This window comes from Equus przewalskii, chromosome 14 (assembly GCF_037783145.1).
Source record: "Equus przewalskii isolate Varuska chromosome 14, EquPr2, whole genome shotgun sequence".
Classification (NCBI taxonomy): domain Eukaryota; kingdom Metazoa; phylum Chordata; class Mammalia; order Perissodactyla; family Equidae; genus Equus; species Equus przewalskii.
The window spans coordinates 87,852,025-88,095,817 of record NC_091844.1 but is presented as its reverse complement, the minus strand read 5'-3'; the positions used below and the strand labels follow the sequence as shown (position 1 = coordinate 88,095,817).

Sequence of the window (243,793 nt, the reverse complement as noted above, 5' to 3'; positions counted from 1 at the left end):
TGGTCTTAGTTCCTGATCATCTTTTGTTTTACCGGATGTGCGTCAGAGAGGGGAGCAACGCCTTATACCCTGATCTTTCCCTTGTCATTGATGACGGCTATCAGCATAGACTCTCTGCCCGGGGGGCATCACATTCGTAAGGAACTCAAAAGAACAAAGTTATCTACCTACAGCAGCTGGGAGGGGCCATAAAATCTGCAGAGCGTGTACATCTGCTGGAGGGCCCGCATCCAGCTGGGCTAGTTAATCAGAGGTCATTCACAGTTACAATGTGGTTTCTTTTCTACGATATGGCTTCCCTTATGTCAACCTTGTGTTGACAGGTATCACACACTTGGCAAGGTGTGCTTTCTCAGGGTCCATGAACTCCTTTCAATCACATGAAAATTTCACGAGTATCTGCATTTTCCTGGGGCTAAGGGCCCTTCCCCTCGGTCAAATCCCCCACAGGCTGTCTTCTTCAGAACCATCGCTGGAAACCATTGCTGAGTGTGCCAGATAAATGCAAGAATAGGAGCCTTCTAGAGACAAGACCGACTCAGAGTCACAGCTGGACGGGGAGGGGGGACTTCAGGCCCAGGCCGGTGCTGGAGGGACCTTGTCCGGCTATGGGCCTTGGCCAGCCGTCCTGCAGAGACTCTCCGGGCTCCTCCGGGGGAGGGCTGCTCCACCTCGGAGCCCCATCTCCCCACAGCCCTTGTGACATCACACAGGCACGGCCAATCTCCAGAAAGCTCTGTCTCGCTAGCTCAGGCCTCTATAAATTCTCTCCTGGCTGAGACCCGAGCACCGTGGGACCTTGGCTGGCTTGTGGGGAGCAAGAAATCCAGTCCCAAACCCTGAACTTCAGACTTCTGGGTGAGGTCGGAGTGCCGTTTATAAATAACTTGCTATTTTTAAGTTGTCATTGCCAAAAGAACAGGGGGACAGCAGAGATGAGTTTAATAGAGCAATGAGCATTTGACACCTTGGGAAGGTGAGGGTGGGGCAGGTCACGGCAGACACTGCCTGGGTGCTGTTGGCTGAGTGGTATGGGGGTGGTCCAGCACCAGGAATCATGTTTCCAGAGTGGGGAATGGCCCCGGAGAGAGGTGAGAGGCTCTGGGCTCTGGTCCCTGTGCTGCTGGGGTTTAAGTCACGTGACTTTGGCCTTTACAGAAACTCTGGAAGAACTAAGCCCATTGGTGAACTGAACCCATGTCCAAAAAAAATAGCCACGCATTCGAGCAAAATTTGAATGTATATGCATCAGTTTAGCACGGGATCTCACGTGCTGATTTCGGGCTCCTCCGTTTCCTGTGTTAGCTCACTCTGGGTGTGTCCCAAACTTGAATAAACTTCTTTTATTTCACTGTAAATCTCAGACTTTTGGCCAAAGGTTTTTTAAGGAAGTATCGACAGTGATGACAAAAGTCCCTGGAGCCCCTCTTTGACTTGCTGGCTTGTCAGAGGAAGAGCTCTCTCCCACATTTCCTGGGTGCATCCTGTTGGGTCTTTTCTTATTTTAAGGCAAATGCCAAAGGAAAAAAAAGAGGAGGGAACAGTGCTCGACTGTGTGAAATTTCAAGATTATTCTTTTCCATCAGAAGAGAATAATTGCCTCACCTCAGTGGAATAACCCGTTGCAATGTTCCTCGTTTCTGATGAATAAATTGCACTTTGCACGCAAAGCTTTAGCATATTCACTGTACATCACAGCCTGGCCTCAGTCACAGCTTGTCTCTCTTAAAGGGCATCCTGTTCCTTTGCGTAGATGTATTTAAAAGCTAATTTAAGCAAGGGTTTCCAATGACAGATTTAGAGGTAGATGCCACAGGTGGTCTGAGCGGTGGGTGGCCTGTTGGGAGAAGGTCAGGTCAGGCCTGGCGGCTCCCTCCCCGTTGCCTCGTAGAGCTTGGCTACTCTGTCAGTAGAAACCGTAGGAAAGAATTGACTGTAGAGGACCATGAGCTGGGAGCTTGTTGAGCCCGTCACCAAAGTCACAGAGCCGTGAACTCCTCCCACCAGGGCAGAGAACCGGCTTCCTTGCAGCGTGAGGTCCCGGTGGAGGAGTCTTCCAGGACCTCCTGAGGGCCTGCGAAGGCCAGGCTGTCCGTGAACACTCTTGGGATCTGTGGCTGAGGAGAGACACAGCAGACACAAATCACAGGGCCTGTCTGCAGCCGACGATGGCACTGTGTGTGGTCAGGCGGTGCTGTGGTCTGGAGACCCACACTGGAGGCGTCGTCTCTTTTCTTTCTTAGGTTTTTATCTTAGAGGTGGAAAGACTTTCACCCAAAAGTCTGTGAGACTGTTTGGAGAGCACAGATAAGCCCTGCAGCTCCCAGGGAGAGAGTGATGCCTTCGCTGCTTTCTCTATAGTTAACAAAGTGGGTAGGTGCCTGTGTGTAAAACCTGTCCCCCTCCCTTTACATTCCTGTGTGACACTGGGCAAGCCCCTCACTTCTCTGGGCTTCTCTGCAATGGACCTGATCACATGTAACTGTTGGGTGGGGTGAGGAAGGCACGAGAGGGGATGTGAAGATACAGAGTTGAGGCTTCAGGATGTCGGCTCCGTGCTGTGTGCTCCTGTCTCATATCGTTACACATGTTTTATTAAAAGTGTGGCAGAACCTGAACTTAACGAGACCCAAGCCCTCGTGGAGAGGGCAGCTTGGGAGACAAGCCTCCAGCTGTGAGGTCGACGAGGGTTGAGGGGGATGGTTGGGGGTTTTAATGAAACCTGACCAGCCAGGGTGCTGTCTGGGCTGGATCAGCTGTGAAACCAGAGGCTCCTGAGAGCTGTTATCAGGGAAGGGCTTCACCTCGGGGCACCTGCTGGAAGGCGGGGGGCTGGCTGTTCCAGACAGACAGGGCACCCTGAGGTTCTCCCATGGGGGTCAGGCCAGGCGTCCTGGGTGCGTCTCTGTGTGCCCAGGATGCAGCACCACGACCTGTAACTCGGGCACAGGTGATGCTGCAACAGTCTCTGGTGGTGGGGGGCGGGGGGCCGCCGAGCGCTGTTTTCTCTCCCAGAAGCCTAAGGTTCTTCACTGTGCTGATGATAACTCGTCTCAGGTGTTGGGAAGTTTGAATGAAAAGTATGGGCATGTGTTAGTTTTCTGTTGCTGTCACACATTCTGAGTGTCTGAAGCAACACAGCTTATTACCTCAGTCTGTAGGTCAGACGTCCAGGTGGGCTCAGCTGAGTTCTCTGCTCTGGGTTTCGCCAGGCTGAAATCACAGTATCGATGGCTGGGCCGTATCAGGAGGCTCTGGTGGGAATCCTCTTCGAGCTCACTGAGGTGGTAGCAGGACACTGTTCCTGTGGTTGTACGACTGAAGTTCCCGGTTTCTTGCTGGCTTCAGTGGGGCCACCCTTAACTTCTAGAGGCCTCTTTCTGGGCCTTGCACGTGGGCCCCAGTCTCAGAGCCAGCAAGGCCTGAGGGGACCTCTCTTTTGCAGTGTGATCCAGTGTCATGCTTTGAGTCTTTCTGACTGCCTTCTGCTGTGTGGTTCCTGTGCTTCCAGCCGGAGAAAGTCCTCTGCTCTTAAGTTCTCATGTGATTGGACTGGACCCTCTGGGACTATCCAGAATTACCTCCGTGTCTTAGAGTCTGTGAACTTAATCACGTCTGCAAATTCCCCCTCGCCATGTAAGGCAACATGGTCATAGGTCTCAGAGATTAAGGAGCAGACTTTGTTGGGGCCCTTCTGCCTGCCAGAGGTGGAAGTGCTGTGCCAACGCCAACGCCCTACATGTGTCATTTGTTATTAGGACCATCAGTGTGTCCCTGGCTTCTCTCTCCTGGACTCAAATCTTGCATTTAGGAAGTATGTGTTTATGTGTCCCATTCATGGAACTCAGACCCAACGGACTGGGGAATATAGATGTGGGGCTAAGTCTGACTGTCTGCAGGGACACAGTCCCCGGTCCGTACACCTGCATCCCCAGAGACAACGTAGCACCATTGTCTGTTTCTGGTGAATCCCAGCCGAGCTCAGATTTGTACCCTCCTGATCGCCTGCATGACAGCCACCACAGGAGGTCCTCTCTGCTCCTGCCCAAGTGCCAACCCCTCTCACCACGCCCCGCCAGTCTTCACCCTACACACGATCTTTGAAGGTGTGTGGGTTCAACAGAATTCTGCATCGTCCTCAGTGCCCAGAGAGGGTCCTGCACAGAGCTGGCTACTGGTGGATACTTTGGGAATTGCTGACCCATGAGTTATAGAGACCGATGACAAGGCATCACTTGAAGAAGACCCTATGGGAGGTGGGCTTGAGGGTTGGTGAGATTCCTGCGGAAGGTGACGCTGTCCTGGTTGTCTCCGGGGGGTCTCATGAGCAGGTGATGCAGCTTCTTCTCTAGTTTTGTGTAGACACGTGACTCAAAAAGTAAAACAAACAAATGCACGATTAAAAGAAAGCATTATTCTTTACAGTTCCAGGGGCACTTCCTCTAGCTTTGGGGCTCAGTGTGACCTCTGGGTCCACCAAGGGAGTGAGTGGGTGTGGAGTGACTGCTGTGAAGGCGCGGGGAGGCCGCCCCCTGGTGGGCAGAAGGCGACGGCTCCTCCTACTCGTGGGCTCCTTGGCAAATGCTTCTCTGACTATAAGGCCTTCTGCCTCCAGAACTTCTGGGGGAAACTTCTGCAGCTTGCCTTCTGCCAGGACGCCTGAGTTCTCAGCTGTGAGATGGTGATGTGGAGATGGGTCTGCCACTTTGGAGAAGTGTGCACCTGGCACTTCGGTCTTCTCATCTGTAAAATGGCAGAGTTGAGCAAAGTTAGAGATTCTCGGCCCTGGTCCCACCCTGTAGATTCTGATTCCTTTGTCTGTGGTGCAACCCTGGACCTGAGGCTTTAACAGCCTGGGAGGGAACTGGCTGGGTGGCATAGTGGTTAAGTTTGTGCACTCGCCTTTGGCAGCCTGGGGTTCCTAGGTTCAGATCTGGGCAGGGACCTAGCACTGCTCCTCAAGTCACGCTGTGGCAGCATCCCACATAAAACAGAGGAAGATTGGCACACATATTAGCTCAGCGACAATCTTCCCCACAAAAGAAAAACAAACAAATAAAGGCCCAGGAGGTGATTGGTCTCCAACCACCAGGTGGAGAACTGCATTGGATGACACCGAGTCCCCGTCCCACCGGCCAGCGTGGGTACCTTACAGTGGGCCACTGGGGGGCTGCGGAAGGAATGCAACAGAGACACGCAGTTGGTCTCTCAAGTGGGTGTGCAAGAAGATCCGCCGAGTGGAGGACGGAAATAACCCAGCCACATATTTTTATTTTTTAAGTAGTAAGAAGGAAACTAATCACACATATAGTTATAAGCAAACATTTGTGTCTCAGGGGTGCAGCCTGTCTTGCTGACAGTGACGGGCAATCAAGGAAGACTGGAGCCCTGGTACACAGCTGTGATGTTACACCTTCCAGAGACGTCTCAGGAGCTGAAGAGGCCAGGCTAAATGTCACGTGGAAACATGGGGTGTCCAGGTCATGGCTGAGGGGCGTCCGGAACCAGCACTTGCACTCCAGGCCCTGCCCGTCTTTGGTTTGCCCCGCATCTTTGGTTTAATTGGCCCTTTCTGCCCTGTAAGTGCCTTTCTTCCCAAACAGCACCTCCCAGGGTGCGGAACACTTTTGGAGTTGCCCACAGCAGAGTGCTGGGCCTCAGCCCGCACCCTTGAGTTTCTCCGGCCTCTTTCCCATGCAGAGAAACATCCGGGGCTGGGATCTCAGAATGTTCCAGAGCCATATCATAGCCTAGGATATTAGAACGGGATTCGGGATCATCGTAACACCTGCGTTTGGAAAGCATCGACAAAGACCTTTGGCAATGTCTTCTCATGCCCTCTGCTGGCTGCGCCTGCTTCCTAGGCCGGGAAAAGGTGGGAGAAGTGAGGTCCCCTTCCCCGGTGAGGAAGTCGGGCTCCTTGGCTGGGGCTGGGTGCTGACCGCCGTCCCAGGAAACAGGGTAGGCAGAGGCGCCTTGTGCTTGTGTGAAGGGGAAAGTGGCTGACTGCAGTTGGGCAGGACCACAGCTGTGAGGTCCAAGAGGCCAGCCTTCCAGAAGTTGGGATGAGCCAAGGGTGCGTGCCTGATGTCCAGGCATTTAGATTGTGGCTGAGGGCTCAGTGAAGGATGGGGGGGGGTCTCAGCATCAGCTCTTAGGAGGGGGCGACGTGCAGTAACTGTGCTGCAGGTGAGACATTCTGGAGGACAACAACCCAGAGCCTTGAGGAGGGAGGCGTTCGTCCAGATGATGGGAGCACCTGTTTACTGGGAAGGCAGAGCCGAGGCCCAGAGGAGAAGCTGTGAGGACGACTGAGCACCATCTCTCTCGGGAGCTGATGGCTTGCTTGTCCACAAGGCACCCGCTTTCTTGGGGGCACTTAGCTGTTGGGATCCTAGATGCTCGGGAGTTGGTTCGTTCTCACCCACTAACCTTACTGCGTCCCTGCAGGGGGCTGGGCACTGTGCTGCAGAGCCGGCCGCAGGCCACCCGAGATGCCTGTTACCCCTCCAGATGGCACTACCTTCCCCGAATATCTTCCATTGAAATGTACATCTTTCTCAGCATCCTCCCAAGAAACCCTGTGGCACAGTTACAGGAGATTAGCCGGCCCCAGGCCTCAGAGCTGGGCCAGTAGGGCAGGACGGAGACCTGGGCTGTCTCTGTAGAGACGGCTCTAAACACTGACCCAAGAAACCCGCCTGTGGGAGCCGATGATCATGCCCTGCTTGAAAGTCCGCCTGCCCTCGGCCTCCCGCTGAGCTCCTTCCCTCCCCCTCCTTTCCACCTCTAAGTGCGCTGCTCCCAGGTGTCGTGCTTGAGCCCTGGGCGCCTCTCTGTCCACCTTCTCCCCAGACCCTCTCATCCTCTCTTCCTGGTTTCAGTCACTGCCGTCGTCAGCCCCATCTCTCTCTCCCTGCTTCCTCTCTAGCTATTTCCCAGTGTTTTTGAATATGCTCCTCTCCCGTGGAGATAACACCCGTGATATCTTGCTCTGATTCCCACAAACCTTCCACAGTATTCTCCTGGTCCTTACTTTGTCTCTGCTTAGCCCACCCTCCACACTGTGGCTCAGAGAGCTGTCTACGGTGAAAATCAGACCATTCCCTCTGCCCCAAATGCATCCCATAAAACAAAGCCTGGACTCTGTAGGCAGATACATAGGACCTTCCTTCCCTGATGCTGTGTGCCTTCCCGGCCATTGCTCACCACTCTCTCCCCGGACATGTTAACGTTGAGCTGCAAGCTCCTTGCACAGTCTTCCCTCCATGCCCAGGCCTGGAACGTCCCTCCATCAGCTTCTGAGTCCTGGTCACCGTTTAGGACTCAGCTCACCTGGTCCAGGATGTCCATGACCCTGGTCCTCCCCCGGCTCCTGTAGCATTCCTGCATCGCTCTGCCGCTGACCCACTGTGTTGTCTTATTTGTTGCACGTCTTTCTGTGGGGGCTCTTAGGTGGTGAAGACTGGGTCTTGTCTACCTTTGGTCCTTGGTGCCACAGTTCTTGGGAAGCAGAAGGTGGGCGACAGATGCATAGTGGGTGGAAGATGGGGAGAGGCCAGCGCTAGCTGACATCTTACTGATGACTTTTCAGGTTTTTCTGTGGTGTAGAGTGGGGTTGCCAAACCACGGCCTGAGGGCCAAATCCAGTCTGTCACCTGTTTTTATAAGGTCCACGAGCTAAGAATGGTTTTTACACTTTGAAGTGGTTGAAAAAAACCAAAAGAAGGAGAATATTTCACGACACATAAAAATGACGTGAAATCCAAATTTCAGCGTCCATACATGTGTTTCACTGGAACCCGGCCACACTGGTTTGTTCACAGATTGTCTCCGGCTGCTTTTGTGCAAGAGGCTGTACGCCCTGTGAAACTGGAAGTATTTACAACCTGGCCCTTAACATAGACGTCTGACACCCCCAGCAGTGGAGCGCTAGCTATGGGGGCAGCGGAGGAAGATCTGAGCTCACCATCCTGTTTCAGACCCAGCGCGGCTGGATGAGCGTGATATAACTACCTTGAGCTGCGGTTTCCGTGGGAACAGGAGGACACCTTGTGCGGAGGTCAGGGACTTAGAACCTATGTCAGGTACCCAGTGCATGCCTGGCACATAGTAGGTCTTCAGTAGTAGGAAACCAAAAAGATGGCTTTACAGTGTTGTTGAAGCCTTCCTGCATTGACGAGAGGTTCTTAAAGACTTCTAAGACCACATCAAATATTGATATCACGTCTAAGGTCATTAGCAAAAAGGGATGTTAAAATAATGGATGTTCTCCTGGAATGAGCATGACAATACTTTGTAAACCGTACACCCGTGCCATTGACTAGAACTTTCTGCAATGATGGAAATGTCTGTTCTGTGCTGTTCATACAGTAGCTACCAGCCGCACCTGGCATCTGAGCACGTGGCTGGTACAACTAAGAAATGGAATTTTCAATTTCATTGGATTTAAACTTAAATACCACACGTGGCAAGTGTTTCCCATCTCAGCGCAACCATAGATCGCTTAGACACCATGGCCAGCGTTAAAGCTTGTGCACGCTCAGTACCTAGTACTGAGTGTCTCTGTTTATAAGTCTGATTTCTTTGTGTAAAGACAAGGAAGCAGAAAAGGGAGTGAGTTCCTGTGGAGAAGATGGCTGGATTTTACCCCCTACCCCCCAACCTCGGCTACTGCTGTTGCTATTAACTGCACTGAGGGTTTAATAGTCCTTTGAGATTTACCTCTATCGTGACTCCTCTGCAGTAGTTTGCAAAGGGCCCTTTGGCTTCCTTTCATCTCAGTGTAACGCATTTTAAACGCACTTGGGTATCAGGTCTTAATTGCAAATGGAGCTTTGCCAAGAAAATGATAACGCATTTAAGTGACTATTTCTTGGAAGTCGCTATAAAGGTCCCTTTATTATTCCCACCTCTAGTGAGGCTCGCGGGCCAGGGGAGAACCAGCGGACATGGACTCGTGGGAAGGCTGAGGAAGAAGCCCACGGAGAAATTTCTGCTCCAAGCTGAGTTCACCTCTGTCAATTAAAGCAGATGTGTCCAAATGCTAGATTTCATGTGGAAAAACAAACATTAGCCTGGAAACGCCTGTTTTGAGGTGATCTTTGTGACGATGCATGTGTCTTACTGAGCTGGAGGAGGGCGTGCTCACCTGGTTTGAGCCCTGGACACGGCTTCTGCTCAGAGGCGATCGGCTGAAAGGTGCAGCCTACTTTGCCGCCTTAGCCAGAGAGGACACTGCTGCACGATGGATGTTTGCTGACGGGGGTTTTATTTGTTTTCCAAATGGAAACATTCATTTCCAGAAGGGACGTTTTTCTTTTAAAAGGAGTGCTGAACCCAAGTGATTTATTATCTAAATTGAGTCAGTTTTTGGGAGTGGGTGAATAAAAATCTGAAGCGTTGAGACTGATACCTTGAAACCAGGGTAAAATGCCCCTCTCTCTCCATCTCTTTCTCCCTCGAATTCTCAGCCTCTGGTTCATGCTTGTAATGTGGCCTGCTTGGTGTAAGTCATCTGAGGCGCATCAAAGCAAAAGATACAAGACAGCAAGGATGAGGAACAGCATGGTCCACCTTCCCCCTGCTCTGGCCAGCAGGGAGGTGGAATGAACAGCTCCCGTGCGGGCTGTGCCCCACGTTAACACAACACCTTGCTTTCTCCATCAAACTGGGCAGCTGAGAACGGAGCCTTCAATTATTGACTTAGGGAAAATGTTTGAATGCTCTGTCCCAGTGCATGTGGAGCTCTCTGCAACTGACTGAAAACAAAATGAATGGTTGGGTAGATCAAATGTTTTCTAATTAAGCCCATTAAATACTCAGGAAGCCTTTGTTGCGTGCTCAGGACTGGCCTGTCACTGTGTGGTTGTGTGTGGGATGTAGGACAGTTCCTGAACTGTTGTGGTGAGGAGGGGAGGCCAGGAGGGACCCACTGGCTCCGCCAGGCCCCGTTGGTGACCGGCCTGAGCATTCGTGGCTGCGTGCTCTGCCCTCCTGAGTCCCTGGGGCGGGCAGGTGGAAAGGCTGGCAGAGCTCGAGCAAATGAGAATGCCTCTGCTTTGATGAGCTGCCCGAGAAGGTCAGGTCGCAGTGAGAACCACAGCAGGAAGCCGTTTGGTTGGTCTGTGTGTGGGGTGTGCGTCTGTCTTGTGGTTCAGTGTTGGTTGCAGTTTTGCACGACGCTGAGGTGGCAGGTGTGGGGCAGGCTCTGTGCCATGATCTCATCAGAGCATTTCCAGCACGGCCCAGTAAAACTCTGTGATGATGGAAAGGTTCTTTGTCTGCCCTGTCCAATATGGAAGCCACACGTGGGCTATCGAGCAGTTGAAATGTGGTTGGCACAAGGGGGAGGTGGATGCTTACTTTTATGTAATTTTAATTAATTTTCAATTTATTAACTAGCCACGTATGGCTAGTGGCTTCCAGGTTGGAGATCGCCGGTCCGGACAAATGTCGTCATCCAGCTCTGTGGCTCTGAGCCTGCCCTGCCCCCTGCTCTGTGCACGCCATCTCTCCTGCAGCTCCTTCTCGATTCCCAGTTCCCAGAGGAGCTCCTGAAGCCTGAAGCTCACAGGGTGTGTGTCCTCAGTGCCGGTTGTGCCGTGAGGACGTCTCCATTACCACCATCACCTGTTGTTGTACCTGTACCCTGCCCTCCACTGTGAGCCCCTCGAGAGCAGGGGTAACCCCACGGCTTGGCCCGCTGCCTGACCATCCCAGGAGCCCTGCACACAGTTGCTGAGTGAATAAATACACAGCAGAACTAAGTGTGCTTATCCAACAAACCTGATGTAGCAGTTCCCTGTGCCAGCACTACGCTGAGCGTTCAAATATCCACCACATTTGGGCACATCTGGGTTGGAGATATCGTTCACTTCCCAGCTTTGTTGGGTTAGACAATTTACTTGACCGCTCAAAGATGCATTTTCATCATTCGTAAGATGTGAATAATACCAAAATCACAGAGTTGTTCTGAGGATTAAAATGAGATAAAGTATTTGAACCATGCATGACGTCATTGCAAACTCGCAATGAATGTTAGTAAATTTCTCCTTCCGCACATCTTCCTCCTTGGAAGGTTTTAGTCCCTTTTAGGGAATCAGTATTTAAAAACACAAAACGAGTTAGGAAACATTATGCACTCATTCGTATATTCAACAAATATTTACTGAGCATCTTGTATGTGCCAGGCAATGCACCAAGCTCCAGGGATACGCTAGTGGACAGAACAAAAATCACTGTCCTCCTGGAGTGTACACCTAATTGGGAAAGATGACAAAATTATAAACAAGGTAATTACATAGTATGTGTACCTGCCATAGAAACAGAGGCAGACGGGGTCGGGGTGTCAGACGTGCTGCGGGAGTGGAGATGCCTCTGTAAATAGCGGGTATTGTAGCTTTGCTGTAACAGCTTTACTGCGAAGGTGGTAGTCAAGCAAAGGCTTGGAGAGAGGTGAGGGGTGAACCGCACAGATATCCCGGAAGAGCATCCCAGCAGAGGGAACAGCCATTGCAAAGTCACGGAGGGCGGACATGACTGTCACGTGCAACAGTGAGGAGCAACAAGGACTGAGTGTGGCTGGAGTAGAGTCAGGCGAAGAGGAAAGAAGAGGTCAGAGAAATGGCTGCCCAATGAGGGAGGGTCTTGTGACCACTGTAAGGAGACCAGTTCTCCCTGAGTGAAAGGAGAACCACTGCAGGGTTTTTGACAATCTGACTCTTGTTTTCCAAAGTGCTGCATTGAGAATGGACTGTAGAGAGGGTGGACATGGGAGAGCAGTTGGGGAACATTAATGATCCAGGAGAGAGACGATGATGGCATCTCCTCACCCCTCATTCTCTCTCTCTTTGTGCGTGTGTATAATGCGTATAATATGTATAACCTTTATTTTATTACATATTGTATTGTAATACGTATAATCTTTATAAAGATTTCGAACATATACAGAAGTAGATAAAAATGTATGGATCCTCCATGTACCCGTCATCTAGCTATGACAATTATCAACTCATGGCCAACCTTGTTCACCTATGCCCTTACTCCCTTCCCTCCTTCTTAGATAATTTTGAAGAAAACTATCCAGATTATTTTAAAGAAACTTCCAGGTATGATATCATTTCAAGGTTCTGAATCTAATTTGAATGTAGATGTGATTTTCCCACAGAGTGGATTGAGATGTAAGGGAAAGAGGAGACGAGTGAAAGACGACTCCAAGGTTTTTCCTTGAGCAGCTGGGAGGATCAGTTGCCACTAGCTGAGATGGAAAGATCAAGGGTAGATAGAGCAGGGCTAGGAAGAGCGGGAGCTGAGTGTGGGACACGCCAGCCCTGGGGCACGATTAGACATCCAAGGGGAGATATTTTGAGTTGGTGGATGGAAGTCCAGGAAGGTGATATGTATTTGGGGATGATCAGCACGTGGATGGTATTAAGAAGCAGGAGACTGCTGAGCTCTCTGGAGGGACGTGTGCAGAGAAAGAGGAGAGTCAGCTGAGCCTAGGACACTAGCCCGCAGAGGTCGCCGGCAGAGGAGAACGGCAAGGAGCAGCCTCTCAGGTTGTAGTTATTACCAAATCACTCTGCAGAGATTGGTCCAAGTGACTCTCCTGAGAGCAGATCATGGGGAAAGTAACCATTTCATAGGGAAGAATGTCATTTTATGATTAATTGTATTCCTGCGATTTCAAGAGAGAGTTGACATCATCTCATGTCCATTGACTGTTTATATTTATTTTGTGAGTAAGAATAATTCTTAATGAGATATTAGTTTTTATGTAGTTTTCTCTATTCACCATGAGGAGGTAGAGAAAAAGATTGGCGACAAATGCTCACCCATTGGCTCAGGAGTGGGGCGATCTCGGCAGTCCTGTCTCCTCTGGCCTCCCTCGGCACCACTCTCCATTTCTCCGTCTCTGCTTTCTCAACTCTAGAGTAAGGATGTGGGGGAGCTGGATTCCATTATGTTAGCTCCATGATGATATGACAGGTGGTCTTGAATCCTCCTGGATGGAGAAATCTCTGTGACTCGGTCTCTGGTTGTTCCAGAGCGTCGCTCACTGCGTGCGTCTGTGGGCATCTGTTTCCCACTGGGTGGGAAGCCCTGTAGGCAGGGTGTGCCTTCTCTGGACCCCATTTCTAGCCAGGGCCTGTCACCCAGTTGCTCAATAAGTGTTTTTTGAATGGATTCAAAGACTGTTAAAAGCAAATTATTCTTTTCTAAATTAAAATATTTCCCCCCTTTAAATAATGAAACTTTGCATTTTGTGGCAGTAGGATGTGTACATTTTATTCTTAAATACTTCAGAAGGAAGCTGTGCTCTAAATTCCTCCCATTTCCATGTGTTTGGGCAAAGTCACCTTTTAATTCAACCTGTGAGGATCCTTGAGTGGGAGGGCACCTGCCACATCCAGTTGACAGTGGTGTTGTCTGAATGTCCCAAGTCTTGGTTTTGGGAGCCTGGATGAGGGCCTCACTCGCTTACACATGCTCTGCTACACTTTGCACCCAGAAGTTGACCGAGTCTGCCTTTCTCATTGCCAGGAAGCATGGTTGACTCTCCCAAGGAGGGGAAATGGGCCAGGGCTCCGGACTTCACTCAGCTGACCGACATGGCGTCTGAGTCCGTGGGTGGACAGGTAAGTGGGTCTCTCCCAACCGGAACAAGCACTTAACGTGCCCGTGCTCAGGATCCAACTCACTACTGCCGAAAGCCTAACCAGAAGGGCGAGAATTGGGCTGAGGGATTGGCTGCCTGAGGAAGCCCATTATTGCAAAAGTTTTCCAAAGAAGTTTTCTTAAATCGATGGTAATTATGAGCAAGGGCAACATTGCCTTAAGTTTAAAACAGAAAGACATTTTGCACCTGTGAAAAGAATTCACTATCCCTCTGTGTGTTTTCTTACGCTGTAGATAGTGCTCCTTAAACTTTAGTATGAGAATCACCTGGAGAACTTGTTAACACAATGTGCAGGTGCTGTGGTACCAGCAATGTGCAGAAAGCACTAAGATACCAGGAATGTGCAAAGGTGCTAAGGTACTGGTCATGTGCAGAGGTGCTATGTATGATACAGAAGGAAAAGACCCACATCTGCCCTTAAGGAGCTCACGCTCTGCCGGGAGACAGTCCACACCGGAGCTGTCATCCAGGCAAGGACAGGTGCTGTGAGAGCACCTCGGCTCCAGCCGTGGGCAGCCGCGGGTAGGGAAGGGTTGGGAAGGATTGTCCAGGTAAGTGATGTTGAAAGGAGTCTGCAAGCGGAAGAGGGAGCTGTCGAGGCAAAGAAGGGGTGAGGGGCGTTTCAGACAGGGGATGCTGCTCCAGTTGGTTTAGTGTTTCTGGAAAGCACCAGATGTGTGTGGGGCAGTCAGGAGCATGAGCCTGGAAAGGCCCCAAGTGCCCTGTGAGAGGTGCTGCCGAGGAGCCATTGAAGGATCTGGATAGGGGAGTGACTCCGACAGGTCCTGATGAATTCTCAGGGGGCAGGCCAACCCAACACAGCAGCGATGCCCCTACCCTCGGCCACCCAAACAGCCAGCAGCTTCAAAACAGTGAGATCCTCTCCGCCTTTTAGGTTCTGAGCAGGAGTCAGAGAGCGGTACGCTCCAGACTGCAGCTGTCACTGGGTCCCTGGTTAGCCAGGGTGACCAGCAGGCTGTTTTCCTAGGGAAAATCCAGTTCCCATTGTTTCCTTGGGGTAATTACTAGCACCCTCCCCACTCGAAAATGTCCTGCAGGGCATCGTTCAGTGAGCCGGCCAAGCCACAGGGATGACCCAGTGCGTGGCGTTTTTCACTGCTCTGTTTGTGAAAGAGGTCCTCGGTTCTTGAGAAGACGTTGGTTTATTTCCTTCCCCAGTGTAAGAAGTTGGCACGTTTGCATCCAGATGGTGAAGAGGATTAAGAAAAAGGGTGGGAAGGAAAGATTAAGTGGGAGGCAGCATTGACATCTAAGCATTTCAAAGCATCGTGGCTTAATTGCATATTGTTTCTTTTCCCCTTGGCAATTTCCCATTTTCTTTTTACTGCATCTCATAATGTTTCACTAGGGAATGAAATAAAATGGTTTTAAATTTATAGTTATTTTATCTTTACTTCTTTCTTTGTCTAGATTTTATTTGCGACAGATGACTTTTTTGCTCCTGCAGAAAACCTCATCAAGGTATTGTGAATTGGCGTTCGTGCTGGTGTAGAAGATGGTGCAGCCATGTTAATTAAAATCTGCCCGCATATTTGGGATGGGAGTCATGTGATGTGTACCAGTGAATAGCATATTAGAACAGGAGAAACATATAGAGATCAGCTTCCACTCATGCTAAGACATAGCAGAGACAGTCGGGGCCTGACACAGGAATTTGGGACCATGCTGCTTGTAGGAAAACTACTGAGATCCTCATATATTATTGCTCTTCTAACGTGGCGTTCATAAGCTGTGTTGGGAAGAAAACTAGTACACATCTTGAATTTTTTGGAAAATGTTTTACCTGCCTAATTATAAAAGTGTAGGACATGCTTATTAAAAAAAACACAGAGAAAACACTAACAAACATATTAGGAGAGGAAAGAATGGAAGCTCTCCTGGCATCCTGCTGCTTTGCACACCTGCGTGTGGTCAGAATTCTTGCGAGTGCGGAGATGGACACAGGTACACACAGAGTTGGAGCCCATGCACAGAGTGTGACTGCACCTAAGGGTCTCCCACCTGATGTCCTCCACCATGGTCAGTGGCCATCTGGACACTGTGGTGCAACGTTGCTCTGTCTGGGCAGGACTTGACCAGGTCCAGAGCACATTGAAGTATGACCCTCTGAGGGCATCTTGCATATATGAACTTATTCCTCAAAGAAAATGCTAATAAAATGAGGAACAGAGGTGTTGGCTAACTTGTTCTAGGTCACACAGCTAATAACGTCAAAGCTCTTACCATTTTACTATATGTTCTATCTTTGAAAGATTTAAATGTGTACGTACCTAGACCTAACTATTCCACAGATTTACATTATTTGCACATGTGGGCAAAGATATGTAGAAAATATTTATTCTAGTTTTGCTTGGAGGGGAAAAAACCAACCTAAATGTCCACCAATAGGAAATTAGCTAAAGAACCTATGGATCTCTCAGATATGGAATATTATGTGGCTACTAAAAAGAATGAGCCAGCTCTCCACACGCTGGCAACGAGGGGTCCGTGCATGTCGTGTGTGCATAAACATGTCTGAAAAGATGCACATCAAACTGGGAAGTGTGGTTGTCTGCCAAGAGCTGGGCTTGGGAAGTGGGTGCGAGAGAGAATGGGCTTTATTTCTTGTATTTTACACTTGAGTATATATATATATTATATATATATATATTATTGAGTATACATACATTCCTACACTTGAGTATGCATTATACATATGTGTATACATAGTCACGCTTACAAATCACTTTTACAAGTCTGGAAAAAAAGAATATTACAGATAATGCTAAAGCCTCTTTGGCCAGCAACTTCGATGCCAATCCACTCCTTCCCTTTATAGAGTTAACATGATTGTAAGATTGGCATATTCTTCTAATACATGGTGTAATTTAAAATAAATATATCCATATGCATATCCACATCTAGAAAATAGTACTACTTTTTATTTTTGAATTTGTGTGCATATTCTCATCCAGTACTCCACGTTCTGCAAAGGTGCTTTCTCACTGGATGCTCATGGGCTCCATCCAGGCTGGTACTTGGAGGTCTAGGTGACCCCTGGGCTGCCGGGTGATAACCAACCACTTCATGACGCATGGTGGCGTGTGGCATCCTTGGATGTGCCACATGCAGCAGCTCCGTGGTCACCCTGCCCAGGCCCCACCACCGTGTCTGTGCCTTGATCTTTTTCTTCTGCAGCTCTGGGGGGCTTTTCCTAAGCAGAAACATTAGATCCTCCTTGCACCCAACTTGATGTGAAAGGAGAAAATGTCCCCAAACTTGGCCACCCACCAAGCACAGAACAGTTTCTAGAGTCTACACTATTCAAGGGGCTTTCACAAGTTTTATTTCAACTTCATAGCAATTTTGCGAGAGACGTATTCACCATCCTGTTCTTAAAAATGAAGCAGTTTGTCTCAGGGCCCGATAAGTGGCTGAGCTGAGCTTCACACTGGCTTCGGTGACTTCAGAGTCCACTTTTCCTCAGGTGGGCATGGAGCAGCTTGGAGCACTGAGCTTGAATGCTCTGCTGGACCCCGAGCATCTGACCTACTCTTCATATGACTTCGACTGAGTTCCTTGTTGCTTGGGAAGTCTCAGTCTCCCTTCTCATTTTGTCCCAAAGGCCTTTCAGTGCGCCCCCAGATTGCAGCTGGGAATTGCACCATTAGCGGGGCCTGTGGAATTAATTGTGATTTTACCTGTTGCTGTCAGGGGTTGATTTCTGTGTTCTGAGGCCTGCAGAGGAGAGTTTCTTTCTCTGAAGACGATACAATGATAAGGCGGCATCCCCTGATTTGGAACTGGTTATCTGTCGGGTGAAGATTGGGGCAGGGACTCCCCACGATGGGCTCCCCAAGAGGCCTTGTTGGCACGGCCCTTCTGTATCTTTGGGGCAAAAGTTAATATGCTGGAAGCCCAGGCTCTCGAATGAATATTAATTATCGACTTGCTATACTTGTTTGCTTTAGAGTGACAGCCCAAGCTTTAAAGAACATGAATATACCGAGTTTGGGAAATGGATGGATGGATGGGAGACCAGAAGGAAAAGGATTCCAGGTAATAAGATGATGATTCTGTTCACTTGATACTGCAAAGTTTAGAAACAGGGGCTGTTGGAAAGCCAGTGTACATTTTGGGCCAATTTTAACACGGGCCCTTGGAATGCTCCATCGTCTCGGATGTCCCATCTGAACATCAGGCTCTGAGAATTCAGGAAGGGGTAGCTGGAGACCTGGTCATCTGTGCACCGCCAGGCAAAGGGCAAACACTTTGTTAGGGAAATGAAAATATTATGAGGGCTGTGAATGAAGGGGAAGAACAGATAGTCACTGAGCAATGTGGTGGACATTACTTGGTAAATCCACTTATATTTGGTCTTCACCACAACTCTCTGAAGGAGGTGTTCTTGTCCCCATTTAAGTGCTATGGAAATAGGCTCACTAACTTAGCCAAGGTCACATAAATGGCAAGATAAGCTGGTAATTGAAGCAAGATCTGTCCCACGCCATTGCACACGCTATCTTTTATGTTACCTTAAGATGTTACTTTTATTCATTGCTTCTCATCATTTTCAATCAAAATAGACCTTTTAAAGTTGAAGAAATGCCTGTAAAAGCAAACTAATCCAGCATTAGGCTAATAATTGGATTTTTTTGCTATTGTCTCAAGTATTACATAGATATTTCTAATTTTCTATATTTCTATGGTACTTCAAACAACATTAGATTCTAAAAATCTGGACATTTTAAGGTGGGTCTATATCTGACTGGAAGTAACCAAGAACTACAAGTGACATACTGACTTTAAGAGTTCTTGGACTCTGGCAGATGCCGTGGAAAGTGTTCTGGGTGGGGGCACCGTAGGAAATCCCTGAGGCCCGAGATGACAGTGAGCTGGGTGTTTCCAGGAGACCCAGCTCTACACTGAACACCTGCTGAGCTGGGCTATGCGTTCTCTACACCACACAGTCACACTCAAGCTTTTTGGAAGCTAATCTCGTCTCTGATTCGCAGTTGAAGAAATGAGGCTCAGAGAGGCCAAACCATTTGCTAAAGACACACGTAGGAAAGGATCAGTTTGGAATTACAATTGCCTGTCTCTCCATCCAAGGCCTGTACATGTTCTGGTCTGACTAGAATTGAGGATTTGTGTGGGGAATGGTGGGCACATGTGGCCACATTGTGAGCGATCTTCAAGTCACAGCTGGGAATTAACGCAGACATGCTTCTCCGTGTTGGGAGGAGGGTGTTCCCGTTGTGTATTTCCGTTTGGGCTCTCTTCAATCACACGCTTCCTCTGCTGAGTTAAAGCTACTGAGGATGCTCTTGTTTACATCTCATAGGTCACGACTGGTGCATCATCAGGCTGGGAGTGCAAGGAATTATCCGGGGCTTCGACGTGGACATTTCTTACTTCACGGGAGATTACGCTCCTCAAATGTCAATTCAAGCAGCGTGCTTCGAAGAAGGTGCCTCGGGAACCACGGGCCCCCAGATCGAGCACTGTGGGGTTGTGAGGTTCATCGGGCCCAGTCCCTGACTGTGCGCTTTCCACCCAGATGGGCTCAGCAGCTCGTCAAGGCCACGCTACTGCCGTGGAGCTTAGCACTCTGTTCCCAGTAGAGTGCTCTGTGATTTTTGATTTTTAACTTAACAGTGTTCTTTGGCCCAGTTTAGACTTCATTATTCCCACACTCCTCAGGCCTCACCCAGAGGCACACCCTCCTGTCCTCGTGAGAGTTGGTGAACAGGTTGCCTGGGAGGGTGGCAGGGGGAGGGCTGCCTGGCTGCTCCAGACCATGTAGGGCCAGATGTGAGTCAGCTGTGGGGCCAGCGGCAACAGCTCTGCGTCCAGCTCTCCCAGTGTGCATTTGATGCAGCAACTACAGGGTTTCAGAAGGGCTTCCCTTCTTCATTTTGGAATGCTGGCCCATGTGAATCATACAGGCTCTGTAAGTTAGGCCTGTGTTTTTATTCCTTTAATTGGCATCATCTGACGTTGGTCCCAGAATTAATTTTTTAGAAATATGTATCGTTATGTGTGTGTATGCATGCACTTAGGGAAGATAAATCATGCCGGTTGGTGAATTTATACTGATAGTGCTATGTGCACAGTACTGCATGAGGCTCTGTGGATATGAATGGAGCCTGCTCCTGGGAGACAGCTGGGTACCTGAAAAGTTAAATGGCAATGGGGGAGATGTTACTTTACAAGCAGGAAATAACTAACGACAAGCTGGTGAGACTCCTTCAGCAAGCCCGTCAGTCGCCCCAGTTTCAGTTCTAAGGTTGCCATTGGGGAAAGTAGTTTCTTTGGAATTGACATTGCAATGTCCCGAACCTTTACTGATCTGACTTTTGAAACTCTAGTCATGTGTTGAATTTGTTGAAGTTTGATCTAACTTGAAAAAGGTATTTACTATTTTGACAAGCAAATGTACTATCAAATGTATTGCACTACTTTTTGAAATTACCATATTTTAAAGATTGAGGAACTTCAATGAGCGTGTCTATTACTTTGATCATCTGCTACTTTGATGTAAGAAATGATATCTTTAGTGTTATTTGGCAAAATGAAAATTACCATACAACCCACTAAGGGAGCGTATTGTCTTTGATTTTTGAACCCAAACTGTAACCCTAAATGGTCACTCTAACTTCAGATAAACAACCAGAAATCCCAGCAAGAGGAATCAGGATGGGAGCTGCAGCCAGCCCTGAGGAGTTTGAAGCTATTGCTGAGGTAGGCCTCCAAAAACAACTTTGTCTTGTCTGGATTGTTACGACAGCAAGGAAACTTCTTTGCACGCCTGGTCATGCAAGGGGGTTCTTCGGGACACCCAGCCCTGGCACACCTCTCCTCATTTCCTTGCCCAGTATGACCTTGCAGACGTTCCGTGAGTGGTTCATGCAACCCCTGTACAAGGGAACTCCGTGGCCTTGCGAGATCTAGGGTAGGGCTTCTCACAGGGCTGTGTGCTTACTGGGACCCACCTGCAAATTGCTGCAGGCCTCTGATGAAATAAATACAGAAATTAATGGTAAGAGTTTAAATACTTTTCTTTTCCGTTAAGGAAGACTCACCCTGTGCCATCTTTCTCTATTTTGTATGTGGGTCTCCACCACAGCATGGCTGCTGGCTAGTGGTGTAGGTCCACACCCGGGGAACTGAACCCAGGCCACCAAAGCAGAATGTGCTGAACTTAACCACTAGGCCATGGGGCTGGCTCAGAGTTTGAATACTTACAGCAATTTAACACAGTAATTTTATGCCAGATGAATTTAACAAAAGAAATAATTTGGGCTTGTGTTTTGGTACATTCTTGTTTTATTAAGTTTGTGTAGTAATTAATTTATATTGTGTTTTACAAATGTGTTGATCTATAACAGACTGGGAAATAAATAACAATTGCAAACAGGTCCTTCAGTTTGAGAAGCACTGATCTAGAGAAAATTGTTGCAAGGTTCAGGCCAACAAATTTACCTGAGATCTCACGGTCCACGGGGCTATCCCTAGTTTTTATTTGAATGTGCACATCACCACTCAATTTTGTTCTTTCTAAGAATCCTCAAGGTGAAGGCATTTGGAGGTATCTCAGAGCCTCTCCTTCATTCCCAGCCCTCCCCACCCACACACTGCCACCATCACCCAGTGGCTATTTTGATCAGGGTGAAAAAGTACAGAGCTTTAATCTGTTTATTATGAAACCTGGGACTTGATCTTTGTTAGTATTTTTATTAAAGTGGTCCATTAGGCATTCATCATTAATTTTTATTCTGAAGTATCTCTACCCTGTGAACCCCACACAGGCACTAGGATGAGAGAATTTATTGTTCCCTAGAGCCGTTGCTAACATTTTTGTATTTATTGCCAGTTAAAGTCCGACGATTGGGATTACTTGGTTCCCATGACAGAGCTTAAACCAGGAAGGCCTGCTTCCAGCCACAATTATTTTCCTGTCAATTCCCAGCAAAGATGGACTCACATAAGACTCAACATTTTCCCAGGTAAATATGACGTGGACCCATCTCCACTTCTATCGTTTCTGTTCTTAAGGTTGGCATGTTTAAAAATGCCAAATGAAGTCACTCTTTCCTTCTTGGTCACCGACCTCTCTAGCATTTTAGCATTATAATTTGCCCTTTTTGTGCTCTAGGAAATTCTTGTTTTAACTCACCCATCCATAGGTAGTTATCAGAAAACTGTCAAGTAAATTAGGATGTGATGGAACTAAGCTGTATCAGGTTAGATAGCTCCTAACAGTTTCTATTTCACAGATATATTAGCAGTTGAAGTGGTATGTAAAAATGACGATTTTATTTAACAGCTTTATTGTAAAGCAATTCACATAATATGCAATTTACCCATTTGAAGTGTACGATTCAATGTTTTATAGTATATGTAAGCATATGGTTTAAATTTTATGTAAGTATATAGTATACATGAAACTGTCACCACAGTCAATTTTAGAACATTTTTGTCACCTCAAAAAGAAATCCTATGCCCTTTAGCTATCAACCCTCATCTTCCCCAGCCATAAGCAACCACTAGTCTACTTTCTGTCTCTATAGATTTGACTGTTCTGGACATTTTATACAAATGGTCTATTGTGACTGGCTTTTTCACTAAGCATAATTTTTTCAAGGCTCATCCGTGTTGTAGCATGTGTCAGTACTTTATTCCTTTTTATGGCTGAATAATATTCCATTGTATGGATAGACTACACTGTTATCCATTCGTGAATTCATAGACATTTGGGTTGTTTCCACCTGTTGCCTACTTATGAATAATGCTACTTGTATACATTCCTATACAAGTTTTTGTGTGGACATATGTTTTCATTTGGGTATATATCTAGGATTGGAATTGCTGGGTCATATGATAACTGTGTTTTCAATTGTTTGAGGAACTATCAGACTGTTTTCCAAAATGGCTCATCATTTTACATTCCCATAGCAGTGTATGAGGCTTTGGCTTTCTTCACAGCCTCTCCAACAATTGTTATTATCTGACTGTTTGATTATAGCTATCCTAGAGGATGTGAAGTGGCATCTCCGTGTGGTTTTGATTTGCATTTCCCTGATGACTAATGATGATGGGCATTTTTTCAGTTGCTTACTTGGCCATTTGTATATTTTCTTTGAAAAACTGTCTATTCAGATCTTTCACTCACTCTTAAATGGGCTTTTGTCTTTTATTATTGAGTTGTAAGAATTCTTTATATATTCTGAATAAAAATCCTTTATCAGATGTATGATTTACGAATATTTTCTATCATTCTGTGGGATGTCCTTTCACTTCTTTTGAAGCACGATGGTTCTTAATTTTGATGAAGTTCAACTATGTGTTTTTTTCTTTGGTTGCTTGTATTTTGTAGTCATATCTAGGAAATCATTGCCAATCTGAGGTCATGAAGAATTATTACCCCTATCTTTTATTCCAAGAATTTTATCATTTTAGCTCTTAGGTTTAGCTCTTTTGATCAATTTTTGTAAATTTTGTAAATTTTGTAAATTTTGTAAATTTGGTGTGAGGTAGGACTCAATTTCATCCTTTTGCGTGTAGATATCAGTTGTCCAAGAATCATTTGTTGAAAAGACTCTTCTTTCCCGATTGAATTTTGGCTTTGAAACACTTGGCAAAAATTAGTTGACCCACAGACACATGGGTTTATTTCTGGCATCTCAGGTCTATGTATCTATCCTTTTGACACCCCCATACTGTCTTGATTAGTGTTACTTTGTAGTAAGTTTTGAAATCAGAAAGTGCGAGCCTTTCAAATTTGTTCTTTTTCAAGATTGCTGTGGTTATTTGGAGTCTTTTACAACTCCATATGTAGTTTTATATTTTAGAATCAGCTTGTAAATTACAGAAAAGCCAGCTGGGATTCTGATACAGATTGCATTAAATCTTTAGATAAATTTGGGGAGTATTGCCATCTTAACATATTGTCTTCCAATCCATGAACATGGGATGTTTTCCCACTTATTTAAACCTCCTTTAGTTTCTTTCCACAATATTTTATAGTTTTCAGAGTATACATTTTGCGCTTCTTTTGTTAAATTAATTCCTATATCTTTTATTCTTTTTGATACTATTGTAAATGGAATTTTCTTAATTTCATTTTTGGGCTGCTCATTATAAGGGCATAGAAATACAATAATTTTTTTTTTAAAGATTGGCACCTGAGCTAACAACTGTTGCCAATCTTCTTTTTTTTTTTTATTCTTCTCCCCAAAGCCCCACAGTACATAGCTGTGGATTCTAGTTGTGAGTGCCTCTGGTTGTGCTATGTGGGACACTGCCTCAGCATGGCCTGATGAGTGGTACCATGTCCACACCCAGGATCCAAACCGGCAAAACCCTGGGCTGCTGAAGTGGAACACACCAACTTAACCACTCAGCCATGGGGCCAGCCCCCTATAATCGATTTTTGAATATTAATCTTGCATCCTACAGCTTTGCTGAACTTGTTTATTAGTACTAATGGATTTTTAGTGGAATTCTTAGGATTTCCAAATACAAGATCATATTATCTGTGAATAGAGATAGTACAGTTTTTCTTCTTCCCTTCCAATCTGGATGCCGTCTATCTATCTGCCTACCTATCTGTCTGTCTATCTATCTGTCTATCTATCTATCTACCTACCTATCTATCTATCTATCTATCTACATATCTATCCTAATTGCCCTGGCTAGAATATCCAGTGCATTGTTGCATAGAAGTAGCAAGAGCAGAATCCTTGTCGTGTTCCTGATTTTAAAGGGAAAGCATTCAGTCCTTCACCATTAAGTATGACTTTAGCTGTGGATTTCATAGATGCCCTTTATCAGGTTATGAAATTTCCCTTCTATTCCTAATTTGTTGAGTGTGTTTATCATGAAAGGGTATTGGATTTTGTTAAATACTTTTGCTTTCTCTGAGGTGATTATGTGTTTTAATAAAATGTCTTTCATTCTATTGGTACAGTGTATTACAGTAATTGATCTTCAGATGTTAAACTTGCATTCCTGGGATAAATCCCACTTAGTCATGGTGTATAATTTTTTAAAATATGTTACTGGATTTGGTTTGCTAGTGTTTTGTTGAGGATTTTTGTGTCCATATTCATAAGAGATATTTGCCTATAGTTTTCTTTTCTTGTGATATCCTTGTCTAGTTTTTGTATCAGGGTAATACTGGCCTCATGGAACGTGTTGGGAAGTGTTCCCTCCTGTTCTATTTTTGGAAGAGTTTGTGAAGAATTGATATTTAAATTTTTTTGTTTACTAACTCAATCTATTTACTTGATATAGGTCTATTCAGATTGTCTATTTCTTCTGGGGTCAGTTTCAGTAGTTTGTGTCTTCCTGGAATTTGTCCATTTCATCTATCTAATTTATTGGAATATAATTGTTCTTTTGTAATCCTTTTTATTTCTGTAAGATCAGCAGGAATACCCTCTCTTACATTTATGATTTTAATAATTTGAATCTTCTCTCTTTTTTTCTTGGTCAATCTACCTAAAGGTTTGTTAATTTTGTTAATCTCCTCAAAGAACCAGCTTTCAGTTGCATTGATATTCTCTCTTTCGTTAATTCCACTCTAATCTTTATTATTTCCTTGCCTCTACTTGCTTTAGGGTTAGTTTGCTCTTTTTTTCTAGTGTCCTAAGGTAGAGGTTCTTATTTTTTAATGTGGCATTTACAGCTATAAATTTCCCTTTAAGCACTGCTTACTGCACACCAGAATTTTTGGTATGTTGTGTGTGTATTTTCATTCATCTCAAAGTTTTTTCTATTTTACTTTTTGATTTCTTCTTTGACCCAATGGTTATTTAGAATGTGTTGTTTAATTTTCATGTATTCATGAGTTTCCTCAAATTTCTTTCTCATTGATTTCTAATTTCATTCCATTGTGATTAGAGAACATGCTTTATATTCTTTCAATCCATTTGTTTTATTACCTCGTCTAAGGCCAATCCTGTAGAATGTTCCATGTGCACTTGAGAAGAATGTATATTCTGCTGTCGTTGGGTGGAGTGTTCTACAAGCCAACTAGGTATAGTCAGCGTACAGTGTTGTTCAAGGCTTCTCTTTCCTCATTGATCTTTTGTCTAGTTGTTCTATCCATTACCGGAAGTGGAGTATTGAAGTCTCCAATTATTATTGTTGAGTTGTCTATTTCTCCTTTCATTTCTGTCAGTTTTTCCTTTATGTATTTTGGTTCTATGTTATTAGGTTCATATTTGTTTACAATTATTATATCTTCCTGATGGATTGATCCTTTTATCATTATAAAGTGTCCCTCTTCATCTCTAGTAAACTTTTTGTTTTAAAGTCTATTTGTCTGTTATTAGTAAAGCCACTCCAGCTTGTTTGTGGTTGCTGTTTGCATGATAGAATTTTTTCCATACTATTTTTCGTCTAGTTGGACTATTTCTGGCTTTTGACTGTTTAATGCATTCATAATTGTTATTTACTCAGTTGGATTTACATATACCATTTTACTTTTTGTTTTCTATATGTCTTGTCTTTTTGTTCCTCTTTTCCCCCTTACTTCTCTTTTGAGTAATTGAATATTTTGTAAGTAGCACTTTAATTTCTTTAATGATTTTTTCATTATTTTATTGTTATTTCCTTTCAGAAGCATTACTCTTACATAGCTCTATTTCCCTTTCCCCCTTTTAGTGGCATTATTGTTATACAAAGTACATCTATGAATGTTACAAACTCAATAATACATTTTTATAATTATTTATATAATTTTATGTCTTTTAAATAAGCTGAGAGAAGAAAGAGTGAGTATATACTTATATTTATTTAAGGTTTGTTATATTAAACTTTCCACTTATCATTTCTGATTTTCTTCATTTATTCCTGAGAATTTGAGTTACCATACGTAGTTATTTCCTTAGCCCAGCGCAGCTCCCAATAACTTCCTCTGTGCTGTTTCTGGCAAATATGTTACACCTAAATTACTTTTCTTTATATTATAAGCCCCAAAATGCACTACATACATAAGATTTTATACTATTGCTTTTTAAGTCACTTCAGAGAAGAAGGGAGACAAAATATGCCTTTATACTGTCTCATAATAATTACATAATTGTCTTTGCAGGTGCTCTGTTTTTCATGTCCAGCTCCTGGCTGCGTTGTTTTAGTGAAGGCAATTTCACTCTCACAGTGTGAGGCTTCTCAGGTTGCTGCTTAGGGAGGCGCAGGCTTGGGTGTGCCCACGGCGATCCTGAGGTGACAATCTTGGCAGAGCTCTCGTTGACTATCTCTTTCTCTAACCACATCCACAAGTAGCTCCACTAATTGCCATCTGATGGCTCTATTTTTCTAACAGTGTCCTGGGCATAAATTGCTCCACATACCAATCCAATTAAATTTGAGTTCCTCTGAGGTGATAGTTTTTGAGGTCAGCAATTGAGATTTGTTCTGATTCCAGAAGGGCTCCTCGGAGCTCTTCCCCTGTTCTTTCCAGCAAACTACCTGGCTTATGGTTTATACCACAGTCTTACAGTTTATTTCTCTCTCTAGTGAATCTGCCAGTCTCCCCTTCACAGCTTTTGAGCACAACCCACCTTGTGTTTGAGAGCACCCTTAGGCTTGAACTTCTCCATAGTCTGTTGCACGTGGAGTCAGCTCATTGGGAAGAGGCTTGGAGCTCTCTGTTCTATGACTTGCTTCTTCCCCTGGGCAAAATCTCTTGAGTCCTGGCTTTGGAGCTCAGGGTGGGGACAATGGTGCACTTCTCTCTGAGTGACACCCCTGCTTTAGGAGCTATGTGCTCAGTGGAGGGGAGGCGGTAGCCTCAGGTCTCCTTGGCTTGCCTCTCTCAGCGTGGAGCCTCTGACTTATGAACTGAGACATGGTGATCATGGCCCCAGCATCTCAGCGGGGCTGTGCCCAAGGTAGAGCCCCTGTCCTTTGAGTGGGGCCTGGGTTGAAGAAAGGAGGCCCCTCTTCTCCACCACACTTACCTGGGACTTAGCCTCAACAACAGGCAGGTGGGGCAGAGTGAGAAACGGCCATGTCCTGCTCTTCCCAGGAGGAAAGCCCCCAACTGGGAGCTGGGGGAGGGCAGCCCTGCGTTCTTGGCTGTCCCTGTCTGGAGTGGAGTCCCCACCTCACTAAGTGGGAGGAGGGAGTGAAGGTGCTGACCTGGCTCAGACACCACAGATTCTCACGGTTCTTACCCAGTTTCAGTAGATTCTCTTGAATTAATGTTGCTTCACTTGCCCTCATGACTATTTCCAGAGATCTGGAAGTGGTTGAGTTTTTCCTGTTTTTCACCAGTTTCACTGTGGACTCAGTCAGCAGAGCTCCTCATGCTCTTATGACAGAAGCGGAGCTCTTGACTTTCATTTTAGATGCAATGTATTTCTAGTTATCATGCTTTAAATTAAGACAGCAACATGTAAAGATCTGAAGATGTTATTGATTGCTCGTTGAAACCATGTGTTCTAAAACCAGTGGCAGCAACTGAAAGGGCAAAGCCAACAAGAGAGATTTAGGCCTTTTTCCATTTGTTAATTCAGCATACACTTACAGTGTAGCTACCTTGAGCTGGGGACCGAGCACTGGCCATCTAGTCATCCCCTGATGATGAGAGGGGCAGAGCTAACAGAATGTGAGCCCCATGAAGGCAGGGCTCATGTGTCTGGGTTGTTGTTTGTGTCCCCTGGTACCTAGCACAACTTGGGGACCAGAGTAGATGCTCAGCAACCATTCGTTGTTAGATTGAATTGACAGAGTCCCTGCCCTTATGAAGTGAGCAACCCCGGTGGGAAGAAGGACACGTGAAAATAACTGCAAAATAGTGATGTGTTGTAACAGAAGAGTTTAGGTAAAGCCCTGAGAAATTTCCATTTGGCAATTTTTGATTTACCAAAATAGCAACTTCACACGTTCCACCCAGTTTGTACAGAGGTTGGGAGTTGAGGGGGGGGGGTCTGAAAAATGCCACGAGGGAAGCCCTGCTCTGTGGGATCGGGTCTTGAGGTTCGCTGCTCACATTAAAGTTCTTTTTAAATTGGCTTATCCGCTGATGGAAGGCGAGGGGGCACTGTCTGTATGCAGGTCTCTCCTCCCGTCTCAGTGGCATCCTTCTCTGCTCCTGAGGATTCCACCTGGGATCCAAGTGTGAAAGGGAAGGAAGCAGTACGCAAACTGGATGGGACTTAAGAGGTGGGAAGGGGGTTGCTTTAAACGAGAGGCCCTCAGAGCATCGAGAGGCACTTCTGATGTTCCTTGATAGTTTTGATTAAAAGTGAAGCTGGATATTAACTCTCTAAAGAAGAATCTTATCTTTTAAAATATAAAATCAGCTTTACATTCAACAGACAATATCTTTTATCCCATTAATGGAGATCATACTGGTCAATGGACCAGAGTCGTGGTTCGCAGATTCCAGCACCTGCTGAATTACTCCCTCTAGAATATTTTCTAGGGTTGTGAGCCAACGCAGTCTGGTTTTATTTATTGTGATATCAAGACTTCCACTCTTCTACTGAAATTTTTCAGATCACTCAGTTTCACCAAATTTTTCGGGTGAAAATATGTAGGGCTTGGTTTCAGTATAACAGTCTGATGAATGATTTTGAGCTTCTATATAAAAAAACCTTCTAGGAAGTAATATTCAAACTCATAAAAAAATTTGCTTTATTAAAATCAGATAATGTGGAATGATCTTGGAGGCCGTTTTCTGCTCTTCAGACGTGATCTCAGGCTGCTGTGGTTCACAGGAGCTGTTTGATTTTGTGAATATTACCATTCGTATTCTCAATTGCATTGCTAAGCAGCGTGTCGTTGTAGAAATAAAAACACAAGGCTCTGGTAGGAGTCCGTGTGGGATTTAGGATTGCTGATTTCTGGCTCCAAATATTATCTATCAGGTGGATTTCCCAGTTGCTTTGACCTTCCTGAAGTTGTTAATTCGATAAAAGAATGAGGGCACCTACTGAGTGCCAGGGCCTCTTCTAAGGAGAGATGTCATAGAAGCAAATAAAATAGGTGACTATTCTGGCCTTCAAGACTTTATATTTTCTTTTTGTGGGACTTATATCAGCGGGGACTCCAATAAAAACGATACTTTCAGCTTGATTAGAACTATGGGGTAGAGACTCATGAGGTGGTAAAACTTAAGCTGGGGAATGTGGCAGGCCAGGCGGGCAGGAAGGAGGTAACATTACAGAGTGAGAGGAAGACCTTTCTGAGGCCACGACGCTTCAGTTGAGATCTAAGCACAACAAGCAGTCTTTTGGAGAGCTGGAAAAGTTGTTCCGGGATAAGGGAATGTCAAGCGCAAAGGCCCTGGGGCGGTGGGCTTGGTGTATTTGAGAAACAAAGCTGGCAGATGTGGAGGGCTTTGTAGTTTATGATCTGCACACAGTCACTCTCCAAGTAAGAAATGACTCAGGCATCTTTCCTTTTCAGATGGTGGAATTGCACGTTTTAGGGTATATGGTACTGGACAAAAAGACTGGACTGCGAGTGACTCCAAAGAACCATCAGACCTAGTGACCATTGCTTATGGAGGTGTCTGTGTAGGATTTAGCAACACACATTTTGGGCATCCAAACAATATGATAGGTGAGACAATGTTCTAGGAGCTGGCTTCTATTTGCAATGTCTGGGCACCAGCATTAAATACCCAATACGGTATGAGTGATTTAAGAGGAAGGGGCCATCCTCAGCATGGGAGTGGCTGAGATTAATTATCCATATATTGGATTTGGTGCCTTTATGACATGAAGTAAATCGATATCAATTTTCCTTCCTAATTTTGGCTTAAGCAGTTGCCACAAAAGGAGAAGTAAAATTTACTAACCCTATGGTTGTATGTGAATTTACTGAGACATTAACTTTAGTGAAAATAGTTTATGTAGCAATGTTCAGGTGTGTGGGATCTGTGATTTAATTACACTAATGCATTTATTCTCACATTTACAATAACATCCTGTGATACCCTGTGAAATGATGTTCTTTCTGGAAGGCGTTGGCCCGGCAAAGTCTATGGCAGATGGATGGGAAACAGCAAGAAGGCTGGACAGGCCACCGATATTGGAGGTAAGATTTTAAAAACAACCATAGTTTAAAGTTCTTTAAGAAATGTTTTTTTATTTTTTTCATTTTACATCAAGGAAACTCTTATTTTAGAAGCCTCTTAAGCATTGTTCTAAAAGCTCATTACTTTTCCACGTTTTCCAAATTTCCTACTACCCCACTCTGCTATCAGGGCAGAGACCCAGCAGCCCAAGCACGCTGGTTATTGCCAGCTCCTCGAATGCACTGCTGGGGCTCCCCTCTGCTTCCTTCATAAAGAAACAGACCTATAATGTCAAGATATAAAACACACAAATAAATTTGTTGGTCAATCTGGAGAAAAAACACCAGTTTAATCATTTCTTATACCTGTGTATCCCTGGATGAGACTGCTTACATGCACCTGTGACAGATCCGGGACTCCAGAGACGGCTCGGCTGCTTCATGTGGCCAGTCACTAACTTGAGATAAGGAAGTCAAAATGAAAGCAAAACAAAACAGAACACCTTTGAATTTGTAAATCCCATTGAAAACTTAGTCGTAAACACCCCTTTTGGGATAGTTTTCACGTCACCCATCACTTCCAGATATAAATGAATAAATGCTCCTTGCGCAGACTAAGGTTTGGAGGCAGATCATATGTTGATATTGATTTGACCAAGAACACATCTAATTTGAAAGGCCAAAACAAACTGCTTACAGAACCTATGGGCTGGGCTGGGTAAAGATCCTGTTGTGTATAGCATTCTATGTGAATTTGTAATTGACATAGAAAATCATACCAGAAATTTATAAAAATTTGCCAAGTACCCAATCAACTCAGGAGTCAGCATGAGGCATTTAAGAAGTGGTACCAAAGAGGCAATTTACACAAAAAGTAATTTACAAATCAGGTCAGAGGAAACCTCTTATAGTAAGAAATAAGAGAAATAGCTTAAGTACGTGTCAACATTTTTCACCTGCTGGTTTTCAGGATTGGTTTCTTGAGTGACACCAAGTTGGCTTACATTTTTTCTCTCTTTTGTGAATTCCAGAATGATGAGAATGGCATTCTCCTTGTTCCAGGTTGTGAATGGGCAGTTTTCCGACTGGCGCATCCTGGAGTAATAACTCAAATTGAAATCGATACCAAATATTTTAAAGGTAGACGTAAAGCCATGAGGAAATGCATGATGGTCGGTGTGCTGGTTATAAAGATAGTGCGGTCCTGAGGCGGGTTGGGGACTCAGGACAGTGGGCTGTGGACCTGGCTTTCCACTCGCCAGCTATGTGATTTGAGCAAGTTACTTTAACTCTGTTAAAGAGTCTCCCCCTTTATAAAACGTCAGAGCTGAACTGGATGACCACAAATTCATGTGAGATTCTACGATGCCTAAGGCTCTTTACTACAGAGGCTCTGAATCCCATCTGGAAAAAGCCTATGAAATGCTCCCTGGTTAGGTCCTGAGAAGAACTGGATGGGGGGCATCTTCTGATAGGGAGGGGTCCTGAGCATATTGATCGGGGGACCGTATCTTCTCTGGACTGGACTTGGAAGGCAGTGATCTACATATTTTTTAAATCATGAAATTCCAAAGTAAAAAAATAAATGGATAAGCACCCGTGATATTCTATATCTACTTTCTTATGAAGTATATATGTGTCATTATATTAAGAAAGTTCAAGAGAAGATATGAAACTTTTATAATGGTTAGGTGAAATTTTGACAAGTATTGGATTGGGTGTCTGATGACTGTTCAGCTGTCTCTCAATAAACGTGGCCGTTTATGTCATATTTTGGATGCCTGATATATAAATATCTTGTGAATCATTATGACTTCACTCAATTATTAACTGTTACACAAGGTACAATGTATGTTTAAGGAGAGCTTCATCATCAGTGGTAGTGGATATAAATTAACTATTTCAAGAGGTCTTGATAATTTTAACTTATATTTGGAAGACTGGGTTTTAGATCCGACTAGCTGGTCATTGCTTGCACTTTTCAACGTGGCTGACGAAGAGCTCATCCTGAGGGTCAGGAGAAATGGCAGCGCAGCTCCTTTCTTATTGTTCATGATGCTTGCATTTCTAGTAGCATCTTTAATCCAGGGTTCTCTGCACGGATAGTTTAAAATCACTTGTTTATTTTTGTGAGGGTAGTTTCGTTAAAACCAGGTAACAACCAGTAAATATATGTGACCAGGGACCCCAAACTGAAATGTGCCACGAATAGATTGCTGTTAGCCCCTTAGGATATCTCCATTACAACATGATGACAGTCATGGGAATGAGGGAGCATGCCAGTATCCACTTATAATACCAAAATGCAAAGCTCAATACATATATTCATACATGTGTGTGTACATATAAAGAAATAGAAACAGTCCCCCTAACATTCTCCTTCTGCATCCTCTGGGTTCTCATGCACACCCCAGGAGTGTACTTGTCTACTTGGAGACCATTGTTTTAAGAGACAAGCCACAGTGGGTCTGAGAGCAATCAGAATCCTCTCTGTTAGGGTTTGTGGTCAGCCATGCCTCCTCTGTTGATCTTAAAGTCTTGGGGAACCACGGTAGAAGTTCTCCTCACAAAAAGCGTGGGGTCGTTCCACAAAGGTGCTCTGCTCCACAGGGCACATGATTCCGATGAAATTCCAAAGAGTCCAGAGAAACTCAAGACCGTATATTTTCAGCTGCAGAACACTCAGAAATCTTTGATCACAGTGCATCTGATCGGTGCTAAGCACTGGTTAACTTACTCAGTATTTCTTCTTTTTATTGTCATGCTACAAAATATGATGCCATAAGGAAAATATTTCCCAGCTTCATAATAATTTCAGATGAGCCACACAGCAGCATGGGAGTAACCAAATCTGCAATCTAGGAAGTTTATCGAATACATTCAACTTTCCAAGTGAAATGATACCCATTCAAACTCCAATGCGCCAGCCCATTAACATACATCAGGCCCTTTCTGATTCCTCTGGAAAATAAACACTCATCTATTTCATGAGCAGAGCCAGCTCCATCACAAACCTGCACGTCCCTCCTCTCACATATGTCATACTTGTGCTTTTGCTTAGAAAGAACAATGATTTGTTCTTTGCTGGGTGTTTGATCCAATTTAAAAAGTCTGATATCCTGGGGTCTCGATTCTATTCCATTGATCTGTGTGTCTGTTTTTGTGCCAGTACCATGCTGTTTCGGTTACTATAGTTTTGTAGTATATTTTGAAGTCAGGGAGTGTGATACCTCCAACTTTGTTCTTTTTCCTCAGGATTCCTTTGGCTATTCAGGGTCTTTTGTTGTTCTATATAAATTTTAGGATTCTTTGTTCTATTTCTGTGAAAAACGTTGTTGGAACTTTGATAGGGATTGCATTGAATCTGTAGATTGCTTTAGGAAGTTTGGACATTTTAACGATGTTAATTCTTCCAATCCAAGAGCATGGAATATCTTTTCATTTCTTTGTGTCTTCTTTGATTTCTTTCAACAATGTTTTATAGTTTTTGGTGTACAGATCTTTCACCTCTTTGGTTAAGGTTATTCCTAGGTATTTTATTCTTTTTGTTGCAATTATAAATAGGATTGTATTCTTAATTTCTCTTTCTGCTACTTTGTTGTTAGTGTATAGAAATGCAACTGATTTCTCTATGTTGATTTTGTATCCTGCAACTTGACTGTATTCATTTATTGTTTCTAAAAGTTTTTTTAGTGGATTCTTTAGGGTTTTCTATATATAAAATCATGTTGTCTGCAAAAAGTGACAGTTTCACTTCTTCTTTTCCAATTTGGATCCCTTTTATTTCTTTTTCTTCCCTGATTGCTCTGGATAGGATTTCCAATATTATGTTAAATAAGAGTGGTGACAGTGGGCATCCTTGTCTGGTTCCTGTTCTTAGAGGGATAGCTTTCAGTTTTTCTCCATTGAGAATGATATTAGCTGTGGGTTTGTCACATATGGGCTTTATTATGTTGAAGTATTTTCCTTCTATACTCATTTTATTTAGAGTTTTTATCATAAATGGATGCTGTATCTTGTCAAATTCTTTCTCTGCATCTATTGAGATGATCATGTGATTTTTATTCTTCATTTTGTTAATGTGGTGTATCACGTTGATTGATTTGCAGATGTTGAACCATCCCTGCATCCCTGGAATGAGACCCACTTGATTATGATGTATGATCTTTTTAATATATTGTTGTATTCAGTTCGGCAGTATTTTGTTGAAGATTTTTGCATTGATGTTCACCAGTGATATCGGCCTGTAATTTTCTTTTTTTGTGTCCTTTTCTTTTTCTTGCCTGGTTTTGGTATCAGGAAAATGTTGGCTTTGTAGAATGAGTTAGGAAGCCTCTCCTCCTGGTCAATTTTTTGGAAGAGTCTGAGAAGGATGGGTATTAAGTCTTCTTTGAATGTTTGGTAGAATTCACCAGGGAAGCCATCTGGTCCTGGACTTTTATTTTTTGGGAGGTTTTTGATTGCTATTTCTATCTCCTTACTGGTGATTGGTTTATTCAAATTCTCTACTACTTCTTGGTCCAGTTTTGGAAGGTTATGTTTCTAAGAATTTATCCATTTTATCCATCAAACTAAAAAGCTTCTGCACAGCAAAGGAAACCAACAAAACGAAAAGACAACTTAACAATTAGGAGAAGATATTTGCAAACCATGTATCAGATAAGGGATTAATATCCAAAACATACAAAGAACTCATAACATCTCAACAACAAAAAAACCAATGAGCCAATTAAAAAATGGGCAAAATATCTGAACAGAGATTTCTCCAAAGAAGATATATGGATGGTCAACAGGCACATGAAAAGATGCTCCACATCATTAGCTATCAGGGAAATGCAAATCAAAACTACAATGAGCTATTACCTCACTCCGGTCAGAATGGGTATAATTAACAAGACAGAAAACAACAAGTGTTGGAGAGGATGTGGAGAGAAGGGAACCCTCGTACACTGCTGGTGGGAATGCAAACTGGTGCAGCCTCTATGGAAAACAATATGAAGCATCCTCAGAAAATTAAAAACCGATCTACCATGTGATCCAGCTATTCCACTGCTGGGTATTTATCCAAAGAACTTGAAAACACAAATGCATAAAGATACATGTACCCCTATGTTCACTGCAGCCTTATTCACAATAGCCAAAACTTGGAAGCAACCTAGGTGTCCATCAAGGGACGAATGGATAAAGAAGATGTGGTATATATAACACAATGGAATACTACTCAGCCATAAGAAATGATGAAATCTGGCCATTTGTGACAACATGGGTGGACGTTGAGGGTATTATGCTAAGTGAAATAGGTCAGAGGGAGAAAGTCAAACACCGTGTGATCTCACTCATAAGTAGAAGAGAAAAACAACGACAAACAAACACATAGCAACAGAGACTGGATTGGTGGTTACCGTTGGGGAAGGGAGGAGGGGAGAGGGCGAAAGGGGTGATTAGGTTCACATGTGTGGTGATGGACTATAATTAGTTTTTGGGTGGTGAACATGATGTAATCTACATAGAATTCGAAATATATTACTATGTACATCTGAAAACTATACAATGTTATAATCCAATGTTACTGCAATTAAAAAAAAAAGTCTGACATCCTATAAACCAAACTGTGCTGAGTGCAAAGGGAGGGAGAGAGTCACTCTTTATTTTGTTCTAATAGGCAATTATCCTGACAGCTGTAAGCTGGATGGGTGTATCCTGACGACTCTGGAGGAAGAAGACATGATCAGGCAAAAGTGGGATCTTCCAGGCCACAAGTGGAAGCCACTGCTTCCAGTCACGAAGGTGAGCGTGGTGGAGCATCCGCCAGGCCGGCCCCCGACCTGGGCCACTTCACTCAGCTTCGCTTCCCAAGGGTTGTGATACACCTCCAGACCTTCTGCTCAGTAACTAGTTTAAGTTAAACTGCTCAGTTTAACTTAAAAATCATGTCTGTGCATTTATATAATAAAAAGATAGGCTCTATTTTTTCATACTTTTGCATTTCTAACAATCAAATTTTATTTTAAACCATCATGTGCAAAAGGCAGAAACAGTCCTGCATTGCTTAACAACAAGGAAGCGCTCTGAGAAATGCATCGTTTGGTGATTTCATAGTTGTGCCAACTTCATAGAGTGCACTTACACTAACCTAAACGGTCCAGCCTACTACATATCTAGTCCGTATGGTACTAATCTTATGGGATCACTATCATATATGTGGTCTCTCTAGCACATTTAAAGCTATAATGGTGTGTCTACTCAGATGGACACTGAGATAATCCAGAAGCGCTTTCTTTTATCAAGTAGGAGGAAAGTCATTTGCAGGTCAGAGGGTGGGGTGGGACTGCTCCCACGCAATGATGGGTGACGGCCATCATGGTGACGTACAGCACTGTACGTGGCCCAGATGGGCTGACTCACCCAGTGCAACCCCACTAGAGATCTGCTGGTAGAGAAAGGATGCCCAGATAATGCTGACGTGAACGCTCAGATCCCCGTGATGTTTGTTGTTTTTCATAGTTAACTTAGAGGACAAACTGATATGAAAAAGAAAGAATCAGGCATGTTGGTGCATCATTACAGGGACCTCTACGTCTGCCTCTCTTTCAGCTATCTCCAAACAAAAGTCACTTGTTTGACAGCCTGACCCTGGAGCTCCAGGACGTCATCACTCACGTGCGGTTCACCATCTCTCCGGACGGGGGCGTGAGCCGCCTCCGCCTCAAGGGCTTCCCCAGCTCCATCTGCCTCCTGCGGCCCAGGGAGAAGCCCATGATGAGGTTCTCGGTTAAGGCGGGGTTCAGGGCAAACCTTTAATCCCAACAAAACCGTGTGCTGGTTCCATAATTACTCATACTTTTATTTTGAAGTAGTCTGAACACCTGAACCTTAAGAAGTTTCTAGCAATTAATCTTTTTAAGATTAATATAATTCCTGGTGATTTAATAAAGTGGTCACTCACACATTGCTATCTGTATCTAATGTTGCTATGAAGCGTTTGGTAGTTTAAAAATTGGCTGTGACTGTGAATGGGAGGTGGTTTCCTAAAGAATTCCATTTTTTTTTAACAGTACAAGATCTTAGTATTTATAGTATAATCTATACCGTCCGTCTGTAGATTCAGCAGGTAACACATAGCCTGTTGTCTTTAAAAATTTAAGCCTATCAAAACCATTGGAAAAATGTATTTCTAGAACCATTCATTGTCCAGCTCAAGAGGATTGGCCTATCTTTACCCAGAATAGAGAATGGCTTTCTCAAGGACACATCCCCCCTTGAATGGTTCTTCCCCTAAATAAAGGTGCATTCTGAATGTTAAACCTTTGAGATACCACGTGCTAGCTGTTCCTAGTAACCCAGTTTCTCACAAGCTCTGAATGGTTCCAGACAGTTCCTCCTCCATGCAGTTTTGATTCTCAAGATGGTCCTGATGCCCCCTCCCCCAGTCCACACCCCAACCTCTTCTGCACAGGCAGGTGCCAAGCGTAGCCGCAGGGTTTGCAGTGGCGCCTGGTGGATCCTCCACCTCCTCCCACCCCTGCCACGTTGGCAGCAGCCACTGCCTCCCTTCCGTTCCACGAGCTCTGCTGCCTTCACCTGTCTAGGCTCTCTGATGCCCCCTCAGCTGTCCTGGCTCTCTGATGCCCCCTCAGCTGTCCTGGCTGTCTGATGCCCCCTCACCTGTCCTGGCTCTCTGATGCCCTCTCACTTGTCCCAGCCCTGCTCTCCCCTCACCTGTCCGGCCCGCTGCCCCTCTCCCGGGCGGGTCGGCGACAGGCAGCGGTCACAATCGCCGGGTGGCGTCAACACAGGCGGGGAGCGCCAGGGACCCGTGCGCCCGGGCAGCTGCAGTCCTGCACCCCTCGCGCAGCGCGCCCTGGCCGGTGCCCGCGGGCGGTGGAGCGTCTGCTGTCCTCGCGGCCATGGGCACGCGCGGGGTCCCCGCGCTGGTGGACACCACGCCCGCCAAGACCATCCTGGTGTACCGCAACGGGGACCCGTTCTACGTGGGCCGCCGCGTGGTGCTGCCGCGCCGCCGCGCCGCCACCTTCGAGGCGCTGCTGGAGCAGCTGACGGAGCAGGTGCCGGTGCCGTTCGGGGTGCGGCGCCTCTTCACGCCGACGCGCGGGCGCCCGGTGCTCGAGCTGGCCGCGCTGCAGGCCGGCGGCAAGTACGTGGCGGCCGGCCGCGAGCGCTTCCAGAAGCTCGAGTGAGTGCGGCCCCTGCGCCCGGGCTCGCGGGGCGGACGGGGGGCGCGGGACCCTTCTCTGTCCCGAGCGCGGTGACCTGTCCTGTTCGCACAGGGCGGGGATGTGCCCTCGGGCCGAGCGCCGCCCGCCCTTGACGCGCGGGCACTGCCCCCGGGGGCTCCTCGTGCGGGCGGTGCACCCGGGCGCCCGGCGGTGGGGAGGGCGGCCGTCTGCCATCACCACGACCTGCGCACGTCAGGGAACGTTCGAAGGGGATGGAAAAGGGGGTGGCGGGCCGTGGCGATGACCAGAGGTTGCTCGGGGTAGGCCTCTTTGAAAAGGCGTCCCCTGCACGAAGATCTGAAGGAAGAAGGGAGCGAGCCATGCGGACGGAGGAAAACTGGGGGAAGCAAGCTGAAGAGTGGGGATCAACTCCGGCCACCCCTCCACGGCGTGTGCAGAGACGGCTGTTCCGGGGTCGCTGGCCGTGCAGTCTATGAACGCACTTAATGAAGGGTGTAAATCCAGCCTTTTCACCGCTGGCTCTTCTGCTAGACTGTCACCCTACAGAGGACAGGCGTGATCTGTAATCCTGGCACGTGAAGCAGCGCTGGCGTACAGTACAGTCTCTGAACGCTGGCCAGGAGCAAAGAAATGCCCTCCCCAGGGTCTGCTGCGATCAAGACGGCAGCCCCGGAGCCACGTGCTCTGCCCGGGGGACATAGCCTATGTATAAAGGCCAGGGCCACTGCAGAAAGCCATAAGCGAAGTTGGCTGGTCATATTCAGGCTGCGAGTTGTGCTGGAGGGTACCCACTCGATATGCCCATTTAATCCTCCCTGGTTAGCCTGGGACTGGTATTGCAATCCCTTTGAGATCTTTTTGCCTCTGGGCTTATACAACACTGTTCTGCTTGTACTCTTACTTTTCTTCCTGGGAGTACCTCAGTCTCCTAATTTCTCTAAACTTTCTTGGTAACTGTCATTATAAAATTTCTTTGCAACCTGGACCACAATCTTGAAGTTCTTCACAAATAGCTGCTGTGCGCTTCTTCAAGTCGGGCAGCCTCGGGTGCTGCAGAGGCAGCGAGGGCTTCATAGTGTATGTTTTGGGGAGATAAAAGACAAACAAAAAAGAAATTGGTAATACTATGACAGAAGCACAGGTTTAATTCTGTCTAGGTGCAGGACCTCAGAAAAGGCTCCCTTTACTAAACGGAAGTGGGTCAACTGTTCCTTAATCCTCCATGAATTCCTGACCTGCCTTAGCATCACCTACTTCCTGTGTCTGCTTTTAAAAGAAATTATTCCTGTTCTTTACATTGTTGCTAACTCCATTTCTTTTATTGTGAAATATATCATATATACAGAAGAGCGGATACAATCTCTGTATAGTTTCAAGAATAGTAATAAAGCAAAGCTCTGAGTAAACCACAGCCCCGATTAAGAAAAAGCGTTACCAGTATTTTAAAAACCTCCTACCTCCACCCCTATCCTTTGCCCATAGGTAACCACTATTTTGGCTTCTGTAACAATCATTTTTTTGTAATAATCTATCCCTGAAGGATAGATTTTTTTCAACACTTTATGTTTGTATACTTTATATAAATGCAATTATATTGCATTTTTTTGTTACTTACTTTTTCACACATTAATATGCTTGTGAGACTCATCCATGTTAAAGCATGTAGCTGTAGGTCATTCATTTTTACTGTTATTATTTCATTGACTAATATACCAGTTTATTTATCCAATCTGTTGATGGGTAATTTGGGTTGTTTTTAATTTTATGCTAAAATAAGCATTCTGCTGTAAACATTCTTTTGCATGTCTTTTGCATATGGGTAAGATTTTCTCTAGGAGGGTGTGTTAGCTATTTATTGCGTAACAAATTACCCCAAGCTTATTGGCTTAAAACAATGTTTATTGTCTCATAGTTTCTATGATCAGGAATTCCCGAGCAGCTTAGCTGAGTGTTTCTGGCTCAGAGACTCTCCTGAGGTTGCAATCAAGACGCTGGCTGCAGTCATCTGAAGGCCTCACTGGGGTGGGTACTTCCAGGCTCACTCATGTGGCCATGGCAGGAAGCTTCATCCTTGCTGTGTGAGCCTCTCCACAGGTGGCTTAGCAGCTGGCTCTCTGCAGTGGGAGTGATCCAGGCTGAAGCCACGATGTCTGTTGTTGCTGCTGGTTCTCTGTTATGCTGTCTTCTCTCTCCATCTGCCTAGTTATCTTTGACTGTGTGCTGGATATTACCTTTAAAACTTATTTGCAGAAATAATTTGAGGCCTAGGATGATAGTATCTTTTGCCAAAGTGGATTTTTGTATGCTTCAGCCAGGTACCTGTATCATCACGAGTTCATGATCATCTTAACACAGTTTCAGAGTGTGCGATAGTTTGGACCACCCAGATGGCTTGAAGCCAGGATGCTCCCTACCCTGGGTGCAGCCCTGTGGGGTCCCAGTTCACAAAGACGGGTAGCTCACAAGGACCCCTGTTGTTGGTGGGCCCTGAACAGGGGCTTTTGCCTCAGTCTGTCAAAAACATGGTTCAGCCTCTTAGCTCTCTCTTCCTAACTGACGATAACCCCTGGGCCAAAGAGGCCCCAAATAGCAGGCTCATGTCTCTGGATTTCCCTTCTTTCCTGGAGCTTGGCCTGATAATCCCTCACTATCTTGTTAGATGTCTTATGTTTCAAAAAATTGTTTTTTGTTGATGCTGGCCCGGTGGTGTAACGGATAAGTTTGCACGCTTTGCTTCAGCAGCCTGTAGTTCCCCGGTTTGTATGCCGGGTGCAGACCTGTGCATTGCCTATCAAGCCGTGCTGTGGCAGCATCCCACATATAAAATAGAGGAAGATGGGCACAGATGTTAGCTCAGGGCCAATCTTCCTCAAGAAAAAAAAACCTTTTTTTTGTTTTGTCCAACTTTATTAGTTTTTAGTGAAGGGTTGATCAGTGTTGCTTAGTCCATGGTTCCCAGAAGCACGAGTCCTCTCTCCCTTGTTCTTCATGTACATTTCTGTTGCACGTGTGATTCTGTGGATGACCATCCTTCAGTCCATGAAAGGTGTTTTCCCATTGTCTTCTAACTTAGAGGTTGCTGATGAGAAACCAGCTGTCATTCACTTCTTTGAAAGTACTATTTTATCTTTTTTGGCTGTTTATTTTTGGCTATTTAAAATATCTTCTCTTTGACTTCAGTGTACTGGAGTTTAAGTGATATGTCGAAGTGCTGATTTATTCAATTCCCTTGAGTCTCTGGTGTGGTAGCTTTCATTCGTTTCGGGAAGTTCTCAGCCATTGTCTCTGCAGATGATGCCTCTGCCTTCTGCGTTCTCTGTTTGCGTTCTGGATCTGAGTCCATCTGGGTGGGCCTGTCCCATTGGCTCCGACCTCCAGGGGGCCTCCTCTTTTTCATGTATTTCTCTTTGATCTTTGTGCTCACCTCTAGGCACTTTATTCATGTAGATCCTCTGGCTAGCTTTTCTGCTGTGTATATATAACACGCTATCAAAGCAATTCATTGTTTTAAATTTAATTATTTTGTTTTTCATTTCTAAAATTTATATCTGGTTCTTTTTCAAATGTTCCATGTTACTGTTTCCAGTTTCTTGGTCCTGCGTGCATTTTCAAGCTTGCCTCTTGGGGAAGTAGTGTCCTTTTCTGGTCCATGTCTACACTCCCACTGTTTGAAACCTGTTTCTGCTCTCTGTTATTTCAGCTGGATTTCTCTCATGGTCCTGTCTATCCTTGTTAGTTTACTTATTTTTTGACTGTGAATGACTCCTTTTCTATGGAATTTTATTTGGGGAAATTCTTTGTGGGCTGAGATAAAGGTGAGACTCTCCAGAAAGGATTTCCACTTTCTTCTTCCAAACAGTGGGCATGCTCCCTAGCCAAAGATATTCTGAATTAAATGAGTAGCTTGAGTTTTTTTGGACCACCCAGATAGTGTGATTTGGGGAGCTAGCTGGCTTGGGATCCAGATTCTTAATGACATTTGCAAAGATGCAAACTTACCATCCTATTGTTTTTGAAGAAAAATTGTAAGTCGCAGACATCATAGTTGCTAAGAGGTAAAGTTTGGGTTAATATGAGATTTTAGATTTAAATTTATTACTATGGTAATCCTGTTATGTATGAGAATTCACTGACAAGAATATCTTTCTTTGTAGATGTTTGATTTTGTGATTATTTTTTCAGGGTTGTTTACTGCATGCTAGAGACCGAATGTCTGTGTCCTCCCGAAATTCGTAGGTTGAAACCAAACCCTCCATGAGATGGAACTGGGAGGTGGGGCCTTTGGGTGGTGATTAGGTCATGAGGTTGGTGTCCTCATGAATGGACTTGGTGTTCTTACAAAAGACACCGCAGAGAACACCCTCACCTGTTCCACCATGTGAGGAAGCAGCGAGAAGACAGCTGTTTGTGAACCAGGAAGCAGGTCCTCACCAGGTGCTGTGATCTTGGACTTCCAGGCTCCGGCACCGGGAGGCACGTTTGTTGTTTAAGCTGCCCAGGCTGTGGTGTGGCTGTTGCTGCAGCCTGAACACACTCAGACGCTGCTTATGCTGGATTCTGATTCTGTAGCAGTGTCCGGTGTTGTTTTGCAACAACAGAAGAATACGTTTCGACAAAAATTGACTTCAAAATCCTTTTCCATATGTGAATGATGAAAACTATTTAGTTTTCCCCCCAAAACATTTCCTTGTAAGCGTGGCACATCTTTTATATGTGAGCAGATGAGGAAGGAACCTGTGAGGCGCTGGCTCTCATTCCTGGAAAGCGGCGGCTGCTCTTCCCTCTTTCCTGAGGTCAAGAGAGTGTCTGATAGACCCTGGGAGCCCTCGAATTTTGTAGAGAAATTTTCAGAGTTTAGTTAAAATGTTTTGGACTTGTGGCAAAAATATTGAAAAAAACTTTGGGGTGTTTCTCTTTGCAGATTTCTTAACATTTAGTATTATTTTCTGTAAGGAAGGACACGTGATCCAGTTCCCTGAGCAGGGAGGGGAGACGGGATTCTGACTTGGTCAATGGGCTTGATTATTCTGCATTTCCATGTACCTTCATTGCTACAAAATAGATGGGTGATATTTGCATGTGAAGTTCAACAGGGAGAGACATTGGGTTTCATTTTCTTTGCTGCTTTTTAGATCAATGAAGTATGAAATCGGAATCCCGGCTTTGGTGAATAAAGCTCTGAAAAGTGTTTTGGCTTGGTTTCCGCTGGTATCAGTGAGCTAGCACTTGTCATAATGTATATTCTGTAATTACCGAGCCATCGAGCAGTTAAAATTAATTTTCACCAGCAAATAATCTTCTAATTGTGCCGCCGGCAAATGAGGTTTGAAGTGAAACCTGGTGATACATTAACCATCCTGGAGCTGTGCTCAAAATAATGGCTGTGAAACGGTACAGTGACAAGACCAACACCGTAAAAATCTATCAAATCCAGTCATTATTCAAACATTTCCTGCATTTTCTGGAATAAATTAATTTGAGATGAAGAACGTAATTTTTTCTCTATAAAACAAAATGTTACAGGCTAATGATTACTTTTCAAAAGAAAAAAAAGTCCCATAAAGGCTAGAATTAATTCTTTTGTGGAGAAAGCCATATTCAAAACAAAATCTAAAGCAGGGCAGTGTGTGTGTGTGTGTGTGTGTGTGTGTGTGTGTGTGTTGTATGTGTGTGTTTGGGGGAGACCCCAAAGAATCTGGACTCTGGTAGGAATGCTGTCCTACTTACCTTATGAGTTTGTCGTTGAGACAAAGGAAAAGTGTTGTTTAGATCAAACTCTCCGAGTCCCTCTGCACCCCAATCCTTCCTCCTAACCTCCTGAGCACCCGTGTGTGCCCTGGGGACTCGTGGACAGCAGGACCAGGAGGAGCGGGCGTGGAGAGGCAGCTGTGCCAGGGGAAGAGGAATGTGGTCTCAGAGCCAGAAGACCTGGGTTTATCCGAATCCTGGCCTTTCCTATCTGAGTAACATTTAGCAAATTAAATAACGTCTCTGAGACTCAGTTTCCTCATCAATAAAATGGGGTTAGTAATATCTACTCCAGTGTGGTGGGATGGGAATTAAATGGATGCAGTACTAACATGCCTGACACTGATGCTAGTGGCTGGCCTCTTCCTTTCCTCGATTCTCTGGAAGCAGCAAGGAGGGACGTTACGTTGCACATTAACGTCCAGTCTCCGCTTCAAATACCTGCTCCCCGCGCCACCCCCAAGGAAACCTCTGGCCAACCAGGAAACTCCAAGCGCCTGGTTTAAAGACTCCAGTCCATTGCATGTCTGAGGAATTGCTTGTTCCTCTTTCTGTTCTATTTACATGTTCTTCGGGATGCAACGTTGAAACAATAAATAACACTTTGTGTTTTTGTGGGATCTTTCCATGCCTTAATTTTTCCATATTTATTTTAACTTTTTGTTTCCACTGATAATAAATTGTCTTATTTGGAGGATTAATGTTCATAATAAAATATGGAATTTGGGGACTGAAAACTCGTTCAGCATACTATTTGAAGACTAGAAGAGTTCAAAGAAGGGCCTGTGAGCTGAAGTGACAAATGGGAGACCTGCAGGCTGCACTCAGCCAGCTGGCACGTTTTGTTTAGTTCACACAGTTTTCAAAGATTTGAATTGGTTGCAACATTTTATAACGGGGGAGTTCATGCAATAATGAGAAATTTTGGTTTCTATTGGAAAAAAGTAGAGGATTTGATTGTTCAAAAGGACTTGGTTTTAGTTGCCTCTACCAGCACACGAAAACAGTGCCCTGGGGCTACGAAGCTCCTGCATCTTAGTTGGGAAGCACTCTCCCACTAGCTACAGTCCCCACCATTCCCTAATATTGCCCTTGGCAAGAGTCATCATTTATTTGCCTGGCCTTTGTAGGCTTCTGAGCTTATGACCCCTGACCCTGTATTGAATAATTCTTAAATTTCTTTTTCCTTCCATCTACTGACTCTCAGTCAATCCCTCTCTGAATATTGCTAAAATCATCAAAAACAACAATATCAAATATATAGATATATATATATATATATTTAAATCAAGATGAATCCTTAACACATATAAATCTTCAGGTATTATTTATTATCATTAAACTATTTTTTCTATTTTTGAGGCATATAGAAGGCTTTCCAAAAGTCCCCTAGGGTCAAAAATTGCATTAATGGGGCTCATACACATTTTGTTCTGATGACTCTGTGTTTCAGTGTTCTTTTAGGCGGAATGGGTACAATGATGAAATTCTATGAGACAGGAGGGAATGGTGGAGGTGACAAGGAGCTGGCCGACAAACTCTACGCTGACTTTGGCCAGTTGTGGGACCCTGGATGCACTCACAATTCTGGGCCTTTAGTGACCTGATAAAAAAGGGAGTTGAATTAGATGATCTCTCAGGTCCCTCTTTGATCAATACGTTGAATGAGGGACAACAATGCCATTTAAGAGACTGTCTCCCCCGGGTGACAACAGTGGTAGCCAGTGTGCAAATTGTCCTACAACGACATTGCTATTACATATTGATTATTGATGTGATCCTAGCATATCCTGTGCTCTTGATGTTAGTTTTCAGTTGCTGCGGAGTTGTGAGTTGTAATGCTGGAAAGGAGTAGTCTCTGAAGAGGCTCAAGTTTTCTGTCTAAATATTTACCTTCTAATTAAGATTTCCTTTCTTCTTTTGCAGTTATATTCATATAGTTCCCAGAAAACCTGCAAAGATGAGAAAGTTGAAGGAAGTAAGTGTTCACTGCTAACTACTGAAGATGGGATAAATTGGATGACTTGGTAAAAATTTAAATATCAATATTGAATAATTGAAGTTTTACAAAAACAGCATTTTATAGGCAACTGCCTGAAAAGGCATGTTTGCTCCTGAAGCCAGAATTCCCTGTGCGAGCTTGACGTACCTGTCAAAGCATCAACGGAAGTAAGATGATGGAAGTCATTAAGAATATTCTGAGACATGGTTAGGGAGATAGTCATCTCTGAGATGCACTGCGCAATTATTTATTAAAACTTTTCACTTTCTTTTGCTTTTTGGGTTTAGAAAGATGGGTGTCAGGAAAAGTTACTTTAGGTTATACAAGGTTGCAGCTAATTATGATGCTGAATTTGAAGATTGCCCCATGTGCACCTATCAGTTTTGCACTTAGTAGACATTTGAAAGGTCTGCAGGGTGGGGACCTTGCGTGGCTCTGTTCACATCACTTGATTCTTAGCGCCCCCTCCCCAAATTTAATGTATAAGTTAAAAGAGATCCACTTTTTAAAATAAGCAATAAAAATCGCCAGGTTTTAAGTGAGAAAGCCTATTGATATTTAGGATGTAACATGAGTTTTACTTTAAAAAAAAACCAGACTTGTCATTTGGTGGAGTGTTTCAAAGGTGAGATGCTTTTAGAGCATCTACTTCTCTAAGTGGTGGTTTTGCTATTCTTGAGTTTTCTTCTCTGTAAAATGGAGGTGAGAATCTTCGCCTTCAAGGATTGTTGTGAGAGTCGAATGATGAGCTATAGATAGTGTACCAGCACCAGATAAATGTTGGTTCTCTTCCCCCACATGTTAAAGAAGTGGGACTTCTCTGTGTCCTTGAATCACCACCCAGTGTTCCAGCAAAGGACATTCTAGTCGCTTGAGATGACCACAAGCACTGGGCTGCAGAGGCATCAGTTGCCTCCTTCGCATGTGCACTTCGAGGCAGTGTGGTGAATCAAGTCAAATTTCTTACTTACTCACCTTACGTTGTAACTTGCCAGGGGCAGGAGGGCAAGAATCCAACGAGAAAGCAATTCTGGCCATCACTGAATTTCAGGGTTCCCTTACTAAAGAAAGTAGGAATGGTAGATGATTATTCTTAACGTCTACGTGCCTTCCTTCCCCTCACCAGGTGGGACGGGGAGTGGGTTGAAGCCACAAATCTGAAAAGTACCCCTCCACAGCATCTGTTGGAGTTTGAGTCCATGTTTATTCTTTGTACGTTTCGGTGATTTAAAAAATAAGACACGGTTAGAAGGTAGCATTTAGCATTTTAGGACAGGAAGGAAACTTCCAGATTTTGACCAACGTCTTTGCTTTCTAGTTGAGGACGCTTTGATCAGAGAGGTCTAGGTGACATACCCAATGGCAAACAAGCATGCCAGAATTTAAACACCCATGGGAGCCTTATCCTCTTCACATTGGCCCAAGATTGCTGTGTGCTCCCAAAAATGAGACTCTAGGCGCCCAAAGGGTTTTGTAGTTTTTCTTTTGGAATTTACGCCTTTTTCATTTCAAAAATATGACTATCAAAGTAGTTCTTGTTGAGTAAAATGTCAATAAAGCTGGACAGAAAAGCTCAGTGAAGAAAATGGAAATCCCCACAATCCAACCTCCCAAACTCACCACTTCAGTGCTCCCTGCATTTTGTCATGTCCACTCCCAGTTGTTTTTCTATGCACAGAAGCAAATATATACACAGAGACACACATGCGTATGTGTACATATATGTACATATTTGCAGAAACGGAATCCAACAATACATACTATTTTTCTGTCTGCTTTTTATTAACTGTGTATCACGACAGTTTCTCATATAATAAATGATCTTCTGCAACATGATTTTTAATGGCTGTAGAATATTCCATCATGTGAACCTATCATCCTGATTTAACCTGTTCCCCATCAGCAGACTTGACGTCATTCTGCCTCTTCATTCTGGTAAACGGTGATCTAACGGGTTCCTCATAGAGACATCTTTGCTCACAGTCATGACTGTTTATAGAGAAGTGGAATTCCATGCACATTTTAGCCTCTTTAATATTCACTTCTGGAAAGTTTCTAATAACACATACTGCTTAGAATGGAGTGTGACAACACCCATGACTCCCCGTGGGTGGGGTAGGGCTGAGCAGGATGACGTGCGTTGTGCTTGGCCTGCGAGGTGCTAGGTGCCCTCTCCTTTTGTGGGAGAAGTCACTCCATAAAAATGGGTTGTGGTTATTGTGGTTTGACTTGTGAATTTTTGTCTTGGAGGGAGTATAGTGTTTTCATGGACATGCGTCTGGGGTGCAGCCAACACTGAAGGAGTTGGGGCCGCCACCAAGAGCTTTGATGGGAAGTCAAGATTTGGTCCAAGAAATCTGCTGTTCCAGTGAGGGGACCATAAGATAGCCTGAAATTAGCATCTGTGTCCTGCTGTCCCGTACGAGGACATAGAGTGACCAGTCACAGGCGGAGGTTTGTCAGTCACTCGAGTGGGTTCTTCTCTCTCTTGTCACTTGTAACTACCTACACTCATTCTCTTTTGTCACCTCTTCTTACTCACCGCTGCTTACGAGAAACCACATTTTGCCTGCTCCGTGGTTTGAGGGAAAATACCCGTGATTCCGAGGTTATATATTTAATGGGCTAAAAGACTTGCCTCTTATTGATTTGTTTCAATCGTTTACCTTGTTCTAGGAAAAGAAATGCTCTGATGAGATGTCATATGCTCAGTGCTAGCACTTTATGGGAGCAAGCGCTCTATGCTATTGAATGTGTGTGTGCCTGTTCTCTTAGCCGGGCTCCGTATGTCCCCATGTCCCTTTGTGCGTTGGAAAGCTACTCTGGTCCTCGCTGTGCTTCATCGTTATGTTTGGTCTTTCTCATCTTGCTTCTTATTGTAACATGGAATGCCTATAGTTTGTGTTCTCAGGTTTCCACATCCATAGTCTCATCTGGGAAATGGAAAGATAGGCACCAGGTGAGGTAGAACAGGTCAGAATACCTGCCATTTAAAGGAAGAATAAAGAGTTCAAGAAAGGTAGCTAGTTCGTAATGGGACTTGGACTGAAACCACGTATTCCAGAGATGATTGCAGGGTTTCCCCCACTCTCTCCCCAGGGAAAGACCATCACTGCATTGTACAACCTATCAGTATGAAATGAGTTTCTTCTTTTTAGTTCGTAGAGTTAAGTAGGTCTATGAATTATTTCTGAGGGGCATTTAAGCACTTGCCTTACAGGGAGAGAAGCACTGTGTGCAGTGGGGGCGAGGGCCAACCCCACAAGGTCACGCAGTAAAGGCACGAAGCAGGCTCTGCAGGGAGACCGAGAAGCAGAGGTCAGCACGATGGGGCCTGTGAGTCTCCAAGGTTTGTGCAGAGGGCCGAGGGCAGCGGCCGCCTGTAGCATGAGCTGCAGAGGGGCCCGGCCCCAGTGCTGCCCCACCTCTCTCTAGGGTGAGTGGAGAACAGCTCTGTGAGCAGGGCAAAGCTGTGTGAGACCCGGTGCCCAGGGCCAAGGGAGCTTCCAGCCTGGGACCAAAAGCTCCTGGAGGCCTTGTCGGGTGTCGAGGCCACGCACAGCCCTTCCTGCACCTGCTCCAGCACTCACTCGGGACAGCCCTGAGTCTGTTCGCACATGGGGCTTAAGGATGTTTATAGCAGCATTTTAAATTTTTTTATAATTACGAAAATGTGGGAACAACTTGACTGCCCATCCATAGAGGAATGGTTGAATGATTCATGACGCGTCATACTGTGACGAGATTGATAGGTATTGATCTGAAATAGCATCTCTCCGAATGTTGTTGGGATTAACTGAGATGATCTACGTCAAACATTCAGCACGTGCCTGGCATGTAGCAAGAGCTCCACACATAGTTGACATTGTTATTACTCATAACGTCTTTAAGTTGGAGTGGCTCAGCCTGTCCAAATTTGAGATCCATGAAGGCCTACCGATTTGGATACCAGTGCAAACTGTTAGAAAAATTAAATAAAGTACATTGTAAGCTTTGGCTAGGTCCAAAAATTCAACGTTTAAATGTTTTACTAAGTTATTTTGCCTTATTTTATGATATGGTAACACAGAATGGAACTACCTAGCTTTCTGTAGGTTATTCTTTCACAGAATTTCTGTTTTGGTCAAAATATATTAGTGGGAAAATTGACAAAACTTCTCAAGAGGCCTTGATTTAGTATAGAAATTTACTGACAATTAATTGAATACCATAAGGTACACTGAATGTAACCATGGAAATGATTTGTAAAATACCTCAATATAATGAATTTGAAATTATGTTTCATTAAATGGAGGAAAATTATACTCAAAATAGAAGCTCTTGGGATCTTGGCTTTCAAAGACCGAGTCTTAACGGCTTTAACAGGAAAAATGCCCTCGGTCTCCCTTTAATTCAAGGACTTCTATTGTAGCTCTTAGAGCTCTGGTTTGTAATGTCAGATTGTATTGATTTAGGCAGAATTTAGAAGACCTCTCCAGTCCTTTTCTCTGCATTTCTGGGAAGCAATGAGCCCCAGTCTAATATTCTCCCATGAGAGCTCCGTTCTGGGTGTGCCCTTTCGGGGCTGCCGACGTGGGAGCAGCCGCGCCGTTAACGAAGACCTTCCTTGCCTCAAGTTTTCGTGGAAGAGAAGGAGCTCATTCACCGAGGGGAATTTTCCAGAGAACTGCAGCTCCCAATGAGTCTGACATAAAGAATGTTTTAAAATTAACTTTTCATTTAAATTTTAGTAAAGTGTTTTATGTGAGTCCCCACCTTATTGCAAAGCATGGGGAATGAAATTTAACTTCATCTCGATCTCTCAGGGTTAGGCCGAGGTCCTTCCGACCGACAGCCAGCACTAAATGCCACCAACTTTCTCTTAGTGGTCTTGCCACTGGGGCTCCGTGTTTGTTGTTGAACTGTCCTGAACACGTTTTTGGAAGCTTCTGTTTCTGTTGAAAAAATACTATATAATTCATGTTCATTGTACAGAAATTAGAAAATGTATGTAATTTAAAAGGAAACACATCCATAATCCTATTACCCAGAGATTAACCTCCATGTTTTTCTATGTGCTTCTAAATATATAGACATATATATACTTCTAGCTTTATAAATATATTTATTTGAGCAAAAATGAGAGCATAGTCTACATTATTTTTTATAAATCCCCCTTTCTTAACAATGTATCATGAAATCTTTACGTGTTAACAAATATGCTCCCATAATAATTTTTAATTTTTAGTGGATTCAGAGTATTCCATTATACCGTATTTTTCAGCTTTATTGAGGTATAATTGCCAAATAAAAGTCTAAAAATATTTAAAGTGTACAATGCGATGATTTGATATATGTTGTAAAAGGATCCCCCATCAAGTTAATTAACACATCCATCACCTCACACATTGATCTTTCTTATTTTTTTTATGAGAACATGTAAGTTCTACTCTCTTAGAAGATTTCAATTATGCAATACAGTGTCATCACCTCTAGTCTCCATGTTTCACCTTAGGTCCTCAGACCTTGTCCATCTTAGAGCGGAAAGTTTGTGCCCTTCTACCAAACTCTCCCTGTTCCCCCACCTCCCGGCCCCTGGCAACCACCTTTCTACTCTCTTTTTCTTTGAGTTTGACTTTTTAAAAAAAGATTCTACATATAAGTGACAGTATGCAGTACTTGTCTTTCTCTGTCTGGCTTATTTCACTTAATATGATAATCTCCAGTTTCATCCATGTTGTCACAAATGGCAAAATTGCCTTCTTTTTTTATAGCTGAATAATATTCCAGTGTATTATATAACACATTTTCTTTATCTATTCACCCATCAGCACACAGTTTGTTACCATACCTTGGTTATTGTGAATAATGCTGCAATGAACATGGGAATATGTACAGCTCTTTAAAATAATCATTTCATTTCCTTTGGATATATACGCAGAAGTGGGATTGCTAGATCATATGGTAGTTCTATTTTAAATTTTTTGAGGAACCCCCATACCGATTACTATAGTGGCTGTACCAGTTTACGTTCCCACCAACAGTGAACAAGGCTTCCCTTTCCTCCACATCTTTGCCAGCATTTGTTATCTCTTGCCTTTTTTGCCAACAGGTGTGAGGTGATAGCTCGTTGTGGTTTTGATTTGCATTTCCCTGATGATTACTGATGCTGAGCACCTTTTCATGTACCTTTGGGCCATTTGATGTCTTCTTTGGAAATATGTCTATTCAAGTCCTTTGCCCATTTTTAAATTGGGGTCTTTGCTTTTGCTTTTTTGCTATTGAGTTGTATGAGTGCCTTGATATTTGGGAATTAATCCCTTATCAGATATACGGTTTGCAAATACTTCCTTCTAATAAGTAGGTTATTTTTTCATTTTGTTGTTGGTTTCCTTTGCTGAGCAAAAGCTTTTAAGTTTGATGTGGTCCCACTTGTTTATTTTTGCTTTTGTTTCATTTGCTTTTCCTGTCAAATCCAAAAAAATTATTGCCAAGGCCAATGCCAAGGAGCTTATTCCCTATGTTTTCTTCTAGGAGTTTTATGGTTTCAGGTCTTATGTCCAAGTCTTTAATCCATTTCAAGTTTATTTTTGTGTATGGTGTAAGACAAGGGTCCAGTGTCATTCTTTTGCGTGTGGCTGTCCAGTTTTCCCAGCACCATTTATTGAAGAGACTATCCTTTCCTCATTGTATATTCTTGGCTCCTTTGTTGAAAATGGTTGACTATATATACATGGGTTTATTTCTGGGCCCTCTATTCTATTCCATTGATCTATGTGCCTGTTTTTATGCTGATACCATACAGTTTTGATTACTATAGGTTTGTAATATAGTTTGAAATCAGGAAGTGTGATGCCTCCAGCTTGGTTCTTCTTTCTCAAGATTGCTTTTGCTATTCAGGATCTCTTGTGGGTAAACTGATGACGTGGGAGAGAATAGGGAGAGTTGCTGGAGAACTGTCCTTGAGCGGATGAGGAAAGATAATAAGAGTAATAATAACTGTCTCTGTGGATTTGCCTATTCTGGACACGTCATATAAATCGGATTAGACAATATGTGGCCTTTGCATGTGACTTCTTACACTTAGCATATGTGTTCAAGGTTTATCCATGTTGTAGCATGTGTTGGTTCTTCATTCCTCTCTATGGCTGAATAATATTCCATTACATGGATATACCACATTTTATTTATCCATTCAACGGTTGATGAACATTTGGGCCTTTTAATTAGAGCCATGCTGGTGAATGTGAAGTCCTCTTTCTCATTCTTGAAATTATTTCTTTCCTTGTCTTCTGAAACTCTTCTTCTTGTTTCCTCTGATTGTTTCTTCTAAATTTTACTTGTGGCACTATTTTCACTGTCTGTCCTTTGAATGTCCATGTCTCTCAGAGTGCTGTCCTACTTCCTTTTCTCTTCTCATCCAGGCAGCACACTCGCCTCTTCCCTTCCATGACTTCCATTATCCTCTGTTTTCCCAAGACTCCCTGGTCTCTCTCTAACTCAGGATCCACATCTCTGTCAATAGGGCATTGTCACTTGGATGTCTCAAAGACAACTCTAACTCCATGTGTCCAAGTTTGAACCTATTGGTTTCTGTCCCCAAACCCAATTTTTGTTTGCGTTCTCCATTTCAGAGAATGGAACTGTCCACCCTATTCCAAAAACCAGAAACCCAGATATTGTTCTCAACTCTTACCTCTTCCAGCAACTCCCCAGCGCCTCCGACCCCATCCATTCTACTTCCGCTCAGATCCATTCAGTTATTGCCATCTCTGCTACTCCTATTCTTGTTGAGTGCACCAAGATCTGTCCCTAGAAAGAGAATTGTGCCTTCCCACTGGTCTCCCTACTTCCAACCTTGTCCCTTTCCAATTTGATCCATCACTTCCCTTGTTCAAACACTTCAAGGCACACCTCTTTGCTCCAAGGGGATGGAGTTGACACTGTTCTCCATGAATGTTAAGGCCCTTCTTGATCTGGCCTTTGCTTGCTTCTTCAGCCTCACCTCTCACACTCCTTCCTCTGTGTTTGAGATCCAGTCCATGGTGAATTTTGTTTCCCCAGAGCTTGTGCCCACGTACCGACTCCTCTAAGGGGGTTTTGGGGATGCTGCTCTTTCCGCCTCGTTTAACGTTTCTTCCCATCCTCAACTGACTGGCTCCTCCTTGTAATTCAGGTCTTGACCTAGATGCCCTTTCCTCCAGGAAGCCTCCTTTCTCCCCCTGTGAGGATTAGGTGCTCCCCTTTTCTGCTCCCGTAGCGCCCCATGCTTGCCTTGACAGCGCCCTTGTCACACTGCTGTGTGCGCTTGTTCACTTGTTTATAGATCACTTGTTTAGTGCGCGTGTCCGCACTAGGCTCCCGCTCGCTGAGGCCAGGCATGGTGATGCTCTTGTTCACCTTTGCATCCCTAACACTTAGCACGGTTCCTACTATGGGGTGGATCCTCCATACGTAGGACTTAAATATGTGGATGAAGCTGACCGAGCACCTTCAGGAGGTCCTGCAGCCTGGCAGAATTTGAGGGGCAGATATTCTCTCCTGGGGTCTTTTCCTGTGCATTGGTTTCAGTCGGGGCCCTGCTTCTGAGTGGGGAGTTACCAGGACAGCCAGCAGGCTCCATAAATCACCTGGCTGTCTGCCTCTGTGGCATGGTTTCTCTAGTTCGCAGTATCAGCGATTTTGGAGGCATTCAGCATGTCAGGTCCAACCTATAAATCCATTTTTCAGCCTGGAGTGCCTCTGTGGGAGCATGACACAAATCAGCTATGTGGCCACTGGCACCAACGATGGTAATCTTGTGGCCAACCCCAGGTCAGCCCTGGAGAGTGCTCCTCGTCTGGGTTGTGCTCTGGGATGCCTTGGTTCTTAGCCTCCAAGAAAGCCCGGGGTTTCGCTGACAGGCCCTGACTGCAGTGTGGAGCTGTCCTTTGTCCTGAGTGAGGCAGAGCTGGGCGAGGGGAAATGTAGAGGAGAGGAGAGTCAGCCTTGATCCTCAGTATGAGTGCTAATATTGAATAGACCCTCACTGCACACTCACTCTGCAGTGGGCAGAGGCTTTTCCTGTAGCGTCTCAAAACCTGACAACCTCCTGCAAGTTCGGTGTAATGATTTTCACTTGATAGGTGCTCATGCTCATTCCTACTGCCCCACAGCATCTCTTCCTGCCACTGTGGGGGATTTAGTGCAGCTTCCTCATTCTGAGTTGGTGCTTCCATCTTCTCTTTCCTGCCTATCCTAGTGTGCTGTGGGGTCATAGTTACACTCAGGACTAGATGCAGGGTTGAAGGCAGTGATGATGGTGGTGGTGGCAGTGGTGTTGGGGCAACTAGTCCCCCCTGCTTTTTTTATGGGGTATAATTATAAGATGTTGAATAGGACTTTGCCTAATATCTTGGGATTTTGGCTGCCACTTTCCACATTCTAAAGTGTCAGACATAAAAATGTAGGATACACGTAAGATACCAAGCTGGTCCACCCAACATCACCTTTGCAACCTTCCATAAGAAGGGCTATACATTAGTAAGTTTATTGGATGACGGGAATTTTTAAGAGTAGAGAAAGCTTTGGTGTTTCTCTTCTCCTCCCTATGGGAGTTTCACATCCCTTCAAATCAAATATGAGGTTCCAGAAAACCGGGGTGCCTCCCGACAGGAAGGGGGCTGGGTGCTGAACCAGAGAGGCTCTATGTGAGAGGAGCATGGGAGGCACTTGGGAGGACCCAGCCTGTGAGCTTGGGGTTTGGGTTTGCAGGTTGGACCTGCAGGAGGTCAGAGGTTGGACCTACTTCTCTCTCCCCCAAAGCATCAGAAGGATAGAGGCCTCTGAGCTCCCTGTGAGGACAGGGTGGGGAGAAAGCAGTTATGCAAGCTGCATGTCCACCATGTGGTGGGATGGTGTGACAAAGGTGCATGACTTTCCCTGGGAGATGAATATTTCAGAAGGTCGCCAGACCTGAGCTGTTCAAGAACGATGGCCAGTCATGGTAAAGGTCTGTGGGGAATGTCGCAAGCGGGTGGGGGGTTTGGAGCAAGGAGTCAGCAGGAGAGTGCATCTCCTGTGTTAGAAACAGGGCAGCATGGAGTCCCTGGGGAGGTTCTCAGAAGAACCCACAAAGCCCCCCTCCCTGTGAAAGCCATATTTGGACACTTGCCAAGGAGGTCAGATGCAGCAGCTCCCATGATGTTAGATGTTGCCCTTCCTATGCCCTCCAGCCGAGCCCTGGAAAGCCAGAAGGAGTAGGAGGAGGAAGAGAAGGAGGAGGAGGAGGAGGTCGAAGGCAGAGTGAAAAAAGACTGTGTGCTCTGCTTACTGCAGCCGGGCCAGGCTGGAGCTGAAGGGAGAAGCCCTCCGTGGGATGTAGGATTAAGATCTAAATTGGACTAGGTGGGGCTTTTTCTGTGTCTGTTGAGATGATCCATGTGGTTTTCGTTTTTTGTTTGTTAATATTATAAATTACATTGAAGATTTTTCAAATGTTAAGCCAACCTTGCCTTCCTGGGACAAACTCCACTTGGTCATAAAGTATTATCCCTTTTATATATTGTTGGATTTTATTTGCTAAAATTTTGTTTGGCAATTTTGCGTCTATGTTCATGGAGAAATATTGGTCTGTAGTTTTTTTATTCTTGTAATGTCTATGTCTGGTTTTGGTATCATTTCTTCCTTAAATGTTTGGTAGAATGTCCTAGAGATGCCACCTTGGCCTGGAGTATCTTTGTGGGAAGGTTTTTAACTGCAAATCCAACTTCTTTAGCAGATATAGGGCTCTTCAGGGTGTCTGTTTCCTCTTGAGTGAACTTGGAGCAGTTTGTCTATTAATTTGTCTATTTCATTTACATTGTTGAATTTATTGTAAAGAAGTTATTTATAATATTCTTTTATTTTATGACTATCTGTGGAATCTGAAGTGATGTGACCTCTCTCAATCCTGATATTGGTCATTTGTGTCTTCTCTCCATTTTTCCTTATCAGTCTGGCTATAGGTTTATCAATTTTATTGATCTTCTCAAAGAACCAACTTTTGGTTTTGTTGGTTTTCTCTATTTTTTTTTTCTGTTTCATTGATTTTGTTCTGAGCTTTATTTTTTCCTGTTGTGTTGGGAGTTATGCTTCTCTTTGAAAGTATCTCTTTTCCCCACCTTCACTTTCTTCCTTTTCTCTTTAGGACATCCTGTTCCTCCATGCTCCCCCAGATGCCCTTCCTCCCTGGGCTCAGTCCTTGATGATTTCTGCTGCTGTGTTAACAAGAGAGAGCTAACTTACTTTCTCTGCCGTGTGTGATGTATTAGCATTTTTGTCAGAGACATTTTGGAGACAATGTCTTGGCCCAAAGAGTGAGCGAAGGTAGAGATTTTAGTTCCAGGGTCAGGTGGATGGGGAAGACACTTTTGGGCTGGCCGGCTTCCGCATACTCCAGATCCTACCATTCCTTGGGGCCTGCTCACCTCCTTCCTTCTCACCTCTGCTAACTGCGCTCGGTAGCCCTCGCTTCCTTTCCTAGGCTTGTCACAGAAGCTGACTTCAGTAACTCTTCCCTCTCCATAGGTTGACATTTATCAGCTGCTTCACTATTCTCTTTTAACTCTACAATTTAGCCATCCAGACAGAAAGGATCCATGAATTTTGATGAAATTTATACTGATCAAGTGTGATTTGTGCTCCTCCTGCGCTTGCACCACCTCTTCTATCCTTGTTTTTCTTTAATTCTCCACCCCCCTTGTCTTAATTTTCTTTCTTCCTAACTTTTTGGTTATTTTATTCATGTTGGTTATCGTTAGAGACCTTGCACAAAATGGAGGTGATCAACACAAAGCCAGTAGGAGTGGTGAGTCTCATTTGTTACTATTTTAATAGTAATTGAGGGCGTCTCTGGATGCTGAGTCACCCCAGGGCCACTTTTCGTTGATTCATTGCTGTGCATATGTGTCCCCCACTTTTGGAGAAAGAGGCTCAAGGTTGCTGAGGTGGTGATGATGGTGATGAGGAGAGGGAGGGAGAGAGACTTGCATTCAAGGAGCCATTGGTAATTCAAAATAGTTTGGAGAAGATGAAGTATCTTTCAATAAAAAGAAATAAATCACTGAACAAATAGGATTTGAAATAGAAAACTGTGAAATGCATCGCTGTTCAGGAGGAGTAGTTGGGAGGAAGCACCCTCGTCCAGGAGTCAAGAGCTCTTGGCTTCGGCTGCTTTGGCACCACCTTGCAGACTTCGGGCGTCACCGCTCTCCGAGCCTCAGTCTTCTCATCAGAAACATGGGAATGTTGGCTGGGACAGTCCAAAGCCCTCTGCTCCTCCAGCTCCAGCAGCCTCCGCTCAAGGCCCATCACAATTCAGATCGGCTGCTGTCTCAGAGGGCACAGAGGTAACCCAAACGTGGACCTCTCCTGCCAAGGTCATCTCAGTTGAGGAGCCCTCAGTGAGGGCTGGGCAAGTGTGTGCCCTTGCTTCCTTCTCAACTTTCCAGAGGGGGCAAAATCCTAACTTTTAGAATCGTGATAGCTGGAAATCAGCTAAGTCAATTATAAAATCCTAGTCATGGTTCTTTGTTTTATGTAAAAACATTGAAAAATTTTTCAGATGGTAAATACCCCCCACCCCATCCCCCCAAAGCCAACCATACTTTAGACACACCTGCCTGTTCTCCCCCTCAGGAGCCCATAATGCAGCAGCATAAAACCAAGGACAGCACTGCAAAAGGCATTGTGGGGCACCCAGCTCTGACATGTTTCTACAGGCGATGGTGCCGGGTGCAGCGAGGGTGGTTGCTGATCTGCTGCCTCTCCCCGTTCCTCATGTCACTGCTCCGGAATGGCTAACCTATGAAGCCTCTTGGACATTTTGGGAAAGAGTGAAGCTGATGTTTCTTTGACTCACAGCATCACAGAATGAGAATCTGAAGTGACTTTGGAGGTGATCCAGTGCAACCTTTTTTCCTTAATGAATCAAATGAGAAATGCAAAGAGCACTGCACTTCCCCCGGGGTTTCTGAGATCTGTGGCCATCGTGTGTCTCTTTAGAAGTTGATCCGTTTAGACTTTTGGCGGAGCGTCTGCCATTAGGTCCTTTAGCGCGGTATCTCTGTAAACTCGCCTTTGCGGTGCTGCATGCATGACGCTCTCCTGAGCACTATTCGCTTGTTATGAGATTCTCCCCTCAGTGTGGTCACATGGTGAGGTCTATTCTTGATGCTAGATTCTCTTGAGTCCTTCTTGTTTGGTGTTTGCCTGGAGAAGGCCGTGAGGATGTCCACTGGGGGTAGTTGGAGGAGCATGATGAGCTGCAAAGAGCAGGGTCTCAGGGGCCTAAGGACAGCAACAAAAATGACAACAGCTGCTCTCAGTTAAGCTCAGCGCTTTGCGGGCATTTTGTAAGCACTAGACACTGTGTGATCTCTCTCTCTGTTACTCGTCTCGGAAGCACACCTTTATCTGCACTGAGTGCACAATGAAACAGAGGGTTGGGGAGGTAACACCACTTGATCAAGGTCGCACAGCTAGGGAGTGACACAGCCAGTACTGGAATGGAGGGGCACTCCAAACACAGGCTTCTCAGTGCTATATTAGCATAGGCTCAAATCCCCATTTTGTTAAAACCTACTACAATAAAATATTTTTTGATGGTTTATCATGGCCAAGAAACTTAATGAGTGTGTTCTTGGCAAGTTATAGAACCTCTCTGATTCTTTGTTACCTGGACATTTGCCTGCTTATTTTGAGGGTTAGTATGAATGCATCTAAAGGCATGAAAGCAGTGCCTGATACACAGCAGGCATTCAACAAACCATGGCTGCCGCCTGGGGAGGTGCATCTCTGGTAATCTCGAGTGTCCCCCGTCACTGATGTTGATTTGGCCTAATTGCCTTGGACTGTTGTTAAAGAGCTCTTTGCCTCTCAGGGCGGGTGAGTGACACGAGTCTTTGAAACTGTCATTGCCATCAGACAGTAACAGAAAACAACATTTTGTTGACAATTCTTAGGAGATTATTATATGGGGTACAGGGGGGAAGCATCCAGGGGCCAGCCCCATGGCGTAGTGGTTAAGTTAGTGTGCTCCACTTTGGCTGCCTGGGTTCATGGTTTTGGATCCCAGATGCAGACCTATACCACTTGTCAGCCATGCTGTGGTGGTGAGCCACATATAAAGCAGAGGAAGATGGGCACAGATGCTAGCTCAGGGCCAATCTTCCTCAAGCTAAAAAAGAGGAAGATTGGCAATGGAGGTTAGCTCAGGGCCAATCTTCCTCAGCAAAAAGAAAAAAAAAAGAAAAAAAATCCAGAATTGTGAATTTAACTGCTGGAGTCATTTAATTAGGCAGATGGCATCAAGGTTAATGAATTATTAACACATTAAAAAAGCAATTAGCTCATTGCTTTCATAATTTTTTTTTTTTAAAAGATTTTATTTTTTTCCTTTTTCTCCCCAAAGCCCCCCGGTACATAGTTGTATATTCTTCGTTGTGGGTCCTTCCAGTTGTGGCATGTGGGACGCTGCCTCAGCGTGGTTTGATGAGCAGTGCCATGTCCGCGCCCAGGATTCGAACCAACGAAACACTGGGCCGCCTGCAGTGGAGCGCGCGAACTTAACCACTAGGCCACGGGGCCAGCCCCCATTGCTTTCATAATTTTATGCAATCAACCAGAAAGCTGTTTCTTAGTGTAGCTGTACCTTAATAGAATTTTGCAGAGGACAGTTTCTGATTTGTTTTCAAACCATCTGTAAATTCATGCTGGTTGTTGATTTTCATGGCATTGAGTTTTTCTCTGTTAGTACGCAGGTGTGTATAATTTTACATGTAGTATGACAATAGATAACAATGGATGTAGGTGGGTGTCACCACAATCTTCAATGGCCTATTTTCCCTGGGATCCTTTCTGGAGTATCAGAGCTGTTTTTCACGTGTTGTCATAGCCTTCATTCATCATTCATTCATTCGTGTTTGTGAAATAGTTGTTGAACTCCTGCAATGGTCCACTCCTCGTTCAGGCACTGGGAACACTTGGTGAACATGACAGTCAGGGTCCCTGCTCTCAGGAGGCTGACATTCTACAAGGAGGAGTCAATAATAAGCAAATAAGAATGAAAATATTAGGCCATAGTAAGTGCTAGATGAAAATAAATCAAGGTGCGTGGTTAGTCGGTCAGGGAAGGCCTCTCTGAGGAGCTGACATCTTTAAGCTGAGTTCTTAAGGCAGAGAGAGCAAGCTATGCAAAGATCTGGGGGAACATTCCAGGCTCAAGATCTCGTGAGGCATCAGCTTGATGTTTAAAGGACTGGAAGAGTGAAAGAAGGGCCGTAGTGTGGGGAGGAAGGGGAGGAGAGATGGGGTGAGGGCAGAGAGGCAGCACGTGCCAGCTCACGTGGGCCACGTGGGCAGTGGGATTGACTGTAAGCGTGGGTCTTTCCACCCCCCAGGGTTTAAGTCAGAGAGTAAGCCGTTCTGATTTATGTTCACAACAGCTGCTCTGCTGGCTGTGAAGAAAGGACTGTCGGGGAAGGGAGACGAGTTAGAGGAAAGATGGGGGCTTGGCCAGCATGGTAGCTGTGGAGACGGTAAGAACTGAGTGGGTGCAGGGTACAGTTTTGAGGCAGAAATGAGAGATGTGCTGATGGTTTAGTTGTGGGGTGTACCGGGAGAGAAGACTCAAGAACGTCTCCCCGATTTTGTAGTTGAAAAAATGGGTCTATGGTGGTGCGATTTTCTGAGACGGGGATGTCTGGGGATAATCACTCGGCTGTGGGTGAAATTCTGCCATGCCGTTTGGACCCTAATAAGATCAAGATGCCAAATGGTCTTTCTACTTCTCACCCTTCACCACCTCACGACCCATGTGAACACTGCCTCCTCGTCTCCTTCTGAAGACCCAAGTGACACATTTCCCCTCTCCTCTTTTAGAAAATGGCTCTGGGGAAATCCTGAGGTGTCAATAATTGGTCACCTCTGTGAGTGGTGTGTGCAGCTCGTTTATCTCTCACTGGGATAAACTGGGAGTGTACGTGTATCATACTTGGCAAAGGAGCTTTTGTAGGTTACTGTACTCAACTTGGGGTAATTCAGTAGAGCTGCGGTGACATTGAGGGTTAGGTGGCCTGCTGTGTATGAGCTGGGCAGCCTGGCAGGGGCCTGGGGATGGCAGGAGAGCAGACAGCTGGGCAGGCGAGGGCGGGAGGCCCAACTCTGGGTAGAAACCCCCTGTCCCTTGGCCCTCCCTGCTACGCCGGGTGCAGGAGGATGTCTAGCAAACCTTGCACACGGGGTCTAAAGCAGGAGACGAGCCTCCACCAGCTGGTGGGGCTGGCGCTGGAGTCGGAGCAGGAGCAGGAGCAGGCAGAGGCTCCAGGCCGAGATGAGGTCCAGGAGCCCGGAGTGAGGGAGGGACACATTTGCCAGACCTGGACTCCGGGCCGGCAGTGAAGGCTTCTGATGCTGAGTGACTCAGATCCCTTCCCTGAGCTTCCTGTCAGGCCTGGGTCAGCAAAGGGAAGGGGTCCCAGCCCGGGAGGACCCGCAGCGGTAGGCGTGTGGAAGAAGCATCAGCCCCTGGAGACGGGGTCCATGAGGCCCTCCGGCGGCCTTGCGCGAGGTGGGCTGGGCTCCGAGTGCATCTCTGCCGGAGCTCCCGGCGCAGCGGCAGCCTTCCTGCAGGAATGGCGGCGTGTGCCGTGCGGACACCGAGTGAGTTCTAATGAGGGCCTGCTGAAGAGGGTGGTGGGTTCTGTCGGTTTAGGGATGGCCTTGAAGCAGGTGGGGAGCCTGGAGGGTTGGGGAAGGCGCTGAGCTAGGAGGGGCCTGAGCCGAGGCACCGTGCAGCAGAGGCCCAGGCCTGCGTGTGGACTGGCTGGTGGACCAGGCGGCCGACTGGGACGCAGTGCAGTGGGCGGAGGGGCAGAGGGCAGAATGAGGCTGCGGGGAAAAATGCGGACGGGGAGGGAATGTGGAGGCCTCGTGTGCCAGGTTGGGTGGCTGGATCTGGTGGGCTGGGGGGATAGAGAAGGAACATGGTCGGGGAGCGACCTGTCAGAGGAGGTCGTGATTGCCGGACTGGAGAGCGGCCTCGAGGGAGGGCCCAGATTGCGTGTGGGGCCGGGTCCGCACCACGTGGCACAGGTTAACGTCAGTGCACAGTTGAAATCCCCTCCACTTGCTTTTCCATGCGCCCTTACACAATAGGACTGGGAGGAGGAGAGCCTTTGCCCAGCCCCGCCCCTGGCAGGTCTCGGAGACTCTCTTCTGCCTGAGTATCTTGGCCTCTGTGGACTGAGGTTGAAGCTGAATGAGGCCCCAGAGGTGGCTCAGCCCTCGGGCTGGATTCACAGAAGAGAGAAGAGACGGGTCAGGCAGAAGTGGTAGGCGTTCTCACCTGTGCCAGGCCAGTCTGCCTCCAGCCTCATGGCCGGAATTAGCAGCTACTCATCCATTCTTGGGGCCCAAGGTTTGGCCAAGCCACGTCCCTGGGGAGTGGGTCATCCACGCTTGTTGGACAAGCCACGGGGCACGTCCGCAGCAGAACCGTCCAGCCCGTCTCTCCGAGCCCTCACTCACCGCTCTAACCCCCTTACACCTTCACATGTGCACCTTGCCCTCCACTTGGAATACACAGCCCTCCAACCCCCGTCCCCTGGCAGTGCCCTGGCCGGAATCCTGTCCACCACCCTGCATGGAATCCAGCTTTCTCTGAACCCCTCCTGGGTCTCCCTGTGTGTCCTCTTAGCAAGCCTCCCCACCTTTACTTAGGTTCTGGGGGTGATGCTGTGCATACCATGGGTATTTAACAAATGTTTCTAAGTTTGGACTGAATTCTGAGGCTTATTTTTTCTTTTTCAGATCAAACCAGTGGTACATTGTGATATAAAGGTGCCTTCCAGGTGGCAAACATATCATCGTACATCCCGACATATACAGTGAGTACGGTGTTGTGTGTGAGAAGTCGCAACTTGCTAGAGCTCCTTAAAGATAGTGCTCCACCCGACACATTCTCCTCCTCCTCTCCTTTCCTCCTTTGCCTCCCCTCCTTCTCTTCCCCTCCCCCTCCCCATCTCCCTCTTCCCCTCTCTCTGTGATGCTAATTCTTCTTGTGGGACACTTTCTGTAGGGCCCAGCCTTTCAGGTGCTGCATACTTTTTCTGTCTTGAACCCGGATTACATGTTACATGGCAGTGGGAACACACAATTCAGTCTTAGGCTTTTAATTTTTTTTTTTAGTCTAGCAATTGCAGCTGCTGGATGTTGAAAGGAAATTTAGAAGTTATATTTCCCACCGTGAGCTCTCTCTGCCACAGGCTGTAGGTTGCAGCATGTCCTAGAAAAGCGTTGCCTGAGGACCAGGATGTTGGAGCCGATTCCGGGCTGCCCTGGAGCGCTGGCGGTGCCAGGCACGGAGGAGCCCATAGAATATGTCCAGGGATTGAGACTGCCTTGTGGCCAATCTTCCTTATATGTTGGGGGGTAGAAAGAGAACATGTGACTCAAATAAAACATTGGTCCGAATCCTGCTTTTCCTCTTACCAGCTTTGTGGACTGCACACAATTCATCTCTTTGAATTGGCTTCCTCGTTTGTAAAACAGGACTGATAATACGCACCTGCAGGGCGTGGTGAGGGTTAACCGCCCCCTGCTTGTCCTGGGGTAGGAAGTCTCCAAATGGCAGCTCTTCCCCAGAATCCTTGTTATGTTGTGGTGTTTTAATGTTTTAGGGATTAAAATCCCTGATGTGAAGTTTGGGACAGCACCGCACCCGCTTTACCGTGTCCTGCTCCCGGTGCAGAGAATCTCCGTGGGTTTCCCGAGAGTCGAGGGCTCAGTGTCAGGAGGACACTAGCGGCAGTGTCCAGTCCCAGCCTTTGCTGACTACAGTCACTTTGGCCACACTCCTGATGAGTTGCCCTTCACTCTCATGCTGCCCAGCAAAGGGATGGAAGCCCATGAGGCTGGACAGTCCCTGCCAGACCCAGCTGAGCCCTAGACGGGGAAGCAGAAGCACGAAGGAAACCTGTTCATCAGCTAAACTCTGCTCCTTTGACTTGTCCTCAAAACATCGGCGATCATTTCTTTAAAACACCTTTCCTTAAGCTTCTGCAGGGGAGCTGTTTAAACATACTAGGTCTCTCCATTGTGCCTTTTATAAATATGAAAGCTGTTTTAAAATAATGAAAGACGGTATTTCTACATTTCATGGAGGACACTTCTTTCTGAAGAATGCATGGAAATCTCAGGGAACAATATTGGCTTATGGGTCCTTCCTGGGAAAGACAAATATCCCTAGGCCGACATTTTTTTGGCATGACCCAAGACATGAATGATTCTCACTTGTTTTGACAGACCTTTTTTTTTCTGTTACAAACCATTTACTCTTGCAGCATAGGCTCCATTCCACTAGATGGACCCAAATATCCATCCAAACACAGGGTCTTGTCTACAAAGAAAAGCCCTGATCATGTTTGCTTGGAGACCTTGTAACTATAAAAACAAGCAAACAGAAAATAGTTATGACAGCTTGCAGAGTCTTTGATGTTTGAGGGAGAAAGGGGTTGTGACCCTTCCTCATCAACCGGGGAGCCGAGGCGGAGGGAGGGGGGGCTTGCTGAGCCTGAGTTCTGCAGCAGCCAGACTTGGAGAGAAGCTGACGCCCCGACCGTTGGGTCTCCTCTGAATTCAGCTGGTCCTGACCAGGGGCGTTGGAAGTGGCCAGCTTGGAGTTTGAGGCTCAGATGCAGGTCCTGGTTCTGTCACTAACTAAGCTGTGGGATATGGTAAATGTTGAGTAAATGGCAGACATCATCATCATCATCATCATCATCATGTCACCCAACTAAAATCCACTCCTGGATCCGTGTGCTGTTTCCTATTTAAAAATATTTAAAATATTTCCTATGTAAAGAATTGAAAATACATCCTACTTATAATGTTTCCCATTAAAAATTAATTGGCACATTAGTTGCACTGACAAAATAGTTTTACACCTTTAACTTCTCTTACTTCAAAGTTATTTTTTTAACTATTTTTTTATGGCCAGAGTAATTTATGCTCATGGTAAATATATAGTTTTAAAATGTGTAAATTAAAAGTAAGTCTTCCTCCCACTTTCCATCCTCAATTCTCTAGTAATTTCCCAGGAGGAACCACTGTTAAGAGTTTTTGGAGTATTCTTGTAAGGCAGCTTCTGCGTAGTCAAGCTCTTACAGCGTATGCTTACACTGTTGTGTGTCTTCCTTTTCTTCACGACACAGTTCATCCTGGAGGCGGTTCTTTATCAGCACATATAGATAAGCTGTGCTTTAAAAAATGGCTACATAGTATTCCAAAATTCGGACGTACCATAATCTAACAATGGTGGCCTTTGCTGTGTGGCCGGGGGCTCCTGCCATCCACTACCTGTCCATCACAGACTTCCCAGGGAAACTGTTCTTGGGTGTTTTAGATGGGATTGGTTATCCATCCACCTGGAATGTCAGGTGCAAGATGGACTCTCGGATGCTGCACAGCACAGACCTAAAGTCTGGCACAGCAAGAGGGGTCTAATTCATTCTTCAGCTCAACCAGCAAACTTTTGGAGATGTGTTAAGTCCGTCACTGCCTCTGAACTTGCAATTTCCTAATCTATAAAGTGGAGATAAGATTTCTTTCCTTTATCTTTAAACATTAAAAAAAAATTTCTTATAGGTAGTTTTCCCCATATTTACATGCTTATTATAAAAAATGTGGAAATCTAGAAAAGTGGAAGAATAAAATAAAAGTCACTCATTACCCCACTCCTCAGTCACAGCCACTATTAAGCTGGAGGTACAGCTACTTTTAGTGTTCTCTCTGTACCTGTAGTTGTATGCTTTTACAGGATTAGTTAGATTTGACCATTTTTCCCCTGTAAATACAAATTCTGCGTAAATAATTTTAAGTGGCTTCATAATTTATTCTTGTATGGCCGTGCTGTAATTTATTTAACTGTTCCTCCATACTTGGACATTTAGGTTGTTTTCATATATTTTTAAAATAAATAATCCCATGAGAAATATCTTTACATGTAAATCTCTGTCCCATTTCCGTGGGTTGGATTTCATGGAATGGAAACCCTGGGTCAATGGTTATTGGTCCTGTACCTCCCATTGATCTCTGTTACCAAATTGCCCTTCGGGAGGATTGTGCTCAGTTTTAGCGATACCAAAGTGTGTGTGTGTGTGAATTAGTCTGCTAGGGCTGCCAAAACTTTAGGGGGACACAATTCAGTCCATAACAGTGTGACTATTTCCCCACACTCAGAATAAGAATATATATTAAATGTCTTTAAACATTTAGACAAAAATACATGACCTTGTTTAAACATTTATTTATTTTATTATTAGTAGTAATCTAGGTTTGGAAAGACTTTTGGCATAAACCGTTTAGGAAAAGCAACAGGTGGAAACCTTGTGCAAATCTTGATTGTAGTAGTAATGTCACATGGATGAACTGGGATGTCACTTGCACAGAACATTCTTCCTAGGGCTTGTGTGGGGTAGTGTTCTAAATATGAAGAAATCAGATTCTGGGTTAATTGGAAGCCTCTTGCCACAGAGCCGTGCTAGAGAAAAAGCGGATTCTCTTTATTGTGCACAAATACGTTAAATTAAAATTTATATTTACCCTGAAAAAAAAAGAGATGTATTTCTCCAATTTTAAATTATTTGCATTTCAGGAAAAACAACAATAATAAAACAACAGTCACCATAAATACTAATGTAAAAAACTGAAAACCAGAATTGTAAAGTTGAGCTCCTATATTGTTAAATATTGTCCATCACTTTTAGGCTTAAAGGAATAAGGCTTGTATTTTACATTATTTTAATACGAGTCACAAGAGTTTGGAACTGTTGGCACGTGGCTTTGACTAAACCGCAGGACCTCATTAGCACCAGAGAACTAATAACTTTGCACTGGTCTTTGTGGGAGACCCCTCACCCCCGTCCCCCGCTGTACTTAGAAATAACAAAACAAACCCACTGGGATCCCAGTGAAGCTGCCTCAGAACTGCAGGAGTGAAACCAATTGTTTCTATTATCTTTTCAGAGGACTGCACATTATTTCCTTCGGGACACTATCTTGGCTCCATGGGAAGCGAAATAACTGCCTTTTTAAAGGCAAAAATTCCCCCTTTGTTTTCCAAATGGACACAATTTTCGTCCATTTTACCCACGATAGTGGAGGCATATTTTTTAAGAAGTAGGGTTTTGTCTTGTTCATCTGGGCATTTTATATTCTGTGAAAAGATGTGTCCCCAATGTGACTGTGATGTCAGCAGGCTTCAGGCATCCCGTGCAGCTGAGAACGGTCCCCGGGGGCGGGGTGTGCCCCGCGGGGCTGTGCAGTGCCTTGCGCGGATTACAGTTCTATCATTACACATCTTTCTTTGAATTTTCAGTGTTTGCTCCTCAAATTTCAGATACTAGCTTTCTTATCTTATCTTACTTTCTTTTTTATTCTTACAGTGTTTTCACAAATGGAAGATTATTTATTCCACCTACAAAAATTATTATACCCAAATTTAGTCTGACGGAATGGAATAGCGTGCTGGCCACGATTGGAGAAAAAGTCTTTCCTCTGGGAGGTGTTCGAAAGTAAGTCATTCTCTCTCCTGCGGGAGACCTGGTCACAGCAGCTCGTTTTGTGACCTTCTGTGGAAATGCCCTGCCTGGACCAGCAAGGGCTAAAACGAGTCATCATGAATCTGATTTCAATTGTTTGAAGCTGACAATATTTCCCCAGTGTTTGTGTCATACATGTTCAACCATTTTCTTTCATGTCCTCATTCAACAAAGTTCATTGAGCATCTGCCACGTGCTAGGTGTGGTGAACACAGCCTAACAAGACAGGGTGGTGCCCCCTGAGCCCCTACTGGGTGGGCCAATGATGAGTGTGTCCTTAGCCGCTGCTGTTGGTTTATGGAGGCCTCTCGGCTGGTCTGGAGAAGTCAGGGGAAGCCACGTGGCAGGGGCCCATGTCTAAGCTGAGACTTGACTGATTAGCATGGAGATGAAGTCCAGGTACGAAGGAGGCAGGGTGGTGCAGTGGTCACTAGCGTGACCTGGAGCCAAACCTGGTCTCTACCACCTGTGTCCTAGTCACCTCAGGGACATGCTTAAATTCTTCTTCTTCTTTTTTCTTTTTGGTGAGGAAAGTTGTTCCCTGAGCTAACATCTGTTGCCAGTCTTCCTCTGTTTTGTATGTGGGATGCCACCACAGCGTGGCTTGATAAGTGGTGTGTAGGTCTGTGCCTGAGATCTGACCCTGTGAACCACAGGCCGCTGAAGCAGAGTGTGTGAAATTAATCACCACGCCCCCAGTGCTTAACTTCTTGAGACCTGTTTCCTCATCTGTAAAATTGGAAATAATAGTAGGACCTACTTCTAAGAGTCGTCATATGTGTGAAGTACTTAAATAGTGCTTGGTGTGTAGTGAGGGCTAATGATTATGATTGTGAACAAGCATGGAGTTTTGGGGGGAATACTATGCTATTAGTTATACTCAGCATTATTGTGAGGGAAGTAGCTAGACTTGAGGCTGGAACAACTGTCAGGGATCCAGACCAGGAAGGTCAGACAGGCCAGGCAAGGCGCTTGCAGTCTTGTAGGCACTGGGTCCTGTTTGTGTGGACAAAGCTCACTGTGCCAGTCATGACGATGGATTGAGGGTAGGGGTGGAGAGAGGCGAGGTGACCTTGGGGGTGGAGAGAGCTGAGGTGGTCATAGAGTTGGGGAGAGGTGAAGTCACCCGGGAGGTGGAGAGAGGTGAGGTGACCATAGGGGTGGAGAGACACTAGGTGGTGATGGGGTGGAGAGAGGTGAGGTGACATTGGGGGTGGAGAGAGGTGCTTAAGAGGTTGTCATGTTAAGTCTTGGTAACTACTTGGTTAGGAGGAGAGGTGAGGGAGAGGAACCCACAGGATTCCTGATTTGAGAAACTGAACCAACGAGGTTCTTTTCTGAGGTGGTGAACACGATGCTGGTTTGGGTGTTGATGATGGATTGAAGGGGTCAGTATGACATGCCTGTGGGACGTCCAGGTCTGGGCTGCGAGTTTTAGATTTGGGATTTGTTAAGTCAGTGGCTAGAGAGTGGAGCTGTGTGTGGTGAGACCCCCCTGGAAGCCAGCCCAGAGCAGGGGCACAGCTCAGATGCTGCGGGGACCTCAGTGGGCTCCTTGTCACCTCATGGGAATGTGGGTCCCTTGGAGGCAGATGAGATTTTTCACAAGAAGGCAGAAATATCAAATAGTTTAAGACAAAGACAATAGTCGTCTAATAGTCGTCTTCTAATCAGTTCTTTTATTGCCTGGCCCCTTTTCTAGCCACAGGTGCAGTTTTAGGCGTCCTCGAAGAGGACCCATTTTCCTCTGAATGGGTGCCCTAGAGCATCTCTCCAGGCTGCCGTTGGTGCCTCCTTTGTGGCCCTGAGGCCTTGCCTTCTCTCTTTCTCTCTGGACCCTGGGTGTCTCCCTGGACTAGTTGGTGCTTGATCCGCCTTTGCCCCCGGATTTTGAGTTCCCGTTGGCCCCGTGCTCTGTGGCAATGGAGTAGCTGGCCCTTCGCCTGTTCCCAGTCCTAGGCCCTAGAACCAGCTTGGGCAGAACTCTTGGGAGTAGAGTTTGCAGCAGGAGAGAAGGGAGCCCACAGAGGAGGGTGTACACGCATGGCAGTGGGGAGGCGGGCAGACCAGAAGGTGTCAGCCGTGGGAGCAGGGCAGAAATGCCTCCACAGGCAAGGACGCCAACAAAAGCCACAGATGAGTGAGACGAGAACTGGAATGTGCTCTCAGGACTGCCCTTAGCAGGTGGCCCAGAGCACTTTGAGGTAGAAGCCAGGTTGTGTGGGCAGGGCTTGAGTGAGGGGTGGGGAAGCGGAGGTGGGAGCGTGGGGTGGGTGTGGCTGTAAAAGGAGGAGAGAGGACAAATAAGAAGAGATCCAATCATTGCTTGTGAGGGCTCCAGGCAAACTCTTTCTTATCAAGGAGTGTAGGAGACACATTTCTCTCCCGAGGGTAAAGCCCCAGGGCACGGGGAGGGTGAAGATGAAGGAGAGTATGGAACAGTTGGAACAGAGTCCTGAGCAGATGGAAGGCCTGTGACCTGGGTGTGCGTGGAAGAAAGGTCGTCTCTGGTGAATGGAGAGGAGAACGGGGTGAGCGAGAGGGGTGGGGCATAGGGGCATAGGTGTGCTGAGCAGGGTGGAGGGCCCAGCCAGACCAACCTGCAGGACTGCGTGTTCTGACCCTGGCAGCCTGGGGTGAGAGAGGGCAGATGGACTCCTCCACAGGCTGAGTGTGGGGAAGGACAAGCAGGGGAGAGGCGCAGCGTGTCAGCCAGGGTTTAAGGCGAAGCAGGTGGAGACAGAGCTGGCTGTGGAGCGGATAGGGACGGTCGGGTCTCAGACAACGGGCCTGGCTGTTAGAATGGATCAGAGGGAGGGAGCAGTGGAGAGCCGGAAGGCTGAGAGGTTGCAGGCAGTGGGGTTAGGACCTTGGCGCTGGGAACATCGCTGGGGTGCTGAGAAGGCCCCATAACCTGGAGTGGGAGTGAGTTGAGAAAGTGTGGGAAGACCCGAGTCTTTACAGCTGAAAAGTAAGGAAATGTGGTGTGACGCTGAACGTTAGAGGGACCGTCTTTATGGACAGTAATGGTCCCCAGATGGTAGGCAGTGGGGTAGAAGAGCAAAAACATTTACTGCGATTTCACTTTCTTGTCAGTTAACTCTCTCGGGGGTAAATGGAAATATCAAAGATTGATTTACAGTCCACAGTCGTGATACCAACAATGAAAACTGATGTATTGACCTGTGAGTAGGATGTACTGTGTTGGGACGTTTCGAGCGATGGGATGGTCATTAACCCAGCAAGGACGGTGCATACCAATGGGGCCCTCAATGCCCCGGGGAAGGTAGATGTAAGAACATTAGTTCTGTAAATGCCCAAATAATTCCAGAATGCGGTGATAAATATTAGCGTTTCATTCTTAAAGCAATAGAGACGATGGTGTGGAGGAGATAGACTTGTGTATCCTTTGGTAAGAAGCCACCAACAGTAGTGGAATTAGTCACAGCTTTCACATATGCAGTGCTGGTGGAGAAGCTGAGAGGGAACATCCTTCTCCAAGAGAAGAAAGCGCGGAAGTAGGAGATTTACGGGGAAAATAGGACATTAGATCAGTAGGCTTCTTTCTTTCTTCTTACTGGACTTAAATTAGTTCTTTATGCTTGAATTTAGAAAAAGTGCAGAGCTTGGAAATAAAAGAAATGCTTAGAAAGTACAAATAGTAAGCTTGAGAGAGCGACATACTATGCACAGAACAGCCTTTTTTACTATTCATGTATGTGACGCCTGTGAACAGAACCTACAGCTAATGTTCAACAGACATTTGGAAAGTCCTTTGTGCTTATCTGTGTTAATCATTCCTTGGATAATGTTAATATGGTTCAGCGGAGGTTTCCGCTACACTTCTTTCTTGTGTCTGTTGGGAACAGCCAAATTCTCAGGGGTATTAAAATTAGTTGATTTATTGGATAGTTTTGAACTTTTGGTATGATATATATAGTCCAGAGAAATCTGTAAGTAAAATTGTGCGTGGGCCTCTGCGTGAGGAGTTAGTGCTGATCTTGGTGTTAGAAAAATGTGCTTCTGGTAGACATTGGTTGGGTGCGGATTACACAGTGAGCACCAGGCTGAGCTCAGAGACCCAGCCCGTTCTGCTCACCCCACTGAGCTGGTTGCCCAGCAGAGAAGACAGACTCCAATCAGTAATTACAGTGGGGCAGGGTGTTTATGAGAGGGGAGCACAACCCGGGTGGAGCCAGTCCAGGCCTAACCCCAGAAGAAGAGACTTTTGCTCCAAGTATGAGACATGAGTAGAAATCAGGGCAGGGCCGGGCCAGGGAGAAGATGAGCAAGGCACTGGCACGCCCCTGTGGGTGGGCACCTCCCCAGATTTGCACCCTGGTGCCTCTCTTGCCTCAGCCTGGTCTCCGGCCTGTGTGGGAAAATGCAGTGTCAGTGGAAATGCCTGGACGTGGGAGCCAGACACGTTCCAAGAAAGGAAAGGCAGTTAGCGTGGCTGGAGGAAGGTGAGGATGGAAGAGAGTAAACTGTCCACGGTTCCACTGTCCTGGGTTCTTTCCATGTTAACTGCTGGACGGAACAGGTGATGAGCCGACCCTGAGAGACTCTTCGAGTCTTTGAAATACAAGGATTTCCACTCTCAATTTTCAATTCAATCCCTGTTTCTTGAGCACGTACTGTGACCTCACTGTTCTGTCCACGCTTTTTTGCCATCCATGGACCCTTTCAAATTGAGCTCTTCCTTCTTTCTTTAATTCTGTGAAATTAGTCTCCATTATTTCTACACGTATTTCTTCATTTCCGCTTTTATTTTAACATTTTGGGGATTCTTATTGTCTGAGTGTTGGCACTTCTATTCATCCTTATTTCTTAACTTTTCTTTTATTTCTGTTTCTTATCATTCTCTGCCTCCTTCTGTGGGAGTTCCTCAATTTTATCTTCCAAACAGTAATTTATGCTTATTTCTTTATTTCCTATTTCTTTTAGAACATTTTTCATGTTTACGTTAAGTTCTTGGTCCATTTGTTCCAACACTTCTGCTTCTGGTGAGATCATTCAAACACCCCACCCGTGAGAGCCCTACCATCCAGCCCGGAGCCTGGCTCGGGTGGAGGTGCTCTCCTCAAGGCCACAGCCAGTCAGTCCCATCGTCTCCCTTAGCCCCTCGCCTGCTGAGTGCATCTGCTCTTCCCCGACTTACTCCTGGGGCCACTTGCACCTGCTGTCTGAGCCCTCCACTATCCGAGCACTGATGGCCCACGGTGACGGCAGGAGAAGAACAGAATTCCAAGCATTGTTTTTCGCGTTGGAGCCTGTGCTTGGTGTCCCAGGGCCGGCTCTCCGGTGGTGTCTCACGTTACCTCCTGTCTTGACGTTTTCTTTCCATCGCTCCTCCATGGTTGATCTAAGGCAGCAGTTCTCGCATGGGGCCCCAGGAGCAGCAGCATGGTGTTAGCTGGCACTTGTTAGGAGGGAGTGCTCTGCCTCCTCCCAGACTCATGAATCGGAAGCCCCATGGAAGGGTGGGCCTGGTCCCCTGTGCTTAGCAGCCTCCCAGGTGATCCAGTGCATCAGGGTTTGGGAGCGATTGTGGGAGGATGAGTTGTGTGGGCTCCACCTTCTCGCTGCCCCCTGCTTCCCTTCTGCTCCCCGGTCCTGTGCTGGCTGCTGCAGATTGTGGCCGCAGGTACACCCTCGCAGTGGCTCTGTGTCCTCACACAGGTGAGGCCTTTCCTCCTCACAGCCCGTCCACGATGGTCAGCTTACTGTTGCTAAAACACAGCTCCTCTCCCACTCTGCTAGGAAGTCTCTGAGCACTCTGACTAAATCGGTGATAAATTCCTCTCCCTAGAATTCCAGGCTCTAGAAGTCAACATTCCAGCTCTGTGTCTGCGTTTCATCCTTCAGGGCTGTCAGCCCCCTGTGTTCCGGCTTTTTGCGCAGACCCCTCCTGCTACCCCATGTAGCTTCATCCCGTCTTCACATGAGGGATCCTAGCCACCCTTCACACCCCACTACAAATTCTCCCACCTTTGGGAAGCCTACGGTTGAGTTTATTCTCTCTCCTTTTGGAACCCCAGCCCTTCCCTGGTCCTATTTGTTTTTATAGGTTTTTGTCCACTTCTGGACTTGGGGAAGCAGTGACTTGCTCATATTTTTAACCCAAGGCAATACCTATCTCATTGCCTTATGCATAATAGATGCTCAGCATTGAATGAATTGAATCATTTCTTAAATGAATAAATTAGTGAATGAATGCTTGCTAAAAAAGAGTACAGAATAAAGAGTAGACAAATATTAGTCTTTTGATGCTTATAAAAAGGCATATTATTCGCTAATAAGTGCTGGTTTGTTTTCCAAGTATTGTTAGAACATTATAAGCCAATTTGTATTAATTTTAGCTGTTATTAGTTAAAATTAATTGAATACCAACCAAGAGCTTAAAATGTCCTCAAGGGCCTCTGAGCACTTGTATGTAATTAAAAATATATTTTAATTAAAAGATCTGAAAAAGGAAAGGAAGCCTAATGCTGAAAGAGCAGCTCCCACGGGGTTTCATTAGCGCATTTGGACTGCGCTTGCTGACGAGCGCACCGGTTCTCCGACAGTCCCCACGCTAGTCACATCGCGTCCAAAAATACCGCCAGCCTCGACATCGCTGGTCTTAAATCTCTAGCCCATTTCCTCTTTCTTTCTTTGCAGATTGTTTACAATGAATGGGCATCTTTTGGACAACTCAAAGGATCTGCAAGACCAACATTTTTACGTGGCGGCAGGACTGGAGTCCTTCAAGTATTTCCCTTACTGGAAGTCCCCAAATGTTCCCAGTGAGGTCCAACAGTGAGCACATTTCATACCTTTCCTTCCGGCCTTGGAAAAATTTGCCTCCCCCCCTCCGCAGTATCTCTCCCAAATATGGCCAGTTCAGTTATCGGCTATTTTTCTGCAGTGAAACTTGATATTCTTATTTTATATGTGATACAGTTTTGGATTTTCAAAATTAGGCAAGGAGGAGCTACTGTTGTGTGGTTTATTCACAAGGACAGTAAGATCTTGTGTTGAGCCCCTTGTCTTTTCCCGGGAGTCTTAGAGATCCAGAGTCTAAATGTGCAAAATAGTTGCAGAACTGGCCCCAGGACACAGTTATGATGGCCCACGCTCCATCCAGCACGGCGTTTTGTTGTCTTAGTTTGACTTGCTTTTCCTTGTCTAAAATACAGAGTTTGTGTGGGCAGCAGTCTCTCCTGGTGAAAAAAGCAGTGATTTTTATGGTACTCCTGGACCTGGCTACCAGGGTGCACACGGTGTGTGTATTTATGGACACAGAAGCACGACTATAAGGAAGATGAAGACGTTGGTGGGAACTCTGTCCTGTCCCCTGAGATTTGTCTGACAGTTGTCTCTTGTCAGGACGGTTTGCTGACTCCACTCATGCCATCTGCAGTAGGCCCATGAGCACCTGTGATTAATGCATCACGTTCTCTTGTAGACTTACGCCTGAGGGACCCCAGTGGCTTTATCCTGAGGCAGAAAAGCCCAGAATTTGAGTTCTGATCTGCTCAGCAGTGTCCTGCATGGATACTCTCTTAGCCTTGGGCAGCCTTCCCTATCTGTCTGCAGAGAGCCCGGCCCACAGTTCTCTGTGGGTGAAGTCCCCTGGCGAGGTGGCCTGATTTCCATTCTCAGGGCATAGTTTCATTTGACGCTTCCTTAATGAAATTTCAGAGTCCCTCTCACCTTTGCTTCTTAGGTTGTATTTGTGTGTAAATCTGCAATATTTCCTACTCCAAATACCTGTAGAACTGTATAATCCAAAACAGTTTCCTAACCTTTCTGTTACTGTATTGGCCAGAATACAGTAGATCCAGAAGCCTCTTTATTGGTCTGGGGCCCTCAGCAGCCACAGCTCCGGGTGAGCTCGTGTGTCTGATACTGTCAGGCCTGGACCTGGCTCAGCGGTGGGTCATGAGGGAAGCTGACCTGCAAAATCAAAGTTCAGAGGAATATACTGGTCCAAATCTTCAATTTTCTTGTCCCAAATGAAAGCCCTGGGATTAAGGCTGAGGCTGGGATCACTACCCTTGGGTCAGCTAAGAAGACAGGCACCGGGCTTGGGGTGACAGGCAGGCATCCCTCAGGGATCTCTTTCTAGGGACCTAGGGTTCTAGTACCAATTCCAGTGGGTGGAGGTTTTCCCACAACACCAAGCAATGCTTGGACACCAGCTGGGAGTCCTACAACTCAACTCACTTCTAACACTGTCTACCTGGACATAGCATCAAATCCTGCAGGCTAAGTGCTCAGTCCTACAAGACTGCCTCCCTGCCCCCACTTGTCACCTGTGCTTCTGACAGACCAGCTATAGATTGGAGGTTCTAACGCCCCAATCCATCCCCGCACTGGGTTCAGTTAATTTGCTAGAGCAGCTCACAGAACTCAGAGAAGCATTTTACTGACTAGATCACCTGTTTGTTACAGAAGGTATAACTCAGGAACAGCCCGATGGAAGCGCTGCACAGGGCCAGGTGTGGGGAGGGGCATGGAGCTGCCGTGCTTTCTGAGTGCACCAGTCTCCCTGAATCCTCACGAGTTTACCAACCCAGAAACTCTGAACCCTGTCCTTTGGGTTTTATGGAGGCTTCATTACATAGGCATGGTTGATTAGATCCTTAGCCTTTGGCCTTCAGATTCAACCTCTGGCCCGTCTCCCCTTCTTGGTGGTCAACCCATCAATCACGTGGTCCATTCTCCTGGCAAATGGACTCCATCCTTAGGTGCTTTCCAAAAGTCACCTTATTAACATGATAAAAGACACCTTTATTGCTTTCATCAGTTAGGAAATTCCAAAGGTTTTAGGGGCTTTGTGCCAGAAATGGGGACAAAGACCAATGTCGATGAAAATAATCCATAACCAATCTATAAATGAAAATTTGGGAGAGTTTATTCTGAGCTGAAATCTGAGGACCATGGCCTGGGGCCTTTCTTCCCGAAGGAAGAAAGGGCACCAAAGAAGTGAGGTATACAGAGTGGTTATATACCCCCAAACAGGACGTTTCACATATGATTGAAATGTCCCTCCCACAATAGTCACAAGATTGCCCTGTCGGCACAGCGCTTGATGGACACAGCAGGTAGTGGGTCTGCTATCTTCGTGGGCATAGCAGGAGGCGAGCCTATTGTCTCGAGCTGGGCGGTCACAGGTGAGCCCAGCAATCAATTCCTAGCCTAAGGAAAGATGCTTAATCCTTAAGGGAATGCCAACGTTGGGAGGGGAAGGGAAGTTGCACCTTTATCTCAGGGCCTTTATCTCAATATGCCATAGGGAATATCTAAAGCAGATATACGATACATGCTCAATGGCCTCAGTCAGGCCCTTTTGGAAAGACAAGGTCAGGCCGAATTAGGTTTACACAAAATGCCTTCCTCATATACTCTAATATATCCTATTACTTGCCATTTTTATTTGTCACCAAATATGTATTTCTTATTATAAATCACAACGTCGCAGGGCCCCTTGGCCGTGTGGGCAAGACTTTTAGTTGCATGGGGAATGGGTCCTTCCAACCACCCTTTCTTGCTTACCCTGGAAGGCGGGGATCTCTGCTGGGGTGCCAGGCCCCCCGAGCTGCTGCCCCGCCTCCCTTCAGTGTGTACACGCAGCCCGAGTGTTCCTTTCACAAGACTCCGTCACATGTAATTTTTAACGTGGGCGCCAAGCGCCAGTTCCCACACTGAGGGGAGTTCCTGCTTTCCAGGTCTTGCTGAGACACGAGTTCCTTTAGCTCCTCTGTGGGATTTGGCACCCTCGAATGCTTAGCCCCAGGGGTTATTCCAACTAGCTGTAGAGTCGGGCCTATTTGAGGGCCTGCCAGGGACCTTGCCCGTAGCTGTTTCTCTGTCAAGTTTTTAATGGTCATTATCTTGAGCAATGAAAAAGCCAGGTCAGTTTTCACGTCAGTGGGGAATAGGCAGCTGGTTTCAGGTAGTGCAGGAGGTGGGCCTGCACCCCTGGCCCATGCACAGGTGGGTGTGCGTTTGGGAAAGTGGAGACACCACCTGGAACAGCGTCTGCGGTGACCTCATGCCCATGCGGGCTCGTGGCCTCTTAGGGTGTCTACTCTAAGGCAGAGAACGGCTCCCTTTGTCCTGTCTGTGGACGGATGGCCCCACAGCAGTGTGCTGTCCAGGCGGATGGTTAGGGGAGGGTCCTGCCTCGTGCCTGGCGAGCGTGGATATTATGGACTGCCTTCTTCATTGCTGACATCCTAACAGCAGGTGGGTAGAAATACCCTAGGGGCTGAAGAACGGAGTGGAATGGGTCTCTCCACTCTGTGTCCCCTGCTCCTCACACACATTCTTTGCCTTTTGATGTTTTTTCCTGTCATCCATTCGTGTGTTGAACCCTGAACTGAGTCTGTCCGTTGCTTGAATATCTTTTTCCCTCGTCAGAGCCTCGGGTTTGAGAGTTCACAGAGTTGCTAAGAGACTGAAGTCCTTTAACAGATGCAGGAGGTGCTCTTCTGCTGGAGAACCATTTAGTGGAAGCATTTCCAAATTTGTGTGGCAACGACTGGCGTCAGCTTGGATAAAGAAGGGTCAGAAATGGACGTGTGCGTTTGTACTGTTGCCGGGCAGTTGCACAGGAGCTGTGTGACACGGTGGAAGAGATGGACTGAGTTTTCCTTGGGCTGAAGGCTCAGTTCTTCCCTGCTCAGCTGTGGGGCCTTGAGTAAGGCTCTCGTGTCCTGGAGCCTGGGTTCCTCACCAGCCTGAAGAGAACCATAAGGGTTGCGCCCCCCAGGTCACTGTGAGAGCTCCGTGAAGAAAGGTGCTTGTGACAGCCGAAGTCAACCGTAAAAACTTTGAAGATGTTAGGATTTCCCCCCACTATCCTGTAAAAGCTTCAGAGCAAAAGGTGCCTGTAAGCCTTGGGCCAGGCCGCCACTCTGATGAATGAGAATCCACTGGATTTTCAAAGATCTCAGGCAAGGAAGTTGAACAGACTCCCTTTCTCTCTGGGGCTGGAAAACCATTGGTGTGAGCCTGCACCCTCTGAGGGCAGTAAGCTCCTTCCTCTTGGTCATGCCTCCTGAAAGCCAGGGCTGCGGTCTACCTTTTTACACAGTTGTTTTTGGGGGATCTTTAAACATTTCAGGCTGTCTTTTGTCTTGCAGAAAATACGCGGACATTGAGAAACACTCACGAAGAAAGGAAAAAGTAAGTACTTTTTAAAAAAGGAAAGATGAGAACTGTGATTGATTCTGGCATCTTCTGCACTGACAAGGACACGTCCCAGGCTGAGGGCCCCAGCCTTGCAGAACAGAGCTTCTCGGCACACTGTTAGGTGCCAGGTTTGCTCCTGTGAATGAGATGGATGAGAAGTTAGGTGTATACCTGGAGCTCAGGGTCTGAAACTAGCAGGCACAGCGAGTTGTTCTTAATACAACACAGGAGGTGCGAAGATAAAAATATATACAGATCTTGTAGGACGGGGAGTGTTACCAGGGAAGGGCCTGCTGCCCAATGCGCACAGAAGCCAATGCTATGGCTCTGGCTTTTGAGAAAAGACAAGGCTTTATTGCGAGGTCGATCAGCAAGGAAACACGAGGGAAGACTTTTAAATCTATCTCTCTGATCCAAGGTTCAGGGCGAAATTTAAGGATTTAGGGGCTGCTAAGCTATAGCTAGGCCAGTATTAGCTGATTGGCTAGTCTCGGATCAGTCCATATATGGTAATCAAGCGGCTGGAAGCCAGGTTTTCCTTGTTGAAGAACTTCTCGCTTCGTAAAGGGCTCAGGTGGCAACATTTCTAAAGATTCTTGGTTCTGGAGTCATCCTGGGGCTATGAGTTCCCGCCTGGCAGGTGTGCAGTGCTGTCTCTGTTATTGAGCAAGGTTTGATTAATCAAAAACCTGTTTCAAGGCAGCAAGACTTGGGGCCGGCCCCATGGCCGAGTGGTTAAGTTCACGCTCAGCTGTGACGGCCCAGGGTTTCACTGGTTCGGATCCTGGGCACAGACATTGCACCGCTCGTCAGGCCACATTGAAGTGGCGTCCCACATGCCACAACTAGAAGGACCCACAACTAAAAATATACAACTGTCTACTGGGGGGATTTGGGGAGAAAAAGCAAAAAAAAAAAAAAAAAATATTGGCAAGTTGTTAGCTCAGGTGCCAATCTTAAAAAAAAAGAAAAGAAAGCAAGACTAGTTTAAGCTGGTCAGTGTTTGATGTGCTGTTTCAGTAGGAGCAAAAGTGAGCCAAGCTTGGCACAGCTGGGAATGGCTGGGGTGGGGCATGGGCTGGGAGGATGACATTTCAGGCAGATATGGCAGCTGGAGGAAGGCACAGAGGTGAGAAACAGCTCACTCTGAGTGTGTGTCTGTGCATGTGTTTATCTACACACAATTTGATAGTGCAGTATAAAGCGGGGAAAGGATGGTAGGAAGTGTCAGAATTCGAGACTAGAAAGGCAGGTAGAAGCCAGATCTTGGAGGCTGCACAGGTCCCTATCACCTGTTTATGTGATGGTCACAAATCCCTAACCATCTTATAAAAACTGCATTTTAGTGGCTCTACTGACATTAGCATTTATTCAACAAAGCTCTTGAATGCCTACTATTTGCCAGTTCCTAACTTTCGGGCCCTTTTGCTCAAGTCCCCTCCCTCCTGTAATGCATTGGCCTCGAGGGCCCCCATGTGTTGATCTATTCTTTTCAAATATGTAACAGCCAGCCCTTGGATTTGCTTTTCTCCTGTCACAGCTTGGATTTCATAACCACCAGTTTAATCATTCTCTTGCAAGTAGCTTTGGCTTCCTTTCCCCCATGAACCACTTTGTATTCAGGTGACAAAAGTCCAGTCTTGGATGAGCCCAACCTTAGCTTTGTCTGCACTCTAGCTGAAGGAGCTCAGTGTTGCTGGAGGTGATAATGTGGGGACCTGGATTTGGCCACCCCAAGATATGTCTCTTTGGCATGATGATTATTTGAGGCTAGTTACTTTGCAGACAGGAAAGCAATTGAAAAGTAGAATTTACTTACCCTTTGTAAGAGACATTTACATTGTAAAGGAACTCTCCATCTGTAAAGATATCTCCCTCTGTACCAGGAAGAAGGGGAGATGACTTTATCTCTAGAAATCCTTAATCAATGGGGAAGGCAAGGACGTAAATCTGCATTTGTTTATTGTGCTTGTCTGGTAACCTCCTGTAACTGACTTCCCTCCCTCTCCCAACCTTGGCATTTCTTTAAGGATTAAGCATCTTTCCTTAGGCTAGGAACTGATTGCTGTGCTCACCTGTGACCACCCAGCTCACCTGTGACCACCCAGCTTGAGACAATAGACTTGCCTCCTGCTAGGCCCTCCGAGATAGCAGACCCACTACCTGCTGTGTCCATCAAGCGCTGTGCCAACAGGGCAATTTTGTGACTATTGTGGGAGGGACATTTCAATCATATGTGAAATATCCTGTTTGGGGGTATATAACCACTCTGTGCACCCCACTTCTTTGGTGCCCTTTCTTCCTTCAGGAAGAAAGGCCCCGGGCCATGGTCCTCATAAAGCTTTGTTTAATTTTCTCTTGCTATTCTGTCATGTGAATTTAATTTGTTCTTCGGCCAGACGAACCCGCATTAGGTGGAGGAAAAGTCTTCCTCCCCTACAATAACACAACTGACCTCTTTTCACGTTGATTTCATGACCTCAATCCTTATCCAACCTGCCTTCACTGAAAAAGCCTTACCACTAAAAAAATACCTTTCTGGATATGTTTTGCTAAATTTTGTTAGAGATTTTTGCATGTCTGTTCGTAAGTGAGATTAGCCTATAATACTTCCTTCTCCTGTTGTCCTTGTTTAGCTTTGGGTTTCGAGAACTGACTCTATTGCTATTTTGGCAGCTTGTTGAGCTGAACGATCATCTTGTTGATGCAAATAATCCATAACCAACCTATGAATCAAAATTGGGGTGAGTTTATTATGAACCAAATGTGAGGACCATATAGCCTGGGAGAGTCCTTGCACAAAGGGAGGGAGCACTGCAAAGAAGTGGGGTGTACACAGTGGTTATGTAGCATCAAAGAGCATGTGTTACACATGCTTGAAATGTCCCTTTTACAAGAGTCACAAGATTGCCCTGTCAGCACAGCGATTGATGGACACAGCAGGCAGTACATCTGGTGTCTTGTGGACATAGCAGGAAGCAGGTCTGTTGTCTGGAGCTGGGTGGTCACAGGTGAGCACAGCAATCAGTTCCTAGCCTAGGGAGAGATGCTTATCCTTCAGGAAATGCCAGTGTGGGGAAAGTTGCACCTTTATCTTAAGGCCATTTGTTCTTGCCTTTGGGACATAGCAAATGCTTAAAGCAGATATACAATGCATGCTCAATGGCCATGTTGGGCCCTTTTGGGAAAAAAATAAGGTTAGGCCAAAGCAGCTTTGGCTTCCTCACCCAAATGGCTTCCTCATATACCCCAATATATCCTATTACTTGCCATTTTTCTCAATCTTATTTGTTTTTGATTTTCTTTCTCTAAGGATTGCATTTTAGTATTAAGTGTTTGTTGAATGAATGAATGAGGATCATTGAGAACACAAGAATGATAGGCATGATTCTGCCTGAAGGATGTGCTACCTCTAGTTGGGATAGACAAACACATGGGCTTATTTCATGATAAAAAGTTTGTATAAATAAGTCACATGTGTAGAATGACAGTTTGTAGGAGAGGATGTCGTCGACCCAGGTGGAGGTCAGCAGACAAAGTGCAGGTCATGAAGTGTGATTCAGAGAAGGCGCACATGTTCCAGGTGGGGAATAGCCTGCACGCGTGCACACGCGATTCCACTGCTCAGTTTTCTCTGCTGCCTAAACAGCGTCCTCACGTGCGGGCACTGGAGTTTGAACGATGACATTTAGCATGAATGGAGCAACTTGAAATTCCACACTTTAGTTTGGAAACTGCTGAGCACACTGTTGACGATGTCTGCTGGACCACGGCTTGGTTCATCGTTACCGCTTTGCTTATGTCTTCATTCCTTTGTGTTGTTGTCTGGACTCTGGTCCCTGAGAGCAGGGGTATAACTTTCTTTTCCTTCTATTAAATGTTGTTCTAGTCAGTCTAAACTTTGAGGCCTGTTTGTTCTGATATCGTCTACATTTCTTCTTCTCTTTTCTGGGTCATTTAGGAAGCTTTAGACAGAGTGATCACAAACATGGTGTAAAGTGCAATGCAACAAAATGTGTTATTTGGAAATTTCCTATGAAGTCTGTGTGACAGAAGTATATAGCAGCATAGCAAGCACATTTTGTTCTGGAAAACGGAAAGTCCTACAAGAAAGCGAAAGGCACTGATTTTAACAAATGTTAATGTAAAAATGACTGTCAAGGGGTTCACATTATTTGTGCCTCTTGTATAGAGGCCTACATGGTATGTTGATCTCAGAACTCAGTACTGGAAAAAATCCCCACCCCGTCTGAGGAGTGGGCACGTTGCTGAGAATGGAAACTACTCTGCAGGTGGGCTCCTATGGCTGCGGGAGGCCCGAATTTATAATTAGTCTGAGCAACTATAATATATATAACGATAAATATATTTGTTTCTTTATTTGCTTGTTCCAGATTTTCCATTTCTAGCTTATGAAACTTCTTGTATCTATTTTCTGTGCGAACCACCTCAACATCCTTTTGGAAAGAGGGGAAGATATTAAAAAGTCAACACTAGAAACCCAGGATGGCCCTTTAGTGGGGATATCACCTGCAGCATATGAGGGGCTGTTGTGACCCTTGGTGGTCTTCGACGTCCAAGGTCGTCTGGTGGGCAAAGAGCAGCTGTCTATAAGAATGGTGCTGAATTTTCTTTTAAATCTGCAAGTGTGTTTGTTGTGTGTGTGTGTTTTTTTTAAATGGACATGGAATACATGGCAAAGAATCTTTCTTGACTCTTCCATGGACATATCACATGTGCAGCCCAGAGCTGTTGACCCCCAGGCTCTCCCAGCTGAAAGGGGCATTTGCTGATTCATCCCGTGGCCTGGGGAACCCTTGTATCTGGAGATACAGAGATGAGCAGAGGGTAAGTTTCTGCTGGATGAGAAGGCAGACGTGTCAAGGAAAAGGACAGAGCGATCCCAACAGTCCTCACCCAATGAACTGAATGCCTTCCACTGTTTAAGCCCAAGCCTAGAAGTCACTCCCAATTACACAGCATCAACCCCCCCACCTGACAGTTCCAGTAGGTCAAGAATCCCTGTTCTATTAAACTTTCAGACGCACCTGTCTCTCCATCAACATTGCGCGGTAGAGTCAGGGAAACACAATACCTGTGGCAGGAAAGCGGGATTCAGGGGGCAGGTTGGAAAGGCAGGCAGGGCCAGGTAATAAGGGTCTGGCAGGCCAGGTGACAACGTTTGTGTTCATAGGGATCCACATTTCAGCAACGAAGGGCGTGAAATGAACAGATGTACACTTGAGAATGTCTACTAGTGGTGGAATAAAATGTATGGATTGAAAATGGAGCAAGAATAGAGGAGGAGAGGTCAGTTCTGAGGCCACCACAACGCACCCAGGAGGTGACAGATGGAGCAGAGCAGTCGGATTTGAGAGATGCTGTGTATCATTGATTCTGCAAGGAACTTTTTTCTCCATCTTTACATCTCTGAAATAGGGCGTATCTTATGCTGATGGCATCTGACAACTCTTGTTAGCAGTCGTGTGGCAGTGTCATTTGTTGTCACAGTGAACTTTGCTACAGCTGCTCATTTTACTGTCTCTTCAAGTGAGGTTTGGCATGGTTGGCACTGTACATGCGCATTTAATTGCTGTGTAAATGTCCTTAAAATGATTATGTTATGATGCAAAATTGAAATGAAAATTTATTATATACACAGAAAAGCATGAAGATAGAAAAGCAAGATGTGAATTTGATATTAGTGGGGTATGTTCTTCTTCAATTCTACATAGTTTTGCAAAGCAACAAGCAACTCTTTTATGGACCAAAGAAAGGGAGATACCCACATGTAGTTGAAGCTGTCAGCTTCAGTATCTATTATTGTCTAACAAGCCGTCTGCAGACCTAGGGGCTTAAAATAACAGCGATTTTTGATTTCTCTAAATTCTGTGGTTGGCTGAGTGGGTTTGGGCCAGTTTCACTGAGGTTCCTTGTGGGGCCGTGTTCAGCTGGAGAGTTCACTGGCTGGAATGTCTAAGCCAGCCTTACTGACACGTCTCGCAATTGGTGCTGGTTGTCAGGCATTTCTGTCCTCATCCACGTGGTTGCAAGGTTCCAGGAGGTGGAGAAATAGACTCCGTCTCAGCAGAGGAATGTAGCAAAGTGATAATCCCTCTGCACACCAGGAAGCAGTCCACCGCACTGGTTTGCATTTGTTACCGAGATAGGTGCAGGGGATTGCCTCCCAAACTCCAGGCAAGAAAGCGCCAGCATCAAAATGTGCGGAGGAGCTTGGAAGGAAATTCCAGGAATAATGGTGGAGCACTGTGTCCACACTGCATGGAAAGGCACAGACATCTTGGACTCTGAGGCAGAAATGGTTTAGAAGAGCCAGACTCTGGATGTAAGGTCTTGGGAGGGTTCAACTGATTTCTGGTACATTCTCCTCTTTCTTTATGTACAAGAGGGATGTGATAAAAATTTACATCTATATAGTTTTAAAAAGGCTTTTTAAGTAAGTAGAAAATAGAACTTCTAGGTAATAAAGAATCTCTGTGGCGTGGTTTAAATGGCAACTTGATTTCTTTCTTGGCAGCACATAAAAAAAATAACCATGTGTCTTATGAGTCATGGCGTCTTGAGTCAATGAAATGGGAAGGAACACAATGGAAAAGGGACACAGGCAGGTCTTGATGGCTGTGGAGTATGAGGAAGTGGGAGAGGTCAGGGATGACTCCAGGTTGCCTCGGGGGACAGCTGGGGGATGGTGGTGTCAGGAGCCGAGATCTGGGCTCCAGGATGAGGAGGTGGATTTTGGTGTGTGTGTATGTGTGAGAAATTGCTTTGCTCTAGATTAGCACATTTATCAAATCATGGCAAAGCGGTCACATGAGAGATGATATTCTTGCAGAAAAGTATTTTTAATGTCAAAAAGAATTTTGTATAACATAAAATAGAGGACAAATCTCCTTTATTTTTCTTGGATTATCATTGTGGATTCTTTAATGAGTAACCCAGTGAACCTTCTTTGGGCCTAAGTGGATGCCTCCGAAGTGGACGAAATCTTTTCTACATATTATGGTAACAGATTTTTTTTCTTAGTAAACTAATTACTACCACCAAGGGAAAGCCACGGTACTTTGAGAGCAAGGCTTTTGGACTCCACTTCTTGGTTGGAATCCTGGCTGTCCTTGGCTGTGTGGCTAGATGTTACTGACCCCTTAGGGTCTCAGTTAGTGAAGCTGATTCTCCTCTTCTTTTACTTCCTATTTTTTTCCTGGGATCTCTGTCATCACACTTATTTCCAAGGGCATGAAGTTCTAATTTAAGCTCTTGTAGATAACCCATCCAGAATATTAAAAAAGTTGAAGAGCAAAGCTGTTTGCTTCTTATATCTAGATTCCCATTTCAAATGGAATGAAAATTTTATCTTAATTGAGCTGAACCTTAAATTGCACTGTTAAAAATGCTCATTGCCCAAGAAAATGGCAAAGAAATCATATCAGTGCATTTTTACCGATTAGCACATTTGAAATATAGTTCAAAAACGGTCTGTGTTGATTGGCTCAGTTCTCTTATTGCTTGATGCAAATATTTGCAGATTGGAAAATTCATCATTAGGAGACTGTCAAAGCCTTATATGGCACAATTAACTTGAAACATGACTTTTTCAGTCCAACGAAAATAATTGAATGAAGCTACTCTTATTTAGTTATATCAAATTCAGTTTTGTAGCAACTGCATTTACTGTGAGTTTATATCTATTACCTTCCAAAGAAGTAAGACTAATTTACTAGATATTTAAAATTGCATTCATATGTTAAAATGAATATTTTAGGGTGCAAGCCTCTATAAAATATCAGTAAATAGTTAATAAGCATTGTATTTATATCACATTCCCAATCAGAATGTTAAATGTTACCTAGTTGTCTTTTGGGCACAGAGCACAAGTGTTGGTAATGAACAGTAAGGAAAATGAGATAAAGCGTTGGTGAGTTAAACTGGGGGGGGTGTGTGTGTGCGTGCATGAGTGTGTGTGTGTGTGTGTTTGGGGTTGACAACCGCCCTTGGCCTGGCCTGTAGAGGTCAGTGTGAAATAAGTGCTCTGGAACTGACATTTGTGGGCTGATAATGTCAAGGCCATGGCAGCATCACACAGCAATCGAGGCAGTGTTTGATGTCATCTGCTCGCAGCCTGAAGACGCAGCAGTCGGGTTCAAATGTTAGCACATCTTCCGCTTTAGTAATGCTCAGAGCAGGGACCCGTTCACGGATGGAGGACCTGGACACACTTGGAACCAGGACCTTCACTTGGAGCCAAAGAAATGCCTTTTGTGGCGACATTCGTCGTCTTCTGCCTGAGGACAGATTGACCCTGAAATGGGTTGTTACTGTTCTTGCATTAGACAAACTGTCTCATTCATCCTGAGTTACCTTGGGTGGCTGCCTTTCATGTGCATGAGCAAGAGAATCTGTTACAATAGCATTAAAATATAGCTAGATGGATTGAAATAGGCTCTGGAGGAAAATAATGGTTCTTAACGCACTACAGAGAAATAAACCTAACATGCCTCAGGTGTATTTTCTGAAAATGTTTTTAATAGGAAGAAGGAATAATGAAATCGAAAAGAAGTACCTCTTGCCTTTGTAAATAGAGCTCACGTTAATATCTGAGCGGCTGGAGACTCGGGGGCACACACGAGTGGGGATCGGAGGCATGAGGCTCATGAAAGTTTCCTTGTGTTTGAAAGCAATAGATTCTGTTTTCCTGCTTAATCTGTTGTTTGCCAAGAACTGCTGTAAATCCGTGTTGCTCTGACAATGAAAAGACATCCAGAATGCCCACTTTATGCCAAGCACTGGGCAAGTAAAGATGCAGGTGGCCCTCGTCCTGTCCTTGGGGAGCTTCCTGGCCAGAGGGAGAGAAGTAGAAAACCACAGGCATGTGACTGACGGTGGAGCTGTGTGTACAGTGGAGGGGAGCCCGGAGGAGGGATTGCTCTGTGTTGGGACAAGATGACAATAGCGTTGGGTCTTGAAGGATCTGTAGACAAGTTGGCTAGGTACACCAGGGGAAGTGGCTACTCTGGAGAACATGAGAATGTGGAAGCGCCAGCATGTTGGGGAACAGCAAGACGCATGGTGAGGCTGCCCCTGATGGGAATGTGAGGGCAGGCTGGGCCCGGGGGTGGCCCGTGTGCGTGGCTGTGCTGCTGGGAGTTCGGGCTTCATCCTGGAGGGAGAAAGACCTGGAGAGCCCGAAAACGAGACGCGGCGTTCAGTCACCTCATGGACCCTCCGCTCCTTCACCTGGGGGAGCCTCTCCAGGCCTCTCGCCTGGACAGCCGCATTTCCCGATGGCTCTCTGTAGCTCAGGATTCCAACTGTGTCCACTCATCAAGTCACTGACATCTGCTTCTAACATTTTTAGAGTACTTCTGTGCACCCAGCAGGCTTCTAAAATCCTTACTGGAAGGAAGTTTTGCAAACCTCACTCGGATCCTCAGAGAGGCCCTCTTATCAGTCCCAGGTCATGTAGAGGCCCTGAGACAGCTGTGGTGAAGGGCCTGACCCCCAGTGGCTGAGCTGGGAGAGGATGACTCTGCAGTTGAGCCCCGACTAAATACCAGGCTCCAGACGGTCAGGGGGGTGTCTACAGCCAGTCTGGTGCACAGCTCCTCCTCCACGAGAAAGGCCAGAACCTCAGTTTCACACCGAGGCCTTTTGTGTCTGTTTCCAGTTCTTGTCACACACCGTGTACTGGACACGTGTGCTAGGTGTGGTCTGCTCACACTTCAAATGGTGTGGGTCTGGTCACATTCAGTAGATGTGCAGGTCTAGTCATATACTTTGTAAGCTCTCAGTGTATTTTTCAGGGGTTTATTACTTTTTTTTGTTTTAAGTGGACTTATGTCAATATTTTGTTGCTTTCTTTCTATAGCTCTCCCAACTGTTACAGTTTGCTCTGTTTAGATAAGATCATCCACTTCAATGAGAGTCATTTACAGCTGGTTTTAAAGGTAATTAGGTCAAGACTCACACAGGAATCAAAGTCGAGTGCAGGGCAGTTTGGTGGAGCTGGAGATTTGCATGTCCTGCCGATGGCACTGGCTTGGACGGACAGCGAGGACTGCCCTTGGGGAAGCTGTAAACCCCGTGACTGGGTGAGCCACGTCACCAACAAAGGAGACAGTCACCCTGGGCCTCCAGCTGTGATACCTGAGAAGGGACATGGCACGTAGGGTCCAGCCAGGGATGCATAACCTTCATCTAATTATGCAGAAACACCACACAATGCCAACTTCAGATTTTTCCTATAAAACAAAACAGGCCTGTATTCTTCAAAAGTGCCAGTGTCACGAAAGACAAAGGAAGGCTGAGGAACAATTCCAGGTTACAGGAGGCTAAGAAGACACGACACCTAAATGTGATAGGTGATCCTGGACTGGGCCTTTCCTGGAGGGGCAATCCTATAAAGACATTACTGCACAGAATGGGGCTATGGATGGTGGATTAGGTAAGCGTGTTGCATCAAGGTTAACTTCTTGAATTTGGTGACTGTCCCGTGATTCTGTAAGGGTCATCTCCGTCGTTAGGAAACATGTCTTCAGTATTAAGTAGGTCACGTGTCTTCAGTATTACGTACTGAGGTGCTTGGAGGTAAAGGTGCATGATGTGTGCAACCTACTCCTGAATTGTTTAGAAAACGTATGTATTTAACATCCACAGAAGGAGATTCTTGGCCTGCAGAAGCTGTGCGTAGCAACCCCTCACCTTTCCTTGTCTGAAGAATGCCAGATTTTGAGCTCTTCTTTTCCTGCTTTGCCACATCTCCCTCCTCAGGTCATTAAATCAGCAGAGATGTACTGAGCAGCTGTTATGATGGCTCAGCTGAGCACAGGTACATGCTGTGAGCCCACTGTGTGTGGAGCACCAGGAGTGCACAGAGGGCAAGGTCTGCATCCTGGTGACAATATGTCAGGCGTTACAGGGACACAGCAGAGGGCCCTCTGAGGGCAGGCTCCGACTGCGGTTTGAAGGATGAGAAGTCGTAGGTTAGGAAGCAGGGGAGGGAGGGAGTCCCGGTGGAGTGTCTTGGGTAGAAAGGCCTGGGTTGTGCAAAGCCTGAGCAGTGAGGGGTGTGGGCATGGGAGGGCAGGTGGGCTTAGGGCGTGAAGGTTACCTTGCTAAGCTAGGGTGTTTGAGCACCTTCCTAAAGCTGCGACAACTCCCTTCAGTGTTTGAACCAGGGGAGTGATCAGGTTCATAGTCATTCAATGGTCACTTAGTCGTTCAGCTGATAGCTATTGAGGGCTTCCTATGTGCCAGGCACTGTTCTAGGCTTTGGGAATGTGTTATTAGAAAAACAAACAAACCAACAAAGCTGCCCTCATGGAGCTTCCAACGTCTAGCGTTGGAAGATAATAAACATCATAGATAAATTATTAGGTTTACGCTAAAGTGCTGTGGGGGAATGTGGGGAAGGATAAGGAAGGAGCCGGAGGGATAGGACGAGAGTGGGCAAGGTGGTCCTCACTGGGGAGCTGATGTTGGAGCCTCGACTTGACAAGAGGCCAAACCAGTGTGGCTCTAAGTTTCACTAGATTTCATAGAAATAAGATGTTTGTAAAAACTTCATATACCTAGGTAAGAGATGAGATTAAACAGTAAAATTGGTTTAATGACATTATGTCCACTTTTCCCTGCCATGTTACTCCCTGGAAGTTCCTTTTGTTTTGTGTGACTTTCCAGGTCTGTGTGGAGCCACCTCGTTTTCATCTCGTCGCTGGGCTTGGGGTGATGGGGAGCCGGGGGCCCGACGGCAGAGGGTCTTGTTGGCTCTGTGCTCTTTGCTTTGTGTCACGGCTGCTTTTGTCTCCTATGAGGAGGGTGGGCGTGTCTCTTTGTCGCTGTCCTTTGAGTATTATTTCAGAGATAATAAAATAAATACAAGGTGTCTTTATCTTAGAGGCTAAAGATATGGAAAATCATCCCAGCAAACAGATGTCAGTGATGCTAAGAAGAATCAAGTATGTGTTCAGAATCCCAGCCCCCAGCTCCCTGCAAAATGCAGGCACTGCAGACCAGTGTCCGTTTCTAAAACCGATTCTGTCTGCAAAGACCTTGTTTCCTACGCTAAAGGACACAATTTCAACTTGCAGGAAAGCCCCTTAAAATAGGTAGCAAGATTTTGCTTGGTTGTTGTATATGGGTGAAGGGCTATTTTCACACTTTAATTTCCTCAAGGACAAAAAATCTGGTAGTTCTTGTCATCTACAATATATTAATGGTACAAGGTAAATGTTTTTAGTTTGACATTTTCTTAAGTGATCTAGAGAGCTCAAGAGAAATATTTATTTGTATAGTTTTGCCTGTATTCACTTCTAGATACTTTAGCAAAGACAGAAAAGAGGAAAACTGAAAAAGAGAGTCTGTATTGTGAAGCTAGTTTATGCAATAGAGTTGGGATGGTGCTAAGAATTGGTCCGTCTTGCGCTGTGGTCTAGTTGTGTCTTGTGCTCATTGTCTACAGATGGTTTTTAGAAATCTGAGTTCCCCTTTACCATATCCCAAAACAAACCTGCCGTACGTTTCTTTATCAGACATGCTCCATCTTGCTTGGAGGTTCCAGCAGGAGTGGTTTTGTAGTTGAAGCGGCAATTTTATTAGGCTTTTGGGAGTGTCCCTGAAGCCACACGGACCTCCTCAGACTAGACCCGCTCGTCTCCTTCTAATGCAGCTCCTCATTGTCACACAGCCACCTTCCATTAGGAAGAGGATCGGCCTTCCCCTCCTGGGGAGGCACTGCCTGCCGTGTCCCTGGGACAGAGGGAGAGAAGCATTTTTTGTCACTTTGCAGAAATGTAAGGATTGGAGAGTCCAGATGGTGCTAGAAGGGGGCCTCTTGAAGGTGCCTGAATCCCATCCCACTGCTTTCCCCAAGGAGCCGTGGGCTTTCTCTGATCATCCTCAAAATCACTGAACACTCAGTGTTTGTGTTGTTCCTGACATACTTTTTATTCTTAATTTGTACCTTAGGAGGATTCCAAAGGAAAAGAACCTCCTAAACATGACAACATTCCACCTAGAGCTCAGGATTCTGTTTTTTACGCCAAAGAAGGACAGAAGAAAACACTGGTAGAGCCTTTAATCCAAGGTGGTGCAGGTAATGTGGAATTTCATGTCACTGTAGGCTGTAAAAAATGCTACCGTGTGAAGAAGGCGTGTTTTCAGATCAATTTCGTACTGCATGGATACGACTTGTAATTATCTGATTTAAAAACCTGACTTGCAGCTATCTGATTTATTAATAAAATGTTCAGCTTGTAGGGCAGTGGTTGGGAGGGTAGAAAAACAAAATTCCAGTGCTGAAGGCCGTTGACTTGTCCAAGGCGGAAGTCCTCCAGGCTAAGGCTAGTATTAGGGTAGTCCTGTGGCTCTGTGTCCGTCAGGGCGGGCGTGTCTTCCCCGAAGGACCAATGACACAGAAGACAACCAACACACAAGTCAGCCTTTGGGGGAAACGTGAAAATAGGAGCTGACTTGTCTGGGTTTACTTTTTGAGTATGAGACACATTTAAAAGATTAAACTTCAGAAGTGATTTTAAAATGAAATAACTTAAATCTACTCCTACTCCTGTTCTTGCTCCTACTGGTAGTACTGTTACTGGTGCTGCTCCTCCCACCACCTTTTACTGAGCTCTGACTCACGTGAGCCCCGTGGCCATCTCACCAGTGTGTGTGATGGATGCTTAATGAGAGACTCAAGTCCTACGGCTGCCTGCGGAGAGGGGAGGAAAAGGGCAGGAGGAGGGGTCCCTTCACTTCTCTGCAGTGTCTGACAAGTTTGGGAAGTCATTTTTCTTAAAACCGTCTTCTCACTTGGCTTTCACTACCATCTCACGCAGCTCAGTTTTCTCTTCTTTGCTCTCTGATTGTTTCTTAGCTCCTCTCTTGCTCCTCCGTTTGCTTCCAGGCTACAGAGCTGGACATTTCCCTGATGCTTTCTCTCACTCCTCTCCCACTTCTGGTGCTCCCGGCCCATGATGAATGCATCATCGTGCTGTGCACCAGGCACTCGCTAGACAGGGGCGTGTTTGGATATGTTCCACCCTCCATGGAGCTCACTGCCTGGCAGACGTGTGCACGCACAGGTGGTGCTGTTCTAACACATTGTGGTCAGGTTAGGTCTAAGACCAAAGCCTGTTCAATCTGTACTATCCGAAATGCTGCACTATATTAACAGTAATAGAAAATTTAATCACTGTGTGTAAAACTTCTTTCTTGGCAAAACATTTCGTACATGAGTAGCTTGGACTGCCCGACACACATCGGGCCTTCCCCTGGGAAACAGTATGGTGTGGTGGGCTCGAATTCCAGCTATGGTCATCACCAACCTGTGACCATGGGTAGACTCCTTATCTGCAAATGGGCATAGTAGGTTCATTCAAGGATTGCCATGAGTATTAAATATTGAATGCATAGAGGAGTGCCTGGAACCCAGCGGGTTCCTGATGAATGCTGCCTTCCTGCTCCTTCCTTTCCCTTTCCATCCCTTCGCCCTCGAGAGCAGGGACTCCTCCAGCCCAAGACTCAGGGCATGGTTCTCGTGGGGCTGAGGGCCGGGAAGGGCAAGAATGGACCCAGGGAAGAGTGGGAGGTCCAGGACTCTTGACCGAGCAATGGAAGGGGTCTGTGATTGGAGTTGCCCAGTTTGCTTCAATGAGCTCATCACTGGCCGCCTTTATGTCCTTTTGGATGTTGAAAGAACTGGCTGGCCCACTTTTTTATCTTCGGCTGTCACTTCTGGTCGGAGTGAGGATAAAGTTTTCAAGAACTTCAGGATTTTATAAACACTTAATATAAAACACATCCAGCTGCATTGCTAATTACAGTGATTTTTATCTATTGACTAACTTGAGTATCTTACAATGCACAACTTTAACAACTAGTTTGTTCAAACCCAGTTTGTTCAAACCCAGTTCTTGAATATATTTATATTATATATTTATATTATATTTATATATAATATATATAAAATATATTTATATTATAATAAACTGCAAGTCCTTAAAAATCTATGATTTTGCGGGGCTGGCCCCGTGGCCGAGTGGTTAAGATCGCGCGCTCTGCTGCAGGCGGCCCAGTGTTTCGTTGGTTCGAATCCTGGGCGCGGACATGGCACTGCTCGTCAGACCATGCTGAGGCAGCGTCCCACATGCCACAACTAGAAGGACCCGCAATGAAAAATATACAACTATGTACCGGGGGGCTTTGGGGAGAAAAAGGGAAAAAATAAAATCTTTAAAAAAAAAAAAATCTATGATTTTGCTATCTGATGGGTTGCTTGATTTTGATCTCTGGTGGGTTGCTTTGTGTTTATTTCTAACTGAATTAACTGGACATGTGCTTGTGAAATGTCCACTGTATTTTGTCTCTGGGACTAAGTCCCATGGAGGGTGAAACATAGCGATGACCATGACATCCAAGCTCTAGGACCTTAGTGGAGACAGGGACGTACACAGACAATGCAGACATTGAGTCCCTCACAGTCTACAGCCTTGACAGAAGCCAACACAAGGGCAATGGGGACGGAGGTGAGGTGTTTGGGGTCTGGGGTCCATGGGCCAGGCTGCCTGACGATGACACAGGAAGCTCAGAGGATGCTGAGCTGTAACTTTTGTTTGGGTCAGAAAATGTACAATGGACATTGGTTTGAAACCCTGTCCGTGTTATTTTTCCCCAGAAGGTGACGTGTATAAAGCCCAGACTCCTAACACGGAGACCCAAGGAGTGCCAGAAGTGACAGAGGACCAGTATGTGCAGGTGGAAGTGCCTCTGGACCAGGTGGGTAGCAGGCATCGCATGGCCGTGCCCACCGCCTTCTTAGTCTGCTCCAGCAGCCCTGCCTGCCTGCAGTCTCATCCCCAACCCCTCCCCCAAGCAATCCCTGGCTTCTAGAATGTTCTAAGACTACTCCAGTTAGCTACTGCTCATCCTTTGGATCCTATATCACCTGTTTTCCTGCCTTTCCCTCTCTCCTGACAGGCTCTTCTTCTATTGGGACCCTTCTTAACACTGTCACAGTTTGTGGCAGCATAGTTAGCTGTGTCATCATTTGATCATTGTCTCTTCTCCCCTCTAAGCTATAAACTCCCTAAGGAAGGGGGTGGTCTGCTTTGCTCCCTATTGTTGCCCTTGTTTCTAGCAGGGTTCCCGGCGGGTAGGAGGCCCTTACTAATCAATTGTGGAATAACAGAATGACAGAATGAATGGTGTGGTGTGGGGCTCATGGGTCTGCCACTTCCCAGCTTTCTGAGCTGGGGCCTCAATCTCCTTATCTGTGCCGTGGGGGTGATATCACTGTGCAGCTTTGTGTAGGGCTACATGAAGCAATGAACGTGTGAGGCCCAGTCAGAGCCCGGAGTTTAGCGACCCTCACTCACTGTTGCCCTCCTCCCGGCTTCCCAGAGGAGTGGGAAGTGGAGTCCTGCAGAGGATCCAAATGGATCAAGGCCCGCCCCCTAGTGCCTGGACAGAGGGCCCCAGGCCTGGGTTGCAGCCCAGCTCTGTGCGCTCCCCTCCTGCACTGGGACAGGTCTCCACGGTCCTCTGGCCCTGGTTCCTGCACCTGCAAAGGGGAGACGGTCAGAGAAGCTCTCAAACGCACCACTTTGTCTCCAGTGTCTACCTGAAGGCGCTAACAGTCCAATTCCAATTGTCAGTTTTTGAGAAAACAATTTGTATTCCGTGAAAGGTCAGTATTAGCATTCAAGTCCCATTTGGTCCTCTTAAATGGACTAGGTCCCAGCCTTGAGCTTATAATTCCAGAGCACCAAATCCATAGCCAGCGAGCTTTTCTGCTCCTGTTTCAGAAATCACTCACTCTTAACGCTGTCATTTATTTTTAACTTCTGCTATTTTTCTTTCCTGCGATACAGTTTTAACGTATCACAGACTATGTCTTAATGTACTAGCCTTCCACTTCCTTTTGGTATTTTGAGCACTTTTCCAGTGTGTCTTGTTGTATTTTCTAAATTACTCGTAATATTATTTATTCTTTTCCTTGACATGAAAAAAATGACCAAAAGATTTGATTTTCTCTTAAAACTCAAACTAACAGTTTAAATATTTTTGTTGCACATTTAAGAATTATATAGTGATAAGTAAATGAAGACATTTTAGCCAGCTCCTTTTACACTAAATTTATCACCCACTCCCCGCTCCAACCCTGATTATTGTTATTGGTGTATTATCACTGCTTTGAGCGTGTCTTCCTGACGGTCCACGATGACTGCTCACTTGCATTTTGACCTGGGCTCAGATTCCTAAAATGCTCCCATTTTTCTGGTTCTGTCTTCTAATTGTTTTATTTTTAATTTACTCATGGAGTGATGCGTACTTTATATATTTCCAATCGCAGACGCCCCTTTCTCTATCCTCCAACTTCAGTCACTTGGTTTTCTACCGGCTGAGACGCTGGCCGTTGATCTCTGCAGAGCCCTCTCTCCCTGCGTGTGTTGGAAGGTGCCTTCTCACATTCCTGGGCTCCTGGTGGTAAAAGCTCGTTCTTGAGAACAAACTTGACGTGGAGACCCTCACAGGCTTCCACTGATGCCCGTCGTTGGCTCATGAGAGAACAGGGTGGAGGCGCCGGTTAGAGAAGCACATTTTAGTTACCTGAGTGGCCTCAGTTCCCCGCATCGTGAGTGGGGGAGCTTCGAAGTCGCTGGACCCTATTTGTCCTGAACCACGTGGTTCCTGCACAGGGCAGAAGGCTTAGTTTGGGGGAAATACAATGAAGTGAAAGGGAGAGAATGCCAGGGGCTGAAACTTGGGGTGTACGAAGGGTTTTACTGATGGTCATCTATCGCCGTGGATATGGTCCACCCGCAGCCACCTTTTTTGTTTTCTTCCTACGGGGCATTGTCTCCTTTTAAGTTTTTATTTTTAAGAAATTACAATTTATTTTCAATTTTCTGTTTCTCTTTGGTTTTCATAGCCGATAACGTGTCCGCCTGCCACCCAGCCCTCCTGCTCCAACATTCTATGAGCGGAGCTGGAATGCAGGCCTACCTGGCGGTCGTGTTAACAGTCCGCTTTATAAACTTTTCTTCTCTGAGTGATGAATTTTTGCACTGGCTTTTAAAGTCCTGAGTATTATACTCCAATGTTAAGAAAACAATTTTTAGCACTTAGAATCCACACAAAAATGGCACCCAGATATTAAAACATTGAAGTTGAAATTGTCTCATTTAAAGGAACACATTTTTCACAAGAGTAATGTCTTATGCCAGATTTAAGATTAATTTTTATAAATACTTTAAGAAGACAGAAAAATGCCTAGAATTGCGGGCTCTGTTTGGCCCAGGACTCTGACGTTTGCTTCCTTATTTGGGGAGATGGGGTAGCAGTTCTCTGCATGTGCCCTTCTGTTGTGGGTTAGCCCCAGGACGGCTTCCCCAGCAGGCGACCAACATGTGTGCAAATCCCTGTCTCGGGGTCATGCATGAGAAGGGGCAATGGCTGAAATCACAAAGGACTGGGTCCAGTTCCGACCTCTACTGAAATTCAGTTATATTCAGCGGGTCCCCAAGAGTCAGTGCAAGGAGAGGGTGTCTTCACTTAGATTCTCCAGTAGCAACCGGAGCGATGCCCCTGCCCACCACTTCCTTTACTTCATTGCACTCCAGAGACAGGGCCAAGAATAAGACACTAACTAAAGTAAAACCCAAATAATGTGGACTAATTAGGAGAAGGTCAGTCTAAATTTGTGTAATCTCTGTGTTGTTTAATTAGGAAAAACATAATGGAGCTTTAAAGCGTTGGTACTTTCAGATGTGTAGAGAAACTCAGACTAAGCTGACAAAGGCCCTTGGGGTATCCACTTTAATGAATAAATTAAAAAGTATAATTAGTACTATATCTGTTAGGATGCTTTTAGCTGTGAAGAACAGAAAACCTAAGGAGAAGTGGCTAAACAATAAGGAACACTTATCACGCCATGTAATAGAAGGCTAGAGGCCTTCCGTGTGATGGAAGCTTCCAGAGTTGTCCAGCTCAGAGGTGCAGTTGAGGCCCAGTTCCTCCCATTGCTACATCCTGCCTTCCTCAGTATGCTGACTGTTGGCTTCAGGCTCATTTCCTCACAGTCTCAAGATGTTTGCCTCAGCTCTGGGAGGCACCTTGAGACTCATGAATGTTGAGAAGATCAGAGAGACTGTCTCCTTCCTGTGTCTTTTTCAAATAGTGAGAGAAGTCTTCTGAGGGGCGCTCCAGAAATCTACCGCATGCCTCTGCCTAATCCTTATTGCTAGTGGAGAGAGGCGATCGATTTTTGGTGGTGTCGACTAATCAGGGTTTACTTCTGGTGTCTGGAAAGGGGCCCAGGCTCTGCTGAATTAATGACTAATATGTGAAGAAAATTGGGATTTTTTTTTAACACAGAACATGATAAGGAATGGCTATGAGATAGGTAGCTATCAGTGTCTACACATGAGTGTTTAGGCTGCACCATCTTCCCGTTCTTCATGATTGAAATGTCCATCCTCCTACCTTCTCCCAGGCTTTGGATCCTGTCCCCTCAGAGCTTCTCAAGAATCTTGTGCTATCAATTATTTTTTTTCTTTTTTGGTATATTCAACTTCTCCCTTCACTTGACCTCCTGGCTGGATTTTAAACATGTTGAAAGCACTCCTGTTATAAACAAAAACAAACCCTCCCTTTCCTCAGTCGTCTTTGGGCAACACCCGTCTCTCGCCTCACTTGTGGAACCAGTCTTTGGAGAGAGTGGTCCCTCCTCACTTTCTCCATCTTCTCCTCTCTCCTTCGCCTTTTCTGACTTCTGCCCGTAATGATCCAAAACAGCTCTTGACCTGATGCCACCAAATCCAGCACATTTCTCAGTTCTCATCACGCTTGACCTTTCACTTTCAATTGATACTTTTGGCTGCTCTCTTTTCCTTTGGACTCTCTTCATTTGGCAAGACCCACCTATCTCCTAATTTTCCTTCTTTCTCTGGCCACTCTTCTTTCTAAGCTTCTGGTCTTCTATCTGGCCATCAAATGTTGGGCTTCAACATGGGTCAGGGCTGGGGCATCTTTTCTTCTCACTCTAGACCTTTTCCCTGGGCAGAATTCTATATCACCATGGCTTCAGTCTCTGTGCAGCTCTCTCTTCTGAGCTCCAGCACATACATACATCTGCTGAGTTTATATCACCTGTTAGATGTTCTAAGATACTGAAGCTCAGCAAAGTGAGAATAAATCCATGGTCTCCTTCCCCAGCATCCTCGAGCCTTGTTCTCGTCCTGTCTCAGTGAATGTATGATAGCCCATCCAGCCGCTAAGACAAAAAAGAAACTTAGGAGATACTCCTGAGACTGACCTTTTTCAACTCTTGCACATCCAGATCATCTTAAGTTCTATCAATTTTCCCTCCTAAATATGTCTGGAATTGATCCAGCCCTCCCTCTCTACATCACCATCACTTTAGTCCTAACTACTGTCGTCTCCTGGCCAGGTGTCTATGATCACTCTTCTCCGCACACTCGCCATCCCTGACATCTCTGAAGCTCAGTGCTTTCTCCTGCAACATGGCTGTCACATCCCTTTGCCTGGGATGGTCTTTCTTTTCCTTTTATGTATTAATGTTTTTTCATCCTTCGCATTTTAAATTAATAGTCACACTAGAGGAAATGTTTTCTAGTCTCCCGTATGTGTTAAATCTATTATATTCTATTTAGCTCCATGTATCTCTCATGTAGCCCCTATCACAGTTGTGGTTTTATGCTTAATTGTGTGACTATTTGATTAATATTTGCCTTCCCTGTAGGACTCTAAGCTACTTGAAGGCCATGTTTGTTTATACTCACTGTCACTATTGTGTCTCAGCTTGGGGGGGATGCAGTATGGTAGGCGTTCTGTTTATATCTGCTGAATAAGTGGATGAATCAACGATTGGCATTGCATCAATTATTCCTTGAAAGAATGTGCTTTTGAAAAGTTTATTTTTTTGTTTGATTTGAGCAGTCCCCACAGAGTTGTATTCTTTTCTATGTAAACTGTAGGAAGAGACTGCTCATACAGTCATAGTCTGAATTTTCAGGAAGCCTGGATGACTGAGGCCTGAGCTAATGGGTTTGCCGTATTGCATACTCACCCCCATGTCTACGTAGCCACAGATCTCTGCTCTTGCACATTCAACAGTCAGCTGGCAGGAGCTGTTGGATCCTTAGGGCTCTTCACTAACATCAGTTCTGGTCACATGGTAAGAATGTACTTCTCCAGCCACTTTAACTCAGGTGTGGCTATTCGACCTGCCTTACCAATGATGGGTGAGGGGAAGAAATGAGTGACTCTTCTGGGCAGACATTTGCCACACTGCCCTTCTGTGCCTTTGAGAGCATGGAGACGTGAGGAAACATGAGTCTCCATCAGCCTGGTGTCCTGGGTGGCTGTGATGAGCAGGAAGCGCCCTCTGAAGCCCACCGTGGACATATAGCAGGTGGACTTGGTTTGCTTGTTATTGCAGTCTCATCTGCATATGCTTACTGATACAGAAATGTAAATGAACTAGCCCCTATGGGAGGGATTTTTTTTTTTGCCACAGAACTACATGATTTTCCCCAAGGGTGGAGCGAGGTTCCAGGGCATCAATTAAGGACAGTGCATTGCCTTTTGCCAACTAGTTTTGAAAGCTGGGAAATAATCAACAAGGAGACTGAACACACACTGCTATGCGATGACCGAGATCAGCCAGGCTATAGCAGGCATCTCCTGAACACTGAAAGAGGGTGCTGGTTGGGGTTCCCAAGGGTGCACCGAGAATTACAGTGGCATTTATTACCTGCTGACCAGAGGCATCTGGAGTGACCAATCCACTCCTTTTTTTACACAAATGGATTTATAGTGTTTCTCCTTAAAGATTTATCCAACAATTTTGTTAAACAGGTTGGCATTTCATTGGTGGAGCCAAAGGTAAAAATACAGAGCAGACACAATCCTGTATTTGAATAAGCACTGTGGAAAAACTATGGTGACTTTTCAGCTTTGTCCTCGAACTGATGTAGAAAGTCACACTATTTCGTGTGCTTTTTGCTTCTTTAAAGGAGTCTGACATAGGTTGACTATAAGTACATCTAAAACACGGCATATTTTCTCCCTAGAGACCAGCTGAGATAGTTAAAGAAGTTGAAGAGATACACGATGATGCTCCTGATTTTGAAAGCAACAAGGTAAATCAATTCTACTTTTATCTTGTATTTAATGGCTTTGGTCTAAGGCCCCTCTTTATCCTTTTCACATGCTGAATGGAGTTCACATGTGATAGAGAAAGGATTGGAGAGCCTCAGCTGGTTCCAGGGTACAGATCAGCGTAGAATGAGAAGCGTAGCTTGTGTTCTCCAGGCGGGCTGCACCTGAGATGAGGTCTCTTATGTGCCAGAAATTACAGGAATAGTTTTAATGGCTTCTATCCTGTCCTAATTACCTTTTACTGCACTTCGACTCGAAGACTGAAAAACTTGTTTTCTACCAACTTTGAAGATATATTTCTAGAGAGGAGAGTTGGGGGAGGTGAACCATGGCGGACAGGTGTAGGCGGCTCCATTTTCATGGGCACCATGGATGTGCTGTTTGGCCGGTCGTTGGTGTTGGTAAATAGCACGTCTTGTTGGGGGACGGCAGGATGTGTGCCGTGTGCGCTCTGTAGATGGCAGCATGAGCTCGCACGGGAGGACTCGGCTGTGTGGTTGGTTTGTTCCTCCGATCCAGATGCTTTAGATGTACAGCAGTGTGGGAAGCGTGAGTCCGTGGTGTGCTGTGAGATTATATGACTAATCTATCTAACATATGTGAATTGGGAAAAAAAATACTTTTATTTGTTTTTTGAGGGATATTTGGCAATTAAAATGGTATACATTTAAGGTATACAATTTGATGATTTGGTATAGACATATATTGTGAAATAATCACAATCAAGCTAATTAACACATCCATCACCACAATAGTTACCATTTTCTTGTCTTTTTTTGTGGTGAGAATATTTAAGAGAAAATCTACTTTAGGGGCCAGCCCCTCAGCCAAGTGGTTAAGTTTGTGCGCTCTGCTTAGGCAGCCCAGGGTTTAGCTTGTTCGAATCCTGGGCGCAGACATGGCACCACTCATCAGGCTATGCTGAGGCGGCGTCCCACATGCCACAACTGGAAGGACCCACAACTAAAATTACACAGCTATGTGCTAGGGGGCTTTGGTGAGAAAAAGGAAAAGTAAAATCTTAAAAAAAAAAGAACATCTGCTTTAAATCTACAATTCATGTACCTAACAAACAGATTGTTGGGAGTTTGTTTGAAAAAATCTGGTTTTTCAAGGTGGTTTCTTGTTGTTGTTTTTTTTTTTTAAAGTTTCAGGACATGGTTATGTATCCTGGTTGTTGGTTTTTAGTTCTCGATGTGAGCTGCCACCACAGTATGACAATTGACAGATGGGTGGTGTTATTCCACAACTGGGAAATGAACCCGGGCTGTGGTGGTGAGCGCGCTGAATCTTAGCCACTAGACCACCGGGGCTGGCTGGGTTTCTTGCTTTTTAAATTTTGGCCCCAGGCAGGAGGTTGTGTAATAAATCTGGGCTATCAAATTTGAGTCTATTCTGATGCTGAATCCTCTTGAGCTACAAATAAACTTGAAGGTGCAACAGCCTCACAACCAACACGTTCCTACTCTTGAACTTGCCCTGCAGCTACGGGCACCATGTTGAAGACGGGAGAGAAATGACTCTAGAGGGCCCGTGGGTGCACGCTGGAGCCACTGGGAGTTGTCTCCTGGGTCTGCTCATCTTGAAAGGGGGCATTTGTGGGAAAAGAAACGGGTCCTCAGGAAGTTTGTTCAAGTTTTTCAACATCAAAGGAGTTTATGACCTAAACAGACAGTCAAAGGGAATGATCTTTCAAACCATTCGCTCTTCCTTCTTTATATTCTGAAGTGTTTTTGATTTGGAGTCAGTTTTCAGGGAAAGCTGTCCTGTCTGTGTCCGGATGATTTGGGAAGACTGTCAAATGAGGAGGGAGAATATTTAATTGCTTTGGTGACTGAGCGTAAGACCATGGTCTCAAGGGCTGACGACAGTGGGGAAGACGTTTGCCGCAGGGCATGGGAAGAGGGGCAAAAAAGACCACTTGCTTGCATTCAGGGAGCAGAACACGGGACTGCTGTTATGTCTAAGTTAGGGAGGAGCTGGATGCTGTGTTTTAGTAGAAATATGACACGGGCATTTTGATGACACTGAGTTTACACGATCACCTGTATACCTTGTACAGATCGAAATTTGTCATCTAGCCTTGTTGACTTGTTATGTAAATCTACTCAGGCCTCTGGGGGCGTTAGTAACTTGACATCAGTCAGGAGATTGAATTTCTTACAGTGAGTCGAAGTGTCTTTCTTAATGCAAGCAATATTATCTGAATAATGGCAAGTCCAGACACCTCGCTTTTAGATATCTGGGGTAAGAATCTAAGCTTTTAGGGAAAAGAAGTGATAAGGAGCAATCAGACCTTCCCTCTCTTGCCCAAACCTGAATATTGGGAAGTCGGACAGGAAGGGCTGGAGAGAGCAGACCGGTATTTACTGAGCACTTGCCCTGTGTCAGAGACCACACTGGCCCCTCTCACACGTGTCCCATCTCAGCCTCACATTCACCTTCAAGGTAGGTGTCAGTAGCCCACTTTGTAGATTCAGAAACAGTGGGAAGGAGAGACCACATGTAACTTGATGACGTCACAGAGTCAGCAAGTAGGGGAGCTTGGCTGTGAACCCAGTTTTGAATGATTCCAGAGCCTGTGCTTTCCTCTCCTCAGTGCACTACGCTAGTTGCATGTAATTTCTCAGAAGAGATATTTCCTGTCTTGGGCTTCGTGGTCTGTTCCTCCTGGAACAATTGCTTCGTGATCTTGTGTCTTGTGCTGATCGTCTGCAGGATGTCCAGAAACGTTTTAGTTCTGTCAGGTCCACACAACTCGTCTTTGCTCCCAGCATGAGCCAGACAAAACTTTGTTGGTGTGTCTGTTCCTTACGGGTGTGGAACGCCCCAAGAAATTGAAGGTTTTTGGCCCTAAAATCTAGCCTATGTTTTTGAAGGATCAGAAAGAGAGCAAGCATTTTATATGCACAATAGTAGCTCATATTAATAATAAAAAGGCAAAAATTCTCAATTATCACTTTCTGATCAATAGGCCACAGTGATCTGTGTCTGCTCTCAGTGGACTGCAGTTTCACTTGGCGTTTCATTTGTCTGTTCATTTGAAAAATTAATCCTGTGATATTTACTTGATGTTGGCTAGGTTAGGTTTCTTACACGTGTTGCTTCTGGCTTGACCGCCCACCTCTAAACAGATTGTGAAGTCCATAGGGGGCTGAGAATGTGCCTTGTCATCTTACATGTCCTCACAGTGTCTAGGAAAGTGCTTCAGAGGCAGTAGGCTTTTAGTAATATTTGTGGCTTCGAGTTACCTATGACGAGTTGCTTAAACTTAAGTATACAATCTTGGAATAAAAGGGTAATGACCTTGGAAAGTTGTAAGAGAGCATATTATCATGAACATCATTTTAAAAATACATGTTTCTGATGTTTGATCACAAGGATTTCTGTTATCATTTAAAATAGTTTTGTGGTAAAATATATGTAACATAAAATTTGCCATTTTAACCATTTTCACATGTACAGTTTGATGGTGTTAAGTGCATTTGCAATGTTGTGCAAGCAACATCACTATCTGTGTCTAGAACTTTTCCATCATCCCCGACAGAAGCTCTGTAAGGAGTAAGCAGTGCTCCCCACGGCCTCCTCTCCCAGCCCCAACTCTGTTGGCGTTTATGCATTTAAAGCAATCCCAGACTGAGGGAGTTATTTATATGTAGGTCTTACCATCAGATCCTGCTCAACCCCCCCGCCCTGGGAATTATGGACAAGTGTGTTTATTTTGTCATCGTGTGTGTCACTGGCACAGAAGTAGATGAAGACAAAATCAAATGCAAAGAATAGATCTGTGCTTTCATATGACACCTCTTCCTCCAGAGGATGCTTCAAATGTGTTAATTATACAGTCATGCCATCTTTGCCAATATCTGACACTTGAATAATATTTTTCATCTTAAAAACAGAATATTATCAACATTAATTAGCTAATTTGAAAAACTTCTGTGAACTTATAAAGATGAAATGTTTCCTTTTTCCTTTTATGCATTTCAAATTGTGTTCATGGCACACGATTTTAATTAAACCGGGTGCTTGAGAACTGTCTGAATCAAGATAGGCTGGAATTCCTCTAGTTCTTTCAGTGCCTGATCTGTTTCGATCCATTGATTGTCAAACCTTTTATGTGCAAGCAAGGCTTTTTTGTTTATGCTACCTGCTAAATTTGTAAACCATGTGTAAAAGTTTTGAAAAGTTTCCGAAGGAACGTGGGAGAGGTGAACGGCAGTGCTGAAAAGTGTATGGCCAGACCGCGTATTCGGGCTCTCCAAGGAGGGCGTGAACCCCCCACCCCTGGGGTAGTTCACGGTGGGCTGGAGGCCAGTTCTGCAGGCAGGTTTCAGAGAGACTTACGCATGGGAATGGGCGGTCCTGTGCGAGGACCTAAGGCTTTTTCTGACTCTGAGATCTGGGTTATCAGACTCCTAATAGTTTTTCAGTTTTTCCTGCCTTGGCAAAGGCTATATAAAAATTCATGGGTAATTTGGTTTATTTGATGAAGTGAGGAGAGAGAGAGATGAGGGAGAGAGGGAGAGAGAAAGAGATGTTGATTTTAATATTTTGGGTGGTAAGTTTTTCTTTCTTTCAGAGTATGCTTGGCACTTTGTCTCTTTTTTGCGCTGTGCGTGCTGCCTGGCATGCCCTCAGTCTAATTTCTGCCTTTTTGTCTGCCTAGTTTCTCCCACCCTCCAAGGCTCCTTGTAGATGCCAACCTCCTCATTAAGCTTTCTGGCTCCTTCACCAAGTGGTAGTGTCTCTTCCTCCATGGTCCCCAACAGTATTTTGTCTCTCCTTCTCACACCATCTGAGTCCCACTTTGGCGTTTCTTAGAGTTATTCGCGTGCCTCTGTCTCCTCTGATAGATAAGTTTTGTGAAGGAAGGGTCTGTGCTCAGTGCATTTCACTGTCATCCTTAGCACTTTTCATATCACCAGGCACACAGGAGTAACCGGTCTTGAACTTGCTCAAGCACCTTGAGGATTGTCGGTCACTATCGCACGGCTTTGTGGCAGTTTGAAGAACTCTGGTTCAGAAGGCAGGGGTGTGGCAAAGCCAGGGCGGGGAAGTGATTCCTGATTACATGGGACTGAAAATGAAGCTGAATATTCAGTGAGTCTCAAAAGGCTATGTGTTAAGAAGTAACCATCCCCAAAGACATGACATTTCTCTATGCAAAAATGAAACTCTTCTCTTTGGAAAATACCATAAAGCCAAAAGTCCAAAACATGGAGGAAACTATTTGCGACACAAGTAACATTTTCTTAATTTACAAATGGCTCCCAAATCATTAATACAACCCAATCAAAGAAAGGCAAATGAAACAAATCGGAAATCCACAGAGAAGACAAATCTCCAAAAGACGTAAGAAAATATATTCTTATTGTTCCCAATTAAAGAAATGCAGATCATAAACAACGAGTTTTAAAAAAAATCATATTGACACTGTCCAGTGCTGGGAAGATGTAGGAAAGCAACAATGCTTCTTAACAGGGTCAAAGTATAAATTGGTGCAGTCTTTAGGGAAGGGGTTTCTGCTGTTTCTATTAAAATTAAATGTGCATTTTTTTAAACCATGATTTCCATAGCTAGGGGTATTTCACAAATATACTTATTAATAACAAAAAAGAGAAACATGAGATAGTCATTCTTAGGAGGTGATTGATTTTTGTTTCACCCATGCAATGGACAACACTACAGCTGTAAAAACAATGAGGTAGACCCACATATCCTGAAGGGTGAGAACTCCAAGAGACTGTGTTAAGTGGAAAAAACAAACGAAGGTGCAACAGAGTATATAGTATTCTGTATATGTATAAAAGTATTTAACAAGATGTACAGAAAAACGAAGAACTACAATGGGAAAGGGTAGCGCGCGACAAAGCGGAAGGGGAGTAGGAAGAAGTGGGACACAGAGATGGAGCTGGGGAGGGCGCGAAGGCTCGAAGGGGAACTCCTGAGTGCTATGTGTAACAAGAAAGATTGACCCAGCCCAGGAAGTGAGAGGAGCTGCGGAAGATGAAGGATTTATGTGACAGTGTCCTTCTTGCAGATAGTTGATTACTATATTTATTTTTTTAATAATAGGAAAAAGAAGATGAAAGGCTTTATGAAGACAATGAAGGAAAGGTTTGTATCAACAAATTCTGTAGTTTTGTGTTTCCTATTCCGAAGACAGACCTAACAAGATAATCAGTGGATTTCAAAATCTTGTCAGGTGCTTTTTAGAAATACAGTTTCTATGCCTCCATCATATCCTGTAGCTCTGTTCCTGGAGATAGAAAACAAACTCAGAGGAAAAGAGACTTCATTAAGGCATTCCAAATAGGTGGATGGATCCACTGTGAAGGCACATGAAAAACAGGAGAATGAAGACCCCTTTAGGATCATGAATTGGTGATGCCCTCCAGGAGTTATCTGCACACGGGCACCTGGAGGCACTCACTTGGGTTTTCTGGGCAGTCATCAAACCTACACCTTCAGACCCTGGCCATTAGGCTAAGGATGAATGTGTCAACCTGGTGAAGTCCTGGAAGGAGGATGGACTCCTCCATAGCCACAAGGCCTACAGCCCTGGGAAGGCGAGGCTCTGGCTGGGCAGCTGGCCTCATGTGGCAGGCAAGGATATGTCCATCTCCTTGAAAGCAGTAGCTTTGTCCTAAGTGGAATTACAGTCTCACTGTTATTTGTTCAATGATTAAGTGACCATTCTGATTTTTGTCTGAGTACGTAAGATTTTATTTGTTTATTCCTTAGTTCACTTGTACACCTCATCGCTCCATAAGAAACTTGGGCCATAAATACTAATATTTGGGAAGGTGGCCTAATCCAAGCCAGCTTGTGGAAACCACTTGGGATTTGACGTGAGATCAACCTAGAGTTGAATGCTCCATCCATCACTCACGTGTGTGACCTTGGGAAGACCCCTTAAAATCTCAGAGCCTTAGTGCCCCACGCCATTTGAAGTTTGTTCGATGGTTTATTCATAACAAAATCGACCTCCAGGATTAGCGCTAATATATATAAAATATGCTCAATGTTACGATTTTTGTTTATGTTTTTAGAAATAACTGAATTGTAAAAGAATGCCGATAGTATTGGGGAGAGGGCATGCACGTGAGCTACCATTGTGTTTGTGCACATATTTCTAACGTGCAGCTATGTAGAAGACCTCTGAATTCCAGTTCTGGTTCTTCCTTTAACTTGCTAGGTGTCCTTTGTTAAGTAACCTTACCTCTCTGTGCTTCATTAATTCAAGCGACAGTTATTTTACATGTTTATAGGTTTATCTACTTTGCAAGTATCAATCGAGACAATGGATTTGAAAGTTCTTGAAAAGTATAGCACATCTATGTTTAAATTGTGTTTGCATTATTTGACTGAAAGTGTGTGTTCCTCAGTTGGAAATTATATGCTTGGTTGTTCCCACTCTTAACTCTCTTGTTAAAATCAGTGTAATCAATTTTGTGATCTGGCACTCCACCCTCTGGAACTCTCGAGAACCAACCTATCTGCACTTTGCTGGAAAAACAAGAATGAGTGTTCGTGGGGATGTCCCTGCAAGCTTAAATAACATCCACTCGGGTTCTAGTGTCCAGAATTCTTTGGAAAATTTATTGTTTGCTTGGCGTATGTGCCACTTGCCCTTTTAATCACAATGTTTTACCAAACGTGGTGGAATGAAGAGTGAAAACTTTGGACGTATGGAAACTGTGTCTGTGAAAGCATTGTCACTTCTCTGAGCCAGTTTCCTTATGTGTAAAACTGGGATAATTTCCAACTTGTGGGGTCAGTATAAAGATTAGCAATATGCATAAGGCACCTTATATAGTGGGCTGCGAGTAAATCATAGCTACTGTTATTACTGTTATTCTCCAGTCTAATCATGATTCCTACCAGAGGTTTAAAGTCCTTGGAAGTAGGAATTTGATTTTGTTTATATTTTCACTTTTCTCAGTATCAGGCACACACAATCTCTTACTCACAGTTGGCATTAATTGCATTTTTAAGTTGAATTTTCTTCTATGACATCTCACATTTTAAAATTAAGAATACTTTATCAAATTATAAATGATTCATATTTATTGTAGAATTACTAGCAAATACAGATAAGAAAACAAAGTAAAAACACTGAATTCCTTTGTTTAGAATCTATTTTCACTTTTGTGTATATTCTTAAAAGCTGTTTTCCATTTTCCATTTGCTTTTTCCTGTAGCATATTAAAGAGGTTCTCACTTTACAGATAATTAAAAAAATCTGTTTTAACAAATACTATGAATCAATTTTTAGGATTTTTCAATATTCTAAGTTTTTTCTCAATATACTTCAGAATGCTGATTTTGTTTATTTGAAATAGATTTAAAACTTTTTGAGCAGAGCTGCCATTCACATTTGGAGGAAAACAACCAACAAAAAAAATATGCATCATGTGCTTATGTGGAATTCTTCCAGAGCAACTGGAAGTTTTGCTTCTTGCATGACATCTGTTCTGACCATTTCATCTTGTGCCAGGATTAAAAAAGACAGTTTTGTTTCTCTTTTACTGAAATAAATATTCAATTTGATTTCTCATTGGGTAAATTTTTTGTGATTGTGGTGAAAAATTGAGAGACTTAAAAAAAGGAAACAGATGGAATAATTTATCCAGGAATACATTTAAAAATGTAAACTAAAATTTAAATCATGAAGCTAGATGTTGAATTAGTCTTCCTCCATCCCATATCAGACTGATGATAACTCTCTGAGACAGGGCACTAACAAAGAACGTTCGGAATACCTGGGCTGTGCACTTTGGTGGTTTTGTTTTATTTTGCATTATGTAATATGAACACATGCATCACTTCTGATTTATAGGTATCAAGGCAGGTTGCCACAGTGACAAGTTTCAGGTACCAAGTGTATAAGAAGAAGAAATGATGATTGTGACATTTTTCCCCAAAGGCTTAAAAAATTAAGTATAATTTGATTACTAATAAGTGTGCCATGAGTAAAAAAAAGTATTTTAAATAAGATTTTTAGCATTTATATTCTTCAACTCATGAAATGGTTTATCACATTTTAGAGGTACGTTTTGTATGTTTTATGACAATGTCATGTATGATTAGATGAAGGCAAAGTCCCTTCAAATGCATGTTGAGGTCAACATGGGACCACACCTCAAACCCTGTGGAGCATCATGCATTAGATGCCGTCAGTGTGACAGAAAAATAGGAGATTTTGTCTGCCTTTGAAGCATTTATATTTTAGCCCATTGGAAAGCCAGGAGAGAAAAATTACCAAGCAACACATGAAGAACTCATGTCTGTTATTAAATTTATTCCTTGAGATACATGTAAACTTAAAAAAATTGTATTTGGGTGTCACTTGTTCCGGTAAAATCTTGATGTCTGTAAAGCAGAACATGCAGAGCATCAGCATAAATTGCAAATCGGCTCTCTGCTCTCTGATTGGCAGCGAAGAATTGAGAATCATTTTGTCTCAGGTTATTTGCCCTAGGCTAGAATTAATGGAAGACATCCTTTTAGTGGCAAGGCTTGTATCTTCTGTACAACAAAGTGGAGTTCACAGTTTCATCTTCTTGCCCAAGAAAGTTCTGTAAATAGCACTGGGCTCTTGGACCAGAAGCAACAGTGCCTAGGTGAGAAAAATTGGCAGGTGTATTGTCAGACGATGCCTGGCCAGCTGTGCAGATGTGTGCAACTCCATGTGGTATGGAGTGGTTGTTTTCCTCCCTGATTTCCACGCTTCCTAGGACCTGGAGGGCTGGTCCCATGCCCCTCTTGAAGAAATGCCTTCCAGCATGGCGCCAGTTCTCACTCTTACTTGACTTCAAAGTTTACATTTCTGGCCCCATTGATCTTTCCGTCTTTTTCTAATGCCATATCTCCAATTGGTTCACGAATCACCTCTTCCAGGAAACTTTTCAATTACCCATTCTGGTCAAGATGCTCTCTTCCAGCAATTATGCATGGTATTTTAATCACATCGTTTTTTCTAATTATCCCACCCATTATTTTGTATGAGCTTTCAAGTCTTCAGCAACTCTCTACTGAATGCCTTCTGTTCATTTTTTCCTGTTAAAATGGTCAGCTCCATCTGTAAGGGCCGTTTCTGCTCATGGTCTCCTCCTCTTCCTTCCCTGCCAAGGAGCATGACCTGTTCAAAAAATTCTTACGTGAACAAACCTGAATGTTCTAGGACTAGACTTTGGCATAAGAAAGAGAGATCTGGTCCTCTCAGAGCTTTAGTCTCCAGTGTTTCCTGTTGTTGAAAAACTAGAAATTTCAAAACACAATGTGACTTTAGGGGAGTCATAATAAAGAATTGAAAAACAAAGTAGAGCACTGTGGGTAATTTTGGTACAATAGTTACAGAACAGGAGTTACCTATCATTGATAAATGTCGTGTTCTTATTTTCTCTAAAAAAGAGAGCCATGTTCTACTTTGTTTTTTAGTTTTCTTGTCTTTATGACTCCACCCTAAATCATATTGTGCTTAGAAATTCATTGAGGATCGAAATCTTACAGGATGAGAGGTTTTGAAAGAAATGGGCACGTCCCATAACGTGCACTTCAGCTTCAAGTGGTCTGCCAGAGGAGATTTGGTAAGAAAAATGAGTAGTTGATATGTTATCAGGTGTAAGGTGAGTGATAAAACAGTGAAACCTTTTTTAAAGTAATCAAAGTAGTGGTTTATATCAATTGACATAAACCATATTTAATTGATTTACCATGCTAATAAATACGAGGCTCAGAACACAAGGCATTGTCCATCGCTGGCAGCTACTGATGAAAACACCATCTAAATGTCTTGCTGAAATGAAATGCACACGCAAATCCACAGCAGTGATTTACTCTTGTTGTGTGCTTTATCAGTCAATCAGCAGAGGGTTTTCATTTAATTAACACTGCCAGAAAGGCCAATAAAACCAGGGAGTTTTTGATCTAGCATTGTCTCTAACTCAGGATTTTTATGACAAAATGAAAATGCCGTCGATTCTTTAATTGATTTTTGAAATTCGTCGCTGGCCCAGGATCTTTACCATTCTTTTCTCTTTACTATCTTGATACCATTCTGTCACTACAGCTAAGTATTTAATTGCTTCCCTAAGAGACAAGGTTCATATTGATCAACACTGGAGTCTCAAAAGCTAAGTGTCAATCATCAATAATGCTAAGTGGGATATTAAATATTAAGTATTATGAAATTTTTGGCGAATTATACAGTTCTAGAAAAAGAAAGCTTGGATTCCTCTATATGTAGGAGATTCATCTGGAGTCAAAAGAGGAATTTTCACTTTAAAATAAAAAGGATGCTTTATCTTCAATACAATTGCAGATACATATTCTGTGTAATGCTCTTTTGATATTTTATAATAGAACAGACGTGGAATGAACCAACCCGTCTTTTCATATGATGGGCTCCATTGAAACAGTTTTGTTGTATTCATGACAATTTTAGAAATCGTGATTAGGGACCTGAAGGAAGAGGCTCCAGTCTAGTTTGGAGAAGTAGCAAGTGAAAAAGATCAATGAACTCTAAGATGAGTGAGAGCTGGGGATCTAATGCACGGTTAATAACACTGTGTTGTATACCGGACATTTGCTAAGAGAGTCCATCTGAAGTGTTCCCACCACACGCACAAAACAAGTGACTGTGAGGTGATGATGTGTTAATTAACTTGGTTGTGGTAATCATTTCACAATGCATACGTATGTTAAATCATCATGTTGTACGCCTCAAAAAACGTGATGTTGTACCACCTAAATGTGTACAATTTTTATTTTTCAATCATATCTCAATAATGCTAGAAAACAAGATCAGCAAGTGCGGGCCAGTTTCCACCATCACACCTTCCATCTCGGAAGCTTCTGCATCTTTGCTCCTGGTTTCTAGGCTGGGGACTCAAAATGCCCTCCCTGCTCCTGTTCTCCCGTGGCCCCTGATTCTCCTCCCATCCTCGCCCGTCTCCCAGCCCTGTGTTTGCAGCGCTCTGGGCTCCATTCCAAGTCCATGCTGCAGGCTCTGCCTCTCTTCCTGCAGACCAGCCTCCTCTCTGAGCTGCTGCCACTGGGCAGAGGGCCTATCAAGGCAGCGTGTCTTACATGCTGCCACTGGGCTCTCTCTGTCTCTCTGATGGGCTCCATGTTTATTTGTTGACCTTGACTTTGTGAAAGGGAAAGGAGGTAGATTTAAGCCAGATGCTCAGGAAGACGCTCTGCTCCTCATCAGCTTGCATTTGGCCATTCATTTATTAGTTTTTTTTTTTCTTTCGCTAGTTGTCCACAATATTATCTGCTACAGAAATTTATTTTAAACAGATGAACAAAACTCTAACTTTGGACTGTCTGCCAGGACAGAGGCAAAGTATAGCAATGAGATTTTGCTGTGAGCAACTCTTAGCTAAAAGTGTTATCAGAGATACCTTCCAAGGGGTGAGAGTAAAGAATTTTGTAGAACTTTATGCCCAGCTTGTAATGCCTAAGTAGCAGGAATGGGACACTGGGAAACAAGAAACGGTCCTTTTCAGTTTGTCAAAGTGGTGCACTCAGCTGTGAGTCTAGCCCTGGAATATGGTGCATCATAATCTATTTCTGTTCTCCATGAGTGGTCATCTTATCACACCTCTGTTGGCCGCGGGTGGACAGATTTTTCTTAAAATATGACCACATAAGGCACAGACCATTGCAGTCACAAAAGGGAAACATTTTATTCATATTTATATGTATTTATTCCTATTTACTTGGTTTTCCATGTGAGTTATAGAGATGCTATCTGTAACTTTTCAAACATGGGTTATTTTTGATTGTAAGAACATGTGGTCAGTGTGCAGTGTTTTTGTAAGGCACCAAACCAGCTGGACTGTAGGTGTGTGTAACATGGACAGGGCCAGAAATAGAATTTTGGGGCAAAAACAGTAACATTTTAAAATGTTCATTTCTGGGAAGGCTTAATAAGAAACTGGTATACACTGCACTCTGGGTACTTTCAGGTGAATTTATGGCTTAGTTACCCTAAATTGACAGCCATATTTTGGGGAAACAAGTATCTTCTCCCATGAGTGGTTTAGAGGAAAGAAAATCAGAAACGTGAAGAGGAGGGGGCTGGAAGGTCTGTGGGCTCTTTGAATCCACAGATGAGATTGTTCAGGAGCCTTTTTTCTTGATTCTACGTATCTTCTGCGAAGCTGGCAGCATTCCCCAAGAGAAAGCCAAGTGAGAAATAGCGGGGTTGTTGTACCTCAGAGCTGAGGTTGCTGTGCAGACTGCTGGAGATGCCGTCCATGGGGCCATAATCAGTTCAAGTCAGGCGTTTGTTTCTTCTTTATTCGTCTTCAGGGTTTCTCTATAACGATATTGGAAGGAGGGAAATCCATGACAGTGCAAAAAAGAGTTCTATAAATAAAATTTACGTTTTTTTCTGCTTATAAATAGAATGAGTAGGGGAAGACAGGCTCTTTTTGAAGTTGTAATATATCAAAAAGCAAATTTACCACCTTACATTGAAATACATCTGAGAATACATTTTACAAATTGGCAAATATCGTAGGCACAGAATGTGAATGAATTTTAGTAAACATATTTATAGTTGGAGTGGAGTAAAATGCTCCTAAATGTTCTTCAGTTCCATTCTCTGCATTGGAAGTCTGTGCGACATTCTCTCAACATTCCTTTTCACTACTGCCCAAACGTGTCACAAAGCGTACGCACCTGCAACAGAGAAATAAGTCTGCTTTAGCCCAGAGCTGGTTCCCTGCCTGGGCAGTCCATCCATGGACTATACTGGGTCTATGGGATCTCAAAACTCTGAGCCAGAAGCACCCCTGGAAATAATTCTTCTCCAATCCTTTCAAATTACTGAGGAGGAAATGGAAACATCTCTTTACTTCTCTCAATACTGTAATTTAAAATTCTTTACATATTTCCCTATTACAATAGAAATGTCGTCAACCGATTCCGAATCCCCAGCGAGTGTGTGCTCTTCGTTCAGTGCCGTTCAGGTATACAGGTCTCTGCGCAAGGTTCAGACACAGTGAGACGCGGTGAGATGCGGACTTTGCTGTCTGATTCACCACCTCCGGCTCTCCTGAGTCCTGCAGAAAAGCCGTGGGCGTGGGGAGGGTGAGGCTGGGTTAAGGGGAGGGGGGGTTAAGACCACATTTTTAATGCAAAGCTCTATTCTTCTAAGTATGAAAATATGCAATTAAAAATAAAAAAATCAGGTTTTAAAAATTAAAGTAATAAAAAGCTACCTAAATAGGTGAAGTGAGTGACTTCTCTTTTCTAATGAAAAGAAGAAAATCCTAGTTCAGAAATTCTCCCTGCAAGTGGTGAGCTTGGAGGCTGGGGCTGCATTTGTTTTAGGCCTTGGGGGTTTGAAGTACAAACGAGAGTGGTAAGAGGCTCGTGGTACCACCAGTAGAACTGGGTCATAGGCATCTAGTGTTGATGATATGCGATGTGAATTCCGTGGTGCTCCATCAAATTTTGGTAAATACTTTAGAGCAGTGGTCCTCAAAATTATTATTCTCAGACCCCTTTAGACTCGGAAATAATGTTGAGGACCCCAAAGAGCTTTTGTTTAGGTGGGTTCAATCTATCAGTAGTTACTGTAGTAGGAACTATGACTGAGAAATTTAAAACCACTTATTTATCGATTCATTTAAAAATAACTAACAAATAAAATATATGTCATTATAACTGACATATTTTTCATGAAAAGTAACTATATTTTCCAAAACAAAAAGGAAATCGGTGTAGACTGGCACTGCTTTACATTTTAGTGGATCTCTTTGGTCATCTGGCTGAATGGAAGACAGCTGGATTTCATATCTGCTTTTTGCCTCAGTTTGTTGCTATAGGATATTGTGATTGAAGTAGGTAAAGAAAATCCAGCCTCACATAGATATGTACTTCCAAAAGAGAGGAATGTTTTAATAGGACTTTCAGATAATTGTGAATATTCTTTGATACTACACCAAAACTTGACAAGTGATAGTTTCTTAAAGGGTAGTTGCAATTTGGAATCAGAAACCATATTGGTGAACTTTAATCTTTTATTACGTTAGAATCCATTGTTATATCTTGCACTTTGGATGGAGTTTTACCCATCCATGATTTTGCCACATGATGCAGTGGTCATTTGGAAAATATTGGTTCAGTGAGTTATGCAAATGTTGACACATTTAATTATTGGTTCAGTGAGTTATGCAAATGTTGACACATTTAATTATACATTGTTTAAAAAAAAATCATGTGCATTAATATTTCCAGGAATATCTTTAGAAAAGACTTTTAGTGTTGGGAAGTTATCCAACACATGTACATGTTTTGTAGACTCTAGTTTTTTTGAAGCTCAAATTTTGTTCTTCGACCCAAACTTTGTCACTTGTTGTCACTGAAGTGCCTCATTTTGTCCAAGAAAGTACCTTCCCAATACCAATCACCGAATAACTACACTCTGTCTGTTATTCATCCTTCAAGTAAAATGGCATTCCATGAAGCAAGTGGCTAGTTTAGCATGCACCTCAAACAATCATGAGTGCCATTTCTTGAGATGATGGTGGTACTGTGATGTGCAGTGAAAAGTTTTAGGTGTACTTCTCATTTCCTTACACAGAATATTAAAAAGACCTACTCTAGGTCAATATTTAATAAAATTAATAATTTCTATTCCTTCATCAAGTACATTTTTTTTTTCTTTGCTGAGGAAGATTGGCTCTGACCTAACATCTGTTGCCAATCTTCCTCTTTTTCCTTGAGGAAGATTCACCCTGTGCTAACATCTGTGCCAATCTTCCTCTATTTTATATGTCGGTTGCCAACACAGCCTGGCTGACAAGTGGTGTGGGTCTGTGCCTGGGGTCTGAACCTGTGAACCTGGGCCACCGAAGTAGAGTGTGCCAAACCCAACCACTAGACCATAGGACCGGCCCCTGATCAAGGACATTTTAAGTGACATGGTCATTTTTTGCAAAACTGCAAGTGCATCATAGTGAGGAATAGAATGGTGACAAGTGTGCTTTGGTGTCACAGCCTTAATCCTCACTTGGGCAGTGGCAGTTTTACCCACTGTTGTTTTTACACCATTTGTGCAAATGTCACATAGTGAGAGAAGTGAGCAAATCTTGGTTTTATGGTGAACACAGTTTTGACCTCACCAACCTCTTGGAAGGTTCTATAGACCCCCAGGGATCCACAGACCACCTTCTGGGAACCAATGCATTAGACAGGGGGTGGTGATGGTGTATGTGTTCAAAGTACATAACAGTTCCTTGTCTGCAGGTGATGCCCGTGTGGTACTGGACTCGTGTAAGTAGGCGTTCCTCGGGTACTTGTTTATGTTCTGGAGAACCAGCTTGTGAACGGAGAGATTGTAGAGTAGAGGTCAAAGCAGGCTATGCCCCTCTCTAGCTGTGTGATCTTGACCAAGTCACGTAACCTGTCCCAGGCCGTGGCTGTCCCATTTCTACCATGTGGGTGATGGGACCCTGTAGGGTTACTGGGAGGGGTAAATAAGTTGATCACGAACTGTGCTGGCACATTGTAAGAGCTCAGTAATCATTCACTATTGTTATTCTTTGACAGAGAAATAAAAAGTATTAGAAGATAGAACACATTTCTTAATGGTCATGAACCAGAAATCAAGAAGAGAAGCGTCTAGGATGCACTGTTGCTCAGCATTCCAGGTGGTGTTACCTTTAGTCAGACTGCTTCAAGCCCCAGAGGAAGAGAACTTCCCCTTTCTCCCTAAGATGTCTTGGTTCCTCAGCTCCCAAAGGTCCATGGGCTTCTATCCGCTTCCTGCCTCGTCACTATCTTTGATGTTCCCTCTTTCTTGGGACGTTTGTTCTGTTCTCCGGGAGGCAGAAGTGTCAACTTTGAGCAGTTGTTCCTGGCCCTTCCAGCACATGTGGCTGCCACCTTCTTACCTCGCCTGTAGTCCCTTGTTAACCTAGAATGTTTACTGCCACTTGCTTTGGGATTAGTTCCAGGTGAGAGTTGCTGCAGTTGCTTTTCATGTCAGGTTTTCCACGCCCAGCACCGATATGCAGCAATCCCACTTTCTCCCTCTCTGTTGTCTCCTTAAACCCCTTGAGATATGGCCAACCCCTGATTCTAGTGTTGCTTCTCTCTCGTAACCATTCACATGTAATGGTTAAACTCAGTGATCATTTCTTCAGCTGCCCTATCCTCGAAATCTTTGGGATATTTTTCGGACACTGCCTGTCAACCTCATGGTCATAAAACTCCTCTATTCCGTGGACGCTCTCTGGTTCTTATGAGCCTCCTGATGTCTCTCTCTTGGCCCCACCTTGACGCAGAGACCTCACAGTTTGTCTTGCCTCCTGGTTCTCCCTCCTATTGCTTGTCTTCATAGGGAAGTTTACCCTGATGACTCTGAAGGTTGCCTCTATTGTGTTGACCTCCCACTCTTGTCCCACTTGTTTCCAGATGCCATTTCAGTCCTTGTCTTTAGTGGGATCTCTAATGACTTCTGTTCTTCCAGACCTTCCAGAGCACGTAGAGTCTACACCTCATGATTTTTATGAGCGCTTCATTTCCATTTAGACAGGCTACTTCCTCTCAAGTAAGCCATGTCCTAAACACAAGTTCGTTCTAATCTCTGCAGTGGCACCTTTGTTCTTCTTGTCTTCCAGGCCTGAAGAGATAGTGTCCTATCTGTCACTCTCCCCTTTGCCTCACACCCTATTTCCATTCGGTGAGCCGGTGAGGGGTCAGCCAGTGCTTCTTTCCCGTGTTCTGAGTCCTCCCTCTACCTCTCCCTCTCCGCACTGGGCGACCTTGGTCAACTCCTGGGCTCGCACTGCTCTCCTGACTCTCTTCCCACCCCCCAACATTTGCCTCTTTAATTGTGTCACTGTTCCTTTCAAAATCATTATTGACCCTATCTGAGTCCGACAGCTGCTGAAACCACCCTTGACCACTCCAGACTTTGGTGGTTTCTGAAATCTGGCAAAACTTACTCTGCACTAACACAATTGTCTACTTAGCTGTCTGCTGTCTCCTTGGGCATGCATTGTGCATTTGGCGATCAATGCCTCAGTGTAACTGTGAATTCCTTGAGCATGAAGACCACACCTTGCATTTCCCTGGCAGCTGGTACCTGTGGCCGGCAGAGCCCTGGGCACATAGGAGCTGCTCAAAAGGCAATTGGTTATTGGCTAATAATTGATATTTCCGGGAAATAGATATTTAAAACAGGGATCAAAATTTGTTTTCAGTCTCTGCAATTGAAAATTTCCTCCCTTTTTAGAATTTCCTCCTTTGTGCCTAATATACTGAAGAACTATTTTGTATTCTACTTCATGTGTTGTCCTTGTTTTATTTACTGCTTTTGTTTTCTTGGTTTCTGATTTTTAAAAACTCTGCTTTAAGGATGATGGTAAATCCATGAAGGAAGGACTGAGTAGGAGCAGATATATTTTTTAGAAGCATTTTCTTATTGCGCTTGTGCTTGATTTTCCCAAGAGGTCATAATTATTACATTATCATCAATATTTACTGAAATTCTGTCATTTTTCCAGTAGTTAATATTGATATCAAAATTCAGGATTTAGATTTTAAAATCAAATTAGTTGTTACAATGGACATTTTAAGAAACGGTCTTAACATAATTCCAAAGTACTTCTGCCTGGGCTGCACCCATAAGTGAAGAAGTCCTTACAGTGAGAATTTTAATGCTATCATGTTTTACCCCCATTCTGGTCTCATAGAGAATTGCAATGTAGATTGAGGAAAAGTCTACCTTCTGTTGAATTGTTAGTGACATTTCATTTCTAGGTCAATTTTGACAAGTCTAAGCTGTTATTTAAAACTTGGAAATATAAACTAAAGTAGGGGTGAATGCAATCACTGATGTGTAGGGTTAACTTATATCTATTTTTTTCCCTTATCGATAACATGGGTAACTGAAAATCAAGGAGATCCCAAAATACCCTCCTCTACGTGAAACGTCCCTACTCCAACCCCCAGAAACCATGCACAGAGCTGCTAACAGGGCATACACCTTTTGTTCTCTCTGCTCACTCTTGGAATGCATTTCAGTGAGGGAGAGTGGAAGTTATGGGCAGGTTAATGCAGGAAGGGTGTAAATAGGATGAGAGAATCCACGATGAGCCTTGGTGAGGTGCCACTGATGTTCTGGGAGCAGGGTCTACCTGAGTTTTTCTCATATTGGCTAGGATGAGTCAGCTCCCTCACGGTGGAGAAAGTATCAGACGTGAGTAGGAATGGATATGAAGAAAAACCCAGTATCTCCATTCTGTCATCTCCATGTAGTGACTGAGGTGGGCGTTTTTGGAGAACCTGTTTCTTCAGTGGTAAATGGAAGTAAAGTCAAAAGGGCTGCTTTATTAGTGTCGCCTTGTATCAGCTGCTAGGGGGCCCTGAAACGTGGCAAAAACGAATGTCGTTTCATGTCTGTGTTTCCAGTCCACTGCTTCTGTGAAATGTCGTAAAAAGTATTTTATGCCATTTTAAAGGAAGTGACTAGGTTTTTGCAAATAAATTTTTAGTGTTTAATCTTAGAGATGGTGGTAGGACTCGCAGATTGCTCACACACAAGTTCAATGATGCTGCACGCCAGATTGAACGGTTTTAGTGAGAATGGCTTGATAAAATGCCAATACAGCAATACTTCATTTATCCCTCATTTTTGAGCTGTGATGAGTTTTGCAAAAAGTGAATTTCCATATATCTGATGCCTCTGAGGATAAGCCACAATTTCTTCACTTTTTTAAACCTGTCTCCTGATGCATCGGTCATCATTTTGCACACAGCAAATCTCTTTGCTGTGTTTTCTGATGTTTTCGAAGATGCCTGAGGTCTGCAGGCTTTTGTCCCTTTGCAGAGGGGCTCCACTCCCTGCGCTTTGGGAATTCTCCCGCTTGCTTTGTGGGGTTATTGCTGTCTTCTCTCACTGCGGGACTCAGGAGCCCAGCAGCTTCCCTCCTCCTCTAATGCATGGTGGCAGGAGGAGACAGAGAACTGAGACTGTGCACACAGGCTTGAGCGAGATATTGCAGACTTTCCTGTCGACAAAGTGTGTAAACTCAACATGCATATTTGTGACATATTTTTTGGTTTCTTTTTTGCTTTTAGCTATTTTCTGGGCAGGTGATGTTGAGGCATGTAGATTTCAGATAAATGAGGTGTTGCTGCAGAGCCCCCGTGAGTTCTCGTGTCCCGCTGCTCTTTCTCTCATTGTGAGGATGATTGTCCTGGGCAGCTTCTCACAGGCGTGGCTTACCAAGGCCGGACACTGTCCACTAGGCTGCCTCCAGAGGGACTGTGCTGGCATGTTTTTTCTTCAAAAGAAATTTTTTTTTCAGTGTTGACCACAGTTTCCTCCGTTCATAGTTGGTCTCTTTTTTTGTTTGTTTGTGTTTTTTGCTTTTTGTTTTTTTTTTCCCCTTCCCAAAGCTCCAGCACATAGTTGTATATTCTAGTTGTAAGTCCTAGTTTTTCTATGTGAGTTACCACCACAGCATCACTTTTGACAGACAAGTGGTGTGGTTCTGCGACCAGGAACTGAACCGGGGCTGCTGAAGCGGTGAGAGCACCCAGCTGTAACCACTAGGCCGTCAGGGCTGGCTCAGCTGATTTGTTTATAACAGCATTATTGAGGTATAATTTACACGCATTGGAATTTGAGGCGTTTTGGCAAATGTACACAAATGCACAGTGAGGGGTGCAGGAGAGAGCTGGGCAGGCTTTCCAATCAGACATTGGATCTCAGCCCTTCTCCAACTTTCTCACTTCCCAAATTTCCGCCTCAAATTTCCAGGTGCTCAGCTGCTCTGAGTGGTCACCTGCCAACCTGGGCAGGAAGGCTGTGATTTTCCACAGCCAGAGCAGCGGGCGGTGAGGAGCACCCTCAGGCCAGAGGGGGCAGAGTGGGAGACCACAGCAGTCAGTAAGCAATAAACCCTCTTCCGTTTCTGCCTTCCTCTGGTGTCTGCAGTGCCTCCAGAGCTCATTTTAATAATCGTGATATATTTTTTTCAGTTTTATAATTCTAATCGGCAGGAAGAATCACCTGATCTACCACTTCATGCCTTTGTTCCCTCCTCAGGTCATTTTATCTCCTTTTTAAAAATGGAGGTATAATTTACGAACAATAAAACGCACCCTCTTCAGTGTAGAGTTCGGAGAGTTTTGGGGACACACACAATTATGGAACTACTAGCTTAACCAAGTGTGGCGCATCCATTGTCCCCAAATTCCCTCACGTCCCTCCATAGTCAACCACCTCCCCCTGCTCCCCTCTCCCCTATGACCTGGCAACCACTCCTCTGTTTGCTGTCCTAAGATTTTGCCTTTTCCAGAATATCATATAGCTGGAATTGGATAGTGTATGCTCTTTTGAATCTGCTTTCTTTCACTTGCCGTGATACATAGGGAATTCATCCATCTTGTATGTACCACCTAGTCATCCTTTTTAATTGCTGAGTAGTATTCCATTTTATGGAATATCACAGCTTGTTTATCCATTCATCAAGTGAAGGACATTTGGGTGTTCCCAGTTTTTGGCAATTTTGATAAAACTGGTATGAACATTCGTGTACAGACTGGGTAAATAGGAGTGGGATTGCTGAATCATGTGATCAAAGCATATTTAACTTTGAGAGAAACTGGCAAACTTTCCCTAAGCAGCTGTACAATTTTGCAATCCCACCAGCCATGAATGAGAGTTTCGGTTGATCTGCAGCCTCACCAGCCGTTCTGTACTTTGACCTCATTTGTGACTTTATTTTGCATTTCCCTGATGACTAATGGTGTTGAGCATCTTTTCATGTGCTATTTGCCATCTACTATACATCTTCTTTGGAGACACGTCTATTCAAATCATTTGCCTCCATTTTTATTTTTGGTTTGTTTGCTTTCTTTTTATTGAGTGTTCTTTATGTTTTCTAGATACAAATGATTTATCAGATACGTGTTTTGCAAATATCTTTTCTCAGTATGTGGTTTCTCTTTTCATTTTCTTAACATTGTATTTTGAAGAGTGGATGTCTTTAATTTTGATGAAGTCCAATTTCTCGATTTTTCTTTTATAAATCGTGCTTTTCATGTCATATCTAAGAATTGTATGCCAAATCAAAGTCTCACAGATTTTCCTCTATGCTTTGTTCTAGAAACTTGATGGCTTTATGTTTTGCATTTATGTCCAGGACCCATTTTGAGTTAAATTTTGTATGTGGTTCAATGTAGGAATGTGGTTCGTCTTTTGGTTTTTGCATGTGGATGTCTAATTGTTCCTGCCCCATTTGTTGAAAAGACGATCCTTTCTGCATTACATTTCTTTGCACATTTTTCATAACCACCTGACCACATCTGTTTTGGGTTGTTTCTGGACTCAGTATTCTCTTCTATCGATCTGTGTTTCTTTCCTTCCACCAATATCGAACTTTCTTGATTACTGCAGTTTTGAACTCTCATTGTGAGACCTCCAATTTTATTCTTCCTTTTCAACATTATTTCTGGCTATTCTAGTTCTTTTGCCTTTCTAAATAAATATTAGACTCAACTTGTCAATTTCTGCAGAAATCCTAGTGAGATTGATTAGGACTACATTAATCTCCAGATCAATTTGGGGAGAATCTACGTGTTAATATTGAGTATGAGATACCATGAATATAGTCTATCTTTCCACTTATTTAGGTCTATGATTTTTTAATCAATTTTTTTTAGCATTAAGGATACTGATCTTGCACATATTTTGTTAGATTTATGCATAAGTATTTTGTTTAGGAGCTATTATACATGACACAAAATTTTAATTTCCAATTGTTTGTTACTAATACATAGAAAAACAATTGATTTTTGTGTGTTGATCTGTATCTTGAAATCCTGATAAACTCATTAGTTCTAGTGGCTTTTTGTAGATTCTTTGGCATTTTCTACTTAGACAGTCATTGTCTATGAATCAAGACAACAGTATTTCTTCCTTCCCTATCAGGATGCCTTTATTTCACATTCTTACCTTTTTGCGCTGGCTAGGCCCTGCAGTATGATGTTGAATAGGTGTGGTGAGGGCAGACATGCTTCCCTCCTCCTGATCTTAAGGGGAGACATTCAGACTTTCACTATGAAGTGAGGGGTTGGCTGTGTGTGTATATGTATATATGTTTATATTTATATACATATTTTTTTGCAGATGTCATTTATCAGATTGAGAAAATTACCTTGTATTCCTAGTTTACTGAGAGTATTACCGTGAATAGATGCTGAATTTTGTCAAACAGCTTTTCTGCATCTACTGAGAAAATGTGTGGTTTTCTTGTTTAGTCTGTTGAAATGCTGAATTGAGTTGGTCGATTTTCAAATGCTGAACTCAATTTGCCTTCCTGGGATGAACCCCACTTGTTCATGACGTATTGTCTTCCTTTATATATAGTTGGGTTCAATGTGTTAATACTTTGTGAAGGATCCTTGTGTCTGTTTCTGAGAGGGCTATTACTCTGCAGTTTTCATTACTGGTAATGTCTTTGTTTGTTTTTGATATCATGAAATGCAGGCCTCATAAAATGTCCCCCAGTGATGTTTTTCTCATGATCAGACTGGAGTTATGGGGTTTTGGGAAGACTGCCACGGAGGTGAAGTGCTCTTCTTGTAACATTGTATCAGGGGATATCCGCATGACATCCCTAATAATATTAACCTTCATTACTCGGCTAATATATCGTTTCTGAGGATTCTCCACTGTAGACTTATCACTGATCCCTTTCCCTACAAATCGTGAAGGCTGGCCTCCAAAAGGAGGCAGGGTGGAACCAGGCCACCACCTCCAGGAGGGGCAGCGTAATCTATGTACATCTGTTCTTTGGAATTCTCCTATAAGGAATGTTTATTTTTTATCTCCAATTTATTATTTATTCAACCATTTATTCGTATCATTATGGACTCATGTGTAGTCGTTTTCTACTTTGGGTTATAACCCAATATTACATGATTTATTTTCTTTCTAACTGTTCCCATTTTGGCCATTAGAATTCTTGCAGCTTGGCTCCTGTATTCCTTTGACACGTCCGTTGACATGTTTTGTTATTTTAAGAACTTCCTTTGTTTCTGTTCCTTCAAGTTGCTCCAGGCTCATCTTGTATTTCCCTGCCCTTGCCATAGATTCAGCCATTTCTCGAGGCAGCCTTGGTTGTCCGCTCTCACGCCCACCTACACTCACTGAAACCTTTGGCTGAAATCGTCTCATCCCCTTGTTTGGCTGTCTCTTCCTCCCATGCTCCGTCCCAGGAAGCCAGTGCTCAGGTCTTGTGTCTCTTTGGAGGAGTCTGTCTGTCCTTAGATTCCAAGCTAGTTGGTTGCCCTGTGATCTCAACTCGCTGATGAGTTCAAGGAGATTATAATTTTGTGGATTATATGGCTTTTTCTTGTTGTTAGGAAGGAAGTGATTCTCTTTCCAGTTTTTTACATTCCAAGGTGACGCTGGGTCATTTTTGATATGGGAAGTGTTTGGGAGGACAAGATAGTGGTGGAAAACTTGGAATGACCCATGGGAATCAGTATGAACTGGGTCCATGGGTCCCAGTCTCCAGCTTGGCCCCTGACCTGCCATGAGTTAAGAGTCCAGCAGATGGCACTGGACCCTGAAGCCAGACCAATAGAGTATATCTGGTCCACAGTGATCCATGGGCTTCTTTTATCTTGATCTGGACTCCCAGGCCAGGCCAGAGTAAGGCTGTCCCTTGCTGGAGCATGGAGAAGTGGATGGCCTTCCAGCATGGGCTGTTGTGTTTTGGCAAATCATTGTTGAATGCATTAATATCTCCAGTGGACTAACCTTTGTTGCAGACCTCAGTTTTCAGAGTCCAGTTGTAGCTGAGCGTTCCAATCCTGAGGACTCTTGTGTATATTCAGAGAAAAGAGTATCAGCTACTAACACTGATGTTCTATTTCAGGAAGACAATTCACGAATGTCTTTTAAGAAAAGGTTTCCCTTAAGACACAACACAAAGAAAAAAGGTATGTCAAGTAGATGTTGAAGAAATAGAAATGTATATATTCTGTAATAATTCAGCCATGGGTGAGGATATTTGTCAGATCCTGTTATAAACAGCTAGTCAAATTTGTCTCCTGAGATATAGTTAAAATGCCCACAGAACACTCAATAGGGAAAGGTCTTACTTCTTTCCCACAATCCCCTTTCTTCCCCCCATAAAAACCCTGTAATAATAACATCACCAAATTATAAATTCCTTTCCTAAATTTTTTCATAACTGTTTATTTATCATCATAATTCTTTAGATTTGTAGTTTTAAAAGCAGTTTACAAAAGGTTTTCATATATATGCTTTTCTGGTGTAACATCTTAGCCATGAAGAGTAGGAAAATGATATATTACAGTATTGACATCCAGTAAATGACGTAATGTGCTGCACATTGTAAAAATCCTATGGCTGTGTTAACTGTCTTTTCATTACATGAGTTGGATGTTTTACAAATGAGGAAACTGAGACATAGAGAGGGTGGGTATCTTTCCAAGGTCACAGGGTTATTTCCTACGTTCCAGAACATTTGTGCTGCAGCCAGAACTCATGTGCAGGCTGTGTCTTCTGAGTCTGGAGGTCTCGTATCCGTGGGTAGGGATGGAAAACCCTACAGTTCATCCCATAGCCTGGAACTGTGGCTCAGATCTCTATCAATAACTTGTATGCTCTTTAGGTGTAATTTAGTTCCCCAAACAAAGCACTTTTTCTTTAAAGTGTGGGAATTACAATCCTGTGAGATAATAGTGTCCTGTGAGATAAACCAGAAGTAGGGATGACCTCAGACTGTTTGAGTGGCCTCCTCTCTCCTCCATCTCTGCCTTCCTTCCATGGACCCTGTGTGCAAGGACCTGAGCATCGCTCCGCTTGAAGAAAGATTGAGGAGGAGTGTTTACCACAGGAGAGGCTAAGGGAGCTCTGCCGGTTTGTAAGGAGGTGGATGAGCCTGGGCTCCCTAGTCCTGTGGGCAGGCTACTGCCTGTCACATCTTGCTAGCTGACTTCTCCTGGCATTTATCTTTGGTTTATTTATTTATTTATTTTTGTGAGGAAGATTGTCACTGAGCTAACATCTATGCCAGTCTTCCTCTGTTTTGTATGTGGGACACTGCCACAGCATGGCTTGATGAGTGGTGCATAGGTCTGCGCCTGGGATCCGAAACAGTGAACCCTGGGCTGCTGAAGCGGAGCTCGAACTTAACCACTACGCCATAAAATTCAATTCAGCTAACCCCAAGGGGAGCCTGGAAGGGAAAAGAGATCTTAAAGGGTGGCTCGAAGGTTATATGTGGAAGTGGAGAGCAGTGGGGTCTTCTTGGGCACCAGAGGCAGAGCCACCACAGAGCCAGAGGAGGGACGGCATCAGGGGACCAGTGAGGCTGGGCCCGAGGAGGGTCGTGATGGTGGCGAGAGCTCTTCGTGCGAGAGTTCTTTCCTACTGTTTCTCATCTCGGATGGGGAGAAAACACAGATTGGGAACACAGGCTGACTTGGACCCCCTACAGTATGATGTTTCGGCTTTCAATTTTAAAATTTCATTGCAATTGTTGTCCCCACTATCAAAATCTTTCAACAACAACTTCCGTTGAATGTTGGGGAATGTCTACCTTTTGATTTTCAACTCTTGGTAACTTAAGAGAAAAATCATCATTCAGTGTGATAAATGCCAACAAGATGAACACAGAAGCTTTTGTTGTTTTCAAGAAAAGAGGTTTGTAAAGTGGATCCCAGATATTAAAATGCAAAGGTGGTGATTGCACCACACTGGAGCAGACGTACACTTGGGCCCCAGATCGCCACCCAGTGACCAGCAAGGACCCCACGAGGCTTCACAAGTAAGTCTCTGATACAAGTGTCCATTCCATTGTGGAATGTACTTCTCTTTTCTTTCCTTATTTGGTTTTTAACTGAAGGATGCTCTTCAGGTGACAATTCACCCCAGAGAGAAATCTCGAAGGAGAGAATGTAACCCAACTCCCCCTCCTGCTCCTGCTCTGCCCTTTCCCTGTAGTCAAGGTCTTGAGTACTTGGAAAAAAAATCCCATTAGATGCTACAGGCTTTTATTGAGCCTTAAGTATGTAAAATGAATATTGAACCATCTGCTGTAACAATAATTTAAAAATATGCACAGATTCCACAATACCTTCATAAACATTTCCTTCCGATTTTTATTTTCATTCTAACAACCTTGCCAGGTGATGATCCTCATTTAACAGAGGAGAAAACAGAATGATTACCTGTCTTGTCCTTGGTGACAAAGGTGACAGAAGAAACTGCAGAAATTCAAGCAAATCCACTTCTCTTCCGTTTCTACCCCACGGCCAGGAGTGTGCGGGGTTGACTTAGCCGTGGGACTGGCCCTGAAATTGTGGGCCTGCGGTGGGTTTATCCATAATATCAGCACTATGTTGCCCGATGAGGTGGCTTTGAATGATTTTATGGCCCCTGTGGTTTGTTTCCAAGAGGCCAGCCTACCTTTGGGCTCCACCCCATAGCTATGTGGTTGCATTACAGCCTTCAAGGTCCCCAAGCAGTTTTTCACACCAGTACATTGCACAGAGCCACCAGAAATTGTGGCCCAACACAAAGATTTATTTGGGAGAAGGGAATGAGCCCGTTTCACACCTCACTTAAAAAATGTTACCTTTCCTACCAAATGCTTGTGGCTGTCAGTGGCCATCCATCCTATCAACTTCTACAGACGCAGGTGCTTCAAAAGCCTGGAACCCTTCCTAGTTCAATACTTGTTTCCAAAACATTGCATTGCCTTGTATTTTGTGAGAGCTTGCAAGTTTCATTTTTCTGGAAGAATAAGGCAATTTTAAGTCCCTGAAGTTTAATTCAAGGCAGTAATAAGTGGAATTTTTTTCCCTCACTGGGAATAATTTTTGGCTGTGTTCTATTGCCGCTATTTTTCTTTGTTTCTGAGAATTGGGAAGTGGAGGGAGAAAGAAAGAATTCTAAGAGAAGGAACGAAAGAATCAGAAAAAAAGAAGGCTCATTTGTTTTTGCTGTGATTCTCAGCCTGCTCCGGCTTGCTTCAGAGCTGTGGCAGCGCCGGGGCGCTGGGGCGCCGCGGGCCTAGCTCAGACTTCTCCGGGCTGCGTTGGCGCTGACTTGCCTCCTCAGCTCTCTGTCCTTCCTTGCCCTGAGCATGAGACTCTTGAGGCACAGCGTCATCAGGCCAGAGTCTCCTGGTTGAAGGCTTCATTAGGTGTCTTTTTTTGTGTGTGCTATGATTTTAGTCAATCTGGCAACTTAGGAATTGTTAAAGAATGAATTTTTAACATCTTTCTTTATGATCATAAATTAGCTTGGCTCTGTGATGACCTGTTATTGATTGTCATTCAGAGAGCTACTGACGGTTGGCGCCGATTTGGGTCCAGCAGGCATGACAGGGCCCTCATGAAGAGCAGAGAAGGCATATCCAGGGACTGACTTGCCTTTTTGATCAGCACGTTTCAGTTCAAAAGCACATCGTGGCTTTGCTGTGTTCTGCTCAGCGCTGTCTGTTTTGACAGTGATAACAGCCTGCTCCAACAAAATTAGTCATTATGCCTTATTTTGCCATTCTCGTTTTCTAGCTTTGAGTGAAGCTGGGAGACTTACTGGCCTGAGTCAGGCTTCTGCTCATTTTCCTGCTGTTTTTATGATCTTCCTCAGAGTGACCCTCAGCAGAAGGGTGGCTCTGGGTCACAACACCCTTCCATCTCTCCTCACCCCTAGGAAACCCTTCCCCTTCTTTTTTCTCCTCCTGTCGGGTGGCCAGTAGATGAAGCCTCTGCTCTTGGGCGCTCTTACCAGTTATTTACACAATAGTGTGAGGTTGAGTTGGTGTCTCAGCTCCTTGCAGATGGAAGTCACCTTTTCTTTGAAGAAGCTGACTCTCAGGAAGTAGGTGTGGGAGAGAAGTAAGTGAGCTCTCACCGACGGTGATACCATGCAGGCTGGTGAGGGCGACCTGGTCCGTGGGTCAGGAGGTTAACCGTGCAGAACATTATGCCACTGGGTAGGTATCTTATTTTGCCCAAGGATAAGGAAAACTTGAAGGAAAACCTAAGGGTTCCTGTCGGCTGGGTGGTTCGGGCCCTGATCTTGTGCTGCGAATGCCTGTATATCCATCAGCACTTCTAGATGCTTCCATGCTGTTTCCCACATACTTGCTAGGCAATAACTTATCCAGTTGGTGTTTCTTTCTGTTCTGTAAATGATGATGCTGTTATTTGAGAGGTTTATTTTTTGGAAATCTGTTGAGTGATATGCTGTGATCTTTTACTTAGGTATAAAATGATGCTTAGGACTGCCCCATGGTACCCAGGACAGCAAGCACTAAGCCTGTATCCCAGAGTCCTGGCAGTGGCCCTGGACCTGCTGTCGTGGGGCTGTGTCAACTCAGACCAGTCGCAGGGGCCTGGGTGCTCCTTGGTAAGAGGAGGCGGTGGACTCAGACGCTCCCTTTCGGTTCCGAGTCAGGCGGACTTTGTGAAGCCTGCATGTGGCGCCGCTCTTCCCGTTGTCTTTTCTAGGCTGGTGAGGGTGTGCGGAGAGCTGCCCACCCCTCCATGCTGTTGCCCACGCCGAGGCTGGGCGCACAGTCTGGGAGGGGGACGCTGGGACAGCAGCCATGGGGACAGCAGCCATGAGGGATGAGAGCTCAGTGGTCACTTTGGCTGTGTGGTGGGTTCGGCTTTAATTCACTGGGGGTTGTTTGAGTTTTGAATCCAGAGTTTTTGCCTTTAGACAGAACAAGATCCAAATAATTCTAGAGAAGAGTGTTCACTGTACTTTTTCTCCTTGGACCTTGCCTTACTACTAAACATAAATTGTTCTGAGAATCTAAGATCTCTCTCTCTCTCTCTCTCTCTCTCGTGCTGGCAGAAGTAACTCATTTCCTGTATAGTATTTGATTGGCATGAAGCCCCTTTCCAGTCTCCTAGGGTAGATAATCTTAGCCTGATTAAATGATTTTTCGAGTTTTATAAAAATGTTTCCTAGCGATTATAAAACAAGTTGGGTCTATATGGCAGCTTTCCTTTTTAGCGATCAAAGACTATATGCTTTATACATACGGGTGCATGAGGAGGGTCCATTTCCTTTGCCTTCCTGGTGGCCAGAAAAACAAGGTGTAGGCTTTCTCCTGTTTGTAGACAGTCCTCCCCCAAAATGGTCCTGGAGAAGCTGTGATTGGATAAATTAAAATTGCTAGGAGGATTTTAATATGTAATTATTTAAAATTCTTTTTAAAAATATCTGAGAAGGAGAAGCAAAATGTTAATCAGAGGAACTGAGCATTAAAATAAACCCTAATAGTTTAATTCAACCACGTGTGCAGTGGAAAGTATGGGAGACACAGAGTTCTGGGGTCCAGTGCCAGCCCCTTGATATCTGTGGAGTCCAAGGCAAGTCAGCCTCTGTGAACATTATTTCCCTCATCTGCAGAATTGATAGCACATGTCACTGTTGTGATGTTAAACGAGAAGAGTAATTTAAAGGTATATTGATGACTCTGAAACCATACACAAATGTAAGGTCATTCTTCATTCTTCACCGTTCTTTTGAAACTTCCCTGAGTTCTGCATGTCTGTTTTAACGTGTTGTGCAGAGGAACCTGTGTCTGTTGGCTTGGCTGAGGGCCCCTGTCTCCTTGTGGTCACCTTCATCAATGCCCTACTTTAATTTCCAGCCATCTCTGCTCACTTGACTTTGACTGGTCCTCTGGTTGACATTTTACTGTTACTGTGTGCCAAACAAATATTGAGGTTAAACATCTGCCAACGTTGAATCGTCGAAGAGTGCATTCTTATTTGTTTTCACCATGTACTTTTGTTGAATTTCTTGGCACATTTCACAGGAATAATACCTATAGCATAATAAGTTATCATTCCTTTCAAATGAGATTCTGATATGTTTTTATCAGTATGAGTAAAAGAAGAATAAATAACTTATAACATGCTCAAAATTTAGACTAGGAAAGGACCTTCAAGATCCAATAGCCAAACTTGCCATCTCCTCTGCAAGTTCTCTTCTGATGGGGTTCTAGTCCCACTAATATTAATACACAGTGTGACTGTGCACATCAACTGATTTGAACCCTTATCTGGGTCTTATTTTTTTCATGTGTAAAATAAAAGGTGAGGACAAGATCATTGGTTTTCAATCTTTGAAAGAAAACTTTATAGTGGAGAAATCTGACTGGCACCACCTACGTGAGTGATCAAGGTTAATATCACCAGTGATAATGTAATGTTGATATAATATACCTCTTGGTATGATGCAGTGAGAAGGACATTTCATCCCTCTGGTATTGCTCCCCAAAATCCATAACTCCAGTCCATTCATGAGAAAATATCAGCTATACCCCAGTTGAGAGACATTCTACAAAATACCCAACGAGTACTCTTCAAAATTGTCAAGGTCATGAAAAATAAGGAAAGACTGAGAAAATGGCACAGTTTTGAGGAGACTAGGAGACATGATGACTAAATGCAAGATGCTATCTTGAATCAGAAAATGGACATTAGTGGAAAAATTGGCGAAATCCAAATAAAGTCTGTAGTTAAATAGTATTGTCGGAATGTTGATTTTAGTTTTTGCAAGTGTGCTATGGTTATATGAGATGTTAACACCAGGGGAAGCCGGGTGAAGAGTATACAGAACTGTCTGTACTCTCTCTGCAACTTTCCTAGAAATCTAAAATTATTTCAAATAAAAAGTCAAAAGAAGCACAAGAACTCTTTTTCCCCAAGTGGAATATTATGAGGAACCCCAATGTGTAGAGCAGAGAAAAAAGGAACTGTTTGTTTGAAGAGGATGTGGGTGGGTTGAAATCCACAAATTCAGCTTTCCTGTGGCTTCTCATTGATGTTCTCCCACTGGTCCCCAGAGACGTCTCTGAGGACTAGTAGGGTTCCATGGAACACAGTGGGACACAACTGTATTGGCCAATCTCTTAAGGGCCTTTTAGCTTTAAAAAGTATGGCTCTAAGTCTGCCAAGGAGCAATATTTGAGCAATAATGCAACTGAATCGAGTTAATTTTTTCTGATCAGTCAAGCAAAGTGAGAGCTGAGAATTGACTCTTGGATTTGACAATATAGAAGTCATTTGTACTCTTAACAGTAGATTCTTCCTATAGAAAGATGAGTATGAAGATGGATAGGAGTTGATCCAAAGGGGTGGGAGTGGAGACATCCAGCACAGGCAACACTTCCTAGGCATTTAGCTCTAAATTGCCCAAATGAGGCAGCAGCTAGTGGTGGATACATGGTCAAGGTTGGATTCTTTTTTTAAAGAAAGTGATATTCCGTTAAATTTGTTGTTATCTAAAGGGGAACAAACTGATGATACAGGAGTTAGAGAGGAGATATGGCTGGGTGCGTGTGCTTGAGTAGGTGAGAGATGTGGAATTAGTGCACAAGGGAAGTGTTGGCCATATTTAGGAATAGGATGGTCCCTCAAGAGTGATATGAAAGATGGCAGAGCATGTGGATGCAGATCCTGGTAGGTTGAGGAGTGCAAGGGCCAGAGCCTGTGGAAGCTTTTTCCAATTGATCTTATTTCACACGTAGAAGACAGGCTATCAGCTGTGGGTGCAGAGGGAGGAGGTGGAGTTCTGAAGAAAGAGAAAGCATGAAACAGTTTCTTAGAAGAATGAGCTACTGAATGAGCCAGGCAGGGGTATGCGGCTTAGGTTGTAGTGCTAAGGGATCCCTGGAGGTCAGTGATCATGAATCAAAGGAATGAGTCCAAGGATGGACTGTAATATCTGAATTGGACAACGAAGGATGAGGGACGGTGGGATGGCAGCAGGGTCAGTGGGTCAAGGTGCTGATGGGGTAGAAGAATCAGAGTTGGGGCATTAAAAAGAGACAACTATAAAGACTGGAGATTGAAATTGAGATGGGTCAGAATTCTACGGGTTGGTCTATGGGTTGGTCATGGGAGTAGGACAGAGAACATGATCGTTGGACAGGATGAATCAAGGAACTGAGAAGCCTTGATTGGAAGGTTTGTCTCCAGTGGCTGCTGAGATCCCAAAGGATTATGACAGGGGGCTATGTTAGCGAGAGAGGAAGCCAGGGCTCAGACGGTCTAGGAGACAGGGTGACTACACCGAGGAAGGGAGGTGGGTGCTGGAGTCTGATAACATGAACTGCAAAGAGGCTGAGGGGTTTGTGGGAGGAGGAAGGGATAAAGGTCTGGAAATGGCAGTGAGGAGCATGCAGGACCCCAGCCCACTGTCAAGTGTGTGGAAGAGCAAGCAGCCCTCACTTGAGAAGGCTACTGGGGACACTGTATCCGCAAGAGTGGGTGACTTGGGTAATCTTTTATCGGGCGCTTTGAAGCGTGTATACCTCTGAACCAGCCATCTGCATCTAGAAGTTTATCCTGAGGCTATAAAATCAGAGATAAGTTCTATTCCCTGTCACCGGACTTCATTTATGTGACAACTTATAACACCAAGTGGCGAGTCAATGACTTTAATTTATTTCCATTTTGGGGGCTTTTCTCTGTGTTCCAAATTTTCTGTGATGAGCACGTTTGAATACAGAAAATTAAAAATATTTTAAGAATTAAATCTGTACTGGTTGCAGGAGAGCTCATTAGGTTAACTGTTATTCCAGGTCCCCAGATGGACAGGAAAGCTACTATCAGAGATTTTGTGAGTTCAGACTACTTTTCAATTTAATTTGTAATCCCCTGTAAGGACTTGGTAAATGTCTTTGCTGATTTATTTAAAAACGTTCTAGCCCACAGAGAAATCAGATGCCTGGGTCATAGTTACCAAATACAAAAATTAAATACAGTCTGACTTTGGGTCTTTAACTTTTCGCAAATGAAATTATACCTTAAACCCAAACATTGGATTTATTTTCACAAATTGAGCCTGACATCTTAATTCATAACTAGCAGCTGCCGTGTATTCTGGCAGTCACGCAAATAAGTGAAAATGAAAACTAGGTTTCAAAGCAAGTGTCAAAGGCAGTACTTACAATATGTTCAAATCACGATATTATTTAAAATGGACAATTGATAGACTTCTTTGCGGACAGAGGCAGTGGTTTTGCTGACCTCCTCCAGCTGTTGTGGTAAGTCCAATTCTTGGTGGCCTCTGACCTCCCACGGTTGTCGTCAAAACCAGCCTTCTCTTGAAACTCTTAGTTTTTGTTCCTTTTTTTCTCCACCCCAATTTTCAGATCTCCAGCTGCTGCTGTTGGCAATTTAATCTCTCCAATCAACTCTTCTAACAGCTTCTCGAATTTCTTCCTCCAGTCGCTCGCTGTCAGCTCCTCCAGCTGCTCTCCGGCATCTTTTTCATCTCACTTGCCAAAATGTCAGGTCTTCAGAACAGCTTCAGTCTCGTTATTTGGCTCCTGAGTTCAATTTAACTGAAGTGCTTATTAGCAAAAATATTTCTGTGTTAATTATGCCAGTGAAAAATTTAACACACAGATACACTGAGGAGCATATATCTATAAGAGAACAAATGTTTTCGTGCTATGTTGGTGAATTGGCAGAGACTCCTATAAACTTCAAAATACCTGAACTCAAAGCAGATTTGTCAGATGAGATGTTAAAGGGGAAAGATGTGCAGAAGTTTTAGTGCATTTATTTATGGCATACTTGTGTGTATTAGTGTGTTTTATGTTGCAAGTATTGATGTAAATGAAACCTTTCTAGTTTCAGTATTTTTTCATTATAGACTGAATGTTCTATTTTTATTGCTATTTACTACTGAGGTTTTTGGAAAGCAGCTGCCATGTAAGCTGAGCTGGTTTACATTTTCACGTTGTTCGTAGAGTTTGCCCAACACCTGCGTTTTACGGTTTACTGGTCTAACTGGAGGAACTTTGTTACCCACTAAATCTTGTATGGAGCAAAGGAAATGCCACCATATGCCCTGCCTTCCTGCTGTGAAACTGCACGAGGAAGGAATTAAAAAGAACCAAAAAACCCACCTTAACTAAAATATGCTTTTTTCTTAGTGGAAGAAAAGAAGACCAAAATTCTGCCAATTGCTCTATAATCTCAGAAACTACAGTTTTCATAGTGTTGGCGTGACTTTCTGTATAATAAAGTACACTTATACTTTTACCAAAATTGGCTCTAAATTCTCTTTAAACTAGTCAACAGGATTGTATTCCAGTAGTTCTTTTAGCCATAGATCTTACATCAAAATCCATAGTATGTAAACCCTTCGGTCAGTTTATTAATACCTGAATTTTTTTTCTTTCTTTTTTTTTTAGCGTCTCTCAAGAACCTCAGCAAGAATAAAAAAGTGGTTACATTTCCTGGTAAGAAAGTGAGTTATCAATGATCACTTATAGGGCCTGTAGGGTAAATGCAGGTGACTGCTCTGTGCCCAGGGCCCATTTGTGGTTACCCCACGACTATGTCTGCAGCAGGGTCCCTGGATTCATTGCCCGCCCTGGGTGTCCACTACCTGCCCATTTGCAAGCAGCCTTCCACTTGGATTATTTGACTTTGAACAAAATTCTTACTCTTTCATAACTATGCATCGACCCCCCAAACCGTATTTTATATGGCACAATTTTTAGAGAAGTTGACAAATGAAGGTTTTGACTCACCATATGGTGGCACTGTCTGTCAACCAACAGTTCAGTTCAGGCAGACTTTTCATTGCTCAATTGTGCCATTATTTTAATATTTCACTGCATATACCCTTATAATATTTTGTAAAAAAAAAAAAATAAGTAGAGAAGAGCAAAAAATAAAGCTCCTGAAACTTGTGTAAGAAGTGCAGGTTTCAGACAGGAGACTTCAGACAAATAGGTGCATTGAAGTGACAGAGTTTTAGCCACATTTGGAGGGCTGCTGGATTGTGGGTTCAATTCTCAAAGAAAACAATACAGAATAAGTACACAATGCCCCAAATGTCTCTTTGGTGATTGCATTTAAAGGGCAACGAGAAGTCAGGGATTTTTGAAATGCATTTTATTTTGTGTGAATACAGAACGCATTTTATTTTTTATTAATGTTTAAGGTAATTTTATATTACATTTTATGGTAATATATTATTCCTATAAACGTAACTTAATATCTTAATGCTATCTTTGATTTTGTGTATTCTAATTTTATGTTTTTAGGAATGCTTTACTTGTGGGACTAGGGGACTGCTGGTTCATTTGTGTTTATCACCTTATTCTTTCATTTATCAAACATTTTCTGAGTCCCTTCCATGTGCCAGGCTTGAGTGGGTGCTTGAGAAGTGAGGATGAGTGAGACACAATCCCCGCCCATGAGTTGCTGGGGTCCGCTGGGGAACAGACCTTGAGAATCAGCCCAGCAGCTGTGGGGAGCCTGCAGGGGGTACTGCGCTGGTGAGGGAGCAGGAGCCGCAGGCACATCTTCCTGGGGGATTGCAAGGGGCGACATCGGCCCTTTACGGCTCTGCCTGCCTCTGCCTTACATTGGCATATAATCATATAGTCCCTCGTGACAGTTGTTAGTTTTCTTCTATAATCTCCCCCCCCATTTTTGCTCTTTAAACTTTTATGTGAAAATAATGAATATCATATCATGTATATATCAGCTTTTACAGTTCACCATGTGCTTTCATTCACTGAGCACCATAATCCTACACTTCTAAAGATCCATACTTTTACCACTATTTTTCAAGAAAGAAATATCTGAAATCCAGAAAGAGAAGGTGACTTGTCCAAGATTATTCTGAAAGCAGGTGGAGGAGCGAGGACTTACCTGTCGTTTAATCATTCTTCAAAACAGAACAAAACAGTCTGGAGTTGCCAAGTCTGTGCTAGGTACTGTACTGAATGTTGGGAGAATCCGTATGAGTGAAGCTCAGTTTCGCTATTCTCAAGATGCTCATTTACATTGGTTGGGGCACAGATGTATAACCAGATAGAGGTTTGTATTGGATACCCTGAAAATTCCTGAAGAGATGATGGTTGACGGTCTGGGCCCCGGGGAAAGCTTGCGGGGATTGATAGATTGTGTTATGGGAGAGGCTTGTTCAAATGAATTGTGAAGGATCAGTATGAATTTGCCAAGTAGGCGGTGTTGAGAAGGGGATGCTGGGCAGTGGGGTCAGCCTGTGCAAATTCACGAATGACTGATGGTTCCTTGGGGAGGTGCAACTGGTTTGGTGTAATTGGAACAAAGAGCGAATGGGAACAGCATGAAAGGAAGAAGGAAATACAGATAAGGTCTGACTCTCAGGGTCCTTTGTATCAGTGAGAGTAGGCTAGGCTGAGTTGTAGTAACAATGTCATGCCCCAGGTCTCAGTTGCTCTACACAATTAATGTTTCTTCCTTGATTGGGTAAAACCTACCGTGGGTTGGAGGCTGTCCTGGGTGTTTCTCCTCCCAGCAGTGACTCAGGGATCCTTGATTTTGTGATCCTGCCATCTTCCACACCTGGCCTTCGAGTTTGCTACAGGAGGAGAGGAGACAGGAGGTTATATCAGATTTTAACCACCTCAGCCCAGAAGGGCAGTGACATCACGTCTCTTGGCCCTTTGGTTAGAACTAGACATTTGGCTCCGCCTGGACGCAAGTTGGCTGGGAACATCTCTGGCAGCTCTGTGCTAGGGAAGGGGAGCACAGTCTTGGTGGTCTGCTGGCCATCACTGCTATGCCCGTGTGTGTCTAAGGGATTTAGCCTTTGTCCTATAGATGATGTTAAAGTGGGGAAGTGATATGATCAAATTTATGTTTTAAAATAACCACTCTGACAGCACGCAGAGAAGGGAAAGGTAAGAGAGCATTTACGTGCACTCACAACATTCTATTAGATGGTGGAAGCCTGGACCAAGGCACTGGGGCCGGATAGAATTGACCAGACTTGGCCACCAAATAGCTATGAGGGATGAGGATGAAACTGGAGTTGAGGTTTCTGTATTGGGCACTGGGTGTTGCTTCTGCAAAAAGGAGACAGGCAATAAGTAAACATGTCAGTTGATACCTGGCTTCTCTCAGATTCTGTGAGGCGTCTCACTGAAGATGTTTTTCCGCGTGTTATTTGAATTGGTGTTGTTTTCAGTTTCTAGGAACAACCTTGGATTTCCTGTCCAAATGGCATTTATCGCTGTGGGAGCAGATAGTGTTGGCAGTGGCAAGTGAGGTGTGGCTGTGAAAGGTTAGGAAGTCCATGATAATCTTTGCACTCTACACGTTGCTTTCATGCGTTGGTCCCTCTTCTGGAGAAGACAGGCTCTGGAGTCTCCTGTGCTGATTGCTTTTTCTTCATTTTACTAAAAGTCCCTTCCCTACCTCAGTGACTCATAGAAGAAGAGAGTCTTTCCTAAGTTTTTTTTCAGTTTTCAAACAACTGATGGATTTTATGTGTTATTGGAAGCATACCCTTTGTTCTTGCTTCTCTTAGGCTTCTCTGACACTATCCCATCCTATTTTATGCTTGTTTGAAATTGTATTTCCAAATGAGAGTAAAAGTGATAATATACGGAAAAGCACATTGTAAGTGTAATACCCTATGTAAAAATTATTTTTATTAATATTTGCACTGTCACTATGAAATCAATGATATAATAGCAATGTTTGTCATTTTGTGATTTATTTCACCTGTTTTAGATGGCTACTTTGTTTATTGGTGATTTTGTTTTATTTTGTTTACTGAAAACAAGAAAAAGAACAATATGACATGGTAGAGGAAAAAAATAGACCTGTACTACTAGAAACCCCGGTAAAGATAGAAGACCAAAGAGAACCACCAATGAGACAACAGTCTCAAGAAGAATCATCACTAAGACAACCAGAAGAAAAACCCGAGGCACAAGAATTGCTCCAGCCGTCGTCCTCGAGACAACCGTCTGACGAACAGATACCCGAGAAACAAGAATCATTGGAACAGTCATCCTTGGGGCAACCATCCCAAGAACAGATGCCTGACAAACAAGAACCCCCTAAACGGTCATCCTTGGGGCAACCATCCCAAGAACAGATACCCGAGAGACAAGAATCATTGGAACAGTCATCCTTGGGGCAACCATCCCAAGAACAGATACCCGAGAGACAAGAATCATTGGAACAGTCATCCTTGGGGCAACCGTCCCAAGAACAGATACCCGAGAGACAAGAATCATTGGAACAGTCATCCTTGGGGCAACCGTCCCAAGAACAGATACCCGAGAGACAAGAGTCATTGGAACAGACATCCTTGGGACAACCATCCCAAGAACAGATACCCGAGAGACAAGAATCATTGGAACAGTCATCCTTGGGGCAACCGTCCCAAGAACAGATGACTAAGGGAGAACAAAGAGAAGGACAAATACCATGAAAACTGAATATCCGCCATGTTGTGAAGAACAACGTTCAGAAGCCAGAAAGGATCATAAGGCAAATGAAAATAAAATTAGACTTTTATTTTCACATTATGCTGAAGAGGTATGCTAGCAGGATATTAAAATTGTGAATTTCATATTTTGATGGCCAGACATAAAATTGAAAAAAATGGTTAAGACTAAATTCATCGAGGATTCCTTCCTCTGTTTCTGAATGCACAGCTGGCGGGGGAGGGAAGTGGTCAGTGAGACTGACTGCATCAGACCTTTGCTGCTGCTCAGAACATCAACCCATGTCCCCCCAGAGTGAGTCAGCCCTTCTGAAATTGACACACCTTTACATAGTTACCTGTAATTTATTCTTCTGATTTAAAATTGAATGAAGGCATCTTAAAATAATTATACATATTATGTATACACACAAATGCATATACATTATATATGCATATATATGTACATATGTGTATATTTATGCCTTCTATGTCAGAAATAGACAGCAGAACTCCCTAGAATGGTACATTTTTGGTGATTAAGAAGATGGGCTCTCAAGTCAGACTACACAAGTTTGGCTTCTCCACTCACTAAGTGTGTGAACTACATCTGTGCCTCAGTTTCCTCATCTTTAAATTGGGGCTAATAATAATGATACCTACCTCATAGGTTGTTGGAATAGTTTTAAAAGATGATGCTTATCAGAAAGCACTTAGTACAGTGCTGGACACATGGAAGGCACTAAAAAGATGTTAGTTATACTATTTCATTTTGGTTGTTATCTTTTTTGTTATTAAATGAGAGAACACGAGTAGATTATTCTACCCAGAGCCTCTGCTGAGATTATTACTTTATTTGACGCTTATGGTTACCTGAGCTTCTTGACTGCCAGAACAAAAATGCAAGTAAGGATTTTAGGATCGTCAAGTTCTAGTTAAAGATCAAACCAGTTCTTCCCCGTCTGTTAATTAGCTCTCCAGTGTTGGTGTGTGGAAGGGGAAAGGAAAGCAGACTATTTCACCATATTTGTGGTTTCTCGATTTATTGTTAGACTTGACCATAGCATTTGTTACACTTTAAGAAGGAAATTGTAATCAAATAGAAAGCATCTCCTTTTCATCTTTAGCTTTTTTTTCATTAAAAATAAGTTTCTGATGGAGAGCCCATCTATTTTGATCTAGGTCCATTCTGAGTACATATTTTGGTGCTTGAAAAGGAACTTTAGAACTGTGTTTCCCACTCTGTTTGCCTGAGACTCCTGTTCTGGTCTCCTGCACGTTATTGTGGGAAGAGGATGGATTAGGGGTAAGAACCACGGTTCTGGTCCAGACACCACCGTTTGTTGCCCATGTGGTCTTGAGCATCTATTTGTCCTTATTGAACATTAGTTGTCCTCTGTAAAATGAGAATGAAAATTTGGGAGCTGGGAGCAAATCTAAAGATGATGGAGTTTACAGCAGACAGCGTACCATGAGGTCACCATAGGGGTCAGGTGGCTGGCCTGAAGTAAGACATGACCTGTAGCTTATAGGGAACAGGAAAAGAACTTGAACTCATGCTTTTTTCTTTTGTTTCTTCCCTTTTTTTTTTCCAAAAAAAATTGTTCCCAATACTGTAGTGCTCAACCTGCCTTAGTATAGAATTATCATATGAATCAAATGAAATTAAACTCTCTGAAGTTCATGGTACTATACTGGTGTAGGATAGATTCATTTTATTATAATGGTCCATAAATACTGCTTCATTTTAAAATACTGCCTCTAGATGATGTCCACGTTTGTGGCCTAGTTTTAGAGTGGTCTGGGTGCTGGGGGGATGGATTACATAACTTCTTAAGAGAGTTATTCAGCATTATTATCAAACAAGAAAATTCTGATTGAAACAATGCCATAGCATGTTAGCACATGTAAAGATAGGGGCGGGGGTTGGGGGGCTTGATGGAAGAAGGGGCAGAAGGGACCTTGGTAGATCAACTGAAGTGAGATGACCACTAACACTAAACAAAAGCGAATTTCAAAATCAATTTTCAAGGTGGTTTTCTGCATCGGTACCTGCCTGGCAGCAGCTGACTGTCTGGAAGTGCTGTCATGGCCTTCGTGCAATACCGTGGGTCCTAGATTCTCAGCATGCCCCGGGCTGCAGCCCAGGAAAGCAGCCAGAGGCCAGACTTTATGGGAATACCAGCTCTTGTGACATCTGGCAGTGAAATACGGCCAGATCATAGCTTTGGGAAGTTTGCTTTTAACCTGCTTTTCTGTCTTTCAGATGACCTGGGAGTGGAAACCGGTAGAATAAAGCAATCACCTCTATATCTACTCGAAGTCAATTTGGTGCTTCCCTCTCATACACGGACATTTTAACAGCAAGAAAATTGCGTCTGGGGTGAAACTGAAGCCCCAAGCAGTAGTGTCTTCTCAAAAACTAAGGAGGAGGGTTTTCCAGTGGATTCCATATTGTTCTGATTTCTTTTCTTGGTGATACTTCTTTTTAGTAAACATTTAAAAGAATGAAATGTGGTTCTTTATAATTAAGGCTCACAAAGATTGTTCAGAAAACCAGAGGGATTTGGGATAACCTGTGCCCATGTCCCCCTCATTATTTCCTTTTTCTTGAAATGTGTATTGGAAGGTATTGTTTCATTTTTATACAGCTTGGAAGTTCTCACAAAGAGGTGTTTAGAACCTCTGCTACGTGAAGTTCAAAGGATCAAAATATTTTACCTTCTGAATGATTAATTCAAAATGAAAAGAAAAAAATCACAGGTGAGCTGGGAAAAGGATTTTACTAATTTGTTTACTTATTTTTGTGAAGACAAAAGTAATACCCATGGCTAAGTGCAAAGATTTCACAGTTTTCTTTGGCAAAGATTTTCTTTTTAAAGATTTTCTTTTTTTCCTTTTTCTCCCCAAAGCCCCCTGGTATATAGTTGTATATTCTTCGTTGTGGGTCCTTCTAGTTGTGGCATGTGGGACGCTGCCTCAGCGTGGTTTGATGAGCAGTGCCATGTCTGCGCCCAGGATCCGAACCAACGAAACACTGGGCCGCCTGCAGTGGAGCGAGCGAACTTAACCACTCGGACACAGGGCCAGCCCTCTTTGGCAAAGATTTTAATTTCAGCAAACAATGTATGCCTTCAGATCACTCTCTTTCTCTATGGACACTTGAAGAATTTGGGGGTTTTTTTGCTAGTACACATATAGCTTTTTTCTCTATTTTGTTTGCATTCTGGTCATATTTAAAGCACCTGTAGGCTACTTAACTTTACATTTTGGTAAAAAAAAATCATGTGCTATCAATAAGGTTAAATTTTTGTAATAGAGACTTAAATGTCGTCATCTCTAAGGTACTAGACATTGTTGTGTTAAGAACTCAAATGTATTTACTGTTAGAATTATTGCTAAAATAGTTAGAACCATTGGCAACAGGCTCAATAGTTTCAACTTCTATTTTTCTTGAAACTTAAAAATGCTTTAGAGTTTGGTCTGCTTTAAAATGTATTTTTATTTAACTCCAAATATCAACTTTCTAGATTGTTCTGAAACTCTGCCTTTTGAAAATAGCCAGATTTTATGTGTTGTATGGGCCCATTTCCAAAATCTTCAAAAAATTATAATGGTTTATAATCCCATGTTCATACTTTGTAAGTAAAACTAATTTTCTGTAAAAGATTGAGTGTGAACTTTCTTTGCCCCAGTAAAGTTATTTTCCTGGTTGGAATTGCTCAAGGTGCTGTGTTAATTGTCAAAACCTCCATCAGTAAGGCCCTAGCTCTTTCTTCCTTAAGCTCACCCAGGTGGCTTATGGGCTCCAGCCCTTGAAAACATACGAAGGCTTTCGGAGATGTTTTACACCTTTAAAATGTGTTGAAACCTTTTTGTATCTCTATTAGTCGGATAATATTGTGTGTTTCTGTGTGTATGGGTAAGAGATTGTTAAAAGAGGAAAGTTTTTATTCGTTTATTTTTGTTTGGTTTTTCTTAAAGCCAGAAAGTGGAGCAGATTTGAACTCTGTTGTGTGTATTCTTTTTCTAGTCCGCCTAAGATATACCAACTAACAAAAACTTGCAGAGGATTAACTTTCTTTTGCATTGCAGAAGTGCTCTCAGAAACATTAACATGGGTGTTTCCCCGCCCCACCAATGCTTCTTGGTTGCTGTTTTCTTCCGTTTAACGAACGTCTCACCCTACCGCGTGAATCTCAGTGGACTGGACGGACTGCTGGGCTCACTGAGCTCACTGTGACTCCGCACTGGACCTTGGCGTTGGCCAGCGATGCTTCAGCGTGCATTAGGAGTATTTTGCACACTTTTTTCTTTGAGCCATTTTCTCTTTCACTGGTCTTTTCTTTTTAGTGGAAGGGCAGTTTAAAATATGGAGAATCTTATCACGGCACTGAGACCCCACCCTGTGAACATCGGAAAGATTTCCTCCAGACAATGAGGTTGCAAATCGCCTATTTCCCAGTGTGGTTAGGACTGCAATCTGTGGCCTCTTCTTTAAGTTGCTTGGTGAATTTGCTAAGTACATTCGATTGGGCTTATCTAAGTGAATAGAAATAGAATCAAGTGTAAAGCTACGTTGGTAAAAATTAAACCTTTTCTCATAATGATTTGATGAATTATTCCTATATTTTAGACCCCAGTAGGAGGCTATATACATGAAATGTAATTGCATTTTCAAGAATTCATTTGATGACTAAATGATTAGACAAGGGTGGTGAAAGTCATATATGGACTTCTTGATCTCATAATTTTATGTGCAGAATATTGACCAGTTCGCTTTTACTGTATTTCACTTTTGAAAATGTAATGAGCATCAAAGTTCTAATTGGTGTGATCCTCTGTGGTGCCCCATACAGTATTTTCGTATATTTTTTAAAGAGAAAAATGATGAGCAAGACCGACAAGGGCCCTGTGCTCACAGGATTTACGTGCTAGTAGGAGAGAGAAGGCGGATGAGTTTTAGGAGCCCTGCAGTCCAGTCTCAATTTAGTTCGGTCTCTGAATGGATTAAATATGAGCCCCACTCTAGTCTAGCAGGAAAGGGAGAGTCCTCCGTGAGGAATAACGTTGCCTTAAATACACAATGCCCCGAATTCAATAAAAGATGGGCAGGTGTGATATGACACAGGATCGCATCACTGAAAATCGGGAGAATAAACGGACAAGAAAAACACCGTGATACAGTGGGCTCACAGGTGTGCAGCTGTTTGCAGAAAGTAACTTTATAAAATAACCATAATCAATATGTTCAGAAGGATAGCAGGAAAAGATACTTTCCCTGAAGTGATGGAATCTACAAAAAAGGATCAAAAGGGGGGCTGGCCCCGTGGCGGAGTGGTTAAGTCTGCGCGCTCCGCTGCAGGCGGCCCAGTGTTTCGTTGGTTCGAATCCTGGGCGCGGACATGGCGCTGCTCATCGGACCACGCTGAAGCAGCATCCCACATGCCACAACTAGAAGGACCCACAACGAAGAATACGCAACTATGTACCGGGGGCGCTTTGGGGAGAAAAAGGAAAAAATAAAATCTTAAAAAAAAAAAAAAAGGATCAAAAGGAAATTTTAGAACAGACATGATATCTGAAAATAACTATAAATGGAGGTAACAACATATCAAAAATGGCAGAAAACAGGATCAGTAACCTGGTAAACTGATAACAGAAAATATCCAAAGTGAAGCACAGAGAAAAAAAGCATCGGAAGTATATAACCGATGCTGAGAGATAGGTGTGACGCAGTGAAAAGGTTTAAGATACATGAAATTGGAGTCCCAGAGCAAGGAGAGACAGTATGTAGCAGAAGAATAAATAAGAATAAATCACACTTTTGGGAGTAGTTATCCTGTTAAGAGTAGTAGGAAAATGGGGTAGGGGCTGGAGGGAGATGTGGGGCCAAGGGAGAGCTTCTTTTTCCTTCCCTCCCTTCTTCATCTTCCCTCCCTCCCTCCTTTCCTTCTTTCCCTTTCCTTCCTTCCTTCCTTCCTTCCTTCCTTCCTTCCTTCCTTCCTTCCTCCCTCCCTCCCTCCCTCCCTCCCTCCCTCCTCTCTCTCTCTCTGTTTCTTGCTTTTTCACCTCCAATGGACTCTTCTCTATATACTACAATATTTTTATTTGAGAGAATACTCTCTCTAGAGGTGCTGAGGGACCTGGTAAGCTCAGAGTAAATTTTTCTAAGTGTAGAAAATTCTCAATATTACTTTTAAAATATTGAAATTGCAAACATTTTTGTAGTTATTGTCTTCGTTGCTTTCATTCAAGGTATCTTTCATTGACAAATATTTTTATGTAACAAAACTCATCAGAGAAGTTGTTTCTATTGATGATTCTTTTAATGTTTTGTTAAATTTATATGCTGCAAAATCATGGAGCTTCTGAATTTTATCCCATTGTGGTGCAAAATATAAGTTTATCTAATTAAAAATAGGTGCTTCATCAAAAAATTTTTTGTACAAGTTGAGATATTTTCGGACAAAATTATAGAATTTCAAAATGAAATCCTGTTCTCCACTGGAACTCTCCTTATTCAATATGTTGACTGTCTGCCTTGTTTTTGTAAGGATGAATTTTGATAAACTCCTGTTGTTAAGCTTTTTTCCCAATGATTGCAAGTTGCAAAGCTTAAAAAGCTGAAGGTATTATTTGCCTCCATTTGTTGAATAATTTGATCAAAACTTACAGCAGATTTTGAACAAAGTAACCCCAAAACTTAGAAAATTTTAAGAAATATTTAATCCATTGTAGAACCTTAGTTTGATTTACACAGTAGTTCTTCAGAGCTCGGGCATTTCTAGAGTGGGACTGACGATAGGAAGCAAAGAGAGAAAAGAGCCTGTTGTCACGTGGGAGTTGGCTTTGCTTAACAACATGAACATTATCACAAAAATATTAGTGTTCACATGCTCTTCATACAGAAAATTATCACCCTTGACAATGACAGTGTCTGTTCTTGTTGGTAGAATATTGCATGTGCCTCACAACCGATTCCAAGTACACTTCTGCTCCATAAGTCTCTTAATTTGGTAAGAATATTACTAAACCAGAACACAGTGCTCCACTTAAATGTGGATTCGTGTGACCCCCGCAAAAACATCGTTTTTCTTGCTGTCACCTTTTTAACGGAATTTGCAATGGCGTTCATAGTAATGTCAGGTGCTTTCATTCTCTACAAAATGGAATTCCAAAAACATTTATTTTATTCCATGAATTGAATGAAAAATTGAACCATTATTGGAATTAGTTAAATTGACTTTCTATTTGAAGTATATTCTGACACTGATATAAAACTGGCATGACTTAACTCTTTGTAATATTCTTCTGGAGCCAGCACGTTAACTGCTATTGTTTCACATTTTGTACACACACAGGAAAGCTTAGAATGAGCAAGGTTAATTTAGAAGAACCATCCTTTGATCTAAATGCAAAGGGAGAAGATCTGATAACTTGGCCAGTTTCCCTTTGGTGTTGGGTACCCTGCTGGGCTGAACTTGAGAGTCAGGCCACCTCAGAGGCCACTGGACAGTCTTTGGGTTAATCTTGCATCCTTCGTTCAGCGGACTGGGTCTAGAGTGGTGGAGTACTAAGCATAGCGTCCGCTGAAGATCCCAGAACAGCAGGCGAACACTTGGCTTGGCCTTCCAGATTGTGGGGAAGTAAGGATTAGGAGGGGTCTACCTGACATCCAGTATGTTACACGGTCTTCCCACTGGTCTGGTAGAAACACAAACTATTTCCAGCCCCAGTGGGCTTTGGTAATCATCTGCTGGTTTCTTCACGGTGGGGCTTTCCTTGCTTGGTTATTTCTCCTGGATGGGCAGGAGGATTGGAGTTGCTCTCTCGGCAGCTGTCTCCTCCCTGCTCCTCAGCTCAGCCGGCACCTCCCCGCTCTCTAATTTCTGTTCCCTCCATTCTCAAGATCACCTGCCAGGTCTGGTTGGGTTCTCCACTCTGCCTCCAGGCAGAGGCTGGTAATTGCCCAGCGCTCTTGTTTGTTTTCCTTCTTTAGGGAGCACAGTCCTGTGATGCCTGCTGTCCAGTGTCTGAAAATCGTATCTTTTGTCTGGTTTTCTGGTTATTTAAGCAAAGAGAGTAAATCCAGTCCCTGTTCCTCATCTTGGCCTGAAACAGATGTCCTGGGTTTTGGCTTTAATTTTGAAGGGCTTGGTTTTGGAAGAATTTCTCTGTATCAGAGATAGAATATTCTCTTGCCTTTTTGCCCTTTTGGTAAGTGGATTTGGGGGAGAATAAATAAGTTGGGTAGAGAAATAGTTGAGAAGTGGGGTGAGGGATTTTTCTGCGCAATGACAGATGGTTGTAGACCATAGGATTATTTTTTTTCCTGGGGCGTCTTCAATAGTTTCTTTTCTGAAAGCGCCTGAGGGAATGGAAGAGCTCAGTAAATCCCTCCGCTGAGCCCCAGGGGTGCGCTGTGGGGAGCAGACACCCTCCAACCCAGAACAGGATTTTAGTAACTCTGGCAGCAGGTGCCTTGAGGGGACTTGGCTCAAGGCTTGGCTGTTCCCAGAACTCTGGTCACACAGGGGTACACACACCTGCACACACACTTGCGTGCACACCTCAGAAGTGTAAATCTTTATAAAAGGGCATCCTGCATACTCACTAAACATAATCGTCTTGATGACTCAGGGTGAGCATTCTGAAAAGAGTTTGCTGTCTCATGGTGTGTGGAGTGAAGGCCCATTGTTAGGTATTTGGTCTCCTGCTATCTTTTTAGTTTTAGTCTCCTTTCCCCGGCTCTACCCCGTCAGTGGGCCCTTCTTACCATCTCACTGGGCTCATCTAAACACTCCCACTTCCTGACTGTGGTATGCTACCTTCAGTTCACTATAGATAACAAAATCTGTCATGTGGACCTGCAAATCCAGAGTGCTGGAGACCATGGGTGAATGCTCGGGGCTCTCATTTGTGGAAAGTGCATGAGTTTGAGGCACAGACATTGTGCAGGCTGGTCCCAGCTGTGAGTTTCCTGGATCTCGGATGAGTCCAGCTAGGGTAGAGAAGTTGTGCGTCGTCTTTGATTCTGAAATGGGCAGCACCCTTTGGTTGGTTCCCTGGTCATTTCCTGCTGCCCTTCTGGGACTGTCCAAAGATGCACCTTGTCTTTTCTTGAAATATTAGTGATGTGGGAATCGATTCAGAGACAGGTAGGCACAAGTTGTATCTGGAAATGGCATCTTGGCTGTAAGAATGCCATTTATCACTAGCGCTATGGGTTGCTTTTAAGCAATATCTCTGTTTATTATTCATCAGGTACGTCTAGAATAATCCACTGCTAGTGATTCAGCTGCACAATTGAAAAGAAAATTCAGAGAAAGCTCAGCTTTCACTGCACATCATGGACTCATTGGATGCTGTGTATGTCCCTCAAATTTCCCATTTTAAATGCTGGAATAAAACACTTAAAATGAACATGAGACTTGAATGTGAATTTTGAGGCTTACGATGGTCTACCTAGAGAATTCTAAAAGAAATTTTAGATGTGGTTTGTCTTTGGCATTGTTCACCAATAACGCCAACACACGTTAGTCGAATAAAGTTTCCATCTCATATTTTTTGGTTGGAAAACAAGTTTACGCACCAATTAAGCTGATTCCCTTCCTAAAGAATACAAAAAGTACACATAGGATATTCAAAATTTTAAAAATTTAAGAATTGGTGAGTTTACATTTTTTTTCTTATTCCCGATAATCTCACATTTTGACCTACTTCTGGCATTCTGCATAATGGTCAAATTCCGGACCACAGTGGGACAAAGGTTAGGGGGTACCTACGTCCGAGAGGCACGCATGGCAGTGAGCTAGCTGGCGAACTGGAGTTTCTAGATGCAATGAGTTCTTCTTTTATCTTAATTTAAACAAAAAAAACTCTGACGATGAAAACTTAGAATTTTTATGAACACTGATATTAGCATATTTTAATTTTTTTCAAATATTTTAAAACAAAAAGTAGTTTATGCTTTCTTATGCTAATATTCAAGTTTTAATAGAGACTGGTCGAAGGCACAAGTAAAAAAAAAGTACGAGAGACTAGCTTTGTAATTATCAATATCAGCAGCCTCATTTGTTAACCAAAAATTACTGACTCTCTCGTTATCCCTTTAAAAACTTTCCCATGAAAAGTCCTTTTACACTTTTTTTTAATGAGTTCTGAAGTTACATTTTCAAAATAATTATATTATTTCTTCTCTCCTTCCCATATGCCCACCAAGATTATTCTGGCCAAAAAAAAAAATCTTGGCTAATGGGCAGTAGTGTGCTGGTAAATGTTTAACAACTGGCTTTCAAGAGTAGGGTGGGAAAGCTCTTGCTATAACATTTGTCAGCTTATGTGGTGTGACTATTCCCACCATGGCTGATTTCCAGCTGCCAGTATGATGTCATTGACCACAGTGTATATACCCATGGAAAGAGCTGTGTGTAACCAGCTTTCGTGACCCCATGTCAGCAGACTCCAGCCCACCACTGCATAGATGAATGGGTTTAGTGAAAATACAGCTTCCAGTATTAATCTCCCCAAAGTTTCATTTATTCTTAGAGGTATTTTCTCAAAACCTTGAATGTGGGGCAAACTAAACATTTGGGTTATATATCTAAAAACAATTATTGATCTCAAACTATCTTTTTACTGTAAGAGTATGGTTGTGGTGTTTCTGTGGTAAAGAGAGATCTTAGACAAAATAATGAAGAGTCATAAAAATCGTGGACAGTCAAGAATTTTGAGTTCTCATGCTTATTTCACCACAGCTGGCCAAGCAGTCAATGAGAAATGGTAACCAGATGTCTAGGTTGTTTCGTTGTTGTATCTTAAATATTTATACACATTGATGTTTGAAAAAATACCATACCCTCTATGTGTTGTTAGTTAACCTTTTAGTATGCTTTCTAGGATTCTAATGAATTTAGATTTAATGAATTTCTAACTAATAGGAGAAGTGTTAATTTGATTTGGGGGAAATAATTTTTCTTGATCATCTTTCCAATAATGTACAGTCATGCACTGCATAAGGATGTTTTGGTCAATGGTGGATGGCGTATATGATGGTGGTCCCATAAGATTAGGACCTTGCAGCCTAGGTGTGGAGTAGGCTATACCATCGAAGTTTGTGTAAGTACACTCTGTGATGTTTGCACAATGACGATATCACCTAATGACGCATTTCTCAGAATTCATCCCTTTGTTAGGTGACTCATGACTATACATTTAAAAAAGATCTTTCTAATACTTGTCATATTTGCAATACAGAAAAAGTAACTATTTCATACGCATGGTATATAAGCAAGTAAGGCTAAGCTAGGATTTTACTTTTATGAATGAAATATGTGCATATAAGCTGCAGTTTCTGCATAATTACCTAGAAGCTTAGAAGTAATTTCTTTTCCTTTTTTTTTTTTTTGACACCTACAGCTACAATACTGCATTTTCACTGAGTGGCTCCTCTTTGAGCATTTGATGAGGTACTACGGAGGACGTTGGTTTGTATAAGACACGAACCTGATGAGCCGGAATTTGGGAAACAGAGTGGGGAGAATTTTGGGTCTTGTAGTGTTGTGGTGAGGAATAGTTGTCAATTCAATTCAGTTAATTTTCCTTTCACAGTGAACATGAAATAGCCAACAGGACTTAGCATGCAGTAGTACCTCAACAAATGTCGCTGTTCCTAGAATCATAAACATTGGGAGTAAGGCGTCATTCGTTGGTAACTTAACTACAGAGCAACCTGGGATACGGAGAATATGTGCTATTGAGAGAAGAGAAACTCATGTATGAGGTCAGGGAAAGCTTCATCAAGGAGGCGGACTTGAACTGAGTGTTGAAATAGGAGTGGGCGGGTGTAGCTGTTCCAGGTGGGCACGACTGTGCAGCTGGGGAGCTGCCAGTCCATTGGAGTGGGAAACTGGGGTAGGAGAGTGGTGGAAGGAAGGAAGGAAAAGGGGATTCTGGAGAAATCTTGGGGGCCCTTGCATGTCAGTCTGAGGAATTTGGGCTGGAGACAATGGGGATGTATAGAAACCTTCTGAGTTTGGGATTTCCATGACCACAGCCAGTGTTTGAGGAAGAACGATCTGATGAGGCTGTGCAGGTTTCTTGGGTTTTTACCCAGACAACAGCCTCTCCTGCAATTTTCTCCAGGCCCTCCGCAACATTTGAAGTGCCTGGGATAAATGGAGACCCATGCACTATGTTTTTTTTAACATTTAAGAGTTATAAACCAAGCTATAAATGGTTATAACAAAAATCTTAATATTTGTTCATAGAGACAAAATCAAAATATACTTAAAGTTGTATTTTTTATGACTAAAGTTGGCAAAATATTAAACTGTTAAAGTTGTGGATTTGATTAGAATAATTTCTTGCTCATATTTACTCTTTTGATCAATAATTAAATTTTCACAAAATCAGCTTAGAATACCCTATTCACAAATTTTGTGTGGGCCACGCTTGAAGAAATTCTCTTCAGTTTTTAAAAATTTAAACAGGCTGCCTCTTTGAATGTTTTCTGTTACTGTTTTCTTTTCTGCTTTCTCTTTATGCTCCCTCCACTTTTCTGTTCTCTATTTGTGGTAAAGCATCAACTTTCACTCATTCTTAATGATGAGAAGCAGGCCCTGTATGGAAAAAATTTGCTCATCTCTGAGCTAAAGGGTTAGAAAGGAAAATGTAGTTGCATTCAAAATATAAAATTTGAATATATTACCAATAAAATATAAATTTAGGTAAATTAACGTCAAAAATTAGATTTATTTTTCATGAAGTTTGTGAGTACTATTTTTCTTGTAAAATAGCCAACATTACTAAAATTAAAAGGCAAAATACAAACAATAATTAATGAACATCAGAAAACTAAATCAAAATTATTTCAATGAGGGTGATATTTAAAATTTACTTTTTGCAAAATTTAATTAAGTATTTTTAGAAAAATGAATGTATTCCATCATTCCAATGTTCAATGTCTACCTAGTTTTGGTTGTAAGGAATGGTGATCATACTTCACGAATGCTCCATCTCGAATCTGTATTATGCTTCGCTCGTGATAAATCTAGACGGACATATATACAAATTGAAGTTCCCTAGGAATTGTTTATATTACAAAATAGTCCTTAGCCCCTGCAGAGTTGTTGCTAATGCTGTGCTAATTCATAAGCACGCTTTAGGACACTAAAAACAGCAGGAAAACCAGTCTCTGGCACCTTTCCTGGTGCAGGAGCCATTGCTCTGAGCTCTCCAAGAGGAAGGATGTGGCAAATGAGTGACCTGAAGGCTTGTGCTGCTCAGGCCCCTGCTATGGAGAGGCAGCCCTGCCTGACCTCACAGGTGCACAGCACACACCTGCAGGGCACTCAGGTGTGCCCCTTTGTTTGAGGACTCAGGGTGGAATGCGAGGGGCCTTCCCTGGGCAGAGAGGGTCAGGCAGGAGTGGCTGCAGCGCTGTGCTGAACCCTGTGGGACTGGACCTCCGCGTGGTCTGATGTGCTGATTTTCCATGTATTTGTTCTTGGCTCGGGCCCTGAGTGGGTCCCCCTCCCCCACCTCTTTGCAGCAACGTGAATTAATTCTAATTTTAAATGGCTTTTTCTCCATCTGGGTTAGCACTCCCGTATTGCTAATTCTGATTTTAGTCCACCATTTGACACCAGTGGTGTGGACTGTCAATACAAACAATAAATTGACAGGCAGGAGGAGGAGCTGGCCCCTGGTTGGCTGGCTAACATCTCTGGAGAAATTTCTCAGAAGCCGCTTGCTGTATAGATCTGCACCGAGATGGAACACGAGGAGATATCAGGGCCCCTCTGTTCCAGTTTCACCTTCGCTTCCTAGTGCAGTCATTGAAGATGGCTCTAGAGAGGCAAGGATGTTCAGTTTCCAGAGGAAATAACTCACCGGAACAGTTCTCAGTGATTTCCCAAATGGAATTTGAAATTATGACTCTCCCTGGCTTATTAAAGTATTGGTAGCTCTGTGCTGAGCTGCTGTAGCAAGCTTCCTGTGGTATTTCCATGCACGCTCTAGGACATTGCAGCAAGCAAGAAGCCAAAAAGATTTCCTTGGTAGTGGCCAACCAGCCTTTGGTTGTTGCTCATATTCCAAAGTATCATCACAAAATAAAAATAGTTGATCATTCTAGACCTTTAGAAATGTCAGATCAGGAAGAGGAAGATAGAAGTCTAAATATAAGTCTACACATGAGCTGCTCCATATACATGTCCAGTTTTACTAACAAAAGATTTTGGAACAATTTGCACTCTGACAAAATACCAGTAGTGGTATGAAGTGTGTCATTTATGTCTATTTGCCCCTTTCCGCCCTCCCTTCCTTCTTTAATTTTACTGTTTACTGAGTTTCTAATGTTCAGTGAGGGACTATATTAAGCTGCACATGTTTTAATGCTAAAAGGGGTAACCTTAGCTCAGCCGGAAACAAAATCTCGTGTGCTAAAATAAATGCAGAGTGCTAAGATTTTGCTTGTGTTTTTGATTTCCACGATGTCAGAGTCCCACGGGTGGAGGCTGCCTTCAACTAAATCGAGCAGACCATCCAGGAATACCAGTTCTTGCAGTAGTCAGCCGCTAGCCCCTTGTCACCTGACTCAAGTAGGGGAGGAAGTCTTTGAGTTGGTCTTTCTAAAGTCCTTCAGGGTCATTGCTCATCACTGCACCTGCAGGGGAAGACAAGCTGGGGCTTTGGGGAAGGAAGGCCGTAGACAATCCACTCCTGGGGTGGCTGGAGTGTAGTGGGGCGCGGTGCACCTTGGAGTCAGAAGAAGTGGATTCAGATCCCTGTTCTGTACCAGCTGCGTGACCTTCATCAGCTAGCAGGTGTCGTGAGCCTCCACTTACTCATCTGAAAAACGAGGTCGTCTTTACTCTATGATTCTTCTGCAGACTAGTAACCCTATGTTAACAAAGGAGTCATACTAAACAATCCTTGATTTATGTGCTAGACAAAGGCAATATCTAGGGAGGCTCAACATTTTCTTAAGATAATACATTACACAGAATAAATACGTGCTTAGCCCAGGAGCAGTGCCCCACGCAGAGGTGCCTGGGCTTCTTTCAGAGTCGCAGAGGGCTCAGGCGCCATCCTTCTCTGTCTGTTCTCTTGAGTGTGGCCTCTTAGGGCAGAAGGAGGGCTGCGTACACAAGGATTCATCCTGGCGTGGGATTAATCTGGATGCCATTGAGGTCTTGGGTGCCAGTAAGCTGGAAATGCCAAAAAGCTGGCTCGTTCCTGTTTTTGCCGCAGCGTTGCTGTAAGCAGCGGGAGGTTATCACCTGCTGGGCTGTGCAAGGCAGCCATGCAGGGTCAGTAACATGATTCCAGAAACTCCATGACGTCTGAAGAAATCAGTAGGGATTCCAACATTGTGATTTTTAAGAATGCTTTTGAATTCTAGATAGAGAAAAATTGTGGTCAGACGTGGAAAATGAAAGTAATGGCTCTACACACACAAGACCCCAAATTCTCCTTTATTAATACTCTGTTAATGGCCCCTGGTTGGCTGGCTAACATCTCTGGAGAAATTTCTCAGAAGCTGCTTGCTGTATAGATCTGCACCGAGATGGAACACGAGGAGATTAATTAATTAATTAACACTCTGTGCGTGTTGACGCTGGCCTGTGGGGGTATTACTGCCTGGCCCTGTTCGGTGTCAGGGGCTGTGGTTTCACCCTGTCCCCTCATGTCTATGGATTGTACAGATCTCTCTCTGTGTTCAGGAGGATTACTGGGGTCACCCACAGTCACTGAAAATGGATCACACTTATGTACAGGCTAAGACCTTTCAACTCTGGGCGGAAAGGAACTTCTTTCAAATCTGAAGACCCAGCTCCTCCTCCACCTGGCCCGCCTTCTCTGGCCCTGCGCTAACAGTCTGGGTGGCTGGGTGAGTCTCTGCAGGGCCCCTCCCCACTGAGGTCTTTGATCTGAGTCACTGGTTTCTTGGAGTCTGTGGCTTCTGCTTTGGTGCTGCGGAGGCTGCTCTTGGGCACCGGTGAGAGAACAGAGGGAAGGCGTCCTGTGCCCAGACATCTCCATCCTTTGAGCTCTCCCCCTGCCGTGTTTGCTGTAAGCAATGTAATCAAAGGAAACGTGATTGAAGGAGAAGCTGGAAGATAAACGTTCTTTTTTTCTATACACCATTTCACAAAAGAAGTCCATTAATATTTGAAAAATGGCTCAATTGACAGAATTTTTATCTGTAAGACACCTGGTATTTAAAGTAGGATACACTTATTTAGAAGTGCAAATACTTTCTAAATGTTTTACGTATTAAGATAACAAGACCAAAATGTAAACTTTTAAAATCTGAATTTTATAAAATCAGTAACTTTGTTTCACAATTATAGACTTCGAAGTTCTGTTTCGTATTATGGCCACTGAGTAGCGTAAGTGAATATTAATGTTTATAGTAGGAATGATCAACCTGTTTATTTTCCACTTCTGAATTAAAGAATGTCAGAATATAAAATGATAACCATATAATGGGGAATTGGACTTGAATAACTAGGTGCTGTTCTAAGTTTCAGGGTGGTTATAAAAAAGGAAAAGTTACCTCAGTACTTGGTGGGGAACATGGGTGTGGAGGGTCTTTGTGGGGCTGTGCTGGAGAACCACGATGCTGTCATCTGAATTTGTATATACGATTGAAGTCATTTGCATTTAGTTTGGCTTTCAAGAGATGAATCGGGCACCTGCTTTACCTTTTGGCATCATTTTAACCTGGGCTGTCAGCCCTACAAGTCCCTTGTAAGTTGTTGGGGTCACGGCCTTGGCATGCATGTGGCCCCACATGAAATCCTTCCTTTGTCATGCCGTCTGCCTGAGTGGTTTCCCTGATGCGGCCCGCTGCGCCCTCTTGTCTGTTTCAGTCTCCTTGGACTCCGACCTCCTCATTGCCCCATCACGCATCTGTGCCCCCATCAAATCTTCGTCCAGAGACCCATCCCATCAACCCTGGGCTCTGATCGTTGGAAACCCTTTTCCAGTTTTACATTTTTGGCTCCACTCTTCGACCTCAATTTGCACTTTTCAACAGGATATGCTGCTATCTTGCTACTCTGGGTAAAGTATGTCCCCCTTTCTTGCTTAGAAGGCAGGAGTAGTGAGGAAAAGAGTACAGGTTCTGACATAAGACAGACGTACATTTTTCTTCTAGTTCAACCACTCCTGGCCATTTTGGCATCAACCTACCCTCTCTAAGTGTGAGTATAATAAACCTTCTTAATAGCATTACTTATTGATAAATTATAAGGTGTCTAGCAGGGTTTGTAGTTGCTGCTCAGTAAATAGTAACTATTTAATTGACTTTAAGCTTTTCAAGACTGGTGTTTTGTCCTAGTGCCAGGCACTCAGAAGCATTCAATACGTATTTCTTGAATTTAACACGTCTTTGCCATGGTCTGAAACCAGGTCCTAATAGCTTGATCCATGTCCTCAGAGGCAGCATCCTTCCTGAAGTGTCAGCTCCAGAGGGCAGGGGTGTTGGTCTCTGTTGTTCACCGCTGTGTCTCCAGGGCCCAGACTCATGACTGGCGCTTAATAGCACTCGGTAAGTATTTGTTGAATGAGTCTCTGCTGGCAACTTCTCAGTTCTGTGCCAAAATTTGGCTATATTCTGTTTTATAATCTGTTTGTAGACTGAGTACACGTCAATGCAGAGTAAAGAAGAGATACAAGAATCTTTGCTGTATTGCTGCCAGAGATCGCGATCAGCAGGAAATTGGGAATCAGTCTTTTTTTGTTGATAATCCACAAAAATGGGTGATTTATATGTGGAACGATCCAGGTGTCCATAATTAATACCCAACACTGTGGGGCATTTTGAAGTCGTTGAAACTATACTCATTTTTAATTTAAAACAGTAAAACTACCTTCACTCGTAATTATACTGTTGTGTCCTGTTTTCTACAGGACAAGACGCAGGCTGATTGGTCTAGTGGTGGCAGTTCCTTGACAGACAGGTCTCTCTTCCTAAATGACCTGGAGTCTTGAGGAGGCGAGAAGCTGTGGCTCACTTTGTTCTTACTCCCCTCCAGGAATGGTCTCCTTGGGCTGGTGTGCTCTGGCTTTTCTGGGAGGTTGGTTTTCCCAGGTAGAGTCGGGCCACATATTTCTTCCCAGTTATGTTTCATTCCAACCAGTTCTGACAAGATTATCGTTCACCTTCATGTTGCCCCAGCGTAGTCAGCTAAGAACGGAAAGAAAACGCTACGTTTGATGGTACTTAACTGTGATAAAGACTGAGCTTAGCTTTCCCTCTGCCAAACGCCGAGACATTTCTGTCGCCATTTCAGTTGTAATCTTGTTTGTTTTTTATTTCAAAAGACATTAGAGACATCCTAAAATGACCCAGCGTCTGAGAGTCAGGACGGCCTCTGTGCACGGTGCAGTCCCTGAGAGTTCTTTCTAACCAGGCCATCACCAGGGAAGGGTAATTGCACTGCTGAACTTGAGCCATTTTTCTTGCCTTGAAGGGTAAAGATAAAACCATCAGATCAGTTCTGTTCGGTCCAAGAATTTCTTCTTGTTTAGATGCTGAAGAACGAGCTGTGAGAGTTCAGTCCTTAGAATTTTTTAAGACGATGGGTGGGCAGCTGTAGCTATCCTCAGGAGTCTGCAATAAATGTCAGCAGAGATACAATTCTGGGCAAAGGCTCTTACTTTTGAGTAAAACTCTGTGTGGTTCGTGGAGTAAAGGGGGTAACCCATCTGTTAATAACTGTTTGTTAGACCAGAGCTGGGTTAAGTTGGTCCTAGGACTTAGGTAAAAAAACTTAGGAGGACCTGGCCACTTATGCCCCATGGTCCGTAGGCTGGGCTGGGTTGAGAATTTCACTAGTATAGTGGTCCCCCCTTACCTGAGGTTTCACTTTCCACCTTTTCAGTTACACACAATCAATCGCAATCCAAAAATATTAAATGAAGAATTCCAGAAATCAACAATTCATACATTTTAAATCGTGAACCATTCTGAGTAGTGTGATGACATCTTGTGCTGTCCCGCTGCGTCCCGCTCAGGACGTGAACCATCCCTTTGTCCAGTGTGTCCACGCTGTATATACGACCCGCCCGTTAGTCACTTAGCAGCCATCTGGGTCGTCAGATCGACTGTCATGGATCGCACTGCCAGTGTTCGAGGGCCCCTTATCTGACTTAGTAAAGGCTTCAAAGCATGAGAATAGTGAAAAGATGAAAGTTCTTGATTTAGGAAAGAAAAAGGATTGTATGCTGAGTTTGCTAAGATTTAAGGTAACTTTTATTACAGTATATGTTATAATTGTTCTATCTTATTATTAAGTTATTGCTGCTAATCCCTTACCACGACCAATTTATAAATTAAACTTTATCGTAGGGATGTATGTATAGGAGAAAACAGTATATTCACGGGTCAGTACTGTCTCCAGTTTCAGGCATCCATGGGGTCTTGGAACACATCCCCTGTGGAAAAGGGGGCGACTGTACTGGTTTCATGGTTATTGAAAAATGAATACATTTAAAAATCCAGTATGATATCACTAACAAATAATTCTACTCGAAAGAATTCAACCTTGTCTGAATTCTCTTGAAAGTCTGACTGCAGTATTATAGTGCTGACACGTACATTTTATTTAGCACAGGGCTTGGGTAACATTGGAGTAGGGGAAATTTCGTAAATGTTGGAGTGCATCATCTATAATTCTGACAACTTATGGGGTAAAGAATCACTCTGTCAATTACCAAGTAATAATTGAGTCCCTCTTTCTCCCACTCTCTAATTCGTTAAGTAGGTGCAGGATGAAGTTGTGTGGTAGGAAGGAAAAGCAAGGAGGTCACGTAAACAATGTCGTCAAACGTCATGATGGTTGTCAGGTGCACCCTTTTCATCCCGATGTCTTCTATTTTTCAAAGCATACCCTTAAAGTCTCTGTTGCTTGAATTCCTGGGTTATGGTAATGTGCGGGGAGATTGTATCAATGCTGGGTTAGCTCCCAGGTTCTCGTGGAACCCCCATGAAAACTCTTTGATCTTTGACAGCTTTTTTTTGGCTGAAAGATGTCAGACGCCATTGTGAGCACTGGAAACGACAGAGGCTTGCCCGCCCCCTGATAACTCTTGTATGTACAGCAGTCCCCCTTTATCCTCAGGGATACGTTCCAAGACCCCCAGTGGATGCTTGAAAGTGGGGATAGTACCAAACCCCATCTGTACTTTGTTTTTTCCTATGTATACATATTTGAGGTATGACAGCAAAACTAGTGGGAGTTTCTTTTTGCTTCTTTGCAATTTCACGAATAGAAGATTTGTTCTTCCTGTAGCTCTTAGCAACCTCAGCATACAATTTTTTCCCTTTCCTTATTAAGTTGACAACTTTCACCTTTTCACTTAAAGGAAGCACTTTATGGCTTCTCTTTGGCATATCCAAATTGCCAGCATCACCACTCCTGTGCTCTGGGGCCATTTTAAAGTAAAATAAGGGTGACTTGAACACAAGTGCTGTGATACCATGACAGATGATCCAATAACTGAGAGGGCTACTAAGTGACTAACAGGCGGGTAGTGTATACAGCGTGGTACACTGGACAAAGGGATGAGCCACGTCCTCGGCGAGATGGAGTGGGATGGTGTGAGATTCCATCATGCTACTCAGAATGGCATGCAATTTAAAACTTATGAATTGTTTATTTCTGGAATTTTCCGTTTAATATTTTCAGACCGTGGTTGAGCGCGGGTAACTGAAACCACAGAAAACGAAACCACGGATAAGGGGGGGATTATGGTGTGTGGTCACTTTTTAGCTGAAAGGATGCAGACATCTTTCAGGGGTTTTATGTTAGTGGTAGATGATGCCACAGTCTTAAGGCTAGAAGAAGATTGATGGGTGTGTCTTACATTAAAATCTCCCTTGGGTCACTGAAATTTCATCAAGATCCGATGATATTTAAAATATTTTTTGTTTAATCTATTGATATGCCAAGAACATTTTGATTAGCCTGATTTCTAGCAGTTTTTTAGGTGAAGTGTTTGTGGTTCATTACTTTTCATAGTGTAGCTTAAACAGACATGACCCATCTCGACAGGATTTTAAAGATCGTGTGATAATTTGCTTGCATTGCTTATTTCCGCCTGTTGTTTCAAATGGATGAAAATAAATCGTGGGAAAATGCTCAGAAAGCATAAAAGAAACGTTGAGCGACTTACCTGAATCATACAGTGCATTGTGTGAAATATTTAAAAAGTGAAAAGAGTCGTAACTATAAATATGCTCAAAATGTTAGCATAAAATCTCTGACCTAAATGCAATCTTTAAAGGTGTCTTCTTTGCTAGTATTAACTTTTCAATTTATTTCACTATGTCTGCAGCATAAAAATCTTTCCTTAAATTAAAAATCTCAAAAACTATGCCACGGGCATTACCACTCAAGGTTTAGTGATGCTTGCTGCTCAGCACAGAAGCCCACTCAGGGAGCTGAGCAAGTGCAAGCAGCGCAACTTAGCGGTGACTTTGCTCAGGCCAAATCATGGTTAAGATTATTCTATTAACTTAAAATTTATAGGATAATGGGGCCTGCCCGGTGGCACAGCAGTTAAGTTTGCATGTTCTGTTTCGGAAACCTGGGGTTCACCAGTTTGGATCCCTGGTGTGGACCTACACATCACTTGGCAAGCCATGCTGTGGCAGACATCCCACTTATAAAGTAGAGGAAGATGGGCATGGATGTTAGCTCAGGGCCAGTCTTCCTCAGTAAAAAGAGGAGGATTGGCAGCAGATGTTAGCTAAGGGCTAATCTTCCCCCCCCAAAAAATTTATGGAATAATATGTAAGCTTATCATAATGCCATGTTTAGTATTTTTGAATCAACTTGATTGATATACACTGAGCCACATCCATTTGAACTGTGCAATTTGAAGAATTTTGAAAAATGTGTAGCCGCTAATTCAAAGTACAGAACATTTCCATCACCTTCAGAAGTTTCTTTGTGCCCTTGGTGGTCCGTTTCTTCCCCCATGCCTGCCCCCAGGCAACCACTGATCAGCTTTCTGTCACTAAATTGTATTTTTATAAATGGAACTGTACATAATGTACTCTCTATGCTTTGTTTTAGATGTTAAGTTATGTGATTGCTAATAAAATAATGTATTTTTTCAAAAAGACCATTATTTGGTTATGATCTAGAAAATAAACTCTTTTCATTATATGGGAGGGCATTTTAGCGCTGCATCGAGGTCTCTCCGTTGGGGATGTGTGATTTCCTAGGGCTGCCCTCACAAAATATCACAAACTGGGTGGTTTAAAATTAACAACAGAAATTGATTCTCTCACAGGTCTGGAGGCCAGGACTCCAAAATCAGAGGCCATGCTCCCTCTGAAACTCTGGGTAGGATCCTTCCTTGCCTCTTCTGGCTTCTGATGGTGCTGTCGATCTTTGGTGTCCCCTGGTTGTGTCACTCCAATCTCTGCCTCTGTTGTCTCCTGGCGTCCTCCCTGTGTGTCTCTGTCTTCACTTGGCGTTTCCTCTTCTCATAAAGACACCAGTCATTAGATTTAGGGCCACCCTAATCCAGTGTGACCTCATCCCAGCTAATCACGTCTACAAAGACCCTGGTTCCAAACAGGTTCATATGCACAGGTCTCGGAGGTTAGGACTTGAACATACATTTTTGTGGGACATAACTCAACCCACAACACCCAGTTGTGTCATTGGTCCTAGGATTATGTATCTTTGGGATGCCTGTTTGAAATGATACCAGGTGGAAGGCCTGAAAATTGAGAGCAAAGGTTTCAAGGACAAAAGACAAGAATGGGTATAGACTGAGTTCTTGCTCCTGTGTGGAGATTCCAGTAACAGTGAGACTGAAGCCAAGGGCTTGGCTGTCTCAGACAAGCCACCTCTTCTCAGCTGGCCTGCTGGCTCACAGTGGGCGCTGCTGACCTAGAGGAAATCCCACACGACCAAGAGATTGGGCCAGGCAGGTGTGTTCGAACAGCGCTGTCCAAAAGAAAGAGAATGTGCGCCACAGATGGGAGCCGCATATGCAGTTTCAAATTTTCTAGCAGCCACATTCAAAGAAGTAAAATGAAACAGGTACAGTTAATTTTAGTAATATATTTTATTTAACGTCATGTACCAAAATATTATCATTTCCACATGTAGTCAATATAAAAAATATGAATGAGATAGTTGACTTTTTTGGGGTACAAAACCTTCAAATCCATGTGTATTTTATGTTTACAGCACATCTCAATTTGGAGTAGCCACGTTTCAAGTGCTCAGTTGTGACCTGTGGCCACCATACTGGTCAGCTCAGTGTTAGAATGGCCATCAGAAGTTGCGTCCTTTTGAGGTGACTGGTTCATGTCATCTTTGGACATCAGTGGCAGGATGCCCAGGGATGTGGAGCCAGGGGCTGAACCAGCCTTTATGGAGCGATGCGCAGTTTACAGATACATATATATACCGTCTCCGTCTTTGCAGTTCCCTATCAGAAAGGGGGTACTATGATGATGATGAGGAGGAGGATGGTAGGGTGAAGATTTTGCAAATAAGAAAATAGGCTGGGAACATCTACATTACTCACCCAAAGTCACGTATTTAGGAGATGAGGGAGTCAGGCCCAAGGCTCATGTTTCACTGCAATGGATGGTCTTCTCCATCATGCTGCCCTCATCCCACTGGCCTCGACTCTGCACCTGGGAAGTGAGGGGTAGGCCCAGATGCCCCTGAGGTTCCTTCCAGCACCAGCACTGTTCGATGCTATGCGTTTACTCCATCTTTGGCCCAATGGTGCACATGCAAGCATGCTAATGGCTGTCAGTCTTCCAGGCTCGTAACAGCTGGGAGTTTGGGATCTCTGCATTCCCGTAGCTTCAGTGTTTGGCGAGAGGAATGATTACTGATAAAAGCGGAAAACAAATGGTCTGAAATCCAGATACCCCAGCCAAGTCTCATATGGCTAAGCCCCAGTAGTGATAAATAATAAAATAATGACATCACTCTTCTCTGTGATCCAATATGGTGTGAAAGGAAAATAAATTGCTTATCATTTGTGAGTTCCAGCTATTTTATAACATTTTATATTGTTTTACTTCTTTTCAATGTGTTTTTCTCAGTTGCTTCAACACGATGAGCTGTATTCCTGTCAGTTTTATCCCAGCATTCAGTGTATAAAACATTCCTCAACTCACTTATAGATACATTTAATTTGCTTTTCCTATTGCTGCAAAAGCTCAGGACACAGTTGGAAATTAATCACCCTGACCTCCAAATTCTGGTGACGTAAGAGTGTGGATACCTTTGAAGACTGAGGTGCCATGGCCCTGAGCCCTAAAAGTGGAAACCTTTGAAAAGCAGACGTGGAGATGGCACAGCCTAAGGAGGGGAATGCAGTCTGGTGAACTACATTTTACCATTTGCTTTAGTCTGGTTTAAACGACTGATCAGACACAGAAGCTGTTTATTTTAAGAAGAGTCAAAGGAAGTGTGCATGCTCCTTGTGGGTCAAAATGCATTTCCGGACACATTTAACAGTTGACTCTTGTAATTATCCCGTGAGGTGTCAGGCCCCCCACTTTCCAATCAAGAGAAATGTGGCTCAGCCACATCAAATGTCACTGTTGATCCTGCCGCCTCCCCCGTGAGCTTCCCCACCCACTTCCTCGACTGCCTAGTCCACACTCACTTCATGGGGAATGTGGAGGCTGTCTCTCCAGTCTGCCCTAACACCTTCAGACTGATCCAGATCCTACCTTCCCACCTCTCCTCTCAGCCAGTTCCAGAGGTTGAGATGTGATGGAGAAACCGAATGTTTGATTTCATTTAATTGTAACTAAATTTAAATAGCCAGGTGTGGCTGGTGGCTACCAGACAAGAGAGCACAGCTTGGGATCTTCCTCCAGTCCTAATTTTCAGAAGTCGGAGCGTATTCACGTCTATCTTTTCTCACCTCCAGCTCTGGATCAGCCGACAGCTTCAGCTTCATCTCTTCCATTGAAAGATTACAGATGCATGGAGGCTGCAATTCTCGGTCACAATTCCAGATGTCCAGGAAAGTGCAATAATCTGAGATTGGGTCAAATCCACCTCTCCACGTTATTTTATATATTTTTCACTTGATATGTCTGTCTCTTCCTCGAGCTTGGGATCATCTCAAGGGAAGGAGCAGTGTTGTATGTTTGCTGCTTTGAGAATTCAATGTAGCTTTTTGGCAGGAAAAGCACATTCATGAATGGATTCAGTTAAGAAAATATTTATTGGATTCAAGGTCCTATGCTAGGGGGCAGGGACTCAACAAAGAAAAATAAGGACTTGGACCCTGCTCTCAGAGAACTTGCCATCTAGTTCCATCAGACTGAAAGGCACCGGCTGTTACAATTTGGTAAAATCAGGGACTCACAGAGTGTCATCAGCACACAGGCAGGGCCCAACACTGTGGAGGACACTGGGAGGCCCAGAGGAGGCTGGCTTGGGTGGCAGCGTGTCCAGCAGTGTGGTGGAAGATGTCGAGTTCTCCAGACAGCAGAAACAAGATTTGCAAAGGCATAGAGAGGAGATCTGGGATGTTTGGGAACAGAGCCAGTTTAACGTGGCTTCACTGATGATGAGAAGGTGGCGCGATGAGAGATGGGACTACAGGGGTAGGCAGGGGCAAAATCACGGAGGGCTTTGTGGCTTGTTTAGAGTTTGAGCCTCATCTTAGAAGCGTTGTTGGCTGGGAGTGACCATCAGGTTTGTGTTCTGTGAAGGTTATTTTACTGTAAAGTGGAATGTAGATTGGAGGGTGGGCAGGATTGGAGGCCCCGATGCTGTTTTGGGGGCTAGGGAGTGATTCAGGTGAGATAAGGCCCTGGGTCTGGTTAGAGGCGGTGGTAATGGAGGAAATGGGGACTGAGGAGGTGCTTAGGAGGTGATGGCGGAGGGGAGGCAACGAGGGGTCTCGCCAGAGCTCATGGCTTAGACAACACATGGCTCGCGGTGCCTTTTGCTGAAGCTGGTGATGAGGGAGCAGGAGCCGGCTCGCGCTGATAGGGAGGAGCCTGTTTTCAGATATGCTTAGTGGGAAGGGCCTGTGGGGATGACAAGGGGAGACTGGGTGCAGAGGTGCTGTGCTGTTTCCTGGACTGCCGTAACAAAGGACTACACACTGGGCGGCTTAGAGGACAGAAATTTATTGTCTCAGAGTCCTGGAGGCCAGAAGTCGAAGATACAGGTCTTAGCAGAGTTGGTTCCTTCTGAGGGCTGTTCCTTTTCTCTCTCTTAGCTTCTGGTGGCTTGCCAAAAACCCTGGGGTTCCTTCGCTTGTAGATCTCTGCTTCACGTTCACATGGCGTTCTGTGTGTGTGTGTCCAAATTTCCCCTTTTCATGATGACACTGGTCATATTGGATTAGGGCCCACCCTACAACAGTGTGACCTCATTTTAGCTAATTACATCTGCAACGACCCTATTTCTAAACAAGGTTGCATTCTGTGGTCCTAGTGGTTAGGACTTCAACGTGTGAATCACGAGGACATGATTCAACCCATAACAAGGCCTCATAGCTTTGGAAAGAGAAGCAAGCTGGGGTTGTAGATCTGGGACTTCTTGCAATCCTAGGAGTGAATAAGGTCACCCAGGAAGTGAAAGTAGCATCGGAAGAGAAACGAGGATTCTGAGGAGCATCCTTCTCTGAGGGACCGGCTGGGGAACGGGACACTGAAAAGTGGTTGAGAAGGAACTTTTAGGGCAGAGGCGTGTGGACGATCAGAAGACAGGGAGTGTTTAGAAGGGGCTGTGTCACTAGTGTCAGATGCTCTCGTAGTCCCAGGGAGCTGGAACAGCTCAGGGCCCATTGGGTTTCTGGCAGGGTAGCTGTGGACGGGGTCCGGAATTCAGAGAGGATTCAGCCTCAGGAAGAGTCGCACAGCTGCCTCGGTGAGGAAGGAGGAACAACAGCCAAGATCTGGACGTGAGATGTGACCTGGTGTGTCTGGGTGGCGGGATCAGGGTTGGGTTGGGGAGGTGTTTGTGGTTGGGGGGGGCATGTTGGGAATTGAGGCTGAAAACCTGATTGAGGCCCCATCACGATGGTTGCTGCTCATGCCAAACTGCGAGCTTTGAACTTCCGCTCTGATGGAAGCTGGCTTTTAACGGTTCCCTTCTGTCTACAGGACAAAGATCTCACAGGATTTAGCTTATGCTTTGCATTTAGCTTGGTTTCAATGAATATTGTCGACGTGCTTGACTGAATTTGGTTAGGCTGCCTCTGCCTATACGACCTTGCCCTAGGAATGTATGGGAAAATTTGTCCTGTATCCATATAAATGTGGACTGTTTCACAGGCAATAAATCCTCTAAAAAATCTTTGCGTTTAGGATTTGCTGAGGACACTGCAGTATAGCAGTTATGGAAGACCTCACAAATCACACAGCCTAATCATAAACCTCGTGAAGGGAAGGAAAATGCTAAAGGGGTTAATTTCTTTCAAAAAATGAAATTTTCCATGTCTTCCAAAATAAAAATTATGCTCATTGTGTAAAATATTGCAAAAGCATAAAATTTAAAATATAAAATAGTCCCTCTAATCTTACCACCGAGAGAGAATGGCTGTCATTGTTGTGATCTAACTGCTGCAGGTTAGGAGAGGTCTCCTGGAGCCTGTCTGTGAGCTCTGCTTTGTGAAGATAATCGTAAAAGGCGAGGATTTGCTGAGGCTCATGGTCTATGTGGTCCCCCGCAGGGAGCCTGTCGGTTCATGTGTGCAGGGGGTGTTTGTCCTGTGAGTTCTGGAAGGGATAATGCCTGATAGAAGGTTCTCTCATCTGAGGCCTTGGCTGGCAGACAGTGGCTCCTGTGACGAGTGAAGGCCCCAGCCGGCCAGGCCTTAGCTTTGATCCCAGCTTTGTTCCCTGGCTTTGGGCAGGAAGTGGGGATAAGAACTGTACCACCGTCAGAGGCTGTCATGCCTGAGCCGCCGACACGCAAGCAGGGTTAGAGCAGAGCCTGGCTCCTCTGAAGCATTCTGTAGATGTTGGTTCTGAGCATCAGCGTGTGGGCTGGTCCTTCCTTGCTCTCATCTCTTCTCTCCCTAAGATGCTGTCAGGGCATGTGGAGGGGGAGTGTGCGGAGTCTCTGAGCCACCAGTCCCACCTGAGACCCAGGGAGTGGCCTGGTCCCCTCCTTATGACTGTGATGGGCTCCAGCTCCAGGGCCCCCGTGGCAGGTGCATTTTACAACTGCACATTGCTGCAAGGGTGGGGGATTTAAAAACCCCTTTTAGTGTTGCTAGGTGATGCCCTCTTTTGAATGCACCAAGAGGACATGTCAGGGTTACAAGGAGGAGGTGACTTTCTGGGCTGTAAAAATAACTTTAGGTTATTTTTCTTCATCCCTGCCCTTCCTCCTGTTAATATCGGGCAAGGTGTGCACCTTCTAGGACTTTCTGTGGATTGCACAAGGTCACACAGACACAGCACAGGCCCATGCCTCCCGGAACGTGCTCAGCAAACGTGCCCACACCGTTGTTGCACGTGGTGCCCACCAGAGCTTCGTCCGTGGTTGGAGAATTGGATACACTCCGTGGGCTTGGGCAGAACCCTGAGAAATTCCTAAACCTGAGGCACTACCCTGACCTTTCGTTAGTGGGATCCTTTAGTTTGATAGAAGCTGTGTAAGACCAGAGGAGACTTCTTTTTTGATAGCGGAAAAGAATGATTATTCCTTAGTTTATGAATTATTTTGAAATGAAGCTCTAACTGGCGTTTGTAATGCTCACTTTACCTCCTCTCCTAGCTGGATGGTCTGTTTTTTTTCTTTCTGCTTTTTCTCCCCAAATCCCCCCAGTACATAGTTGCATCTTTTAGTTGTGGGTCCTTCTAGTTGTGGCATGTGGGACGCCACCTTAGCATGGCCTAATGAGTAGTGCCATGTCCATGCCCAGGATCTGAACTGGTGAAATCCTGGGCCACCAAAGCGGAGTGCACAAACTTAACCACATGGCCACGGGGCTGCCCTCCCTCTTTTTTTTTTTTGAGCAAGATTTGCCCTGAGCTAACATTCACTGCCAGTCCTCCTCTTTTTACTGAGGAAGACTGGCCCTGAGCTAACATCCTTGCCCATCTTCCTCTATTTTATACATGGGACGCCTACCACAGCGTGGCTTGATAAGCAGTGTGTAGGTCTGCACCCAGGATCCAAACCACCCAGCGTCCGAACTAGTGAACCCTGGACAACCACTGAAGCCGAGTGCGGGAACTTAACCGCTGTACCACCAGGTTGGCCCCTGGATGGTGCATTTTATCAGATGCCTCAGCCTAGAGTGTTTTAATGCAAGATTGTGTTTAGGACTTTCTTGCAGGATTTTAGATATTCTCTTAAAGTCAAATCTGGCACTTCCCTCCCTCCTGCTAATTCTGCTAGTTGATTAACTAAAGAAAGCTGTTTCTGCATAGGATGCATTGTCCCGTGCTTTCTAAGCCGCTCTGGGTACACCGTTTCAATGCTTTATTATTTTTGAAGGACTTATGCATAAACAGAAACACAAGAACTCTGTAGATAATATGGAAATTACTAACATATTCTTTAAAATCTTCAGAGTTAAGCCTCCTTTGCAGCATCACACAATGCTCTGATGTCAAACCACGTAGCGATTTTCAGAAGTAGACCTAACTGTGAATAATCTGCACCTTTTCTCCCCTCGTCCTCCAGAGCACTGTGCATTCATATGATCTCGGTAACTCAGAAATCTCTTCCTCTATTGGAATCCTACATCTTGGACACTCATGTTCTCACCCCTGTACCTTACATCTGGCCTTTGACTCACAAAGACTTGTTAAGTCCGTATTTTAACTTGACTTTTCTTACTTGATCTTTTTTATAGTAATTATCATAGATGACGAATCTTCGACTGAACTGGATAATAGCAATTGTAGATAATAAAGAGTCCTTTCAGTTTTCCTGAGTGCAGATCCCAGGCCATGGCAACAATTCTTCTTCTTTTTCGAGTTATTGTGTTGAGTAGATGATGACTTGATCGATTTAGAGTCGGGAGAAACTGCAGCTAACGATGTTGAAAGTGACGATTAAATGTTGGGAGAAGGTATAGCAGTGTTGGTCTAACAACCAGACCAACTAGAGTGAGAAATGTGCTTTCTTAACTGTGCTCGTTCTGTCACTTTCACCTAATGAGATGAGAGTAAGGAAGCTTGACACTGAGCTTCTTAGAATTAACGGGATCAAGAATGGAGCAACACGGGCCTCATCTCAGTGTGAGAATATGTGATGTGACTCGCTTCTCAAAGATTTGGGATTAATTGCTGACATCTTGCTGTTCCCTGAATATGCCACATATTTTCATATCTCTTCGCCTTTGCTCACGCTGTTCTTTCTATTTCAAAGATCCTTTCCCCTTTTCTTTGACTGATCAAAACCCGTGTGCCTTTTAAGGCTGACATATCTCACCTCCCCTGTGCGGGCACCCGTGTTTCTGGAGAACGTGTTTGTATGCCAGTAGGGTTTTCACAGAGCCTGTCTGACGTGGTGTCTGTCTCCTGCTCCTGAACTCTTTACTTATTATTTCTTACTTCTACCCTGCCTCGTTAGAGATAGGATTAGAGCTGGTGTGAAGGCGTGAGTCCTTGGCAGGCGTGACTTCTTCCTCCTTGAGTGACCCCACAAGGTGCCTTGCGCAAAGGAAGTGCCCCTAAGGTGTGTCCACTCCCATGTCCATCCCCGCTTTTCACCATTCTCGTTATCTATGCAACTCATTAGGGCAGGAGGGGTCATCCATCCATTTAAAGCCTATGACCGGACGATTGGTAGCTGATTCTATTTTTGGAAGCCCATCACATTTCCTTTGTTTCCAGACTAAATGAAGCATGATTATGGAACAAATAAAAGAATGGCAAAAAATCAAGGGAAATTCCTTCTTTATAGTCCAGCCAACCAGATAGTCTTAGATTAATTGTTCCCATTTGGTGAGATGTCAACTCTACACCACTGAGTCACATTCACGTGGGGTAAAACTCACTGGGCTACACTTTATCCTTAGAGACAGGCGTGCACTCTTGTTTGCTGTAGTGAAGGTTCCAATCATATATAACTCAAGCAGGACTTTGCTCTTGGGATCTTATTATTTTTGAAGCATGTTGAATTTTTTTAACCCAATTGTAGATAACATCCTGGAGGAGAGAGTATTTCTTCATTAAATGGTCCTAAATGAGTAATGATCACATGGAAGGAAGGCTATTACTTAGAAAAGGTTCTAAAGTTATTTGGTTATTTTGGAAAAATATAAAAAATAAAGATGTTGAAACATAAAAGGTATAATAAAGTGATATTAATGAAAATGCTTTATATCTTGGATTTTTATCTTGTTTTAAAGTCTCATAATTTGTTTTCTTAGGATGCAAAACATATAATAACAAATAAATAAGACTCAAGAAGATTTCTGAGGTATGAGTAGATATCATATTTGGAAAACTGAAGAATTAGAGATGATGATATGCCGTTTTCTAATAATTTCCGTAGGCTTTGGGATTGAAATTACATATGCATGAAGTAGCTTATAGAAAATTTTTCTCCTTTTCCTCGTTAAAGTAAGAAAGTGGGCTTTGGCTCTGTTTTGGAGCCCAGGAGAACCGTAGCATTGACTAAAGATGGGGACACGGAATGTCTCCTGGAAAGTGGACTATTATCTAAAATCCCAGAGAAGTTGCTGGGGATTGAGGACGGAATCAGAGAGGAGATGGTGATGTTGTGCGTGAAGGAACACATTCCTGTCACTGGTTGGACCACTTAGGGAACAACGTTAAAACTGGGGAAGAGAAAACCTGCTTCAGAAAACAGTTTTGTGTCAGCACAGACACCCTGAGACGAGCCCAGCAAACCACAGGCGCTGGGCCCGGGTGGGGGCCACGCACTGTGGTTCTGAGGTACGGCAAGATGCTGGATGTAGACCTTCCAGATGACTCCACTCCAGAGACTCTGCTGGCCGGAGAAGAGTATTGCTCCCTTCATTCTGCAGCTGCAGGAGATGCTTAGAAGGTGAACACCGGCCACGAATTCACACGGCCCTGGGAAAGGCCTTTTGGTACTGCCGTGTCTGCACGTCTTCCTGGGCTTCACTTGTGCAGACATCATGCTGGCCTGAGTGCCCTCAGGGCCTAGTTTGAGATGAAAGTGGTGGGGATCTGTCTTAGCAGTTGTAAGGTTCCAAGAAAAGGCCGACTTTTGCAGTTAAAGGGAGAGAGGGGAGAAGGAAGGCAGAGTAGCATTTGTGATGTGCTTTTACTTTCTGAGAAGTCCTCCTCGAAAGGTCAAGGAGCATGGTAAGTTTTCTGGAGCATGAGTCCATCATACCTGTCATGTCCTGTTAAACCCAGCAGAGGAAGGACCTGGAGCGCCTGTGTCCAGGGCTCAGTGCAGTCCTCCTGAAGACCTTGGTGTCGGTACTGAGCTGTGCGTTTGCCTGGGGTCAGAGAGCGCAGTGGTGACAGCCACTTAGACCCCTTTCAAATCAGCCCGCATTAGGTGGAGGTCAGAGCCATCCTGGCATGACGAGCCCCCAGCCCTCCACGTGGGGCTGATAGCTAGCACTGCAGGAGGAGCTTTGGCTCCAGTTTTCACCTGGACTCAGCTGAGAGCCCGCTGCAGTCACGCTGTCCTCACCACCTCCGATGCTGCAGCCTGCAGGACACTCTTCCTGGATGTGATTTCTGGAGTGGCCTCCTGCCCTGGGCTGAGACAGCATGAGTCACCCTGCCTCTGAATCCCAACCCCCAGCCTTTCCTCTCCCCCTGGCCTTGCCTAAAGAACATTCAGGAGTTAAAAGACTATATGTTTAAGAAATCTAGTTATGCAAGTGAGCTCAAGTCAAGATAATATGGGGCCCCAAACTGCAGCATAAATGCTTGAGGGTGCCTGTTTTTCCCATTCGTTTAAGTTAATGCCCCTGCTCAGAAATCTGGAGAGTATTATATCGCTCTAAGGCCTTCAATTGCAAACAAGCTATGCATAATATATTAGGAGGATGTTTTATTTAAAAAAAGGCAAATCACTAAACATTAGAGGTATAGGTGGGTTAAATTGCCCAGGTTCTGTAATGCCCCATGATTTCTCATTTCCCACAAAGAGCATCTCTTGGATGAAGAGCATTTTCATCCTGGAGTGCCTCCTCTGTGGTCCTCCTGGGAGTCCTGCCCTCTGCCCACGTGTGGCTTCTGCTGGGTCTCCATGTGTTTCTGGGCCTGGCTTATCCTCCACCTGGGGAGTTTGGGAAGGCTGTCCCTACTTTCTTCCAAGTACAGCTGGAAGAATTCTGGGACAGCCCCATGTGGCAGACCCCTCTGTGCAGTGTCCAGGCAGTCCCCAGGTGAGTAGCCAGGTAAGGACGACTCCTGGGCAGGAGAGAGGGCAGGTCTATGGCGTGAAGACCCAGAACACGGCCTTGTATTTCATTTACTTCTTGTCACATGTGTTTTCGGATGGAGTTTGTTAAGTGACTACTATATGGTGCTCTGCTAAGCAACCGTTTAACAAATATTTGGCTTGGGTTTTAGGGCTGAGGTCGTATTTAAATGCTCACCAGGAGATGTGAATGACCATGGTCTGTTATTAAGTGGATATTCATGCACACACACACACATGCAGGGTGGCACCTTCACTTGCAGAAAAGATGTTTGGACCAATCAGGTGTTTTAAACTGAGACAAAGATCATGGTTGCAGAGTGTGCAGGCTTCTACAGGCAATCTTTTATCCCTGAAAAGCCAACTTTGGCCCAACCTAGCCCTAAAAATCAATCAAGCAAATAACAACAACAAACCCCTTTAGTTTATGACTTAAAAGGACCCCAAAGACTAATGGTAAGACATGGCTTCCCCATGCCCACCCTGTGCCTTGCCCCATTTGCTACATATAATAATACTATGAGGATACCACGCTAAGTAAGAACACGAGTGAATTAAAGTAAAAAACTCATTCCTATGGCAATCTAGCTGCTTGTAAAGCTTGTCCAGTGTCCAGATGTGGGCACATTCCAGCAGATTTGTCACAGATGGTGTACCTGGTCCCTTGGTTGTGGTGCTCATAAAGATTCGTTGAATGAATGTTACATGCAAAGAGGCAGCGCATCACTGAACTATCGATGGGATTCTTACGAGAAATGCTCACAAAGTATTCTACAAGAGCTGCCATTTAAAACCACAGGGGTTATATTATTACAGTGAATAAGCAAAATGTAAACATAGTGTGGATCATGCAATCGTCTATGATCTTAATAGACCTTGACCTCTGGATTCTCAAGGCTGACTTTCCTGCCAAGAGAAGCTGACTGTGGTGAAGGGGTGAGACGGTTTTAGACACCCTGTCAGACTCAGTTCCCACCACCAATGAGAGCAGTCTGTTGTGTAAATGGCATAGTGCTGCCTACTCTTGACCGAGGAGAGGAGCAAAATTGTTGTCTTATTACATAGATGAGTTGGGAATACCAGAAATTATTGAGTTCTTCCAGGTATCATGTTTCTTAAATATAAGACTGTCCTTAAATGTAACTCAAAGCAACTACTTCTATAGTATCATTTGCAGAGTATCCTTCCTCCCGTCTAGGTTAGAATCATTTAATTAAAAAAGAAAGTGCCGAGTCTCTTCCATGGGTGAGGCTTAGAGCCTGACGAGAAGATGGCCACGGTGTGCTTGGCTGACCAGAGGAATAACTCCGGAGCCGTTGCTGTAATTTATCTTTGCTGTCTCTTTCAAAGTGAAGTATGCAAAGACCCTGCTGTTGGTGTTGAAGTTAAGACTTCTTTTCAGATTCCTCCTGCTGGGCGGCCCTGAGACACGCTCTGTCCGTCAGAACTTGTCCCCAGGCCGCCTCCACGGAGCTCTGAGCCACAAAAGTTGAAGTTCGGTTAATCTTAATAGAGTTTTAAGTCCTTTGATCATATCCATCATGGTTGAAATTCAGGATATAGTGTCATTATTTCAGTTAAGTTTTTAGCACAATAGCTTCAAACTGCATTAGGCAGAGATAAAGCTGTGTGGAACTTCCTGGCTTTCTTAGGGGACAAGGAAGATAAATGAAATTCCAGAGGACCAGAATGCATGCTGATTCTGTCCTGCCCACAGGCCAGCCCGCAAGGAGACAAAAGCCACTTCAACAGCCTCCAGATACTTCCTCACTGGCCATGAGAGAGACGGCAGACACTAATTAAATTAGTGAAGAGGAAAAATAAATCAAACAGGGCCTGTTACCTCTGATAGGAAGCAGAGAGGAGCTTAAAGGGGAGCAGAGGTGCATTCTTTCCACACGGGCATCTCCCCGCAGCCCGTCAGAGGTTCATAGTGAGAATGAGCCCACAAATGTGGAACCTGCTCAGAGGTTCGCCCCGCGCTGTGCACGTCACTCCAGCTCAAGGCAGAGATAGGCCATGTGTCACCTGAGAGCCCTGTCCAGTGTGATTAGGGAGACAGGCCTCATTTCACTTTTCTAATAAGGTCTATAATCCAGTCCAAGGAAAACCAACATTACAGATTGAGGACAAGGGGCTCTGTTCAAGAAAAAGAACCTGGCCCCGTTTAGAAACAGTGCATGGATACTATTGAAAATGTCATAGTTCCACAGGAGGACGCATCCGCGTTAGGGCAGTGACTAACCGTCACCTGGGTTCAGACCTGTGTGGTCCTCCGAGTGCGTGAAATATGCTAGTCCTAACCGAGGTGCCGCGAGTGTAAAACCCCATCGATTTCCGAGACTTAGTAGGGGAAAGAGAATGTAAAATAGCTCATTAATAATTTTTATATTGATTTCATGTTTAAGTGATAATATTTCTATATATATTGGGTTAGATAAACTACATCGTTGAAATTAATTTCACTTCTTGCTTTTTACTTCCCAGAATGTGGCTACTAGAACATTTAGAATTACGTGTGTGGCTCACATGACCTTTCTATGGACAGTGATGGCTTAGGGACGCCTGCTTATTTGCATCTAACTCAGAGGCTTGTGGGTGAGGCTGTCAGGGAGGCCTCCCTCCCTCTGCCCTTCCTTTTCTCGCTCTCCTTCCTTCTCGCCTTCCCTGACCTGGTTTCCTAGGATCACTTTGGTTCCTACCCACCCTGCGTTTGCTCTAGCATTCACAGCGGAATTGCAGCATATCTAAGATTAACCCGGTGATTAATAACACTTAGCAATTTGTCTGAAGCTTAGCAGAGAGCGTCGGCTCTGGGAACTTAGAGGATAAAATCACACCCAGTTTGGTCGTGAATGGAGTTCCCCACTCTCCCCTGTCTCCTCGCTAACAGGTCAGTTTTCCGGCACGATCCCGTCTGTCATAAAGCCACAAAAGAGTTGTGGATGTTGGTTATTCTTTCCTCTAAGCTCCGAGCAGAACTTATAATGATAGGATTATCTGTTGTCAAGGACTAACTACTTGACACCACCCCGTGCCCGGCCCTAGGAGGGAGATGATGAAGGTGACAGGCGGGCTCTACCTTTAAGGAACTCGCGGTCTGGAAGGGGCACTGCTTGCTCCTGCACCTGCTGTCAGGTGGGCGTGTTGGAACGGCTCTGGGGACACACAGCAGCAGGGGCTCTGCCTGGGAGACTGCATAGTGCCTCTCAGGGGAGGAGACACATGCAGGTGCCATAGACGGTTACGACTCCTCCTCTTGTTTTCCCACTACTTTTTGAGTATTAGTCTCATTACAACAACAGTGTAAACTCCTTGGGAGCATCTCCTGTGTTCTTCATGGTGTTGGCACAGGGCAGGGCCCATTGTGTGCCCTCAGTGAGTCCTAGCTGGCTGAAATGGTGGGGACAGGGTCTCCCTGCCTCAGCCCCTCCATCTTCCTCCCACGGTCCACTCCTGGCACAGGTGCAGCCCCTGAGTGGACAATGAAGCAGTGACTCACACAGGTGAGGGCTGTCACCGTCTCCCTGCCCAGTTTATGAATAATTAGATACAGCGGAAAGTGCTCAGCACAGAGTGCCCATCAGCTCAGTGACTTCCATGCATGTGTATTTCTAGCAAGGCGTGAAGGGCCCGTCACGGGGAGCAGAGGGCTGCGTTCCCAGAGGACGTCTTCCTTCCACAATCAAAACAAAGATAGGAAATCTAGAAGAATCTTTTAAAGAAGGGATGTCAGAGCTGACTTTTTAGAACTCTTTCCCTCCCATTTGATTCCTTTGTGAAGGTGAAATTAAGCTCTACAGAACGAAGGCACTAATGTGACACTTCCTGGTATGATGGCTCAGGCTATCACTCAATAAAGGAGAGAAAGTACACGAAGAATCTTGAACTTCATCTTTTCTTTTTTCATTTAAATAGGGAAGCTGAGTTTAATCTAGAACCTTTATATTTATGTGCAGTATCAGAAAAGTCAATATCGTATCATAGGAACAGTCAATCTGAGTAGTGTTGACAGTTAAGGAATTCTGTAGTTTCTGATGTAGAAAAGGAGATGAGAGGTGAAATTCTTCTTTCTTTCTTTCTTTCTTTCTGACAGTCTCTTGGTAGCATTCCTTTACGGCCACCGGGGGATGGTGGTGTGATGGAGGGGACTTGGCCGTGGTTACCTGCTGACTGCGTCATTTGGGAAGATTAACTTTCTGAGCCTTGATCATTTCATGACTTCATCTGCAAAAAACAGATAGAAATAAAATTTACCTCCAAGATTATTCTTGAGATTAAGAACCTAACATTTTGAAAGCACCCAAGCTCCCAGTACAGCATTGGGCGTCTGACAAATGGCCCCTCACTTCCTCTCTCCTCTCGCCATCATACTCCTCCCCTCCCCTCTCCACTGTCTTTCTTTCATCCTTTTCCCTCTCCCGCTCCTCCCCTTCCTGCTTTCCTTTTCTCTGACCTACAGGATCTTGTGTCGCTTCTGTGCCCTCACTGGATCCCACGGTGCCTTTCTCAGGAGCTTGTTCTCAATGCCTCCAGTTGGCGTGGGTTTATTAACTCCACTCTCCTTCCTAACCACACGATGCGGCTCTTAGAAGCTTGAAACTAAAGTAGACTGGAATTTAAAGTTAACTCATTAATCTTTTTTCTTTTTCTTTTTTCTTTTCTTTTTTTTTTAAAGATTTTATTTCTTTTCCTTTTTCTCCCCAAAGCCCCCCAGTGCATAGTTGTCTATTCTTCGTTGTGGGTCCTTCTAGTTGTGGCATGTGGGACGCTGCCTCAGCGTGGTTCGATGAGCAGTGCCATGTCCGCACCCAGGATTCGAACCAACGAAACACTGAGCCGCCTGCAGCGGAGCGCGCGAACTTAACCACTCGGCCACGGGGCCAGCCCCTCATTAATCTTTTTTCTTAATTATCGGCATCATCTCTAAAGTAACACGCTTTTATAGATATAGGATTTTTAATTAAAAACATAATTGTGAAAAGTGAAATCAATTACTCAATAAAAATCTGGAGAACCTCACATTGTTTACAACTGCACAGTGGTTCTCCCATGAAACAAGCACAGAAGATACTTGGAGCTCAGGAAATACTGAGAGATGTGCTATGAGAATCCACACTTTCTCGGGAACATTTGCAAACGAAAGCCTTCGCCTCTCCCAGGAGTTTGGTCTGTTTTCACATTGGTTATGTCAAAATGTAATTTTGTGAGCCCAAATACACATTTCCTACATAACTCACACCTGGAGAAGTTATTTGTGCCTTTAGAAGTGTGGATAGTTGTTGAGCCCCAGTGGGGTGTGAAGTGGAGGGCCACTGGTCCAGGAATGCAGGTGTATGAAGTGGGGGCGCTGTGGAGGTGACTGCCCCCAGCCCAGGCTGCACATGGGGGCAGATGAAGTTATGCTGGGTGTGATAAACTGGGAAAGTAGGGGGCAGTTGTGCAGCTAGCATTTGCAACCCAGCAGAAGAGTTTAATGGAAGACAGACAGAGAAAGGGGCAGAAGGACAAAGCATGACGGCCAGAGAGAGGAGGCCGTTTGGACGTGGGGACTGGGGAGTGGAGTGGTTTCATCCCATGCTAACATCTATGTCTGCCCTGGTCTCACCCAAGATGTGTTGGGACAAATGTCAGAAGTGGCAAGAAACCTGTGGAGTCTGAGTGTTAAAAAGATCCAAAGTTTAAATTCGTTGAAAGCTGAGATTGCTTCTTTTTTCTTTTTTTTACTAGCATCTCTCTTTCCTCAGTGTTACATTTCTGCTTGACGTCTTTGTCCTAGTCAAGCATAAATTGTGATTGTGAAGTGATTGAGAACAGAGAGGCTGAAGTGGACAGGGAAGTGCAGGAAAGTGGGTCTGGGAGGGACGTGGGGGGTAGGGTGGGAGAGCCGAGAGAGAAGAGGCAGGTGTGGAGAAACATCTGGAGGGGGCTGTGGGCCAAGGGCAGTGAAGCGGGAGTCCCTGGACAAGGTTTGAGGGGTCTGATTTTGTCAGTTAATATGAAGAGGTAGGAAAAGTTAGGAAGAAAAGGTGAGGCAAGTTTATACACACATGTACATGGGGGCTGATCTGTGTCAGAACGGGAGTGCCAATGGTGGAGGTGTGTAGTCCATATCTACACGTAGATGTGGACGTATGGATAGGTGAACAGGCACGAGTTGGGTCTGGAGGGTAAAGAACAGACTGGGAAAGAGGGTGACAGTAAACCAGTGGTGTGTGGGAAGGGTCATTGATCACCAGAATGGAGGCAGCAGGGTTGGAAAGGGTGGACTGGAGAGCCAGAGTGAAGCAAATGGGCGGCTGGGGAAGAGTCAGGCTAGGTGGACAGAATTTAATCAGTTGTCGTTTATAAATCTCAACATTTCCCGGCAGGGGTGTTGCTGGGAGGCCATTCTCCGGGACTTAGCCTGGCCTGGGGAAAGAGTCACCAATGGCACGGCGGTGGCGGTGGCGGTGGCGGTGAGGGGGCCGGGAGCGGGGGACTGCCGGGAGCGCCTCCTTCCTCACTGACCGCCTGCTCCCTGCTTCACAGCTTGGCTGCTCCGCTCCCGTATTACTAGAACCCACGTCAGAATTCCCTGCTCAGACACATCACAGAGGCTTTAGGAGTTTCAAAGTCAGAAGAAGAGGGTTAGCTACGCGCCTGAGTTTCCTGGACCAGCTGTTAACATTTAGGCTCAGAATTCAAGGTCAAAGAAGACAGAACACTAGTGGAAAGAATTGAAACTGAATGGGGAGATGGGCCTTCCTCGGTCTGTCAATGGACCTTCATTGTCTTGTGTATCAAACCTTCTGAAGTTTATCCAGTCTTTCACTTGGGGTTTTGGTACTCTGGAACCCCGAAACCTGCGTTAGAATGGGACTGTGGTTCAAGGATTTTCGACTGGTACGGAAAATAATAAACTCCCTACAGGCAAAGAGAATGTATTTTGCCTATTGATATGTGCGGCTCTTAGCAAAGTTCCTGGTGTATGTTAGGTGCTAAGTAAATGTCGGCTGAAATGAAATTGTAGTTAAAGTCTGATCATTACAGAAGCATGCAGGTCTCACAGTCTAAACTTTTCAAGCGTCGGGGGCCATATCTTGTGGCTGTGAGATGCTGTTTAAAATGGCCACGCAGAATGGAAATCAGATTTTGATGTGCTATTTAATGGAATGGCTTTGGTGGCTGTTCTCACAGGTTTTATCTGAACATATTGCCCCTAGCAGAGGGGCGACCGTAAACAAGCTCCTGTCTCATCCTATTGCGAACCACAGCATGAAATCCTAAGTAGACATCAGTAAGCAAGATTGATGGGGAGAAATGAACCATGAGATGAAAAGGGAAAACCAGAACCTTCTCTCACACCATACATTTGCTGCTTGATGTAAAAACCTAAATCATAAAGCAAGAGGCCGGCCTTAGTAACAGACTCAACCTCAAGCACACCTGCTTTGAAAAAGCAACACCTCCCACGGTGGTGTAATGTGCCCATCCCACAGTTCTCTGAGTGTGAGCCCCAAGGGCCGGGCACCAGGAATGTCACTCCCTGTGCGGTGACCTGGCACGGAGCGTCACTGACCTACCTCTCCGTGCCTTCTGTAGCCCTCTCCTCAGAGGACATAGGCCCAATTACATTTTCCAAAATATAAATGAGCTTCCTTTCTTTTCTCTCAATACCATGGCTATTTACAAACGGAACTAATGCTTCCAAGGGTCACGACCTCCCTGGCAGACCCTGTGACCCTTGGCTTTCTGCTGTCATTCCAATGTTAAGAACACTGTGGGAATTCAGTACCCGCTAAAGCACAGTGATTTTGTAATCCTTAAAGAAAGCTTGGTTCCTTCTTTTTTTCTTTTCTTTTTCCCTTTCCTTTGAGGCAGGATCCCAGGGTAGTAAGGTATGCTGTGCTTTCTAAATACGTTCTCCCCCCACCCCCTCCCGCCCTGACTTGAGCTGATTTTTTTTTTAACTCTTTAGATTCATGTTCCATCTGTCAAAAACATTTCTTAAAAGCATTGAGGTGCATCTCTGTAGTGTTAATTTTTAAAATGCTTTGCCTTTTAGAATGCCCTTTTCTGCTCCATCCATAGGTCAACCTCAGCTAGAAGCATTGGAATATTTATTTCTTTGGGGTCTTTGTAGAGAATACATCACGTTACACAGCACTTTGAAATTCAGTGTCATAATTTACCTTCATGACATACAGTCTGTTCTGAGTTTAAAGATTCATTGGGACAGTGGATGCTAGTTCATGATTTTATTAGCATTTCTAAATTGTAGCTGAAAAAAACCTTACTCCTGAAAAGTATTTTAAGTTCCTTTTTACCAATTACATTGGAATTTGGTAGGGCTTGGATGTTACTTGTATGATCAGCGTCGAATTACTTTTTTCCTTTGTGGGATTTTCCTGATCCATATTATATTGTTAATTCCTTGTTTGTGAACTAGGGGGAATTTCTTTTCTTTTTTTCCTCCACTCTTTCTTAGAGAGCAGTTTTCCAGCCTGGTCAAGTGAATTAATGAGGGTCTGACCTCCATCAAGACTAAATTTATGTGCACTCAGATGTAAAGACACTTGAAAAAGACACAACAGCAAATCCACATGCCAAGCCAGGCCAAAAAAATCAAGGAGCTCAATTTATTACTTCTAAAAAGGATCAGTTGGGACTCTGAAAGTTAATCATGTACAAATGTAGCAGGACGTTATGCAACGCTCGGCTCTTCCTGCAAATCGACACACTCAGGAACTCCTCAAGCTAAATGCGTCACAAACAGCTTTTAAGTTGATTTTATCTAAATCTCTGCTTCTGTCAAATTAAAACCAGGCACCTTCAGTGCTGATGTTTCAGACTCTTTTGGGACCAAATCATGCTTTGTCATTAGAGTCTTAGCGGGAAGCCAAAGGGCAGGAGCTTCTATAAAGCATGATGTCGATGAAGGGGAAGTAATTTAACACTCGAAAATATTTCATAATCCGATCATTCCGGTTATTGGAAAGGTGGAAAAAAATGTGCCCATGAAATGAGCTACTTCTTGATAGTCAAGCATTTATGATTTTTTAAAACAGAAGTTTGAAAAATCAGTTTAAAAACTTATATACTTTAATTTCTTGTTTGTAACAGTGTGAAAAATAAATAGGTCTGCGGGCAAAGAATGGAAGACAATGTGCAAGAATGCACACGTGGACACGGGAGTCCATCCTTTCCCTGAAATCTCTCAAACTGCCTTAATATTTTGTTTATGGAATTAAAAATTTGTTAAAGTTAAAACAATGTTACTCTACATTAGGGTCTTATAGTCTTAGAAGAATAATTACCAAGGTAATTAGTGAAATTTTAGAGAAATGGAAATATTCTGTAGTAATTCTATTCAATCATTTGCTTATGTAGATATGATGTGTGTATATAGTCTTATATTTATACATTTCTGAACAGCTTTCCCTCTTGCCTTTATACCCAATGGCACAATTCTGAGAAGAAAATATGCCTTTCTTTCCTTTATGTAATTATCATGATCCTAGGCATCTTTTAAAGAAAGGACCGTGAACATCTGAAGGTAGGTAATATCTGCCATTACAAACATCACTTCATACAACGAATTCTGGTAATGCTTGTCCGTTTGTCATCCAGTGGTTTCTTCTTCATTCCTGGTATTTTTTAAGGAAACGAAGTCAGATGGTCCCATAGGGCTTCCATAATAATTAGTGTGGATAAGGAGGAGTCAGGCAGCTTCCCAGAATTCTCAGCAAAGGCGTGTTTGCAGTTATCTGCTGTGTCTTTATCCTCCACGCCCACACACCTGGGAGCATGGGCCCCACCCCAGGCAGAGCATGGGCGCTGCACGTGTGAGGATGGTGAGGCTGGGTCTGAGTTCTCAGCGCTGTAGGACAGGGGTGTTAGTTTGGCAGATCGAGGTGGGAATCTCTTGGAGAAATAGACAAACGAGGGAAAGCTTTTTCACGCTCTTAATTTTTGCTGATGCAGCTGTGGTGTGAGTACTTCTCTATGAGCCCCATTTTGTGCCTCCAGTATTCTTAAGGAGCAGTTATATTCCAGGTCAATTCTGTGCACAGTACAGTTATGTGCCGAGCACTGGAACTAACTTTGTGAAGTGTCAGTGAGGACACAGTGTGGCAACGGGTTTAGCTCGGGGTCTCAGAGTCGGCCTGCCTGGGTTCAGATCTCAGCTGTGCACATTGGCAAGTGATTCAACCCTCCTGCCCCGTTTCCACCGGAAAATGGAAGTGAGGACAGTTCTTGCCTCACACGGCTGTTGTTAAATGGGTGTAGGTCATTGGTAAGATCGCATCAAAATGGCGTCTGGCCTATGTAAGGGCTTCAAGCACGTCGTATGCAGTTGGAGAGTGCCTGGAAGATTGTAACAACTAGCAGTGTCAGGTAGGCCCCCCAGCACCTTCTTCCACACTGTGGGTACTGGGAGGGCACTGCTAGCTTTTATTTCTCCAGCATCTCAGCCTGGTGCCAGGCACATAGTAGGAACTCAAAGCTGTTGAAGGAAGACATAGTTGTGCTCTTGATGAGATTGTGTCTGGTGGAGACATTCCAGCGCAGTTTCTACAATGACCTGTGAAAACGACTATCAGTCACATCTTTTAGATGAGAACGTGGTAGGTCTACTCCTACTAGAATGTAAACTGCACAACTGAAAGGATCTTATCTGCTTTTTTCTTTTTTAAACTCATGAGTCCCAAGTACTTGGGAGAGTGCCTGACACATAATAGACGCTCAATGGAGGGAGTGGGTGCCCAGTTCTGCGGGAAGGCATGGCGGGAACTCTTGCCAAGATCTCTTGACTCTCAATCTGCTTCTTCTCCCACCCACTGTAAGCTCCTGATCCAACAGCAGCGACTCATGGGGTCAGCGGTTGGTGAAATATAAGCACCGCGTTGTGACATGTGGTCTGGGTCATTTGCAATCTCCTCCTCCAATTTAGCCTTTTCCTGGGAAGAGTCTGGCGTCCTGTCATGTTCCTCAATTTCCTGTTCCCCCTTCCCACACATTCCCTCCTTAAATCAGAAGTACAAGATGTGATTGTCAGGTTCACACATAAATCTTCCCCCACCCAGCCTGTTCTCTCTGCCCTCTTTTCTCTCTCTCCCTTCCTCCCTCTCTCTCCCCCCGCTTTCTCGCCTTCCTTCCTCATTCCTCCCTCTCTCCTTCCCCTAAAAATACTTAAGCAGCTCTTACTGTGTCAATCACTGTGCTAAGCCAAAGCAAACAGTACTCTGCCCTTGTGGAGTTTACACTCTAGACAGACATTCATCAAATAAGTAAACAAATAAATGTAGAAATGTAAATATAACAAGAGCTTCATGGGGCCGTACGAATTCCTAATAGGGGTTTTATGTGGAGGTAGAGGTCAGGGAAGTGTGGGATGGCTTTGGAATTTGAAGGCTAAGTGGAAGATCAATCCAGAGGGAAGGGAGGACATAGAGCCTGGGCTGTGATGGAGTCTGGAAGGACGAGAGGTTGAAAGGAGGCCAGCGTGGCAGGGTTGGAGGAGAGGCTGAGAGGGGACCCTGCTGTGACTATGGAGCTTGGTCTTCACCCCGGGGCAAGGGAGAAGCACTGAAGGGATGCCAAGTTCACACTTGTATTTTGAAAAGATCCTTTGACTCTAGTGCGAAGAGGAGAATTAGGAGAGATGGGGAAAGACCACTTAGGGGAGCATTGAAATAGCGCAGGTGAGATTCGCTACTGGAGGTGAAGAAAAGTGGATATGTTTGAGAGCTGTTTAAGAAGTGAAATGCAGAGCCCAGGGATGGGTGTGAGATAAGAAGCAGGGAGGGGAGTTTGCAGGACTGCTAGGCCCAGACGGCTGGCTGCCCCTAGATTTGTGTTCTCCCTACTCCAGCGAGGAGGGGGTCTCTGGGAGCAGCTGGCCTTCCAGGGACTGACTGCATTTCTCAGCACACATCATAATTGGCTATGACTGATTCTCACCAGCGGGAATTTGAACACAGGGATGGATCTAAGCTTTTGAGAAGCAGGTGGACCTGCCCCAGTTTGCTTTGCCAACTTACATCTAGGGTCGGATCCCCTAGACAAAAGGAGACTAGATCCCCATGACATGGAAGAAAAATCACCAAGGACCCCCACACTGGACCCCTAGTGAAGGAGAGTGGGATGAAAGACTCAGGAGTGGGCATCCTGGAATGGACGTCATGGGTGAGGCCGGGCAGCCCACCAAAGAAAGATTATGTTCCACTCGAGGGTGCCAAGGACACACCAGTCACCGAAGCCATCTGGTGGCAGGTGCTGGGGAGAGGGCACCGGGATCCTAGGTATTCAGTGCTGCCTCTTTTGCAGCCAAGGCTGACAGGAGGAGGGGCTGTCATGGAGCTGGGTCGCGGGGGTCTCCTCCAAGTAATGTAACCACTGGCAGTCTGGGTTAGAGGGCAGCCTCTCTGGATCCTCCTGAACTCCCCGCGTCATCAGTGGTGTCTCCCCCTGTGGGTAGTGGGAACCCCTCTCCTGGCCCTGTGTGACCTCCGGAGAGGTTTTGGCCTGCAGCTCCCTCATAATTGGTTTTTCCTGGGCGGATCTTTCCCAGGGCTCCGGGAGTCTCCCCTGTGCAGGCATGCCGCTCGGTAGATCCTCCAGGGGCCTCTATGCAGATTTCTGGAGCTCACCCTCTGCCTAGTGCCATCCTCTCTGGATGCAGCACTGCAAGTTCCAGCTCCTTCTCCTCTTCCACTCCTGTCTGGCTGCTGGGCTTCTGGGGTTCCCTCTCCCTAGGTTGTTTCCCCCTCTCGGGGAGCACATTCCTGTGCTTGTCCAGGGTCAGAAACACTTGTTTCACACCGTTTGCCCAGTTTTCTAGTTGTTTATCATGGGGTGCAAGGCTGGACCCTGTTACTTTCTCAGGGCTGGAAGCAGATGTCCTAGCATTGTCTTTAATGGCAAAATCTTGGTCCAGGTAAAACACGGGCACACAGTTAAATGTGAATTTCAGATAAATGATGAGTAATTTTTGTCATAAGCATGTCCCATGTTGGGCATCCTGGATTTTTATTGGCTCCACCTGGTAACACTGAGGCCAGAGCAGGTGCCGGGCACTGGGGTGGGCACTGCTGCTCTCTGCACGTTTTCTGTATTGAAGATTTTTTAGAGCAAATCAGAACCCCAGGAGAAGTTGTTTCTCACTTTCTGGGATTCCTTGCCTCGGCATTGAGAAAACCTGGAAAGGCTTGCAAACCTTGCAGACGGAGTAGGAAGAGAATTGCTGAATGCTGGAGCCAGAAGGGTGACCCTGTTTGACCCCATGTTTCATAGGCAGGCTGAGGGCCAGAGAGAAACTTTCAAAATTTAGCTTGCTAGCAGTACCCATATTGGGTACCCATATTCAATATCTTGTACTGTCTAAAAGGAGAGAATATTTAGGAAATGTCATCAAATAAATGAAATTTAAGTGTTGGTTATAAAGTAATGCAAATTTTAGCTTTGAATTGTTACCGTGATTGCTTCTGCAATTAGGAAAATTGCTAATGGCTTTTACTTAATGTGAACATTGTTGTAATTCATAACACCTTGACAAATTAAAAATGTCTTTTAATTGGAAAAATAGTTATGAAATGGGAATATGATACTTATTAATGATAGATCCTTGTTAAGTGAAAATGCTAATTATCACCAAAGTATATAAGATGGAACACATTCCAAATGTGAAGATAATAACTGGCCACTGTATTTTTGGCAATACCAATGAAAATTCCAGGAGCCTCGTAGAAATGCTAAATGTGAACTGAAGGAGCACCTGTTTTTGAGCAGATGTCGGCAAAAGGGGAAACTATCCCTCTAGGAAGGGTCCCAGACAGTAAACTGTTATTGCAATAAAGCTAGGATGGACACATGTTTGTTAATATTTAAGATTCCTTGCTTTAAGGGAAAATTTATTTTTAAAATGTCCTATGATATTGGGATGAAAGTGGCTGAAATCAGGTTGACTTTGATGGTTAAACCTTACAACTAAAACAAAATGGGTCAGATCAGAGACCAGCAAAGAGACAGAAGAGCAAACCACATAAGCTTGCTGCCCCCATTCTGCTCAAGGTGCTGGTGGCAGGACACCACTGACCTTCAGGGCTGCCCACGTCCACCCCCTAGCGCCTTAGAGAACCTTTGTGGGCTGGTCCCCCAGCGCCCCCTCCTTCAGCGTTTCCTCTACCCTCCTGCCAACCTTTGGATCTGGTTTTCACACTTCATCTGGTACCTTGAGCTTGGTCCTCAGTTGGCCTCAGGCTTCTTGCACTGGCTGTAGCTGGTACATGGTTGTAGACCCCCATTCCCTAGAGAGTGACCCTTTTCAGCCCCCAGGCCAGAGCGTTTAGACTGTGCTCATGTTGAAATAGACTGATAAGAAGGTGGTTTGTCACCATGGAAACAGGAAAATGGAGAACCCCAGGGCGTCTTCTGCTGCAAGGTGTTTCCCGCTCCATCTTCCAACTCTTTCATTGAATTTTTAATTTTCTGTTCTCATATCATCAATTTCTAAGAGCTAATTTTTGTTCTCCAAATATTTTTTTTCTCCAAATCTTTTGTTCTCTGCATATTCCTTTATAAAAAAATGTCTTTAATAGTCTGTTTTATGGATGCACTATCCTGTTCTCTGATACTATTAATAAAATCTAAGGAAATGTTTTCAATGTTTGCAAGACAAAGTTTGCATTATTTTGGACTGTGTCTTTCACATTAAAATATCTCTCAAATGTCAGATGCCTGCTCATATTTCAGAGCGTAGCACGAAAACGATGATCGAAAGCTGTGTGCTCCTGGGTGGTCTTCACTGCAGGGTCGTCTTGATGGCCAGTTCAGAGGGATCCCTACCAACAGTGGAGTGAAGTCTTCCCTCTCAGATTGTCAGATTCTTTAGAGCATATGAGTCTGCTGCCAGGGTTCAGGGGCTACATGGGGGAGAAATGGAGATGGGCATCCAGTAAGCATTCACTGGATCCCCATTTTCCTCATGATATTTTCACCCTCAAGGCTGCCTGTTGCTCCCAGAGAACAAAACTTCTGATTTCTGCTGGGGAGGGGTAGGTTGCAGGGGATCTGTGGTGATCTAATCACATTTCCCCCTATGAGATCATCTGGGATCTTCAAACACACAGCAGATGTCACTTCTCTTCCTTTGCCAATGGTAGCCTTTGCTAACTCATTAGCATCCTCTTTCTGAATGAACTCTGACATGATCTTACAGTCTTTCTTCTTTTTCTTCTCTTTTTATGCCCCAGTCTTTTATTCTGAAAAACTGTAGATTTCCCTTCCCCCAAGAAGTTGCTGGTATAATGAACACTTAATATTTTCACTGAGATTGACCAGTTGTTCTCATATTATCATATTTGTGTCTGATGCCTCTCTTTTTTTTCTGCTGGGCCATTTGTGAGATGGTTGCAGAGAGCATGACATTTTAGTCCTAAATACTTCCATGCATATTTCCCAAGAACAAGAACATTCTCCTACATAATCTCGACAAAATTACGACACTTGCTGTTATAATAAATAGCCACATACTTGGTGACTTAAAACAATACAAACTTATCTTGCAGTTCTGGGTGTCAGAAGTCTGAAATGAGTCACACTGGGCTCAAATCGTGGTGTCAGCTGGGCTGTGCTCCTTCTGGAGGCTCCAGGAGGAATCTGTTCCCTCACCTTTCCAGATTCTGCAGGCTGCCCGCGTTCCTTGGCTCCGGGGCCTTTCCATCTTCAAAACCAGCAATGGCTGATGGAGTCCTTCCCACAGCACGTCGTCCCGACACCAACTCTCCTGTGATTACTTTGGGTCCACCTGGAAAATCCAGACACCAGCCCTAGCTTATGGTCAGTCCCCCTGGCCATGCAACCTTCATTCCCCTGGCCATGCAACTCAACATATTCACGGGTTCTGAGGATTGGGATTTGGGCGTCTTTTGTGGGGAGAGCATTATTCTGTATCACACTCAGCCATTTAGCATTATTATAATACAATTATTTAATTTTTTCCCCAATTGATCCAATAATGTCCTTAAGGCTGACTTAAAAAATCTAATCAAGGACCATTCACTGCACTTAGCTATCATGTCTCTTTGGTCTCTCTCTCTCTCTCTTTTTTTTTTTTGGTGAGGAAGAATAGCCCTGAGCTAACACCTGTGCCAGTCCCCCTTTACTTTGTCTGTGGGATGCCTCCACAGAGTGGCTGGTGAGTGGAGTAGGTCCACGCCCAGGATCCGAACCCGGGAACCCATGCCACCGTATCGGAGCCTGTGGAACTTTAACCACTGGGCCATGGGGCCAGCCTCCTCTCTGGTCTCTTTTAATCTAGAACCGTTCATCAGCTTCTTTGTCTTTCATGATAGACATTTTGAAGAGTGCAGGCCAGCTGATTTGCAGAGTTCCCAACTTGTTATTTTGAAAATTTTATTTTTATGTTTTTGTTAACTGGGCCTATGATCCAGACTTAAGTCATGAATCTGCTAGTGTTTCTTTAAGTTTCAAGAAAAAAAATGTGTTGTACTAGAGGAGCACAAGCCGGCAGCACCCCCACTGCGCTCCACGCATCCTGGCTAATAGACACCAGCACAAGAGCTGAGGGCAGCCAGTGAAAGAGGGTGACTGAAGACTGAGTCACGGTAATGACGTTTTTTCCAATGTGGCTGAAATGTCCCCTTTGCCCCCTGAAATATTATGTTGTCAAACAGTACACAAACAACATTTTTCAGGTTTGCTCCCCTGCTGTTATGCATTTTCAACAACATACTAGTAATTTCTGCAAACTCACATGAAAGGCCAAGGAACCCATAATTTGACAGTTTCCACAATAATATCATATTTTCTTTGTCTCCCCATTTCCCCATCTCATTTTGTTGACAGCTTTTCCTGCTTTAGAGACTATTGGAGAGAAGAACTCTCCCGCTTGCAATTTCATTTCTGAATATGGTTAAAAATATCGCCCACGAATTCTTTCATCTGGTTCCTTTAACTGGCTAATATAGATATAAAATTATGTATATAACATTATATATATTTTTTTCTTGTGGGAAAATTGTCCTCTTATGGTTGCTTTTAATTTGCATTTTTTGGTAAGGAAAGTGGAACGAATTTTTCCGTATTTTCTTTTCAAGACTATTTAGCTTAATAGACAATTAACGATGAAGTGATATTTGGAATGTATTATTTAGGGCGAAAACTCACTGGCAAGTTTAAATAACAGTGAGTCTTCATTTCATCTCTCTTCTGAGCCAAGCACTGGGCCAGAAATTTTGCACATTATCCCAGCCCTCAGACTCTACGAGGGACACTGTGAGAGGCCCCGTGCTTCCCACAAATGACTCTTAGCAAATAAGAGAACTACTTCTCCTCAGCGGGCTGATTTACAGAGTTGAGAACAGCCAGCCGCTTCCCTGTGCACGGAGGACCTTGGATCAGCAAGCCCAAGGCACGCACATGTTTTCTTTTCTCTTTCAATTAGGTTAAAATTGTTTCTTGACAAAATGACCATTTTCTTCAAATAGTACATAGGGTTTATCACACTCAAAAGCGTCCCATTGAATGAATTCTCACTTTTAAGTGTGCACCGTTTTTCGGTGTGTGGTTTAGGGTTACTTACATGATCTGTATGCTGAAAGCTGGGTGATTGTTAAACAGAACCCCGTCAGTCAGAATCTGTCACTGCCTTTGATTTTTAATGAGAAAAAGGCAAATTACGAGAAAAGAGCTTATTTTAGGAGGTGAAAGCAACAGGAAGCCCAGGTCCTGGCCTCAAGACAATTTCAACCCATCCTTCTCAACTCTCCTGTAGCTGCTGGAGTCCTGGGCAGTCATATTTGTTGTCTAGGGTGACTGTCCTAAGACACTGGCGCAGGAGTTCTTCACCAGGGATCCAGGAATGTGCTGGCTAGAAGTGCGTATCATGTTTTATGGGCACGTACATTCATATGTGCATTTGCTAGGGAGAGGATACAGAGCTTTCAAAAATTGGTGAAAGGGACTGGGATCCTGAAAGGGTTAATGATGAATTCATTTGATGAGACTGTATTCTTTTTCTTTTCTTTTCTTTTTTTTTTGAGGAAGATTAGCCCTGAGCTAACATCCACGCTCATGTTGCTCTACTTTATATGTGGGATGCCTGCCACAGTATCACTTAACAAGCAGTGCCATGTCCGCACCCGGGATCCCAACCGGCGAACCCCGGGTTGCTGAAGTGGAATGTGCAAACTTAACTGCTGCACCACCGGGCTGGTCCCTGAAGAGACTGTATTCTGAAACTGAGACTCAGTTGAGTTCACTATATGCTGTGTATTTCGGCAGAACGGTGGAGTCACACATTTTATGGGTGAAATAGCATTTTTTGTGGTAACTCTTTTTTCAGAATGTTACTCATCCCCATCATCCATCAATAAACATTTATTTATTTAAAAATTTTGTTGAACAAATATTTATTTAAAGATTATATTGAGTTTTTCTTGGGCACGATGCACTGTGCTGAGCAGTGAGTACTTAAGGGCTCTGCTCTAATGGACTCACGGTCAAGCAGGATAGGAAGACACTAATCAAATAACGACCTCAATAGAGGCCTAATTATAGCCTGTAATTGAGGCAATGGAGGGAGACAAAGGTGGTATAATCTATATGTGGTCAAGAAAGAGAGTCACGGAGGAGGCGACCTTCAAGTTGAGATCTGATGGGTGAAGAAGAAGCTGAGTTAAAGTGGAAGGGTGAGCAGAGAGAATTCCTGACGGAAGGAAGGGAGAGCAGTGCATTGCAGGAACTGAAAATTCAAAGGAATCTGGTCTTTTGAATTGTCCAGGTGAAAGATGATGGCAGGTTGGACTACGGGAGGTGGAAATAAAGAGAAGTTGATGGATTTGAGAGTTATCTTAGGAGGTAAGCCTGCAAACTGGTGGTGAATTGATTATGGCCTGTCAGGGAGGTGTCTGGGACGATGTCCAGATTTCTAGCGTGTGTGGCTAGAAGGTGCTGCCATTGAGCGAGGCCGGGAAGACTAGGAAGGAACAAGGTCATGAAGAAGAACATGAGTCTGGTGTGGGAGATGCTGTTCTCTAGGTGACTTGAGATGCGGGAGTGGCCATACCAAACAGTCTACTGCAAGTCTGGAGAGCAAGCTCTTGGGTAGAGACCGAAGTTCGCACTGTGGGTGTTCAGGGCGTGCAGATGGTGAGCGAAGCTGCAGGTCCGCACGGGATGGCCAGGGAGAAAGCACACAGGGAGAAGAAATGCAGGCCCAGAGTTAAGACACGGAGTGGAGGAGAATGAGCCCACGGGGGAGACCGGAAGAGAGGGGATCATAGAGCCAAAGGAGGGAGGGCTTCAGGGAGGAGGCAGTGCTGCAGGTCACACACGGTGAGAGGTGAAAGCCATACCTGGAACGCAGTGGCTGGAGACCACTGGAGATGAACGGAGTCGGGAGGAGTGAGTGTGACGTGAGGAAATGGGGACAACTGAAGGGCAGAAAGGGGTTCGCCTGTGGGGACAAGAAGAGACTGCTTCTGGAAGGGCTGCGAGTCTCAGCACAGTGTTCTTGTCGTCTTCCTTTTGTCAATGGGAGACACCTGCGCGTGCTGGAAATCTGGTGGGAGGGGTCCGTTTGAAAACATGAACTGAGTATGAGGGAGAGAGAAGGGATCATTGACGGTATAAAATTTTATTCCCCGTGATTTCCATAGCTTCCTGGCAGGGTTTTCGAATATTGTTGTTTGGTGACATTATTCCAATGATTAAATTACAGTGTTCACTTAGGGATTTTGCTAATATAATGTTTTATTTATAAGATTAAAAATGTCACGGGTTTGTCTCCTGCTTGTATGTGTTCCTTTTGGTTGTGTTCACTTCAATACCTGGTACTCTGTGGGGCTTAATGAAGGCCTGATAAAAACAACGGAGCACTCGCAGCCTCTGAAACAGCGGGTGATCCTGGGCCAGCATCCATTGTTCGGGGACAAAACGCTGCTCAATTCTAAAGAGCGTCTTTTATTTAATGGGTAATAACGGAAGGTATGTTTAACACCACCGAAGCCTTGCTGAGTGTATTTTCATCAAAAGACAAGCCAAACAAAACAAACAAAAATACTCGGAGGCACTAAAATGATATCGATGTTCCTCCCTCAGTCCTGAGTGAGCCTTATGTGTCTATCAGAGCTGCATTCTCATCAGGACAAAATAGTTCCTTAAAGTATAGCTTCATTTAATTTTCCTCAAGAGACGTAGGTTCCATGCTGGGTAAAATGCAGTCAAAAGTGGGAGCCAAGCTTGGATGTGTTTACTTGCTGGCCTCGTGCAGATAACTCAATTCCTAAAGAATTTCATGCTTTAATCATCTTTCCCTTTAAGCTAATCAGAATTAAGTACTTTAAAAATGCTTAGGAGAGGTCAGCCCAGTGGTGTAGCGGTTAAGTTCACGAGTTCTGCTTTCGTGGCCTGGGGTTTGCGGATTCGGATCCTGGGCGCAGACCTATGCACCGCTCATCGAGCCATGCTGTGGTGGTGTCCCACAGACAAAATAGAGCAAGGTTGGTGCAGTTGTTAGCTCAGGACCAGTCTTCCTCACACACACACACACAAAATCTTTGGAGGTTTTTAAACTTTCAGGTGATTTACTGAATAGAGTGGGTCATCATCTAATTTCATGTTGCATCCGTGGTAGCTTGTCTCCAAAGGCATCTCCCAGGCACCCTGGCTTTCATGTCTTTCTGCAGTGTCCTTCAATGTTAAATCAGAGATTTTCTTTAACAAATAGAATGTGCTAGAAGTGTCACTGTGCAGGTCCCAGACCCAGGCCTTAAGGAGTCTGAGTAGCTTCTGCTTGTGAGCTCTTGGAAGCCCTGAGTCACCATTTGAGAGATGTAGCTACCCAATGAGACCACAGGGAAAGGCCACGTGGAGAGGGAGGGGCCCTGGGATTCCTGGGAAGAGAGAGAGGCCAGCTCTCCCAGTGTTCCAGCAGAGCCCCGTCTTCAGCCATCCCCGCCAAGGCTCCAGGTGGATGACTGGTCATTTCAGATGGTCCAGCCCAGAGGAGCCCCCAGGTGTCTGCAAGCACAGCTAACACCACGGGAAACAAGAGAGCCTCCTGGCTGAGCCCAGCCAACCCCTAAGCATGGTGGATGATAAGAAAGCGGTTATTGTTGGAGGCCACAGCGTTTTAAGGGAATTCCTTACACAGCAGTAGATAACCTAAACAATACATTATAGACATATATTCACACACGTATGTGTGTGGTAGGACCTATATTTGCAGATATGTTAGCATACTGATTTTTTCACAGGTGGTCACATTTGAAGTCACTATACGATCATATAATTTTATACTTTCTTGGACTTCATCAAGGAAATCTCATAGCAAAACAGTGATTGGATAATTGAATTTTTTTAATAAGTGAATTTTTAATGCCTTCCCACTTTTCTTTCTCCTTTTTAGATTACCTTAAAGAATCCCTTGAAAGCCCCTGGTCTTTTTGTTGAATGGGGAGTGGTCATGCTCTTTAGCGTAGATTGAACAGTGGTGTGTTCACTTTTGGATATTGGTGGCCTGACTGTTCACTTTCTGGGTGGTTTGAGGTTGGACTTTAATGCAAGAGTTAGTCTCTGTCATGTGGGTGAGCTCCTTTCTTGCCTTATTTCTGGAATTAAACAAGCCAGTCTGTGCTCAAGGGAGGGTAGCTTTGGGGATAATTTATTCACATTCCCCTCGTGTTCGTCCTTCTTGTGTATTGTCCATGTCTCTCTTTCAAGGAGGCAGCCAAGCTCCTCTGTGACCACTTGCCCCTGCTCAGGTTCAGGCCACGTGGCCCAGTGTGGTTCTGTCCACAAACACTTTACCTCTTGTCTTTTGTAAAAGCCTCGTCTGTTGACAAGAGCATACTTGGGTTCTGGAGGGAGAGGGGCTCTTTGTCTAGGGCAGACAGCGGATGGAGGTGGATTTGGAGAGAGAGCAGACCCGAGGCCCTTCAATTGCGGTCACCTGGGATGGTGGCGGTCACCTGGAACAGTGGCAGCCTCAATGGACATGGTTGCTTGGCGTAACTAAAAAGGGAAGACCCTAGGAATTGAGTTCTCTGACTTGCCAAAGTCCCTGTACCTCAAGTGTGGTGTAGAATCACAGAGACCAGACCTGGAGTACCACTCTGTCTGGGACACCGAGCATCTCCATGGTAACTGGGGCTGGCTGAGGATGCCTTGGCACACTGTAGCACCCCAGGGACTTTGCAAAGCCCAAGGGAGAATACATTTAATGAGAACAGGTTAAATACTGACTTCCTTCGTGGGGCAGGGGTAGAAGTCAGAATTTAGGTGACTTAATAAAAATCAAGAGAGAGATTTCTGACACACTTGAGATGCAAGGCAAGGATTCATATTCTCTATGCAAGTTATTTCAGTGAAGGTCTTTGCAGCCAATACTTCCTAGGGACTGACAAGGAAATAAAAGCCCAGCTCAGTCAATAAGGTGCCCAAGGCCATGTGGCACTGTGGCAACACTCAGACCATCCTAGCTTCTACTGCAAGCCCTCCCCTCCTGCTTAACAGAGTTTCCCATTCCACGGGTTCGGGTGGCTTTAGGGCAAGACCTGGCAACTCCACAGTCAGTGAATTGTGGGCTAGCGCTGGGTCAGCACATCCTACTTCCCAAGGCCTCTGGGAGAACGGAAATATAGGGCAGGGAGCTCCCCACAGAATTACAGGAATTAGATTGAACACAAGACGCATGAATTAAGTTGTTGGTTGTATGAAGATCCCCCATGTCACTGAATTTTTGATTCCCGAAGTTTTGCTAGCTAATTCATGTTGGCTGAAGATTTGGCTAATTTTCTTCATTACACTTGCTGCAGTTCTGGAAGTTGTCTTTTTTCCTCCCTCCTGGATGGGTCCCATCACAAACGGCGCTGCTTTCACCCTGTGGGCACATTGTACCCACTTCTGCTGAGAAACCCAATGGCGGTCCTGGACCTCTCCGCCTTCTCTTGTCCTCCCAGTGTCTCAGCACCGGGCCTTTCCTGCAGCCGGGGTCTCTGCCCTCCTGCCCTCACTGGCCCTCTGCAGCTCCTCTCCCCAGGGGCACCTCACAAGGCTGGGGCAGGAATTTTCTGCTCGCTATGATTTTACACTAGCAATTTTACTTTATAAAGTCGTACGCTACTATAACATGGTGTCCATTGCATGTGCAATTTTTAACAGATTATTTTGCAGTTTTCTTTGAGGAACTGGAAGGGAAATATCTTTATTTCTATCATGTCCCTGCAACCCAAAGTATGTTTGGAATCCTGGTTTTATTTCAGGTTTAGCAGGATGTTCCTGATATTATCCCTGTGTCTATTAAAGAGATTCAAAGAAAACATATCCTCCCTTCTTTCCATCCTCCCTCCCTCCCTTCCTCCTTTTTTTGTCTCCTTCCTTTTCTCCCTCCCATCTCCTTCCTTCCTTTACCGGGTGCATATAACTCGTTTTGTATTCATAAACTATTTCCAGACAATGGTAGAAATGTAAATGCAAAGTGTCCCTGTAGGACTCTCGTGGGAGGTGCAGGAAGTAGTCTGTACTCACTTCACTATGGCGAGGCCTTGTCCTATCTGGGTCCCTGACGTCACCTTGTAATTGTCCCCAATGTTTGGCAATAGTTGTTGCAAAATAAATACTGGTTGGTTGGTTGACTGAATGAGTGAATGACTTAATGACCAAAGAGTTAAAACAATTGGGCCTTTAGAACCTAAGAAATGCAGTACTTGTTTCTATTTTGGCAGAGTCTTGTCACACTACACACTGAATTCATTCAAGTTTCTTTTTTTTTAAATGACTACAAGTTAACGAAATTAGATTTTTTTCTCCAGGGCAAACATTCTACATTCCACTTCTCCCTGGAACGAAAGACTCAGAACAAACACATTTCAGGCCCACCCTATGGCCTCGTGGTTAAGATTGGCGTGTTCTGGCTCAGTGGCCTGGGTTTGGTTCCTGAGCATGGACCTACACCACTCACCAGCAGCCATGCTGTGTTGGTGACCCATGTAAGAAATAGAGGAAGACCGGCACGGATGTTAGGTCAGGGCAAATCTTCCTCAGCAAAATAAACAAACAAACAAACAAACAAAAAACAAACACACTTCTTCTTGATATTTGCTTCTGTTAAACCAGAGAGTAGAAGGCAGGCACTGGGATGGTCAGGTACAGAGGAGCGTGCTTCACCATATTTGATGGAGGGCACACTCTGTGGCTTTGGTTCCTCAACAACGGCTGAGTTAATGAGCTAACATGCCATCAAGGCACATGCTGTCTTGTATTTCTTACCTAATGCAGCATTGTGAAACAATCTCTTTTGTTAAGTATGGTAGTCAATTTACATAAGGAATTATGTACTGTCTTTGATTATTCTGTTTCCTTTGCATAAATCTTCCCAAACTATTTGTTGGTTTAAAATGTGTTCTGGAATGTTCTAAAATCGCATTCACACCCTCCTCCTTCCAGTGCTGACTTTCCATTTATATTAAACAATTATTTAATTTGTCACAGGAATGACAACACTGGTGACCACCATTTACGGGTGTGTGCTGTCTGCCAGGTGCTGTGTGAAGGGCTGTATGTCTAACTCTCCCAAGGGGCAGATATTCCAACTGTACAGAATGTGAAACTGAGGCTTCGGGGGCATATCTGGCACTGGTCAGTGGTGGAGCTTCCACCGGAAATGAGATCTGTCTGCCTCTAAAGTCTGGGGTTTTAGTCATCATGCTGTTATTTATTAAAATGCATAGCACTTAATGTTTCTTAATGAAGGTTTAAAGAATACAATTAATTTAAAGAAAGTATCTACATCTCTCCAGAAGACTAACAGCAGAGCTCTAGAAAGAGGTCATTCGACTCCTGCTCCTTTGCAGACTCAGCCCAGACCAACAGTCACCCGCCTGGTCATGATGAACTTCCAACAATGACAGCCTTCTGTTGATTGCACCAGGCTTATCAGCTGATGCTTTCCTTTTTCATTCATAGGTATTAGTGCGTGTTGTCATGTGCATTATACTGGCATCCATCACAAATGAGGCTCAGGAATCCTGTTCCAGATTTGGTTAACTGCCCCTCCAAAGTAACCCTGAATTAATTCTTCAGGTGAGAGGACTGATAGAAAAGATGAGATTCTTTTGCTTCTTACCATTGGTCAAGTTAGAACTGGCTGGAGGCGAATGACTGAGACAGCCGGTCCATATTTCATTCTCATCTCTGTTCTGACGGGGCCTGTAGCTGCGACTTCCATGGGCTCAGAGGCCGCCTGTTGAACCCATAGGAGATCCGACTGTAAGAGCTGAGTCACCGAGCACCCTCGCTGTGCACTCCTGCATGTGTTTCCGTGTTTCATCCTCTCTACTCTGAGGTAGGTGACATTTTCGGACCTGATTTTCCGATAATCAAACTGAGACTCGGAGTCATTAGGTAACTTCCCCAAAGGCACACAGCAGGTAAATGGTGCTAGAGTTTGAGTCTAAGTTGTTTTGAAACCAATACCTATATATTTTTTTTATTGAAGTCACATTGGTTTATGACATTATATAAATCTCAGGTGTACATCTTTATATTTCGAATTCTGTGTAGAGTACATTGTGTTTACCACCAAAAGTCTAGTTGCCATCCATCACCATAGGAACGTCCTCTTTTACCTTCCCCACCCTCCTTCCCCTCCTGTAACCACCCATCTGTTCTTCATATCTATATATTTGTTTGTTTGTTTATCTTCCACATATGAGTGAAATCATGTGGTACTTGGCTTTCTCATCTTACCTGTGTCACTTAGCATAATACTCTCAAGGTCCACCCATGTTGTTGCAAATGGCAGGATTTCATCTTTTTTATGGTCAAGTAGTATTCCATTGTGTGTATATATCACATCTTCTTTATCCATTCATCCCTTGATGGGCACTTGTGTTGTTTCCAAGTCTTGGCTGTTGTGAATACTGCCGCGATGAACATAGGGGTACAAACATCTTTTCACATGAGACCAACACATATGTTCTTAACCGCTGTATTACTTTGCCACTTGGCATGGTACCAAATCTCTACAATGTGAACCAAGAGTCACACGGTAGCCAGCTTATCCTGAACATCACACGAAGCAGGAAAGACTATGAAACACTGAAGATCTAGTGGGAGAACCCAAAACAAAAACGCTCCTTTTAACAAAATACTGAAAGGCTGGTGCTGCAGAGGCGCTCCAGGCCTGACAGCCAGACCGTCAGACTGCCCAGATTTGGTCAAATACAGTTCCACTTTGTGCTCTGTGCTTCAGGACTTCAGAAAGGCAGTTTTGGAATTTGATTTCAAAAAACGAAAACCACAAAAAAGAAAAAATCGTTCTTCTTTACATTGGCCCCAGAAATAGGAATGTAGAAATACACACACAAGGTTTTACCTTTAGAAAATTTACGTCAGCATAAAACACCTGCAGGTCTTCACCCTAGCCTCAGGAAACCGCAGCCCCAGTGAACGAATCGAAACAACCAGCAAGAGCTTCTGACTTCTGTGTGTGATGGGGTGAGGGGTGATTACTTATTCCCTCCATCTCTGCCCTCTCCAAAGCCCCCCCCCCCCCCACACACACTAACTCTCAGTGAGGGGCCCTTCAAAGATCATATTCCAAAGACAAGGTCACCTCTCTGCCCTTTTCTTTCCCTTCACGTCCCGTCTGAGTTCTTCAGTGCTTCCAGGCAAACAGTGCCCGGAGCCACTGGGCTCAAACTCCTCCAGTTAAGTAAGGTGTCCTCTTAGTGGGTGCTCTGAAGAGGAAGATGGAACTGGCCAGTTAGGCAAATGTCACAGTACCTTCACACAGACAGCGAAGTGGTATGAACCATCAACAAGCATCACGTCCAGGCCTGATCTGTTTTGTTGGTCACACGTTCACGCTACACTTGTCGCCGTGCCTTGTAAAGGAGCTAAGGCTACATGATGGTCTATAGGGACTCACAGAGCAGACCAACAGGGCTCAGAGAAGCTGCTTTGCTCCACTGGAAACATAACATACATCTTCCTTTTTACAAAGACCCAAATCTCCATGTACACACTACGGACAACAGTAATTTCAAGAGCATGATTACAGTCAGTTGATCAGGTAGCTTACACGCATTTGAAAAGTTTTCTAAATATGTACTCTGATGATAGATGGTACCTGACGCGTAAATAATTTCTGTTACGAGAGCCCTTAAATACACTACATAAATTCAATGTTTACTTTTTAGCATTCTGGATCCAGCCGTGGGCTCATCACGATGACTTTGCATTGGAAAAATTGCCCTGCTAACACCTTGTCAGAGCTAAGTGCATGTAACTGCGTGTGCTGTGCGCTGGTTTATAACATGGCCTCTCAGAACCAACACGCCTGTCCTCCGCTGCCCTCCCAGGCTGATTGGATCTTTCTAGAAACAAGGAACATAAATCCAAATACTGTCCCTGTCAGAATCAAATTGTTCAATATGGAAATGTGTGCGTGGCAACAGTACATCCAGAGGGCTGGCCAATAAATAAGGAAAGGTTTTGACAACTCTGGAAAGAAAATTAAATTAAATTGTCCAATGTTGAAACGGCAATGGGAATAGTAATCAGGATGGTGAAAGCCATATTTTATTGTAAATACATTTTCCCCTTTTGTTCCAAATACATATCACGTTGTCTTTGTCACCAGGCTTTTACCATAGCTCACATGGGGTGCCCTCGGTATATAGAAACAGCTTGCTGGGACATTGTCCAGAGGGCAAAAATAAGGTAAAATTTGAATGTAATTTCCTGCAGCCCCTCATCACACGGATTCTGGCCTTCTCTATTCATGACAGTGTGATTGCAATAATGCTCCATCCCTGGCATGTTACAGCTAATTTCATCTTTCCAATACTACATTTATCACATCATACCTTTGCTCAGAAACTTTGATGCAGATTTCGCACAAAAGGTAAAGTCCGTGTTCCTTCACTTGGACTTCAAAGTGTTTCAGAAGTTAAATTCAACAGGATTTGTCAAGCTCGCCTCCTATTTCCATTTGCCAGAGGGGACCTCTCCCGGTTTCTCCTGCCTGAGCACTGGGAGAGAGTTCATGGTTCCAGCATCCAGGCTGGTCTCAGAGCTGAATGTCCTGTCTCTTTCTTCAGCTTTTCAACATCCTGCAAGGTTTGCTCAGATTCCTCTCTGACCAATATTCATTTGGGAAACAGTTTTGAATACTGGGAACATCTATTACATGCCCAGCCATGTTGGATATACGTAGATGCACACACACGTACACACACACACATCGCACACATAGACACACACCCCTCCATAGGCTCAAAGGGGAGGCAAACACAATCATTGCAGATCAAATATGAAATCTGTCCGTGGCCTGGTGCTGACACAGGGCAGGAAGTATGCTAGTCTGTTTTCAAAGGTAGGGAAGATTTCAGAGAGGGTTCTAAGGGATGAATAGAAGTTCATGCAGAGGACCAGGGTGAGGAAGAAGGGTGCTCTAGGACATTCTGGAAGAATATGCAGAAGAGGATATGCAGAAACACAGGTGTTCAAAGGGAGTGAAGTGGAGTGATGGGATTCCTTGGAAAAGCAGGAGCAGGGCCCCATCTGGAGGGCTTCACAGGTGAGGCCGAGTAGCTTGTCTCTGCAGACAACAGGAAATTAGGCAAGTATTTGAGGCAGAAAAACGACATATTTACAGCAATTTTAGAAAGCTGATTCATATCAATAGGAGGGAGGAACTGAAAGGGGATGGGGTTGGAAGCAGCAAGTGGCTCACATATTCCCAGTGACAGAAATCTCCCCTGATCAGCTACCCACATCGGGGTTTTCCTCTCCTAAGTCCTAGAGATCTGGGCAGTCGTCGTCTTGCTCACCCAGGTAGAGGAGTTATTAGTGGCGACAAAGACAGAGTGTAATCTCCTTGGGGTCAGGACTTGGCTTCCTTTTTCTCTGTGTGGCATCCTGCACTCTACTATGGGAATAGTAGGTTCTAAAAAATACCTGTGGTTGAAAGGAAAGTCAGGCTACTTTGGAAAACTCCCCACCGGAATGAAATACCATGGGATTTTACTCCAGAGCAAAGATTCTTTAAACACGTCTGCTATTTGGAAATTTACCAGTTCATGATAAGACACAGCTAAAAAAAATGTAAAATAGACATGTAAAAGTCAAAAGGAGAAATTGTTAGGATTCCTATGAAAGGCAATGATGCTGGGAGATGTGTCTTTATGTCCTTGCATTTTGACATTCAAAAACGACTTCAAGGCCTCTACATATCTCTAATTTTACATATCAGCATGGATTTAAAAAAAAATCAGCAACGGGAATTCTAATACTGTAACTTTGTGATCTGCTGCGTGAGCCAAGAAGCCTGCGGCGGAGGCTCTGCTGGGTTGTGCTGGCCTCTCTCCGTTCTCTTGCTCGCTCTTACAAGTCCTGTGGGGGGAATGTGTCATGGACTCAAGGCGTTAAGGCAGCTTGGCAAGAAACAGGAGTATACGATTTGGTCCTGTGTGCTGCGTGGTAGAGAAATGTGGAAATGATGTCCATTTGGAAGAGGATGTTTTGAGGCTGGAGCCCTAAGATCTGGTTCCAGGAGGTGTGTGCATTTCCAGTGTTGAGTGGAGGCTAATGGAGTTTTCTGGCCTCAATTCCCTTGATATCCACGTGACATGTTGGTGGGTCTTGCTGTCGTTTTCTTAAGACAGTGCCTCTGGTCACTCATCCTGTTTGGTCTTGAGTCCTTCTTAGATGCTCCCACACAAAGCTTTTCCAGTTGACTGACGTGCCAAATCCTTAATTTTAGGTGAGCGTTTTCTTCCTCTCTCCAGAGGCTTTGCTTTACTTTGTTCCTGGATATGTTCGGTTTTTTAAAAGAATTTAGCTGAGGAGCACCGCATACCCTCGTGTTCACAGCAGGGTCAGGAAGCCAGGAAACCATAGCCTGTTCCCAGGTAGGGGCTTGTGGAAATCCGACCCATCTCCTTTATGGTGTTTCCCCCTGCCCTGGCCCGGACGGCCTGATGGGAGCATCCCATTGCCTCGGACCTGTCTGTAGAGTCCTTTATTTAGTTGACAAGATGCTGTCTGTTCAGTCTTCTTCCCCTTAAACTTGTTTGCAAAGCCCACGTTCTCTGTGTACTTTTTGTTATGTTTTATTTCTTCTTCCAGCTGAGATAAATATTTCTCTGCTCATTTTTTCACCTTTCTGACAGAGAAAGAGCAAAATGTGTAGCCTGCTATTCACGAGGAAATACGTCTTTTACCAAAAATGAACTTTAGCAACAGAGTGGACCATAGAAATAGACACATTTAGTCTTTGGATTTTCAAGGGAGAAATAATTAAAAAATGCTCTCCAGCACCACTCTGTGCCTGTACAACCTTGAGCATGCCAGTCCTGAGCCTCTATAAAATGGTGATGTAATTCCTGCTCCATACGGTTGCCATGAGAATTAAATAAGGTAATCTAAAAATGCTTATCGTGATTCCTGGCACACAGTGGGGGCTCAATAAATAGTTGGTATTATACCGAACTTTTTCAAGGCGGAAACAAAAAGTAAGACCAAAATTCACGTTCCCTTCAAGAGCTTTTGCATGATTCCAAGGCAAAAGCTTTCAAATATACACTTTGGGACAATTTCCACTAATGTCTAAGAAACCCAGGTGTCAGTACAACAGTGGGTGGCGTGAGGTCCGCACTAGCACCCTCGGGTGGTGTGCAAGTGGAAAGGGCGTGATCCTTGGTCCTCACCAAGATCTGCTGAATCAGGGCTGCTGATTAACTAACATTAAATTAACGTAAATGCTAACATCTGAAAACCAGGGCAATTCAAGACTTGATTAAAGAAACTCATATTAGGGGAAAAAAGCAGTTCCATCTCGTTAACTAGCATTCAGTGGAGATTCTTGCAGGGAGCTACTGAATCTCTTGCTAGATCCCTCAGATGACATGGAGACCCCCAAGGGGGGAAGCACGATGTGTTACGCCATCCGCGAGCCAGAGGATCCTCGAGAGCTTTAGGACTCCGACTGACCGAGGAGCGATGATTTTTGATGCAAATGACTGAGGAACGTATTTGCTGACTATATTAGGCACATTCCTGCTTTTTGCCATGTTGACTTTGGTGGTGAGCAAGAAGTCACAGCTTCCGGTTTTTGAGCTTTAGCTTAGATTTCAGTGATCAGGAGGCATAGAGGCAAGGGGTAAAATTCACTTTCTCTTTTTAAGAGAACAGCTACTGGCATACAAGTGGAGTGAAAGATAGAAGGTGGAAATAAAGAAGACAGTGTGCCCATGTAGTGTTGTTTCTCTTGTTTTGAAATTAATACATGGCCAAGATAGCAAGTTTGGAAATTGCATAAAAATATGGAGAATAAAATTTCACCAGCCATCGGATTATCAGTGTTAAATTTTTCTTATCTTGTGTCCTGGGTCCCTATGTGAATGAATATGTATGTGTGCATGATTTTACAAATTTGGGATCATATTGTTCATACTCTTTGGTAATTTTTTTGAACCTAGTAACATATGCACTTTGATGGCATTAAAAATTCTCTGAAAACATGATTTTTATTGGCTGGCTGGCAGTCTTTATGGCAATGACTTATTACTTATTTATTTTTATGTGGTGTCAACTTTCGATAGAGTTTTTTCCTTCAGAACCTGAATGATATTTCCACTTGTTTGTGGAGATGGTAAAGTGCAATTCTTTTGCAGTCCACCTCCTGAAATGTTCCGAACTCCCAGTTTTTAGTTCACGTGGCAGCTCAAATAGGGCTTTTTAAGACCTGCCGCTTAAGTTTTGGCACCAGCCGTGTGGGAGAGGTGGGACCTCAGTCTCTGGCTGGCTGGTCGACCTCTTTGATGCTGGGTCCAGATGCAGGTGCACCCCAGCTCTCCTGGCTCCCCACTGCTGCTGAGGCTTCTCCCCTTCTCTCTGCTCACTCTCAAATTCTTCCTTCAGAACAGTCGCACTCATCATTCGTCCCACCTTGTTGAGCTTGTCTTGAACTTTCTCACTTCTGCAGTGACCACCATGTCGAGAGCATGGGGCTGTGGGGTTCTTGGGAGACACTGTGTTCTCTGTTTAGCATCTTCAGCTTTGTACTTCTCAGCCTTGTGGGTCATCTGCCCAGTGTCTTCATTGCTCAAAACACATTTGTCGTTGGTGACCAAAATCTTACTCCTTTTTCTTCTACTCTTGACACTGTAGCTGTTGAGTATAACATTGTATTAAAATCGAGGAGTGCGTAGTTGGCTGAATAATGTTCCCTGATAGCAGGGAAACATTATTATCCCTAAAGATAGTGGACCTTAATCCCCGGAACCTGTAAATGTTATGTTATTTGGAAAAAGCATCTTTACAGATGTGATGAAGTCAGGGATTTTGAGATGAGGGGATTGCTTGCCTGGATTATTTAGTGTGCCTTAAATGCAATTGCGAGCGTCCTTATAAGAGATAGGCAAGGGGTGGTTAGACACAGACACACAGACAGAGGAGAAGGCAATGTGAAGATGGAGCAGGCTGAGATTTGAAAAGCTGAAGGTTGGAGCAATGTGGCCACAAGACAAGGAATGCTGGCAGCCACCAGAAGCTGGAAGAGGCAAGGAATACATTCTCTCCAGCAGCCTCTGGAGGCAGTGTGGCCCTGTTGACAGCCTGATTTTGGTCCAGTGATACTGATTTTGGACTTCCGGCCTCCAGACCTGTGAGAGAATACGTTTCTGTTGTTTCAAATCACCTGGTTTGTGGTAATTTGTTACAGCAGCCACAGGAAACTGATACAGTGCACTTCCAACCAAGGAAGGCCACTGGTGCAGGAGGGTCACGTGTGAGGTCTAACTTGCCAGCCGGCTTACCTCCAAAAGTCTGAATAAGCACATTAGGATGCAGGCGCTGCAAGGCTCTGTTTGTGTGGTGGGAGCAATGGTATTTTGATTGACAGGTGGTCGTGATTCCCTCAGGGCTTCAGTTCCAAGGGAAAATGAGTGACATTGCACAGCAGCAAATCTGGAGCATCTCTGGTTACAGGGTGGCTGGAAGAGCTGCCCTGTAAGGGAGGGCCTCATTGTGCTTGGTGCTCTCACTCAGATCCTTGTCCCTGAAAAGTCCTGCAGGACATCAGTAAGGACAAGGGCTCTTGGGCCTTATCTTTGCATATGAACTTGGCAATGCAATAGCTGAGCATTCCGTTAAGGAGGCCGAGATATTAAGTACCTTGTGCTTTTTAAAAATTACTTCCTCAGATTAGCCAATCACTTAGCAGGGCCCTGAAAAAATGGGTCATGTCATGGTCAAGTTGTAATTAAGTAATGGTGTATATTAAATAGAATTATTAACTGTAATATGATAAAGATCAGCCTTCAAATGCAGATATGCAAACATATACCTTTTCACCTACGACCCCCTTCCTTTCTCAGAACCACATTCCGCTGGCTTAGCAGAGAAGACTACGCTTGGCCTGTCCAGGGCTTTCCTTTCTCTCTGCAGAGTTCTTATTTTTATTTTTCAGAGCTCTGGGGTGCTACCCCAGGTCAACCTTGGGGCTTAGATGGTCCTTGGTCATTGGTCCATCCATGCAGGTCACCTGCAAACACTCATGTTTTCATGAAATCATGTTGCAGCTGAGGTCCAGCTATGTTTCATTCCTGCTCCAGCCCTCTCGGAGCACAGTACTCTTTGTCAGACCAACTAGGTTCCTTCTCCCTGGATCCAGCATCCTTAACACTCAGGACTACAGATCAGGCCCCGGAGATGGAAGGCAGGTTCGTAGTGACACACAAGGGCTGTGATGAGCTCCTTCCACAGGGCTGGATGCTACTTAGCTCCTGCTGATGAGGGAACATGGGCTCCGTGCTGCTAGATCTCACTGTTGTCCAAAAGAAGGCAGACATCCAGATGTTTATAAACATCTCAGGTTTTATATATTAGCAACTGTTTAAATTTGGAAATGAAATCACTTGGAGCAAACAAAGCACATCTATGGTCTCGATTTGGTCTTTGGTCCCCGGCTGGCGATGCCCTCTAACCCGCTCTCGGGGCTGCTGTTCCCACCACAGCCGTGGGTGGGCGACAGGTCCTTTCTGAGCCCGGAGCCCCTCACACTCCCCGGGGGCCACGGAGACCTTGTCAGAGTTGGGGAAACTGTGCTTCCTTCAGACCCTCCTATGCCTATAGCTGTTTGGGAAACAAAGCAGAGAGATTTTGAGGCTCTTCCTTGTCCTACCCCGTCACCTGCCTGCTCTGATGACAATGTGCTTGATGGGAGAGGGCGGAAGAAAAGAAGCAGCTGACAGACGCCTCCAAGGGTTGGACTGCCAAGGGCCGGTGTTAATGAGGGTGTCGACATGGGTGATGGGGAGGTTCTCTACCGTCTGGGCTCCCACTGCCACCTACCTCGCTGGGCTTTTGCATATACTGTGTCTAGTGTTTATCATAACTCTGAGAGGAGGGTACCATCTCACTGTACACAAGAAAACGGAGCTTCAAATCTGCTTCAACAACTCTTCCTGAGGCTACACCGTTCTCAGTGACCGAACTAGGATTTAGTACCTGATATCTCTACTTCCAATGGTCGTGACTTCTCTACTGTGCCTTGGTGCTCCCTGTTTCTTAGATAAATGTATCTCAAAAGTAATGTGCAAACTATAAATTGGCAATTATTTTAATTATTTGTAGAGGGAAGGATCTGGGACAATCCTGACCAGAGGGTCATCAGCAGGGTGGTACTGTCCAATGAGTGTGCAAACTGGAGTAGCAGAGGGGGTGGTGGCAGGGTGGCTCAGGCTGGTGGGGACGTGGCAGAGAGGAGAAGCACCTGAAGGAAAACACAAGGGTCCTGAAGACAAATTAAGATATTTGGAGACCTCAGTGATACTTAAGAGCTAGGGTTTATTTAACAAGCTTTACTGAGCAATTATTATGCACCAGACACTGTTCTAGGCACTCGGAACAGAATAGATAAAGCCTCCTGCCCTTTGGAACTCCCCTTCTAGTCTCTCCCTTGCCTCCTACAACTCAAGGTGCATGTCAACAATTGCAGCCATACTGATTCTCTTGATTGCCTAGGAAATCCGGATGGTCCTCGTGGCCTTATGCCCACACCTGGACAAGAAAGGGCGTTCTAGTGCTGGGCGGTCATCCCTGCTCCAAATGGCCCACTCTGATGCAAGAAACAGAGCAACTATGTGAGGTTTGCTTTGCCAACGTGTGAAACTATCCACTTCGGGGATGAGATGGTCAGTAATTGGCGACAGTCTCTAAACTGCATGTTTGCATTTTCGAGTCCTAAGCATTCAGCCAAGATTTCCATTCTCTGTGGGCAATGCTTTTTCCAGGGTGTGATCTGTGTTGCTGGAGTTTGAGCACGAATTCCTTGGCAATACTGCAGTGGTAGGAGCCAGAGGGAGAAAGTGCCTGCTCCGCGATGGTTGGTAGTCAATCGATTAGTGATGGTTACAACCTAGCACCAAGATGGAGGCTGACACTCAACAAACTATGGGGTCCGAGCACAGGCATTTATCGAAATCAGATTTACGCTGTTCTTTATTTCCAACTCTTTCCTCTCTGTCATTCATAGTCCACCCATAAAAGGGTGAAACGGCGATCCACACATGTCAAGCTCCTGCAGATGAGTTGTGGGGTAGGTCTGATTGAAATGTCTGGAAATAGGATTTCTATGGGGTAAAACAAGCTGCTGCCTGACTGTGTGAGTTTCCTCCAAGGAGGAGGCAGAGTTTCTGGGTATCGTCTCTGGAGGGTTTCGTTTTCCCCGGATAGAGGGGAGGGAGCGCAGCTCCAGGATGACACTGTGCTGCCCCACATGGCCCAGAGGCGGCAGAGCAGGGGCTTAGCGATCAGAAAGGCCTGGCTCCTTCTGATGGAGCCACCTGTGAGATGGGTCATGAGATGCCTTCGGGGAGCGAGGATTAGGGCTTTCTAGTGGGACCCCCAGGCTGACATAGGTAATTGCTCAAGAAGTGATGGCCATTATTCTTATATCATAAGTGTTATATCTCTCAAGCTAAACAAACAAGATTATAATGTTATTTCAGTTCAGGGACATTATAATGTTAGTCCATACTGTAGTAAGGCCCTGGGGCTGACAGGAGGATGAGCGAGACCCCGGCTTTCACAGAGTCACACTTCTGGGGAAGCGGTTGATGTCCACGGATGGTGTGTAGCTGACACTGCTGGATGTCCCCCTCCTACAGTTGGAATAATCCTGAGTTTCATCTGGGAAACCATGTGCCAGCTAAAGACTACCTTTCCAGCTTCCCTTGGAACCAGGTGTGCCCATGGCCTGAGTTCTGGCCAGTGGGTTGCGAGAGGAAGGGTCCTACCCAATATGGGGCTGGGCCCTCAAGGGACTGAGCACGTCCTCTTTCCTGTGGACTGGAAAACGCTGGTGAGCTTTGATTAGGCCATTCGGAAACTGACTTTACTGTGAGAAATGCATGAACGTATTTTTCCTGCCCGTGTCCACAGCAGTGCAGTATCCTTGCTCAGGATGACTCCCCATAAACCGGTGTGCCCCGTGACTAGGTCTTGGAGGTCAAGGGGCTCTGCTTTCCTGTGATGGCTCAGGTGGCTTTCCTGGCAGCCGTGAGGGGAGACACTGATTCATCTACACTCCAGCCTTGGCCCTTTCTTACCTCTTCAAGGACTTTGGAAATGGCTTCTTGGGCATGGTGGGCACTCTCTAGCGAGGAAAAGTGATCGTTTTTCCTTCCTCTGGATGAGGTGGATTAGCTTGCGTGGGCTCTGACCCTGCAATCTTGAGTTCATTAACCCCTGGCTGCAGCCACGCCACTGTCTTGCTCTAGGAGCACCTGCTGGAGGTAGGAGATGTTGCTGGGACCACAGACTAGACCGGCTTTGCAGTGCTTCATTTAGAGAGGAGGATGGAGCTGCTCGGAAGCCTCCCTGTGCTTCTCCACATGGGAATTGGCGATCAGAGAGATTTGTAACAGAAGTTCCCATTTGGCGCTGGTCCAGTTTGCCACTTGATAATCAGATGGAGATTAATGTGATGGATGTGACGATGCAGGCAAATGGGAATGTGCATCTGTGCGGATCAGCATCAGCCCCAGCCTGGGAAGCATTCATTCTCCGCAGAAGCATTGCGTGTTTGGAGCTGGAAGGGAACTCCCAGGTCTTCTGGTCCAGTTTTACAGAACAGGCACCTGAGGCCTAGGTCAGGAAGTGACTGGGCCATCCTAGTGGGAGAGCTGGTGGCAACTTCCAGTCGGTTTCCTTCCTAGTCCAACGTATTTCCCCACTGCAAGCCACTCTGAGGTTTTCATGAACTATTTGCTCTTGTGGGTGGGCCTATCTTTAAAATCCCTTTCAACTGGCATCTTTTATGATCCTTTATATATTATTTCCTCTCATTGACTTTGTGCATGAGTCTAAAAATGGAATATGTGATAATTATAAATGTAATGTGCCTATATTAAAAAGCTAGCCCTCCCTCTAACCTGTCTCATGAGCATGGGGTCAGGCCCTATGTGAAACTCACTGAAGTATTGCTTGCTTGTTACTACAGCAAAAGGGTTCTTTTAGCTGTGAAAGTATAAAATATTTGTCCAATTTTCCTTCTTTCTCAACCCCACTTCACCCCTTATTCACCTTCATACACAATGTAAACTTCCTCATCTGGGAATTTATTAACCTCCCCAAGTGAGCTAGTTGGGCTGAAAGCACAGATATATTTAAATATTTGTACGTCAGTATTGCTGCCTTTTTAAAGTTTAAAGTGTTTTTTTAAGGTGTTAGTTCATCACGTGGCATCATCCATGGCAAACAAGCTCACGAAAGAAAATTGGCTGTTCCTATATCAAAAAATTTGATTTGGTTGTAAGTATTTTGTCATTTGGAACAGTAGTTTCTTTCTCATCAACATATAGGTGCTAGGGCTGTCTACAGGAGGTCTATGAGAAGAGGTCTACGTAATTCTAATATATTCTATGTATTAGGAAACACAAACTCATCCGCTAGGACTTATGCTCTAAGCAGATGGCTGCTACATTTACAGAAAACATCTGTCTTCCCCAGGAAAATATGGAGCCACCTTGTCACTGGATAGTCAGAGAACCTTCACAGGGCTTCCCTCTTTAATGTCCTAATTCTGTTTGAGAGTTAGGCAGGAAAGATTTCTTAACTCCCTGTGTTTATTATGAGAATATAGAAAATTCATTTACTTCTTAATTCACAGGACAGTAATTCATGATAATTTCAAAAATTTCAGTGTGAACCATTTTGAAATGTCATGTCAAAGAGCTGTGCGCGTCCACTGAACCTTGTGTCTCTGACATTAGCAGGCCAGCCTTTGTAGTGGGGTCAAGGGGGCTGACCCAAGTGGGCGCCCATCTCTGTGAGAGGTCATTTGTGGAGCCCTTTGCCAAAGTACCGGAAATGACTCACTGATATAGTCAATTCAGAAACATATACTATCCAGGAAATCAGTGTAAATCTGGAGAATTAAATAGGCCCCATTCATAATTAAACAGCTGACTTCCTATAGTAATGAATTTCCTCCCTGGAAAGTGAGATCTGAGGATCGCACCCATGTGTTCCATCTCCTCTCGCTTTGCCTCTGCTGCCTTTTCTACATGCAGGGTGTTACTGTTTTCTTCAACCGAGCTTACTCCCACCCATTCCCCTTCTTTCCTTGTGCACCTTTTGATAGTTTTCACATAAAAAGATATATTTTCACCTATTGACTAGAGAAGAATTTTTACTGCACTTCTGTGGGCTTTCCCTCAATTAGATTAGAAAACAGTAAGGAGAGAGTAGAAAAAGATTCTTGTCTTGCTTTTCATATATCACGGATAATGACCCCAGTACGCATTCCATGGTTGTGTTCAGCTACAAATGACCTTGATCGTTTACTCGGCGTTCCATCCTCAACGGTGCAGCACCCTGAATTTCTGAGCTCCATCTGATTGGCTGGGGTCAATCCGCCCAGCGCTTTGAAGGGTCGCAGCTTACAGCTGGTGGGCAGGGTGCTCTGCGCTAACCACTTTGAAAGCAGGCAACCGAGTGCTTTTGATTAAATATGGAAAAGCTCGCTGGAGGCCTTGGTATGAAATTTGAAAGGAGACCTCCAAGAATTTTCCAACTCTCTCGTGCTTTAATGTCTTGAGCAGGTTGAAATTAGTGCAAAGCCTGAAACGAGAAAATGAGAGAGAGAGAGAGATTCCACGGAACCCCGAGGAGAGCACTGTAGCCTCAACAACCAAATGAAAGGCAGTTCAGCTTTTCTCCATCATGAACGCTCACTTTCATCTTTGATCTGGGAAAGCGTGCCTGAGTTTGGGGCATGTTAGTGCTCTTATTCCTTAGGCTTTCTTCTGATCGTGCCAGCCAGAGGGCTGCCTGTAACCTTGAGTTCCTATAAAACTTAGGCTTTTCTTTGCTCAGTCCTGTGTAACCCGTTAGCACAGTGGGCTCTTCCCACATCCGGCCACATACCCAACATCACACCAAAAGCAGCCTCAGGAACCCGTCCGTGTTTTGACTTCCATTGTAAAGTGTCCTTGTCTCTTTCTCTGTTTCCCCACATCTTTCTTGTCTTCCAGGGTCTGGACCGCAAGCACATCAGTCGGATTTGGCTTTCCCTGCTCAAGCGTCTTCCCTGTGAACCACAAGGATGCTTACCTGGCCAGGCCCAAGAGCCAGCAGGACCATCTACTCTCAGGGCAGGACTGGCCAGTCTCACTCCGTTAGCCCTTAGCATATGTTATCTCCCAGTGCTTTCCTATTTTTAAATGTGAAATAGTTTGAGTACTTAGTGACTAGGTTGGTCAGATCCCAGTGAACAACGCAGAGTTTCCCTACTCAGTGCTAGGACTCTTCAAGCCTCTATTTTCTCATCTGAAAAGTGGAGCTAATGACACCTCCCTGCCTACCTCCTGGGTTTCAGGAAAAACTTGGGACGAACGGTTGGAAAGAACTTTTTGAACTGTAGATGTACAAACATAAGGTGCTACTGTTGCTCTCTTGCTGGAATACTAAGCCCAAGCTGCTTCCACAGGGTTAGCAGCTGAATCATATTACAAAGTTACATTCACAGAGTCCCTTGACGGTATTTTTTGCTTCAGAAGATGAATATCATAGATTCAAGGATATTCTCTGCTAACTGTAGTTTTTGAGGGCTCACAAAGACACAAGGTAGAAAGATCCTGATTCCCTAAAATGCTTAGAGAATGGTGTGTTCTCATGAACGTAGTTTCTGGTTGCCTGGCTCACAGAGATTCCCTTTCTTTGAACCTTATTATTGAATATGTAAAGGCCTCAGCTGATTTTCTTATTGTAGGATGTGGATGTCCAATACATAACATGAATCTTTAATGCTTTTCATCTTAGATAAAGAATTGCTTTATTTGAAAATATTAACTGCTTCTAGTGTGGCCATATTCCAGATTTAATTAAAAGATCTTGGTTGAAATCCAACAGCTATGGGGTCTGAACTCTGATCATCTATTACTTATCTTTTTAAAGATGGAGTTTTTAATGTTTTTATCTAGTTAACAGTGAGGGCATCTCATAATTAAATGTCACACATGTTACATCTTTTGTGTTCCTTTTACTTCTCAATCTGAATAAGCAAAATACTCATTCATTTTGGGAGGGCAGCCTCCGTTTGGTGAGGGGATATGGCCCATTGTGGTGCAAATGCCATGAACTCCTTCTGAAAGATGAGTCCAGTCAAACTCCTTGTTAATTAAATCAGAGTAACAACAAGATTTATTTTTGTTTTGAGTTGGTTACTGTCTTGAGTGAAGTAATTAAAGAATCTAATTTTGGAATAGTCGTAGATACTCTGGTATTAAATTCTTGAACCAGGCACTCCTTCAGATTCGAAAGAATCTGATCTAAAATGAAAACAATGAAGTTCTGTGCAAGACCGAATTCAGTAAATAAAGTCCAGGAACCACAGCAGCTGCGATTTAACGTCTCTGTCACAGGCATAACTTATCTCCATACATTTGAAATATAGGCTTTCTAATGTAATGGTAAGTACTGGCAGCAACTTGGTCTTTACGGCTCTTAGCTCCTGCTTGTGAGCTGCAACAGGAAGTGAGGGAGTTCTGCAGAAGCGTAACTGGTCCAGTTGGAAGAAGGATTAACCCTCCTGACTCTGGAGACAGTAAACTGGGGAGCAGAGGAGGGGGAACAGAGGGTGCCGTTTATTGAGTGACGGACGACCTGGCACAAAGCTTGCAGTCGGCTGGGTTCATAGAAGTTGCTCCATAACTCTAAAAAAAGAGAATTTTCGGAGCTTGTGTGGTGAATAAAATGACCTTGTTTTATGAAGAAGACACAACCTTGTGAGGTCAGCAACTTGCCTGACCATTAACCTTGCCCAGGTTACAGCCTGTAGGGGAAAACCGAGTCTGTCAGCTCCTTCTTTCAGCCCTTTTAGTTGCCCAAATCCAGCTGTAAACGAATTATGAAAGCGACAGTTTACTTATTGTGAAAGTGGAAGACAACGTGGCTTGACCAGGTTATGGAGAAGACTAGCCAAGGGGGTCGGGAGGCCCACCTTTCCTGCGTACGGAGCATTAATACTTACGTATGCAAACAGCTGTGATTTGAATCAACGTGCACTGGTGAGGACTTTGACGTTCACACTCAGCCAGTCACATGGGGTCTTGATTTGCTCATAAAGCCAGGCAAAGCCTTTTACTTCCCTTGCAATTCTCTGATGCCTCTGGCTGGGTCACCTTGAGCCTTCGGAAGAGGATCATAGCTCCAGATATTCTCCTGTTCCTTTTTCAGGGGTTGGTTTTGGTGGGGGAGATCTCTGCAGGCTTGAAGGGTATGACCCAATGGCTAGCATAATATCTACGTTTTCTAGTTATTCAGAAAGAGTCTGTTGAATAACAAAATACATACTATTAAAGTTTTTTTCTATTTAGATAGTTGAACTGACAGAATGCAGTTGGTTAATTTAATTGGCCACTGGATGTCACTGTTTATCCACTGACGATCAGCATTTCTTTTCCCCCACCTGGCCAGGATGAAAACCTCCGGAAGTTGCCCCAGGTGCAGAGATTTCAAGCTTGTTTCTCAGAAGTAACCTGTTTTCTCTTGGGAAAAGAGTGATTCCTAAGTTATTCAATTCGGGATATGTTCTCCTTACTGCAATTTAGATCCAGAACTGATGTGTTTTCTTTTTCTTCTTTTACCCCCCACAGAAGTTTCCTTTTGCTAACACAAACAGTGTTCATCTTGGAAACAGGACCATTAGTTCATACAAGACTCTGAGGCTTTTTGTCTAGCTTTCCTATGAAACTGTTGCTGGAGCTTGGAATAAATTCCCATCTCATCAGGCTCAGCGGATCCCTATCATTGTCACAGAGAGGGTCCCTGGAAACTTGGGTCATTACTACTCTCTGGGGCAGTAAAAAAATAGATTTGAATTCCACTGGCTGCCACCACCATTTGTATCTGTGTGACCTTCAGATGTTCTTTAACATCTCCAATCCCCAGTGTCCCTTGTCCTTGGGCAGGCCTTCTAATCCTAACTTCCTTGGGTTGTAGGGAAGTACCAAAGTCAAACACAAAATTTCCAAAGTTTCCTTCGTTTCCTGGGGCCTTCTGTTAAAGTCTGGGTTGACTGGATGGATGGTCTAAGGAACATCGCATTCCCTTTGCTATTCCCTAAAATGAGCCTAACATAATGCACCAGGTCTTTATAACACAATCTACGGTGGGTTGGTCCAGTGAGCTGGAATTCCTAAGTCAGAACCTTGCTGTGAAAGGCATGTAATTGACTGACTTATCCTTATTATCTTTGCGGATTTCACTGATGCAGCAGAGAACTCAGAAAAATAACTATTTTAAGACTAGAAGGAGCCTTAGGGTTTATCTAACCAAATTACTTTCTTAATGCTCTTTCTCTTCTTTCTCCAACAATCCATGGAGAACCACAAAACCTTGTAAATGGGAGGGCTTTCTCAAAATTTCCCTAAGTATAAGACCAACAACATGAATGAGAAGGACTTGAGGAAACCGAGAAGCCTGCTTGGACAGTTCCTGGTCACCACGTCCCCGCCCCTTCCTCCGCACCTCTCTGTAAGACTTGTGCTCATCCACACTGCATCCTCTACCTTAAGTGAGGAGAAAAGCATCACCACTTACATTTCCTGAATCAAATGCTTTCCAGACAGATTAATAATGATGGGAACCATTAGTGGAATCCATTCTCTGTGCAGGCCTTGTGTCAAGTCCTTTATTTCCACGGTTTCATTCAATCTTGCTACAGCCCCACAAGGTCCTTGCAGTGATCCCTAATTTACAGGTAGAAAGCAGGGCACAAAGAGCGGGTCAACGGCTTGGGCGAATCACTCAGCTAGTTAAATAGCAAAACCTGGCGAAGTCCTGCCGGCTTCTGACTCCGTTGCTTTTAGCCACTCAACTACTCACAGGATGTTCGTTGTAGTCGTATTAGAGCTACCTGATGGAGCTCGGTCAAAGTTATGAAAATTCAAAGACAACACAACAGTGGGCTGCTCCGTTTACTCTCATTAACCAAAGTCTTCAATGAGTGGCAGGCCAGGAGTGTTTGTGTCAGGTAGGTTGAGAGTGGTTATCTACGGAATTAATATATGAAAAGAGGGAAATCCTACTCACACACTTTTAAAGGCTTAGCTTGTGTCGAGGAAGACAGTTCGTGAATATCTGGATTTGTTGGAAGTTAGGAGGGGGGCTACTGCCATTTGTAGTGAAGCTGCATCGATGAAGGTTTTCCCTCCGTGGATTGATTGCCTGAGGGTTTCCATTAATATTGATTTAGGAAATGCCAATGGTGTTTACGCTGCTGAATATTCATCACCGTCGCCATTGGAAATATGTCAGTCTGTCTTGAGGTGGGGGCAGCACTGGCATGTTGGGGGCTTGGGGATAGGCTGGTTCAGCGTCAGCTTGAACTTTCTGCTTGAGTCTTAATTGCTTCTTGAAGGCTATCAGACATTCACTTAACCTCCTCTTTCCAGGAATTTTTATATTTTCTTGACTCTGCTAATTAAATGGTCAGGAGGAAGGTAATTTTCATTACCTTAGGAACTTGGTGCACAGGTCAGAAGTATTGGAATTGTACCTGGGAGAGAGAACACATTTTTGGACTTCTCCCCAAGGACTTATTCAAACCCTTAAAATGTAACATTTGGCTAAGTCCAGCATGCAGAAAGAGGCATCACAGAAGAATGCTCTCGGTAGAATAACCTGCCAGTAGACACATTCGACCCCATCCTTTCCTGGGATGGGCCGCAGAGGAGGGGCTTGGGGCACACGTTCTTGCTTCTGTACAGAACAGGTACCATGGAACCTGAGTGATGAGCTTGTAACCCTGGGGTAGAGAACCTCCAATCTGGTTCTGCTTTTCAGGATCAGGGTGGACCCACACTAGGCACTTAAACCTCTTGACCTCAATTTCTTCATGTCTAAAATGGGCAGATTCCTATTTTAACTACTACCCACTGTTAGTGGAAGAATGAGATGTTATAGTAATGTGAAGTACCCTGAACATTTGACACTATTATGGAGTTAGTAATGGGCACCATAGCACCTTTTGAAGGGAAAGACTTAGGACCTGTAGTTAGATGGAATGTTTATGACTTCTTATAACTTCGTAATATTGGCCAAGTCGCTTATTTCTGAGCTTCTGTACAATGAGTCTCATCTATAAAATAAGAATTATGATACCTACTGCATAGAGTTACTGTGTGTGGAATAGTGTCTATACCATCACTTGGTACACAGTGTATACTCACATAATGAGAATTATTTCCTTCCTCCCTCTCTCTTATTAATTCATCAGTTTCTTGAAGAAGTGATTAGAGAACCTGATGAAGCATGGCTATGTGGTTTCTATGTATAGATCATTAATTCATTGGCCTTTGGGAAAATCACTAACGCTGTCTGCCAAATCATCTGTCTTTTCTCAATCTTAAATTATAATCCTATTTTCCAACTATAATTTGTTAGATATGTCTAGTTTATGTGTTTTGACAGGATATGAAGGAACTATGGAATTTATGATAACATTTGGATATATAGCACAGCTTTTCTTGCTCAGCAGTTTTAATATAATTGGGATATTTGTTCTATTTTGATTATTAATTTTTTATTGCCTTCATACTTTTAAAAAGAACTCGAGGCTATTTCCAATGAATGCCAATAGAGAATATAGCAAAAAAAAAAAAAAAAGAGAAATAAGGAACAAAATAGAAGAGAAGTGGCAATAACCCACCGTGAATCGGTGATCAGAGGATTACCACTCTTGAACATTGTTTAGATCCAAGCATCCTAGCAAAAGTGGGTAAAAACGTCTTCCCAGCTGGGAAGATGGTGTTGATGTGCAGCCTTGTTTATTTAGTTTGTGGATGATTCCAGCCCTGAACACCTTCTAATCCATTCAATCCTGTTTGTATGTTGGTTGGCCTGACGAACTTCCATCTGTGTATAGGCAGAAGAGGAGGAAATTTGGATGTTGTGCTTCTAAAATGGAAATCCACAGACATCACAGCACCACATGTAAATTAACTACATTCAGTTCGATTCAATTCAGTCATTTCCACATCGTTCAATTTCAATCAGTTCAGCTGACCTCAGCAAGCACCTGCTGTATGAAGCTGGGCCATAAGAGAGATGCAAAGGTGAGTGAGGCTTGGTTCTTGTCCTTGGTGCGTAGCCTTCTGGCTGAGGAGATGGATGCATGCACAGCTGCCAACTCTAGAGGAGAGAATGAAAAAATGGCTTTTCAGAGCCCCAGAGGAAGCGCCTGGGAGCAGCTCAGAGGAAGCAACAACTCAGTGGAAATGTTCTTTTTTTTATTTATAGCTATAGGGTACCCTTCTGTGTAATGATCCCCATTCCATTATATATTACCGTGGAGTTTTCATTATGCTGTAGTTTAAAAAATATTTTTCCTGAGGGTTAATGTTTACATTTACAAATGTGTACAGCTTAACCGACAGTTTAAATGGAAATTTTAATGTATTCTATGAATTGTTGACTCATTTGCATATTTTATCAATTCACCATCATTCTGGGTTGTGTATAGTGCAGTAATTAGAAATAGAATTAAAAAGGACTGTGCATTTTAAAATTTTCATTTGAGAATGCAGGATGCTAGTTGTTTAACTGCTGCCTTATCAATAGCAGGTTGTGCCACGTGTGTGACTAGAGGGTGCGAGATTCCTAGAGATTTCAAATAGATACATTGACTACAACAATGGTGGGGTCTGGGATTAACTGACATTGAAGAGAATACGGCAGGTGTGGGGCTGCTGGCAGCTGTGGTCTGTCTGCTCACTGCTAGGTTTCCTTGGTGTTCTCATTGGCATCCACTCTTCCCCCGTCTTAGCCCAGACTTGGAATTGCAGGCTCAATAAGCCAAATGGCTGTGCAGTGTGAAAGCTTTACTAAAAGCATGAAGAGCAGTTGTGTGAATGCTTCCTACAGGCAGCCAGTTCCATTTGCAGCAAATATGCATTAAGAACCTGGTCTGCTCTGTGTATGGCAGATGATCCATTTGGAGAAACACCTCCAGGGCAGCATGTAAGAGCTGAATCTCACAGTGGCCCTCCCCTCCTGCCTGCTCTGGGTCACTATTGTCCTTGTTGTAGACAAGACGGGCTGGTGCATGTGGTATGCACACACACTGGCAGTCCCTTCCATGAACAATATGTTGGCAGGTTCTCTCTGTAGCCACACGTGGATGCTGACCCACCCTGATGACAGCGCTCCACAGCCATTTGTCTTGGGATGTCCCCTCCTATCTCCTTTAGGCTTTCAGCAAGAACTTGGTGCTGCTGTTGGTTTTCTCTTCAGGCAGGCCTTACACTCAGGGACTTCTCTTCGGTAGTAGCTGCCCTAACCAGCTGCTTTGTTAATGGCTGCATCTCCTGGGCCTAGAACTGTGCGTGGTCTCAGAAGATGCCCCGGGTATTAGCCAGGATAGTCTGGATTATGCTGCATAACAAAGAACCCCTCCACCCCCAACTCTCAGAGGAGTATCTTCTTGCTCATGTGTATCTTTCTAGTGGGCATTGGCTCAGGAATCACCTACCATGAGGGCAAGAGGAAGGGAAAAATGGTGCATTGTGTATTAGTTTTTAAAGGCATCTGTCTAGAAGCAACACAAGCTAGTCTACTCATATTTCCTTGGTCAAAGTGAGTCATGTGACCACGTCTCATTTCAGAGGGAATATAATCCTACATTCCCAGAAGGGGGAGAACTGGGCATATCAGTGAGCGTGGCTGGTAGCTAACACACTCAACTTGTCTCTGAAATTGGACGGGAGGCGTGAGACAAATGTTTGCTGACAGTCGCCTTGTTCCTACTTCCTGGACAGATGTTGACATCTAATTAGGTGAGGGTCTCTCGATATAAAGTATAAGTCCCTAAAGACCCAGAAGCCTTAAAAAAACTTTAAGATTGTCTAGCCTGGTTTCACTTTAGTCATGAGATCAAGTGACTTGCCCAGAACCTTCAGGACTGGTGTCCTGGCCTGTTGCCGCCCCGATGGAGGTTGGTGCCACTTCCCTCCTGCACCCGTAGGAGAGCAGAGCTAGACCCACTACAGAGTTTGTCTTGTTCGTTAGCTTCCTCTAGAGAATCAAACACTAATTAGCACCTGCTAGATGCCCCAGTCCTGGGTTCTCCCAGTTCAGCCTCTATATCATTAGGATTAGAGAAAATAATTTACGTACAGTGCTTTGGATAGTGCCTGGATCATACTGTGTAAAAACTGTTGATTTAGTCTTATTTTTTCTGATTGTTGTTGCTGCTATAATTGAATTCTTTGATGAGGTCCCTTCTGGCCTGGCAGGGAATGGCAGAGGGCTGAGTTACAGTTTTCTCTAGGTGTTGCGCTGAGCTAAGATTTCAGCTACCAGACAGGTCATTCTTAATCTCCTGCCATGTTTGAATCTTGGCCTCCCATGTTTTCCAACAATGACACCCTTGACCAGAGAAGAAAGGAGAAGGCCCAACGGAGCATGAGACAGCAAAGTAATGGGAGAGGGGTCAGGATCTTGGAGGAGGGGCCACTGAGAAGGCAGAGGAGATAGAGAGCAGCTAGAGGCAAGATTGAAAGAGGTCTGGGAGCCAAAGACCCTGATCTGCTCAAGGGTTCCAGGTCAAAAGAGAAAGGGCGGAGAACAAGAGAAGAAGAATGCAAAGGGAGGGAAGGCACTATAGACAAACCCTAGGCCGTGAATGCTGGTGGTGGGCATCTCCTTTCAGAATGAGTTACAGCTGGGACGGACGTTTGGGCAGTGTCCACCGCTGGGGGCCACGTTTCCCCAGTTCACTCAACCAGTAAAGGTGAGTCTTCCAGGACCAGGGCTGTCCTGCTCTGGGGACCAGCTGAGTCAGGAAGCATCGTTACCTCTCTCCATTTGGCTCTGTCTCCTGGAAAGGAAGGTGAACTGGAAGAGAATGGTATCATCCCATAAAGGAAATCTTAGTTCCCGCACAGGCAGGGAAGGGCTTCCCAGGGAGGGGCCAACAGACAGTTATAAGAGCAGCATGACAATTGTCACTCAGTGAACACCTACAAGGGTCCACCAGTGGGCTTAGTGTGTTGTTCCTTCTCTACATCTCAATTATTTAAGTTTTTAATCATCATCATGATAGTAATAGAGATGCTGATAAAATAATAATAACATCTGCCATTTAATGAACTCCTATTCTCTCGTATTTTACGTCTTTTGTTTCCACGGCAATGATGTAAAGTGGGGGACATTCAAAAGGGGAAAGTGAGGCACAGAGAGGTTATACAAGTGGCCAAGTTCTTGTGTCTCATAGACAGTGGGACAGACTGTGACTCCAAACCACATCAGCTTCTCTTCAAAGCCCAGGCGAGAATTTCCAAACCTCTCGGTGTACGTTGGCAACCCGGGATTATCAATCCCCTTTTGTAGAAAGGAAATTGACCTCAGAGAGGCCCAGTGGTTTACAGAACACGTACAGCTGCTCGGAATTGAGCGGACTGGGACTCAGGTCCTCTGAGCCCGCTTTCCTGTCCTCCCTGCCCCCACAGCTGCGGGGCTGCCCCTCCCACCAGGGGGCCCAGGTGGGGGGCACTGCGTGCTCCCTGGTTCCTCATGTCTACAGACTTTGTAAGTCTGGTAAAGGCATGCGTAGCTGGGCTCCCATGGGGAAAGGCATGGGGAAAGCCTCAGGAGAGCAGCTTTTGGGGTCCATGTGGAAGGGGAAGGAAGATGCACGACCTCTCATCCATGGCAGTTTAAAGGGCTTAGCTTTGGGGATCAGGAGACTGGGGGTGTCGGGTGGTGTGAATACATTACCTCTGCAGGTGTGTAAAACCATGGCTCATGGGCGCTTTCCTCCCTCTTCTGTCTTCTTTCTTCCTCTCTCTCTCTTTCTCCGTTTTTCTCTCAAACTATGCCTGAAAAGGGCTGATGGAAGGAAAGTCAAGACAAATAAGTTAAAATCTTAAAATCAGATTTGAGTGCTTTCTGGTTTTGACTTATCTGTGCTGTCCTTCCATTAATGCAGATAATCAAAAGTTGGTTTTATCTTTCTGACTGTTTATCGATCTGTCTTAGCCTTCTGCTTATCTATCTGTGTTCTCTAATGCAGGAAAAGGTCAGAGTTCACGACATTGGGCTTGAAACTCCTATCGACAGAACATGTTGCACTGGTTGTACTGTAACATCCTTTAGGGGAACATCTGTGCTAATGGGGAAATTCCCGTTTTACCTGTCTCTGAGACTCTCAGTTGCCCCAAGTTGAAAATAAAATCATGGTACGTGGTAATTCTTACGGCCAGGGTCAGGACACTGGAGCAACCTTCTGAAGAGCAGGACTCACAAAGCACAGTGCAGATGACAAAGGGGAAAGAAACGGTGTTTCCGTGCCCTCCCCTGATCCCTACTGTGGAACACAGGTCACATTTTGTCAGGTGGAGACGGTTTCAGACGTTACCATGTTCTCAAGCTGGACCTGCACACTGACGTTTGCTCAGCACAGCTCTGGCCAAAGTGCCCCTGTACTGAGATGCCCTCCTGCTGGCCACAGAGGACGAGTGGCCTCCTCACTGAATCACTTTTCCCTGAAGGCCCTGGAGGTTCGGGCTCTGGCTTAGGTTCCAGAGGGTGTGACTGTTCCTCTAACCAGGCCTGAGGGACAGGGGAAAGGCTGGGTCGGGGTGACTGTGGGATGTTGGGGGTGGGGTAAATAGGACAGGAACGGCTATTCCACTCACGGTGAGTGCTCAGGGCCAGAGGGGGCACAGAGTCGGGGAGAAGTCCTGCACTCAGTAGAAGAGATGGAAGAAGTGCTTCTGTGAGGGGGGAGCATGAGGGCTTTTCAGGCCGGGCCTGTCCTTTGCCCTAAAGGCAGGAGGGTCTTCTAGCATTCTGCACTTGATAAACGATTTGAGATTACTTTTCTTTAGAAGTTTTCCTTCTGTCCTGCTTGTGAAGTTTCCTAGATATCTATCTAGATAGAGATGTGGATGTGAAGATATTTGCATGTTGTTTTTCATTCTGAAAAGGAGTTGGGAGTCTCCTTTCTCTTTGAATATTTGGAGATGTCAGGTGGGAGGGCCGCCCGTTTTCTAAGCCTCCAGTTGGAAATCTCCATATGTGAGCACACACAGGATTCCTGGGAGGTCTGAGGGAGGAGTAGGCCTTGCTCTGGCTTTCCAAGATCCATGACCAGAAAGAAGGATGCTTGGCCACCCAAGGGCAGAAACTTTGAATGTAAGACGGCCTCTCCTTAAATCTGTTAACTGTAATTGTAATCAGGATGCTCTATTAGATCTGAGTTTCACGTCTAACTTTTCAATACTGGAGCTCAAGAGAATCCCCAGAAACCACCAGGACATCATGTAGTTTTTGTAAACCTCCAACAATGAACCATTTCATGAGTCGTCACGTGAAGAAGACAAGGTTGTGACACCCCAGGATAAACTTGGTGAATGGCCCATGCATCCATTAACTACAAAGAACCAAAAATTGACTGACTATTGCTGTCTGAGCTACTGCAATCATTTGTTCAGTGTTTTTCAATCAGGAAACATGTACTGAGCCCCCCTATTGGGAGCTGGATCCTGTGCTGAATCTAAGGGTGAAAAGATAAAGAATATATTGTTGTCTTTGATGTGTTCTCACTCCGGAGGTTGGGAGAGTGCTCGCTGTTGAACAGATTTTATTTCAGGATATTACTTGTCTGATTGCATGTAACACTGCCCTGTGCAAATGGTGTGTGTGTGTGTGTGTGTGTATAAGACAGATAAATAGATAGACAGACAAAAGATAGATAGATAGATGAAAGAAGATAGATGGATGAGTGGATAGATAGATTATAGACAGAAGATGGATGGTTGGATGGATGGATAGACAGATGAATGGATAGATAGATATAGACAGGAGATAGATGATAGATGGATAGATGGTTAGAGATATGGATAGAGAGGGATAGATGACAGACAGATTACCATTTATGGAAATGAAACATTGTCTGCACCATCAGGTAAACTCTGACACCTTGCTGGCAGCCAGTGTTGACTCTAACAAGTGCCTTATTCATGTGACTGAAATCTCCACTGTGGTTGAGTAGTAAAGCAACTTACTGTATGTGTGTTGCCCTGGCTAGCAAATGTTTTGCCTGTGCCTCTGAATTGATTGCAAGGCATCTGTTTTATTCAAACTGGTAAATGAGAAATGTGTACATGTTCTCCAGTCTATTATTTTTTTTTCAATTTTTTTTATTGAGTTATTGATAGGTTACAATCTTGTGAAATTTCAATTGTACATTAATGTTTGTCAGTCATGTTGTGGGTGCACCACTTCACCCTTTGTGCCCACCCCCCACCCCACCTTTCCCCTGGTATCCACTAAACTGTTCTTGGTCCATAATTTTAAATTCGTCATATGAGTGGAGTCATACACAGATTATCTTTCTCTCGCTGGCTTATTTCACTTAACATAATTCTCTCAAGGCCCATCCATGTTATTGCAAATGGAATGATTTTGTTCTGTTTTGCAGCTGAGTAGTATTCCATTGTATATATGTACCACATCTTCTTTATCCATTTGTCTGTTGCTGGACACTTAGGTTGCTTCCATGTCTTGGCTATTGTAAATAATGCTGCAATAAACATTGGGGCGCACAGGACTTTTGGGATTGCTGACTTCAAGCTCTTTGGATAAATACCCAGTAGTGGGATGGCTGGATCGTATGGTAGTTCTATTTTTAATTTTTTGAGGAATCTCCATACTGTTTTCCATAGTGGCTGCACCAGTTTGCATTCCCACCAGCAGTGTATAAGGGTTCCTTTTTCTCATCAACCTCTCCAACATTTGTTGCTATTAGTTTTAGATATTTTTGTCATTCTAACGGGTGTAAAGTGATATCTTAGTGTAGTTTTGATTTGCATTTCCCTGATAATCAGCGATGATGAGCATCTTTTCATGTGCCTATTGGCCATCAGTATATCTTCTTTGGAGAAATGTCTGTTCATGTCTCCAGCCCATTTTTTGATTGGGTTGTTTGATGTTTTGTGGTCGAGTTGCGAGAGTTCTTTATATATTATGGATATTAAGCCTTTGTCAGATATATGACTTACAAATATTTTTTCCCAGTTAGTGGGTTGTTTTTTTGTTTCAATCCTGTTTTCATTTGCCTTGAAGAAGCTCTTTAATCTGATGAAGTCCCATTTGTTTATTCTTTCTATTGTTTCCCTTCTCTGAGAAGGCATGGTGTCTGAAAAGATCCTTTTAATACTGATGTCAAAGAGTGTACTGCCTACGTTTTCTTCCAGAAGCCTTATGGTTTCAGATCTCACCTTTAGGTCTTTGATCCATTTTGAGATTATTTTGGTGAATGGTGAAAAAGAATGGTCAATTTTCATTCTTTTACATGTGGCTTTCCAGTTTTCCCAGCACCATTTGTTGAAAAGACTTTCTTTTCTCCATTGTATGCCCTCAGCTCCTTTGTCAAAGATAAGCTGTCCATAGATGTGTGGTTTTATTTCTGGGCTTTCAATTCTGTTCCATTGATCTGTGCACCTGTTTTTGTACCAGTACCATGCTGTTTTGATTACTGTAGCTTTGTAGTATGTTTTGAAGTCAGGGATTGTGATGCCTCCCGTTTTGTTCTTTTTTCTCAGGATTGCTTTAGAAATTCAGGGTCTTTTGTTGCCCCATATGAACTTTAGGATTCTTTGTTCTAATTCTGTAAAGAATGTCATTGGGATTCTGATTGGGATGGCATTGAATCTGTAGATTGCTTTAGGTAGAATGGACATTTTAACTATGTTTATTCTTCCAATCCATGTACATGGAATGTCTTTCCATCTCCTTATGTTGTCATCCAATTCTCTCAGAAAGGCCTTGTAATTTTCATCATATAGGTCCTTCACTTCCTTAGTTAAATTTACCCCAAGGTATTTTATTCTTTTTGTTGCGATTGTGAATGGTATTGTATTCTTGAGTTCTTTTTCTGTTGGTTCATTACTGGAGTATAGAAATGCTACTGATTTATGCAAATTGATTTTATACCCTGCAACTTTGCTGTAGTTGTTGATTACTTCTAACAGTTTTCCAATGGATTCTTTGGGGTTTTCTATATATAAGATCATGTCATCTGCAAACAGCGAGAGTTTCACTTCTTCCCTCCCTATTTGGACTCTTTTTATTCCTTTTTCTTGCCTGATTGCTCTGGCCAGGACCTCCAGTACTATGTTAAATAAGAGTGGTGATAGAGGGCATCCTTGTCTCGTTCCTGTTTTCAGGGGGATGGGGTTCAGTTTTTGCCCATTGAGTATGATCTTGGCTATGGGTTTGTCATATATGGCCTTTATTATGTTGAGGTAGTTTCCTTCTATGCCCATTTTGTTCAGAGTTTTTATCATAAATGGCTGTTGGATCTTGTCAAATGCCTTCTCTGCATCTATTGAGATGATCATGTGGTTTTTATTCCTCAGTTTGTTGATGTGGTGTATCACGTTGATTGATTTGCGGATGTTGAACCATCCCTGTGTTGCTGGTATGAATCCCACCTGATCCTGATGTATGATTCTTTTGATGAATTGATGAATTCTGTTTGCCAAAATTTTGTTTAGAATTTTTGCATCTATGTTCATCAGTTATATTGGCCTGTAGTTCTCTTTTTTCGTGGTGTCCTTGTCAGGTTTTGGTATCAGCATGATGTTGGCCTCATAGAATGTGTTAGGAAGTGTTCCATCTTCCCTAATTTTTTGGAATAGCTTGAAAAGGATAGGTATTAAATCCTCTCTGAAAGTTTGGTAGAATTCCCCAGGAAAGCCATCTGGTCCTGGGGTTTTATTCTTTGGGATGTTTTTGATTGCTGTTTCAATCTCTTTCCTTGTGATTGGTCTGTTCAAATTGTCTGCCTCTTCTTGAGTGAGCTTTGGGAGATTGTAGGAGTCCAAGAATTTATCCATTTCCTCTAGGTTATCCATTCTGTTGGCATATAGTTTTTTGTAGTATTCTCTTATAATCTGTTGTATTTCTGCAGAGCCTGTTGTTATTTCTCCTCGCTCATTTCTGATTTTGTTTATTTGAGCTTTCTCCCTTTTTTTCTTTGTAAGTCTGGCTAGTGGTTTGTCAATTTTATTTATCTTCTCAAAAAACCAGCTCTTTGTCTCATTGATCCTTTCTACTGCCTTTTTCGTTTCAATAGTATTTATTTCTGCTCTGATTGTTATTATTTCTCTCCTTCTGCTGACTTTGGGCTTCATTTGTTCTTTTTTCTCTAGTTCAGTTAGGTGTGCTTTAAGGTTGCTTATTTGGGATTTTTCTTGTTTGTTAAGATGTGCCTGTATTGCGATGAATTTTCCTCTTAATACAGCTTTTGCTGTATCCCATATGAGTTGGTATGGCATGCTATCATTTTCATTTGTTTCCAGGTATTTTTTTATTTCTTCTTTAATTTCTTCAATGATCCATTGCTTGTTCAGTAGTGTGTTGTTTAGCCTCCACATCTTTGTGCCTTTCTCAGCTTTTTTCTTGTAATTAATTTCTAGCCTTATAGCACTATGATCTGAGAAGATGCTTGTTATTATTTCAATTTTTTTAAATTTGTAGAGGCTTGCCTTGTTTCCCAACATATGGTCTATCCTAGAGAATGTTCCATGTGCACTTGAGAAGAATGTGTATTCAGCTGTTTTAGGATGAAGTGATCTATATATGTCTATTAAGTCCAATTGTTTTAGTTTTTCATTCAGCTCCACTATTTCCTTGTTGATTTTCTGTCTGGATGATCTGTCCATTGACGTGAGTGGGGTGTTGAGGTCTCCTACTATTATTGTGTTGTTTTTAACATCTTCCTTTAGGTCTGTTAATAGTTGCTTTATGAATCTTGGTGCTCCTGTGTTGGGTGCATAGATATTTATAAGCGTTATTTCTTCTTGATGAAGCGTCCCTTTGATCATTATATATTGTCCCTCTGTGTCTCTCTTTACCTGTCTTATTTTGAAATCCACTTGGTCTGATATGAGAATTGCAACACCTGCCTTTTTTTCCTTGCTATTTGCTTGAAGTATTGTCCTCCACCCCTTCACCCTGAGTCTGTGTTTGTCCTTGGGGCTGAGGTGTGTTTCCTGGAGGCAACAAATTGTTGGATCGTGTTCTTTAATCCATTTTGCCACTCTGTGTCTTTTTATTGGAGAGTTCAATCCGTTCACATTGAGAGTGATTATTGATGCATGTGGACTTAATGCTGTCAATCTGTCGCTCATTATCTTGTTTTCCTGTGTTTCTTTTCCTGTGTGCTTTAGACTACCCATTTAATACTGCAATTTCTTATGATGGGTTTCTTAGACTTTTCCTTATCTATGATTTGTGACTCTGTTCTGTACTTTACTTTAGTGTCTACCTTGAAGTTTGTATTTAGAATCTCGTGTATAATATAGTCTATTCTCTGGTGGTCTCTTACCTACTTGACCAATACTGATTTAGACCCTTTGCTCTTCCCCTCCTAAATAATTATTTTCATTTTTTATTCCAACTCGTCTTATTAATTTGTAGTTAGAGTGCTAAGATCGCCCTTGTTTTGGTAGTTTCCTTATTTTTACCCTAATGCTATAGTTGAATATTTGCTATCCTGTTCTGGTTCTATCCATCGGTCTCCCTAGTCTGTGGATTGTGTTCCCTTTCTCCCTTTTTTCTTTTTTCAAGTATGAGAGTCTTCTTGAGGACTTCTTGTAATGGAGGGCTTTTAGTTACAAATTCCCTTAACTTTTGTTTGTCTGGAAAAGATTTAATTTCTCCCTCATATCTGAAGGACATTCTTGCTGGATAGAGTATTCTTGGCTGAAGGTTTTTATCCTTTAAAGCTTTGAATATATCACTCCATTCTCTCCTAGCTTGTAGGGTTTCTGTAGAGAAATCCGCTGACAGTCTGATAGGGGCTCCTTTATAGGTTATTCTCTTTTTTTCCTTACTTCCCTGAGTATTCTCTCCTTATCATTCCTATTTGCCAACTTTACTACTATGTGCCTTGCGGTAGGTCTTTTTACATTGACAAATCTAGGAGATCTAAAACCCTCCTCTACACACATTTCTCCGTTGATCCCTAGATTTGGGAAGTTCTCTTCAATAATTTCATTAAGCACACTTTCTGCTCCATTTTCCTTTTCCATATTCTTGGGAATTCCTATGATCCTTATGTTCTTACTCCTCATTGAATCCATTATCTCTTGGAGATTTTCCTCATTTTTTAAAATTCTTAGTTCTCTTTCTTCCTCTGTCTGGCACCATTCAGCCTGTCTGTCCTCGATTATGCTAATTTTCTCCTCTATGTTGTCTACACGGGCATTCAGGGAATCCGTATTCTGTTTTATCTGGTCCATTGTGTTTTTCATCTCTAGTAATTCTGTTTGATTCTTCTTTATGATTTCAATCTCTTTTGTGAAGTAACTCCAGAATTCAGCTTGTTTCTCTATCTTTCTCTCTACCTCATTGAGTTTTTTGATTATAGCTGCTCTGAATTCATTATCACTTAGTTTACCTAATTCCAAGTCCTCAGGACTTAATTCTGTGTTTTTATTGTTTTCCTTCTGGTCTGGGGCTTTTATAAATTGCTTGATGGTAGAGGAGTGGTTTTTTCGCATGGTGGTAGAATTCAGTTGCAGTTACAGCCTGTCACCACTAGATGGGGGTCGAGAGTGGCGTGTTAGCTCTCCGCCTTGGGGCAAGATGGCTGTGCCCACTGGCTTCGCTGGGGGGGAGGGGCTGTTACCCACACGCGCCGGTCTGGGTTCAGATCAGTTCTGTTCTCTGGTCTCCCAAGGCCCTTGATTTATGGGGTCCCTGTGGACGGAAGCTTTCCCCCCTCCCCCATCAGCGGGTCTCCACTGAATCAGCGGCAGGAGTCCTGGATGATCCCCGGTCACACGGCCCCTCCCCCGCTCCTTCCCGACGCGCACCGCAGCGATCGCAGACTCTAGGGGAGGGAGCGACGTTGTCTCCTACCGTTCCGGCGCCTCCGAAGGTATAAAGCTAGGTTTATGATCTCCGCCTTCTTGGTATTGTAGGTCTCTAATGAGCTGGCATTATGTTTATTCTCTGAAATTCAGTTCTTCCAATCTTTTGTTGTATTTTGGAGGGGAGAGAATCCCGGGTCAGCTCACCGCGCCATTTTGCTCCGCCCCCTTCTTTCCAGTCTATTATTTTAATAATTTACGAAGCACCTTGCCTGAACAATTTGTCCCAAGTACTTAAAGGCATAGGAGCAGTTGTGTGATAGCGGAAGAACAGCAGAGATTAGAAAGAAGTATGGCTTGTGAGCTCTAAGAGTCTATAGCCAGAAAAAACTTCCTGGAAAGTTGCGTCCAATGTAAATTGTATATATTCAGTCTTGATTTTGAAGAAAAACAAAATTTCCAAAAAAAAGAAATGTTTTGTTAAATCACAAGTAACTAATGGCATGCCTTTATTTAATTTATTTTTTTATAGCATGCACTTTATTTAGATATTTCTTGCTTTAATCCCTTGAGCTTCCATGAATATTTCTTAAGTCAATCAGTCAATCTGTACTTTCTGAGTTAACCAAAGAAATCAAATGTACTGTGCTTCAGAGATGAAATGCTTTTGTTTTTCTGAAATAAAACTAATGCAATGCAGCAGGTACTCCCCAGCAAAAATATCACTATTACCCGGTCACGACAAATAGATTTCTCTTGGAGCTAGTTTGAACTCCACAAGATGTGAAAGCTCTTTATATAAGTATGTCATGACCAATAAACAGCCTAATATATCTTAGAACCATTGGAAAGAGATAAATAGAAAAAAACTTAAAAAATTACAAAATATTTTGGAACAGTCGTACATTTCCTTTCTATCTAATCTAGCAGCATGTTTTTGACATAAAAGAAATATCACCTCTCTAGTTTCCATGTTGTCAAATTATTTAAAACTCCACTGCTGGGACTCCAGGAAGGTACAGAGGGCTTAGGGTAAGTTTCCCCCTGGAGCCCTGTGAAATGAGCTCCTGTGTAGACCACCTGCACAGGGTTTGGAATGTCAGATATGCAAACGAAATGGGAGAATCTATCTTTGTCTGGGTAACTCCAATGGCGACCAGAGGACTATAGGATATGAGTCATGGTATTCTTCCTCCCTTTCCCCCTCTTCCCTTCACAAATGCATTCTTCGGTCAGCCATGTGGCAGACTCAGTCCTTGGTGGTGAGGACAGACTACAGACCAAGGTCTCGGACAGAGAGGTGGAGAGATTCAGATTGGATACTATTTGCCACTGCAGGTTGTTCTGGCCTATTCATGGTTGGAAACTACATTGATGGGCACAGAAATAAGGGTGTTTCTGTTGATTTACAAGCCGGAGAGCAGGCAGGCAGACTCTTCCAGGTGTCCCCCCAGCTCTGCTGTGGAGGCTTCGCTGACGTTTTCTGGGAGTGGTCATGGGACCTGGTCCTGGGGAGACCTCCGGCTCAGGGCACAGGGCACTCGTGGTTCCGCCCTCAGCGGTAGCTAGCACGCCTGCTTCTGGAGGGATGAGGCAGGAGCAATTCCACACCAGCTCACCGTGTAATGCTGGTCTAATGGCCGCTTGCAGGGACATCACAATGTGACCCTCTGACTCCCTGCTTTCAGTCTAGGCAGGAAACACTTGCTTTACATTTGCTGTTGTGTTTAATGATTTGTAAAGTTGTCACCTACACAAATCGCCACTCTCCAGGCTTCAGGCTGTGATTCCTTCCTTCTGTGTCCACTACCTGCCTCCTTATTTTCCCTGGACCAGGTCGTTATTGCCAGGTGTGTTATTTCTGAAATCTGACACAGCGCGGGCCCAGGAAAGCACAGGCAGGCGTTTCTGGCAACATCCACAATGCTTGTGATGTGTGCAGGCATTGGCTCATCTTGTACCTGCAAGTGGGGGGGCTCATTCAGTCCTGACAACAGCCCTGTGGGGGAGCCAGGGCAGGCTTTTGTCTTCCCCTTTTGTAGATGAGCAAACTGAGGGTCAGAGACAAAGTCAGTGACACGGGTGGTCAGTGGCAGAGCCAAGACGAGGATGCCGTCTTGAATCTCAGTCCAGTCCTATCTCAGCTGCAGAAGGATCTCAGAGCTGTGAGATCTGGATTTGCATTCTGGCTCCGTCCTCTCATACTGGGCGAGCCCATCGGCCTCTCTGGGCTCTCAGGTGTTGTCTGTGAAGCAGAACTGAGAGCACACACTGCAGGTGGATGCCGTGTGGCCACATCAGCGTCACAGGCAGAGCCCAGGACAGTGACTGGTAAACGGCTGTTGTTTGACAAATGCCAGTTCCTCGTCTCTCCTTCACATTCTTAATGCTGATACCTCACATATCCAAAAGTTGAGCCAACAGGTCACATTTACTGTTAGAATATTGAATCCATTTTGGGATTTTCCCAACAAATTATTTACCCACAGGGATGACAAGTTTGAGAGAGAAAATGATGATTTTGAATTTATTCTGGGAATTGTCCAAAGTCTGGGAGAACTCAGAGATATTCAAGACAACAGTGAGATCCCTGGGGCCATCGCTGCAAGAGCACCTCCAGCCTGTGGTCACCCCTGGTGTTGTCCCTGTTTTGGAGCCCCATCATGGTGCTCATCATGCTGCCCTTTAACCTCCGCTTGGTCCCATCCTTCTCTTGGCCAGCTGTGCTCAGGTGTCCACTGAGGTGTTTACAGGCCTGGGTGGCCCGTGGGTGAATCTGCACAACAGGCTGGCTTCCTGGTGGGCTCACGTGAAACTCTTCTCTTCCTTAGTCGGCGTCAGTCCTTCTCGCCGTGTCTCTCCGGGCAGCAAATTCTCCACACAGCTGCTTTGACCCTGGGGTAAGGGGTGAGGAAAGAGGGAAAAATGAAAGAAGAAAAGAGGACAAATGGTGGTGGGTTAAGTGACGGCATTCTGTGCTTACCATAGTCATGAGAGCTGTGAGTGTGCGTGTGCATGTGTGCGTGTGTGTGTTAAGAGACTGTGAAGGGAATCGAAAAATAAAGATCGCAAACAAATTTGTTAGAGGAAAGCAATTGCTTTCAAGAACCTACGTATTTGGAATTGTGAATCCTGGTAGAGGTAAAGAAAGTCCATCATAGCTTTATAGTTTACACCTGGTATTCACGTCCGCGCTGGCTGATAAATGCAACCTGCCCTCTAGGGCGCCTGCGGTCTGCTGGGGTCAGGATGCATGCTGCACCAGGGCCTGAACTGGGGACACTTCTGATTTGGGAGTTTGAGAGTCAAATTCACACCATGTGCTTTTGAACTCAGGCACTGTTAAGTCCAAAGCTCTAAGGCCATTTTCTCCATTGTGAAATACCAACACAGTGTGTCGCAGCATGGAAATTAGGTGCATGGATTGGCTCATGTGTACTGTTAGGACACGAGGTAAGCTAGGGCTGCTGAGAGGGCAGTTTAAGAAGCAAAAATGCATTTTCCCTTTAGAAATATCAACAAGCTATGTTGGCACAGGGAGGTTAATCTGAGATTAGATTATTGGAACTGATGTCCCTCAGTTCCTGGTCCTGCAGAAGACACCATCGATGGTGACACAGTAGGCCATCTGGGTTCAGACTGGCGTAGGGGTTATTTCTTCAAAATCAGTTTAATTTGGAATTGAGTTAAAGTAATTGCAAAAAAAAAAAAATAGTAGACACGTGGATTTCACCCTGATAACATACGGATGTGATTTTATTTAGTCTGTTTCTTTCAAAGAACCTTTGGGGTACTTCTGAATGTGCTGGGTCCAGGGTTACTGGGGGGACATAAAAAGAAGGTCAGAGACATGACGAGAGGGAGAATTACCTGCAAAATACTTAGAAATGTTGAAAGCAAATACAGCACTTTTAATGACTATTTGAGCTCTCAGGAAATGGAAAGAAAATACTCAAGGGTCAAAACAGAAGAGGAAACTGAACCCCAGAGTGTTAGGCACATAGAGTTGTGCTGGTGGGTCCTGGGGTTGCTGTGATGGGTATCTGTCAGTTCAGGGAAAAGAAAGGATGTCCCAGGCCTGAGAAAGACGGGAAGTAGACTTACATCTCTGTGTTAGGGCTCCTGAAAGGATGACCCGAAGGTGAATCTGCCCTCCTTCGTTAGGAGAGAAAACGAAAGATTAGGAACCACCAACGTAGTGTTGGAAGCCTGATAGAATCTGGGTAGGAAAAAAGACACAAGAGTGACAGATGATGTTTTGGGGCAATTGGGAAAAGTGACTATTGGCTGGATAGTAGGTCATACTATGGAATTTTTGTTAATTTTCTTAGATGTGATGACATTATATTAGATGTGAGATGATATTAGAGGTGTGAATGTCCTTATTTTTAGAATTTGCATGCAGTAGTATCTAGGGGTAAAGTGTGTCACAAGAGAGTTCAGAGCTTTACTTGATATGAATATTTTATTGAGTGAGAAACAAACTGTTCGTGAACAGGGGACTTCAGAAGTGACAGGGGTGAGAAGCTCTTCTCTCAGCGATTACAGCTTGATTCATGAAGCGTGAATGAGGAAGAGCGTTGTTTTCTGTTGTCCCTGGTTACTGGAAATGCACGTTCCTTTTCAGGTGGTGGCACCCCATGAGTTTACTGGCATGTAGCTGATTGGTTAGGAAACTGCAAGGTTCCACTGACAGGAAGAAGGCTTAAATTTGTTTAAAGTCGGTGTCAACATTTGGGAGAAATGAGGACAGTTGTAGTTTTGGTTATGTGGCTACAGGTGGTGGCTTAGGGGTGCATGCAGACTGTGATCTCTGTTTTGGTTTTTCTTTAACGAGTATTATGACGTGTGTAACTTACTTTCCAGTGGTTCAGCAAATATGTGCACATACTCATGAATGTACAGATAAACAATTATGGCAAAATGTTAATATTTTCCAGGTAGCCGGTACCTGTGCATTCATGACACTATTCTTCCCGCTTTTCTGGATGTTTGAAAAATTTTAAAATAGAAAGTTGGAAAATAAAAGAACGTTGTTTTTCTTGATCTAGCCTTGGGGATGAAAGCAAATAATTTCTGTGAGATTTTATAACCATAGACCTATACTTCTGTCAGTTTGAGCTTTGAATTTATTCTGTCTGCATGAAGTGGGAATCCCTGAACTTAGCAATTAACACAAGAAGTACCACAGTCTGGGGATGCTAATGAAATGCCAGGCAGAAGGAAGCACAAACTATCCGGAGACACAGATCCTCAACTAGGCTGCACAGGGTGTCCAAGATGAAGCCACACACAACAGGCTCACAATCCACGTCACCAGGACAAGAGCCAAACACGAAAAATAGCAGCATCTGATCCTTAAGGATATTAAAATCAAGATGCCAAAGAAAGTTTTGAAAACATAATGAAATGTAATAAAGAACAAAACACTGTGCTGGTAGTGTAGCAGATATGCAAAATAAACCACAGAACTTTTACAAATAAAATATAAACTTATTGAGGCAAAAAACTGACTGGATTGATTAAAGAAATGAAGTGATAAATCAGTGATTTGAAATATAAAGCTGAGAAAATTTCTCAATGAATTATAGAGCTAAGGAAATATGAAAAAGATGAGAGAGGCTGGGGCATAGAGGGACCATGAAAGGATCAAATACGCATCTAATGGACTTCAAAACAGAGAGAAATAGAATATATAGTATACAAGGAACCAAAACAGGATAAAAACCCCACAAATCTGTATCTATATCCATTATAATGAAACAGCAGACCACCGAAGACAGAGAAAATTTTAGAAGAGAGAAAAGACAGGTCATCTATGCAAGATCCACAGTTAGAGTGACAGCAGAGTGTCAACAGAGACACTAAAAGGAGACAGAAAATATCTTCAGAGTGCTGAGAGAAAGTGATGATCAACTTGGGGTTTTATACGGGGTAAATTATTATTCAAGAATGGTACAAAAATGAAACATTTTAGTCTATTTCTTAGAAAATTTAAAATTTACCTAAAGTGAAACAAGAATAGACAATTTAAATATACTTTTACCGTTAAAGCTATTGTATGCATGGTTCAAATCTACCCTGAAACAATCCACTTGCCCCAAACACTGGGACTGAAGACTTTACACGCAGAGTCTGGCAAACGGCTGAGGGACACGGCGTTCCAGTTTTGAGAGCACGCTCACTATAACCCTGATATCAAAATCAGGGACCAGCAAAAAAAATTATACACTAATCTCTCTAATGAACTAGACTGAAATAGCTTGAATAAAATATTAGCAAACCAACTCCAGAAGTGTCTATAAAAGTATATCCTGACGGAGTGGGATTATCATAAAACTCAGTATTGCAAACGTGTCCACATTTATGCCAAATGCAAAGCAATTCTATTAGATGTTCCCAAGGGTTTTTTTCCTGGAATGTGACAAGCCGATGAAAACAAAGGTCCAAGAATATTGTTCTTGTTACTGTGGCTGTGAAACAAACCACCTCAAAGCTTCGTGGCTCCCAGCCTTTATTTTACTACCAATCTGTGATCTGAGCAGGTTTGGTGGGGGCAGCTCATCTCAGCTTTCCTTGGCGTCAGCTCCAGGGCCTGTAGGCTGCCAACAGGAACCATCTAGAATCCCTTGCACTCACATCTGTGCCTAGGCTGAGAAGAAGTAAACTGCTGGCTGCCGCACCAGGTGGGGCTTCTTGAGCATCTCTCTCTGTAGGTTGTCTTTCCATGGTTTCCCCACCATCAGGGTAGCTGGACTGCTTATTTGTTGGCTCAGGGCTCCAAAGAAGGTGTCCCAAGAGAGCCAGGCTGGAGCTGCATCCTTTGACGACCTAGCCTCAGAAGGCACAAAGGCTCCATGTCCACCATTTTCTATTCTGTGGGTCAGTCACAGGACCCCACCAAGATTGAAGGGAAGGGAAGGCACACTCACCTGTTGGTGGGAGTCATGCCAACACACGTGGAATGTGTGTGTGTGTAAAATACAACCCACCACAAATATTCAAGGTGATTTTGAAACCAAGAAGAGGAATTCCTCCACCAACCCCATTAGATAACAAAGCTAAAGCAATTAGGAGATCTATATTACTGGTGCATGGATAGGAAATCAAGAAATGGAACAGCGTATGGAATCCTGAACTGGACCCGCTCACATAGGAAACGTTTTATGACCAGTGTGGAAATGCAGACCGTTGAATGAATGACAGTCTATAAAATGATTAACGACAAATGACTAGTGACTAATTAGATGACTAAACGACTAATGACGAAGGCATGGCTATTGTCCCAGCATATGGAGAAAAAAGGTCAGCACTACACTTTACCAATAATGATCATAGCCAACATTTATGGAACATCTAGTGTGTGCCAGACATATTGCATACATTATTTCTAATCTTAGAAAATTCTCGAGGAATAGATTTGGAAGATAAGAGGTTACTTAACTCACATTGGATCACAAACCTGCTAAGTGCTAGAGCCAGGATTTGAATCTAGATCCACGTGAGCCAAACTTTTTGTGTTATCTCCTATCTGGGGTGCTGGTTCTTGCCCCACAATTTCTCCCAGGTAGTTCCCTTTCCTGAAAACTCTCTCTGATCTCAAACCCTTGTGTCAAGTGCACTTGACCACATTACTTCCCTATCATCTTTGAGGCATCAGTCAATCATCATACCCCCTTTCTCCAAGACAGAACGTTACCTCTCAGCTCCACTCTTTTTGAGTGAGTCTGTCATCACATGCATCACAGAACCTGGGGGATAGCACAGGCAGCATTCACAAATCCTCTCTGGCCCAAAGAAAGTAAATATTTGTCCTTCAGAAATACGTTAAACTGTCAAGATTTAAAAAATTCAGCTGTGTAAAATTTAAAACAGCAATCACTATTCTATTTGTAAATTAAAAATAGAAGAGCTGTATTTTAAAAAGTCAAGATCGAAATAAAGACCAAACAAAAGTGAGATGCACTTCAGTGTCACAGGTTAAGAAGGCTCTGGAATAACGCCATCTCCACGAGGCCGTCTCTGCTCTTGGAGCTGAAGGAGACTTCTTTGTGTGGGCACTTGCCCGGCTCTGTGCTGCTCACGCACAGTCTTCCGGTCATTCGACATTTGGTGGCTGGTTGTGGCGGCTTTCTTGGTGATTGTAATTATTTGAAAGCCCTGTCAGACTGAAGACTGTTCTTGTTCCCAGCACTCCTCAGTGGTTTCTGCACCAATCTCGGCCGATTAGTCTCCTTTTCCCCAGCACTGCTTTCCCCCTCACTGGTTCAATCTGCCAGAGAAAGTGGGAGAGGGAAGGCACAGAGGGGCCCAGGCTGGGAAGACAATACTTGTCTTTTCCCAAGTTCATGAAGATATTTCTGTATGTCGCCTTTTAAATGTTCCGTGCCTTGACTTCACAGTAAGATTGTTAATCGCACTGAAATTGATTTTGTATATGATTTGAGGTGGGGATCCAGTTGCATGTTATTGCATATACTTAACCAGTGTTTATGCAATGTAGCTGCAACTCCAGCTCTGTCAAATTGAGTAGTAACATATTCATAGTTTGTTCCTGGACTCCCTGCTGTTTTGTCTATATTTTCACTGCATCAAACTCACGCTTTCTTAGTTACTACAGTTTTCTTAGCGCTGGTATCTTCCAGGGTAATTCCCTCTGTCTCCTTGCTCGCTATAGCCCTTGTTCTTAATTTCATAAATGTTTAGCTATTTATGAGCTTTTGTTTTTCCATAGACTGCTTATAATTGGCTTTCCAGGTTCTCCAAAAGCCTATTGGGATTTTGATGAAGACTGCTTTGAAGAGCGATCAATCAAGGAGAATTTGTAACTTTATACTGTCACGCTTTTCTGTCCATGAACACGGAAATTTCCTTCAATTTATTAGGTATTTTATGTGTTAGAATATATCATTAAAAAATATTATTCACAATAGCCACAAAAATATGACAAAAAGAAGATGACCAATGTCCTTCAATGGCATTTAATGTTCTCCATAGAGATCTTATATGTCTTCTTGTTACATTTTTTCCCGAGATGTTTTTGTTATTGTTGCTGCTATGGAGAATTGTAGGCTGATGTATTCTAACATTTACGGCTGGTCACAGAAATGCCACTGACTTCTGTATATTGATTTCACGTCCAGGAAACTTGCTAAACTCTCTTATTAATTCTAATAATTTAACTGTTGATTCTTTTGACTTTTCTACGTGCAATCTTTCTTTTCCAGCCTTCTATATCTTTTCAGATTTTCTTTTCTTTGTTTTTTCGCCCACAGTTTGATACTGAGTAGAAGTGGTGACAGTAGGTATTCTTGTCTCATCCTTGCTCTAAAGGGAATATTTTAAACATTTTGCTGTTGACTTGTCTTCAAAGCATTTGTTTTTTACATTCTCTATTAGGTGATCTCTTGTTTTCTAAGAATATTTATTTTGAATGGATATTGAATTTTATTGAATTATTTCATTGTATCTATTGAGATAATTATGTGGGTTTTGCCATTTATTCTGGTATGAATCTATTAATGTCACTAATATATTAATTGATAGAGCAATGACAGAGCAATGTTGTATTCCTGGAAGAAGCCTGACTTCGTCATGGTTTATTCTTTATTTTCTTTTATTTCTTTTTTCTTTCTTTCCTTTTACTGTCTTCTTGCCCTAGCTAGGACTTCCATCATGATATTATTTATTTATTTATTTTTGTTATCTCATTTCTTTTTTTATTGCGATAACATTGGTTTAACATTTTATAAATTTTGGGTGTAAATCATTATTTTTCGATTTCTATGTGGACTATATCATGTTCACCAGCCAAAGACTAATTCCAATCCATCATCACACGCATGTGCCTAGTCATCTCTTTCCTCCTCCTCCCTCCCGCTTTCCTCTCTGGTAACCACCAATCCAATCTCTGTCTCTATGTGATTGTTTGTTGTTGTTTTATCTTGTATCTATTAGTGAGATCATACAGTATTCGACTTTCTCCCTCTGACTTATTTCACTTAGCATAATACCCTCAAGGTCCATTTGCGTTGTCACAAATGGCCAGATTTCATCGTTTTTTTTATGGCTGAACGGTATATCGTCTTTATCCATTCGTCCCTTGATGGGCACCTAGGTTGCCTCCAAGTCTTGGCTATTGTGAATAAGGCTGCAATGAACATAGAGGGGCATGTATCTTTATGCATTTGTGTTTTCATGGTCTTTGGATAAATACCCAACAGTGGAATAGCTGGATCCTATGGTAGTTCTGCTCTTAATTTTTGGAGGAATCTCCATAGTGTTTTTCATAGTGGCTGCACCAGTTTGCACTCCCACCACCAGCGTATGAGAGTTCCCTTTTCGCCACACCCTCTCTAACACTTGTTATTTCCTGTCTTGTTAATTATAGCCATTCTGATAGGTGTGAGGTGATATTTCATTATAGTTTTGATTTTCATTTCCCTGATAATTAGTGATGTTGAACATCTGTTTATGTGCTTGCTGGCCATCCATATATCTTCTTTGGAGAAATGTCTGTTCAGATCTTCTGCCCATTTTGTAACTGGTTTGTTAGTTTTTTTTGTCGTTGAGATGTATGAGTTCTTCATATATTTTGGATATTAACTCCTTATCAGATATATTGTTTGCAAATATCTTCTCCTGGTTGTTAGGTTGTCTTTTCATTTTGTTGATGGTTTCCTTTACCATGCAGAAGCTTTTTAGTATGATGTAGTCCAATCTGTTTATTTTTTCTATGGTTTCCCTTGCCGAGTCAGACAGGGTACTTGAAAATATGCTGCTAAGACTGATGTCGAAGAGTGTACTTCTTATGTTTTCTTCTAGAAGTTTCATCGTTTCAGGTCTTGCAAGCAAGTCTTTAATCCATTTTGCATTAATTTTTGTGTATGCAGTGAGATAATGGTCTACTTTAATTCTTTTGCATGTGCCTGTCCAGTTTTCCCAGTACCATTTATTGAAGAGACTTTCCTTTCTCCATTGTATGTTCTTGGCTCCTTTGTTGAAAATTAGCCGTCCATAAATGTGTAGGTTTATTTCTGAGCTCCCAATTGTGTTCCATTGATCTGTGTGCCTGTTTT

At 44.1% G+C, this 243,793-nt stretch overlaps 2 protein-coding genes and 1 long non-coding RNA gene across 15 annotated transcripts; 2 read left to right on the top strand and 1 right to left on the bottom strand.

Moving 5' to 3' along the window:
* The first annotated feature begins 699 nt into the window (after positions 1–699).
* Positions 700–37,679, top strand: ALLC (allantoicase). 4 transcript variants are annotated; one of them, XM_070571778.1, is made up of 14 exons: positions 752–858; positions 10,405–10,577; positions 12,065–12,110; positions 13,546–13,640; positions 15,113–15,163; positions 17,653–17,740; positions 19,026–19,151; positions 20,346–20,425; positions 21,558–21,690; positions 30,107–30,262; positions 30,666–30,739; positions 31,750–31,858; positions 36,381–36,505; positions 37,313–37,679. In XM_070571778.1, exons 4-14 carry the CDS (start codon positions 13,551–13,553, stop codon positions 37,517–37,519), a joined length of 1,239 nt encoding a protein of 412 aa, XP_070427879.1. In that variant the 5' UTR covers positions 752–858; positions 10,405–10,577; positions 12,065–12,110; positions 13,546–13,550; the 3' UTR covers positions 37,520–37,679. The 4 variants fall into 4 exon arrangements, with proteins under 4 accessions (XP_008535531.2, XP_070427877.1, XP_070427878.1 ...); XM_070571777.1 differs by lacking the exon at positions 10,405–10,577 and having other exon boundaries at positions 739–858; XM_008537309.2 differs by lacking the exons at positions 10,405–10,577; positions 12,065–12,110 and having other exon boundaries at positions 700–858.
* An 815-nt stretch (positions 37,680–38,494) lies between these two features.
* On the top strand, positions 38,495–144,697 carry DCDC2C (doublecortin domain containing 2C). 10 transcript variants are annotated; one of them, XR_011525832.1, is made up of 14 exons: positions 38,517–38,912; positions 46,591–46,642; positions 64,475–64,551; positions 69,109–69,237; positions 75,928–76,065; positions 80,400–80,442; positions 93,430–93,556; positions 96,137–96,237; positions 102,558–102,626; positions 108,724–108,765; positions 127,575–127,638; positions 137,907–137,954; positions 141,285–142,047; positions 144,201–144,442. XR_011525832.1 is itself a non-coding variant. In XM_070571773.1 (13 exons), exons 1-13 carry the CDS (start codon positions 38,626–38,628, stop codon positions 141,938–141,940), a joined length of 1,833 nt encoding a protein of 610 aa, XP_070427874.1. In that variant the 5' UTR covers positions 38,517–38,625; the 3' UTR covers positions 141,941–142,085. The 10 variants fall into 10 exon arrangements, 2 of the variants coding, with proteins under 2 accessions (XP_070427876.1, XP_070427874.1); XR_011525834.1 differs by having other exon boundaries at positions 137,907–137,962; XR_011525836.1 differs by lacking the exon at positions 127,575–127,638 and having other exon boundaries at positions 38,511–38,912; positions 144,201–144,447.
* A 34,491-nt stretch (positions 144,698–179,188) lies between these two features.
* LOC139075657 (uncharacterized) lies at positions 179,189–189,676 on the bottom strand. The gene is made up of 2 exons (XR_011526269.1): positions 189,524–189,676; positions 179,189–179,535 (listed from the first exon to the last, which is right to left on the bottom strand). It is a non-coding gene; the product is annotated as an uncharacterized lncRNA (long non-coding RNA).
* Positions 189,677–243,793: the final 54,117 nt, after the last annotated feature.

Excerpts from the sequence above, each read along its gene's own strand:
- ALLC (XM_008537309.2), top strand. The coding sequence starts at position 13,551 with ATGGTTGACTCTCCCAAGGAGGGGAAATGGGCCAGGGCTCCGGACTTC. Across the intron at positions 17,741-19,025 it reads CAGAAGGAAAAGGATTCCAG|GTCACGACTGGTGCATCATC; the intron begins GTAATAAGATGA and ends TACATCTCATAG. Across the intron at positions 31,859-36,380 it reads CGATACCAAATATTTTAAAG|GCAATTATCCTGACAGCTGT; the intron begins GTAGACGTAAAG and ends TTGTTCTAATAG.
- DCDC2C (XM_070571773.1), top strand. The coding sequence starts at position 38,626 with ATGGGCACGCGCGGGGTCCCCGCGCTGGTGGACACCACGCCCGCCAAG. Across the intron at positions 108,766-127,574 it reads ATGAAGACAATGAAGGAAAG|GAAGACAATTCACGAATGTC; the intron begins GTTTGTATCAAC and ends GTTCTATTTCAG. Across the intron at positions 127,639-137,906 it reads ACACAACACAAAGAAAAAAG|CGTCTCTCAAGAACCTCAGC; the intron begins GTATGTCAAGTA and ends TTTTTTTTTTAG.